The following is a 288,358-nucleotide window of genomic DNA, read 5'->3' on the forward strand; positions in this document are numbered from 1 at the left end:
TGTGTGTGTGTGTGTGTTGGGGTTCCTGGATGGAGTTGGGGGGTGGCATGCCCTTGGAATTCATATTGAGACTGGACACTCCTTTTTCTCTGTTACCCAAGATCATGAGGTCACCAGCTTTGTAGAAATGTACTTTGCTGCCATAGGCCCAAAAGCACATCTAAGACAAACGTTTCCTCCCTTTAAGTTGACTTTCTCAGGTATTTTGTCTGATGGTGAGAAATTGACACAGCCCTAAAAAGCAAAACAAAACAAAACAGCATAATCAATTAGTCGGTCTCAATCAGTGACTAACAATTTTCCCCCAGGGCATTTGTCTAAGAAATCAGGATCAAGGCCACTGCTTCCTTGATACCTAGGGTCTTTTGCTTTCCATAGCCTTTGCCTATAGTGGTCACAAGGGACCTCCTTCCTAAAGCCATTCCCAGTCATACCCCCACCCTGAGACTGGAGTCAACCCGCACCACTTCTCCTTCTGGCCGTACCTACTGGACCCACCCACTGTGTCTCCCTGCTTCTGCCTGGGCCTTTCTATCTCTTGACCAGCCTCTGCATGCCCACCTGCCTAACTGCTAAAGCACCAGCTTTATTGCCTAGAATGGTCTGTCCTGGGAAATGTACACTTGAGAAGAATGTAAGTTTTCAATTTCTCTTTTCATTGTTCTGTGGTTTTTGCTTTGTCTAGCTGGGAACTGTGTTGTTAGGTACACATACATTTATAACTGTTTCTCTTTCTTATAGACTGGCTCTTTCGTTATCTTGACGCAGCTCTCTTAATCTCTGTCAGTCAGCTTTCCATCACTGTAACAAAACACCAAAACAGTGTGAAGAGAAAAGGTTTTTCAGTCTACAGTTTCAGTGTGTGAAGTCCCTCACTGAGCAGCCTTGTTGCCTGTGGACCTGTGGCAGGACAGCCTGTCATGGTGAGTTGTGGGGTAGGCCACAACAACCTCATCTCAGCAGAGAAGAAAGAGGAAAAGAACCTGGGCCCTCAGCAGCCTCATGAAGGGTCTGACTTCTTACAGGGATTCTCACTGCCGGAGAGTTCCACTCATCTCTCAGCAGCTCTAACCTCCTTCTAGGGACCAATTCTTCATCACAGGAGACTTAGACGGAATGCAGCATCCAGTTCAGCCATGTTCCATAGCATTTTCAAGTCACTTTTATTTAACACTGCTATAGCCACTCCAGCTTTTTGTGAAGCTGTTTGTTTTTGTTTGTTTGTTTTTTATAATGCATGTTTTCCATCCTAATGGTGTACACTTTTCCTCCTACAGCATTCCTTCCGAAGACAGCAAGACGTTTGTTTTACTGTCCAATCTGACAACTGCTGCCCTTTGATCGGAATGCTAATCTGTTCACATCCCTTATTTTAGGTGACAAAGTTGGATTTTACTTTTGTTTATCTCCTCCATGCCTTTTCCCTCTTGGTCTCCTTGTTGTTTTCTTTGCATTACAGGACATTTTTGGGTGACAATGTGCTCCCCTAATTCTCAGCGTCCTTTAGAGGCTGCCCTTGTGTTCGTCAGCTACATGGAACTCCACGGTGGGCTTTAGGTTTACCCTGAGTCCGCTTCGGTGAAACACAGAGACATCACTCTTCCCATTGCGGGATGGCGAGATGTTCTCCAGCATTATAGACAGTGGTGAGACAAACCAAGTGGTGCACTGTGGGGATCAGTCCTTTACCATCTGCAGTCACTTAAGACACTCTGTGTTGTTATTGGCAAATATATCACACCTGGGTTACACTTCTGTAAGCTATGGGCAGAACACTGCAGTATATACACGTTATTTTATATGATTGCTTTTTAAATGAATTGTGAGAAGAAAAGAAAACATGCAATTATATCGCCTTGTAAAACCATGCGATTGCCTCCTGGACTCTGCTGATTCTTGTATGTAGCACAGGTCATAGTCCAGGCATTCTTGCCTTTGCCTTGTATTTCTTGCAAGGAGGTTCTTTCTGCTAGCAGCACCCTCTTGGCTTTTGTTTCTCTGGGAAAGCATTTAATTCATCTTAGCTTTGTTGAGCACAGGGGTCTGTGGGGTTTTTCTCAGTGCCCTTCGGGCATGTTACCCATGGTCTCTGAGCCTCAGTTGTGTCTCTCGGGGTCAGATGTCAACATCACTGGGGTTCCCTTGTAGGAGACAATACTTACATGGGGTCAGTTTGTGGGTCTCTTGGAGTTTACTTGCCTTGGAGTTTGCTGGGATTTTCCAGTGGTGTTGGTTGGTTTACTCATTTGTGATAGTTTCTGCCCCTCCTTCCTCTGTGTCCAAGAATACAAATGTTCTTACACTCTCACTCCCTTACTCTCTCTTTCTCTCTCCTCAGTTTCTCTCTCTCTCAGTTCAGGCCCGCATAGCCTCAGTTGGAATACCACCACATTGTTTGCTCTTTTTGTGCCAGTTCAGTGGCTAAGCCCCCGTTGGGGGTCCTTTCCAGCAGTTACTGGGCTACTGTGCCTTTCAGCTCTGGAGGTCCCACTCCGGTCTTCTCTGCACTTCCTTCTCTGTTGGCAGACTCATTTAGAATTTACCTTCCTTGGAGCTTGCTGGGATTTTCTTCCTGTTGGCTCTTCAGTAACTAAGCCTTGCTACAGATCTGTGAGCACATTTACAGGGGAGTTTAAAGTCTTACTATTATTGTTTTGGTTACATCTAACACCTGTTAAACCTTATAGACAATTTTTATCATGTGTTTTGATATGGTTTGTGTTTCTTTGTATGGCTCAGGAGTTTTGGTTGGAAAGGAGCCAGTTTAGACAATGTATTACATAATCTCTAGGTCTGGTCTCCACACACTCCTACAGCTCCACGTCTCATCTGTTACTGTCATGAGCTTATTGTTGGTGGCTTTCGGACCGCCATGGTGAGGTCCCTGCCCTCTCCCAGCTTATGGTATTGCTTCTCGGGGGGGGGAGAGGGATGGCGAGGTGACTCCCACAGTCACCTTTCTAACAGGTCTGAGTAGAGCCCTTTTCCTCCCAGATTGTAAATCCCCTGTAAGATTCTTTTGCCTGCCATTGGATTGGATGTCATTTCCAGCAACGTTTGGGAGCATATGTTCCTCCACAAATGAGCTGCTACATGGCTGCGGTGTCTTCTTCACTGGGGGTCATGCTTGCTGCCGCCCAACAGCCTAGCAGTTGTGCTTCTTTCTTAACAACCAGGCACTCTGCACCCCAGGTTGCATATTTCTACTCCATGGCTCCCTAGGCCTCTCCAGAGAACCCTTAGGTGTGAGCTGCCAGACCCTCTGGGAGAAGGTGGCAGCTGTCTCTCCCAAGGCATAGATGAGCTAAGGGACTAGAGCCAGGGATGGGGATGATGACAAACTTCCATCCAGATCACATCCTATCTCTGAGCTAAGCACTTGGTGTGTGGTGCTCCTTTCAATCCCCTCTCCTGGGGCCCTTGCTGCCCCTCTCCTGGGTCCATTGCAGCAAGGGCTGAGGTAACCAAGCCACCTTCCCAGCATTCCACGCTGCAGTGCAGCCTGCCATCAGTTTGGGCAGAAGTGGGCCCCATCTTGGTGGACCAGAGCAAGCATTCCAAACCAAAGCTAAGGAACAGGGGGTTTGGGGCAGTTGCTAATGAAGCCAGTGGGGGAGGGGTGGTTGATATGCCACAGATCCCCCCCCCCTCTCTCTCTTACTCAATCCCCAAAGGGGTTTCTCCACAGATGCTTCTTCATTTGCTGTTTGCTCCTGGGTCCATTTTAGAGACTTTGGGGGTGTCAGTTCCTTTCCAGAGACTTTAAATGGGGGTTTAAAAGTAATTTCACCAATCCTCTGGGGGGGATGGGTTAGCAGAGCTCACCAGCCCTCCTGCTGGGAGCTGGGCTCACACAGACTGTGTTTGAGGCTTGGTTCCCCATCTACCTGTATTGCCAGGCTAACAGGCTGTGCCTCACAGAGATCTGTGAAGGATACATGTCACAACACACCCGAGGGCTCCCTACATTTTAGTTGTGAGTTGAACTTGGTCCTCTTAATATATCTTGAAGGGGTGACCCCTGGCACCCATACAGGTGAGCTGCCACACAGAGGTTGCTAAGATAAAGCCACCAGAGCTTTCAACCCAGCAGAACTTCTCATAGAGGAGAGCAGGCCACACATGAAGTGAACACCAAGTGAAGACAGAGGCAGAGCCAGGGGAATGTTCTGCCAGCCGAGGGGTACAGAGGAGACTGGCAGTTACCCAGGACTGGAGGAGGCAGGAGCCCTCCATCTTCCTCAGGTCCCAGGGAGCCTACCTTTGCTGACACAGCATTGGCTTTGAACTTCTGGCTTATAAAAATAGCTTTCTGTCCATTTAAGGCTAGTTTATGGTTCCTGGTATTGTCCCTCCAGAATGTCAGGTGCTGTGGCTATAGTGGGGTGTGCTCCCTGGGGTTCAGTCTTGAAACTCCATCCTGTTGTGTGGCATTAATAGGGTGGAGAAAGTGCACTTGCCACCGTGCTTAGAGATCACACCTCTGAGTGGTGACTAGGGTCAGCAAAGGTTATTGGGTGGAACCCACACCCGCATGTGAACACTGGCACTGTGTGAGACACCAGGACGGACACATCTTTTCTGTGTCTCTCCTCGTTGCCCTGAGTTGCCTTGGAATTCTGCTAGTAAGATGCCATCACGCAGCACCATGGACTTTCCCACCAGTGGGCAGAAGCAAGCTTCCTTTCATTCTAAAGTGGCGTGCTTCAGTGAGCTGGCTGTTCTTGCTTGTCAGCATCTGGAATTAACTGAAACCCACCGGACTGGGCACACCTCTGAGGGATTTTTTTTTTCCACATCAATTAAATCATTTGAAGTGGGAAGAGTCGTGTGTGTGTGTGTGTGTGTGTGTGTGTGTGTGTGTGTGTGTGTGTGTACACACATGTGCTTAAGACATGGTCTCACTAAGCCACTGGCTATCCTGGAACTCACCATGTAGACCAGCCTGGCCTCGAACTCACGGAGATGAAAGGCATGGGCCACCATGCCCAGCTGGGAAGATCCAGTTTTCATCCAGATCTTTTGAGGAGGGAAGACCCAGCTTTAACCTGGCCACACCTTCTGCTGGCAATCTACGTAAGGGCATGGAAGAAGGAAGCTCGCTCTCTCGGCCTGTATTCTCACTCTAGCTAGGAAATCTGTTCCTTCACTGGCATCAGAGCCTGCCTCTTCAAGATCCTGTCAGATACCAAAGACCAGCTGGGACGGCCAGCCTGGTGGACTAAACAATTGCTGGCTTCTTGAACCTCCCTTTGGTAGACAGCTATTGCTGGGCTAGCTGGACCACAACCTGCAAGCTATTCTGCCTCTGTCTCTGTCTCTCCCCCTCTCTCGTTCTGTTCTAGAGAACACTACCAAAATGTGTATTAGTCAGAGTTCCCACCTCAAATGATTTAATTAGGAAAAAAATCCCTCACAGGTGTACCCAGTCACTTGGGTTTTAGTTAATTCCAGATGTAGCCAAGTGGGCAACCAGAAGTAGCCATCTCTCTCAGGTATTTGAACACAGTGCCGTACCATTACCTCACTGTCCTATCCTTGAATGCTAGCTTCCTTCTCCTGGGGGCTGAGGGACCATTCCCTTCAGCTCTCTTATGAAGAACCTACTGTGGAGAGAGTGGGGGTGCCATACATTCCCTCTGGCCAGTGCCCCTAACAGGTATAGCAGCCAGGCCATTCCTGCCCAGTGTGGCACAGTCCATCCTTCGACAACGTTTGCTGGAGGAAGGTCTTGGTTCTCTGTGGGTCATTGGCTTCCCACCACCCACTTCCTACCTGGCCCAAGGCAGGCACTTGACAGGAACTAGCCACTCAGTGATCTTCCCTAACAGAGGCTACAGAGAGACAAGCTCCAGGGTGTCTACCCAATCCTAAGGGAGTCACTCCGGGTGGGACCCAGTCTGGGGTCAGAATCTAAGACTAGTCTGAGGCCTGGCTCTGGTATCCATGGAAACCTGACCCAGACTGTCTCAGCTGGGTGGCAGAATCACATTCCTTTTGGGCTGAGTCCAGTGTGGTTGGAGTCCTACTCTCCACATCTAACAGGTGACCACAGGACCCCAGAGTCAAGGCTTGAGTGACAGTGGTCACTAGATGCGGTCGGCTAGTCTCTTGTCTTTCTTCCCATGGATGAAAAGAACGGCTTTGGAAGGTATCAGAAAGCAAACACATGACCAAACAGGAAGAAAACGATGATAGAGTGAGACACCATCACAGCTGCTGTGTCCTCTGGGCCTCGCCGCCATGCCATGCCATGCCATGCAGAAGGCTGGCTGCTGGGGCAGGCTCCTTAAATTCGTGTGTGCTTCCTGGTAGGCTGCAGATAGATCTGTGTCTGCACCTGGAGGTCCTGGGGACCAGGTCAGCAAGGGCAGGTGGAGATTGGAGGTGACCTCACCTGGTGTGTTTGTAAGAAGTTTGACCTGCCTGGCTTTGTCACCCCAGACTTCTTTGCTCCACTCTGTAGGACAAGAAGTTGCCATAAAAAGTGACCATCACGAGATGGCCTGTTTCTCCCTGTGGGCAGGTGTGTGTGGGGGGGACTCCTGAAGCCACTTCCTAGCCGAAAGGGTTGCCCTTTGTTTTCAGGTCTGTCCCTTTCAAATGCACAGATTTCGGTTTTTAATGGCAGAATGTTTATAATGAGAAACAAGTTTTCTGATGGCAACGTTGTAACCTTCTTCAAACATTCACTTTCCTGGAATATTTAATTAAGCTGTAACCCACAGCGAGCCACTTTGCCCCCAGCCCTAGGTAATGAAGCTGTACTTTTGCTTTTCCTTCTCTGATATCAAATGACTGCCTGCATTTCTCATGGGGGCCAGTTTTCTCCACTGCAGAGCATGTGGCTCTGGCTGCCCCAGGAGCCCCTCAGCCTGGCGAGACACAGCTCCATCCACCCAGCGCAGGCCCAGCTTCCCAAACTATTTTTAAACTGTTTTGGTTCAATAAAGCTCTAAACAAGTTTTGCCAGGCACTTTTTCCATTAATTTTTAAACTGGAGTAAATTGCAACGGGAATTTAATCCATGTGTCTCTGCTTCATTTACACTCAACCCATCAAGAGGTTGTGTGGGGCCGTTTGATGTCCAAGAAGATGTGGAGCTTTTTATAAGTCTGGTCAGCCCTTTATTTCTTCTTAGAAACAGGAAGTGGCATCTTGCCAAAGTGTAAATGAACATGAGCCTATCCACAGCAAGGCTTCACGTTACCAACGGAGCGTGCCCAGGCTGTCCTCCCCGAGCCTGGGGGCTTTCCCCAGGGCTCAGACTCTACCAGACAGTCTATTTTATTGGAGTTTTACTTTTCCAAAACTGTTTAACATAACATGAAATTGACTATTTTGATCTATTTAAAATAGATTTTGTGTGTGAATGCATGTGGGCATCCCCTGGCATTGTGTGTGTGTGTGTGTGCATGTGTGTGTGTGTGCGTGTGTGTGTGTGTGTGTGTGTGAGAGAGAGAGAGAGAGAGAGAGAGAGAGAGAGAGAGAGAGAGAGAGAGACAGAAACAGAGAGACAGAGAGAGAGAGAGAGACAGAGAGAGAGAGAGAGAGAGAGAGCCACCTCAGGTGTTGGTTCTTACCTTCCACCTGTTTCTTGATCATGGCTGAAACTCCAGGCTTGCTGGCCCTCAAGCTTCTGAGGACTCGTCCACCACTCCATCTGCTATAGGAGCGCTGTGTTGCACACGTGTCACTGTGCTCAGCTATGCATTCTGGGGATCTGAACTCAGGCCCTCAGTTCTGTACGGCAATAGGTCTCCCCACTGAGTCATCTCCCCAGCCCCAACTAGCCCATCTTAAGTGTGTGCATACTCCACAATGTGTGATGGTTCCACTTCCCTCTTTGGGACTTCCCTGTCTTCCCAAACCGAGCCTGTCTCCATTGTGTCCAGGCTGGACTCTCTGCACTCTACTGCCTGTCTCAAGGATTTGGTCCTCTCAGGCTCTGTAGAAATGGAACCAGGGGGCTGGAGAGATGGCTCCACACCGGGGGTGGGGGGTGGGGGCTCACTTTGTCCAGTTTCTGTTCTCAGCATTGTATGTGGTGGCTAACGAGCACCCTTCAGTTTCAGGGGATCTAGTGCCCTCTTCTGGCCTCTGCAGGCACCAGGCACCCGGCACCTGGCACCCACACAACACACACAAATATAAATGCAGACAAAACATTCATAGACATAGAATAAAAAATAAATCTTAAAAAAGAAAAATAAGTGGAACCTTGTTGCCCCTGTCTTTTCCTGTCAGGCTTGCTTCACTTAGTAAATGCCCTTGGGGGTCTACCATATTGTAGCTCATGCCAGAGAAGAGCGTCTGATTGCTTGCTTTTATTTCCTCCCTCCCTCCCATGCTTTTCTTGATTCCTTTACCTCCTTGCCTTTTCTATTGCCATTTCCTTTCTCTCTTCCCCCTCCCTCCGCTGCCTCCTCCCTGCCCCATCCTTCTCTTTTCTTGTGTTCTTTCTTCTTCTTTCCTTGTCTTCTTTCAGTTCCTTTCTAAGACTGTATCGAGTTGCATTGCCTAAGTTGTCCTTGAACTCCTGGGCTCAAATGCTCCTCCTGCCTCGTGACTAGCAGTGACCATAGACACACGCCACAATGACGAGCTAAGCTTCTAGTTCCTGTGTGTCCCTGTCACATGCTTTGCTTCTGTTTCTCCTCTTCCCTCTCCTCTGCCGTACTCCCAGGGCTACCTTAGCCTCTCTTGAGATGCTGTCCACTGCTGTTCCTTCGGGTTCTCTCTGCTTCCCAACCCTCTTCACAAACCACCTACAGGCTCTCACCCCAGCCTGAATGCCATCAGCTCTGCGAATGGAGAGTCCTATAAATCTCATTTCTAGAGCCTGCAGCTCAGGTGCCCACACACGTCCTTTCGAGAATGAATGAAGGACACCATAATCATGAAGGAGAGGCAGTGTGGCCTACTGGGCAGCTCACTCACCCAATGGCCAAGGTCTCTAAGGGGGTCCAGCTCCCTACCAGTTAGCAGGCAAAAGCAGAGCCCTCCATGTGGCCTGCTGCTGCCGCTGGCCATAGTTTTTTTTCCCCCTAAAGATTTATTGATTCTTATGTACACCTGCAGGCCAGAAGAAAGCATCAGATCACATTATAGGATGGTTGTGAGCCACCATGTGGTTGCTGGGAATTGAACTCAGGACCTCTGGAGAAGCAGCCAGTGCCCTTAACCTCTGAGCCATCTCTCCAGCCCTGACTGGCCATGTTTTTACCTGACTTCAGAAGGAGGCCAAGGACCCCAGAAAGAGACCTGGCCCAGCCCCATGCTGACATCCGCCTTTTATGCTGTGCATTAGTACTGAAACAGGCCTCCTATGAAGGCCAGCTGTATTAAGTGTTTGGGTGGTCTAAGGGACATCAGCAGGCAGCCCTGGGAAGGTGCTCTCAACATGATTTCCTCCATCTCAGTGTGCTGTGTCAGGAGACCTGTCATACCCTCTAGGTCCCAGGATACTTCTTCTCCCCATTTCTGGATCCCAGGCTCCTTGGCAACTCCTGGTGGCCTGGCCCATTGTGTGTGGGTCTTTTACAGCTTATGTTTGCCTGTGGCATAGTCTCCCAATTCCTAGTCCATAGCCCATTTCTGGATGCCTCCTCCCCCTCCTCCCCCTCCTCTCCCACCAGCCTTGGCTCTAACGTACCGTCTATCTTCATGCTGGTACCTTGGCTCCTTGGCCCTGAAGCTACCAAGAACCGAGAGCTCTGACAGGAGACATCAGGCTTTTCCTCCAATCTGGCCTGGTGTTTTACTCTTGCCACTTTGTTCCCTCGTTGTTTTGTCACAAGTTGAGGATAAGGCCACCCAGGCTGTCCCATGAGAGATCCCTCCTCAGATGAGGTGTGGATACATGAGCCACCAGATGACGACGATATTCAGGGAGTCCTCAGAGCTGACAGAGCCTCACTCCAGGAACCTCTAGCCCTCCTCTTCGCCCTAGCTTTGTTTCTAGTCTAGGACATGTCCTGTCCCTCCCTCCTCAAAGTCCCCAGCTGGCTTGAGGCAGGGAAGTGTGGTCCACAGCCAGTCACATGCTTTGGGTAGCATGTGTAGTCTGTGGGGCTGCTGTACCTCGGAGTCAAGGTCACTCATGGCAGAATGACTACAGGGTCAAAGGCCAGAAGCTCCCTATCCATGGCCCGGAGTCCCCAGAAACACTCGGAGCAGTGAGAATGGCCACCGGAGTCCCCCCTCCCACTCTGCCCCCCACCCCCACCCCTCTTCGCCCCTCTGCTTTGTCATGGAGGATACCCTGGGAATGGCTGCATGTGGGTGTCCTGAGGCTGCTGCACTTTCATCAGGAAAGGGCTTATCTTGAGCTGCTCTACATATGATATGGGGGGGGGGTTGTCTGGGGCACCCCTGTGTATGTGCTCTGAGCACGAATGGGCATGTCCAGGGGACTCTGTGTATGATACAAACTTAAAGGGGCTCGTCCTAGGATCTTCTGCATGTATGGCATGAATATGAAGGGGCTCATGGTTGCTCTGCATGAGTGATATGAACACATCATTAGTCACTGACGTACACCAGGTAATGTTAGCTTCACAACCTCGAGGAACTACAAAGGAATCTTTACACAGAGAGAAATACCAACAATTAACAGCACCCTGAGGATGAGGGAGTCAGATGCATAATTGAAAGGAAATGGTCCACATCCTTCTCGTGACCCAGGGTAATCTCCTGTGTAGAACTTGACCTACATGGGAGGGGCCTAAGCTGCTGGCAGGTAGACGGGTCAGGCCAGGTAGGGCAGGACCTACTGTTTCTGTCTTCTTTGCATTATACCTCCAGGCTTGGGGGAAGAACACCCATCTCTAGGGCTTACTGGGAGAGGTAGCGAGTTCCTAGTGTTGTGAGCACCTTAACCAGCAAATGACCAAAAAAGAAAGAAAGAAAAAAGAATATTGGGGAAAGCAGGTCCTAGCAGGGTAACTGAGTGCAGATAATGGCAGCAGGTCCTGTCAGTGTAACTTAGTGGCTCCAGTTTAAGGACATAGCCATACAGCCACTGTTCCAGGAAAGCCCAAGGTTGCTCTGATGTTCAGCCTTTCATTTGTTCAGAGAGCTCTGTTCATAATCCTTCAAACAGGCTGTTTTCAGGGGAAGGGCCACTCAGCCCTTAGGTCAAGGAGGAGGCTGCTGGTTGGGAACAGCTGGATATGCCTGTGAGTGTGGATGGATGACATCCTGGTTGGGATCCCAGCACTACTGGGCTTCTCAAACCATGGGCACACCAAAAGGCAAGGTTTCAACTCCATTTTCACATCAAACCCCAGCTTTCTGACTTGCACTAATGTTCAACTTTTATGACCTCAATCTTCTTCCTCTAGAAGGAAGCAGCGCTTGGCCCAAGGCACCTTTTGGGGTAACCCAGCATGTTCCCCTTGAGGATGGGTTCCCAAAGACCCCAAGAACACTTGCTGCTGACCCCCATACTTGCAAAGCTGCCCACATGCCTGTATGCACACCTACGCTGCAGAAGCATTTAGGGTGAGACCGTAGGGTCTGTAGGGAGCAAACCCGCTGCTGAAGAGCTGAGCACAGTGCCGCCTGGCTTGCAGTGGCATGACTCTGGGATACTCAAAGTGCAGCTGAAGGATGCCTAGTTCTTTTCTGGTCAAAGTCAGTGGCAGGTTCTGGAAGAATCTGTCAATAATGCTATGTTCGGGTGAGCATTAATAGATGGAAAGATCTCAGCTCTCCAGAGACCCCTGGCTCCACAGGTATACAGGACGTCTCAGGCAAGTGGCAGCTTGTGAAACCCCCAGGCCCTGGCCCTGGGTTGTAGCCCTGGAACTTTCCCCACAAGGAAAAAGCAAGGACTAGGCACTTGGACACTGGGGCTCCACTGCAGAGGAAAACTGGCTTCCCACTCAGGCAAAACCAGATACCATCTGCACGCAAGTTCCTGTGAGCCACAGCACGTTCCTTTGCCACAACAAAGCCAGGATTCCTTGTTGGACGAAGACGTGGCATCCAGGGAGGGCTCATTCTGTCCCATAGTGAACTAACCCTACCAGAGACTGGGCGTCCAGAGTAACTAGGCAGCACTGTTTCTTGGTTTCTATTGCCCCCTCCTGGGATGATCTGGAATTACAACCATACTCAGCTCCCAAACTGGTGGAGGGAGGCATTAAAAACAAAACAAAACAAAACAACAAACAAACAAACAAAAAACCTTTTGTGGATTCTTTGTGAGTTTCACATCATGCACCCAAATACCATTCATTTCCCAGTCCATTTGTATCCTTCCCTTGCAAGCTCCCCAAAAGAAAATAAAATAGAATGAAAAACAAATCTTGTGGAAGATGTAATATCCATACTTTATTTGGAAATGTTCATTGCAATGAGTCATTGGTCTGTTTGGATGTCTCTGGCTTCTGCTATACTATACACACACTGGATCCTTATGGGGACTCCTCTCGGTCAGTGTGTTGTTGCCCTGTGTCATGAAGACCCTGAAGCTTTGGGTCTGCAGACTGACTGGTCCCTTTATGTGCTTCAGCAGGTCAAAGATGGGGTAGACGCTGGGGTGGGCCAACTCAAAGCCCCAAATCTGGGCCTGGATGGTAGCTACATTGGTCAGCCCACCAGCTCTCCTGAAGCTGCACCACCAGGGTGAGCCCTCCGCGACTGCCCTGGCCAGCTCACTTAATACTGCAGCCAGCAAGGGGCAGGGACAGCTCTCCTGCTCTCATGTCCTCAGGGCCAGTTCACCCGAGCATTCACTACCAAGGGCAGCTCTGCTGTGCTGCCCAGGTGAGGTTCAGGGGCCACTCTTCTGAGTGCTGCAGCCAGGGAAGGATGGGGTCATTTCTTCTGACCTCAGGCCCAACTCACCAGCTTACCACAGAGGGTGAGGTATGGGGGATCATCTCTCTCCATGGACGGCAGTTTTATAACCTGACACAGGTTGGTGTCATGTGCCTGGCTGCAAGCCAGAGCTGGACATTTTCCCTCTAGGGTCCTTCCCAGACTGCCATCTTACTGTCAAGTCACCAACCAACACCCAAAGGCAGACCAGAGAGGAGTGGGTACAGCCGAACAGATCATGTCCCCTTATGGCCCCTGGCAAATCCTGTGGACACTTGGAAGGAGCTGAGGGTTTGGAATGGATCTTAGGTTACTAGCTGTGCAGCTTTATATAGAGGGATGTGAAGGCCAGCCAGTCTTGGATGAGAAGGGTGGAGAGGCTAGGGTTGAGAATGGTACCCTGTGGAGATACTTGGGGGCTGTGTGTTTATGTGCACGTACACATGTGTTCGTGCAGGTCCACTGGGAGAACAATTGTGCTTGTCAGTGTCCAGTTCTAGGACCTCTGCCCACCCCACTCCCTTCAGGTCTTCTCTAGTGGCCTGGATATACTAGCATGGATGACTTAGGGACCTACATGGGTGTGACTCTGTAGTTGGAGAAGCAGCATACTAGGCACTGCCAGGTTCATGCATGGACCAGCATGCAAAGCCAGCTCAATTCTCTGCATTGAGAATTCTGTTAAGCCTTTGTGCCTCAGTTTCTCCAGGCCTTCTTACTGATGCACATCCCTGGTACCATGGTGTTCTCATGAGGTAAGAAGCCTTGCAAGGCCAGTCCTATCCTCAAGGATGCCAGTAGCAGGAGGTGCTAGACTCCCAATGTGGTGGTGCAGGAGGATGCATGAGGACAATGTCCTCCTGGGGTCCCAGAATATTCTGCAGGAGAGCTGTGGGGCTGACCCTGGGAAGTGACCACTGACCAGTAAGAAAGACCCCTCCTCCCAGCACCTACTGTACCTCTGCAATCCTGAAGCTCTGGCAGGCATTACCTAGGACATAGGACCTGTGGCCTTGTTAACCCTGGGCCCAGGCAGGTCTTCCCACCTGGGTCACAAGTACCAGCCAACATGGGGGCTGCCCTCAGGCCAGGCATGGCTGCCACTTGCAGTTGACTGGCTTTACCAACTAGTGTTCCTTCCAGCAAAATTAGAGGAATCTGAAGGGCTGCTGCCCAGGCCTGGGCCTGCTTGCCATGCTCGGTTCAGGGTCTGACACGTCTGGTCCAACCCCTCAGCGGACGGTGTTCACTCGCCTGAGCTCTCAGTCCTCAGCACATCTTCATTATCTTTAAAACTTATTTTGAATACAGGTTAAACATGAGTTGGGGGAGGAGCTCTGCCTGTCTATGGTGAACAGTAAGGACCAGGAACGGACTAGAGTGCTGCTGCTGCTGCCTGTCACAGAATGTTCTGCTGCCCACTCTGTGTGCCCCAAGAATGCTACCATGGGGAACTTAAATGTTCCCGCAGAGACTCGGGTGCTGAGGGCTTGGTTTCTAGGGATGGTGATGTCGGGGAAGGTGCAGCCTAGTGGGAGGGGCTGGTCACTGCAGTGTGTCCTGGAGGGGCTGGTCACTGGAGTGTGTCCTGGAGGGGCTGGTCACTGCAGTGTGTCCTGGAGGGGCTGGTCACTGGAGTGTGTCCTGGAGGGGCTGGTCACTGCAGTGTGTCCTGGAGGGGCTGCTCACTGGAGTGTGTCCTGGAGGGGCTGGTCACTGCAGTGTGTCCTGGAGAGACTGGCCACTGCAGTGTGTCCTGGAGGGGCTGGTCACTGCAGCGTGTCCTGGAGGGGCTGGTCACTGCAGTGTGTCCTGGAGGGGCTGGTCACTGCAGTGTGTCCTGGAGGAGAAATGGGAACGTGATTTCTTCCTTCCTCTGCCTCCTGCTTCCTGTCCACTTCATGAGTGCAGCTGTGACCCGGAACCACCACCCCCCCATGTGATCCTCAGCTTCACCACAGACCGTGGGCTGACACACCTCAGACACTATGAGCCAGGTCAATCTCGATTTTCTTATTTTTCTCAGGCATGCTTTTATACTAACCCTGGTGACTACCTGCTGCTGTGGATAGTCAATGGTAGCACAGGTGGAAAATTTAGTCTCTTCCTCAGTGGCCTAGCCTGCTGATACATTAGCAGTTTTTGTTTCCGGTTGAAGCCTGCTTTGCTATTTTCCCCTAGATCCCCAAAAGTAAGTCTATTGATTTTACACTGCCCAACCCCAATGTAAGCATTTAAACTTATTAATCCCTCAATTTCTGACATTTTCATTAAGTTGAAAGTAGTTTAGAATTTCTCTAATCATTTCCCTCTCCCACCTTCTTTAAAAGGTGGCCACCTGATTTTAGTTTTGTGAAAACAGGGCCTTTTTTGTAGACCATAGTGTCCTCAGATTCACACCACCCCAGCCTCCTAAGCACTGGCATTCCAGACATGTGTCAACCACATCTCCTTAATTCTGGTTAACTGGGATTCTCTGTGCTATTACTGACTCAGCACACGGCCTAGTGCAGTGTGTTTTCTGCAGTGGCTGGGTGCATAGCCTCATGCCAACTAGGGTGGTAGGTTGATAGCATCACCTTGATTTCTCCTTCCTTCCAGGTTTGCTGCTACTGCCAGTGTAAAGATGCCAGTCACAGAGGTGGGGAGATGCTTTAGTGGGTAGCAGCACATGCTATGTAAGCATGAACTTAGTTCAAGTCCCCAACATCTACATAAAAATCTAGGTGTGGTTGTTTGCACCTGTAACCCCAGTGCCAGGTGAGGCAGAAGGGAGGATCCCTGAGGGATGTTGGCTACCAGGCTAGCTCCAGACTGAGAGACCTGGTCTTAAAGGGGTAAGCAGGGAGTGATAGAGCAGGCCACCTGGTATCACCCTCTGATTTCTACATGTGCATGGGTGTGCATACCTGAACATATCATATGAACACAGAGATCTTTAAAAAACTAAAATTAATAACCTAATGATTCTTAGGAAGGCAACTGGTCTACCAAGACCAGAGGGTCCCATCACATATCTACTTTACCTTAACAGAATTTCCATTACGTGTTCTCTTGTTCTAAGTAAGACTTTTTATTATGCAGTCTACTGTGAATAATGCTGCGTGGTCACCTGGCTTTATGATCCCTAGCCTGTTGGCACATGTGGTTGCTCCATCTGTTTGCTTCCAAGCCCACTGTGTGTCGGTTTAGTGTGTAGTTTTGCTTTTTGCCCAGCTGGGTCACCTGTATACCTAGTACCTACATGCCTAGTACACCTATGTACCGAGTATAGGTATGTTAGTCATCGTTATGCGCGGCACCCATGCTCTCCTTTGCAAGCATGGAAATGCAGGCATGTTTGGATGCTGCACAGGAGGACCCGTTCCCTAGGCCTCCTTCGAAGGTAAAGCAGCACTTGTTTTTTCTATCACAGTCTCTTAGCACCACAGGAAGAAACCAACGACCATTTTAACAATCTGTTATGGTCCTGTGGGATTCACAGGTGTTGGGAACACACTGAGGCCCTTCTGCGTCACGAGTGTTAAAAGCACGGCAGTTCCTAGGCTGAAATGCTGTAAGGCCATGAGAGTTAGTTCACTCACCTGACTACCTAAACACCCCACGCCACTCGCCTACCCCTCTGTACCCATCTGTTTACCCATGCCTGTCTATGCGCTCAATCATTTACTCACCTACTAGCCCACCCACCCACGCACTGACCTATCCACTCTAGCTATCTGCCCACCTGTCCACAGCTTCCTCAGTCTTCCTGCTGTTCATCCACATCCGCCTGACTGGCTTTTCCTGTGCCATTCTATATCCCAGCCCAGCGCCACCATTCTCTGCCCTGCTTCCACTCCATCTGTTCCTCTGTCCAAATGCTGTTTCCTTCTTGGCATTAATGGATCTGTTCTGGTCTTTGCTCAACTCCATCTTTCCAAGGAGTCTCTCCACTTGCTCTCTGTCCCCAGCTTCCTTACATACACATTTTTACATGTAGTGATCGAGAGCATGTTTGTCACATCCTTATGTGTACTGGAGGAACTTGTGAAAGGTTCCTGCTTTGGAGCTTCCAATAGGGTGGAAGGTCAAAACTAGGAGCCCTGGATAGTGCAGAGGCCCTTTCTTTGCACAAGGCAGAGGAGCAGGCCCGTAGAGGCCCCGTGAGGGCTGCGCAGTGCTCACCATCAGACAAGCCTGTCCATGAGAATCTCTGGAGCCGAGACAGCTCCAGAATTTAGAGCTACATCAAGCGAGGCTGTCTTAGAAGCCAGCAGGAAGTCAGTGCTGCCCTTCAAGGTGGCTCTTTCCCCTGACCTTGACAAGCCACTTCATAGGTGGAGATAGATCATTATTAAGCAGTTGTTTCCTTCAGGCCAGCCCAGGGCCGTCTGAGTCACTGTGTGCCAGGCATCTGCTGAGCTTCCTCCCATCCTTGTGCCATGTGATCTGAGCAGTGGCATCCTGAGGGGGGATTATGTTCACTTCATGGATGAGAACCACGCTGGCCTCCCAGAGTCTGTAACTAGGACTTTGTGCACCTCAGCTTCTGAAGACTTAAAGCCTGACTTCTCCTCCGTGTCCACCACTGTGGGAAAGCCTGTGCACCAAAGCTGCTGAACCCCAGAGGTTCGTGGTGGCATTGCTTTCTGCGACTGTAACTTTACAACCATGCTCCTTAGCTTCCCGTGCGTGCTTTAGTTCTCAACAGAACCCAGGTGAGTGAGTGATCTGTACTCAGTCTATGCCCTGACCCAAAGCAATGTGCCTTCGGCTCATGGCCTCTTGGCATTTCTGTGAATCCAGCATCCTTAATTCACACTGCATTAATAAAGGGATGGGGACATCACGATGTCCAGTCAGATAGGCTGGCCAGTGTGACCTCTGGGCTCCATCGTTGAGCAGGGAGAAAACCCGCCTATGAACTGACAACAAACAGTGACACCTTGTGGGGAATGTAAGAAACAGCTTTTCTTGACTGATTCTGTCTGGAAAGGAAATGCTCAAGCACCCTGAAGGTTTCTACTAATAATAAAGACGGTCAAGTCAAAAGGCACTGTGGGGATGAAGCTTTATTTTCAGTCAGGAAGTCTCTCCTCTGAAAAGCAGTACTCATAGGAGCCTGGGGAGAGGGTCCGCTACACAGACCCATGGCCTGTTAGGGAAGTCTCCTCAGCGTTCCACTCACACAGCTTGTCCTTCCCCAAGGAGTTGGGATCTTAGGGGCCCATGTTTGAGGGTAAATCAAGCTGAAGAGCATGAGCATATACAAAAAACCAGTGCAAAGGAGACTCCCACAGCCTGCCTTAGGGTGTGCAGAGATGAGGCAAAGAGGCCCATTGTATTACAGCTGTGAGGGGAACATACTGCACAGTCAGAGGCACGCGCGCGCGTGCGCGCGCGCGCGCACACACACACACACACACACACACACACACACACACACACACACACACACACACACACACAGAGCCTGGGGCTAACTCTTAAGGCCAGCATCCCTCCAAGGAGTCCTCAGTGTAGCCTTCGACAGGGATCTGCCATCACCAGCTCAGACTGAGTATAACCACATGGACTGGAACACCGACTCAGAAAGCAAAGCATCGTGGGTGGTGCCAAGTTGCACAGGACAACTGAGTTCTACGTAAACAGTTTTGAGTATGGTTTTACAGATATAAAAATGTTATCGCTAACAGCAGTGCCTTGAGGAATGGTTTACATTCATAGCTGCAACGGAATTAGGAAACCAGAAGTGTCACCGCTTGGCCACTTGGGCTTGTATGTGTGTAGTGCCCACTGAAAAGCGAAACTGCATCTGAAGAGGAGTGTGCCAGTGGCAGAGGGTGGACGAGCAGGCCCACTGTCTGCTGAGGGCGCAGTGGCAAGTGCAGGTATGGTATCTCCAGTCTGTGCAGGAATGGTTTTCTACAGTATACCATCAAAGAACGGAACCGAATGCTGGATCAACTGCAGAAATTACACTTCCGGTGCCCAGGAACTAAGCCCTGCCCAGCTGTGCTGAGGCAATCACTTTCTTTCAGTAGCTGTTCAAGCTGCTTTAGTACAGACACTAGTGAGCAAGGCTGGGTGAGCTCAGCCCTCAGCTCACCAGCAGTGACAGTCCCTCATGCTGCCCAGCACATGAGTGTCTCTACCTGGCCTCATGTCATATTCAGGAGGACAGCTTGGAGTAGCTGGGAGGGGATAGCTTTCGCTTCAAGTACTTGAGCACGTAGAGTGGAAGACAGCTGACCACAGTGATGGCTGACACTTTCCACAAGAAGGTCACGGTTGTGATGAAGGCAACATCTGTCAGGAGGAGGGATTGGAGAGTGAGAGCCAACTACAGGAGCTCCCAGGCCCTAAGATCGCAGCCACAGCCCAGACTGAGCCCCTCAGGATCCCCAGAGCCACTGGCTCCATCATGGCTGTGCACACAAGTCTGTCCTGCCCAGCTGTGCAGTTTATATACCTGTCTTAAGTTGCGCTTCTCTCAACACAGTGAGCACAGCTGGCCTGGGGAGGGCTTACGCATGGCTAACAGGTAGATAGCACTTTCACATGATTGACAGGACATGTGCCTTGCTGCTCAGAGGACACAGGCTCACTCTGTTGTTAACTAGGCCATCAAAGTCCTCATGTGAAAAGCCTAATATGGGCCCTAGAGGCTACAAGCTGCAGAAACCCCCAGACTGTTGTGAGCAGCTGGGCTGAGAGGATTGGCTTCCCAGTCACAGACTCTCACACTGGGGACTGGAGCCCAGGCCATGCTCACGCACAGCTGAGAGAGCCTCCAGATGGAACTTACAGGGAAAGACAGCAGGCTAGACCCCAACCTCCCTCACCTAGCCAAACAGCACCTAGGCACACATTATGTAGGTGGGTAGCTCGGGTGGCTTCATGAGGTTTTGGTGAGGTGACAAATGCCGAGTTAGAGGAAGACTGGTTTTTATTTGAATTTTTAAAGAATTAGTTAAGCATGCTTACCAATTCTATTTTGCTAAATTTCTATACTCTGGAAGGGAATAATAACTTTACCTACCTAAGAAAGCGCCAAAAGACACTCTGCCTATACCTGTGCCAAGAGAAAACATGAACAAAGCAGATGAAGGGTAGATTAAAAGAGGCTCAGACATCTTCAGTGGTGAGTTAGCTACTGGTTAGAGAAATGCATTAAAAAGCAGTAGAATGCTAGCATGAAATGCACTGTGGTTAGGGGCTAAGCCTTCATCCCCTGCCTACCGCCACAGTCTCTTACTGAATGGCTATATAACAATCAGGTCACTGTAACTTGGAAGCAAACACCCAGATACGCTCTCTGAATCTGCGCTAGTGCCTAAGAATGCCCACTTCAGGACTTCTCATGCCTGATCACATGTATGGCACCTGTTCTGTGCAGTCTGGCCTGGCAGGGGGACGACACCATCAACCACAGTCGGCAGAGAAGAGCATGGGTCCCAGAGGCAACACAGTCCTGTGACGGGCTCTTCCGTGTCAGCTGTGTAAGTCCTATTTACAGTATGCATGTTTGCCTTCACAGCAATGAGGCAGACGACGACCACTGGTTTCCAGCCCTAGTATTTGACTGTCTGTCTGTGTACAATGAGAGGTGCGTTCTGAAATGAATGCTATAAAGGTAAAACCTTGCTCTGTAAGAGAATGTGGCTCACACCACGCGCCAGGGGAAAATAATGGTGACAATTCTCATTTGAAAGTCCTTTCTTACGTGGCCCCGGCATTTTACATGTACATATACACATGTCTATAGATTTAATGTGCAGCTAACTCTTGGCATTCCCCCTCTGCCTCATCCCCTGCCTGGCCTGAACAGTGGCGGCCTGTGGCAAGTGAACTCATTCACTGAGGCTTTAATCCAGAATCCGCTTCAAGCTCATCAATGCGCAAACTTCACACTCGTCACCCCAAAGCCAGTGTCTCTGTGTGAGGTGTGGGGACCAGAGGTCCCCACTTGTGTGGATGGAGACTGCTGCTGCCTCTGTGGGTACAAAGGACACAATGTAACGGTTTCTCCTTCCTGAAGGCTGGAGCCTCTCTTTTGGATCAGGAAGTAACAGGCAGCTCTAAGAATGCACACCATGTGTGCACTGACCATGCGCACACTCTCTGCTTTCAAGTCTAGGAAACTGGGACTTCCCACACTCCAGGAGCCCATGTTCCTCTCTTCTCTTTCTCCCTTGGTTTTTCAGACCTCAGGAAGAAGTCTAAAAAGACATGGTACTGTATTATCAGCCACACTGACCAAGTTGTAATGACCTGGCTTCTGTCACTCCTAGACTCTGGCTGGGGAAGATGACTGATGAAACCTAGCAGTGTACAGCGGAGTGGGCCAGGCGAGGGTGGACCAGCTGAGGGGCATGGGAGGCACTGGGCGTGTTGAGGACAGAGGAGTGTAGGCTTACAGATGAGCTCCTGCGGAAACCCAGCGCACTTCACTTGGGACATTTTCCTTAGGAAAAGCAGCTCAGGAGAGCCCATAGTCCCAAGGCCACCTGGCAAGTCACTGTAAGCTGGGCTTGAGCTAGCATAAGGAATGCACTGGAAGCCACAGGCACTGATCCACTTCAGGGAAATGCTTGTGAAGACACCCTCTTCACAGAGTGAGGAGCCTAAGGTTACATCAGGAGCCTGGCTTGGCTGCTGTAACTTCTGCAGACACGGCTCACAGCCACCCAGACCCGCTCCAAAGGAGTCTCCAGCTTCTGCCGTGGACATATAATAGCTCAGCTCTGTAGGGAAAATGACAGAAACAGGCAGAAGCAGGACGGGGAAGACCTCAGTTTTATAAACCAGCGCCAGATCCATCTTCCCTTAAAACAAGCTTCCTGCTATGGATTGTCTATAATGTAAGGTGTTGAAGAGATGACAACAAAGATACTGAATCAAAGCTACAATACTTACCAAAATACTCATTTAGAAAAGCAAGCGAGGCAACGTAGCAGCCCAGACTGAGGAACTCTGCCACAACCATCAGCCAGTGCCATGTCCTGATAGTCAGGGCCACCATGAGCAGCTCGGTCAGGATCAGCGCTGTGAAGGAGATGGCCACGACATGGACAAACTCTGCCTCGAAGAGCAGCAGCGCCCCGTACATGAGGATGCCGCCTGCAAGAAAGTCAGGGGGGGGTTTCAGGGCAGCTCCTCTGCTGGTCTAGGCACCACCATTACTATGTAAAGTAGCTAGAAAAGGGCACACAGGAATGGCTGTTCACACACACTCAACAGGGAACAGGAACACAGACAGTTCATGGGGTGGACAGTCCAATCAAATGCTGAACTGTGGCATTTGCAGAGACTCACAGACTTTAAAGATAGGCAGGAAGCCAACTTCCCCTTTGGTTGATTCCTGTCTCACTTGAGCTCTGTGAGCTGCCAGCCAGGTGTGCTAAGATAATCCAGCCCTCACTGGAGCCCTAGCAGAGGCCAACAGCTCCCAGTTACACACAGATGTTCAAAGCCTTACTATCACCACTCTAGCAAAATCATGTGCAGTGCAATGTGGAAAACGCTTGTTAACACGCTCTGATTAGCTGACACACAACAGCTAAAAAGTACTTGTCTAAGGCGGGGAGTGCAGCTAAGTAGGGAGATCATCTGCATCAATCAAAATTGGGATGGGGACACACTCCTGTAATCCCAGCACTTGGAAGGTGGACACAGAAGGATCGGAAGGTCAAGACCAACTTTGGCTACATGAATTTGACCGAACCCACCTTCGGCTACAAGAGATCCTATATCTAGATTTCAAAACCCCAAAACCAAACCACAAAGCCCTTCCCAGAATATCAATCCATACACACACATGCTGGAATGCTAACTACAAGATAAACAGAGGCCAATGTTTAACTGTTTAAGAAATTTTAAGCTGTTGAAAATTAATTTGCAGGTGAAAACAGAAAACAGTACTGCTAACACACCCACACAGACACATACAGACACACTCACACCCACACACCCACCCACACTCACACCCCTTTGGTCTGGTAAAATCAGGCCAGACTTACCTTGGTAAATACTGATCAACACCCAGATGAGGAAGGTTTTGAAGGAAAGGGATCTCCCCTAGGGTGAACAGTGGAATAGCGCATTAGGAGAGCAGAATGCTGTGCCCAACTATATTCCCAAGGGGCAGGGGATGGGGGCTCCTTAAGCATCCCCACTTCTATGTTGTCCTGACCTAACAAAAGGATGCTTCAGGTGATGCTGTCCCCTGCACAGGCTGCCTGGGTGGGCAGTGAGGGTGTGTGCTGATGCCTGTGGTTGCCTGGGTGGGCAGCGTGTGTACTGATGCCTGTGGTTGCCTGGGTGGGCAGCGTGTGTACTGATGCCTGTGGTTGCCTGGGTGGGCAGCGTGGGTTGTGTGCTGATGCCTGTGGTTGCCTGGGGTCTCATGCCTTCTCATCTCATCTGTGGAATCCTTAAGCCACAGCCATGTCCTTGGCTACCTAGTAACCCAGAAATTAGTGTCTACAGACAAACATTTGATTGAAATAGTAGATAAAGACTGTGATAAAAATGTTTTCCCTCTATTTCGTTACTTTTTGGAAATAAATATTTACTTTTCTGTTTCCTCTGGACCTCCTTCCCCCAAATAAAAATGGTGCTGGCACTCGGGTTATGTCTTGTTCCAGCTAGAGTAAAAATTTCTGACTTGTTAGTCCTGTCAGGGAACTCCAGCAGATTGGTGGGTCGGTTTCGCATGTACTCTGGCTCCCAGGCTGGGCCAGAGACGAGAGATGCTGCTCATGCTCATCCCACCGGACCTCACAGCCTAAGATATGGCAACACAAGGACACAGGGTCAGGGCTCAATGCCCTTACTCTCAGAGCTAGAGGTCCACCAGGTGCTAGAAGCCAGAGAAGGATGGGCGTGGGCCTCTCAGGGAGGCACCTGCATGCATAGGCCAACAGTGGGAGAGCCTGGGCCTGTCCTTCAGCTCCCACTTGCATGCCTGCCTGCATCTTGTGATGTCAGCGAATCAGAGTTCAAAGTCCTACATTTAATACATCCCTTTCCTCCAGGCTCACTCCCCGGGGAGTGAGTTTTTGTAGCGAATGTGGCTCTATGTGCCCACAAGGAAAGGCGGACTGTTATGGGTACCCAGGGGACACATCAGGATGAGTGACAGTAGTAACACAGCAAAGCCTAGACCCCACAGTGAACTGGAGGATGTTGGGGACTTTCAGTGATGAAAGTACATGAACAGGAAGATGTGCTACATGGCTAAAGAGTCAGCTCGGCAGTTACAGGAACTTAGTGCCCTTCCAATACAAAGCCATGCATAGCCACCTTCAGCTCCAGTCCCAGGCGATGGGAACACACTGTGGCCTCTGTGGGCACCTGCACACATGCGGGGCACATGCACACATGCAGATACATGTGAAAACTATAATTCAAGTTGTGCTTTAACTGGAAACAATAGTTACACTTTTATTTAAGTACAAGTGTCCATCAGTGGAGATGCTGACTGCGCCCACGCCCTTGCTGTCAACGAGCACAAGACTTGAGCTGTATGGTAATTTATTAGTTAATACAGGTTTGAAGAGCAGGAGACTCCAGCAGGCCAAGCACCTATTTCCCAGAGCATCTCTCTAGTTAGACAATAGCGTGTTTGGTCTTTGGTCATAAAATCCATCCGTAATTAAGCATGTGCTAATTTTACTTCAGAAAACTTAACTTTAGTGTTTTAAGTAAAGAGATTTGCTTGATAGACAGATTTTCTGAAATGCAGCGAGACCAGAATGGTCAATTTAGATGTTGGGAGCTAATACAGGCATTTGTGCACGTGTCCTGTTAGGGTGCAAACACACCAGTCTTCTATGGACCAGTGTTTGGTATACTGCAACTCAAGCTGTCCTAAACTCCTGGCAGCCCTCCTACCTGTGCCTTAAGTGTTAAGATTACAGGCATCTGACATCATGTCTGGCTCCTGGGGCTGCCTTCTAACAATGAAGTGGTGAGGACACTTCCAGGGGACAACTGTACTAAAAATAGCTGAGGATCAGGAGGCTGTTGTCTTCTGGTGGCTGTCACTGTCATATGGGCTGGATGGGCTTGCTGAGGTGGTATCTACTGGGCTTGTACTGTTAAACTGTTGCTCTCTGTAACCAAGAGAACATCTTGGGACTACACTTTCAGCTGAATAAATACCCAGTGGTGTTGTCCTCACTACTAGGCGCTCCTGGGGCTACTCACACCAGTTCCCGGCACTGCGCCCCTTTCCTACCAGCGCAGACCTAGTGTGTGCCTCATTTCCACTGGGAGGGAGCTCTTTCTGGTTCAATCACATTCTAGGTCAACACCATCATTACTGACTCTTCAGCAATTATTTATTTTCTGGTATCCCACAGTGCTTCAGGTTGGCCTCCGTTTTCTGTGCCTGACTTGGAATCTACTCCTCCTCCAGGGCCCAGCTCCATTGGTTGGAGAACACTGGCCCAAGATGTGCTCAGGTCACTGGTTCCAGGTCATTATCATAAGCTGACCAGGGATGCATGTTCCTCTTTTTAAAATTTATTTATTCACTTTACATCTGATTGTAGTCCCCTTCTTCCTCTCCTCCCAGTCCCTCCCTCCCTCTTCCCCTACGCCTCAGAAAAAGGAGAGCCCCCCTCCCCCAGCTCATCAACTCACATCAGGACTGAGCATGTCCTCCTTCCCTGTGGCCTTGCTAGGTAGCCCCACCAGCGGGGAAGTGATCAAAAAGCAGGCAACAGAGTCCATGTCAGAGACACGTCCAATTCCCTTACTAGGGTATCTATACGAAGCCTGAGCTGCTCACTGGCTACATCTGTGCAGGGGGCCTAGGTCCAGTGCATGCATGGTCCTTGATTGATGCTTTAATCTCAGAAAGCCCTCTGGGCCCTGGTTAGTTGGCTCTGTTGGTCTTCTTATGGAGGTGTCACCTCCAGGTCCTTCTATCCATCCCCCATTTTCCCACAAGATTCCCCATGCTTTGCCCAATGTTTGTGAGTCTCTACATCTGTTTGGATCTGCTGCTAGGTACAGCCTCTCAGAGGATAACTATGCTAGGCTCCTGCCTGTGAGTATAGCAGAATATCACTAATAGTGTCAGCGGTTAGCTCTTTCCCATGGGTTGGGTCACAGTTGGGCCAAGCATTGATTGGATAGTCCCTCAATCTCTGCTCTTATAGGCAGGGTAAATTTACAGTCCTTGCAGGCTTCTTGTAAGCCAGAGCGACTCAGGACACTGCCCACGCTCACATATCATTCCTGGTGTGAGTTGATGGAAATTTATCTGCTATAGCCTGGATTCCATCATTCCAATGTGCATTCTACAGTGCACAGGTCTGCAAGTTCTGACATGCACAGTCAGGAACCCACAACACCATGGCAGAAATGAAAACCCTGAGATCATGCTATCCACAGTCTAAGTTCTGTCAACCGCTGGTCTGTTCTTGCCCCTCTGGCTCTATACTATCCAGATCCTAGGGGGAAAAAAATCAAAGTAACTTTGGAGTTGAGCTTTGTTTAGCAAAACACAGTTCAGATTCCCCTGTGATGCATATTGTAGAAATGCTGTTTGTTCTTCCTGCTTCTGCACAACATCCCACTGCACATTAGCATCTTCACCACTGTTTGCAGTCACCAGGATGCTTATCCATGCCCTGGCCCGAGAACAGCTGGCTGCTTCTCTCAGCAACTCTGACAAAGCTCCCGGGATCCTGCTGGTGGACATCCTCACCAGCTGGCGGGCTTGAAGAGTACTGGGAGCTTTGGCATTTCTTTTCATTTTTGAAATTAAAATCTAATTACGCCATTTCTGTTCTTCCCTCCAACCCCTACGTTATCCCTCCTTATTTACTCTCAAATTGATGGCCTCTTTCTTTGAATATACATAATACATGCACTGTATCTGTATATGTGCACAAATATACAAATAGAAATTGCTGAGTCCATTTGGTGTTGCTTGTGTGTGTATGACTGCAGACCTGATTGTTTTGTTTTGGAAAGCTTTGGAAAGCCAACTAGAAGGCTTATCCTTGGGAGAGACCCATTCTCCCATCCCAGTACTCATTAGTTGACTGTAGTCTTTGCCTGGGGTGGGACCACATGAGATTTCCCTTTTTGGTACTCACTGCTCAGGTCTTATTAAGCAGTCATAGTGCTGAGGTATCAGAGGTGGGGCTTCCTTGTCATTTCTAGGAGACAATCTCACAGCAGACTTCCTGGCCTTCTTGCTCCTAAAATCTTTTCACTCTCTCTTCTGAAATGTTTCCTGAGACTTAGGTACAGAGGCAGTGTGTAGATTTATCTACTGGGCCTGGGCTCTCCAGGGCCAGCTGAATTGTACTTTGAGCAGTGTAACAGTCTGTCTGCTGCTAAGAGAAGCCCTCTGATGTGAGGTGTCTGTGGTGTGCAGGTTGGATGCGGTCTAGTGAAGCAGCATTACTAGGTTCCCCTCTAAGATTCATGACCTCACTGGCCCTGGGAAGTCACTTCAGCCATTCCTAATTGGTGTGGAGTGCTAGCTCTCTGATCTAAATTTGTAGCGTAGGTAGAAAATAATGCTGGGTATTTTCCACAGGCCTCCTTGACAACTGTACATCGCTGTGGCATTAGCTTACATCGTTTATTCACCTTTTAAAACTGTTTTTTTTTCTTACTGCATTTTGAGAGTTCTTTATGTATTATGAATACAAGTCCTTTGTCAGAGTGTAACTTTGAGAATATTTTTTTTCTGTACTTGGTGTGGTTTCATCTCTTCATTTTCAAACTGCATAATTCATAAAGCAAAACTTTAAAATTACGATGAAGTCCATTTTATTTTATCCTGTATGGACCATAGTTTTGCTCTATGTCTAAAAATTCTCTGTTAAGGTTATGAATTAGTTTGTCTTGTATTTCTTCCAGAAGGTTTATAGTCTACACGTGCACCAATGCTCGCTTGAGTGCCTGCGCACATGTAGTGTGAGGGAGTGGAAGTGCTGAGTATGACGTCACCTGGAATTCCACTTGAGTCCCGTTACTGAAAACAAGGCCGGCCGTGCGCTGTGGCTTTACTTGTGGATTCTCTTTTATCCACTTATCCTGTCTTTCCTGTCCATGCCTTTACTTTTATAATATGCCAAGTTCTGAAATACCAAAGTGAGCCGACCGACTTTGCTCTTTTCTCAAACTGTTTTAACTGAGCCACTTTCCTTACCATTCCACTTAACTTCAGAGCCAGCTTATCAATATTCAACAAAGTTCGCTCTCCAAATACAAAACACCCCTTTACATCTTATTTATGTGTGCATTTATGTTTCGTCTGCACGGGTGTCTGCGTAACATGTGTATGCCTGGTGTCTGCAGAGGCCAGAAGAAGGTGTCGGATCCTCTGGACCTAGAGTTACAGACCATAGTGAGTGGCCATATGGCTGCTGGAGTTGAACTGGGGTCTTCTGAAAATCATCTAGTGCTCTGAACTGCTAAGCCAGCTCTGCAACCCCAGCCCCTTTACACGTCAACAATCTTTCAAAGGTGTGCCATCATTCCCATGGCATATTTTATCAGAATTATTCTACTCTGCTTGTTTATATTACTAAAAATGACATTGTTTTTGGATTAAACTTTTGCTAGTTTATTAGAAATCACATAAAATATTTTTTTCTTTTGAGATTTCAACAGAATTACAGCACCAACAAAAAGAAATTAATTATTTTTCTTTGAAAAACTTTGTGCCTTTGGCAAGGAAGTGGTGGTACACACCTTAATTCCAATAACTGGCAGAAAGAGGCAGGCAGATCTCTGAGTTCGAAGCCAGCCTGTTCTACAAAGTGAGCTCTAGGACAGCCATGGCTACACAGAGAAACCCTGTCTCAAAAAACAAACAAAACAAAACCAAAAGCAAAGCCAACCCCATGCTCCCCCTCAAAAAAACTGACTTTACTTTTATTCAGCATTATTTAAAAAAATTATACCAGGGTACATATACACATTTTAAGAGATAGAATCATTTTGAGAATATTCTATAGAAAAGAGTAAGGCCATTTGCAATTACTGGGTATTTTTGCAATTGGTTAAAAAACAAACCAATTGTGCCATTAGCCAATGATGTAAAACTGTGAACTGTGAGCCAAATTCATAGCAGAGGCACCTCACGGGGCAAGGGCTGTCTCAGCTGACTTTGGGATTCTTCATTGGCTCTCGTCTCAGACTCACTGGCTCCTAGAGTGTGTCCATCCCCCAGGACACATGGAGAAACTTGCAGGCTAGGGGAGGGAGGGACGAGTATGTCAATTTCCCGCCTGACTGGAGGAAGATTCACTCTCAAGGTTGAGTGAATGCATGATAAGCAAAGTTTAGTAGTTCAGAGCAGAACTGGGCTTCAAAAGAGGAACAAGAAATATTTCAATTACAAATACAGTATTTTCTGTAAGGAAAGCAAACTTTTTTTTTTAAATAAAGAAAATGTTGCCTTTCCATGTTATTCCCACATTTGTTCATAAACTAGTGAACAGACAGATTCCAGACATCTCTATCTCCAAAGCCTAAACATGTGCAGAATATCTGTGGATAAGGAAATGTATGAGCTATTAAAACTCTAATAATTTCCAATAACTTCCTGTAGTTATGTCCCTGCTGTGATCCTATCACAACGGTCTCATTTCAGGATTTTAGACTCAAAGTGTTGCTTCTAGTTGTAATATGTATAAATTTGAGATACTCTCTTCTGGTAGCTATAACTATATTATCATCACGATAATGGCTGACATTTATACCTTATTTTATGCTATAATGATGATTTATTTAATCTGAAGATGGAATTACGTGGATACTTTATAGCTCTTTTAAGAGGCTTTATTGTTTTATAAGTTTGGTCCGTATAATAATAATACCATAAAACCCCCAACATAATATGACTTACCCAACACCTACCTGGTGAGCTGATGGTCAGCTGACTAGTCTGGTCTGCTGGTTAACAGTTAGCTGAGCTACATACAGTCTAGTCAGTCAGTTGGTGGTCAGCTGTATCACAATCTAGTCTGTTAGCAGTCAGCTAGGCTACATCCTAATCTGCTAATGGTCAGCTGTGCTGACAAATAATTCCTTGCACACCCAAACTATTTATTTCTTCACTATACCATATCCAATGCTTTAAAATTGGAGTTGATAATTTCAGGTTATCAATTGAAAATCTAAATTTAATTGGAGGTTAGTGGGTTGTCCCCCCTGCGCCCTCCCACTGTGCCAGTTTAAGAAAAGCTACATGTAGAAAATTCTGAAGTTAGAACAGGACTCAGCTAATCCTCTACCCTCACCCTCATGGGTTCTAGCTTTAAAAATATGCTTGGGTGTAACACGGGGCTGGCTTCAAACACCCTTAGGAACAGCTTATTCTTAAGAACACAGAAGCAAGCTGAGAGCACCCTCTTCACGTGGCAGTGTCAACCTTTGCTGGGCAGACCATGCTCTGCACAATCCCCGCAGAACAGAACATGTCTCTGGGCCAGAGACACTGAGAACCACTTTCCAAGTGTAATTCTAAAACCCACAGCTAGAGACCTAGGAGTGCCCAGCACTCCTCCAGGGATCTGAAGCTGGAGAGTGCAGAACGGCACACTGAGTAAGAGGAGGCTGCTCTTCTCACATGGCGACGGAGCTAGGCAGGCAGGACGGAAGATGGAGAGGGTCCTTTACAGCAACCAGGACATGGGCCTGGATGTTTTCGCTAAATCCATGCAACTTTCACAAATGCGTCAAACCCCCGGTAAATCCTTATGTGTAACATCACATGCCTATTACAGAGCTGAGGTTCTGTTTTAGTTTTTTTTTTTTTAAACCATACTTCAAATCTGTTTTCTTATGCTTGCCACATGGCAGACTGTATGCCACCGCAGATCAGAGGCTGCCCCTCCCTGGCCCTGGTGTGCTGTCAGTGGAGGAGGCGGCGCTGGCCTACCTTGGAGGCGGCTGGCGCTGGCCTACCTTGGAGGAGGCGGCGCTGGCCTACCTTGGAGGAGGCGGCACTGGCCTACCTTGGAGGAGGCTGGCACTGGCCTACCTTGGAGGCGGCTGGCACTGGCCTACCTTGGAGGCGGCTGGCACTGGCCTACCTTGGTGAGGCCCTGGTGTGCTGTCAGTGGAGGAGGCGGCGCTGGCCTACCTTGGAGGAGGCTGGCGCTGGCCTACCTTGGAGGCGGCTGGCACTGGCCTACCTTGGAGGCGGCTGGCGCTGGCCTACCTTGGAGGCGGCTGGCGCTGGCCTACCTTGGAGGAGGCTGGCGCTGGCCTACCTTGGAGGCGGCTGGCGCTGGCCTACCTTGGAGGCGGCTGGCACTGGCCTACCTTGGAGGAGGCTGGCGCTGGCCTACCTTGGAGGAGGCGGCGCTGGCCTACCTTGGAGGCGGCTGGCGCTGGCCTACCTTGGAGGAGGCGGCGCTGGCCTACCTTGGTGAGGCCCTGGCTGGCGCTGGCCTACCTTGGAGGCGGCTGGCGCTGGCCTACCTTGGAGGAGGCGGCGCTGGCCTACCTTGGTGAGGTCCTGGCTGGCGCTGGCCTACCTTGGTGAGGCCCTGGCTGGCGCTGGCCTACCTTGGTGAGGCCCTGGCTGGCGCTGGCCTACCTTGGTGAGGCCCTGGCTGGCGCGGGCCTACCTTGGTGAGGCCCTGGCTGGCGCTGGCCTACCTTGGTGAGGCCCTGGCTGGCGCTGGCCTACCTTGGTGAGGCCCTGGCTGGCGCTGGCCTACCTTGGTGAGGCCCTGGCTGGCACTGGCCTACCTTGGAGGCGGCTGGCGCGGGCCTACCTTGGTGAGGTCCTGGCTGGCACTGGCCTACCTTGGTGAGGCCCTGGCTGGCGCTGGCCTACCTTGGTGAGGTCCTTGTACAGCTCCGGGTAGAGAATCGCCATCTCTGGCTTCACATCTTGGTCCAGCACTAAGGAGAACACTGGGAACATGGTGTAGATGGTCGCATACCTAGAAACCCAAGGCGGCCCAGCTGAGTCAAGACGACGGACACGTGTGACCCAACTGTGACCATGCTTCTAGGATCACAGGTAAGTCAAAGTCTCAAAAACCAGAAAACAAAATTTTATAAAACCAAACCAAACCCCCAAGGTAGCAATCAATGTAGATTACTCTGGAGCCTGGGTACTGTTAGGGTACAGAGACTGTTGTATAAACCACAAACACAGAGAGAATCCTCCATTTAAAATGAGAGTTTTCTTATTAATTTTTGATTTTTGAGGAAAGATGGAGACTTCCTAGGGAGCCCAGGCAGGCCTTGAACTCGTGGTGCTCTTGCCTCAGCGTCCTGAGTGCTGGGATTACACGAGGTTGTACCACCATGTCCAGTTTTCTTATTGAACTTTATCCCTGCAGACTCACATATAGCCACCCAATACAGAGACACCTTAACTTTCTTTTTTCTTTTTTTTTTTTTTCCTTAATTTTCTTATATTTACTACTCAAATGCAGTCCTGATTGACACTGAACATGCAGCCACTGGCACACCCATCTCACCAACTACACTCACCCCTTTAAGCCTGGTATCTTATTCTCTCTCTGTCATTTTAGGGCTACTGTGAAGACTTAGGTAGAAGGTAAGTCTTGTGGATGGCTTTCTGGACTCTGTGCCATGCCCTGGAGATACAGGCTGTGTCTTTGGCTGTGATCTGTACCTTCCTTTCAACTGAATGCTGTCTTATGGTGGATAAGCCACACTTGTTCGTTTGCATAAGTACATCTTGCCTATTCCCAATTTGGGGTTACTGTAAATAAAATTGGCATAAACATCCACTGTCCCTTCCTTCTTGACATATGGTCTTACTCTGTAGCCAGGGCTGGATTAAGACTCACTTGTTTTGCCTCAGCCTCCTAAGTGCTGGGATTATTTAGATAAGCACCGCTATGCTCAGCTTGTCCCAACTTATGTGCAGATAATGTGTTACTTCTTTAGGATGGAAGGTCACCACGATAGGTTCTAGTCACACAGCAGACAGAGGCATATTTAGCTTGGCCTCTTTTGCATGCCTAAGATCTGTTGCACTCTGTGCCAAACATTTGCAAGAAGCCCATCTGTACAATAATACCAAAAGCTCCTCATCATAACTTCCTGTTGGATCAAGCAGGCTCAGGAGACCATGTGCATTTCACAGGCCATAGCTAGCAATGGTGGGAGGCAGCAAACACACCTGGGGCTGAGATGTAGGCTTCCTTTTCTTGGTTATACCACTTAATGCTGTCAGAAACACACTGGTTTCCCAGAGGCCCACAGTCTCCTTGTCAGCACTTCACACAATTAAGCACTTCACACAATTAAGACATGATCATGGGTTCTCTGGGTGACCCCGACAGGATACACAGATCCTTGAGAGAGGGCGGCTCTGCTGTGGGAAGAGACATGGTTGCCGTGGAGGCAAAGCCACAGGTGTAGTGCCTGCATTGAAGATGTGGTGAGATGAAGAAGGCAGCAAGTCCAGAGACACAGCACTCACAGTGGACAGCAGGTCTAAGGGAGAACACGTGATTCACAGGACCTCACAGTCAAGAGACAGAACTCCCCTGTTGTCAGCTAAAGCTATTAGGAATTGTGGGAAGGTCACCTGTACTTAGGATGTACCTTTTTTTCCCCAGACAGGGTTTCTCTGTGTAACAGCCCTGGCTGTCCTGGACTCGCTTTGTAGACCAGGCTGGCCTCGAACTCAGGAGATCCGCCTGCCTCTACCTCCCGAATGCTGGGGTTAAAGGCGTGTGCCACCATGCCCGTCTTAGAATGTACTTATATCAGCTTGCAGGTGAAAGAGCTTGCTTTGTCTGTCCCCGACTGGCCAGGAGGGTAGTTGAATACCACAGAGAAAGGTGCTGGTACAAGCGCAGAGGAGGGCGACACCCAAGCCAGTCCCTTCCAATCTGCTCCAGCATGGTCCTGAGTCTCCCAGATCCCTCTCACTGTTCTCACATGCTGAGCAGGGAGGGCAGGACAGCCCCAAGTGAGAGAAACAGTGAGGGCTACACCAGGGTCAGCACTATGACTGTCACTTTCCAGCTTCTTTCTGCTTACAAGATAGAGCCCTGGCTTGAGGTGTATGACGAGCCTTGATGGACTCAGATAGTCGCAGGGGACAGCTTTTATTCTGTGGTCACACACTAACTATCATATGATCTCTAGGTCTAACGACCGAGGAGGAGGATGGGCGAAATTACCAGTACTTACTTAGAGGGAGTCTTACTTTTCAGACTTGGTGGGCAATTTAATCTTGGCATGTGTACAGTATGCTTTTGAAGCACTTGTCCAAGACTTCTCAGTGGCTGTCTTGGAATGCAGGGTTTAGTTGCTGCTAGGGACGAACTAGTCCTGGCTCTCCCAAAGCTAAGAAGGTATCCCAGGGCTCTCTATCCCTTGTTCCCTGGTTGGTGGCTGGTCCCGTTCTCTTCATGGTACAGTCATGTCCCCACTGGGACAGGGGCAGGCTCAGGAGGCCTGCAGCTGTGGCCTGCCCGCTTCAACCCCTGCTGACGGCAGTGCTGGCATGTGCCCGCCCCTTGGCTCTGCCCCTCTCATTATGCTACAGTGCCCTTTTATAAAGCCTCAGATCTGCCATGGCTCCTGACACAAATTATGGCTTCCCCAAGAAGACAAAAATCTAACGAGAAACTTAGCCCAGACTCACAGGCCTATGTGTGTGGTGTTTTCAAATTCCTTCAACGTCAGCCTAAGGTTCCATAGCAGCTAGTGATTCAAATGCCCATGTGCACAGGGTCACTCAGAGCATCCTCCATGTCTTGTTCTGGATAGAGTCCTCACATACACGAGGCTGAGAGGCACTGAGAACATCCGTTTCACTTACCCTACCATAAGGAATCCCTGGTACAGCGGGACAGACGCAAAGTAGAAGACTGAAGAAAACACAGCCTTAAAACACAGAACACCATAGGTTAGACACAACTGCTACTGGTCACAGTCACCCCATCTCCATGAGGGAACTCATTAGAATGCAAAGACAACCACTGAACCCAGGGGTCACCTCCCATGACAATGGCACAGCCCTCAGAGAGGTCACTGCCTGCTGTGGCGTGCCAGGTGTAGGCCTGATACCTGCATGGTGGAGATGATGAGGCCCCTGTGCATGACGAACTGGCCGAGTGCTGCAGAGCGCTTGTAGCTGTTCCGGCCATGCACCATGAGCAGCCTGCCGATGTGTCGGAACTGTGTGATGGAGAAGTCCGCTGCCAGTGAGGCCTGTTTCCCCTCCTGAGAAACAGCACATACTGAGAACCACACAAAGCTGAGGTGTAGAGTGCATGTGAGTTAAAGAGCGCGAGGGGCAGGGCCTGCTTGACCCCCAAAGGTTTTCCCAGCATGCCATGCATCCGTCTGCAGCAGACAGAGTGGCTGAGAACCAGGAGCCTGTGACCATGGCAGACGTCAGCTGCTGCTCACAAGAAGGAAGAGGCTCTGATGCATTAGTAGCCCAGAAAACAAGAAGTGGGTGGCACTGGCTATGGACCCGCTACCTCAACATTGGTCCCAGGCTTCTCCAAGGCAATTTTCCAAATCTTTGCTACCTTACATTTGCAAAAGCAATCTGCCTCTGATTTTTCAAAGCGATTCTGAAGGAGAACAGAACAGAGCAGCCAAAGGAAAAGCCAAATTCAAGCTGTGCAAATTTTCTAGTTCTTGTTGTATATATTTAATCTGGGTGACTACACAGGGAGCAATCAAGGTTGAGACAAACACAAAGCTCAACCATGGCTTACCTGTCAGGAGAAAGGGACACCTACACAGAGAATGAGGCAGGTGAAGGGCAGAGGAGGAGCTGAGGCGTCAGGGCAGGCCCAAGTAAGGTACACAGGGCATTAGTGACACCTGACCTGGATCATAAGCACAGAGGACCCGAGAGAGTTCCTAAAGACACTCCCAGCTACGAAGGATGCTGAAGGAGGCTTGTTTCCTGCTGTTTACCAACATGCCATGGCAAAGCCCGAGGAACAGAAAGGCAGACAGGCTGCTGACCTCTTTCCCAGGATGGAGCTTGGCATTAACAATCAAATGAGGAGGTATGCGTGTGACAAAAGCGCAAACCTACCTTCCCTTCAATCCCAATCCCACAGTCAGCTGCCTGGATCATGCTCACATCATTTCCTCCATCACCTGAGAGACACCAAGAGTTGGAGATTAAATAAATGTCTTTTTGTTACACGCTTGTGTTTTAGACCACTGTTAGGGACTATTAAGGATTTCCTGTAAGGTAGATGAAGTCAATTTTAGAGACATAACACAATTTGCCTGTAAATGTCAGAAAGTTGGCTGTCTGTCACATTTCACTGTTGACAGGAAGGTGGCATACTATCCCACCACCCACCCACCCACGGCATGGCTGAAGCTGGGCGGGCTCACCGATGGCACACGTGCGCTTTCTGGTGTGCTGACGTAACAGGGTAACGATGTGGGCCTTCTGGGTAGGTGAACAGCGGCAGCAGACCACAGCAGGGCACTGGCAGGCCAGCTCCACAAGTTCATGTTCATAGTACCTCAGGCAGACCTGGGAGACAGTGCTGTGACTCTACTGTTAACACACAACCTTGGGCTCAAGTGGAGGTAGGGGGAATTGTGGGAAAGCCTCAGTCTAAAAGTAAGCATACTTGCATTTTTGGGGTCTCATCTGGGACTATGCTCCCACACCCCGCAAACTTTACATGTTTATAACCTGCCTTGGGGCAGACAGCTCAGTTGTACAGGAGGGCGAGATGAGCAGGGATGGCCAGGCTCTTAGTAGGGTCTAGCCTCTGACCAGGCTGATATGACCAAAAGATGTGTGTCCACCCCTGGAGCCAGGATATAAACATCTTTTGCCTATATTCCTATTTTGGTTTCAGTGCTTCTCAGGCATGTGGCTGGTGGAGGTCTCGGTTTGATCCATGACATCAGATACTACAGGCCCTTCCAAAGTGACAGCTCCAGTTCTCAGTTCCCTGCCTTGCCTGAGAAACTCCAAATCTCACAGACATGTCTAAAGGGCACAGAGTCTCATTCACTCTCCATGAACTCTAGGCTTTTCCCAGCTTGAAGGTCTGGCACTGGTAGAGAGCAGGTCCTCAGGTCATGTGGACAAGAAGGCTACCAACAGAAAAAAAATGCTTATCTCTGAGAGACCACAGCCCTAGCTGCAAGCTTTATGGGGTGGTGGTGGAGGAGGAGGGTGTACCCCCTGGCAGGAGCTGTGGAAAACTTCCTTCTATAATTATAGCCAGGATTTGTGCAACCGACTTCTACCTGTGTGCCTGAGCAGGGCCCGTGGCCATTTGTGCTCTCTTGTTTTCACTCTGTTCAAGGGGATGAGGGTACCTAAAGTCATGTTTAAGGATTGCCTTGGCAGCCTCCCAGCTTTCAGTTTGACACACTACAACTGTCTTAAGTTCTGTTTCTTTTGGTTTAGATTTCTCATTTATATAACATTTAATCTCATGTAAGAGGTCTACTTTTTGTTAGCTGTTTACAAGATGTTTCAGAACATATTAGGATATAAGAAAATTTTATAAATTTTTTTTAATGAAAAAGTATTTGGAACATATTAATATGTATACACATATATCTATCTATCCATACATACATACATACATACATACATACATACACACCTCCTGATTACTAGGCACTGATGCAACCAAAGTCATAATTTAGCTATGCTGGGATTTGTCAGAATGACAAATGAATGAAGCTGTTATTGCAGAAAGGATCAAACTGACCTTCGCAACCCTTAACAGAACTGCAGTGTGGCTCTGAAGATACCGGTATTTAAAAGCCACCCGCGGTATGTGATGCTACAATATGAGGCCCACAATCCCAAGTGTGCTAATGCAGGATGACTGGAGTAGGGGACACAGGAGGAGCTGGTATCTCAGCCGTGTGTCCACGAAGCTGTAAACCTCACACAGAGATAAGTACAAACAGCAACTGGCCCAGTGGGTTTCCCCTCAGTCTGCTTTAGGGCCCTATACTCTCCAGTGCTGTGAGAATCTGAATAGTGCCTCAGGCTAACTGTACAGCCCACCACCTCTTCCCAGGCAGCCACATGTCCCACATACACACACCTGGAAAAACTGATTTGAACAAACACAGAATAAAGATTGTGGGCTTAACTGTCATGACCATTGGAGGCTGATGCCATCAACAATGAACAGGGGACCCAGAACAAGGACAGGGCCTTGAGCTGCTGAACTCATGCAGAGGACCAGTGAGGCATAGGACTCAATGGTCAGCAGCCCCATGTACTACACAGGTGAAACAAAACAGAACCTTCACAACTGCCAAGCCAGGAGCAGCTGGCTGGGCCGCGAAGGAGTTCATTCAAGAAACCCTGATTCAATAACCTGGAAAGATAGGCAGATACACACTTATCAGACATCAGGCTTGAGAGGCAGATGGACAGATAGAACATGGAACATTACTGACCAGTCCTATCTCAGAATTAAGACACACAGTTATAGAATAGTCTGACCTTTTGAGACAGAGACATATTCAGGCATGTACATGGTTAACACAGGAGACAGGCACACACATGCGCACACAGTAGTACCTCCAGAGAGTCCCCAGATATAACCAGTGCACAGTCGTGCTTCCTTCTAAATGCATTCAGCTCCAAATGGGCCTCTCCCCGATTGGTTACCTTCATTGGAGGAGGGAAAAGAGCTTCATAAATTGAAAATGCAGGCAAGAAATAAGACATTTTCTGGGACTCACAGGATCCGTTAGGAACTGTATTTAGAACTTAAAGGTGCTTAAGCTATGAACAGAAGTCCTGTAGCCAGGTTCTTAGAGACTCTGCATCTCAGAGACTGCTTTCTGATCTATGGTCATGAAACCATGGGAGAAATGCTCCAACTATAAAAACCTTCTCAGGCCAGGAGTGGTGGCACACGCCTGTAATCCCAGCACTCAGACTGGGGTTTCATTTAAACATGTTTCTTCATAATAGGTGCAATAATACAATAGTTTGATGGGATTGCTTCTGTCATCTCTGCCAGGAGTTTCAGCTCATCCCATCCACTTCTGCCTAAAAGAGTAAGATCAAGCCGTTCTCTTGAAATACTAATTTTAGAATGAAAACATGCCAGAAATCAATCCGCTGGCTTTGCACATGCTTTCTGTGAAGATTTTATGGGGCATAAAAGAAGTGATATAGGGGTGAAATAAATTAAGTTTCATATGGTCCAAATCTCCAACTCATCTTTAAGTAGGTAGGTTTTATTGTGAAAATTTTAATTTGTGGTGCTATAACTCTGAAAAGTCAACAAAAATTGATCGGAAGTTTTATCAGAAGCATTAATAATTTAATTGCGGGTAGTAGTCTGCAGGGCATAATTTGTGGTTCTGATGTTTCAGAATAAAATGCATTTAAATGTAAATGATACTGAAATAACCATTTCTGTAGGCGCAAGCACTTATTCAGACAGCCACAGCCACATCTGCCTGCTTGCCCACCATCAATCATGACCCAAACACTTAAATTTCTTGTTTGAGTTAAACTCATCCTAACTAGTACGTACAGTAAGCGCATGGGTTCAGATTCCCTCATCACGCTCTTTGCACTTGTTACAGAAGAGCTTTTAATTTGAACGGGCAACAGCTAGCGCTGCTTCTGCTTTGTATATACACTTGTCTCACACAAGCAACCTTTGCCCCACTGTACAGCTAATAGAGAACATGTGCTTTAAAAGCAACATACATTTTTTTATAAGTTGAGAAGGAAATTATTCAGCATGTCTACTTGAAATAGAGAGTAACAACAATATGAAATGTATAGGAGAAACTGAGAAGGAAATTATTCAGCATGTCTACTTGAAACAGAGAGTAACAACAATATGAAATGTATAGGAGAAAAATGCCTCCCAACTTACAGCTTGTTTCTCATCAAAATATATTTCAAAGCCATTCAACATGTGTTTATAGGGTAAGAAAAAAACCTCCAACATTGATTTCTTTTTAAAGATATCTAGCAATTAGTGTATATACAATTTAACTGTAAGATAAAACACTCAATTTATCTGGGTGTGGCAGCATACACCATTATTTAATCCCAGCACTTAGGAGGCAGAGGCAGGTGGATCTCTGTGTTCAAGGCCAGCCTGCTCTACAGAGGGCGTTCCAGGACAGCCAGGGCTACACAGAGAAATCTTGTCTCAGGGGGAAAAAAAACAAAACAACCCCCCCTCGAAAAAAGGTACTTAACAATTCAAAGTGAGTTAGAAATCTACTTACTGGTCTGAAGATATGAATATCTTGTGTTCTGGACACCAAGTGTGAGCTTTTGGCAATGCAAGTAGCTGTCTCCAGTTTATCGCCTGTTAGCATCCAAATCTATGAAATAATTTAAGCTTGTGAAGTTCAATAACGCAATTCCAAGTCTTTAAAGTACCTCTGTGCACAGATGTTTATACATCACACTCATAATAGGATTTCACGACAGAGAGGGGGTAAAGCCAAGAGCACACTGGGCCCAGTGGAGGAAGGAAGTATGGTCACTTTACTGACCCTTAAAATGGAGAAAGATTCGGACACAGGGCCCTCAAGGATGGTATGCTGAATGACAGCAGCTAGATACAAAAGGACATATATAAGGTGCCCACACAGGCCAAACTCACAGGGACAAGGAGTGCAAGCTTAAGTGGGCAAGTTTCAGGTTGGGGAGATGGAGAGTTATACATGTGACAGCAATGGCTGCCAAAATCACTATGTACCTAAATGTGGCTAACGGGCAACTACAACTGCGTGCTTTGTAGCACAATAAAAACAGACTAATTTGTTGAGAGAGAACAAGTCAGTGAGCTGAGGCTAACGAGGAAGCCTGAAGACATGAGGAGGCAGCACAGAGCCGCGGATCACACACATCTCTAGTTCAGCATAGCTCCCTAACTGGGCAGTGAAGTTCAAACAGGCCAACGGACCACAGACAAGCTGAAATGTATTTTTATCAAGTAAGGTGTCAAACTGCCACTTTACTATTAAAAAATTCGATTCCCACAGACACACTGGGAAAGCATACACTTGCACTCCAACTGCTTAAACTATAGGTTAAGACTTGTATGAACTCAAACAACTACTTGTGAGGGCTGCTGTAAAAAAGCGGCAATGAAAACGTTTCTGAACACGATCAAGTGCGCAAGAGCATGCAGTTTTCTGAGCTGCAACACAGGACTCCGCTGCAGCCTTGGCTCTCAACATGCAGTACACACACTCTGCTCTGTGTTCGCCCCATGCTACGCAACATCCGTCAACACTGTCTGGAATTCTGTGCCTCAGACTCTTGACTACTGAACGTTATGAACTGCAGCAGCTTACTGCACAAACTGTTCTTTTGTTTCCTAGACACAATGGTTTACTTGTGAAAGCAGAGACGGTTAATGTTGTGCTGCTGTCACCCTCAGTGTGTGTTTAGTATGTGTTTGGATTGTGTTGTTAGAGTGCTTTATTCTAAAAATCGTTGAGTTGCTGATCGGAGTTTCATAAAAAGTTGTCCCATCAATTTTGGCTTAGAATTGAGACAGAATTCCCAATTTCTGAAATGGTACTAAATAAACCTCTGCCCCTTCGCTATGTATTTATGCAAGTGGCATTCACAACTAAAAATAAAATAGTTGTGTTGAAGATGCCCTACACATTGCTGTATCAAATATTCAGCATATTAAGATAAAAGGACATTTACCTCATTAGTATGTAAATTTACTTTTGTCTTTAATGAATGGTAAAATCATATGGCTAAAGATTTTCAAAACTAAAATTCTTTATGATTTATCATCAGTAGATGCTTCTTTTGTAAGTCTATTCTGGATATATTTAGGGCAGTGGTTCTCACCCTTCCTAACCCTGTACCTTTATAATACAGTGCCTCATGTTGTGGTGACCCCCAACCATAAGACTGTTTCATTGTTACTTCATAACTATAATTTTGCAACTGTTATGAATTGTAACGTAAATATCCAACATGAGATCCCCAAAGGGGTCACAACCCACAGGTTGAGAATCACAGTCATGCAAAATTAGGGTCATGTACAAAAGTCTCTTAGGCAAAAAAGAGATCATGAGTAGAAAAAGTTTTAAAAGCCCATGGCTACAAAGGAGTAAAATAATCAGGGCATTTATATAGGGGACCAGAAAAACTCCTGCATTACTAATTTCATTATTATTAGGAGTCTCTCAGATTCTTTATCATGTAGAAAGATGTATTTGTGGAAACAGGCATAGCAATTACTCTAGTGGGATAATCAGCTGTAGCTGTTCTGTTTGGTCAGCATGCTTTCATTAGCTTTACTGCACCTACAATGACCAAGTATTACTATGACAAGCCTAGTAAGCACAATGTGCACTGCCACACTGGGCAACCTGTCACTCAGGGGACATCATTAAGCTATGGCTGATAATGACTACACTCCCTGCTTCAGAGCGAAATCTTAGTCAGGTGGTGCATGGGATGAGTGAAGAGGGCAAGTCCTATAGAGACAGGTCGTATGCACTGCAGCCCAGAATTACTACAAATACCTGAAGTTCTATATGAAGGAATGTTACCACCTTAGTACTGATAATCTAGTATGGACAGTCATAAACCAGATCGTAGGGTATTTAAGACACTCAGGTCACCTGCTCCTAAGCCACCACTTCTTCATCTGGCATTTGGCTGCAGGTAGAACTGAAGGTAGAAGACTGAGATGCTGAGTGTGAACCTGCTGTCCTACTGTGAGTTCTGCCTGGTGATGATCTGACATGGGTGCAGCCTCACTGTGTGCCATCTGCTACCACTGGTACTCGTGCCAGGCCTCTGCTCACAATGCTCAGAACCAGGTGGACAATCAAGGTAGAGCCAGATGCTGTGCTTCTGACCTTCCTTCACTTTGTCTGTCTCTCCGCATCCAGCTGCAGTGTTTTTCTTTCAAAGCCAAGCAGTACTTTCCCCCTACTATCTTCAACATTAGTATTAAATCCTTGAAGCAGAGCCAAAATAAACTTTCTGTAAGTTGCTAAGAAAGCAGCTAACAGAACCTAGCCTTAACCCCACCCCTAAACCGAAACCCAAGGAAACGGTTTCCTTAAACTAAAACTTACACTGTAAGTGCTAGACTTGACATAAAGAGGTGAGAGAGGAAGAGGACTGCAGCATAGCAAGCAGGGAAAATGGCTCCAGCGAAAATGCTACCCTAGAAACCAACTGCACTGGCAAAGGAATGTCAGTTGGACTCTTGCAAACACTGTGCTCCTACTGCAGATCTGCAGAATGTGCAGGCAAGGGGAGAACCTAGGAGAGAGGGCAGTCCTGGAGAGTTAGGTAGTGGCCAAAAGGGGCCAGTGGAGAACTCATGTGTGGTGAGCAGCAGTGCTGGGGCGGGGGGGAGTGGAGGAGGGGGACAGGGGCAGGGGGGGACCCATTCTGCACTTGAATCTGCATTCTTGGACACAGCCACAGGAAAGACACAGTGCTGCACTGGTGGCTGGGCAGAAGTGCGAGAGTGGCTTCCCTCTAACTTTGTAGTGATGGACATGCTCTGCGTCAGGAGCGGAGCGGAGCTGAGCAGAGAGAAGCTTCTGAAGGACTCTACCTCACAACTGGTCTCTGTCGATCCCAGCTCTAAAGTGGATGGTTATTCAGGAAGTGAGGATTCACCAGCAAGAGAAACTCAAAGCCTGCAGAGAGCTGGGATCTCCTGTACTAACCGCCTCCCTCACTAGTGCCACCTAGAGTGCGGTACAGACACTCACATGTACCCAGGACCACAGAAGCTTACTAGGTGATCTGGTTACAGCGAGGACTCAAGATATTTCAGGAAGGTTTATGTTCAGTTCTGATGATGCAGGATTTTGATGGTGAAAAGTAAGTGAGGAAACCATAGGCTATGCATACCTGCTAGACACTGACAGGAAAGTACATGTGTCACAGGGAGGCACAAAATCAGAGCCCTGCTTCAAAAGACTAAGAGCCAGAGAGGAGTCTTGAGTAGGGGCAGTTTAGGCAGCCAGAGGCTGCAGGCTGTACCTTGATCCCTGCGTTCCGCAGCATCTCAAGTGTAGGCCTCACATCAGCTTGCAGCTGGTCCTCCACCCCAGTGAGGCACAACAGCTCCATCTCTCTCTCCAGGCTTTCTACAACTGCAGCTACTTTCAGTGTCCGGTCATGGATGCTCAATTTGGCTTGACTGTATCGGTTCTGAGGACAGAGGGAATAAGTATACAAAGTGTGGGCATGCTCGATGTTCTGGCTTTCACAGGTGCACTCTATCAGCTCTGAGGGCACAGCTTTCTGTGCGTGGAGTGCATCGGCTCTTGGGGTCAGAGGTCATTGTTGTGTCCCTGCTCTGAGTATTTGCAATTATTTACTACATGAAAATTTACTACATCTGGCTTGACTTTCCCTCATATAAACCTGAAGTACTCAAGAATCAGATACACCCTGAGCAGTGACATCATGCTAAAAGAGCTTCAGATTCTAGGGCAGCATTTTGGATTTTGGGAGCCTTGTCATCTGTGCAAATATTCCAGAATCCAAACGGCTGCCAGGTGTGAAGCAATTGTGTTCCTGAGGACGATGGCGAGGGCTGAGGCACACTCGGCCTCCACTGAAGAAATGTGACCGGTGGCCTCTGTGGACACTGCCTTCCCCCAGACTAAGGAAGAAGTGTCACAGGGCCCCCAGTCACTAAGGCAGCCTTGTGCCACACAAACTTCAGAAACATTGGCCTTGTAACTGTGCAGGAAGCCTGCATTTCAGTGAGAAAACAAAGGAGTCATAAGGAAGAAGAGGCTTGAGTGGGAAGGACTGAAGTAACTCACCTCAAAATCCTGGTACTGCTCTTCTGTCAGAGTCCTCTTTGCCACCACAAGCGTCCGCAGGCCCTCTCGTGCCATGTTTCCACACTGTAAGGGAAGAGGCTTTTATTTGTTGCTCCTGGAGTACCTGATTTGATAGCAACAGGGCCTCAGGGAGCCCTCAAAACCGCTCTCTGGCAGTGTGGCAGTCTTGTCCTTACTTCCTTGCAGGTTCCCTACAAGGAAGCACGGGAACTTCAAGGGACACACACGACAGCAAAGCCTAGGGAAGTTAGAGGAGGCGTGCAGAACATGTCTTCAGGTGATCCCAAGCCACAGGAGTCTCCACTGTAACTGCTCCACTGAGGAAGAGACTGGACAGAGATCTAAGATAGGCGGGACTGAAAATCACAGTGGCTGGACTGTCTGCTTCAGTTTTGTCACTGAAATTGCTTCAACAGGGCTCTCCTGGGATGACGGTAGTCCACTGGTGTAAAGTCGCATGCCAGTGTCCAGCAGAGATACAGCACCACAAACATGCCGCCCATTCTGGGCACCAGGCTTGGGGCTCAGGTCTCAGCTGGACAAGAAAGGAGGAGGACGTGGATGAGTCATCATCCTGTTAATACAGATCGATTCAATAGGTGTGTGAAAATATGCTAACTCCATTCACAGTGTCATGATAACTATGAAAAAATACTGGTTTTCCTTACTAAAAGTAGAAACGTTTTAGCTGGGGCTAAGGTAGATGATTGGGGATACAATGCTGGCTGTGTTCTAGGCACGTCGGTTTGAAGGTAGCTGGTGTCTCACTTCAAAATCTAAATTGCTCCAGTGGCAACAATCGCACTGCTAGACATGGTACCTACACCTGTAAACAAACACTGTGACTTCCAGACAAAGGCCTGCCACCCCACAGGCAGGAGTCAGGCTTTAAGGAACCAGAATCAACATGCATATCAATAAACATCGCCAGGAACCTTGCTAAGCCAAGGTTTTGCTTTGCTCTTGATAAAGTGAAAGAATCCGAGGCTACAGCAGAATTACAACAAACATACTGGTGAGGAAGAGGCAAAAGATTTATCTTTGGAAAGAAAATACAATGTTAGGACATAAATGTGCATAGGGTTTTAATGAAGTTATCTTTTTGAACAGTTATCTGACATTGTCTATGGCAAGGCATTTATTGATTTGACCTCATAAAGCTAAATAAATTAAACAAGTATTTTACAATTAATTGCATGTCATTATGACCAAAAGTAATTTTTATGGCATTTTACTAGGTCTTCAGGGAGTTTAATTTATTCATGTCTCTGATTAAATCAAAGTGCCCTGAAGGAGATATTGATTCATATTGCCAAGACCATCGTGAATATCGGGTGTGGCTGTTGTGCTGACAGACCATCCCTGCAGTCTGACAGTGAAACAAGAGACGAAGGCACCTGCAGTAATGTGCACACTAGGAGAGACTTGGTTACAATCCTAGCAGCCTTAGTTTTACTTTGAAACCCAATTACTAATCTATATACAACTTTAACAATAAATATTATAACCTCACGAGGTTAACTACAAATATATTTGTTTAGCAATAATAACAAAGAACAGCTTAGGTCTATACCTTATTTTCTGTTTTTTTTTTTTTTTTAAGAAGAACAAATTAGCATTAGATTAAAATACAAATAAAGACTTCTTGCAAAATAGTTACACTACACTGCACACACACACACACACACACACACACACACACACACACGTCTACTTGGTTATGTATCCAATGCTATTGTGACCTTCGTTGCCATATCTGCACACTTCATGCATTAAACAGAGATGGCAATTATTACCATAGGAAGCAGAAACTTCCTAACAAGCCAGGGTTCTTAGCATTTATTCATATGACCCTGGAAGAAACTATAAGTTTTTAGAGTAATTTAGTGGAGAAGTAATATCACCCCTGGTCACCCATCTCTGGTTGAAATGGTGACAACGGGACTCATTCCAACCGTAATAGTGTTACAAGGTGGAAAAGGCACTACTTCTCTGTCGCTGGGTTTAACTAAAGTTCATGAGGACATTTCTGGTACAATACTGAGACTAACTTGCTTACCTCCTCTTCTAGCCAATCATTGTACTGGACAATGGTGGACATAGCGACGTCAGCACCTTTCATATAGAATGTGATTTCTGCTGTGGATTCATCCTGTAGTAAGGTAAACATAGAGACGGCTGGGCTCAAATCCCTCTCTTCCATGGGCACTGGCCTAAAGGGGATGCTCTGGAGGAAGCAGGTCTTAGAGATTGTGCCTGGGCTTTCTTTGTAGACTTGGCCCTTAAACGCGAGTGCAGTGAGAGCCAAAGTTAGCCAACACCCAAGATGCTGCACTTTAATCCTTCAAACTGATAATGGTCTGAAGTCTAAGTACTAATTCTCTCCAGGTTCCCAAGTGTGACAGAATTTCACAATTTTCAAATGGAATTCCAAAATACAATTCGGTACTGGGTGAGGCAACTTTAATAAAGGTATTAGTAATAAATGATGCTATGCAATTTCTGTTGACAAAACAAAACTATTTAATTAAAAATTATTAATGCCTTTTGTTTGTTTTGCTTCAGTGACCACAGGAGAGCAACTTTATCAACTGGAGTCACGCCGGCTTCTCAGCTCATACATTATCAGCTGTGTTTTGTTGCCGCTGTGTTTTAAGAAACAATAATAAAGCACAAAGTACTGAAATTTTCTGGGGGATTTTTTTTTTTCCTTTTTCTTGAGACAGGGTTTCTCTGTGTAACCTGGGCTGTCCTAGACTTGCTTTATAGACCAGCCTGGCTTCAAACTCACAGGGATCTCTTTGCTTCTGCCTCCCTGAGTGCTGGGATTACAGGCGTGCACCACTGTGCCCAGCTTGTGGGACGTTTCTGTATCTGCTTAGAAACTCTGAGAAGGACTGGAACACTTGGTGTGTGGGTACAGCGGCTAAGCCGTGACGTACCCTGACAATGATACCCATCCGCTTGCTCTCGGAGGTGAAAGGGAACATCTGTAGGATGCAGTAGGTCAACACCTGGCCACTGGGGGTCTTCAGCTGCATGGAAGCAAGGTCCCTGCTGATGAGAGTGAGCCCGACACTCTCTGTCCATCGCACCAGCGCCACCTGAGGAGATCAATCAGAGTGTATGAGGAGCAACCGCCTAGGGACAATTATATGAAGAGCCAAACGGCACACTGGTGTGCAAGAGCCCACTGTGACACAACTGACGCAGAGGAACAACGTATGATAACTTTCATTTCTCCCCCACACACTTTAACAAGTGAACAATAACTTTGGGTTTAAAGCAGACCCGTATGCACCATCAAGACTGTTCTGCAATGTGCACTGAGTCTTTAGATCCCACGAGAGGTTCCCTAGCTACCCTGGAGTGGAGTGCCTTGGTTTGTCCCATTCACCATGTGTGGTTCTATTGGCTTCTACGGAGACAACAGTTTCGCATTCTTTTTCCTCCTTTTCTCAGTAGAAAAGATTAGCTGACACTCTGTTAATGAACCCAGGATAATAAACATCAGGTTGCCTACATAACAGATACAAATGTAAACAAGACTGCCCTAGTCTCATTCTGTTGCAGCGATTCAACACTTTGGCTCAAAGTAACCTGAGGAGAGCATTTACTTGGCTCATACCTCCAGGTCACAACACATCACTGAGAAAGAACATGGAGGCACACTGCTTGCTGGCTCACTCTTGTGTCACAGGTGTCACAGGCTCATGTGTGACAGCATTCTAAGACACATGAGAGACACCTATCTCACAGCACCAGCTAATAATCAACACAACTCCTTATAGACGTGTCTGTAGACCAGTAGAGTAATAATAAAAAATTGCTCACTTCCAGGTGACTTTAGCTGTGTCAAGCTGACAGCTAAGCTAACAGCAGCTAGGGCAGAGACAACAGCAACGTAGATGGCCAGCCTGGGCTCTGAGCCCTGAGTATGGCTGTGACACCCAGCAGCTCTATGACCCATTCTTTACTTTACCAAGGTTGGCTCTCCACTGCAGTGTAAAAAGAATACTTGCCAAGTGTCCTAAGGATGAAATGATATAAGCAATTTCCTGGCACACATAGGTGCTCAAACTTAGGAGCTATTCTTGCTTATAGTTATTTATTTTATTTATTATAGAATTAAAAAATAATTAGTGGTAAAATTAATTTTAAGTTAATATATTCATAGTCTTTTGTAGCTGCTTTTTTTTTTTTGAAAAGGGTTATCTTTAAAAGCAATCTCATTATAGGGCAGTTAAAATGGTACATAACTCTATCAGCAACTGAAGAAATAGCAGCAGCGCAGCACTGAGGCCAGACCTTCCTTCTGTCCTGCAAGCTCCCCTTGCTTCTATCCTGCAGATGTAGTTTCACCCCACAGTTCTTACAGAGTATGATCCTCTCTCTGGCTGACTCTCCCTGTTTCAATTTTACCACCACTGCATGGCCAATATTTTATCCCGGGCTTTGGGAACTCAAGAAATCTCAAGAAGACAAATTTTGTCTTATGCCAGGTATCATGAATTCAATCTTAAGTGTCTTGTGAAAATCATAGGAGGCCATTCCCACCCCTTAGAAACAGCATGATAAAACTTCCAGTCAGGGACCCAAATTTTATGCAAATGGTGGCAGCCAGGAAATCTGCTGCTGCTGAACCCTTCACAGTCAGAGGCCCCCAGCAGGATGCACACGTGGTTACCAGACGGTGGGGTCAGGTGGGTGTTTGATCTTCAGTCCTTTAGCACAGACACCATTTTGGGTTTTGCGAAGATCAGAAATAATTTTAAAGTCAGGGTTTCTACATAACTTCCCACAAACCCAATTGCAGAATAGGTTCAAATTTGTTTTCAGAGTCTGGGATAGAGAGCCCCCAGAGCACACAGCAGGCTCATGATTTAGGACAGAAGACCTTGCAGAGAGAATATGGGGCAGAAGGAAGCACTAAGGTGTCAGTGCCCTCTACCTAGGGCAAATGGGATGCTTTCAGTACCTGTGAGCTGCTGGGGTATGACAGAAATGGACAGACAGGCCTACAGCCACACTGCACTCTCCGTTCAGTCTCACTTGGGGTCTTCACACTCTTACACAACACTTCCTAAAGGTGTAAACTGCACATGGGTGAGGGTTGTTTTAGATGACAAACACACAGATTTAGGCAGTTTTAAGTTCCCAGTCTCAAAGTACACACAGGCAATGCACTAGGGAAAATAACTACCCTCCTTATGGTGTTCTGACACTTTAGAAATGTTTACATAGCACAGTTAGTCTATAATAAATAGAGGGAAACTATGATCAAATTGTAAAATGTACCCAGCAGGGTAGATTAGAAATGAAGATACAACAGAACACCAAGCTAGAATAAACCACGCCCTGACCAGCTAGTGCTCTGATTGGCCAGGCCTCATCTGAAGCATTAGGCTCCACCCTTCTGGATTTTCAGAGTACACACTGTTTTAGATGCACACAGAAATTTGCCTCACTAACTTGAGCCCTCCTGCTCCCCTCTCTACATGCAACTGATAGTTTTCCCTCTTGTAAATAAGTGTAGAATCAGTAAAGTACTACTTTTGCCCATTTTGCTAGTCTCAGTAAGATCTCTGTGCCCTTGTCTCAGAAGATAAACCTTACAAACACTAACAGAATACTTAGTGCTTGAGAAATTGCCATCTAGAAGCCATCTGACAAGGCTGCGAAGTCACTGTACCTTTGAGGCCTGTTCCCTTTACCGAGGGTAAAGACGTAAGTGTGGACCTACCTGACTTCAGACAGGATGTGTCTATGAATATCAAACAGCAGGTTCCTAGGCCCAGGCGCTGGGGTATCTGCCACAAAGCTCAGCAACATGTACCCACTCTCTCAGCACTGGTGTTGTCTGATGGTTAAGGGGGCGCATAGAATGCTCAAGGGCATGCCACAGGAGAGCTGCAATCAAAAATCTTACTCCAAGTCTCCAGGGTATGAAGGAGAATGAAGAAACCCCACCAATGATCTGGTGCTGTGGCCGAGAGCATCAGCAACTTGCCGTTCTGAAGAAGGCATGCAGATATGAAGAGAGCCCTGCCTAGAGGAGAGCCTGGCACCTGACCACAGCGCCTCTCTTCCAACCCAAGACAATGACGCTGTAAGCTACAAATGATCTAATATGCCAAGGTTAATTTTCAATTTACAGTGAAAGGTTACTATTACACTGTGACCCGCAAATTGCATCTTTCCGTGAATACCCTATCATCTCACAGTACCCCACTGCAGTCAAGACCAACCAGGCTTTCTATATTTGGTGACTCACATCTGTTTATTATTTCGTTTATGCCTGGCTTCACGGCTCCTCTGAGTTGGCAGCTTATAACAAAATTCAGTTTAGCTCCTTACACCCAGCCAGGCATTCCACCCCAGGACCACTCATCTATATCCAGTCAAGCCCACAAAGGGGTTAAGTTTTCCACAAACAGATACTTTAAATACTGTCCAGTGTAACCCGCTTGGTATCGGGCAGAATTCTTTTGATAATACAGTTATACAAGTGACTACAGAGGAAACTGCCTTGCAGGAGAACCTCAGTGTTCACTGTCATCTAGGCTGATCTTTTCCCTAACAGAAAAATCCAGCTGCCCTCTCTCAGGGGTGCAGAGCCCACCCTCAGCAGCTCCCAGCTCCAGGCTGAGCTTGGAACCCTGGTGCAGTTCCTGGAGAACTGCATAGGAAAGGAGGTCTCCAGTGAATTTTTTTAAGGACCTTATCTGATGACATTAAATACTGAAATAAAAGCAAAGAAGTGTTCAGAGGCACTGGAAGCTAGATTCTGTCTTCCTCCTACAGGTTCAAACAATTAAGCGCACATACTGAGGGGACTTGGGTGAGGCTCACTTATAGAATATTTGCCTCACACCAGTAAAGTGAAAATGTACACCCTTTAAAAAAGACTGCTTTAGGAAAGCATGCCAGCATGCTCCACAGAAAAAGGTCATGTTATCAGGCGTGTTTGTCAGGTTCAGGGGCTGTGGTCCGCTTCAGGTTTCACCTTGGATCCCTGGAGAAATGACTGATTCCAAAACTAGAGGAAACTACATATAAAATGTGACTGCAGCATCTCGTTACATACAGAAAACAAGGCACTGCTTAAATATGGAAAGTAGCACTGAGGGGATTAAACCCCAAGGATAAAACAAGTATCCAGAAATCCACTGTGAGGAGACGGTTGACTCAAAAACCACCAGGAGAGCACAGGGGCCTCTCTCATGCAAAAGCGTATATACGGGTCTTTCACCCTCAAGGAGGGGAACATATTCCCCTTTGACACAGGCTGTGCATGGAAGCTTCCAGACCAGGAATACAGGTGTTTGGGTTCTTGTTTGTTTGTTTGTTGTTGTTTGTCCTGGAAATCACTAAATAGACTAAATTGGCCTCAAACTTGCAGAGATTCTCCGGCCTCTACTTCGCAGATGCTGAGATTAAAGGTGTGCACCATCACACCCTGCTGACCGAGAACACAGTGTACTGCTCAGAATGGTTACTAAGTGTGTTGGCCTTTCCTATAGTCACTTCACGGTAATGGTGTAGGTGGTTTTCTGCCCCGTAGTGCTCAGCCCCTGGAACTTGATCTGAACTCTCCTATGTAGGGGACTCCAGGCTCACTGCACACCCCAGCACCTGGAGCTCAGTGTGTTTCTCCCTAACACTTTCTGGTAGACAGGTAGAGGCCCTGGGGATCACGGTCCTCAAGCCCGCTGTCCTTGTGACACTGAGATATGGCTAAAATGGGGAACAAAGGTCTCAGCATGAGTAGCTGTAGCTATGGGGGAAGAGGTAAGGCCCTAGCTCCTGCTTTTCCAGGTCTGCCAGCTGTCTCCTGAATGCTCTTCATAGCTTTATAGCAAAGCAAAGAGCTCTCTGGCTGTTTTGTAAAAAAGTTGGGGATCCATCAAAGACTAGAAAGTAAAGGAAGACCTACCTTAGCACAGTAGTATTCGCATCTTCTTCTAGAGATGTACAGAAGTGTAAGAATATGATATTTTTGTCTATATGATTAACTCAAAATATGAATAAAAAAAGGAGACAGCTCAAGAAGCCTGAGGAGCATTTACTATATGGTGGCTTATGCTTCTGGGATGTGAGGCTCTCAGGTTCAGGGGAGGAGAGGGAGGTGAGTGTCTTCCTACCCACTTCTCTCTTATCTGGGATGGAACCTAGGTCCATGCCCATGCTAGGCAAATGCTTTACTATCGTGGCCCCTGCAGCTTCTTGCCCTGTTTCCTTTAGATGCTATCATGGATGCAGAGGCAACGGAAGAATGCATTCCTCAACCAGCACTGTCTAATGATACTGTGTAGCCAATGCATCAGTCGAGTCTATTTAATAAGGCAATTCTGTAGGTGATGAAGTAAGTCAGGAGTAGGTTATCAAATACTCCTTTTGTGTATCTGTATTAAATGGAATTAATTGCTGCCTGGCATTATAACAAGAAATAACCTCTGAGATATTTTTCTCTGAGATGTAAAATGATAATCTAGAAGTAAAAGGCTCCGTATATTTCAAATGACTATTTTTATGACTACTGAGTTTTCAGAAATTTCTAATACATAATGTGACTATTGATAATAATTCAAAGGCAAGAATAATTAAAATGAGAATATACAAAAATGTACCAGTGAGAGCCTGAATGAAATTCCTCTATAGGCCACTTAGCACCCACTAAACAGCTGTCACAGGCAGCTCATCTGCACGCTTACATTTTCCCAAGCTAAGTAACCAGTATAGGCAAGTATGCCCCAGGGCTACACCATGCGGGAGGAAGTAAAGCACAGGGCAAGATTTTATCAATCCCTTTCTCTATAATTCCATTATCCAGAAATTTCTGTGCCACTCTTCTTGAAATGCTTGGCAGAAATTTCCTTTATTCTATTAGCAATTATGCACACACAGCTGCCAGCTGTACCCTTAGAGTACATATTTTACCATGTACTTTATAAATCATAATTTAATCATTGACATCTCATCATTTTTGATTGTGGTTATTACAATCATTGTTATAATTTAATAGAATTATTAACTTAAAATGCAATTTGATCATCTGGAAAAAGTGCTAATCAATAATCACAGACAGGCTATGCAGTATTTATTCTCTATTGGTCTTGAAGGTCACAGAGTGAAGGCTTTGTGTCACTGACAATGATTTGCTCCTCACAAATATATTGACAAAACACCACAATTAGTCTTGCTTCAATAGGCACACACAATAAAATGAATTAAAAAAAATACAGCACTCCACATACATTAGATCTTTTGTAAACCCAAGCGCAATGCTATTAAGAACATATTGTTCCCTTATTTTAAAATCCTGCTTGTGATTTGTCATTAATTTTAGCTGACTCTTGCACATAAATGGTCAAGCAAGGCAAAGAACTGTATTTTGAAATACTATTTGAGCACAGAACTTACTGACATGAGGGAATGTACCCATATGTGGGAAAGTATGCTACTAATAAATAGCTAGTTTAGAGGAATAAGCTATTATGAAAAATCACAGCCAGTCAATCTTTGGGTCCACAATCTTTGGGATCACTTGTGTTGATGACTTCTGCACTGATCCTGAGCTCATGTTCTCTTCTGACTCTTATGGCTGAGGTCAGGCTAGATCCCTGAACTGCACTGGCCATGCAGTTAGAAAATGAAGAAGCTGGATTTTTATTCTGTGAAGGAATTTTTATGGAGCATTTAACATTGTTCAGCTTGAGTTTGCTATTCTGAGGCCGTAGACACAAATCACAGGCAAGCAGAATTTCCCTCTCTCTTAGAGAAAATGAAATATTGATCACTTATCATAAGAAACAACGACCAGGGTGTAAATAGGTTCCACCACATACACACAAAGTCGGCTGTTTATTCTCAGACATCACTATCACTTTTAGACCTTCCAGTCGACATAAGCATGAAGCAAATGACATCACTGCAAATACTTATTATGTGCGCCTAACAGGACCTTTATGAAATGAAAGCCCCCCCCTAAGAATCTACTATTTATAGATTAAAAGCTCATCCATGTAATAGTTCTGGTACAGAAAAGATCCCCATTCAGAAAAATGAAAATCAAGGCAGCTTATACTACAACGAACAGCAACTGGCTCAGAAACTCAAAAATGGGGGCACTCCACCAATCACATTCATCCCATGAATAATATGAAATTGTCCTGTGAACTGATGGGGGTAATCACATGACAGCATGATGCCCAAAGTGCAGGACCCTCTGTTTTTTAAGTTTTCATGTAGGGGTAACTGTTAGAGCCACGGATGCATAGAATTATGAGAATATAGTGCTAACAGGACTGAACAAAACTAGTTAAGTCTCTTAAATGATAACACTGCTTATTAACCATGGATATTGTAATAGGTCAGCACTGAGGTTAAACAGAAAACATCAATTGAACCATTTCCCTAAATAAAGCTCCAGGGTGCAATATTCTGAGCACTTTATTCAATAAAAGATGCTTTTACAATGGTACTTTGGTGATTGGGAAACATTGCTATCATCTGTCAAGCTAACGGCAGCAAAGTTCAATACGCCAAACAAGGGGCTATTTGGATGCCTTTCCTGGGGCTCTGGGATCTGCACACACCGCATCAATACTACACTTTAAAAACCACGATGAACCTCATTGTTTTTGTTTTCAGGTTTAAAATGTGTGTTACATATCTTTTTACATATTACTCATTGTGCCTTTAATCACTGTCAAATTTCCATACAAGTCAAAAAAGTAAAGTGTAAGGTTAGCAGTTTCGTTGTTATAATTTCTCTGAATTCTTAAAAGTCTTCAAATCAACGAAATGTTTTCAATGGTGAATTTCTAACAATTTACAGTTTTCTATGTACTTTAAAAAATGTACACTTCTTTTGGTAGGCAACAAAGTGAGTATGTAAGATAGTATGTTTGTGAACTTCAAATGAGAATTTCTTTGGAAAACCTCTGGTCTAGGCTTCTAATACTATGACAAGGAAATTCCTTCTCAACATGTGATCATATGGAATTGCTGAGGAGCTCTGGAATGCTACCGTAGCAAAAAAGTGTTTCAGCCTCTCTGAGAAAAAACACACAGCCGTCTTTTCTCCTTTCACAAAGCAGTTACATCTGTCCTATTCTGTCTCAAAACCTCGAGGGCCAAGAAGACAGTAATTTCCAAGTGACACAGATCTTACCTACATACCTTGGCACTCTGACATCTCCAGACGGCTGGGAATGTTGAACTGCGCATCTAGGTTCCCTACCAACACACACACATATACAGACACACATACCAGTTTGGTATACTGTGATGGTTTCAAAAGATGTACAGTTAAATGCTGGCCAACATACTCTATGAGAGATAGTGGGGCAATGGTGGAGGGACACTAAGTAAAGTAGTGTATACTACAGGCCAGGTAAGCAAAGGATGGAGCTCATTTCCCTAGGTTCCCCCCACCCCCACCCCTTTTACCAACATGGGATTTTATTCTGGAGCTTCTTGAATATCACCAACAGCTCACCTAATTCTGATTTTTATACTATGTCAGTATTATTCCTTTTCTTATTTGGGTAGGGGTGATAGGGACTCACTTCGTAGCTCTGCTTGGCCTGAAACTCACTATGTAGAACAGGCTAGCGTCAAACTTAGGACTCTCTCTGCCACTACCTCTTGAGTGCTGGATTAAGGGTGTGTGTTATGAGCCCAGAGACCCCAGTGTTTTCTAGAACAAAGTTTTATTATATACCAACAGGCACATATTTGAGGGTGCTGAATGTAGCCTTGCCAACCCCTAAGACTTGATCCCATTTGAACTTTTAAGCATTTTTAGACCACTTGTCCTATAAACAACTTCCAGACAAGCATACCCTTCCTCCTCCCTCCACCTGACAGAGTAACTCTGCTCCTGACTCATCTTGGAGTCCACAAGGTCCACACTGAGAGAACGCCACAGTGTATAGACAAGGGCAACTGTGGTAGTTACTGTGCTGCACCTGTTGCCAAAACATGCAACATCAATAACCTGAATGGAGATTTATTTTGTCTTCCAGTTTCAGAGGGTTTATCCATGGGTGTTTGGCCTCATGAGCTTGGCCTGGACATCATGGCAGTGGGAGAGTGTGATGTTGTATTTCGTGGTGGGACAGGAAGAGAGTGAGAGACTGCAAGGAGACAGCAGCAAGCTACTCACAATTACCTTGTTCTTTCACCAAGATTTTACCTCCTAAAGTTTCCAGAATTTCTCAAAATACACCATCAGCTGGGGACCTGGCATTCAGTGTACAAGGCTGCAGGGGGCATTTTTAATTTAAAGCATAACACTCCTCCCCTGAGCCCAAAAGCTCAAGCCATCTCTTACGGCCACTTAGTCCATGTTAGAGATGTCACTAGAGCTTAATAGCTCCAACGTTGTTCCAAGTCCAACTCCAGAGACCTCGTGATACTCAAGATAATCTGAGCTATGAACCCGTATCAATAAAAAGAAATACACTTCCAACATAATGGCACACAGTAAACGCTCCCACCCGAAAGGGAGGAAGAGGACCAAGACAAGACCTAAACTCAGCAGTATCAAACCCTTCACAGCCATGGCTGGCATTTAGGTCACATGGTAGCATCAGTCCCAAAGGGTCAAGGCAGCCCTAGTCCAATGGCCTTGCTCTTTGCAGGTCACATGACCTGTCGAGTTTGGCCTGGCTTCTATCGGCAGCTTCCCTCAGCAAGGACCCTCCATGCTGGACATCTTCAAGTTACCGGGGATTTCTACTGCATCTTACCACGCCCCTCAGAGCGCCATGCCTTGCTTTCTTTGTGGCCATCCACAGGAATCCTAACTTCGTCACATACTGCCTCGTCTAGCAGATTTTGGCTTAGAAGAAATTTCTATTACTCTGTAACTGTCACATTCTACATGCATGGCAGGCAAACCAGTACTGTCCAGACAATACCAAGTCCTACTTGCTGACTTGGCAGAATCTAGGTCTCAGAGGATTGCTACAGAAACTCTGAGTGTCTGTAGCTGAACCCAGGAAACTCTGATTCAGGTGGCCTGTGAGAGCAGTCACCACAGTGGCTCTCTTTCTCAAGGGAAACTCTTTCAAGTGAGTTTATAGCATTAAGCTGCAGATCCAGTGATGGGTGGATCAATTCCTGAGATCCCTCACAGCACCTTGCTAACTGTCCAAGTGTACAGTGCTTAGCTGTCTTTAACAATTCTGAGCTCTCAAACAACCACATCATCTTCGTCTGAAACTTGCAAGGAGCTCTATTGTCGAGCGCATGTTTTTCAAGCTCTCCTGCTCTGCTCTTGCTTCTAATCCTGACTATAAACCTGCACAAGAGCAGCCATCAATAGCCATGCTGCAGCATGAATGCCACACTGTCTTGAAATTCTCTACCACATTAGTCTATTACTTTTAAATCTAGCCTTACTCAAGGTCTCAGGACACAGGCAAGGTATACACAGTGTTTTCCAGAATGCAAGACGAATCATATCTAGCTTCCAGCACAGTCCTCACTCGCACACAAGTGCTCGGAGCCTGGCTCATGAGCCACATCCCCTTTGGTATTTTCATCTTCTGATCTTCCACCAGAACTATCCATCAGGCTCTTCTTAGATACTTTAACCTTTTTCTAGTCTCACTCTATAAGTTTCAGACTCCTCCCTAAACTAGCCTCAAAGGATCAGGTCCACAAGCCTGCTTCTCTGACACCACCTTCCAATTAGTGTGGCTGTAATGACAACAGTAACTACAGAATATGCCGGACAAGTTAAAAGCAAAGATGTATTTCAGCTTACGGATCCATAAGGCTCAGTCCATGGGTGGCTTGGTCTCATGAGCCTGGGCAGAAAATGACAGTGGAGGATCTTCTTTACCTCACACCAGACAAGAAAGGGACAGAGAGAGGATACCCTGAAGGACTCAGCCCCAATGGCCTACTTCCTCTTCAGGTATCTCAAAATATCACCAACAGCCATGGACCAAGAGTTCAATACAAGTACCCATGAGAAACATGTCACATTCAAACTAGAACATTATTCTTCTGAGTAGGGAGAGAGGCTTGCAGAGCAGACTCAACTGGGAGCCATGCAGAGCCACCAGAAGCTCAGAATTGTCCTAGAACATAGTGATGACCAGGGAAGTAGATTTGTGCTTAAGGGGCACAGAAGTGCAACTGCTTGAACTCTGCTTTGCTCAGCCTTTAGAGGTAACTAGTGAAGGCGAATTGTAACAGTAGCAAGATTACTGAAAAATTTCAGAGTAATATAACAGTATCTAGACAAAAGTACAAGGATCATTGCTTCAGTCCATAGGGGTAATATTTTCAAAGAAAAAAAGGTTTGGAAAATCTACCTGATGTGCATTATGGTCAAGACCATCACCGACCCTGTCCTTCACCAAGAGAGGGGTCCCAATTTCCCAATAAGACACAACCAGCCTAGGCTGTTAGTACTCCATCACAGTTAACTGCCATGAAGAGGAAGAAACAACAAGTATAGCCATTCTGCTTTGAGAAACATACACATGATACCAAGAGGCTTCTGCTTGAGAGCAGCTGAAAAGAAAAGGCTTCTTCCAAGCCTGGTGGGGCCTCCATGCATCTGCAGACAGCAGGGTCCTTCACTCTCAGCATGCTTCTGTCTGTCTACCACGTTCCGCCTTCTGAAGGCTATACAGTGGTTCACTTCATTATAAGGCTCCCTTCCTCACATATGAAGTTACAAGGCATCTATCCCCTGGTTTCTTAATCAGCAAGGTTGATACAAATGTAGACACAGTGTTCCAGAGTACACAGTGCATGCCTTAACAGTCCTCAGCTGCCACCTCTCCTTGCCGCTGGTTCCTGTGCCCACCGCTTATTAACCTCTCAGGTGGGGCTTTGTTCTTTGTGGCTAAGTGTCCAGCCAGAGACCCATACTTTTTAAGCTTCTCTCTCCATTCTTGTTCTTACTGTTTTCTTGCCCTCCCCTACTCTTCATGGCCTGTCCTCTGCTCACCAATAACACTGGGGTTCTATGCCTACCTTTGTATTACTTCCAGAATCAGAATTTAGCAGCTTCCCTACCTGTCAGGAGCCATAGGACCTTGCCTGACCTGCCCCAGTGGCTGAGAGGCCGTGCTGGCTGAAAGCCACAGCTGTCTGCATACTTGAGATAATTATTCTGCCTGGCAACCACAAAGACCCAGCCTGACCTTGAGAAAGAGAACATTCGGTGTATTGAGACTTCTGTATAATCGCCCCACTCCACACCTGCTGTCCTTGGGCCTGGCCCAGAAGATTTTGTAACTTTCCACTGCATTCCTTCCCACCCCCCGCCCTTTCAGAAGCTTACTATAAATTTGGATACCCCCTTATAATAAACGGCCCTTGATAAGCAAAGTTTTCCTGGGCTCGTGTCTCTCTTTCGTCCATTCTTTATTCACAGGTCGCGACCCTCCTCGCCACTCCACGAATAACTGAACCCACGGGTCGGGAACACCTAACCATATTGGCTATGGACTTACATGATCGAATTTACAGGGTATTTGAAAAATCTAATTTATTAACAGTCTCCATAGTGGTTTGATTATTTTACATAACTGTCTAAAGTAATCTGAGGGAATATATGATATAAAATTGTATAAGCACACTCAGAATGACTGCATAAAAAATATTTACTAACGAATCTTACCAAATCCCAATGGAATAAAGTTAGAAATGACTAAGTTAACACATTTAAGGCTTATAAAAATAATTTCTATAGGTTTCTCAATTATTTATACTCCAAATCTTTTTAAAGAATAGATGTATATACATTCTACAACAACTGGAAATTTAATGTAGAAACCCAGTGACACACTGCAACACAAGAAAATACTAGACAATGAAGTACAGCAACAGGAGTAAGTTTATTTTGGGAACTAATTTGTTATATATAAAGTACGAGGTTCATTTTTCTCATTTATTTCTAGTAAAAACTGTTGAATGTAACAGTATAAAGCTAAAAGGCAAGGTCTTTAAGAATCTTCCCTTAATACCATAAGGTAACCAGCCAGCAACAGTGTGAACTTCAGAGGTCTAGGTTGTGGTTAACAAGCATCAAGCAGACTAAATCTTAGGTATTGACACAGAAGGGTCAAAAGTGAGCCCTGAAAGGCCTGAATTACGCCCAGGGGGGCACATGTACTTCAGCTAAGGTTAATTTCATTGTCCTGTGTCCTTGCCCCAGAGAAGTAACCTTTAAGCCTAGAGTCCAGGTGAAAGCAGAGATCACACAGGTTTGCACTGTGAGGAACACCCTCCTTAAACAAGAAGCTCCAAAGAAACAACTGACCTCGTCAGGGCTGGATGCCTGGTAGGTACGGTTCTCATCACTGAAGTCTTGGTCTGCTTCAGCAAACTCAGTCTCTCCAGTGACTCCAGCCCGAGCCTCATACACAGGAGTGACATTGTGACAAAGGGCGATGGCTTTCACTGCTTCATGGATTCTACTGCTGACGCTCTTCTTCACTTTAGGGGTTGAGGACTGGCTTCTTCTCAGTGGAGCAGAGCCTGGGTTGTGCCCACTTGCTTGGGAATGGACCTTTAAAACAGGGTGCCATGTAATGAGAGAATACAGAGGAAATGCTTCACACAGAAATTACTGGCATGTTTTATGAGGTAAAGCAAGCTGTCTGAGACAACAGCAGCGATGTGATCAAGGTAGGATGGTGTGCTCACCCCCTAGAAACCAAAGCAGCCAGAAGCCTAAGACTCTTCCTTGGCGATCATAGAAGCCCCTGTACACTGGCCTCGGAACTTCACTGGTTTGTAGCTAAAGAGGGTTAGACATTATAATGAGGTGTGTCCAAGAAAGCAGCTTGTCACATCTTAGGCCTATCCATGGGAAGCAACTGTCCACTGAGTGCGCCTAATCCCCATCAGCTCTAGTTATGAGTGAGCGAGCTGTCACCACCCGGTGGTGGGCTTCTGTTACCTACTTCCTACCATGGTGGGTGACAGAGGACACATCTCAACCCCACAGGACAGATAAACATTCTACAGTTAACTTCAAAGCCTCAGGACAGTACTCAGAAGAGAATAGGGTCACAGCGACTGAGAGTCACCAAGTATGAGCCTCTTCCTAGCAAGCACAGGCTGCACGAGGAAGTATCTTCTCGGTGCACCATCATGATGCCCACAGCTGCAATGGCAGCCCCCCATCTGTAGCACCTTTCATGGAGGTGCTCTAGCTGCAGAAGAGCTCAGCCTTTCCCCTTCTGAATTATGTAATGCTCACTGGTGCTTGGACAATTTAATTTCCCACAAATTCCATTAAGGAATAAGCTCTCATCCACCCTGTGTTTCCAGTGGGCAAAGACAACCAGGTTAAGAAAGATCCGTGTTACCCTGGGGTGGGCTACAGACGACCACTGCAATAACAGAACATAAACAGGCACTAACACGAGTCCCACATACAGACCCTTACTGGAAAAGCCCACAGACAGCCTCTAGGGAAAAATCTTCAAAAGCCTTAGATATAATAAGTAAACATTAACTATATGTTATATTTATATAATGATTCTTCAACTCTTCTGCTTTTAATATATCCCTGGTAAAATAATTATAATAATTATCACATCATGGATACAGGGTAGTCCAAACGCCTCCTTAAAAAACACAGGCTACAGGCTTTTGCTGTTGCCCTTGGATGCCTTGCAGAGGCTGAAGGTGGGTCCCTAGTACTGAAGACACTGCATACTTAGGACACAAGACTCGGAATTGTTTCATCTGTATTTAACCTGAAAGCTTCCCTCCCCCAGTCTAACTTCCATAGTACCAGAAACTACTTTGTGAGATGCCAAGGGATGGGAGCAATTAAAAGCCCTACCCAGCTGTGACATCTATGCACCACAGTGGCCAGCATGGCAAGAGATCTGTAAAGGTGCAACAGACATGGCACTCACATGTGGCGATCACTCAACAGGAGGGAAATCATGCCTGGCACAAGAAACCTGCAACTATCTGAAGCTAGCTGACTATGTAACCCAGGCTGGGCTGAAACTTTCAACCCTTAGAAAAGAGTCCAGCACCACACTTTGCTACACCACTGAAATTCATTAGCTATATTCAAAATCTTAGTGTTACACTTAGAGATCAGTGTAGCTATCCATCATCAAAGAAGCTTCTCTCCATTGTAAGGGACTACTACAGAAATCTCCGCTGGACACAGCGGAGTGATTAACGGATTGTGGGTACCCCAGGCCCAATGGATACAAATGCAGATAGCTCCTGAATCTCACATAAACGGAGCTGAAAAACTGCATGAGGCAGAAAACCAGAAGGGCTGCTGTGAGGCGGCATTTCTTAGAAATAGCTGCATAAACAAGACCCAAACAACGATGATCTCCGTAGAAATGCTGGGGTAGAAGGGCTAAAGTTTCACCAGGGTCCCACACCTAGACAAAGAACTACTTGCAACTAGTGACTGTGTTTATCCAGTACAAAGGACAGCCTTGAAACTATATACACACACACAACAAAAATGGGCTCAGCAGATTATATTTATACATTTGTGCATATATTTATGTGTATACACACACACATATAGCTTCCTATATCTGTAACAATAATAAAGAAAAATTGAGAGTAGAGGGGACCTTGAAAGGGGGAAAGTAATTATATTTTAATTAAAATGTATTTAAAAAATTTTTTAAATAAAATCTTTCACAAAAACTTTAAAATATTTTGGAATACAAAATATTTTGCATAAGCAGTATATATATGTATATTAATAATGAATCAGGTGGACTTAGATAGGCATAGAATATTCCATCTAAACACCAAAAAATAATTTAAAAAAATACACACTGATCAGCAGCATATGGAGGATTCTCGAAAGTAGACCATAGCTTCGGACACAAAAGAAATCTTGACAAATTCAAAATGAGTGAAGCTAACTCCACATATCCTCTTTGACCACAGTGCAAAACCTTAAAGCTGATAGAAAACACATCTCTAGTAAATACACAAACTCATGGAAATTAAAAAAGCTTATTATTGAATGATTAATGGGACAATGAAAAAAATCAAGAAATAAAATATTTTTAAAATGTTCTAGAACTAAATGGAACTAAAAATAACCGCCCCCCCCCCACTCCAATACATTTAACACAGTCCTATGAGGGCCTCAGAAATTTGGAAAAACAAGAAGAAACCAAAACTAAACATAGTAGAAGGCAAGAGGTAACAACACTCAGTAAGAAAGTAATGAAATAGAAACAAAGAAAACAATTCAAAGACTCAAGGCATCTAAGAGCTGTTTCCTTGAGAAGATAAACAAGACCGACAGACCTTTGGCCTAAGTACCCAAAAGAGATAAAGAGAGGACTCAAATTAACAGGCTCAGCGGAAAACACTACAGCGGCATCAATGGAATCTGGACTACTATGAGGGAGCACTTTATAAAAACCTGTACTCCATTAAGTTGGAAAATCTAAAAGAAATAAATGCTTCCTAAATTTGGCCAAACCACCAAAATTAAACCTAACAATCAATAACCCAAACAGAGCCATAACAAATGAGGAGACTGAAGGAGTTACAAAAAGCCTTCCAACTTAGAAAGGCCAGGCCAAATGGATTCACCGCAGATCCACCAGACCCTAAAGATTTAGAGCCAACCCTTTAAACTGCTGAACAAAAGAAGCGAGGAGGCACCCATGCTCCTCCCACACAGCTAGCTTCACTCCAGTACCAGAGCAGTCACACGGAGTCATACTATTAACTACCTACTTGAATACGCCTATAATACACATGGGTTAGTGTACATAGATTAAATGAAAATCTCCTATCTTGGCTGACAATACTCCATCCAAGAACCAAGCGGCATCTAACCAAAGTCCTAACACCCTGCATAATGAGTCCTGTTCTGAGCTGTTGGTCACAGTTGTCCAAGAAACTCTCAAAACATCCCTTGTTACACTACTGTCCTTGGTTGCCCCTGATGTAGAAGGCAAGTCCCTATTGCTGAAGACACTATGCATTTCAGACACTGCCTAGAAACCCCTGGGCTAGAAATGACTTGAGAGCCTCCTCCTAGAAGGCTACTTTTTATGGTACCTGAAGGCACCATGTAAGCTTCTAAGAAAGGAAAGCAACCAACAGATGCCAACAAAACTACAGCAATGGCCAGCACAGCAAGAGAGCTCTAAGGGTGCAGGAGGGGCACATGCCTGATATGACCAGCAGCTCTCTAACTGGACTTAAGACTTCAACAAGAGGAAACCCATGTCTGGTGCTTGAACCTCAGGGCAAGTGAAGCCATGGATCTTGAAGGAGAACCTACAATCGCTTTACTAAACAAGCACAACCCCTAACTACAGTCTGAACATTTATCCCTGGACCCACAGATAAGCATAGTCCTCACCCCTCTTTTCAATGGAGGGAGACCACTACAGAAAGTTACAGCCAATCAGAATGGAGAACAGTAGAGCTTAGTCCTGAGAGGGATGTTTCTACAAAGCAGCTTTCACACCTAAGGCTCAGGGAACAGTGGGGGTGGGGGAGTAGAAAGATTGCAAAAGCCAAAGAACCAGGGAGTTTGCTGTGAGACTGTGTCTCCTAGAAATGTCAGAAGTCACACCCCTGAAGGCTCAGCAGAGAAGACTGCTATACATCAGTAGAAGAAGGACACTAGGAATAGAGATGCCAAAGTGGATGGGAGAAAGACCACAGGGCCTCAACCTGTACAAAGACCTGCAGGCAACTAAGGAGTGTTGAGAACAGGAGAAACAGTCTTCCTCAGAGAATGGTGCATCAGGAAGTACATCAATGTCAAATAAATGATCAGCACTGAAAACATACATGCAAGTAATATTATACAGACTGAGTAGCTTATATTTATGTGTTTAGGAATGCATACACATAATGCCCACACGGACACACAAACAAAAGACACATATACATATGTGCATGCAATGACAATAAGGAGGCCATGAATTTGAAAGCAAGGAAAGGTATATGGAAGGGCTTGGAGGGAGGAAAAGGAAAATGATATAATTAAAACAAAAAAAAATTTTAAATTGCATTTAAAAATTTTTAAAAAATTGAATAAAAACCTAAAATTACTCTGAATTATAAAATGCTTTTAAAAAAAAAGATTTATTTATTAAACAATGCTCGGTCTGCATGTGAGCCAGAAGAGGGCACCAGACCTCATTATAGAAGGTTGTGAGCCACCATCTGGTTGCTGGGAACTGAACTCAGGACCTTTGGAAGAACAGCAAGTGCTCTTAACCTCTGAGCCATCTCTCCAGCCCACAAAATGCTTTTTAGACACAGTCTACATACAGATTATATCCAAATGAACCATATCCACGTGTGTGAGGCAGTCACTGACGTCTGTGCAGATGAATCACGTAAGCTGAAGGCGTACTGTACAAGTAAGATTTTTGTTGTTGTTGTTACTTGGCAACATCTCAAGACCATGTATCTATCAGGCTGCAGTAATTACAGAATGAGGACGTTTTCTAAATTTTGAATGCACTGTTGACAACTGAATTCTAAGGAGAGAAAGTCCATTTTAGTCTTCAAAATCAGGTTTGAAGTAAATTGCTGTACATACAACACTCAGCGGGCTTTTTAGGTGGTATCACAGGTGTGGTGCTCCAAGAACTAGTACGGCTGTCCAGGTGAGCCACACACGTCTGGAGCCAAGAGGCTCTGTTTATAAAACAGGGACATCATTAGGTTCAAAGAAAACTAACCGACAGGCAGAGCAGCAGTGGAGACGTGAAACGCCTCGCATCACGTATCATCATGTACCTGATATTTTAGACAGATTTCTTGGAACTGCCAAGCTTAATGGTCATGAGTTAGTAACTATCACTGAGTCACAAACACTCTGTGAGGCCAACAGTCGTAAGCCCACTCACTCTTTGATCTAAACATTCTCTGCACAGAAAGGGCCAGGTTGGACTGAAGCAAGCAGCACGGGCCCCTTGAAGGGGCTGGATGGGCGGGTGTGGGTAGGGAACCTGTGCATAGCACATCTGTCAGTAAGCCTCTGTAGATGACATGGCTTCTAAGCTCAAGTGAAACCAAGTAACTCCCATGCTTGTACCTCAGCTCTTGTGATGTGGTGATATCTTTTTTTAAAATGTCAGTTAACTACTTGGATAAAAATGATAGGGTATCTGAGATTCGTTTCAAACTGTCCTGTTGGGGGAGAATTACACCCTCATGCTGCTGCAGTGCAGTCAAAGGCACGATGGTGGATGATGTTGAGCTATCTCCCTTAGTGTTGGAGAAGGGTGAAAAACAGTTTACCGTGAGAAAGTTTTATTAATTACGGAGACAAACAAAGGGACTGTTAGGAAACACAGTAATGTCAGCGTTCTGTTAATTACTCTTTAAAATAAAATACTGTTTACTAAACAATTTATTTTTAGGAATAATTCACTATAAATTTTTTGGTCTCATTATATTTGCCATAATTCTGCTGATAGAAAAACGCTAGTCATAGCTTCTTCTTGCTTGAGATACTAGAATTGACTACAAGGTAAAAATAAAAAGTAAAATAACCAAAATAGCACATAATAGGCTCAATTTAGTTCAGCAGTGTGGATGGACTGAGAGAAGGTGGCATTCGGAAGTACATCGACATACCTGTAAGTAGGAACTCAGGACGTGGCTTTGGATTTCATCCATAGTGTCTGTTCCATAGGAGACAGTACCCAGATGGAGCCGCTTAAACACCATCTCATTCTGAGTGAGCGTGCCTGTGGCAGGGAGATTAGAGCAGTGAGCACAGGCAGGTAAGGAAGGCTCCACAGGAGGAGCTCTGCACAGGAGGGCTGCTCACTGTTGACTATGCCCCAGGACACCAGCTAGGAGAAGAAAAGGGCCGCAGGACGCTCACTGACAGAGAGGCTTAGAAGTTTTTCCTCAAGCATATCATGTTAACAACTGTTAGCAATGGAAGGAGCTCTAGGAAAAGAGAACCTGAGTCTCTGCCCTTGGTTCACATCTGTCCATTGGCATAATAGCAACTTCTGCTGCTCTGAATAAGGCATACACTAGGAAGCTAAAGTCACTGTTGATTCAATCACAGTCCTGAGCTGAAGAACAGCACTAACTAGTCCCAAATCAGCATGGCTTAGTAGCCTTAAGACCTGCTTTTGAACAGTAACCATTACTGGTAGAGAAATAAATGCTCTAGATGTTTAAGCCTTAGCACATATTTATGTCACTTGAAAAAGAAGTTGTGAAATGGGAGGCAGCTTCCATCCACAAGTTTCCAAGAGAAGATGTGCTATTTAACACTCTCTCCTCAAAGCTGAGCAGCTTTAAAGTGACTATGCCCCGGACTGCCAATAACCCTGAGCCATGTATATCTCACTTATGTGAACACCCAACAGTGCATGCATAGGATTAATTCACTGTTTCACAAAAGTAAAACAACAATGGAATGTTGACATGACCTTTCAACGGAACCAAGGTGCTGCCCTGCAAGGTGTTTCAGCTGAGAGTCTCCACTGGAGCCTCTGCACTGGACTCAAGGCACACACAGCAGGGTTACCAACTGACTTATTCTAGAGAAGTAAGAGGTGTGGTAAGCAATGGCTTATTCACATGGGTACAAACATCTGTATGCCTTTAACTTTCTTTGGCATACATGGTATTGACAATATCTATCAATAACTATTCAAGACTTACACGCAGAGCAAAATGGGTTATTGACTTGGGAGCTTTCCAGAAGACTCAGGATCTTCTTTACAGAAGAGCAGGTTTTTACTTTGTGATTTTTAGACACTATTTTGACAAGCATTCTTATAATAAGACTTACTTTATATAGCTTTACAAAGTCCTCAGGAGCAACCCTGCTTATGGCCTTGTGCACTATGTGCACCATACATCTTGAGTAGGTGGCTGTAGCTTGAGAGAAGTGGACATGAAACCTGTTATGTGAGACGTAGTCTATGCCAGTCTCTTAAATTACATGGTCACATGAAATATCAGTCAGTACCAAGCCAGCATCCAAATAAAATGAAAAGTGGCATATAACAAAGATGGCTAACCAGAGCTCCAGTACGATGCAGTCGAAGACAATGAAACAAAATACAAAACCCACGAAGGGTGTGTCCCAAAGCTTGCAATATTCTAAATGTATTTATACAAATAATTTGTTTCAGGTTCCTTGATATAGATGACAAATTTTCTATAGACTTTTCTACTTGATGATAACTTACAGTGGGCCAAGGATGTCAACTTTTTATTATGAGCAATTTTATATATAAAGTTAAGAGAATATTACCACAAACATTGATATACATTAGATTCATAATGAGAAGTTCTTTGCTTAAAAAGAATTTAAAATAATTGTATTCGTTCTGAGAAATTTATACATTTGACCATATTCATCCTCCGACCCCCCAACTCTTTCAGGTGCCATCCCCACATCCCTTCCTACCCAACACTGTGTCCCTTTTTCTGTCCCTTCCATCCCACATCCCTTCACTCCTATCCCCACCGGCATAAAGATCAATTTTTAGTGGCCAAAACTTCTTACATGTGTGGCCTTGCACTGCAATGTGGTTGATTTATCACAGAGAAAACTGGACTTTCCTTTCCCAGAAAGCAGGGGGTGGAACATCATGCCCAGTTTCCCAATTCTTAAGTTTTAGGCAATCTCATGCAAGTACTAAAAGGCCTCTGAGGAAATAACACCCCCCCTTTGTTGTGCTCTTTGCTGCCACAACTCAGAGCTGAGGTGCTTTGCCTCAGAGTTAGTGGGTTGCGGTCAGCATCTCCTACACCTGCAAGCCTCCCTGTGTCCAGAACCCAGCCCTGCCGCTGCATGTGCCTTCCTTCCCTCAGCACCCTGGAAGTTTAATACAGAAGCTCACGTGCTTCCCTTATAAATGGCTGTAATTATAATTAACTCAACTTTATTTCAGATCTTTGTTGCATTACAGAGACACTGTGTGCACCTGCAGGAGCCCTGACTGACAAGACCCACCACTGCCTCCTCATAGTGAAATGCCACCAAAGGTGGCACAGGGATCTAGGTGGCACACCGGATTCATAAAATCCCAAACAGGAAGGAGAAGTTGCCAATGCAGCTTCCACACCTTGCTTACCACCACACACCCCCTTCCTCCTTTGCTTTCTCTCCAGTGAATGAGTAATGCTAAAGCCTCTCAATTCTACCTCAAGAGCACATACAGCACGCCCTTCTTTCTCGAATCTGTTTCGGAAACCCTCGGCATGGTCCTCTTCATCTCTCACCTGATTGTGAACCTCTTGCAGGTATTCTTAAACTCAGGGTTTAACATTTTCTAACACACTTCCAACCTGTGCTATATTTCTAAAATAAAAATCTCTTCATATCGCTCTCTTAATTAAAAATAACCAAAACCTTAATCTGGTTTACTCTTTTAAATATAAAGTGCTCAGAATAGAAAACAATTTTTCATGATGCAGTCTGGAGCTATTCTCTTCACAGTTTGTCCGACACTTCTAGTCATTACCTTCCTCAGCAAGGGGCCACAGCCCCCCAACTCCCACGTTTCCACAAACTTCAAATGAATTAGGAACTGTTTATCTGGCAAACATTCATTACAAGGCACCAGCAAACACTGAGATCAGTGGAGCAGAGAGCTTGGGTCCAAATGCCTGCAGCCTGCATGCTGCTGGCCAGGTCAATGGCAACTCCTTCCTAGTCATAGAATCAGGAGTCAGGATTAGTTTAATTATTGCATGATGCCATGTGCTGTTAAGTAAATGATAAGAATTTAAAAATTACACTAATTACACACACACACACACACACACACACACACACACACACACACACAAACTGCCACACAGGCTAGTCTCCAACTCTTGATCCTTTTGCCCCAGTCTTTGGAATGCTGGGTTACACGTGTGTGTCACTGTCCCCCAAGTGCTGGGGCCCAGTCCTCATGCTTGAGCATGTCAGGAAGTACTGGTCACTCAATTATGCTCCCAGCATGCAGTCTCTGTATGATCTCAATGTTGTCTCCCAAACCCAGCTCTTAACCTGGAATGAAAATAGCTGCTGACGAAAATAACAAAGATAGTAGCTTAATTAAAACTAAAAACTAGCCAGGCGTGGTGTAGCCACACCTTTAGTTCTAGCAGTCAGGCTTCAGAGCCAGGTGGATCTCTTTGAGTTCCAGGCTAGCTCAGGCTCTAGAGTCCCAAGCCAGGAGGAATGTGCAGTAAGAACCTGTCTCAAAAAACAAACAACAAACTGAAAACAAAGCAAAACTAACAAAACCAAACAAAAACCTAATGACTAGTGATGCACAGGAGAAGGCATATGACACTATATGTATTTGAATTCTGTATCATTCATTGTTCCCAGAGATTACTGGCAAAGAAAAACCTAGCATTTCCAATGCAGCAGGTGCACAATGACATCGGACACTTTCCAAAACAAAGACATATTATTAGAATCACTCCATTCAGACCATCCCTGGACAGTAAACTTCGGGCATGAATGTGGTTTCTGTTTTAATACATCACTTTAGTCATCCACTTTAGCCTGTGATATACCATCTCCAGTCTAAGCTTCTTAAGTTCAACAATGCTACCTACTGTATTTTGCTTCTGAGCGTCTTTGGGGGAATCTCCAGAGTAATTCTGTACCTGCACCATGCCCAGGAAGCAGGAGGGCCCAGAAAGCACTACAACATTAACTGCATAGCTGCCCCTCCCTCCTCCTGTGTGCTGTAAAGCTCTGCTTTTACATTCCTTTCCTCCTCACACAGCCCAGCTAGCCTTACTTGTAATCTTTCTGCCCCTGCCTCCTGAGTGTAGGTATGTGCCATCACACCCATCCCATTGTTCAGATTACTAAAAGCCGTTCGTTCACTCAGCTGTTTCTCTGGAGCCAGGAAGGATGTCATGAAAAAGTTCTTAAGACTGAACAATTTAAAAGACTACTATTTTTGGTGGTTATGTTTAGGTCTAGAATCCCTTCTGAGTGAACACCATATACAATGTGAGGCAGGGCTCGCCTTCACTTGTGCACATAGAAACTCACGGCTTCAGCCCTGAAGCACCATCTGGATAGCATCGGTGACAGGTGGCTGACTCCACCCTCACTGCACAACCCCTCACACTTGGTGTCAGTCCTTTGCTCTACCTACTGATGGCGGTTCTGAAATGAGCAAGTGCTACCCTTTCTGACTTCATTCTTTAAGACTATTTTAGTTTACTTGTCCCTCCTAATATATCCATATGGATTTTTAGATCAACTGTCTGAGTGCTGAAAAAGAAAAGTAGCTAGGATTTAAATAGGTACTTGGAGTCTGTAAATTAATTTGAGAAAACTGGCTGGCATATTTACAATCAGAAAAAAATTTTCATTTTTGATGCTATTCTAAATGAAATTGCTTTCTAATTCAACTGTGAAATAGTTGCTTGCTAGTACTTAAAAGTACAATTCATTTTTATGAATGATTTTATTTTACATACTTTGGCTATTAGGCTTCTCGGGGATCCATGAGGATTTCCTATACACAAGATTGAATAACACATAGACAGTTTTATTCTCTTCTACATCATGGATGCCACTTCTTTTTTCCTGTCTAATGCCTTGGCTAAATGTCTAATATTCTTAGGGAGAAACAGCTCAAGTGCCCTACACTTCATAGGGGACAAATAAGATGTAGTACACACACAATGGAACACTTTCATCCGCAAAGAAGAACCAAGCTCTCACTATACAGTACAATTGTGGATTATACAATTAGACCGTACAATTATAGATTAACCTTGAAAATACTGTTAAATGAAGCTCTGATACTTCAGTATTCTAGTTGAATGCATTGTACCTGGCTGGGTCCTAGAACCTGGAAGGTACATATAGACAAATGTTTCTTTAGGAGAATGCACAGTCTTTGCACAGCAAGAAGGATCTTGAGACTGTTTTAAGGGCTGCAGTGTTGCACTTCCTTCCTGCTCTGTACACAGTCACAGGGCAGCGCAGCAATGCAGAAGCCTCCCTCTGTCTCACCGCTAGTGCTGTTCATAGCTCAGTCCCTTGGTGATTTCTATAAATGTTTTGTGATCTTAATATGACGGAAGCCAATGGGCTCCAAACTAGAAAATGTTAAAAAGGAGGTGCCAGCTATGAAGCCAGATGGTAAGGAAGCCACCACATCAAAGAGACTGACACTGAGTTATTTATGATACTCAGTTCCTGTGATAATAGGCTTTCTTATGATTTCTAAGGAAAAATGCAGTAGTCTTTTATAAAGCAGAGTCTTTCTGGACTGCAGTGAGCACGGCGGGCAAAGAGGAAATTGATTTTTAAGAAAAACGTCCTGCGGGCATCATTCTCATGGTGGCAGCAGATGCAGCCCACGCTGGGAAGCAGATGTGAAGCCTCTGATCAGAGCCACTGGGCTGCAAGTTGCCGACACATCAAGATTGTGCCAAGCCATAATACATGGACAGACAGGTGGTTTTAACAGACAAACAGAAGCAGCCACCTGCAGTGCACAGAGACAAACTCGTCCCAGGATTACAAAGTTCTTGTGAAAATTCTAGCAAGGCAAAAGCAATGCCCATGAGAGATCACTGGTTATAGCAAAATAAACAAGTAAATGAAGATAAAACCTCTCAAGTGACCAGTAAATCACTAAGTTTTAACATATGCATTGGTCATTAAAAACATACTGAGTTGGGCATGGTGGCACATACATAGTCCCAGCACTCAGGAGGTTGAGGCAGGATTATGAGTTCAAGGCCAGCCTAGGCTACATAGTGAGTTGTCTCAAAAATTAATAGGATTGGGGAAATAGCTCAGTTGGTAAAGTGTGTGACTCACAAGCAGGAGGCCCAGAGTGCAATCTCTCTCCTCTCCTCTCCTCTCCTGTCTCTCCCTCCTCTCCTGTCTCTCCCTCCTCTCCTGTCTCTTCCTCCTCTCCTGTCTCTTCCTCCTCTCCTGTCTCTCCCTCCTTTCCCTCTTCTTCCTTCCTCTCACCTCCCCCCTTTCTCTTGGCTAGGCATGGTGGTGCACACCTCTAATTCCAGCACTCAGGAGCAGAGGTAGGCAGGTCTCTGTGAGTCTGAAGCCAGCCAGGGTGACATACTGAGACCCTCTCTCAAAAAAAAAAAAAAAACAAAACAAGAGTTAGGCATAGAGGTAACATGTACCTGTGATCCCAGCTGCAGACAAGTTGGGGACATGCAGATTCCTGAGTGATCTTACTTTGGAGGTCCAGGGAAGTAAGAGAGCCTGTCTTAAAAAACAAGGTGGGGAGCCCCTGAAGAAAAACACCCAAGCTTGTCTCTGGCCACCTCACACACACACATATGAACATTTATGTGCATCTACGCATACACATATACAAAATACACACACTCACTCTCTCCTCTCTCTCTCTCTCTGTCCAGTGTAGAATCAGTATATTTTCCCTGTAAATCAGGCCTAGTACTGTAGGCATCTGCTCAATCAGTCTAAACATCCACCATGTTAATTACACCACTCATATCCAAGTGCACACTTTAGTGAATGGCTGTGCTAGAAGGCAGCACATGCTTGGGGCAGATGAGTACTGTAGCTACTACTACCTTCCGGTTTAGAGACATTAAACCTTACTTTCAAGATCTGCCTAGCCTGTATACACCAACTAATACATAATCCATTTTTTCGTTGCCTTAAAAAACTACAAAATGAGCATTTCCCCCTCCTGATGATACTGTCCTATGAAACAACATTCAAGTCTGAACAATATGACATTTTGGGTAATGGATGACATAATTAAAATATAGGTCTAAAAAAATCCTGTTGTTTCAGTGGGCATTTCTAGTAATGGTTTTGTTCTACATGAAGACAATAACTTTCTGGCAAATGAATTAATGTATTGCTTTAATAGGCTGCACCGTGAGTTAAGTTTTAAAATTTATGAGTTCACTGCAGCATTGTTCTTTAAACAATGGCATTGTCAAATGCAACCAGTGAGAAGATTAAAGTTCTCCCAGCAGATTAAGTACAAATTATCCGTCCTCCTGTTTCAGCATCATTTGTTCATTTATCACATAACGTCTAGTATTCCTGGTCAGTGTCAATATGCTCTGCATCCTTGCAGCTAACAGATGTCGACTCTTGTCGAATGAATTACTTTATGTTTCACGCGCTGCTGGCCGCAGATGTGTCACTATAGCAACATCATTAATTTCAGATCTTACCGGAAACGTGCACTCCAATCAAACCTAATTATACCACATTGCTTTCTTGTCCACAAGAAGGAAACTATAATGCAATTATTGGGACACTTCATTTTCTATTCTGCTGTGGCAAATGAGAGAGCCACTGTGATGGACGCTTCTTGTCAAAAAGCTTATTGATGAAGCACAAACCCAATTTACAATCATACGAAAGAGCACCTTACAATTATGTTAGTAATGTAAGGCTCCTCAGATGCTGGCTCACAGTGGAGCATTTCAGCAGGAAATCAGCCCTGCAAGATGTCTGAAAAGTACCCAAAACCCAAGTGCTATGCCTGTGATTCCCAGAACCAGAATGGTTCGTGCCAGCAACTGTCCACTGCTGCAGTCTCTGCTGTGGCTGAGGACACACCTGACAGGCTTCTGACACATATGCTCAAGAGAATATGGAGTCACTACTTATGCGACTAAAATAGAGAAGACGAGGCAGAACTAGCAATTTACATCCTGGAACATGATGCCAAGTTTGCACTGTCTCAGCAGGACACAAAAGGGACAAGAGGGTGAGACATGCCCTGGTAGACTTATCCAGACTTCTATTTGTGCTCACCTACTGTCCCTGTCCCTAGAGCTGTCCAGCAAGCTGCCTCTGAAATGTTAGCATCTCACTCTGAGGCTAGCAACTCTCACCCAATAGAGCTGAGATGTATCTGAGATCACAATTAGAGAGGTGGCTACCTTCAGCCTCCAGTATTTTCATCTCGTGTGAAATACACGTTTTTATAGGACTGCGGTGAGGCATAAGAAATGCCACTTACTGCTGAAAATATAAGATAATTCTATCATTTGTTGTTCTCTGCTATCCATCAGACTATGATTTAGTCAGTGTGGCCTTTATGAGAGGCTGTGGCAGATCCACCACCTCCAAGAACCCCTAGGACACTCAGGAACCAGGAATCCAGAGTCTAACCCCGTCTCCCCAGCAAGACAGGTCAAGATCCACCCTGAGAACAGGCTGATGGGCCACAGTTCCTTGGTGACAGCCTCAGGGAGAGGGTGCAGTAGAGATGCAGCCAGAACATCTACAACACTTCTAAACAAATGGCAGACAACTGAAAAGACTCAGCCAATGATAGCATTTCCTTTGGTAGCTCTTAGACTGACTTTTTTTTTTTTTTTTTTTTAAAGCTGTGGTAAGAAGTCATGCTAGCTCATCTGCAATCCCAGTACTTGGCAGGAGGAGATAGGAGGACTACCATGAGTTCAAAGCCAGGCTAGGCTACATAGTGCGTTTCAGGTCACCCTAGGGAGCAGTAGAAGAACCTGTCTCAACAAATAATCAGGCAAACAAAAAAGTGAAAAGCTAGGACAAGTATCTGGTTTGCTCCTCCTGCTGCACACTTCTGCTGCAATTCTTAAATATCATGTCAAAGTAAAAAATAGATTGTCATGGTCCATTTTCAATGTGAGCCCAGTGTGTAGGCATTAAGTCCCTCCCTCCTCTGCTGGCACCTGCTTGTCTCAGAGCTCCGAGCACTGGGAGAAGTTCTACTGGACTGAGCCCAGGATAGGAACGGGGGACAGGAGTCATCTCAGGCCCCACACTGTCCACCCAGTGAGACCTCGTGTCCTTACCAGTGAGCTGGGAGCTCAGGGGTGGCAGTGGTGCACTTGAAGCCACTGTCTGTTGACAGGCCAGTGCTCCAACCACTGTGTGCTTTTTCTCTATGTGGCTCCTTTTCTGCAGAATTAAATACTCAAAGCTGCCTCCTGTTCTCTGGTGTCTGGGTGTTATCCCCTTGTCCCAGCACTGAGACTGCTTGTATCTGAGAAGCACTGCTTAGCTTTAAAAGCAGCACCAAGTGAAGGGAGCTTTGGGTTTCAGGGCCTTCCCTCCTCATTTTTCAAGAAAAGAAGTCAGCATTTTAAGGAAGACTAGTGTCACAAACATCTATATATTACCAATAGCAGGTGGCCAAAGACAGAGGCTTGTTTGGGAATGACTAGGACAACTCAGGTAGCACGCTGCTTATCAGCACAATGCTGGTTCCAATGCCCAAAAAGCACCTGGTTCTTGAGCAGCTGTCACCACAGGGACCTCAGACAGTGGTGGAGGGTGGCTGCCAGGGCCTCTGGGCTCGTTCCGCAGAGAGCCGCCCAATGCCTACCCTACAGAGGATCTGAGACCTGAGATCCTGAGCTCCAGCCAATCTCTCCAACGTCCCACTAACTTCCACGAGGGCCCGGCACCACTGGTGGTAGTGAGGTGAATTTTGAAAAACAAATAGGAAGAAAAGTTCTTGAGGGAAGTAAAAGACATGGTGCAGTCCCCTAGGGAGCAGCAGCCAGGCCAGAAGCTTCCCATCAGCACATGCAGCCAGAGGAGAGGCTGGCAGGAAAGACCAGTCAGCAGGCCCGGCTACTGCTCTATAGAGTGCCCTCGGCCTTGCACTAAGCTTTGGCATATTTTGCCCAAATGTAAGCCCCTGGAAATTAGAAAGGTCAGATACTATAGTAAATGTATTCTCCAACCACAGGGAATACAACTGCACTAACTATTTTAATTTTATGTCAGTGAAAATTATTCTGTAAAATTTTCTGGTTTTGTTATTTGTAAGCACAATAGATTTTTCTATGTTGGTTTTGCTAAAATGATCTACAATCTAATAATATAAACTTACTGGCTGTTTCAAGTGTGTTATTTGCTAATAAGTGCTTTGCTGTCCTCCCTTTTCCCTCCACCAAACCCTCCTCTTTAGTAATACAGGGGTTGAACCTGGGGCCTTGCCCATGCTGGACAAGCCCTCTACCACTGAGCTACGGCTCCAGCCATGTTCTACTGTTTATTTTAAGTGGAGTCTTACTCAGATGCTCCAGCTGGGCTTGTACTTACTCTGTAGTCCAGGAAGGCCTGGAATTTGCAGTCAATCCTCCTGCCTCAACACTCACCCTTCTACCAGGCAGCTAGGATTGCATCCTTCTTTCCTTAACCTTTAACCCTTTCCTTCTTGCCTTTTGACACGAGCTAGTATCAAATATGATACTGACTATGCTATCTTTTTGTTGTTCCTAGTCTTGGGGAAAAGCTTTAAATATCCTACTGCTAAGTGTTAATGTTTGCTACATATTATGAGACTATATGCTGGGAATACCCTTTTCTAGAATGGAACAGTTCATCCTCCCTTCCAGTCTGCTAAGGAACTTCATATGCAGTTACTGAAGTGGCATTCACCAAATGCCTCAGTGAGCTACTGTGCTCGTTAAACTGAGAACCCTGCTTATGAATACTGTACCTATCAGTTGACTTAGGTCTTCTTTAAGGGCTTCAGGTCTTAAAAATTATATCCATTTAGACCATAAGAACCTTGTTTGAACCTACTTTTGACTACTTCATACCATGTGTGGAGCTCTGTGTTTTCAGACTAAATGTCTTGTTGTTGAGACACAGGATACTATGGCTATTCATTAAACTAAAGGCCCAAAATTGTTCCTGAAGGTTCTCCCAGGCTTTCTGTGTTCTTTTGCTCACATTGTCACTTTGATTCCGGAGACTCTGGTTTTAGTGGCCCTCTTAGCAGGTCTAGGCAGCCCACAGCAATGGGGTAATTTTACCCTGTACAGCAGTGCACACATGTCCAGCAGCTGATTCTGGCTGGCTCCACCTGCACAGGCACACTGGCTATGCAGTAGCAATGCTCCAGAACTCTGGCCTAGAGAATTCTTCTTCCTTCTGTGACGCTCATCTTAGGAGCCACCTTCAGTGTCACGATGCTTCGTACCGACTTCCTCCTTGCTCCAGCTCTTTTCAGTTTTGGAATGAACAACACTTTTGCCTGCACTGCACTGTCTTCTGCAAACTTCCTGTCAGCTCACTGGACTTGGGAAAGAAACTCCCAGCCCATTCCCTCAGTCTAGTTTCTTGAAGCAGAAACCTCTCATTTTTCTAAATGGGTCATTTGCATTTATGAGCACCAACTGTTTTAAATTTTCTTCACGTACTATACTGAAAACAACAAAAACAAACAAAACAAACAAACAACCAAACAAAAAACCAACCAACCAACCAAAACCAAACTGGACCCTCAGTTACACTAAACCACGTCTTTGGTTATACTTCTCAGCAATGTCCAGTCATTTTTTTACACACAGCCATCTGGTCCTCAGGCTCACATCTGGAACGATATTTTCTAATGTGTTTTCCACTTACACCTAATGAGTGTTTTGAATATTTTAACCTTCAAGCTGCCATTTTGCTGATTTCATATTTTAAACAATCCTTAGTTGACGGCCTTGGCTCTCACGCACGTAACTATGTGCTCTTCCCTAGTTAGGCATCTACTTCTATTACTTACCTTCTGCAAATGGAAATTGTTTTGTACCAATGTTACTTCATGCTGTAAGCATGGCTGCATTCTTTGTAGTCTAACTACAAACTAACATTAGTTAAGAGATGCTGAATTGTGGTTGGACCGTGCTTTATTTAAGTATGCTATGTACGTAAGCTTTTATTTCTAGTTCACTAGCAATTACTAGAATGCTAAATCATTATCTGTTATTTAGTACATTATAGATTGATTAAGAATTCTTTAATAGGGGCTGGAGAGATGGTTCAGTGGTTAAGAGCACTGCCTGCTCTTCCAAAGGACCCGGGTTCAATTCCCAGCACCCACATGGCAGCTCACAACAGTCTGTAACTCCAAGATCTGACACCCTCACAACAATGCCACAAAATTAAAATTAAATAAAATATTAAAAAAGAATTCTTTAATAAAAACACAAAGTAAGGACAAAATAAGAATGGAGCTACAGAGCAGGATCAACAGGTGTGATGGCCTATGTAGGAGGTGCTAGTGTTACAACATGGACTTTCACAGCTCCTAACAACCCAAACATCACCCCACAAGCAACAAATACATGTTTTGCTCTTAAGCCACTAGAGAACTATATAACAGCAGAAAAAACAAACAAACAAAAAAACGCTAAGATTCTAAGAAATTCAAAATACAAAAATAAATGACTTAAAGCTATAGCACAACTATATTTTGCTAACTGTGAAGATAGTGAACATAAGGAAAAATGGAGATTTAATCACATAAATTATTTTCAAAAGTTGAGTCTAGAAACTTATAAATCAGTTTAGTTATGAAACATATACATATGCCCATGTAGAAACAGAATATTTATGATGTTATCTGGTTCACTGAAAGACAAACGTATGTGAAGAGTACCTGTTTTGTCTGTCAGTAAGTACACAAGGCGTCCAAGTTCCTCTGGTATTGTGCTGGTCCGAACAACTGTACCAGGAATATTCTCATCTTTCATGATCATCCATCCATATGCTGCCTTGCCCATGTCCAAGTTGACACGCAGACTGTCAAGAAAAACCATCATGACAGTCAATGCTTCCACACCCATGTAATATGTCCATACGTATGACTTCAATTGAATGTATTCATATACATTTAACTTTTATGGAAACAAATATAATTTGATTTCAGACATTAAAAGATCTGTGTATATTTACAGGTGATAGTTGGGTGCATAATGCATTTTATATGAATTACAGTAGGAGCTAGAAGAGAGACAGGCAACAGGCTCTAAGTTTCCCATTAGCCCATGGAGAACTGTGGGCTTAAAGAGAAAAATGTATATGCTTAGGGAAATCAGGCAAAGACTACTGGGAGAAAACATGTGAAAAGGGTCTCGGGGCATCTGGAGTAGGCACACTGCTTCTTAGTGATATTTTAATATTACATATTTCTAATGTGTATGGTTAAAACACATAAGGGGTCATTCTACCTGGACACTTTTGCTATGATTCATCTTAAAGTATGGGACTACAATAGATGACCTCTGGAGGGTCTCCCAGGTTTTAATTAAAGTGTGGCTATGTAAGAAAACACACTCTAAAACTGCCCAGTGGAGGAAATAGAGTACACCTATTATGTGTGAACTCACCCAATTAACCTATGGAAACTCAGTAGACAAGATTATAAACCAGTGGCCTCACCCTGCAGGTCACAACCCCTTTGGGGGAGGAGTCAAACAACCCTTTCACAAGGGTCACATATCAGATAGTTGTATTATGATTTGTAACAGTAGCAAAATCACAGTTGCAATGAAAATAATGTTATGGTTAGGAGTCACCACACATGAGAAACTGTATTAAAAGGTTAAGAACCACTGGTGTAAACTGGTATTGGGAGAAACTGCTATTCATCAACCATTTATGACCAATCAATATGGTAATTCACGTGGTTCAACCTATTAATAAATGTACTTTTGAAAAAACAATGTTCAAAAATCAGTCAATGGCAAGTGTCTAAGAAGAATCAAATATCATAGCTTCATTAATCTAAAAAGTTCACACCTTAAAAATCACAAGAATTACACTAGTGGCAAGAAAACTGTTAATTGGTGGTCAGTCACGCATCTCTCTCTAGGCAGCCCCTCCCATCTTTTGTGAAGAGCGAGGCAAACAGATGGCAACAGGCCTTAACTTGGAGAGACAGGAAATGGCATTGTAGGAAGGGCCAGTGGCCAATTTGTGGGTCTGCAGTCCAGAATCATCAGCTCACACATACATTCCCCAAGTCTCTGTGCTGCAAGTGGCCCTGTTTCCTCACTTGTACCTGTGAGAGGCTGTGGAAGCTGTACGCGTCAAGTATCAAGCAGTGTGAGGGACATCCAGAGTACCTTCCAGGCGGGTTTACGATTAAGGGGGGATTTGAAAGGGAAATGCAAGACATCCCTCATAGATTCTGATTTGATTTGGGCCTTAAAACAGATTCCTTATGTACAAGAGAGATAATTAAGTCCATGGGCCCTTTTTGAAGCAAACACATTAGCTGGGAGGGGACTGAGGTGGTGGGGTGGGCCAGTGAGGGAAGACAGTGACACCAGCTCACAGCAGGGAGATCGGACATCTGTCTAGTTTTTCATACCTCTGACCACTTGGCTCAGAGACCTGCACACTGCAAAATCATGGTTGTCTGCCTGTGTGTTGAGTTCATTTGGATTTTGGCCAAGTTGTTTTGGAAAATGTCATCCTGTACTGGGCTTCAGCTTATCGTCCTCACCAGGCTGAGGGTGGAAAAAGCCAAAGCAGCAGCACTAAGCTTCTTCTGCACACTGTTCTTTTCAAATCATGAGCCGCTCATGTGGTTGAAGAATTACAAGAATGTATTAGTTCATAAAATGTCATAGTGCTAAGTACTTCCTGATGGACCCTTAAAATTGAATCCAAACAGCCCTCACAGTACCCACACAGCACGGCTGCCGGTGGCAAAGAGGAGCATGAGCACCTCCAGAGAACAGGAAGGAGCCAGTAGCACAAACTCATCACCGACTCAGGAAACGTGCCTGTCCTCAACCAAGGAAACACTGCCACACAAGGAATTACCGTGATTCATGTTGTGAATTTGGTCAAATGCTAAAGGATAATTTGTTTTTAATGCAAAGCCTCTAAGGCACTCAAACTCCATGGCAGCAGAGTTAAAAACTGTCATTGTACTGAATTTATTTTTCAGCAATGCCCTGGCCATATATAGTTTTTGTTGTTGTTGTTGTTTCTGAGACAGGGTTTCTCTGTGTAACAAGAGCTCTTGCTATCCTGTACTTGCTTTGAAGACCGGGCTGGCCTCGAACTCTCAAGAGACCCCTTGCCTCTGCCTCCTGAGTGCTGGGATTGAAGGAGAGCACGGCCATGCCTGGCCCAGGCCTCTTTCCAGGGAAGCGCCAACTCTGACATGCTCCGTAATACATGGACCACAGATTACGGAAACATGGTAGACAGCAGTAGATGCCAGCTGCACTCCAAGTCCATCCTACTACTGCTGGCTCAGCACCTCTGACATTGTTACCCATAGAGCTATTCCAGGTAGAAAGCAGTTGTTCTGAGAGGGTTCACAAAGCCAGGACACAATTATGACCTTTCCTACCATTACAGTATAAAAAATGAATTGCCTCAGATAAGTAGTCTTTCAGGGATGGTGTCAACAGGAACATATATGACAATGTTTATTTTTGCAATACTAGGAAATCTGAGGTGGATTTCTAGATGTAAGACCGCCTTCGTGGTAGCTTATTTTTGTCCAAACAGCCTAATCCCACAGCTACAAATACCTGAGGAAGAAACTCAAAGTCTGAATAAATTTCAAGTGCATTTTTCCAAAAATACACAATACAATCCATTTAGGCCCCAGGATGCTTGCTATATTTACGCTCTAATTTGTTACAATTAAACCTTAGCACTTATCACTGCCAGGTGAGCCCAGTCCCTAGCCCACTTGAGAAATACACACTTTTCCTTGGGGGAACAAATCTACCTGAAATAATTCACATGCCAATTCTAATTGGAGCAAAAGAAAAAGAAGCCATTTTCTCCTTCGCTTTTTTTTTTTTTTAAGTTTCAGCTAAAATCTTATTTTAAAAAATTAGTTGTTTCATTTATTTGTCATCACACTGTTCATAATAGATAAGTTATAGGCTCATCCATTAATTTGCACACCCACAAATTTAAGATGCCATAAAAAAAAAACATCATTTTTATATAAGGGAAGTTATACAGAACAGAATAACACCGAGAAGTTTAGCTTTGATCATTGTCATCTCAGTAAAAAGAATACTCAGTGAACCACAAAAATGATGACATCATGTGGTACATGACAGTAGTGATACACACGAACTGACACTCTAACCCTTCAAGTGGTACTCTCCTCAGGGCTGGAGAGATGGTTCACTGGTTCTCATCTCAGCACCCACAAACATTGGTAACTCCAGTTCTCTGACTCCCTCTTCTGGTCTTCTCAGGTATCAATTACACTAGTGGTACACACACACACACACACACACACACACACACACACACACACACACACACACACAGCCTATACCCATGACATTTAAAAAGTTTAAACATCACAGTAACTGTTCTAAACAAAGCAAGTTTGCATTAGTTTTCATTAGAACTTTTACCAAATAAAATTAAAACCCTTTCCTATAAAGACTAAGGCTAAAGGGACACATGTTTTATCAGGAATCTTCCCACATCTCTCATTCTGATGACATACTGTGGACAACAGCAGACAGCACAAAAGCTCTTCCCTGGTGAACTGTCTGGGCGACATAATGCAGCTGAGTCCCTGCTGGCTTTGGAGAGTATTGCTGCCTGAGGGACGTCTAACCTTAGATGTGTCAAACAGGTCAATATGGCCACTTCCTCGCCTTCCTGCTCACAGTGCGCTACCACCGAGCTATGTCCATGGTGTGTGGCTGTATCTCCAGTTGTAGGCAGGGCCTGTCCCAATGGCTCCTTAACTTTTAATTTACTTTGAAGTTTAGGTAGGACTTGAACTCTTGTACCTAAAATGTTCGAATTTCAGCCTTGTGCCACCAAGCCTAGGGAAATGTATAGTCCAGGGTTAGTAGTCAAAATTCCACTTGACCTTTTCCAGCAATCTGCCTTCTAGCAAGTGCCAACACAGACCAATCTTTCTGCTAACACATGTATATTCTAGTTAGCATGAACTCCTGCCCACTCATCTGCCTGAGTTCCCTGGCGAACATCTTCTATGCTCCAGGTGGAGGAAGTCAGACCAACACGCTTACTATTAGGTATAGCTTGTATCTGTGGTTGTGTGGTCTCTTACTAAAGCCTGACTCGATCTTGACTTAAATGGTTGACCAAGGCTTCAAAGGAAAGCAGACTTTGGACCAAGCAAGATGGCTCAGGAAATGTGCTCGGAGTGCAAGCCTGACAACTGAGATAGAGCCCTGGAACCCACAGAGTGGAAGGGAAATACTGACTGCCACAAGCTGTTCCCTGATTTCCACACAAAGGTCATGGCATGCATGACCTCATTCTTATGAGGTTTTAGAAGTACCACAATCAAATCAAAAGTTCAGTGTAATAGTAAATGTATTTGCAAACACGAGAAAGACACAAAGTATCGAAATATTAAATTCAATTTGACAGAAAAATGAGTATAGCGAGAGCCCAATACAAGGGGCACAAAGAAGCAAAGGCATGTACTCGCTGTGTTATTCTATGCCTAGCCATCTTTCTAACCCATCAGAAACATGTTTCAACATCCTCAGTGGATGTCTGAAACCAAAGACTGGACTGTTATGTAATATCTAGTGAAATTAATTTATCAACTAGCCATAGTATTTAACAATAACAATGAAATATAATTATAAATAATACATTATAATAAAAGTTAACAGGATATGTTTTTTTTCAAAATTTTTGCTGATCATGGTAAGTGGAACTAAACTGTAGAAAGTGAAGCTATGTGCCTGTGGGGCTGGTGAGCAACCTTACCTCATCAAGAAAGAAAACTAAGGCAGGCAGGCTGAGCTCTGTGCTGGGCATAGGACACTGCACACTCTTAGCTCCCTGACCATGGCACCTGAGATTTCAGCCTCGGAAATGTTAGGAGCTTTCATGCAGCAGGGTGACTGAGTTTTGTTTCTGTAAGTTCTTCAAAGCAGGGAACTGACTGGCAAATGAACTACACAGACTCGAGTGGAGGTTTGCCGGCCTCTACAAAGATTCAGCTAAGTCTTGTACATCACAAACTGATGCTAGGTCAAGCAAGATATCCACACTCGTAGTTGACCCTCAACAGCCACACCCTTCTTATACTACGTCTCCCTAAGTCCGCTGACTTGTTAGGTCACTTCGGGTTTGCAGCTTTGTGAAGCAGTCATACGCTGTATGGGTAGCTTCTGGGGTTGAGCTTTTACACACAACATGGCGCCTGCTTTGGCTTGAATGTTTGTCTTTGTCTGTTTCTGTAACCTGGCACTTGGGAGATGGAGGTGGTGGTGGTGAGGGGGATGACCAGTAGTTTAAGGCCATTCTTGGCTACATAGTTAAGGTTCATGAGATCCCATCTAAAAAGCAATAAACAAAACCCAAATGCAACCCTGTACTTGGTAATAATAAAAATACTGTGCATGAAAACCTTAAAGATGTAACTAAAGTAATATTTAGAGATTAGTGATATAAATACATGTATTTAAAAGGGGAGGAGATGCTCAACACTACTCAGTTCGACATCTAGATCATGAGGAAAAAGACTAAAGCAAAGTAGAAATACAAAAGTAATATTGTGAAGCGGGTAAGAACCCAGAGTAGGAAAACTCACGCAGATAACAGTGTGCATCCCAAAAACCTACCAACTTAAAACCAGCTATTTGAAAACATCCAAAGCAAAAAACAAAAAACAAACAAATAAAAACCCGGGAAGATCACAGAACAAAAATGATGACGCAGAGTGTGGTAGAAGAGCCTGTCATCCCAGCGCACTGGACGTTAACCTATTTCTAGAAAACTTTTAGATTTGCCAAGTAAACTTGCCAGCAAGTTTATCCAGTCTTTCCAGAGAGAAACTTCAGGCTCACAACAGCATTCTTGACATGCATGTGTTTAAAGGCTAGACAACTCGGATGTAAAATTTTTAGGGACAAGTAAAAGGGAGTCATCCTTGTTTTCTATGATCCTTTATAATCTTGATACTAGCCTACAAAAAACAATGGCATGAAAAGACAACATTACCAGTATTATCACTTGTGTAAACTGATAGAAAAACCTTCCAGGAACCATGTGTGAATGGAATCCAGTGAAGCACCATGTCAGGTCCTACCCTAGAGATAAAAAACTGCTGTGACATTAGGAAGTCAATCACTATAACTCAGCATGGACTGTATTTAAAAAAATATTTTAAACAAGAAATGTTATGAAGAGATCGAGAAATGTTTTTTTATTTTTTTATGACCTGAAAATAAGTTTTAGCAAATAGTAATAAAAAACAATGGATATCTTAAAGAGCTTTTTTTATAAAAAAAAAAAAAAAAAAAAGATAGCATGTTTAGATGTTGAATGCTTTGATTTTGATAATAGGAACAAAGGAAGAATGCCCATTATTCTTACCTTTATTGAATAATATACAACATTTTTGTCTGTTAACAAGAAGAAAAATAAGCAGTGTAAAGGATTAAAACAAGGAATATTTCTTCCATTCTGTGATGAATATTTAAAGTTTGAAAGATTCTAGATTAATAGTTAAAGCCAACAATGTTATGCCAAGTCAGATACAATTATTTAATAGAAACAAACACTATTTCTTTATACGAGAAACAGATGAAATGGAACTTAAAAAAAAAAAACTTGTAATAGGATTTAAAATATAAAAATATTTATAAATTGCTCTAACAAAAGCTGTGGAAAAAGTTTAGAGGAAATCTAAGACATGAACTCTGGTGCCCCATATTTGACCACCTCCCTCTGGTGGGGAGGCCTGGTGGCACTCAAAGAAAGAATAAGCAGGCCACCACGATGAGACTTGATAGCCTATGACCATATAGTGGGGGAGGAGGTCTCCCTCGGTCATAGACCTAGAAGAGGGGAATAGGGTGAAAGCAGGAGGGAGGGAGGAACAGGAGGATACAAATGATGGGATAACAATTGAGTTTAGTTAATTAACTAAAAAAAGTTAAGAGGTATAGCAGATTCACGACCAAGAAAAGTTAAAAAATAAAATAAAAATCGAAGACCATTAGGAGGAAAGGTCTGTGTTAAGCACTGTCCAACTCTGAGGGCATCTTAACTAGTTTGCAGACAGATCAGGGTGTCTACAACAGGCAATGTATACATCACAGAGTTGGTACGAAGTCTCTGAAAAAAGAGATTTATTTATTTTATTTTACAAAGAGTGCTGAGACAATTAGAAAAAGATGGATCTGAAAATTCTATCATACTCAGTTTTTAAAAAATCAGTTATTGAATCTGGAGTGGCGGCACGTGCCTTTAATTCCAGCAGTCGAGAAGCAGAGGCACGCAGATCTCTGTGAGTTTGAGGCCAGTCTGGTCTACAAAGCAAGTTCTAGGAGAGCCAGTGTGATTATACAGAGAAATACTGTTTCAACAGCGACCTCCCACCAAAATGTCAGTTTTCCGGCATGGGCAAGGCCTTGGGTTCAACCCCCTGCTTTCCTGTCCCCTCAGCCAGAGTGTATCGTTGTGATACAATGTGCACAAGTCCAAGCATCACAAGAGAGCAGAATCACTTTCTGTGGTCAAATGAGAGAGCACCGGCATCAGCAGACAGCGAGAGGAGAACGTGGTCTTGGAGCAGAGGAACCCCAGTGCGACCATGCACTGCAAGAACTTTTATGTTTAACAAGGTAAAATCAGAAGTGATTTTTCTGGGTGAAAAACATCAAGCTACAGAGAAATATGCCAGCAAAACAGAAATTAAAAAAAAAAAAAAAAAACATAGCATAAACTGTCCAAGACTATGCAAATGACTGAGAAAGTTCACAACAGAGAAACTCTAAATCAGTGGTTCTCAACTGTGGCTCACGACCCCTTGGGAGACTCTGAACGAACTTTTCAGGGGGATCACCTAAGACCATAGGAAATTACAATTCATAACAGTAGCAAAATGACAGTTATGAATAGCAACAAAAATAATTTTATGGTTGGGAGTGCCCACCACATGAGGAGCTGTACTAAAGGGTCACAGCATTTAGGAGGATTGAGAACCATGGTCTACGGTAAGAATGGAATGCTAACTTGGTACCATGGTTCAGACAATTACTGGCTATATTAGCAAATACAGCAAAGCCATACACAAGTACATAGCCAAGTAATTCCATTCCTAGACTCTTGATACCAGGTGCGCATGTGTGTATCCCTGAACGTGCAGAGCATCATTGGAACAGGCCAAAGTTTGTCATTAGAAGATTGGACACACATTCAGTGGTAGATTTATAACTGAGGATGGCAAGCTATAAGAAATGGATATGGAGCCATAGTAAACTTAAGATGCAAAATTGTAAAAGGGTAATCTTCAGTATGATTTCAACTATATAAAGCAATAAAACAAGAAAAATTTTACATTATGTTTACATATGTGAATGAACATGCAACACTCAAGAAAAGCAAGACGTCATCCATGAAAACAACACTCAGCCATGTGACACGCACTGGGGCATTATACTGTACCCCACAAACACACAGAATCACTGTCAGCCAGAAATAAAACTGAACATACTTCGTTTACAGTAAAAGCATTAGTGCTCAAAAGGGTGCTGCATCAGGCTACCATACAGGGGCTTTTTAGATACACATTCTTTGTGGCTGTGTGTGCATGTACAGGTCACATAGATGAGAAGAGCCTGAGGACGTCTCAAAGCACACACGTAAGTGAATATAGCAGAGTGTGATACTGTATCAGAGCTAGTCACGCTGTCTAAGACTTAGCTACCTGCTCCATTGTGAGACCTCATCAGAAGACAGGGAACCCTTCTCAGGTAGAAGAGGTACTGGACAAGGAAACAAAGCAAAACCATTGTAGAACGTCCCAGAATGGACAGTACCTTGCATAAATTGTTAAGGAATTTATTTCCTTCAATGAAAGTTGATTGCCAACCTTGGTTCAACTGTTGTACCAAACCAGTTGGCACCTTTGTTATTGCAGCTTTCAGGGTGCAGGGCTCAGATAGGACCTGTGCCATCTAGTCTCCAGCCCGCCAGTTCGAGGCATGTCACTGTTGAGCCTCCCACATGCTCTGACTCAGTGACATAACCAAAACAAAAGAGAAACTCTGTCTCTTGCAACCCACAAACAGCCTTGCAGTTCGGTGTGCCGGGAAAGGCACTGGCTGCACAAGAGGTTCTTAAGTGTGCCTCAGAAGGCACATAATTATCTCCTTGTCTAAGAGCATTTTTGCCTCCCTTGCTCATGTATGCCTTAGGCAGAAGCAAGTCTCTGACTCAGCACTGAGAAATCAGTTTTATCAGTTATGACATGGACCACTTTAAAGCATCTCAAGAAAACAGACAAGGAACGGCAAACACTTGACATTTCTAGGGTTCCCGAATGTGCAGATGTGCTAAGAAGAACTCTGCTGGTGTCTTCCTGTTAGGAGACATGGACAGGATTGAAGGGATATGTGCTCATTTTAGAATTACTAAAAGCCACATTGTGTTAATATTTATATTTGAATGGCAGAAATATTGCAATTAAATCACGAATGATCTAAAAAAAAAACCTACGAAACAAAAAAGACAATGTAAATTTTATGAAGTAGCTTAAAAAGTATTTCATTCTACAGAACAATTTTAATAAAATGCTTACCTTTTATAAACTTGAAAATTTTTCTGATTCTTAGGGACCACTAGAGGAAAAAGCACTTTACTTTCTAGATTTATGTATTCTGAAAAATAACATGCATTTCAAAGTCCAAAAGCACATTTAAACACTAAAATGAATTGTTATCCTTATTTTATGGAAACTCAACTACAGGAAAACAAACTTGTTTTCATTACAGATAAACCTCAATTTTCTAAATAAGCATCCTATGTTTTTCACACTGTACAGCTCTCATTCCTTCTGCTAAGTTGGTACAACTGCAGGGCCAGGTGTGTGGACCAAGGTAGTATGTTGTACGGAAGTGGGCATACTCATGATAAGCTAATGTGAGGAAAGGCTTCAAGATGGTCTAGTCAGGCTCAGCACACCTAGATGAATGTGCTGAATAAACGAGAGTATGGAAGATTGTAGACAGCTCAGTATTATCATCATCTTGTAAGCAAGTGTTTTAAAAGACCACAGAAACTAAAACTGGAGTGTATGGTGATACATGCATACATGTATGTGCAAAGATATATACAGAAAGATAAGCATATGTGTCTATTCATTTGTCTACTTTAAATATACAAAAAGGGTGTGTGTGTATGTGTGTGCTCATGAGCACACATGCACATGTGTGGTGGGCATGTCTATGTGCTTGGAGGGCACAGTGGTGAACTGAACACTGAGTGTCTTCCTTTTTTACCTTCCACTGTATTTTCTTTCTTTCTCTTTTCCTTTTTTAATTAATTTATTCAAATTACATCTAAATTTTTATCCCCTTGCTTGGCTCCTTCCATTCCTCCCTCCCTCCCTCTCTCTTTCATCCTATTCTCATCCCCTAGGTCTGTGACAGGAGACTTCCTCCCCCACCATATGGTCACAACTTATCAAGTCTCATCTTAGTAGCCTTCCTATTCTTTCTCTGAGTGCTACCAGGCCTGTATTTTCTGAGACTAGGTTTCTCATTGGACCTGGAGTTTGTGAATTGGGAAAGACTGACCAGCCTGAGGAGTCTTCCTTTTTCCACCAGCCACCCCAGGGGTTTCAGTGTGAGTGGTGCCATGCCTGACTCACTTCCTCATGAGGCAGCAAGCACTGAACCCACTGACCATTTTCCCAGTTCTAAACATGCAGAAGGTTTTATATAGTTACATATAGTGAGGTTGCACTTATTTTCTTAAGTGGTATTTTCTGTTTTCACTACAAACCCAAGTAACTATCCAAATATAAAACCAACAAAAATCACTTTTAGTTCCAACAATCCTCCAAAGGCATAATTTTGTCAAAGTAACTAGCTTTGTTTATTAAGTGAATAAAAGGAAAACGGGGCAAGTATCTTATGTTGTTATTTTCCTTAAGATAGAGACAAAAGGAGACAGTCTATAAACTCCAGTCCATATCCCAACAGACGTGCCCAGAACTAAGAGGAAAGGCTCTCTTGAGCATTATTCCCACTATCAAGCAGAAGCAGTCTGCATGGAACATAAAACATTCCAGACAGACTTTTAAAAACCAGCCCAAAGGAAGGTCACAAGGAGCATCTTGAGTGTCCATGCAAGAAGACAGAGAAACGCCCCCTTCAAGAGGCGAGAGCAGGTGCCTTGCACAAGTGAGCATGGACAGTAGTCTGCAGGGGTGCGGAGTGGCAGCCAGTGCCATCAAGGCTTAAAACTTTCTTCCTTTCTGTCTTCTCTGCTGCCTGTCATCACACAGGGCACCTGGACAGGCAACATGTGTCCTGGTTTACTTCCTACTGCTGGGATAAGCACCATGGCCCAAAGCAACTTGGTGAGGACAATTCTTATTTGGCTTACACATCCAAAGCACAGTCCACCAAAGAGGGAAGTCTGGCAGGAACTCAAGCAGGAGTCTGGAGGAAGACACTGTAGCACAGTCCAGGAGAAAACACTGCTAACTGGCTCACTTAGCTTGTTTTGTCATTTAACCCCAGGGCCACCTGCTGAGGGTGGCACTACCCACATGCTTTGGGCCCTCACACATCAATCATTAATCAAGAAAATGTCCCCACAAACTTGCCTATAGGCAATCTGATAAAGACATTTTCTCAATTGAATTTCCCTTTCCCAGGTGACCCTGGTCTGTGCCACGTTGACAACAAACTGCCCGGCACAGCGGGCTACAGAACAAGGGGCAGGGCATGAGGGTCACATGAGGGTCAGGGCGCTGGGCTACTGTGCTTCTGTGCTGCCCAAATGAGCCTGCTGCATTGGCTGTGGCCTACATCACCCCCTATCTACAGTCACTTTTGATTGTTTTAATTATAAATAAAATGAAAAAGAAAGGACATAAGTAATAAAAACATTCAAGACTTATTTCAAACACAATCTCTATGGGGATTGGTAAATGACACTGTCATTGCTCAAAGCCCACATTCTGTCTGTCCTGGATGTACAGGACAATTTCCTATTAGAACCTTACACTACCCCAGGACGGTGTGGATAAGTTCAAGTCCTAGAATTCACCTGCAAGCCTCGAGTGTGAGTACAAAGAACAGGCAGATGTATACAAACAGAAGAGCTAAATACCACCGTGTGTGTGTGTGTGTGTGTGTGTGTGTGTGTGTGTGTGTGTGTGTGTCATTGGGGAGCACATTCAACCATGAGATAGGGGGTGCTAGGGTTCAAATATTTTAAGGTCCTCGAATAATTTTTAAAGAAAAGCAAAGATATGGACTTTTATGTATGCAAGATAACACTTCTAGGGAAAGTATAGGGCAAAATACAAAGAATTACAAGGATAAGAACTTTTCAAGAATTCAAAAGGCACAAAAATATAGAGGTAGAACAGGCAAAGTGATCCCTTTAACTGTAATAAACGCAGAGAGCATGAAGAGCTGGCGAACAAGACTCCCAGCTGCAGCTATTCCCACAGCCTTTTCGCTCACACGCAAGCAAGCAGTGCAAGGCTTGCAAACATGTGATGACAAACAGTAAGACCACGATCACATTGAGAGCTCCTGGACACAGAAAGTTAGGGAGATCTCCTTTAACAGGAAGCATGCAGGTGATGTTAAACCCACAAGATCCATCTAGTGTCATTTGTACAATTCACTCCAGAGAATACAAATATTTCTAAGCACACAGGGAACATATGTGACTGCCTACATCATGCAAACAGCAGCAAAACTAAGGTGCCATGACGATCTGGAGATAAGTTCCAGAAGTCCTAAAATATTTCGTCATTAAACCCAGATAAAAACAAATGCCAGTGTACTTGTAACTTGAGAGGTTACATTTCACAGTGTCTACCAACATGTCTGGAAGTTGGTGTCATTGTTCCCATAGTTAAGAACTTGCCACTCTGCTCCCGGGCACTAAGAAGCTGTGCCCTCTTGCCTGACACTGGCACAGCCTGCTGCAGGAGGAGCTCCTTCTTTCAGGCCATGTGGCTGGCCTAAGCTGGAGTTCCTAAGTGAGGAATGCATTCTTTTTACCCTCAACAAGTAAGTCTCCTCCTTGGCTGATGCCCAGTGACAGAGGGCATTGTGTGTGTGAGAGAACACCAGTGTGCACACAGTGGAAAGGAGGCCACTAGGTAGAAGGCGGCAGTGATGGTGACGAGATTGTCTGGGACTGACAAAGGAGTAGCTATGCCCCTCCTGTGTACAGTACAGCCAGGTGTAAAGAGCTTAATATGTAAACGGGTCTTAGTTATTCTTGTCTATGTGTGAGGCGAGGCTTGGAGACAGAATCTGCTTGACAACAACGGTAACCTGGTACATGCTTACGCTTCCCAAAGCCACAGGTAGGGAGTTGGCTGGCTTCGAGTTTCTGGCAGAAAGTGAAGACTATCCACACAAGCAGTGACTCAGTAACAGCAATGTCAGCAGCAACAGGAGTCTTGTTGCCTTTAACACTGCCACCTTAACTGAAGTTACAAATGGTCTAGATTCAGACTTCATTGTTCACAAGGTTTACTCATAAAGAAAATTCTCACTCTTTTCTCTGTGTAAGCATAACGCACACAAACACACTAAGGCTATTTTTTTTTAAGATACCATTTTTGTGACTGCTTATTATGAGTCTTTAAACAGGTACTGAATATTAACTGTTAATACACCAATCTCCAACTCCTTTTGCAGAGTGCCTTGTTCAGCATCTCAGTGAACCTGAACCATCTATCAAATCCTACTATACAGTGGGGACCTTCATTTTGGTTTGTTTCTTGAGACAGGAACTTGCTATGTAGCCAGGCCTTAACACCCTGACTATGGCTAAGGATAACAGGCCTACACCACTAGGATTGGCTTTTAGATATAGGTAATTATAAATGTTAACAATGTACATAGGGCCTAGAGAACTGGAAATAAAACAGCAACAAGCAATTTGCAAAAAATTTTCTTCTCAGATTCATATTTATGTTTGAACAGCAGGTGGCTACCAACTGTTGAGACAGCACTGTTAGAAGCAGGAAAAGTGGCACTCTCTAAATTACTCTAGCAAAATTAGTCATGTTTCAAACTCCACTTCCAGAGATAACATGGGTTCCTGACCCCTTCCTCTTCAGCTCTGACTAGGTAACTTCTTTCACAATGTGATAACACAATTTCATCAAAATCACACATTACAAAATGAGACATTTGGCTTCTTTTAGTTTTAAACCTACCTTATGGGAATGATGTAAGAAAAGAGGAGGAGGAACCGAAAAAGATTACGGTACCATGGGCCTGCAAATCCCTGTAAGGTTACCATAACAACAGAAAGAACAACTAAAGCCAGAAATAGCGCCTTTGTCAGCTGATTGAGTTCAAGGTCCAATAAACCAACCTAAAAAAAAAAAAAAAAAAAAAAAAAAAAAGTACAGCATTAATACATGTTTAAACAGGGCCCCATCCCTGTCATCCCAGTCAGAATATGTGAAAAGGATGGCTTGAGAAAATGAAAGATTTTAAGTCTTTACAATAATGCAACACAAAATATTTAATTTTCTCATTGCAAGTCTCTCATAGGTTTATGTAGACTCTATGAAAACGTGCTGTGACCTGTAGAGAAGTCTCAGCAAATATTTGCTGGTCAAACAGCAGGCCAGAGAGAACAAGCCCACCACTACAGCGCTATCTGCTGCGTGATAGATAATGGGATGGTGCCAACATGACTAGAGCAAGAATTACAAAACAGGGTGTGGGCAGCCCTCCCCATGTCCAGGCCTACATCAGAACTCCTCCGTGAGGAAAAAAGTCCAGCTTCTGTGGCATGCCAGGCCAGACAGGCATCCCTGTTGTCACTCTCAAGTATCCCTTGCACACCCTCCCCTCAGAGCCAGAGTTGCCAAGTGCAGGGCAGTGTTTGTCTGCCACCCTTCAAGTCTCTGCAAGAACTTACAAACAAAGAGGCCAAGTGTAGAGGTCAGTTTAGAATTAGAACCTGCTTAATTTGTGCAAGTCTCACACTTGTGATTCCTCCAGTGTGTGACACACTACATTGAAATTCATCCTGTGGATTGATTACTAGCTTAGCACATAAATGTAATTAAAAGCACACCATAGAAAGCAGCCATTTCTCCTTGATTTCGGAAGCAAGGAGCACGGATGCCCTAAGAGCCCTTGTCCTAAAAGTAAAGAGAACGAAACCTGGCTCTACTGAAATGTGCAGCTCCAATTCTGAGCCCTGGCAACTTCTGTGGATGGCTTCTCCCTACAGTGTGTGGGCTGGAGGGGTGCTGCCCAAGGTTAATACAGAGGAGCTGTGCTAGGAGACGGAGAAGTAGAGGCACACAGCAGCTGAGGACACTTGGACTCGGCCTCCACCTCCTGAGGGTATAACCCTGGGCCTTCAGTTTCCTTACTGGACAATGAGGAGCCATCAGCAGCTTCTTCACAGGACTCTGGGAAAGGCAGGACACTAGATAGTACCATACAGTACACAGACTCTCAAAGGCTAGCAGGGTGCTGTTTTTACTGTTGCATACTGACCTTTGGATCCAGTTACTCTTAGGATAAGCTCTGTGACTTTGGGGACTAGCCTCAAAAAAACCTTTTTTTAATCCATCCTGTTCTAAAGCCAAGACCTTGCTCTCGCTATGTAGCCTGGCTGGCCTGGGACTCTCTACACAGACCAGGATAGCCTCTGACTTACATTGATCCTCCTGCTTCTACCTCCAAAATATTGAACAGCAGGCATGAGCCGTTACATCTTGCCCAACACCAACCCCTTCTACATGGGACTATGCACAGAGCAAGGGCAGTTGGAGGAGCTAGGTTATTGGTCTCACACACACAGTACTGGATGAGCCGGCCCCTGGCCGGATTCAGCCTGTAACAATGTGTAGGGCTGAACTGGGAGCCCTGACTCAGGTGGTGAGAACAGCAGACTGAGTGCCATCAAGCTAAGCATCTCTCTGCCACCTCAACTTCCCTGGAATCTGGGAAAGCTTTTGAAAGAAAAGAAAGTGGAGCAAAGAGCTTGAGAGAGGGAGAGAAAAAAGAAGAGGAAAATAAATAAGGAGAGAAAAGGGGAGAGGGAAAGAGAGAATATGATCGCCAAAATCTTTTTTAAAATATAGAAAAATAAAATTCTATTTCTTAAATGTAAAAATTTGACAATTAGCTGAACTAACATGGTTCATTTCATAGTCTTGGAAAATAAGCTTTTCCCATGGTGCATAATTTAGTTCAAATCTAGTTTTGATTAATATTTGCCACAAACTCTTATGAGACCATGAGAAGCCACTGCTAGAAAGAAAAAAACAAGTTTCTCAGAAAGCTCATTAAGTACATTGCAAAGAAAACTAATTAAACAAGTAATTACATGCTTCCTATACTTTGTGCTAGACTCTAAGGTTATGAAAATGAGTTAATTATAAGAATTTCTTTTTACCTGCTGGAAGCAGTCTACTAAAAAAAGCAAGATGCACGCTAGTACTACACGCCTTATGAAAGAGAACCACCCAACCGCGGGGCTCTTGCCTGTCCAGGTTACATCTCAACTCTACAGAAACCAGGAGAACAACTGGCATCCGCACCCACAGAATATCACCTCACTTCTACGGTGACACAAGGGCCGCACCTTGATACAGAACCCCTCTGCACAAGGCGGTCATTTCAACAGGAACTCTGGAGCAGTCCCCATAAGCACACGTGCTCTAGCTCTCAGGAGCAGATGCCTGAGCGCCCAGTAAGCCTTCCCACCGTCAGGCCTTGCAGAGAGCAGCAAGCACCTCCTTCCCTTGAGAGCAGCGGCATTCAAGGGTCCTGACAGTTCCCCAGCGCCGGTTCCCTTCCCTGGAGAATGGGGCAGCGCAGAGCTCAGTGGCTGATTTATCAGCTCCATTTAAAAAGCAGCACAAGGAGGACAAATAGCATGCGATTTCCGCTACTTCACTACTACATAGTTTATGCTTGAATTATTGAGAAAAATAGGGTTTTGGATTAAAATGAAGAAAAATTAAGCTAGGGAAGTAGAGCATGTTTCAAAGCCCAGATCTTTTTGCTGTGACAAAGGCGGTCTAAGTTTCAGGCCTCACTGAGGATCAGATGAAGTCATTATTCATTCAGTCAGGGAAAAAAGACTCAATTACCTCAACCTAAAGACGCTATCAACGAATGCAAAGTGCATATTTTACTCTATTCATCCAAATCCCATTAAAAAGTGAAAGGAATGATTTAATCTGGCCTTCCAGAGTTGGCCTTTTTTTTGTAATAAAATAAAGAATTACTGTCTTGCAAAATGTATAACCACTGCCTCACACTTCCCCCTGCATCAGAGTAGTGAAAGGCCAAAAGCTTGCACAAACCCTCTGCGAAATGAATGCCACACAGGGGATGGGAACACTAAAAGCCGTCCCCACGCAGGCTATGCAGATAATCCACGCCATTAATACCTTCCTAATTGACAAGACAGATGGAGCTGACTGCCCACCGGTGGGTATCAGTTTTGAAGCCAACCAAATGCTGTTCCCGTTTCCCACTCTTCCAGGGAGGAGAGGGTTGTGAGGACAGGCACAGCAGGGTCAGAGGCCACTCACCACCAGCAGACTGAGAGTTACCCTCATGTGCACTCAGGATGCCTTTTCTCTCCTTCCTTGACTGCAATGGCAACCCTGACTTTGGTTAATTCCAAGAAAGGGCAGCAGTAAAAAAAGATGTTTTCAATACTAGTTTGTTTGAAAAAAACAAATTACTTTTAATTAATAATCTTTTAATATCCAATTTCTCTGCAACACTTTTAAAAGTTTCTCTAACTAAAAGGTAAGAGAGACTCAAAAAAGTATTTCAAAGAAAAATCAGTTAACTACAAAGTCACAGATTCTAGAAAGTGTCACCTTCAGCTTTGATGCACTATCTCCTCATAGTTAAAAGAATTTCTTAAACACCCGAACAAGCCAGAACCTTCTGCCGTGATTGTAAAACTGTTTTAACCTTAAAATACATTATTAATCACTTGAAGTATGACTGTATGAGAAAAGGTAAATTAAATATTCTAGAAGTAATTTCTAACATTTACTACTAAGTTCTTATATTAGTAAAGCAAATTTTCTTCTACTTGTCATAATATTTGTTTTATTTGAAACAACTGTGATAACAAAATTAAATACGCTACTGGAAATTTTAATCTCCAAGGGAAAATTTGTGCATAATGCCTAAGACAACCACAGTGGCTCTGCAAAGTGGCTGTTCTCAGACAATGAACACAATAATTGCCTGTATAATCTGAAATGCTACTAATGGCAACGATCACAAATCCATTTAGCTCCTCTTTAATTTATGTACCAAGTTTTAAATAGCTAATGGTTCTCAGTAAAATAATGGTTTATACCAACAATAAAGCGTAAATACGGTGTTCTCCTGCTTAATCAAGAAAAGATCAGTCAGTTGCTTTTTTTTTTTTAGATGAACACAGGATGCATGGGAATCGGACCTTATCTCTGTACAGCAGCACCAGTCCCATCCATCTCAGAGTTAAAAGTGCCCGCGTAGACTAAGTTCCTAAGAAATCAATATGCACACCAAACTACAGCACACCTATTACGTTATAAAACCTTATGTTCCATCCATTTTAAAAAACGTACCACATGGAACATAGCTCTGAAGTACCAGTAACTGCTGCACCATCACCCCTAGAGTCAAAGAACAGAACTATCACTCTTACCAACCCACTAAGGGGCTCATGTGCTCAGTTCTTACATGGAAGTATTTGAGAATCACAAAACTTCAAAGAGCCAATTTACACCCTTGAAGAAAACTATGTATTTTAACTTGCCCTGTGTCTTCCCTGTGAATACAGTGCAAGTTGAAAAAGAGAAAAGCTTCTGATAAAGTATCTAATTCATTGGAGACTCCATACACACGGGCACGTCTTTAAACAAGATGTGTAAGGAGGAAAGAGAACTAGTAAGACCTTCCTACCAGCTATTTGTGGGCCAACTATTGTCTCTGTGCTCAGATATAATACAATGCTGATGTAGAACTGCTACGAATCTAACTGGATTCCTATAAAAGGAATATTTCATTTCAATATCTTTGAAAAAATTAGTTTGTACTATCATATTTAGGCCAGTATGAAGAATGAAGAAAGTAATGTTAAGATCTGTGTTTGCATTTAAATAAATGAAAAGTTGCACATTGCATCTAATCCCTAAATCAGTAACTTCCTATAATGGAGCTTAAATTATTAGCAGAAACTTTCTTAAGTTACCACTTCAAATAATGATAAAATGAGGTAGCTTTTTGCTACTTCGAGTTGGTTTACTTATTCATTTTGGGATATAAACTACTAAGTCTTAACTGTCTGCAGCCATGCAGCTGGCCACACGCTGACGATGTAGCTGACGATTACTGTTGCCGCCCAGTGATCTGCGAAATAAGAAGGGCTTCTTTGGGCCATTATTGTCTTTTGGCTCAATAATCTGTGCTTTAAGAGCTCTCTACGTAAGTACCAGTGTGACACTGCTCAACAGTATAGTATATTTACCTTAAAATATCAAACTCTATAGACTGCTGTGAAATAATTCATAACCCATGTTCTTATCTACAAATAACCCTTGATGACTTTTCACTCACAGTTTGGGGTTTTATCTAGGCTTCCTAAGTTTATTATACAGAATGCTTTTCTTGCTTCTCTTCCTTTTTAAGGATGTGGGGCTGCTTGAGGAGACTGGTCAGCTCGTAAAGTGCTGCAGCAGGAGCAGGAGGACCTGAGCTCGAGCTCCGGCAGCCATGCACCAGCAGGCGTGCCAACGCACTTCTCTAACTTCCTGCTGAGAAGGCAACGCAGGACAATCTTTGGGATTTGTTGGCCAGCAGGCAAGCAGAGTCATTGTGCTCCAGGCTGAAGAAGGCTTGTCTCAGAACACAAAGCGAATGAGGAGTAACAACTGACAGCAGCTTTGGCCTTAAAATGTACATCCACTGGTACGTGTGTGGGTACATAGTCAGGTGCGCACATGCGCGTGCACACACACACACAGAGGGTCATCATATTTTAAAAGTATAAACAAAAACATACAAGTATCAAGTACTAAACAAAGAAGGAAAGCTCCTTTCAACACTAAAGGAGAAACATAATCAGGAGACAAAAGGCTTTCAAGTGGATCTCACACAAGGTAGGCCCCATTTCTATCCTGGTATGTAGAAAAATGCACATTGTGATGGGACTTCATTACAGTGAATGAATGGCTGCTGGTACCTGCAGGTACAGTCACTGCTGGCTTAAAGAGCACTAAGGTACTCGAGTTCTCAAAATGCTGGTGTTTACATACTGGCTCTGGCCTTTCCTATGACATATTCCACTTACCAAGATATTCTTCATAACTTGCAATAATACCAGAAAACATGCACACATGCCCATGCCCGCATCAAGTCCAGCAGCCAAGTGCATGTGTCCATGCATGTATCAAGTCCAGCAGCCAAGTGCATGTGCCCATGCATGCATCAAGTCCAGAAGACAAGCACATGTGCCCATGCATGCATCAAGTCCAGCAGCCAAGTGCATGTGTCCATGCATGCATCAAGTCCAGCAGCCAAGCACATGTGCCCATGCATGCATCAAGTCTAGAAGACAAGCACATGTGCCCATACATACATCAAGTCCAGAAGACACGCGCATGTGTCCATGCATGCATCAAGTCCAGCAGACAAGCATATCTTTACTTCATATACACAAAGGACACTGAACGCTAGCACTGGGTATGAAGACAATAAGCCCATCACTGTCTAAGGCACCTCACTCCTGCAGTACTTCTAATGATGGTGATAAAAGGAGACTAGATCTTACAGTCAGCTCTCCCTCTTGTCCCCACTCTACATTTTGAGTACACTCAGCACCAAGTTCATGCTGGCCTTTCACTCATTCCCTCTTCATGCCCATGTTTTAAGAGAGAAGCAAAGCCAAGCGTGTCATGACAAGGATTTGCCAGCAGAGGGCGCTCCAGGTTGGCCCGGTGTCTTCTCAGAGTCAGCTCTCTAAAGCATGGTTTTATCACCAGTTCAGTACTTTAACCGCATGGATTTACTTATTTATTTATTTTTGACAGCAGAGTTGACCTAAATATTTTTTTATCATGCAGAATTCAGGAAAGAATTGGTAGGCGTTCACACTCTGGATTATAGGGCTGGGAGATGTCCCTGAATGAAAATCTTCTGGTATAAGGAAGAAATCCTATTAAAGACCTGAACCATCACTCCACTCCTACACACCACTCCATCCCTCACACACACTCAAAAATGCTATGAGGGTATAAAGCAAGTGTGTGAAATGACACCTAGAGTTTGCAGAGTGGTCTGAACACCCTGAATATATTTATCTGATTCTTGTGGTCACAATAGAGAAAGCTTTCAGTTTTACATGGTTTGACCAAATCATCCACCAATTTCAAGCAATTACTTCAACAGCTGATGCTATCCACTGACACTACACTCTCAGTATTCAGTACCATCCACATAACTGGTCTCTCAGGTCAGGAATTTGGTTAGCAACTTAGTTTAACTAAGTAAAACTTGTAAATTACTTACATCTGACATAATGATCTTGTCATGAAATTTACATTAGAAGCAGGCCCCTGCCCCATTAATTGACATTTATGGTTATTATGATATATGAAGACTCAATAATCAACGATTTTATTGTTACAAATTCACCTACTTGGTAAAAATTATTTGTCAGTATGGAAGCAATGCTTTGGCAGACATTTATATGTGTACAATGGCAAAACACACACACACACATACCACCACCACCACCACCACCACCACCACCACTTCCTCCTCCACCTCCCGATGCTAGTGTTTCATTAGCCAAGTCAGCAAGGCAGAGCCACATATGCCTCCACAAATGCCAGCAACCCGAGGATAACGTATAGTCCTCTCTTTAAAGACAGAATGGCCTGGATAACTGTGATGAACCACGTCATGGGTTATTACTACTTTTTTAAACTTAAAAGTGTGTTGTCTATAACATTCAGATGAGTGTGTTTATGTCCTTGAGAAGACAGCCAGCTTTACCATGATCAAGACGGATGCTCTGCCCTGGGAAACTCTGACTATGGGTGCCCAGTTCATTTGTTCAGGGCTCCATGGCCACATCAGGTCATCCCTGGACATCAGCGCCACCTTTGGTTCGCTTGGCTTATCCATTGCACCTGTTCTGGGAAACCCTTTTCGATGCTGAGTAGGTTGTATGCTTGTTTTTTCTGTTGAGGTTTTTTTTTTTGTCTGTCTGTTTTGTAAATATGTGTGTGATACTATAGGGTAGTTGGGGTTTTTTCTCCTCTTATGTTGGTTTATTTTTCATTTTGGGGTATAAACTACTAATTCTTAAATGTCTGCATCCATGCAGTGGGCTACATGCAGTTTGTTTTGGCAACTTTGTATGTGTTTTAATAGATATTATTTACCTTGTATTTAAGAAGTAGAACACTAGCCAAATCTTTACTGTCTGGAGATAGCACACTGGCTGGGTCAGCAAGCTCCCACTGGAACGAGAATACACCCAAGCAACAACAGGTCTGAGGCTCACAGTCAAGCCACTGCCCTCGTTACAGCACTCATCTCTTCTCACTGAGCCCCCTATCTTTAAGAGTCAATCTGAAGATACTATTAACGCATCTTTATTCTGGAGGGCACATGTACAAGTATGAGTCCATTATGCAGCAAGTTTCTTATTTTAGATACTCCGGGAGGGAGGATTCTTCAAAGTGACTCCTAAATAGTCACTTCAAGATAATAACTTATTACTCAATAGTATAAAATCTTGTATTTTAAAATAGTTTCTTAATACAACTAAAATTCTGGACTCTATCAAGACTAGTTAAGGAAATCACTGAACATATGTGGTCAGGGCTTTCAAGGTATGCAGTCTGAGTTTCTGCAGAATGTCTGTTTTCCCTTGTGGAACTCTGCTAAGTCATCTGAGGTTGCTAATTCTGAGTCACAACACCTTTGGAGTAGCAAGAGGATGACAGAAAACTCCTGGGTGTTTAACCGTGCACTGGCAGCTTAAGACTCTCCATGCAGCTCCGGTAGAGCCCTTCTGTGCTGAAGCTCAGAAGAAAGGCAAAGCACGCGAGCAGCAAACCAGCTCTGATGCTGTCACTGCGCCAAAGATCGGGTCTGAATCTCCCCCAATGCTTTGTGGAGGATGGAATTATGTGATATGTGGACCACTGACGAAGGGCCCCTCCTCATTCTCCCGGACATCCATCGCTACAAAACACCAACAAGAGTGCTTTAAAATCAAGGGCTGACTCAAAACGTCTATGACTGAAATGTCACTGGAGCCAAACCTAGGAGAGCACACTTTCAGTGAAATCATTAAGTTTTTGACAATTAGATGCACAGTACCTATTTATAATAACAACTTAAAACACATGTGAAAATATAAAATGCCGGCCAGTGTTTGAAGCACCTCAGAATTACTATCATCTTGAACAACCAGTTTCTGCCATTTTCTGTCCCACCCACACATCAGCTTAAGTAGCTATTAACCAGAAGTTAATAAGAGGTAAACATTTTCATTTTTAGGACAGCACGGCAGACTGGCAGTCACAGAATAGCAAAGAAAGAGAAAAGGAACGAAGGGAAGCCATCGTATCTAACATCCACCTCTAAATCAGTTCTTTGGTTTCCAAAATCCACAGACCTCATCTTTTGCATTTTTTTGTTTTGAAAGGAAAATAGAATTCAGAAGATTTGCTGAAACATTTAAATGATAAGGGTAATATGGTTAAATAAACTTTCCATCTTCCTTAATCACCCTTTTATTATTAAAACTGTCTAAAGCTTTATTGCTGGTTATCTTGGCAAATGTAACACTATTTTAAACCATCTAAAAATTTTGTGTTACTTTATGTCTTTACAGACATTTTATGAACCATTTCATACTTAATGGCTTGTAAGCAATCTCAAGAGTTGGGAATTGTGTGAAAAGTTGCTCAGATTGACAGATAAAGTGAAAAGGTCTGTATTAATTTCCAAATAAAGAAATGCATGGCGTGGTATCTCACGATGATTATACTCTAAAGTACCAATTAGAACGCATCAGAAACTAGAGCAAGTTGACACTCTACAATAAAGCAAATAATTTCCAGTTGGAGGGGCAGAAAATGTTAATATGCAATGTTCAAGACTACAAGAATCTTTGTAAAAGGAAGTAGCTAATAAGGTTTAATGATGCATGTCAGGAAGCCACAGTATGTAGGGAAACACAGCTGGCTTCATTTTGTAAACTATTTGATATACACATCTTTCTCATTCACGATTATCAGCTGTGCCAGTGCCACAGGGGACAGTTTAGACTTCAAATCAGGATATTCTTCTTGTTCTCTAAATTACACGTAAAATACATTAATATAATACGGTGCTACAGGCTAGTGCCCGGGTGCAAGCCTATCATCTGTGGGAAGAAGGCTACAGAAGTCTTCTGTCAAATGCACAGAGACAATCTTGCAGCCTAAATAGGCCACTAAGCACCAGAACCATTCAAAACAAATCATAAAGCAGCCAAACCATTTGGGTGTAGTGAATTCATCACTTTCATCAAATCGTCACCATGTCTCACACCTTAGGTATTAAAATACCTTCTGTAAGCTTGTTGTCTCCCTCTTAGGGGTGCATCTACAAGTGCACAAGCACCCCCCCCAAAAGGCAGTGTGACTTGTTCCCAGCGTCTCCGCGATGATGGACTGCAGTGTGCAGGTGACAGCAATTAACAGTAGATGACGGAGCACTTGGAATCTGAACCAGATGGCAGCAAAGGGTCACTGGAAGCCAGCAGACCTTCCACAAGGAAACCCTTGTGTTAAGTAAGCATCAAACTCAAAAGCTCTTAGAAACAAATTAATTATTCAACCACCAGAAGACAACTGCTAGGTCACAGCACCAATATCGAAATTCTGTTAAAGCACTTGCAGCGCACTTATTTTAAATGTAATTACACATATTAGCTGTTAAAAACAAGCATGCCACACAATGACAAAAAGGTTGCCCTAAACTAAAAGAGCTAAAATTCTAGTAATTAGTGAATTGTCTTATGGCAAAATAGAGTCAACAGGTTCTAATTTTGGATGAATGCTGCTCATGGCTGAACCCAGAACAGCCCAGTTCTAAGTAGACTCTCCTGAGAGCTCAGTATTTCAGCTGAGAACAAAGGTCAGAACAGCAACAAACACTAACGCTGACCAGGATAAAGGACAGGCCAGGTCAGACACAGCTCTGCAAGGATTGGGAGATGCAGGAAGGACCTTCACATCCTAGAAGCAGTTGGCAAAGGCTTCCTGCTCAGAAGAAAAATGTGTCCCTACATTGCATAGTTAGGAACACAAGAGGGGAGCGTCGGCAGGTAGGAAGCCCAAGGCTTTCCCACAGGGAGTGTGGGTGGGCTAGCTGACTATTGGTGGTCATTTGTTAATGTTCCATGGGTAATAATGAAGGTAAAATTGCTTAAGCCAAACAAAAACCAAACGGGTAACCAATTTATTTTGACAAGACTAGCTCCATAGAGATAACTAACACATAAGCTTAATTTTTGGTTTACATTGCGTGACAAACAGTACAACTAATAGTTTCTTTATCTGCTATGATCTCCAGCAACTTACAGGCCAGCAGCCCTTTCCAGCTTAGAATACGCCTTAGCTTTCTTTTATCATTCCTGCTTGACTCCTAACTGGGGCAGAGTGTCTCACAGAGACCCTTCCTGATAGCACTGCTCCTCCTCTTTCAGCTCCTTCCTGCCTCGGTTGCCACCCACTTGCTGAAGCTGACCAGTCAGACCCCATGTCCCAAATGCTATAGCATCTCCAGCAGTGCCACCAACTGGGTGTCAAGTGTTCACACATTCTGGTTCCAAAGCTGGGAGACGGACCTCTCTGCACAGGAGACAACAGGGAAATTCTAAGGGCAGGCACGAGGTCAGCTATGATCTTTCTTGTTTAAAACGTGATCAGCTAGTCAAAGTAGTCAACATCTGAACACTGTCAGGTCTGTAACTATAACATCTGACTGGAAAAGCAATGAGGAAATAAATGTGATATCAAAGATACACACACACACACACACACACACACACACACACACACACACACACACACACGAGCTCAGGCTGGCCTTAATTCTATGTGTAGCTGAGGAGAACCTTCTACTTCTGAGGGCCAAAGTTACGGAGTGCATCACTATGAACTTTTATGTGGTACTGCAGATCAAAGCCTGGGCTTTGTGAATGCTGGTCTACCAACTGAACACCCTCAGCCTAGAATTTTATTTTTAAATAACAACAAGCATAAAAAATTTAAAAAACTAAAGCAGCATGAAAATTTTCAAGTAGAAATAAATAAAAATTATATGAAACTTTTAGAAAATTATAAAATTACTGAAAATGTTGCAAAATATAAATTGACTAAACACTAAGTTATAAAATCAATTCTCTTGAAAGCTGAACAGTAATGAAATGCAATTATAACTGACCTGCTTACAGTCTCAAAATATTTTAGCACAGAATACATTAACAATCCAATATATGAGGAGGCCCTGAGCAACATGAGTAGGCTTGTTATAGAGATGACCAAGACAAAGAGCAGATCAGACACGCACAGCTCTTCAAGGTTTGGAAGATCTAGGAAATGTCCTGAGGGGAGGCACAGCAGCCACTGCACATTGCTATGGGTCTCTGCTGCTTCTGTGTGGGTGACAAGTAGAAGCCTGGGCCCTGTTCACTCTATATACAAAACAATGCCAAGTGGCCAGAGAGCATGTTGAGCAGGTCATTTAAATAAAGGAGTATCTTCAGGACCTTGCAGTCAAAGGAAAAGACTGATCCATTGATCCTACAGAACCAAGGCTAAAGCTCATCTCAATGAGGTTACAATCAACAGAGTGGGGGAGAATGACGGCCTAAGGCCACACAGTGCTTGTCTTCAGACACTGCACACTGTGGAAGATAACTAGGACGCAGAGAGAAATGGGCCAAAGATGGTGCAGATAATCCTTCAGCGAGGACACCCAGATGTTAGGTTTACTCATGTATAGATTCGCAATAACGTAGCTACAACATACATACTACTGTGCAAAAGAAGTCAGAAACAAAAGAACGCACATTTAATCCATCTTTATAAACCTTAAAAATAAGCCAAAATCACTGTCTCTTTAGACGGAAAGATGGTGGTCCCCGTGGAAAAAGAGAACAGCCTTTTTGTGAAGAGTCATCGAGCTGATGGTTATTTTAAGTGCATTTAAGTGGTATTTTTGCACATCTGTGTTGTCAATGACAAAAAATTTAAATGACCAAAAATAAGAAGCTAAGGAAGAAGTTCAATCACAACCAAGCACTCAGAGAGAATCACTGAAAGACAAGCTCAAGGAACCTGAATGTCTGATATAAGATGTTAATACATTTACAAATTAGGGATATTTTGCTTTTATCACGCTTTAAAAATATAGATCCTGGGGGGCTAGAGCGATGGCTCTGTGGTCAAGAGCACTGGCTGGTCTTGCAGAGGGCCTGGGTTTGATTCCCAGCAACCAGGACATGACTGTCTGTAACTCCAGTTCTAGGAATTATGACCCTTCCTTCTGGCCACTGTGGGCACCAGGCACACAGCTGGTACACATACATGCAGGAGAAACAGAGAAAACATTTTAAAAAGTGTACAGATTCTTTGGTATTTTGCACACATGTGCCTTGGAGGCCTGAGGTCAGCCTCAGGCATCCTTCCTCCAGAGCTGTCTTCTGTCTAGTTTTCTGGGATGGTCCTGGAGCTCACCTATTAGATGAAGCTGGCTGGGCTGAGAGCTCCTGAGGATCTCGCCTGTCTCCACCTCCCCAGTGCTGGGATTACAGCATATGCCAACACATTCAGCTTTTCACATCAACTCGGGAGCTAGACCTCAGGCCCCAGGCTTGTGAGATAGACACTTTACCAACTAAGCTGTCTTCTGAAAGCCCCACCATCCCCAAGTACATGCTCTTCTTCTTAGCTTTTGGGTTCTGCATTGAGGGCTGAGCTCAGTAGTTAAGCACATTCACAGCATGCACAGGGCCCGGAGGTCCATCCCCAGCCTGCAAACTGCCACCTTCCCTTCAGAGGCCTGCACCCAGTCCTCTAAGCCTTCCCGGCATTCCCTGCTGTGTTATGACCCTTTCTTCCTTACACTCACTCCATTCCAAGACTTCTTCCTTTTCCCTCAGTGATAAACCTTCCTTATGCTCTGGTGTTCCTGCTCATCATTCTGTTTCCTGGGCAGCAGCTAGGCCACATAACTACACCCCGCCCTGCTAGCCTAACCACGGCAGCATGCTTGAGTTCCCTTCAGCCACCTGTGCTGGAAAGCAGGACTGCCTTTTCAGACAAGGGTATTCTACTTTATCTTCTTTCAAGATTCTTTCTGGTTTTCTGCTATGTGAAAATGGTAACCCTGGATACCTTTTTTTCTTTCCTTTCTTTCTTTTTCTTTCTTTCTTTTCTTTTTTGAACCCCTTGTTTGGTGTTTGTCATTAATTTCAGAAAGTTCTTAGACTTACTACTTCAAGAATTTCTTTCATGGCAAACAAGTCACTGGGAAAAATGTCCATGTTTCTACCAGAGACAGAATTCTGCCTAAAAAGAGGCAAGCTTGGATACAGGCAGAGTCGACAGCCAAACTCTGCCAAGACAGGGTAAGCAAGTCCTCAACAGTTCCTGCTTCACAAATATGTCTGTCAGATATATTGGGCCAGAAGGCTGAAGATGATGCTCCAATGTTAAAGAGAGTTTTGGGTGACTATTCAGGTAGCAAACTCTGTTACGGTCTCAATTGGAAAGCTGCTAACCTGCACTCCCGGTATACTCAGGTAATCAATTTTATTCCTTCTCAATTCTCTGATGGAGTTGAAGAGCAGATAGTTTAGTTTTACAATGAAGCTTAGTTGTTTAGGGTTAAGATGTCTTTAGGTCTAGATAGATGCTGTAAGTTGATAATGAGATATGCTAGATATAGATTTACATTCAGAATTTTAGATGCACCAAGATAGGAAAGATGTTTTCTTCAAGGTTGTCAAATACAAAAAGCCAAAACACTAAAGAATGTAACATTTATATAATTTCTGATTATGTCATGGTTCTTCTTCCTGTAGTTTATTGTATATATGCATAATAATATAAATGTATAAAACAAAAATGTTTAATTTTCAAAAAGGATGGACTAAAACAAGAAAAGAAATAAAAGCGCCTCCTCTGTGTTATTTAAAAAATCTTTCATTGTTCTTTCTTCTAGTTACATTGCATTTTTTAAAAAAGACTTATTTATTTATTATTTTTACAGTGCTCTGCCTGTAACAGGACATTGGATCACATTATAGATGGTTGTGAGCCACCATGTGGTTGCTGGGAACTCAGGACCTCTGGAAGAACAGTCTCTTAACCTCTGAGCCATCACTCCAGCCTACACTGTATTTTTTTTGAAGCTGCCCCATACTCCTTGTATATTTTGCTATACTCCGCCCCCATTCTCTTTCCTTTTTGTTTTGCAAGTGGGCTGCGGGCTGTACAAGCTATCTCTTGTGTCATCTGTATATAGCCTACTAAGAAGCTCACCCAAAGCATTCTGTTCCTAACAGCAATTCTAGCTTTAGCATCCCTGGCCCTTTCTGAGTGTCCACCTCCTGGATAAACTACTCATCTGTCTGGGCATGTTGGTGACTTTTCTATTAGAACCCTTTACTTGCTAGTCAAAGATTTCCAGCCCCTCCTCTGCTCAATTTGAACTCTGCCATATCTCATTGTGGCTCTGAAGCTTGCCTTGATTTTCAGCTCTTTTCTCCAACCTTCTGCAAACCCCTGTTACTCAGTACCAAGCAGGCCCAGGCTCCAGAGGATGTGTGGCATAGAGTAGTGCCTCTAGTCCAGGGTCACAAAGGGGCCACTTTCTCAGAGTGATTTGCAGGTGCTGTGCCTGACCTGAGCTGCACACCATGCCAGGATCTCTTTCTGGACCTCAGTGTACTCTAATTTACTTCCCAGACACCCTTTACAGAAAGTCTCAACTCCGTATCACTGCCTCCACATCTGAACAGTAAAGTGTGGCCAGAGAAAGTCTCACTACAATAGAAGAAAAGCCTTCACCAGCACACAGCACCTTGGCCAACCTTCTCATATGTCCTCTGCCAGCTTCCTCTCCCAGTCTGCTCCTCCAAGTCCCTCAGAATTCCCCAAAGCCTTAGGAGGTCTCACCACTGAGACAAGCATACTTCACACATCAGGGCCATGCAAATATACTCACCTGCCCCTTCTCTGAAGTCAGCTCTCATCTGCTCTAAAGACTAGAAACTTGTCTCCTTGGGGGTCTAGCCTATCAGTCATCTTTTTCTTTCTGGATTCATGTACCATCCACTCTGCTAATACCATTCATCTCTCTTTGGGGTAAGCCCAAATTGCTCTTTTATTTTGTTTTGTTTTGTTTTTGGTCCCAGGCTTAGAACAATCACCGCTTGCTCTCTCTTCCTCTCCCAATGTGTAACTTCCGTCTTTGTAGCCTCTAAGTCCTGCTGAACTAAGGTCACTGGAACCCTGAAGTGTTTTAACTCATCAGGCTGCCCTCAGTTGCCTCTGCTGCCCTCTGTTGCAGTGTGATGCTTCTGAGGGTTTCCTGACATGGCTGTCCTTGTCCCAGAATGACCTCCACAGAAAGTACCCATCGTCCTCCACCTCAGTGAGGAGATCTAGGATCATTAATGGCATCTGGACTCCATCTTGAGTCAAAGTTTGAGGAGTTGGAGGGCAGTAGACCTCATTTTATAGGGTGAGCTTGTATGGTAAGTATTTCCCTAAATCTTTCTTTCTTTCTTCCTTTCTTTGTTCTTTCTTTCCCTTTCCTTTTTCCTTTCCTTTCTTTTCCTTTCCTGTCCCTCTTTTCTTTGTTTTTTTTTGAGACAGGGTTTCTCTGTGTGTAGCTTTGAATATCCTGGACTCACTTTATAGATCAGGCTGCCCAGGAACTCACAGAGATCTGCCTGCCTCTGCCACCTATTTCCTTAAATTCTAAGCAAACTCATGAAAATTAACAATTTACATTTTACATATAGTCAACATTCAGGCCGTTGTGACTGCTTTTTTTCCCCACATACAACTTCCAGGAGGTAGTGTGGGGACTCCTGTGGCATCTAGGGAGAAGGCCATCTTTGATGTTTACACCAATGCTACAGTCCTGTCAAAAGCACATGGCATGGCCTCATCACGTCCTTACAGTCACATTGCCATGAATGTTGCTGGTTCTCTTTTCTGGTCTGCTCCCTCCCAGGGCACAGCGGCTCCTAGTATTCTTGCCTGCATTACTCTTAGAGTCAGTGGGGTTTTCCCCAGACTGGTGCAGTCAACTGAGGCCGGTGTAAAAGGCCTAGGGTTCTCCCACAAGGATGCCTGTCATGCAGAAACACAGGCAACAATGGCTACTATACAGTTCCCACACCTTAGCCCCAGGAACACTGGAAGAAGAAAGGTTCCTACGCCCATCTCAGAACCTGTCTCTCTACTACTAGCTCCTGGCTTACGGCCACATGAGGACATCTGAGGGCCTAGCTTCTCTATCTCATCACTCAGCCTCATTCTTCAGTAATTCACCTTAAGAATTGCCTCTTGGATCTCAACAGCATCCAGTCTTTCAAAATCAAACATCTATGTGCTTACAATACCAGCACTAGGGAGGTGAAGGCATACAGATCAAGAGTTTATGGTCAGCCTAGGCTAAGAAAGCAAGCTGGAATTCAGTGAGGGTCACCTGAGACCCTGTCTCAAAACATATGTGCACGCACACACATACATACACATACCTCTGCAGCCCTGGCTGGCTTTATACTCAGAGATCTACCTGCCGCAGCCTCCAGAATTCTGGATTAAGGGCGTTTACCACAATGCAGGCCTTCGTGGGCTTGTTATTGTTGTTGTTTTAGTAAATTAGATACATAAATCACTTCTAAAATTGCTTTGATTTGCTGCCCAGCAGGAATGTATATCAGAAGACATTTGACTACTGATCCAAGAATGCAAAGAGACTTGAGTCTAGCCTTCCTCTATGCAGCATCATTCCCTGATGGCAATTCCCTGCCCATGAGGCTGTGTGCTCGGCCTGGTGGGAAGAGGTGGAGTTCCCCATGATTCACCCAAACAAGAGGCAAATGCATCATCTGAGACAAAGATTAAACTCAGAGTAGTCATTTTTCTTTATATTGTTTGGAATTAAAAATGCATTAAACTGCTCCATTATGAAATTTCTATTCTCTATATTGTGTGATTTAGACCATGTCTATATCTTAAGGCTATGAAACAATTTTGCTAATCATAACAACAAATTGTTGACTTTAAGTTAAGAAAATTATTGCTTGAATGACTAAATATTCAACCAAAACAAACCAAATCTCTCTCTAGATTGTGATATATACAACTTGCTCATTTCCACAGGTTAATGAACCCTCTGTAGCTGCACTGTGTTTGTGCTAGTCTTTCAACTCTTTCTCTTAAGTCTTTACTCAGGGTTGAGAAAAAGTACCCATAATGGAGTTTAGAAACTACATGACTGTGTGACACAGGAGGTGTGAGCCATCAACATCACTGCAATGCAAAAAAATATACTTCACGTCAGCACCAATGGCAAAGCTAACAGAAGTCTGGTTATGTGGCTTAATTGCTCTAAGTTTGAGTTCTAGGCCTAGCTGGTTATCCTTGCCCCTTACCACCACGGTTACCTGAGTTAGAATATTAGTCTAAAGGACATGTATATGTGATGCCATCAGAGTAAGTCGCACCTCAAACAGACTAGTGTAGTCTGTTAACTATGTACCAAATATAGGAAAAGGGGTAGAAGATAGAGTCTATCTTTGGCCTAGCCTCTCACTAGGCAGTGCTGCTTTTAGTCCCCTACAAGAAACATACAACAGGCAGTCATCTGCTTAGAGGTAAGGGCAAACCTTATCACACTTGAACTTCCTACTAAGAGAGAGCATTATGTGCTGCTGTGAAAATATGTCAACGGTTCTCTGCACACTGAGCTGCAGGCTCCTGGGCCCAGTGGAAAGGAAAGGCTGTTTACTCCCCTCAGTGGCTAGGCAAGGACAGACAACCTGTGGCATGCCCAGAGCCTAGCTCTGCATGAGGGAGGAGTGTGGGAATAAATGTGGTACGCAACAGAAGTAAGGTAGAGAGGAACACATGCTCAATAGAGCCACACTCCATGGACTTTGGCAGGGGACCATGACAACCCATGGGCCCTCCTTTTTAATTGGCTGCTGGCTCAAAATTGTCCCCAGTGAAGTCTGCTTCTGAGTCTACAACAAGTGTGAGACCTCTTGATTACAGAAGACTTCCATTTGCATAAGAATGGAGAAGGGACAGGATAGGGTGGGCATCTAGCCTAGACACCCACCCTGGTCAGAACTAGCTGCTCACAGCAACCCTCTGGCCTGAGGAAGGTGGCTCAGGCAGGCCCCTGAGAACTTCCCCTCCACCCACTGTCTGTGCTCTACAAAAGAGTCTGGGAAATCATCCTACCTTACTCTCAGACCACGTCAACAGAATTGTGTCAAATCATCTGGGAGAAGAAAATTGTACTTTTGCCAGAGATATGAAAAATAAGTATTATCACAAGTTCCTAGCCGTTTTCAAGGCCTCTGGGTAAAGAATCAAGGAGTTCAATAAATGAATATAATAATGAAATTGCCTAAATGCCTAAAGAAAAATTCTCTGCTATGAATTTAGATTACAGATAATTCGTTACTGTACTAAGGCATAAGGAAACACAACCAAATGTATTCTTACTTAAACATACACAAATATTCAACAAGCACTTCTTATTCAGAACTTTATGCAGAACTAAGCATTTCAACAACACATTTCCTAGGCAGAGCACTTGCTTTATAGTCAAATTCCTATTTGAAGAAATTCAGGGACAAAATTGACATTTGTACTTTAGATGCCTCTATGTGCTTGTAGAGCAGTTCTCAGCTACCATCCAGATAAGCTTCTTTCCTGTTTTCCTAAAGTTACAAATCTGTGTGCTCATGAGGCAGACAAAACTGTGTGTAGCTGTGAAGGCAGTGTGCTAGACACAGTGATGGTGGCCTGGGTACCAGTGCAGCCCAAGCAGGTGTGCTGCACCTTGTCTACTAGAGGGCTTCACAGTTGGCTTGACGGTGGCTAATGTTTTCCGGATGAGGCTTGGAAACATTATGATTTGTTAAAAACTGGTTAAAAAAGAAAAGGCATCCCAGTCTGTGTCCATGAGGCTTACCATGCAGCTCTTGGTGAAGTAGAGCAGCCTACATTAAACTGGAAAGTATATTCTGCAAGAAGGCAGCTGTCAAAAAAGCAAAGGGTTCTCAGATGGTATGTAACCACAAGGAAGACAAAAGTGAGCTATTCTATTGTAATATTTCACTGTAGATCAAGAGGATTCTTAAAATATTAATAAATGGTCCTTTTAAAATAAAAAAGCCATTTTCCAAAACTACCTTGATATTTCAACTGAGAATGTACATTGCAGTTGACTCTATTTTGTTCTATTGTCTGAAAATGCCTTGCAGCAATCCTGAAAAGGAGAGGCAGCTCTAATTCCCATAATGGCACATGTCACCTGTCTCTCTGTCAATGAGACATCTGAAAGCATCTTTTTATTAGAAACGCAAATCAATATGCCCGAGGGATTACAATAACTGCTTGAAGCAATTTGTATTATCATTTCATCCTTGATGTTCTTGGTCTGAGCAACTTATTATTATGAGTGGCGTGAAAATGGCAACCTGTCACGATTGATTTTCCTTAACCTTCTCTAAGAATTTTTCCCTCTTAAATGTAATCAAGTATCATCTTATTAAATACATCTAAGGCTAGGTTTTATAAAGCAGTCCATTACTCAAGTTGTAGTCCTTGTAATTTAAACTTTCATCAAATTTCATTGTAAAGTTGCTTAGTAATAAAAACTTTTTAGTTGTTCAAAGTTTTAAAACTTCCAAATATGAGTAGAACCCATCTGGATGATAATGCTGTACAATTTTTAGCTCTCCCTGAAATAAGCAGAAAGCTATGTTTTCTAATTACATTGTCATTAAAGTACAAGAATAAATTTTAAGAAGAAATGTAAAAGAGTAAGTCAGGGCACTGTATGAGTCAGAGTCACTCTACTAGCCGCTACCGTAGCTGGCACAGGAATATTTCCAGGGCAGATTTCAGAGCAGATCACCTCTAGTGTGCACCAGAACTCACAGGTTCTGACTCAGGAAGTCCGGAAGCCCAAGAGTTTGCATTTCCAGGTCCCACAAAGGGATGGAGCTGGAGCAGTATAGCCTGTGCCACAGAAAGAGGGAGCAAGGCCGGCACCAATAAAGCACATACCTAGGACCTTAAAGCATGATATCCATAGTCACAGAGAAGAGAATGGAGCTGGGGAGTATCTAAGCTCAAGCCTGGGTCTCAGAGTGGACAGACTTTTCTCCCCAGTTCTCACAAGCCATACCAGGTTGTAGGATCAGCTTTTTAGTTTTAAGCTACTAGAAAAAAATAAAATAAAATAAACAAAGTGACAAAACACAGAGAAAAGGGAACCTTGCCAAAGACAAGATATTAGCTAAGGCAAATAGCAAGTTTAAAAGTAGACTTGCGAAGCTAGTAATAAACTTGGATGGATATCCAATGTCCATCTGTCCATATGCTCAGCTTGGCAGATGTTTTAGAAGGTACAAACAGCTGCCAGGTGATGGCAGCGCAGGCCTTTAATCCCAGCCCTTAGGAGGCGGAGGCAGGTGCATCTCTGAGTTCAAGGGCAGCCAGGACCATTACACAGAGAAACCCTGTCTTGAGGGGGAAAAAGGGGTGGTGGTGGTAACAAACATGTCCTAATGGACACTAGCCTAAGTGGGAAAGTTGGCACTCTGGAATCTAGGGAGAAAGAGGGCTAGTAGGAACTGGTGCCCTTAGATCTACTGGAACAGCCTCACCAAGACCAGAGCCATTGGGAATTGATGGAGGAAGGTGTTAAATAAAGAAACCACCAAGGGAGGACACCAGGGACACCTTTGCTGGGTCCTGGTGCATGTATATCTCATTATCTCTGCTAGAGCCACATTACAAAGCATCTTTTGCGGCAATGATTATGAGTTAATTGCCAATTTCACAGATTCTAGAACCCTGAGAGATGGGTCTTTGAGCAAGCCTGTCAAGACTTTGACTTAACTGAGGCGCGAAGCCCTTAGCACTATGGGTGATACACTCAGTGGTGGGGACCCTGGAGTGGGGCAGGGTGCTGAGCAGCCCTCTCTGCCCTTTGACTGTGGTATCCTGTGATCAGCCGCCTCCAGCTCCTGACATCAGCACTTATCTGCCATGATGAACTGGAGCCAAAAGAAACCCTTCAGCCATCTCTATTTTACAGATGTGAAAATTAAGATGCAGAATTAAACCATTTGTTGAAAGCCTAGAAGCTGGTCAATGGTGAAGCCTAGATTGTTCTGCAGCTGATAAGCCAACTGCAAGAATCCTCAACTATGACCATCTACTCATGGGTACCACAATGAGCCGCCATGTAACATGTGCAGAGAACAAAGCTGACACCTTGGAGATACAGAAACAACAGGATGTAAGTGCAGCTGAAGGACAAGGGGAAGGTAAGAGTTTGATTCAAAGGCAGCTTTTAAAATGCTAAACTTACTGCTTCAAATTACATTCATCCACAATATTCCCACAAACACAAAAATGAACACATGAAGAAAAAGCTCTCGAAGTAGCACATCCATGAGAATATTCTACCTGTTCATTGAGGAAACAACCATCACACTCTTTGAAAATGTATAACTATGAACACTGTTCTAGCATTAGCTTACAGAATTGTTTTAACATAATTTTAGTTCTTTTGCTGCAGTGGTGACCAAGATATATTTGATATCCAAAAGAGAAGTTGGTAAGTAAACTAGTTTCCCATCTTCACAATTAGAATTCATACTGAAATTACAGTAAAATATACATACATATACCTGATATTATTGTCTGAAATCTAGTAAAACTAATATTGAACATTTGGCAAGATTTCATCATATATAAACTTTCATCATTCATTTCTCTGTTGGATTATTCCAGTCATCCATCCATCTATCTGTCTGTCTGTCTGCCTGCCTATCTATCTACCTATCTAAAATAGAGTCACACACAAACACTTGGAGACTCATAACTGACCGTTTGTCTGTCTGTCTGTCTGTCTATCTAAAATAGAGTTACATACAAACACTTGGAGATTCATAACTGACCAGCTGTGCTAGGGGAGATTCTCTAGCAGGCCCCACTCACGTAAGTAAACACGGGGTTCAACCCATTTGGTGGAGTTGGGCCATGTACTAGGGCTGATGTTTTCCTGTTTTGTTTTGTTTTTTGTTTTGTTTTGTTTTTGAGACAGGCTCTTTGCTGTGAAACTCACTCTGCAGCCCAAGCTGGCCTTGTACTTAAAATCGGCCACCTGCCTCAGCCTCTCTAATACTGAACATAAAGACATAAGCCACTACATTTGGCTTGCTTTCATACTTCTTGAAGAGCTATTTTAAAAATAGTTCTTAGCTGAAGAAATGGATTATATCATATCAGATATATACATATTCTTAAGGGTATATTTCATTCATACTGCTTAACAGAAAAATTTCCAGGAAAAATAAAACCTTCACTATTAGTGACCTACAGAGTAAGGCATGGGACTGTGAGCACTGCTTGTTTTATTTAAATATGTATGTTATATTTTAAATAAATAACCATAAGCTGAACAGTAAGAATTTCACATTTAACTGTACTTTCAAACACAGTGAGTTCATCATGAATAATGAATCAGCCACACAGTAAATATTGAGAATTCACACTAACTTTTCATTGTGATTTAACTTATAAATACATTTTGATTACATAAGTGATGATTTTAGGAGTGTTACCAGGAGTCTTTAGGCTTTTAATATGCTTCTGAAATGAAAGAAACAACTCGAATATATCAAGATAAGGGACAAATAGATTATTTTAAAAATAAACCATCAGCATAAAGAGCACAAACTACAAAATAAATGTAAGATGAGAAACCAAGAACTAACTGCCAAATATAAGGCACATACATAATATAGGCAAAGGCTCCTTGGCTATGAGAATGTATACAAACACAAGGACTCATTACAGTTCACCAGCAAGTAAGAATCTGTTTTTCGTATTTTATATTATGCTACATAAATGGGCTATTCCACAGTACACAGACTTTCTTACAGAAAGGAAAAAGCAAGTTCATTAAAGCATTAACTCCTTCATCTAGCCTACCTTATTTTTTGGATTGGATGTGTTCATTACACTTCGAGTCTCTTTTCCAGTATAAATGACGACACCTATTACAGTACCTGCAAAAACATGAAAGTGGTCCTTATAGCAATGCTTGAAAACAGAGATAACACTTTCTTGTTAATTATCTTGATAGGAAAACATTACACTGTTTGAGCTTATACACATTTATCCAATAGTCTACTCTACTTGATTTGGTTAGTTAAAAAATTATTAACCTTAACTTTTAAAAAGGACTTAGAAGTCAAATGATTTATTGAACAGTAAGAAATATATTAATGTTCTTTTTCCTGACAACAGGAGTAATGGGCTTTTCTTTACTGTCTTCTAGAATAGTAAGTAGTTCACTGTTAAAAGAGCATAAAAAAGGCTCCACTCCTAACTCAAGAATACACCGCAGGACCTCCAAACAGGGCAGGGCTAGGAGAGCCAGCTCTGCTTGAGTAGCTGCTGTGCAGGACAGCCTCTGTGGCTGTTTGGGATGCTCACTGTGGAAACAGCACCAGAGCACGATGACATTACACAGAGCAGCTCCTGGCCACCGTTAGCACCACAAAACTTGTTTGGGCAAGCAAACAAAACCTGACCAAAAACATAAGTTAAAAATATTTTATTTGAGCCGGGCATGGTGGTACATGCCTGTAATCCCAGCACTCAGGCATACAGAGGCAGGTGAATTGCTATGAATTCACAGCAAGCCTGGTTTACAAAGCAAGACCAGGCTAGCGAAGGCTACACAGAGAAACCCTGTCTTGAATCACCCTACCCCCCTAAAAAATTGATTCCGCTTTTAGAAACTACTCATTTCCTTAATGGCTGTCTCCTAAATTTATAAGTCAAGAAGACGTAGTACCTTTTTAAATGTGAAAAAATGATAATCTGTATGTTATAAAGGCTCAGGATTCATCTACAGACTGCCAAAACTAAAACCCATGGAATCTCTACATAACACCTGTATCACTTATAGTCCTAATTTTATATTTAAAATGGAAAACTCTTGATATTAAAATTTACAAAGTAGAAAGGCATTACATACATACGTATATAAAGTTGTGGAATTAACAATCCTAACAAAATTAACTATACAGATTATATAAAATAATATTTTGCTTCAGAGGCAGAGGAATAAAGCTAGTAAGTTCAAGGCCAGCCTGGGATACACAGTAAGAACCCCAACACTACCACCCCCAAAATACACATAACCTTAGATGTAGCATTGACGTGTAAAACTTTGCACACTGTGTATGTAAGTTGGGACCCATGAGGTAAATATGAGCTACTATTTGCCCTGTCTGAGCATGAACAGCCACATGGTGCACATTGCATAACTCCAGTTTCTGCTTCATCAACTCGGGAGGGCAGACCCACCGTGATGCTCAGGAGTGGCGTGCAGTATACAGGAGCTGCAGGTCTTGTAGTTCTGAGCACCGCTACAAAACCAAGTTCTAGAAAGGTGTGATTGGCCAACAAGGGCATGAAGCTCACCAAGCTACACAAGTGTCGTCTCTCTGTACTAAAATCCATTTAAATTTCCTACACAAGAGGACTACGTTTAGTGTATAGAATATTAATACTTGATGAAGTAATACTACCAGGAACTTTCACACACACACAAACGCTCACACCACAGAATTATTTCAATATTAAAGGAATAAGGTTAAATGTTAAATATAACTTGACCAAGATTTTTTTCCGATTTTGCCAACTTAATTTATCCAAAATATAAAATTGCAAAAAAGTATACCCATAACAAATATAACTTGAAATTTTGATTTTTTTTTTTTTTAAAGATTAGCAAAACAAACAAGTGTCAGAGAAATCTTCAGAATGATTCATCAAGCTTAAAACCTCTGTCCTAAAAACCAAGACAGATTCTCAATAATGTGGATTCTAGGCTGGGATAACTTACAGCACTCAAACAGCGAAATGCAAGACTAACAAGAAACATGGCATACATAACACAGTCCCTGATGTTAGAGTTGTGTCATCTTTAACATTTGCTAAAGGCTTTCATTGTACTCCCTCATTTGATGGTTGCTAAAAATGACTACTCAGTGTAATTAGCTTCAACGCATTGCTGTTCTGAGTCCAATGCTTTTTAATTACTTTAAATTGCTTGAATTAGTCTAGTACTATACAGGATTCCTTGCTCTTGGACAAATGGTACGTATTTATAGAACGATGAAGGTTACTGTAGAAAGAAGCACAACAAAGAGAAAAGATGCGCGTTTGGAGTAAGCCATGAAGGACAAGGCATGACATACTCTTGTACTGCAGCAGACAAACATAAGATAAAACAGGACAGGTGCAGAATGTGTTCAGATTTCCCCAAGGGTGGGGGGCGGTGCAAGAATTTTAATCCTTTTAATCCGTATTTTTTTGTGTAAACTTAAGCTCTTATTCTGGCTCCAAACTGAAAAATCTTCTGTAAATTCTTAAATATGTTTGAATGTTAAACTCATAGCCACAAAGAAATTCCTATCAGGTAGGTACCTCATAGCAAAATCCCCAAGGGGAATAAGACATAATGTCTGGAAGTGAACCAAAATTTTAATTCAGTTTCCAGTAAGAAAATATTTTAAAAGACTTGTGAGCACTTAGTCCTGAAAGTGCTAAAAATGATTATACTCATCTGGTTGAAATTTGTAACTCTGACTTGACTAAAGTCACTTAAAAATCACTATAGGACTGCAGAGATGATTCAGCGGTTTAGAGCACTGGCTGTTCCTCCAGAGGACCCAATTCAAATCCCAACACCCACTGTGACAGCTCACAACTGTCTGTAACTCCAAGATCTGACATTTTCACATAGACATACATACAGGCAAAATACCAATGCATATAAAATAAAGGTAAATGAAATCTAAAAATATCACTGTAAAAAGATTCAGATGCTAACTGTCCCACACAGGGCTAGTATAAGCACGACACGCAGACTACTTACTAAACACCCAGGCCTTACACTGCCTGGCCCCTTGGGGTGAGTCTGAAGGTCACTGTGTGGTCCATCTGGATGATGTCAAATTTCAGACCCATTATACCTGCTTTGAGGCATCACTTATTAATATTTCAGCTATACTGTAGCCTCCCTGCTATTCATTACCCAAATTTCATAACATATCCTACCAATTCAAATTAATAGGTCTCCATCTCTACCTCACTGCTACAAGGGCCATGGGACCCCAACATCCTTGACCTTGAGCTCTTCCTCCCTCTGCAGGTAGTACTGTTCAATCTCAGCCTGAGTTTCCTCCTTGGCCTGCTTCAGCCTCCAGTTCTTTCACTTGCAGGCCTCAGACACCTTCTTGGCCACCCACTTCTCAGCCTGCAGCAGCTGCTGGGTGCCCGGCAACTGACTTGCCATCACTGTGGAGATTCTCGGCCTAGGTCAACAGCTTATACACACACAGGAATCCCTCAAATACTAACTCTTAACAACCTATGCATGACTAGGGTAGGAATATATTAAACCATACATAGAAAACAGTCAAGACTATTTTGAAAATTTGCTGCCAAAACTGCTATTTATACAATATAATTGTGTTACCAGGAAAACAAACTAAGGCCAAGCAAAAGAAAATAAGTCCTCATTGTTAAAAAAATATATATATTAGTAAACTGTACCAAATGCTTATAAATGTTTCCAAATGTTTATTCTCAGTTTATGCATTGTCCATAATGCTTTACCCACTCGTGGGAGGCCCCTCTGCAGTCATGCCACGTCATGCTCTGGAGGGCAGAGATCACGGGCAACCTAATCCATGCACATACATTCTCACGCGTTGCTTCAGAAGGCTTGCTTTTGGGTATAGAGCAACTCCATGAGGGCACCTGGCCCACTTTTTAAAGGAACAGTGTTCTCTTGAGTCTGCATAGTAGATACCACAAGGAGGTCTCTCTTTGGTCACCTGAAACCTTATCTGTCTGTGGGACTTGAGGTCTGTCTGAGTCCCACACTTTTAAAACTTGCAGGAAAGAAGGTCAGAAATAATTTCATTCGAAGAGCTACTCTGGGCCTAGAAAAGGAATGCAGTGGCACACTATCTATTATGTGCCAGGCCATGGTACACAGGAAAGATAGTACAGCTTTCAATAAAAAAATTTTAAAAAGGCCATGAAGCCTCACCAACACAACTGCCTAAACATGAGTGAAACAAGGATGGCACCAAAAACAGACACAGCAGTGGGAGGCCCACAAGGCCAAAACCCCAGGCACAGAACTGCAGGCTATGAAGGAATGCTTAGAGGAAAGAAGTCAGTCCTCCCCAGGAGAGAGCATGTCAACTAGTTACCCCACACCAAATGGTCAGCCCTGAACACACACATAGACACACAGACAAGTAGTAGTACACAGATAAGATATAAACAGGTTGTATCTTATTTAGGAACATATATATATATATATATATCTGTGTCTATGTAACATACATAATTATATGTGCAACACTGATGAAAGAAAAAGGACATGAATCTGAAAGGGGAAAGGGCTTTAGAAAGAAGAAAGGGGAGAGGGAGTAATGTAATTATAATATTTATTTTAAAAGGTGCCCCGTCCTCACATCAGTTACAAAGAATTCTAAGCTTGTGATCAGTTACCGAAGAGGTAAGAACCCTCAGGTTATTCATGAAAGTCTTAGACTAGCAACACTCCTGAGGTCCTTAGTTTTTAAGTTAAAAAAAAAAAATCCTTTAAAAGCTTCGAAATGAGAGACGATGCTTGTATCTTTAAATGTCCAGACATAAGCAAACGTGCACGTCGTATTTCTGCATGGACGGTCTAAAACAGCAGTTCTCAGCCTGTGGTTTGCAAACCCTTTGGCGAACCTCAGTCTCTAAAAACACAATTCATAACAGTAGCAAAATTACAGTTCTGAAGTAGCAATGAAATTAACTTTATGGTTGGGGGTCAGCACCCTGCAGAACTGTACTATTTCAGGGCCTCAGCCCTGGCAAGGCTGAAAAGCATTGCTCTAGAGCATCCTCTGAGAGGATCAAGCACCCATCGAACCCAGTGCTACAAGAGACAGACAGCACGGTGTCCAGGTTAGGGTCTCTGCTGTAGACGTATTCAAGTACCAGCTACTGCATGCCACGATCATTCTGAAATCTAAAGTTGAACAGAGAAGCCATGTCCAGGAAAGTCTACAGGACATCTCACAGGCCTTAAGCTCGTTGCTTCTGTCTCTGAGGAGAAAGGCCACAAATCAATAGTTTGGGTTTTGGTTTCAATAGTCTAATACATACTTAAAACAGAAGCCAAGAACAGAAAATGAAGTAGAATTTGTTTTTAAAAGATAACATTTATTCCCCTAATGCTTTTTAATTTAACATTGTAAACAATATGATTAATTTTAAATTCTGGCTAACCAGGTGCTTCTATGTCCCACATTGCAGATGCTTCTCACACACTGATGGTGAGCTTACAGACCACACCAGTCTCTGGTAGGTTTTCGTCAACTGGACAAAAAGTAGATAAGAATCATCGAAAATTGTTACTAGCCTCCCTGGCCTGCCTGTGGCAGTTCTCAAAGCACCAAGCAACACAAGTCAAACACAGAAAAAGGCACCACACCCCACCACAGTGGCTCTACCACACCCTCAAGCTACTGTCCTTGCTCTGCGTGGGTGAACAGCAGCCCAGGTCTCCCCACAAACTCTCAAGACTGTCTCCTGGCTTCTCAATCGGGTATCCCCTAAATCCCTCAGGCAAGCTTAGGAACGCTGCTGTACAGTACATGGACAACACTCACATCCTGTCTGTGAGACTCATGCTGGAAGGGGAGCGGCTCCCTTACCTGATGCAACAATGGTGCTTGCCCACAATGTGTTTTCTATACTGAGACTTTCATGAATAGGAGGATCACTGTCTTCCTGTTAGGGGAGACAAAACAAAACAAAACTTGAAAATTAGCAATGTTCTAGTCACATTTCAGCATCAGAAAAGAAACATGTCCCTCTTCTGTACCCAACTGATTATAAATACTAACTTCAAGGGTAAATATGGAAACCTAAAATTACACTTTGATCCAGGAATAAACAATTTTATTGCTTACAGTAAATAATTTTAAATTTTCATAAGTGCACTTGCACTCATGCTGATTATCTTTAGAGAATAGACTACAATATCTTTAAGAAAAAACACATGGTTTAAGCAATACTCCTAATCTAAGGTCTTTCCAGGAAAAGTTAATAAAACAAAAACAAAAAATTAATATTAGGGCTGGAGAGATGGCACAGTGGTTAACAACACATATTGCTCTTGTGAGGACCTGTGCTCGATTCCCAGCATGCACATCAGGTGGCTTACACGTGCCTGTGACCCCAACTCCAGGGGAATCTGACACCTCTGACCTCTGTGGGCACTTGCATTCTTGTGCAGATACTTCCTTACACATAAGTAAAATAATAAATCTTTTCTTAAAAACCTAATATTAACATGGACATAACCAAGATATAAACTAAGCTCTGTTTCACAAACATGGTAGAATTTCCTCTCCCAAATTTTTGTCAAAGACAAAGGCTATTCTTTAAAATACAAATATGCTCACCAACGGGAGAAAATGCTTCTGTGACTATTAGTAATACACACAGGACAAAGAGATCACTTCTTTTAAATCCCCTTTCAAAATATGATGTTAGATATTTTTCTTTAAGCAGAGTTAAAGAAGCAAGCTGTTTATTGCTAATTATGCATGCAATCATCAAATGTGCCCACATAGCAGCACACAGTAGTAGAACATGCACTGTTGATAGTCAGGGATAAAACATACAAGCTGAGGACTTCATCTTTATATAAAGCCACTGCCTGTGTTGTGGTTATGGGGGCCTTGCTGGAGTACCGGATCATAAAAGCCCAAGGACCTGCAGTGATTCCAAGAAAACTGACACTGGAGCAGGTGACCTCAATGTCTGCAAAGGGCAAAAACAGCTCACACTATTTTGAATGTTAGAATTAGTCCTTAAAATAGTAACGTCCACAGGATCTTTATCATAACTTGATAGTTTGGTATCAACATACATTCCAAAATAATAAAGAAAGCAAATGTGGAAAGAAAATAGAGTTTGGAGCTATGGGTATGTCTTCTCCATTAATTTATAAAGCCATCTTCTTTTTTTTTATTAATTTATTCTTGTTACATCTATAAAGCCATCTTCTCAAATGGTACCTCTGTCAGCCATTTTCCTAGCTACTGAATCTCTGAGTTACATACAAGACGCAGAACGTAAACTTGAATTCCTACTTCAAAATATTTCCAATACTGTCAATATTTACAAAATAAAAGGTTTTGCTTGTCCCACTAGTGTCTTGTGTGTATCTGACAGTAAGACCAGGAATTATGAAACCTACACCTTCCTGCAACTCGGTTCAGGAATGTGTCTTAGAATGTGATTCAGGCATTCCTCCCCAGTGCCTAGAGACCACAGCACTCTAACCTGAAGACTTGCCCCAGGTCTTGGATTTGTGACAATGAAGGCTATCATATCTGTAAGTATTTAAAACATAGGTCCACTTCAAAAATACGTGTACCCTCATGGGGTTAGGGGGCTTGTGCTGAAGCTTAAAAAGAACTCTCTCAAATACACAGGATGATTTTAATTTACATAGGCCCTGGTTACACAATTCATAAATATGGGAGTCAAACACAGGGCTTCATGCATTCAAAACAATTGCTCTAATGCCGAGCAGTGCGCCTAGGCCAGCCAGCCCTCTGTGTGGAGAAGCTGAGGGATACCTCAACCCAGTATCAGTGTCCATGTTTTCAGGGAGGAAAAGCCTCAGAGTCTTCAAGTGCTATTTGTGCTCTAAGGGTGGAGAGCCAGGGCATCCTTATTCTTCGGTCACCTTACTTTGCTATCACGAGGGTAACAAACAGTTTACTAAGTGCCCGCATGGGAACTCCCACATCATCACCAGTCTTCAAAATGCACAGACACTGATGTGCTCTGCTTCATCTTTTCTAACACTGCCTTCCATAGACAACGCCAAGACTAAAGTGCCTTTTCTCTCCTATTCAGAACTGAAATAGTTCAAGTTAAAAGGTAACAGTTATCTAAGAAAAATTGGGATTTCCTTTCATTTTTATGGTTTTAAAGAAAATAATCAACTTTTAGAAAACAAGTCACCTTGATGTCACATTTTGAAATTATGACTGAACTGAAATGCCCAACTTCTGAATCATTTAGAGTCTTAAATCTAATAAATACTGTTGGAGAAAAAAATCTAAATATTCCTTATCATATTTAGTGAACACAGCCAATATGGTATACCTTTCAGTTTTATGTTGGTCTAGGAATTCCCACAATGGTATACAAAACTAGACAGTTTCTAATCTGCACATTTATCATTTTACAAAATTTCTCTCTAACTGTACTGTTTCAATTTTAGCATAACAATTTACCTTCTTAGTTGGCACCTAAGGACCATACCTAAACAACTACTTAACCTTTGCCCTCCACACACAGAACAGGAATATAAGCTTAGCCAATACATTAAAAACTGGAAAAGAAAGAGAACTCTGTAGCCTCCACAGGCACCATGAGTCCAAAAGTGTGGCAGCCCACGCAAGGCCAGTGGCAGCCACTAAGCTAAACTATCCTATTGAATACCCTCTGTGTAGGTAGACAAAGTGCTGTGCCCCAAATAGAAGGAACAAGACTGTCTTTTGTGTGTACCGACTTGGCTGGACCTGGAAACAGACCAAGACATGCAAACAAGGCCCAATTTAGCAATCCTACCTACAGGTGGCATCTCTTACCCTGTGAGCATAAATGAACTTCCCTCCATTCATTAAGCTCTTCCTAGTGGTGAACCCAACTCCAGCCACCAGAAAGCCCAGGCGTAAGAAACTCTGGGAGTCTGAGGTGGGGCCTGGTCTATAGAGCAAGCTTTAGGCCAGGCAGGGTAATAACAAGACTCTGTCTCAAAAAATACAGTAGCAACAAGACAAAAGCCTCTTCCTATGGCTTCCTGCACAAAAAAAAAGTATCAAAAATTCTTCATATGTATCTACCATTTGGCATAAATTTCCCCCTATGTCAATCTATCAGATGGGAGTTAAAGTAGATAACAGGCTTATAAAACGTTCTGAACTGGAAACAACATTCTGTACAATTTAATTTTTAAAATGTAAGTTCATCTTCCCATTAACTTTCTGTAGCCATTCGATCTATTTCTAACAAGGTATGCAAGGACACCCCACCTCCACGCTTCACCTTCAACTCTGCCCCAGCAGCGACAGCCTCTAAAGTGAGTATTTCAAATAAATATCAGAAAACCTTTCTGAAGCTCTGTACCAACCTCATGCAGACATCTATTACGTCTTTATTAGACTGTGAAGAGAGAAAGGAATGTCCAAGTCACTGTCACTTTTTGTTTCTTTCATTAAGTTTATGTAGTTTGAAAAATGATGTACATAGAAGGCACGTAGCCAGTGTTCCAGCTCCAGGCCGACCCTCCACAGTGAGCTCTGGGCAGCGGGCAGAGGAGCTCTGCTGTAGAGAGACTAGTGTCCTCACAGGAAAAGACACTGACAGAGGTTGGGTGCTTTGTGGCGTATCCAAGAAACCAAGGCACAAGGTGCACAGTAGGAGCACATGGGAGCATTTGATAAGGGAGTGCTTATGCCTTAAAGATTAGTGTCTGGAACATGGTACATACCTCTTTTAGCACACAGAACATACAGCAGCCAGGTTGCCCCATGTTGTAGGAGGAAGGCAGACACTCTGTCCCTCTTAAACAGCACCTCTGTGGTTCCAGCACATACCATTCCACCTTCTTTGGCTTCAATTGCCCTACTCACGTCTTACAAGCAGACTCATTAAGCAGCAGTACTTCCTGGATAACTTACTTAGTGTGCCCGGGCTTCACCCAATATGTACCACATATCAAAATGTCATTCTGTTCTGGACATTTCCAACGGTACTTTCTTAATGTGGGCTAGCCATACAGCCACAACGTAAGCTATACTTGCTTTCTTGTAACTCTTTATATGACTTTGGACAATGCTTGCGCTTATCTCTGATATGCAAGTTCTTATTTTCATTTAGCTAAATGTATAAACTTTTTAAAAATAATTCTAGATTTTGAGTCATAGTGAAAAATACCTGAGACAGTTCATGATTATAAATTATTTCTTCCAGTACCGAAGCAAATTTTAATTTCTTTTGACCAATTCTTTAATTGTGTTATTATTACTGAAAATTTAGCAATTTCTAAAAATAGTTATTGTTTCTTTCTAATTTAACTGCCCTGTGGTTATAGAACAGATGAGTGGAAAATTTTAAAATATACACAAAGATTTCTTTGACTTATTTTGATAAATTTCCCATGAACAATATAAATTTATCTTATATCTTGCTGTTGAATGACATCTTCAATAGCTATCAGTTCAATCAACTTCAACGATAATCTTCAAGGCTATTATGTTCCAACTGATTTTTTATCCCTGTTCAATTAATTATTAAAGAGAGAGCATTGAAATTACCAACTACCATTGAGAATCTGTCTGTTTCTCCTACCCTTCTGTGAGCTGGCTTCATGCACTTCAAAGCTGTTATTAGGTACGTATGCTTATATGAACTGACAATAAGTTAGCCCTTTGCTCACTATCTGCAGAAACCAACTTGGTGTGATATTGCTTTTAGCAACTTCAGTTTTACTTAGTGTTAGCGTAAGCCATATTTTTCTATCTTTTTACTTTTAAACTATAAGTGGTTTTAATATGCTTTCTTATAGACACCATGTACTGGAAATCTTACTTTGTGTACAGTCTGACAATCGTTGCCTTGCAGTTGGCATTTGAATCATTTATATTTGAACACAAATTTTTAAGGGGTTTCTAAATTTAAGTTTCAAATGCCTAGAGCTATTGTAGTAGCCTACTTCTTCCTTATTTCTAAGTGTGTACTGCAGTCATAAACAATATACACAGCAACATACAATGGCCCGAGTTATACCCTCCTGAATACACTTGCTGTAAGAAGATCTTGATGATCTGACTAGCCATCTTGCACTGTAACTGCCAAAGAAGTCTGAGTGAACCTGGGGAATTTCCCATAATAGCTTCCTAGCACAAGAGATACAGACCAGCCACTGGAGTTGGCCGTGCAGCTCCATGCTGGCTCCCTCACTGACAGCTGTTGAAGTACTCTTCTTCCTCGAAGCTTTTCTTTGCTTGTTTTTGGAGGATTTCTATTAAACAAGAAGTCCTGCTTCCCACATCTTTTCTGCGCAGGGTACAGGTTCTTTCTGTTCATAATAATGTATTCTTTCCTCAAAGCAGATAGAGAATGCAACCAGGATCCCATCTCATGGTGGGCACTGGAATCTGTTCTCAGTGCACAAGGCCCTCTCCACAGAGTCACCCGTCTGGGGGCTGGTGTGGGGGCTGACCCTCCCGAGTGCTATAGAGCTGTTTCAGAACGGCCAAGCTCCCTCTTCACTCTGCTTCTAGAGACACCATGTCTTGAAGTAGATCACTTTGCCTCACAGTTTACCAAATTAACTATCCCTGATATTTTCCAAAAGTCCCTTGGTAATTAGAGAGCTAATACTAACGAAATCCATCCAGAGGGCATGTGATCCTTTCTGGAAAAGGTCCCCTTCAGGGAGCAAGGCCTCTCCAACATCAGTGATCCACACACACACACACCTCTAGCCTGGCACTGACTCTGCTACTTTAGAGTTTGCCCCACTTCAAGGGACAGAAATGTGAGAAATTATAAAACCAAGTTTACTCATAGGATAAAGAAGTGGACCCCACCCACATCTCATTGGCAGATGGTGTTGACTGTCTGTAAGAACATAAAATCATAAGGCCATAATCACCTAAGGTGACAGAAAATCTAAAGGGCCCTCCCCAACTCGCCAGCATCAGCACCGCTGAGCTGAAGGCTCTTACAACACAGCTTCCTCACCAGGACTGGCTACATTCCCACTCCAACGTCTCTACCCACATCAGCAGACTCAACCATCTGGGGTTCTGAACAACCTGCTCTTACTCTCCAACCTTGAAGTCTGCAAATACCTGTCTAATAATAATTTCAACAAATAGGATACCTATTTGTTATAATTTTTCTTATATGCTAAAAATTTTTACAAGACCGCTGAAGAGTTTTTTCCATAATATTTTTAAATAAAACACAGAAAGACCATAGAGCATCATGTGCACATGTTTCTTCCCATGTTTTCATGTACATCTTGGCATGTGGGTCTGCAGCACACATATAAATAAGCAGCAATACTGTGCTATCCATCTCCCCTGTGGATGCTGACTGCCTCACAGCTGTCCTCACCTTCCATCCTTACAACTTGTATATTAAGTGCCAAATAATTCAATACCTACAGTTAGCTCAGCAAGTGGTAATGATCACTGGCTAATATGCCCAACCGTGCTCAAATATAAAATAAACTACAGTCATGTAATAAAGTCCCTTTTAAGAAATATGATAAAAGTTACAAGCTGTTAAAGTGAGTATTTAGTTCTTCTGTTCCCAAAAGTCATCAGCAAATGAGGCTTCAAGCTTTGTCAAACCTCCATAGTAACAACTACATGGAACACAATACACACATAAAGTAAAGGAATGTATAAACGCATACATGTGCGGGTAGACATGCATTTATCCTCCTCAGCAACAAGAAGCTAGAAATGCTGGGCACATCACAGTATCAATATTATCTGAAGTCAAGATTGATTTAGGTACCCCGTGATATTTTCCTGGCTCCTATCCTATGGGAGCAGGATTTATCAACAGTACATGTGTACAAAGCCAGGGAGCACGCCCTGACTGTGCCACACAGCCCCAGATGCTGCGTGAGGACATCTAAGAGTGTACACATTCCTCCGCCGTGCTTCATGCTCTCGAGCCTCTGTGTGAGTCTGCTCTACACTGAGTTATTCTCTGTAAACAAAGGCCCACTACCCTTAACGTCTACGAAAAAGGAAAATCTTTTTATTAACCGACTATTTACCTTACCCTGGTAAATGTTCCTTCAAAACTATGAATATCCAGTTGTGGCTTCTGAGCATAAACATAGGCACTGATGGAAAAAAGGTCCTGGAATGTAGAAAATAAAAATGAGCATCAACCTTAAGACTGAACAAACATGGTCAAGTAACTTTCAACACATGGAACTTCCAAACCACACACCACCTTTTGATACAGGGAAATAAAGAACAAGCTAGCAACAACCCTCATTTCCACACACACATGAACATTTACAAGACTGCGTTTCATTTAGTATATTAGACATCAAATGACTGAATAATGGCACAATAATGAGAGTGTCATTCGAAGCGTTTCATGATAATTTAAAAATCATTCTGAAGTTTTCAATAATGTAGGAAAGCCTCTGCTATTAGGTCAAGGGCAACATTTGTTCGCATTACTTAAAGGTCATTAAAATACATCCTTAATCATAACATGTGTTTCATTACAAATAAAATTGCCTCTTGTTCAATAAAACTAATTAAATGTAAATGGTATTGTTTACTGCTATATGGATCTTTTGAAATAAATCAGCAAGTCATGATTTATTGAAAATTGCTGGAGCCTCATGGTTGTTAATAAATTTGCTTGATCACAAAAGCCAGAAGCCTACTTCCCAAATGTCTACAGTTGTCTGGAAACTGTTCCTGCCAGCACGGAAGCAGCAAGCAGAAACCACAGCTGAGACTGCAGAGCAGCCAACTCGGTCACACAACTCCCCAGGACCCATCCTCTGACCACATATACCTACACTGCACCACACTGCCAGGAGCTGGGAGGACATTATTAGTGATGTGACAAAGTTAGCTCCAGATCAATCACTCACAGACACAGGGTTAAGACAAATGACAGCTATGGCATGGTAAGCTATGAACTGATGAAAAACTAAACTGCCTGTACGCAGTGAGGTCAGAGCTTTCTTTTCTAAGAAAAAGAATAACATGTCCAGCTTTATGACGGCTCAAGCATAGGAAATATTCTTCTTAATTTACAAGCAAATAAAAGTTAAAATGATTTCATTAATTATACAATTGTTTCATTCAAATAATTATTCATACTTTCTATCAAACCATATTAGACATAAAATTTGAAAGTAGCATTATATGAAATATGTACCTCTTTAGATACTGCATTATATGACATATACATCTTTAAAGACTTCTAAATATAAATTAGCATATATATTTTCCATTAATAAAAATGACAACATTCACCTAATACTGAATATAATAAAGCATGACTTCCTATGGTGATTTAAAAAAAAAAGTCACTCATAGTTAGAAAGAAAATAGTACACTATTTGTTTTTCCTAGCACATAATTCAATATGTAAACTACATATAATTAAAATATCCAATCTATTGATATACATGTACCTATGCTTACCACCACGATCAAGATATATAATACTACCCTCACCCACCTCCCGTCTCCATTTTCCTCTACTTCTACCTTCCTGCACCTCCATCCTTCACCTTCATCCTCCTTCCTCCCCCTCCATCTTCCATCCCCATCTCCTTCCTCCACCTCCATCTTCCATCCCCATCTCCTTCCTCCCCCTCCATCTTCCATCCCCATCTCCTTCCTCCCCCTCCATCTTCCATCCCCATCTCCTTCCTCCCCCTCCATCTTCCATCCCCATCTCCTTCCTCCCCCTCCATCTTCCATCCCCATCTCCTTCCTCCCCCTCCATCTTCCATCCCCATCTCCTTCCTCCCCCTCCATCTTCCATCCCCATCTCCTTCCTCCCCCTCCATCTTCCATCCCCATCTCCTTCCTCCACCTCCATCTTCCATCCCCATCTCCTTCCTCCATCCTCCTTCAACTCTACCCCCTTCACCTATGTGCAGCTCTACTTCTACATTTCTATAGCTCCACTCTCACCTCTACTTTTCTCCACTTACACCTCGGCAGGGTCTGTCAGAAATGAGGCCAATATAAGGAGACACCTGTTTCTCCAGAGCTGAATATCAGAGTGTTGAAACAACAGACAGCAAAGAAATGGGAATTTCCCTAGGAAGCTCAAGCTGGGAGAAGAAAAGAGTATCATTCAGCCAGCGGAGGTTTCACACAGTTGTAACACCTTGTCAAAGCACCTGGCAGGAGGGGCCACCTAGACCTCTATCTAACCCTTCCCTCTTACTTCAGAACCCACAGGTAGACTAGAGGGTTCCCTGGATAACCCTGTCCTCTTGCCAGTGTGTCCACACTGAACAAATCTCCCTTTTCTGCTTCCCACTTTTGACCTGGCTCTTTTAATTGCTTCATAAAGCAAAGGTGGCCAGAGCTGACTTGGAGCCAAAGTTGTGACCTCCTCTACTGTCCTCCACCCCTCCACCTCTACTGACCTTCACCGCCACCCTGAACCTCTGCAACTGCTCGTTTGCTCTTCCAAATTTGCTTGAGTTGAATCACAAGCAGCATATTTTTGCTCAGCTAAATTTTGATTTTCTTTTCTTAGCAAAACCAAATGTATCATGAAGTTATCACTTAGTGTGGCCATTCCAAAGCTGTCTACTGCCAGTGCACCCCATGGTTCTTGAAGGATGTTACAGGGTTTTAGGTTTCCTACAGGTGCACTAGTAAAGAAATAAAACAAGGGGGAATGTGTTATGATACATAATGATGGTGCAGTAGTGGGATAGCTCCATGGCCCATGACAAGGTGTAACCCCTTGAAGAATTATGCAGCACACAACAGATCTAGTATAAGAAAATTTATTGTGGGAAGGGGGAGAGGACCTGGAGAAGGGATAGAGACAGTGAGTGAGCCATGAGGACAGAGGGAGGGGGCAGAGAGAGAAAAAGTGGCACCCAGGACAGAGAGAGAGAGAGAGAGAGAGAGAGAGAGAGGGAGAGGGAACATGGGGACAGTGGGAAGCTGGAACACAGAGAGAAGGAAAGAGAAAGGATGGAATGGTGGGGGTCAATGTATCCTGCATACACTTGGGGGAGGCAGGCAACTGGTAGGATCCTGAAGGCAGGCCAGCTGGATCACCTGTAAGCTAATAGAATGTGTAACCAAGACAGAACAACACTAACCCCAACACAGGTTTTCAGGTACTTTCCTAGTGAAATTTATTCTTTTAATTTTTTATTTTTATTTTTACATGTCTTGTGTATGCCAGGATACATATACCACAGCACAAGTGAAGGAGTCAGAAAATTCTGGGAGGAGTCAATTCTCTCTTACAGGGGATTGACCTTAGGTCAGAAGGTTTGGTAGCAAACACACTTGCTAGCCTTCTCTCTTACCTAAATTTATTCATTTTAACAAACTGTAAAAGAGAATAGGATGACAGCTGTATGGCATTTAAGATAAAAGCACAAGCTTATTTTCCAACATAAAAAATAAAAGTAAAAATGGAAAACACTGGAGCAGAGGGCAAGCATGGAAATGGTCTGAGAAGAAAGGAAAGGACTACCCTGGTGGGACATGGGGGGTGGGACTGCCCTGGTGGGACATGGGGGGTGGGACTGCCTTGGTGGGACATGGGGGGTGGGACTGCCTTGGTGGGACATGGGGGGGCGGTCTGCCCTGGTGGGGCTGGGGGTGGGAAAGGGGCTGATCCACTTTCACTCTGAAGCACGCAGTTGGCTTAAGGCACAGCAGCATGCTGGGCTCTGTCATCTGTGGGTCCCTGTCCATTCAAGGAACAGTCCGAAATATTTTAGTAACTACAGCATTATAAATGCTAATGACCCTCCTGACTCCACCTACTGGCAGGCACTTGAAGTGATTAAAATGACAAATAAGAACTGTCAGGAAAGTAGCATTAGGACTCAACAAGAAATCAGTCAAGGCTCAGGAAAACATGCTGGTGTCCACCCAAACACAATCTAGCACACTTCTATACAGCGACTAATATTATGAGCCTGGAGTCTTATTTACAGCACGCACTGGGCCTAGGTCTAGGGAACAGGCATACCTGCCTGTGAACGAGGAGAACTGGAAACCATATAACCAACTGAGAGCAATGTTACATTTGTATAAAAATAAAAAATAAAAAGTTTGTTTAGGAAATAATACAAGTGCAAGTGGCTAACAGGGTTTAGTTGTTTAATTTTGATTTCTCACCCAGAAATTCACTCCAAATTAATGCTGACAGACTAACTGATTAGAACAGCTATGGTTATGGAGTTCCCCAATTAATGCTGCAGGTTCAGAGCCAAATTATCCTGAGTTACCTTTGACCCCGTTTAATAGTCATCCACTGGCCACCTACCACTGACTGTAAACATCTTGTGACCATTGTAAAAGTCATCTGTAAATGTACTAACAGACCACTAGCTCCCACTAGCCCAAAGGCTACAAAGTCATCAGACCTCTACTGGATCCCTGGAACCTACATGGTGGAAGGAGAAGACTACTGCCACAAACTGTCCTCTGACCTCCCCACGTATCTGTGGCACACACATGCCCATACAGACACAGACACACACAAGATAAATGTAAAAAAATTTTTAAAACTCATGAAACTTTTACCACAATGGAATACAGAATTTAGGTGGTCGGAATCCGTGCTCCCAGGGCATGGTCACCAGTTTCAGCTCCAGAAAATAAACTCTTATTACCTCTGAACTGAGAGCTGTGCTTTTTGTACGGACACAAGACAGATTAGAAGTATGGAAGATAGAAATTACTTCAAAATAATGTGAACTGTAACAGTGGAAATAGTCTAAACATAAAAGTAGGAGGAATATTCACTTTAAAAAACACTTTAAGATATAAGTAGGCCATATAACAAACGACATATAAAAACATATATGTGTGTGTGTGTGTGTGTGTGTATACACACACACAAATTTAAATATGTACATATAAATTTAAAATACACATTCTATCGGAGGCTGAGAGCCCTGGAAATTAACTGAGTGCAGGGCACGCAGGAAGCTGGGTAAGTACTTTAAGTACTCTAGCACTGATCCATAGCCCCAAGCCTCTGTTCACTTTTATTTTGAGACAGATCTCATATTAACTAGCCCTTGAATTCACTCTGTAGCAGAGGTGGAACCTGAATTTGCAATTCTATTGCCTTAGTCTCTAAGTGACTGAGATTACAGGCCTGGCTAAAATTTTAAGAAAATCTATGTAATGCATAATGTTACATGCATGATAATGCATGTCAATAATCCTAGCACTTGGGGGGGGCCTCAAGTGAAGATTATTACAAGTTTAAGGCCAGCTTAGGCCACACAGTAAAACTCTACCTCAAAAACAGACAACAAAAATTCAGAAGTATTTGTAAAATCTTACATTAAAAAGTGACCCAAAATATACTAACCTATATGTCCTTCTGGGAAAACAGCATACATGGCATACTCTCCTAAATATAAGTGTCTGTCAGGGAGAATATATGTGATGTTTTAATGGCTGAGGGTAAACTGTGAGGAATTTTCTTCCCTTTTATTACTCAGAGCATTTTCAATAAACATACTGTTATGAATGACAGGGGGAAAATGCCCCGGTCTATTTTTATGAAGAAATGGTTCCTAAGAAAGAAGGCTGAGAAACATCTGAGGCAGGGAAGAATAGAGACAAGGCCCTCTGAACAGAGAGGCTTCCTGGCCTGGGAAGCACAATCTCCTGCAGGTATACCCCTTTAGAACAAGCCAAGCCTCTGGAAACAAATGGATGCTTTCAATCTAGATATAATTAGCGGTAGTATGCATCGTATTTAGTCCACTTACTTCTCATCAAAAATTAATGAACTTCTCTAAGTGGTGTTGAATTGACTAATATGAGACCTGCTTTCTCAGGGAAAACAACTGAAAACTGGATTACATACAGGAAGCAGCCATATTCAGGCAAGGACACAATGACCCAAGGGAGGACAGACACACAGCTATGCGCCCTTTGTCGTGAAGCATTAATTCACAGGACAGGAGAAGATGCCAAGCAGGGAGGCAGGGCCTGATAGAGAGCCCAGAGCTCAGGAAAGCTGTGATGAGGGCACTTGTTGTTGCTGGGGAGGAGGCCGGAAGACAAAGAACTGTATAGGTCTCCAGAGGACTCCACTGCAGTCAGTTACCACAGTAACCCTAAGCACAAGAAACATCTGGCCAAGTACCATGTTAACCTCCAAAGGGCACCATCTTTAGAAGCTGCAGAGCTCAGAAGGATCAGGTTTTGAGGAAGGTACCTTCAAACAAGCAAGGAGTTTAGTAGAACCCAGAAGGAACATGTCCATGCAGTGGGATTAAACCATTGTTACAATACTAAGGAACCCATTCTAATGACATTTAAGAACAAGCCTCAACAAGACTAAGCTGATCTGCAAGTTTTTGAACCAAGAATGCAGATAAGAGGCCCTGAAGGAAATGAAAACTTCTCAGCACTGACCATAATTTTTATACTATCCAGTATTACAAATAAATAAATAAATAAATAACCCCACTAGACATGCAAAACAGCAAAGTGTGATCTGTGCCAAGGTCTAAATTTTTCAAATAGAGACATACCCAAAAATGACAGAGATGATGAAATTACTAGCACAGAATAAGCATCATGAACTGATCAAGATCCAATCAGCTCTATATCTAGTAAAGTAATTCAACTCATAATTAAATATTTCCCAGACAGGGAAACTCTAGGACCAGATAGTTTCAAAGTTGAATCTGTCTAACATACAAAAAGCAGTAGTACTTACCTGATCCCAACTATTTTTAAAATGCAGAAGGAAAAAGACTCCATAAAATATTTTATGAGGCAGCATATCCCCCATTTGGTATCAAATAAGACATTAAACATACCAGCACAAATCAATATCCTTTGATACATGCGTACATACACAGATACTCCCACCTGCCAGGCAAATACATAGAAGTCAAATGCTACAATATATGAAAAAGATATATAATAGGAGAAAATACGATTTATCCCATTTTGTAGGTGGCATGACAACAAAGCCAATATAAAGGCAGGCAATAATGTATAAATTATGCATTAATATGTTAATAAAGGAGAAAAACAGGATCATAAAAGGATACAGAAAAGCATCTGAAAAAATGGAATACCCAGTTGTTACCGTTAGGCATCAGGCTGTCCAAGTACTGAGAAATGAGCTACAAGTAAACTATAGGACCATTTCTGAAGGTTATATAGAAGCCAACATTCCTCAGGACTTTGTGAACCAGGCTCTCACCTGCAAAAGGAAGTCATTTCTCTTATCTCTGGCAAAAGGGACATATGGCGCCCATGCTGGCCTCTAGACTCCCTCATTATCACAAGTACCTGTTAGACATCTCAAAGTCCATATTAGCATCCCAGCCCTTCTCACCTCCTCTCCTGAGCTAAACGCCCTCCAGCTCATGGGCTTCTTTCCCCACAGCTATTCTTGCTTCTTATAACCTCACCTCGTCTCTCTTATTTGCACTTACTTCTTCATTCTCTCTTGCTATGTTCTGTTTGAGATCTCTTCTTATCCTGCCATCTCCACGATTCTGTTGCTCTCCTGCTCCCTAGCCCTGGCCATGTCCAGCCTCCTTCCTCTCGCTGCTTCTGACTCCTCCAGATGTCTATGGCTGTCCTCTCTTCCTAACTACAATAAAAAGTTGAACCATATCATAGGGCAGTCATGTCAGCAATTTCTTTACTGTGCCCCCTCACATACAGTTATTAAGTCTCTGAGCAAAACAGGCTAGGAAATTTTTCTACAACATGATCAAGAACATCCATGAATCATAATTGAGTACTCTCTATAGCCAGACAGAAAGCAGATGCATTTTCTGCCCCCAACTGCAGAGTGAAGAGGAAGTGTCTCATCACATGTTTTGTTTTGAATGGGGTCAGAGGAAGGACACACTTGTGGAGGTCAAAGGTCAAGATTTAGTGTTGTTCCTTAGCCCACCTTGTTTTTTGAGTGTCTCTAAGTTGAGCACAAGGGCTCCGCCTGCCTCTGCCTTCCTGGTATGTGGATTATAGGTGCCTGCCTGGCTTTTGACATGAGTACCAAGGATCAAACACAGATTTAACCATCACAGGCTGCTCTCTATATCCTTGTAGTAAGGCCCTACTGCTGAAGAGACCACAAATTTATGTCGTCAGACATGGAGGAATTGAGCTGATACCCACTTAGAAGCTTCACTCATACCGACATTCATGGTGCTGTAAGGTATTCTGCATGCTACTGGAGGAGAAAATTAAACATCAACACTACCCATATACAAACCTGTAACCTGTAACAGCACCTTGCCAGCCAGCTACACTGGTGGAAAAGCTGCATCAATGTTATGGGAGTAACAAACCATATTTTTATTGTTGGATTTAAGGCCTATTCCATAAGATAAAACCCATAACTGAGACTATCTAGGCCAGGGGGAAAGCGGCTGCTATTATTACTATGTTAGAGGACCATGAAATAAAGACTCCTAATGACACACTGCTATACCTATAGATAGGTGGCGTGCTTAACTCACAGCAGAAACGTTTCTTCTTGTAATAAATGGTAACTAACAGAGACCCACAGCTGGGTAATGTGCAGTCAGTCAGAGATTTGGAGCACTCAGTCTTAAATGAGATGCTTTCATCAAACTCTTCCTCTGAAGGTTCAGGAAACTGTGTAAAGAGGAGAGCAAGAGATGGTGGGTGACTCCAGGGAAAAAGTGGATTCCAGACACAACAGGACTGATGAATATATGAGCTTACAAAGACTAGATAGCATGTGCAAGGGTTGCACAGATTCAGAACAGATAAAATTTAGCACAGAGAAGTACAGGTGAACACAGAGTCCTACCCTTAGCCAAGAAGATTTGTAACTGATACCAATGAAAAGGGAAAAATCAGTTTTCTTCAATGCAGGCCTGGGCAGGCCTCATAACGCCCAGAAGCAGTTGGCTAACACAAAATATACTGCATTTTTGTTTTGTTTTGTTTGTATCTGTGGGCTTTTAGTTTTCTTTTTTCTTTTATTCATTTTTTGTTTACTTTTCATTTGGAGTTCTTGTTTTAGGAAAGAAAGAGAGGGGGACATGGACTGGGAGAATTTAGGAAGAGTTAAGAAAGAAGAAAAATGTAACCAAAACATATGGGAGAAATTTAATCAACACAGACTTCTGGGAATGGCAGATGCTATATAAAGTAAAATGTAATGTGCTAAGAAAAGGAAAACTAAAGGTAGGATGCACACTCCCATTCCTGTGGTCTATCCTCTGAGAGGATGCTGATCATACAAGCACCACACACTTTTTAATGACACACACCAACATGAAATGGCAAAGATGAAGACGATCAAATGACTAAGTAAGAAATACACATTTCTAGTACACAAATGATGACGCAGTCTAGTCTTGAAATACCAAAATTAAAACAACGAACTGTCCATGTTCTACCCAGTCAAGATCTTATCATCTGTATTTTATGGTAAATTTTCCAAAAGGTAATTTCTACTGGTCAGAAGTTTCTGATGACTTAATATGTAAATATAAAATTGTTAAGATTCTATTACCCCATAATTCTAAGAATCTGTTTAAAAGAAGATGTTATTTCCATGCCTTCTCTCACAGTTTATATTTTACAACTAAGTTAATAGTGTAGGCTTCTCCTCTTTGCCATCACAACAGAACAGAAAAGGCTGGCTGGTAAGCTGCAAAGCGTGACTCCAGCTCAGGATCAGAAACTACAAAGCGCAGGATCATCTTTCTGGCAGCAGAGGCAAAAAAGTGTTTTCCAGTTTTGAAGTGCTGGCGTAAAAAGCAAGGAGAAGGAGGACTTCCAGTGACTACAGAATAACACATCGTATAGGAAGGAATAGGGAGCCCGGTTAGAAAATATATAAGGAATGAACCCTAACAGAGAAACCGCCTTAGATAGAAGGAGCACTAAAACACACAAAAAGCAACATTTGCCTGTCTCGACCATTTAACCTCCAGAGTCCAACACATGGAGGAGGAAGCACCTGCTGCCTCAGGGGCCATTAGTTGTACAAGGAAGCAGTTAGTCCTCCCTGCAGAAGCCCTCCTCATGACTATTTCAATCCATCTTCTGCCACAGAAGGACAGAAAACCATGTAAGAAAAAGCTTCTCATATTCAGACTGAGGCTGCATGTAAACAAAACAAAAATACAAACACCGTTATAACTCTAGTTATTTTTTTTTTTAAGGTAAGAAGGGAGGAGGCCGGGAGGGACGGAGGGAGGGAGGGGAGAGGGAGGGGAGAGGGAGGGGAGAGGGAAGGGAGAGGGAAGGGAGAGGGAGGGGAGAGGGAGGGGAGAGGAAGGGAGGGAAGACCAGGTATACCAGCAGAAGAGATTCTTGACATCCGTAAAAGCTGCTTTAGAAATCACCGAATCCACAAAAAATTGTGTCTTGTTCTCTCTGATCTCTCCCTGCAGCTCTCCTAGGTGGTAGTGGGGAACCAACTCAGGAACGGCTAAGCTGTGGTCTGAGACTCTCTCCCCTTCCCTCAGCATGAGAAACATAGCAACACTCAATTCCTTCAGATCAAAGCCTCCTGTCCTCAGAAGGAAAGACTGCAGGCCAAAGACTTAGGTAGAGGGCCAGGCTAGTCAGGGTCTCAATTCTATTCTCCCAGAATACCTTACCTTGCCTGTTACCAAGTGGGCAGCCAGTTCCCAGCAACAGACTCACCTGTCTGTCACAACTTGACACATTACTTAACTGAGAAATTTTAAAACAGATGAAAGTATAAACAGCCTCAGTGTCAGACCAGTAGGAACATTCAAAACTATCTAAAATAGGCTTTGCACCAGAAAACCACACATCAAAGGCTTAATGTGTTTGAATTAGTCAGCTGATATCAACAGAAACTTCCTTACCACCTCGATACTACTACTAACAACAAAGAGTGCAGTGCCCCGGTGGTGCTCACCCCTAGGGCTGGCAGCCTTTGTGTGCAGCTCACCGCCACCTTCAGCTTCCAGTCGGTCTCACCATCTAGCTGGTCCGTGCGGATAAAACATGAACCTTGGAGGTAGAGGAGAAAACGTCACCATCTGGAACTGTGTTGAAGGTTTCTCCTGAGTTATGAGTACTTTCAAAGTCGATTTCAGCACAGTGGGACCCAGAAAATGATTCATCTAAACAGTACCAAGAACAAACAGCTTTAAAAGCCTTTATTTCAGATGTTGTCATTTGGCTCAGAGACCAAATCTGTAAAAAAAAAAAAAAAAAAAGTCACTGATCTATTTTTTTAATCGCATATGCTGTTCGGTGCCCTTGTTTTGGTGGTGGTGGTAATATCTCTGTGTGTTTGCATGGTGCCATGGCTCAAACCCAGGGCTTTGAGCATGGCAGGCTGAGCTTCAACTGCAGCCCATGCCAGTTACGCTTTAATATCAACTACTACTTTATTTTAGAAAGCTATCTAGATCATTCTACCTTTAATCTATGTTTTGATAATGACAAGATAATAAGATACATAGAGTCTGATATTACCTTACTAATAAAATGTTAATTGACCACCATAAAATGTTCAGTAATACAACACAGCTAAAATGCTAATATCCAGGTAAATGCTATTGCATAATAACAAACTCATCAAATTTTAGAAGGGAAAAAAGTATGAATCACAGCAATCTAATTACCCTCAGACCATACCCATCATCTCTCATCTCAGAATTGGTCCTAGAGAGAAACACAAATGCACTGAATGATACACACACAACTATGCATCAGAGCAGCATTCATCATCACAGGAGGTTGGTACAGGGATTGGAGAACTGGCTGAACAAAACAGCAGAGGCAAGAACTTAAAAAATACAAGAGCAAAGACTCAACAGTCATGAAAAGATCCCTAGGACACATTGTCAAATGGAGAAATCATGATACAAACACACAGAGGGAGGAGGGGGAGGGGAGGGGAAGGAAGAGGAAGAGGAAGATTGACTTGTCTGAGGTGTGGTGGCATACCTGCAATGTAAGTACTTGGGAGGCAGAAGCAAGAGGAGCTGGAATTCACGGGCGTCCTCAGCTACAGAGAGAGTTTGAGGACAGTCTTGGTGTGTGTGTGTACGTGTGTGTACGTACGTACACGTGTGCGCAGAGGGGGAGGATTAAAACATTATGTTTAAGAATAAAAGAAGGCTGGGCTGGAGAAATGGCTCAGAGGTTAGGAGCCCCGACTGCTCTTCCCGAGGTCCTGAGTTCAAATCTCAGCAACCACATGGTGGCTCACAACCATCTATAATGTGATCTGATGCCCTTTTCTAGCATGCAGGTTTACATGCAGGCAGAGCACTGTATACATAATAATAAATAAATACATCTTTTAAAAAAAAGAATAAAAGAAGGCAATGCATTTGCAATCAGCGTTTTGAAAGTGTGGTATCCTGGCAGTAGTAACTGCTTGCGTGAAGCTGGAGGGGAGTAAATAGAGGAGAGAAAAAAGGAAGTGAATATATATGTTCATATCTGTGTGGTTATTAACTACAAGTATGCATATGTCAACCTTCTCTGCCTATTCCTGTTTGCATATATTTTTATATGTATGCAATGCCATCCTGTGCATCCACAGATACCTTTATGTATTCATACAGGCATTTCTGTGCTGTGTACAAACATACTTGTATGTAAATCTATACATACGCATTGTTACACACATGTACAAACACAGATGCAAGAAATACACCTATATAAGGAAGAAAGGAACAGAGAAAAGAATAGAATAGAAACTAGAGCCTTCCTGATATCTTACAATGCTCATTTGGAAATCTTACATGCTTTACATACTTTCATGAACAAACCACAACAAGCTTGTAATAAAGCAATTTTTAATAAAAGAAAAAACATAAGACATGAAAAACAACAAATTCAGCTTGGAGATGGAGCCTATTAACAATGAAGTTGCCAAGTATGTGCAAGGCCTTTCATTCAATCCCCAACACACAAAAAGCAGAATAAAATGAAAATAACTGTCAAATTTATAGTTTATCACAGAGAATTCTTTCAAGTCACTTTTAGACTGAATTTATAAAATAAAATAGTTAGAAAGCCTTGCCATACTCTATGAATTAACTATTAAATGTCAAACACCTGTAGCAGCTGCACAGTCCCTAGGAGTCCTTCTATCCACCTCATCCCCATCAGTGGTCCCTCCACCTCCCAGGTGCCTGTTCTCAGCATGTTCTCAAAGTCACTATTAATGTTCAGGCTCCTTCTACTCGCTCCCTTACAAACTCACTTGCTAGAAGGCCTGGGTCTACATTCTACTGAACCCATTTACTGAACCATTCTGAGCCCATCTTACACTGCAAACATGCCAGTCTTTTGTCCAGAGGCACCAAGGATAGCTTCTGCTCTGAGCTGAGCCGTTTAGTCAGTGCCCAGTGCGCAGCCATGGAGAACACAGACAGTGAGGCATACAGCTGGCCTTGAGCTAACTCTCTAAGAAAGGGTGGCGTGTACTTCCCTTACAGTGTCCCAAGACAAGAAGCTGGAGTATGGAGGGGAGGGGGACGAGCTGCTGAGCTGTAGGTTTCAGCACAATGCCATCACTGTTGCTATACAGTCTCAAAGCAGCCTACATTTGCGTGTTCCCTGGGCCACCTAGACTGGTCCTGTGGCAGGCTGCTTATCCTAGCCCTCTGGAGTGTGCCCTGCCCCTTCCTGTGGTTCCTAAGGTCCTACTAGCACGGCACATAGTTTCTCACCCCAAGATGAGCCCGATCCAGGAGTCTCAATCCTCCCCCTCCCCTGTGAATCTTTCTCTCTCAATCTTTCTCCTCCTCCTCCTCCTTCTCTCTCTCTCTCTCTCTTTCTTTCTGTCTCTTTGAATCTTTCTCTCTCTCTCTCTCCCTCTCTCTCAATGTCTCTCTGAATCTTTCTCTCTCAATCTTTTTCTCTCAATATCTCCTCTCCTTCCCTCCCTCCCCTACCTCTCTCTCTCTCTCCTCTCTCTGTCTCTCTTCTCTCTCCCCTCTTTCCACTCTCTCCTCTCCCCCGACCCCCAGGAGTTTCTGGCTGGACCGCTGTCACCTTTAAAATGGCTGGCTACCAAGCTCTCTAGGATTTCCAACAATGCTCCTATTAGGTATGAGTCTTGCCAGGCTCTTCTCTCAAGTTCCAAGTCTTCATGTAAAGGTACAGAGATCTTGTCCTCATATCTGTCTCTTCCCCTTAGTAGATGCTCTGTGTCACTTCTCTGGACCTAGAGAACACTTGCCCTTCGAGTAAGCCTGGAGTGTACCAAGTGCGCTGGTGTGGATAGCAATGGCCCCTGCAGGTTCAGAGGTTTGGATGCTCAGGCATTAGAGAGTGGTGCTACTTGACAGGGGTAAGGAGTCAGAGCCTTGTTAAAGTAGGTGTGGCCATGTTTGAGGAAGTGTGTCACTGGGGTGGGCTTTCAGATTTCAAATGCCCAGACCAGGCCCAGTGCCTCTCGTTCTCTTCCTGCTGCCTAGGGATCTGGATGCAGAACCCTCAAGCCACGTCTCCAGCACCATGTCTGCCTGCGTGCTGCCAGGCTTCACTGCGTGATGACAATGAACTGGAAGCTAGCCCCATATAAATGCTTTCCTTTATAAGACTCATTATGGTGTCTCCTCACAGCAACAGGACACTGACTAAGACACTTGGGACAATAGTACTGTCACAGGTTTCCTTCGCCCTGCTGAAACTCTCACTGGGGTGATAGAATTGTGAGTCTGGAGTATACATCCTGAGTATGTCCTGGAGATGGCAGCAAAAGTTATCTCAGAGTTCCATCCTAAGCCTGGTTCAACAGGGCATCTAGTTTCTCTGGGAAAAGAGGAAAACAGTTTCTCCTAATTTGGGCCTTTCCCTTAACCTGGGAGCTACAGGTACCTGGGGAATTGCTTAACATTCTAGCTACAGGGGCCTACAATAGATCTGGAGTAGGAAAAAAAAAAGAAGGTCATGACTCAGTTGCCTTTGACTCAAGTCTATTTCTTTTGTTGTTGCTTTGTTTTTCAAGACAGGGTTTCTCTGTGCAGCCTTGGCAGTCCTGGACTCACTTTGTAGAAGAGGCTGGCCTCGAACTCACAGTGATTCGCCTGCTTCTGTCTCCCGAGTGCTGGGATTACAGGCATGTGCCACTGTGCCCAGCTGACTCAGTCTATTCTTAATGGGGGAAAAAGTCTGAAAAATATTGAGACAATTACTCTCACATGACTGAACACTTAAGATTGCTATAGGGATTCTCTTTAGTGAAAATTAGAACCCCTATATTGGTTTTCAACCAGGGACAATGGACACATGGCAGCTCTTGAAGACACATGGTTCCCACAAGAGTGAATGGTCATCACATAAAGACGTAGATATTTTCAGCTACAATGCAGAAAAGTGACCCTGTTTTAGTTACAGTTCTCATTGCTGTGAAGCAATGCCTGCTACAACCACAAAGAGAAAGATGCATGTGGACTCGTATTTCACTCATGGCCATGCTGACTTATGTCCATGTCCTAAGTACAGCAGGTCATTTTGGCAGCAAGAGAGTGTGGCAGAGAGCAACGGGTCACATAACCAAGGCCAAGCAGCAATAGAGAAGTACAAATACTAGAGGCGTTTCTGATGTGTCCCTTGTTGGTGGTCTGTGAGTCATCACTGTCACTCAGAGTGGGTTTTCCCACTCAGTCACCCTAGTTAGAAATGGCCTCACAGGTGCACTCAGTGGTATCCTTGCCAGTCTCCGAGGTGACCGAAGTCCTGTCAAGTTGTAAGAAAGAGTTAACCATAAAAGACCCGATCAACAAAACTTACAGATTCCAAAAACGTAGCATAATGCAGAAGAACCAATCAGAGCCAAATGCTGGCCTGACAATGTACTAACTGTTGTAGCATGAAAGCTTATAAATTACATTATGAAGCCTCAATTTTGTTCTTTTTCATCTACCCAATGAGAAAAATAAGGCTTCCTTTGAAACCATGTTGTAAAACTTAAAGGAAAAATTTCCTGAAGTCTGCCAAGGATGTAGGCTAGACGAGCTCATTAACTGATTGTTGGTCAGAAAAGATAAAAGCAGGTTAGACTATATTTTCACATAGCTAAGTCCAATAACCCTTTCTACACAACCCTCTGAAATTATGAGGGATCATGAAAAGCCACACCTGTAATTACTTTGGTTTTCCTTTGATTGCCAGAGACAAGAAATGTCTGTACCAAGCCAGGGAATATTCCCTTGCTCCTACTTTGTATGAGAACCATTTTGTTGTTCAGCTAAAGCATTTTCAGGTAACTACAGCAGCCAGCAATTTACTGCCTAAAATGTGTCCCAACTCTATGAGCATTGTGTCATTGTGAAAAGGACTCTGGGAGTCTGAGAGCTGAGTCAACTCTGAAGCATGGTTATAGATCAAGAGGTGTGAGAAAATTTTCCAACTATTTACTTTGTCAGCTGATGTTACATTAAGGACTTTCTCCAGAGTATACGTGCTGTGAAAGATAAGCGTAACTAAGAGCACACAAACATTGAGCACTGTCAAAGGCAAACACTCTCCATATGCTAATTAGAAAAACTAAAGCCCAGTTTAAGAGAAAAAATGTGGATCAGGTAACTCTAAAGTTAGATGTCTACTCAAGGTTGTTTTTGTTTTGTTTTCTCTCTCTCTTAAATATGAGTGTATATTCTGATGAAAAAGTAAACGAAACATTAATGGACTAGATTCTAGTTTCTGCAAATAAGAACAGATGAGATGCTCCGAAATATCTTCAATTTCTGACACAAAAATGAAACCAACACACAAATACTATAAACACAACAGACAATACAATCTAAGTCATTTAAAGATAAAAGGTATGTGTCATGTTAACTAAGTATAGATTATGAAGACGGACAATCGCTGACTTCAAATGCTGATGTGATAGAGGAAAGGGCAACAACAAAATCTGAAGTGCAGCAGGGTCGCTTATCTCACCAATAGCAATCCAGTCATTTCTGTGAACAGAGAACACTAGCTACAACTGATATTAGTTAAAGCTCAGTAAGAATAAATTATTAAACTGGTCTGCTTATATCCTATTACAGACTTCTTATTTTGTATAACTGACAAGAGTTGACAGGAAAGGACAGATTTAATGACCTCAAATTAAGATCAACTAATGTATATGTCACATTAAGAGCCACATCAAAGGGATGATAAAGTGAGGGGATCCTGTGAGGTAGCTCAGGCTGTCACAGCATAACAAGTCATCCTGTAGCACCAGCAGGCAACCTGCAACAGCTCGCATGTGCAATAGCTCTGAGAGATGAGCCACAGTGTATGTCTAGAAAAGAAAAATAGACATCGACTGTGGATTTATAATATCAGCTCTTTGGCCATTAAACTTGATTTTTTAATCATTTATATGACTTACTGACTGCATGAAAATTTTAAACTGATGACAAGATAGACTTCTCTATAGAGATAATGTGGAGAAGAACAGTGTCACCTACACTCATCCCACTAACAAGTGACAGTTGAGAAACTGTACTGTGCTCCAATATTATCACTTAGATACAAGTGAAAAAGATATTGGCATTTTAAAGAGATTGATGAAAATTAGTTCTAAAGCATTCATTTCTGCTAATAACACTAAAAGAACTATGTGCACTCAGGAGATATTTGATCTGAATTAGGAAACCGATGGAGCAATTGATTAATTGGAATTTAACTCATCAGTCACCAGATCCATCAACAGCTCCATTTACATTCTAAACAATCCAGGGTCAATAGAATACTCTTATTAATACTTAAGTCAATATAATGCCATGAATTGACTTATTACACCATATTGACAAGCACTCAGATGCTATCGTCCAGCTCTAAGCTATAGTGCTATACTTAGGACTCCTACACTGACAGAGTTTAGAATTTTATCCTAAGAAATAATAAGCTATGAAGATTTTTACACTAAAATTGAAAAATCAACAAAATGTTAGTACATAACACACAAAAAATTGAATGTTTATTTTCTGAAAATAACAAGACAATCACGAAACGCTAATTACTTAAGATCACACAAAAGACAAGTACTTTTTCTGACCTTCAGGTAAAATGTGCCTCTGTGTCCCAGGGAGAAGAGTCACAAGAGTAGGAAACACAACTGCACAAGTGAGATCTAATCCAGAGGAAGGAGAGATGGGCAACAATGTCACAGCTGGACAGAGCCTGTGATTACACAGAAACCCAGGGGTGAGCCATCTCAACATGAAGAAGCAGCAATCAAGAGTCTGGGTACGGGAAAACAGAGAGAAGGAATAGCTGTGCTTGTCAATGAAGACCTTGAACTGGAAGCTGATCACCTGAAGATGACACGGCACCGTGAGCTTAGGAGAAGAGAAGCTGGAGGCACACACTACTGTTACATATAAGACATGACTGTTACTTCAACCAAGTTTTACAGTTAATGGAAGAGAGTAAAAAAAATCTCCCACAAGTTTCAGAAACTGAGAATCCAGATAGAAGGAAATATTATGACAAAAATTCCAACAAATATGAAAGTTATTTGGTCCACTTTGTAAAAGAAAGACACAGTAAAAAGCAATCTTCTTATCTGCATATGAGTGACGAGTAATATTTTAACAATTTAAATTTCACAAACAGAAGACTATAATAAAACCATAATAGGTTAAGTCAGACTAAAACTACACAGAGGTGCTAAATCAAACAACCTAGTGCTCACAGAGAATCATGTATATAAATAATGCAAATTTAGTAACCATGCTTACACATCCTAATGTGTACATTAGGATTCTCAAGTGGACTCATGACCAGCGCAATACTGAGTATCACCTGTCCATAGAGAGTGACCTTCCCAAGAGTGTGGGTGGGACACAGGGCAAGCTAGAGAGACAGTCATCAGTTGGGCTGCTTCCTATCTGAGGCTAACACAAAATATCTCCTGTCCTAATACTCTGGTGTTCCACCATTCTCTGCTGACTCCCGAGGCCATGCAGTGGTGCAGTGAGACGGTGAGGAAATCAGTGAATTTCTAAAACTCTTAGGAACTGCCTAACTCTAAGAACAGTGTTCTCAGTCTACAGCCATCAGAGTCCTCCTCTGAAAGCTCAGCATCTGCACCACCTCCCAGCTTCACAGCACTGTCTGCTGTACACAATTACTCCCAACAAAATGTATGTAATCTTTTCCTTTGAAAGTTCATTATCCAAAACAGTTTTTGTATTTGGGATATTGTTTTTGTCATCGTCTTGCGTGTTTGCTGAGACAGCATCTTGTTCTGCAGTGCAGTAACCTAGAACTCAGAGCACAGCCTCAGCTGGCCTCAAATTCACTGCAATATCCCTGCTTCAGTCTCCTACATGATGAGAAGAATGATGTGAGCCACCAGACTAAGCTCGAATGCTATTATTATCTGACATATATTTCTACCACAGTCATCTGTAATGTGTAAAAGCACCTCTCAAATGCAAATATTCTGTTTGCTGTTCTAGCTACTTTTCTACTGCCATGACAAAACATCACGGCTGAAGCACCTCATAAATTACTGAATTAGATGCCTGCTTACAGTTTCAGAGGGTGAGTCCATGCCTATCATGGCAGGGAACATGGTAGCGAACAGGGAAGCAGAGTGCTGGAGAAGGAGCTAAGAGATGACATGTTGAGATATCATCCAAGAGGCAGAGAGGCAGAGAGGCAGAGAGGCAGAGAGAGAGGGGCTAACAGAAGTGCCATGGGCTTTCTGTTGTTTTTTGTTTGTTGAGGCAGGATTTCTTTGTGTGGTCCTGGCTGTCTTGCAATTAGTTCTGTAGACCAGGCTGGACTCAAACTCACAAAGATCTGCCTGCCTCTGCCTCCTGAGTGCTGAGATTAAAGGTGTGCATGGGCTTTTTAAATTCAAAGGCCCACCCCAGTGGCATACCTCCTTCTGCAAAGGCAACACCTCCTCATCCCTCCCAAAGAGTTCTACCAACTGCAGAATAAGCATCAAACCTATGCACCTGTGGGGACCGTTGTAACTCCAACCACCAGTTACCTGCTACACTGTGTGTGCCCAGACAGAGTGCAGAGCAGGAAATGTCAATAGGAATGATGAAACAAATAACCTTTTGAAAATTTGCTTCTCTACATTGACAATGAAAACACTAGTTGCCAGTGACAGTTGTAAATATTACCTTTTTAATAATTATGCTATATAGAAATGGATTAAAGATTCCAACAAGCAGCATAAAATAACCAAATTCTATTTCATTATATTCTCTAAGTTATCAGCCATGGTTCTTCCACCAGGCCCAAAGAATAACCATGGGCAATAATTACTAAAGGGCATCATCCCCAACCCTGCAAAAACACAGAGCACGTAAGTAGGTGCATCTGCAACAGAGCCCTGAGAAATGACTCATGTGGGAGGCCCTGGGGACAGCCTTCTTGTTCTCTCCTATGGCACTTCAGTTGATAGTGATGTGTGGAAGTGTGGCCTTGCAGGTGGACATATGTCACCAGTGTAAGCTCTTCTACCCAAATCCTCCTTTCCCTGTGCTTCTTGCTTCTGTTCAAGTTGTGAGCCCCTAGCTTCTGCTACAGCCACCATGCCCTCTGTTTGCTGCCTTTCCTCCAACAATGACAGACCATTAGCCCTCGAGACCATAAATCCAAATAAACTCTTCCTTCTAAAAAGTTGCCTTGGTCACAGTACTTAACACGGCAATAGAAAAGTAACTAATATATCCCTACAAGAAAAATAGGAGACTAACTAATCACACGGCCCCACAGATGGGGACCCAGGTGGCAATGGGGTGAGAAGAGGACACATCAAAATGCCTATAGCAAGAAAGCAATGGGTCTAGAGAATGCAAAGAAACCGATGTGGGTAGCCATGACGAAGCTCCTCTCAGTGGGTGGGTTCCAAGGTAAAGAAGAGACTGGGTCTCAGGAAAAGGGAGGCACAGATGGAACTGCCAGTATGAGGGCTTCGGTGATGTTGAGGGTGGAGTCTCTGGCAGGGAGCAAATGGGCAGGCAGTGAAGATAAGGGCCATAGAAAAGCATCTGACAATGCTGCCTTTGAGATAAGACCTAGGCTGACAGGCAGAGAGTGTGTCCCAGCAGCTATGTGTCTCAGCTGAGGTGGAGAACCTGAAGAACCTGAGGGCTAAGCAAGATGACAGCAGGACAAGGAGCATGGAGGGACAGCGACAGTCACGACACAGAGGTAGACGCCTGCTGTGACTCTGGCCGAAAATAGCTGTAAACTCTACCACTTCGCTTTCAACTGAGAACATGACAGTTAAACAGGAGACCAACGCTGCGCACTGACCAGAGCTAACAGACACAGCACCGGAGCGGAGCAGACGCCTGAGGTGTGGGTGGGACATGGAGGACACTCAAAGATACACATGTGCTAGAGCATGACCCAGCCTTGGGCAAGTCAGAATGAGATCACAGTAGAAGCACCTAGAAAATCAGGGCAGACGCAAATCTGGGAAATTCACAAATGGAAATTAAACAACAAATTAATCACAAAACAATGAATCAATGATGAGATGACAAGTGATTAGAGGATACTGTAAGAGATATTGAAATAAAACTCAGCAGAGACAACCCATAAAAGTGCAGGTGAAATTTGATGGTTATAAACACCCATATTAAAACAGAAGATTCCAAAATCAACAATCTAACACTCTACCTTAAGAAGCTGCAGGCTTCCTTAACTAAAAACAGAGAAAAGACACCAGAGGTGGTAGCATGCTCCTTTAATCCCACTACTTCGGAGGCAGAGGCAGGTAGATCTCTGTGAGTTCAAGGCCAGCCTGGTCTACAAAGTGAGTCTAGGACAGACAGCACTCTGCTGTTACACAGAGAAACCCTATCTCAAAAAAATAACATGGGGGAGGGTCGAGCTAGATGCCAATAATAAATGAAATAAATAACAACCAGACAAACTGAGAAAATCATTAAAACCCAAAGTTAGTTCTTTCAACAGATCAATAACACTGACAACCTTTTAAGCAAAGTAACAAAGAAAAAAGAGGACTCAAATTATTAAAACCCAAGAACAAAGGAAGGGACAGCACTACTATTGTTACAGAAATTGTTTTGAAAAAACCATGAGGGAAAAACTATAGCACACCCACAAGTAAGAAAACCTAATGTAGCAAATTGTAAAAAAGGACACAAACTATAAATCTTATTCAGGAAGAAAAAGACAATGTGAGTAGGCCCTTAGCAAAATTAAAAATCAAAACAAAAACCTTCAAAGGCCAGACCTAATTCACTTCATGGAAGAATTGTACCAAACATTCAAAGAATTAAAACACAGGACAGGACAAAATAATCCCTAATGGACACTAAGGCCAGCACTACTCTAGTATCCAAATAAAGATATCATGAAAAATTGCAAAGGCAGTCCATAACTCTAAATATCCTTTATCACTAAAGAGGAAAAAATCCTATGAAAACACTAGATGTAAACCTCGCAAGCCCAGGGGGCTCCATTCTCATGAATGCCTGCAGCTAAGAGCTCAGCCTCTCTAGGGGACAGAGGCCTCCTGGGCTGGGCAGTCTACACTGTAAAACCCTGCCACTCCAAAGGGCCAAGATAGGACAAAAGCCCGCTGCTGGACTGCTGCGACAGGAGGCTACATGATGCATTTATTAGACAGAAAAGCTTGGGAAATGAGTTCATTATTCCAATACTGTCAAAACAGAAATATAACCTTCTAAACAGAAAACCTCTTGGTAAACATCAGGACCACTGCTTCTAGTAGTGACTGGAATCAGACATCAGTTAAGGGACCTCTAGGCAGTCTTTACAACAGCTGAAAAACATAAAGCCTCATACTCAGTAACACAAAATAAATATGGCTCCTAGGTCCTTTAATCACCATGGGTAAATTGTCTCCCGACGGCAACGCATCTGACAAGGTAAGCAGCCACAGCACTCCATGGTCTGCAGAGTCTCTTTTTTTTTTTTTTTTAAAGATTTATTTACTATTATGTATACAGTGTTTTGTCCGCAGGCTAGAAGAAGGCATCAAATTACATTATAGATGGTTCTGAGCCACTATGTGGTTGCTGGGAATTGAACTCAGGACCTTCGGAAAAGCAGGCGGTGCTCTTAACCACTGAGCCATCTCTCCAGCCCATGCAGAGTCTCTTTTAGCATGACTTTTCAAAGTGCACTGCCTTGGGCTGGAGAGATTGCTCAAGAGCTAAGAGCACAAACTTGCTCTTGGAGAGGCTCTACATTCCAGTCCTAGCACCCACACTGGATGGCTCACAACTGCCTTTACTTCCAGCCTCACATGCACAATACTCAGAGACAGATACACACATGTAAAATAAAGTCTGATTTTTGAAGTATGCTGCTTCCTCATAGAGAAAGTAAGTTATTAACTCTGAATCCAACCCAGTCCTTCTAAGGGTATTCACACTTACAAATATTATGTATGCCAAGGCTAGTTACATGAATCGTACGTGGAGAGCAGAAATGAGCTATGGGCATTCCTTGATATGCTATCCTCAGCCCAGAGATAAGAAAAATGTGCCCACCCAGCCAGGTCAGTCATTAGCAACTGGCCCCGGAAACATTGACTGTGACCTTCTGACTTTTCTCCTTAGTTATACAAGGCTTTCAGTTCAGAGTTCAGGTTATCTAAATATGGTTCCTTCCATGAAGCTCCTGGCAACTCACCTCAGCCAAAAATGTCCGTGCCCATACATGGACTTCTCTCCACTCTGAAAGTGTACCTACAAAGGGGATGACTACTCTAGGGCTATCCACGTGCTCCTACTAACACAGAACATGAGCTGGCGGGCATGGCATGTACCCATAACTACAGATAAAAAGAGAAATTTTTGTCTCTTCCTTTTGCAGGAAACCTGCAACTAAATGGCGCTCTCTTTTGTATCCAACATAACAATTCTGTGTACAAAGCATGCAAAATATAACTCGTTGCTAAAATAAAACTGAAAATATAAAATAGCAATCAAATTTTGAGTAATACTGTTTCTGAAATAATTAGGTTCTCAAAACTAGTATGAATGAAAATCCATTCAGACAATTTTCCAGGCAATTATTAAACACTAAAGTCATCTTTTAAAATACCAACAGTTAAATGTCATTTGGAAATGAATTTAAAATATTTTAAAATTATAGGCACAAAACGTGCTTTTACCTTTTAAAACAAAAACAAACAAACAAACAAAAATTAAACTAAGCATGGTGGTATATGCCTTTAATCCTAGCACTTGGAAGGCAGAGGCAAGCTGACTTCTCTGAGTTCAAATGCACCTGAGCTCCATGTCAGACACAGTTAAAGAGATACCCTGTCAAAAACAAGCACTCGGGAGGCAGAGGCAGGCGGATCGCTGTGAGTTCGAGGCCAGCCTTGTCTACAAAGTGAGTCCCGGACAGTCAAGGCTACACAGAGAAACCTTGTCTCAAAAAACCATAAACAAACAAACAAACAAAACAAATAAACCAAAAACAAAACTAAAAAAATTCTGCAGAAATGTAAAAGAAAACATTAAAAATTACCTGCTTTCTCTGAAGTTCTAAGAAATACCATATCTGACGGAATTCTTTGGTTCTGGGGAAAAAAAGTAACACACTATTAAAGATATGCATTAACCTAATGCCATTACATAGTAGAAATAGTTAATAAAGACAAAATATTTAAAATAAAAATATACTGGAAAAGCTATTATTTCTAATTTTCATATGAAAAAATAAACATTTTAATTCTCAGGTGTTTTTTAAACAACAGCAAGTCATATATGTGGCATTCAGACCTTTCTTGTCTGGAAAAGGTTAAATATTATTATTTCCACAGAATCTTAACCATACATATAACACAGCAATATTGACTTCTATTCATTTACAGAATGTCTTGGAAAGTAGACAGTGGTTGTCCCACAGCCCACACCAAGGAGCTTACCATCAGTAAAATAAGAAACCTGGGTAAACAGACAAATGAGAATAAGCAAATACAAAAATTGCCCACAAGCTGAAGAGCTATTTACTCTCTGATGAAACTAAATAGCACATAACTATGAGTTGGAAATGCTAAGGAAAAATATCAACCTAAAGGAAAATATACCATTAAAATATATTTTACATAATTTTGTAAATTCTACTTGTTCAGAACAAAGTGAAAATCTGCATATATACCATAAAGAAATGGCTTACTCTCTAGTTCATGAGTAATGAAAACAAATGCAAGTCAGCTGGGCTAAAGAGACATGAAATACAGCTGTTCCTTTCTACACTGGGAATGAAAGTGACTGTGTAAAATCTACAAGTTCCTTGGGTTAAGGAGAATCTGAGTGAAAAATCAACAGTATTTTTAAAAGAAAGTAATAATTATCTGGCAAGAAAATGGGTGGCACAACCAAAGCCAGGAAAATGTTAGGAGGAAAAGGTGTAAGTGCATGGAGCACACTGTAACTCCAACAGAGAGTGACATCAGGACACCAATTATGCCAATGCAAAACAAGAAAATGCAGAACCAGACCTGCTCACACGAGGACACCAGACTCAAGAGAAAACCAGCACTGTGGGCAGGAAGAAAATGACCATCATACCAAAAACAGTAGAGTTAGGGTGAGTGGAGATCCCGCCTTCCTGGTGGTGTCACATAGACACTGATTCGCATCACAGTTCCAATGGTGAAGTCAAAAGGACAGAACCTCTAAATGCTGACGCGGATCAAACATCAGCTAACAACTTGATGGCTTTTATGAGAAAGGACTTCTGCACCGACACCACTACTAATAAATTATTTTTAAAAGAAAACATCTAACTTTAAGTGAAAAGACTGCTAAGTTGGACTTCCCTAAAAGTGAGACTTTCTACTCAAGTGCGCCCACCTGGAAGGAAGGTAAAGGACGACCGCAGCACGTGCACCACGGGGCCCTGACCACAAGACGCAAAGGCCTGAAAACCCAAATGCAAACTAAGGCCCACTCAGAAGAAAACACAAGAGACTTTCCCGAGCTCTTACCGAAAACTACAGAAAGACACGTTAACAGAAACGACCAACCAATAAATAGATATCAGAAAAAACTATATTAAAACCACACTCCCTAGTGTGCCGACTGTAAATAAGGACATTTGCTTCCTCCTTTCCCAATCTACACACATTTGTGTTCATTCTGTTTAAGAAGCTAGAGCTGCCAGGTCCAGGTAAGGTAAGAGTGGTAAAATCAACACTCTTGTCTTGAAGTTCAGAGAAAAGGAATCCTCTAGCTCCATTACACACACGAGATGTTCTCCAGGCTCTCTAGCTGTTGTTTAACTAGCTGAGGCTCCTGCTCGCTAGCTAGGCCTGCGGGCCTAGTTACCCACAGTGGGTCTGCCATGGTGCAATGCTTCTCTGGCACCCAGCAGCATGAGCATGAGACGTCTCTCTGGTCAGCTGCTGTGGGAGCTCATTCTAGAGTAGAGCAGACTTCCACCCTTGTACATGGCTTAGAGCTTTACAGATTGCTGACTGTACCTGGTAATTTGTTCACGATCGCCTTGCCTAGCTTTCTTTTGTTGTGACAGTCCTCCCTGGGGTGTTAGCACAGCGATAACTTTGCCCTAAGAAATGAGGGTAGGCCTGGTGAAGGGCCACACACCTGTGATCCCAGCAATTCCGATGTTAACTCCTCTTTAAAGGCCCAAGGAATGAATCTGTACCTGGATATTTCCTTTCCAAATGGTCTAATTACTAATGCCACTGCTTTGCTGTTTTTGTTTTACTTTTCATTATTCTACTGTACATTTTCTTTCACACCAACAAAGCAGGCCCCGTCCCACAGTCTGGAGTATCTGTCTACTGAATTTTATTACTGTGCTTTTCTACACATTTTCTTTACCCTGTCCAAGCAGTGAAGCTGAGGTACTTTGCTAGTCAATGGCATAAAGCTTGTGTCTTAACTGGTGCATTTAGAGAATTAATAGTCAAAGTGGCTACAGCCCAGCACTTGTTTTCACTAGTGCTCTGTTTCCCGTTTCTTCCTTCAAATGGCATCATCAGGAACCCATCTTTGCTCCCCTAAGGCACCCCTCCACTCAGCCTGTCATGTGCACCTCTGTTCTAGACATTATGACATACATTCTACACTAACTCACTAAATTATTTTAGAAAACAAGAGAAAGAAAATGTTTTTTCTCCTTGCTTCTGAAAAAGCCCTTGTTTTTCTCCAAGATAGTTCTGACAGGCTGATAAAGGAGCATTGCCAAGAGGTCACTCTAAGTCTTGCCTGTTGGGAGATATTTTCAAGGTTCCTTTCTAAACCCCCAGCTCTTCGGAGACTGACTTAATATACGCATCGCATGCATGCACGTCGCTCCTCAGGGCCTCTAGCACTACACAGGTGACTATTTGGCATGTGTGAAAATAGCAAACAAACTATGGCTTTTTTTTCTTCATTTAAATCCATGTATAAAGTCATCTTTGACTCTAGGCGGGTGCATTTTATTGTTATTGTTGTGTAAGTCTTTATCTCACTTAATACAAAGCCCTAAAATAATCCAAAGTGCTGCAACATTCTACACATCTTTATATAGTTGATATCCTGTAGTGCCTGTTTGTTTTAACAAAGATTGTTTCCTTGGGGGTGGAGGGTATTTGGAAAAAACAAAACTGGGCAAACTCTTGCAAACAGTATCTTTAGAAAAGTAAACCTTTAACATTACACCCTTATCACTTAACGGGATATGTGAGAGCTAACAGGAGGAGGCCTCCCGGGTTCCCACCTAAGACACACTGCAAGCTTGTTAGTTCCCTGAAGGGCACTGTCTGAAATGACGGCTACGGCAAAGGCCGACAGTGGCAGAGTGCTATCCAGCAAGCACAAGGTCCCCAGCACCAAACTAACACTTAGTTCTACAAGCTCACACACAAAGATGCAGATTCCATGGCAGGTAACAGCACCCAAACATTCAGAACCACAAAAATGTCCGGTGAGGCCACCATTCCAACTGAAGAACTAGGACTAAAGAGCACAGTGAACTCACACTGTGCTCTTACTTAAACTCGTGTACAGACTTAGCCGGAAACTGTTTTTCTTGTTCTTTCTGTTGTTGCTGCTGTTGCTCATGTGTGGTACTAGGCGTCAAGCTAAGCCAAGCCTTGTATACCAGAGCCACATCCCCAGACCTAAGATATAATATCTAACAAAAGGCACAAAGCTCTTCCATATTCCAAGTGTAACATGAAAAAATATTCTAATTAATATAATCTGATCCTAAAATTCCCTACAAGGGCTACCCTTTATACAGTCACTAACATCTTTAGCTACTTCCCTTACTTGTAACAACTTCCTTCCCTTTTAATTTTAATATATAATATTTAAATTATACTAAAAAGTTTAGTGGTAGAATGCATTCTTGGCATAAAGGAGGCCCTTAATTGACTATCCACAGCCAAAAAATATGGCAAAAGGTGAAACTGCCTATCAATCAATACAATAGACATATAGCCTATGACAGGAAGAAAATACTGTAACAAAGTTGTACGCTTAAGATACACTGAGTCATGTACCTTGTCAGAATCTATCCTTCTGAAATGTGCAAAGATATAAGGATGATCAATATAACACTTTACAACAGCATAAGAAAGGAGAGAGAGGGAGGGAGGGAGGGAAGGAAGAATTTTTTAAAAAACTTAATACAAGAATACAATGCTAGTAATTTCTGACATTTATACAACAAAACCCTGCAAATGTTTGTCTCAGTCCCCTGTGCTGCTAAGCACTGTTCCACTTTATAAAATCAGACCCCATCCCCTGTATGCAGAACAAAGTAACAGGAAGATCATTTCTATGGGAAGAAGACACAATCAGTCCTAGGCAGCCAAGATGCCAGGCAATAGCAGACTGAAGACACCTCTAGAGGAAGCCAGACGGGAACCTGTCCTGGAGACGTAAAAGTCAACTAGGAACTTCACAAGAATACAGATCCCAAAGTAAGGATATTCACAGGGAAGACATATCCACAGTGCCGACGTCATGCACCTGGGTAGTGCTTGTGGCATTCATACACACAGAATGAGGCAGAGACAAAACACCATGAGACGTCTCTTACAGAGAGAGAGACCTATGCAGTGTGCAGCCCTTCCCGCTCGCAGGACCAGGAGGAGCTGCTCCAGGAGGAAGCCCTCAGCTGCACACCACCCATCCACTCACCTTCTGGAACACAGCAGTCTGGTTGTTTCCAAGCCTTATTTGCTTTTTGTTTTTCAGAACACGGCTTCTTTTTATAGCCTAAACTATTTCTCTGGTGCTCTTTAGCCTTTAATCACTTTCTCTCTTTAAATTTGTAAACAAAAGTATAAGAGCCAACAATTATGTATAATATAACCATCAGGACAAGTAAATTTTGAAAGCTGATGTAGAATTTTGGGGGGGGGGGATTCGAGACAGGGTTTCTCTGTGTAGCCTTGGCCATCCTGGACTCACTTTGTAGACCAGGCCGGCCTTGAATTCACAGCGATCCGCCTGCCTCTGCCTCCCGAGTGCTGGGATTAAAGGCGTGAGCCACCGAATTTTTAACATCTTGAACACAATTCTAAGGTCAAATGAGATACACTATGCAATTAACATAGGTCTTACTTTTAAAGTATGGCATTACTCTAGCAAAATAGATAGAATGAATAAATATCTAAATTCAGTTAAAATACATTAAATCTTACATAAGCACATTAAGAATTAATATAGCTATTGCAACAGTTTGTTTGAAGTAAAAATTACTTGTAATTAAGCTAATGTTAATGACTAATGTACATAGAGATACAAAATATATTTAAAATGCATCAACCTTTTCCACTATGATGAGGTCTCCAACTTGTATGTCTGAACTCTTAACTTGTACTTTACCTTTAAAAAAAAAGAAGAAGTACAATCAACTCAGGGAAACAAACGTGTACCAGAGAGTAACTTTCAATAAGTAATACTTTAAAGATAGCTCTAGGGCAAAAAAGCAAAACAAAACAAAGAAATAAAAATAAAAAAATTAAAAGCAGAAATTTCTCCCTCTTCATACTTTCAAGTTACATTTCAGATATACACAGACACACATAATTAATCTTATTAGTAAACTATTAAACACAAATAAATAACTACCCCATAATAATAATAAAGATGATGATGATGACGACGACGACAATGATGATGATGATGACTATGAAACAACAGAGCAAGGGTTTCCTCGTGGTAATTTAGTAAGGATTACATGTGGAAGGTTCTTCGCTCATCTTATTAATGTTTCAGTTCCCAGTGAAGTTAGCAATGTTTAGGAACATTACTAAATAAAATAATTTGATGACTGAAACTGAGTGTTACAGAGATGTACAGATTCTAATATCACAAATTATACTGATTGGCACAAAACATGCAAAGTAAAACAAATTATATATAAAATCACCCATTAGTATCTTTATCAATACAGGACAGAACTGAAAACTGATAGTTTTCCTACTCCAAGTAATTTTTCTATATACATATTGAGTTATTCCTTGATATGCACTAGTATGTATACCCAGTGTGCAATAGCTTTTTATAAAGATGTGCATGTATTATACTTCAGTATCTATGAAATGTCATCTACAATATGGTGTTAACCAGATAATCTGAATGAAAACTCAGGGAACTCACCCTGCCCCCTGTCTCAGCTCTCCTTCCTCTGCCATCAGGACAACCAGTAGGTCTGGTCTCACAGCCACAGCTCTTATCACACCGATTGGTTTGCTTGCAACTTTCATGTTTAATAGCCACTCAGATACTGAATATTTATAGCATTTTAAGGCATTTAGGATTAGATGTGTGTAGCTGACTATGGTGGCGCACACCTTTAATCCCAGCACTCTGGAAGCAGAGGCAGGTGGATCTCTGTGAGTTCAATGCCAACCTGGTCTACAAAGCAGGTCCAGGACAGCCAGAGCTACACAGAGTCGGAGTTCTACCAAAAACTAACATAACCAGATTTTTATACTAAATTTTACTCCTGTCAAGTTCTCATAGGCTTACTTTCCTAAACTCCTCCTAATGAAGCTGACTTTCACTGACACCATAATTTCTCAAGTTGTTTTGTTTGGCAACTGTACATGTTTACTATTACAATTTTCCCATGTTTCTCGGTGAGGCAAACCAAGAAGGACTACAACTACTTTAATTCATAAGACAGCATGTTCTTTAGAATTACATGTGAAATAAATTTTAGTATAGCTTTCCAGTCAGCAGATATAAGTCTAAGAACAGAGGAAACCCACAAAGGGATTATCTTTTCATCACTGCAAGCACTGTCACGCTAAGCTTCCACTCAGTGCTGTTCTCACGGCTAAGTATGAGACAGTAAAGACTGCCTCTGACTTTTTTGCCTCTCTCCACAGAATCTCTATGCTGTGCTCCAATTCCATCTCTCCTAGCCAGTCACTCTACTTTACTCTTAAGCACAAACCATAGTCTCTGTAAAGTCGTAGTAACTCAATGTTTACACACATCTATCTTTTTGTTGTTGTTTGTTTTGTTTTGTTTTTCGAGACAGGGTTTCTCTATGTAGCTCTGGCTGTCCTGGACCTGCTTTGTAGACCAGGCTGGCATTGAACTCACAGAGATCCACCTGCCTCTGCCTCCAGAGTGCTGGGATTAAAGGTGTGCGCCACCACAGTAAGCTATATACATCTAATCTTAAACAACCTTAAAATGCTATAAATAGTCAGTATCTGAATGGCTATTAAACTTCAGAATAGAATGGTATGCTGTGACATGCCCTGCTCCACTTGAAACAAAAACTAAGTGTCCATCTGTGACAAGGAATTTTACCTTTAGGTGTTTCTGAACAGAAACTAAAACTTAAATGAAAGCATTTAAGTTTTACTCAGAAGGCCAAAATCTGGGAAGAGGCAGGTACCCATCTCTAAGAGAGATGAAGACTGTACAATGCAGCCGGTGAGGTAACAGAAAGACTCTCTATACAACATGAGTCCTAGATCTGAAGAGCACTTAATAGCTTCCCAGGTTACTTTTCTAGAGCTTCAAGACTGTTTTGTCAGTGCACTTTACTATGTCCTACAGAGATGTCTGAAGGGTGCCCTTTTAACGTCAGGGACCCAAACAGCACCTGTAGACCGTAGTAGCACCACCAGTGTCTGAAAGTGCACTCTAAGTATCCTCCTTTATTGCATCAATAGCCTTGAACTCCATCCAGAGAGGCTTCCCCTTCCATGCTTCATTACCTTATACATAAATTGTAATTTGAAGAGTGGAGGTGAAAGGAAGGAAAGGAAGGAGGGAGGGAGAGAAGAAGGGAGGGAAGAAGGAACAGAAGAGAGGGGGAAGAAGGGAAAGGGAGAGAGGAAGAGAGAAACAGGGGAAAGAAGGAAGGAGGGAGAAGAAGAGAAGAATAAAGAGAGAGAGAGAGGAATGGAGAGAGAAAGGAGGAGGAAGGGAGAAAGACAAGCAGAGAGAGAAACAAATGACTGAACAAACGAACGAATGAATGAATGAGAGAGAGACTATGAGAATAAATGTCTGGGCATATGTGAAGCAAGCTGGAGAGAACAGTGAAAGAGGACCACAGAGACACCCCACCAGTCACAGGAGCACTAGAAAAGAAGGTTGTCTGCTAGACTGAAAAAACTCAGGAGTCCACATGCAAGCAAGCCAGGCCTTTTCAAACAATGGATCACCTCTGAATGGAGGACTCAAAGTGGATGAACAATACTCCAAGTTCAAACTCAGAAGAGTAAGCAAGAAGGCCCTCCAGACAGCCCTTCCTCGCGCTGCTCCACTGCTTCCCTGAGATACACAGCAGAATACTTTGCATTGAGCAGTGTGGAGGACAATGCCTGAAATGCATCAGCTCAGATGAAGATGACGACTGGGTGCTAGGAATTCCAGTGTTTTAATAGCATGTGAAGATCTCTGCTTTTACAGAAAACACGTTAATGTCTTCCTACTGCTATTCCTTAGCATGGATCAATGTGATAGACATTTGAACTGTGTTTGAAATTTTGTTTTGTTTTGTTTTAAAGATTGCAGTCTGAGGAGCAGTTCAGTCATTAAGATCATTTGCTATTTTTACAAAGGTTCAGTTTTCAGCACACACAATGGGCTGTTCACAACCTCCTATAACTCCAGGGAACCCAAAGCCTCTTCTGGCCTCCACTTGTGTACACACAAGCATGCAGAAAGAAATGAAGACACACACACACACACCTTTCTCTTCTCTATTTATTTATTATTCATTGGTTTTTTTCGAGACAGAGTGTCTCTGGATAGCCTTGATGCCCTAGAACTCAATCTGTAGATCAAGCTGGCCTCGAACTCACAGAGATCTGCCTAGCTCTGAATCTCTGGTACTGGGATTAAAGGTGTGCACCACCACAGCCAAGCAAATAAAAATCTTTTAAAATGACAGCTTGGGACTAGTTTAGGATTAGGAAAGGATTACTAAAAATTCCTCAAGTGGGCTTAAACATACTTTGGCCATCTTGTACTACATTCGCATGTGAAACAGTGTTCTTCTCATTGTTATCACTGATAGTAAATCAAAATATTCATTAAATGTAAAAAACAATGAAGATTCTACATCCTATAGTATCAAATACTCACCCAAAGACTTAATTCTTTACATGGAAAATGTAAAAGAGACATGGGAAATACCTGATGACCTCAGGGAGCCCCCTGAAGGTTTGTTTAATGAAATCTTAGTTCAAGTTCATCTAATGAATAAATATCCTAATTGAAGACACTTAGTGGACAGCAACCATAGGAAACACGAAGAAAATTATACCAATCCTGTAAAAACTAAGTTTTAACAGAGAGGACTTTAAAGACCTACACAAAGAGAAAGGGATATTTTTCTCACAGGTCAAAAGCCTCAGTAAGTTCGACATGCAAATTCTCCCCCAGGCTGGACAATACATTGACTGTGATCTCAGGGGTACAAAAATTGACAAACTGATTCTAGACATATAGGGAAAACCCCCAAACTATCCAAAATTACTCTAAAGATGAACGTCAAAGTTGAAGGGATGACACTCTCTGTAAAATTATAAAGTAACAGTAGTCAATAGAGCATATATTAAAACAAGTTGGCTCAGATGACAGAGTATGCAGGAGGGCCCTCTTCTGAGCACTTCCCCACTGGTCAGTCTGTATGCAGGTCTCAGCCCTCTCCAGCATACATAGGTTTGAATATTTGAAGCCCAAATACCACAAAGACTTTTCCCTCCTTAACTCTGCTGCCTGTCACTTGCTTATATTACACATATGGCAACTATAATTCTTTGCCCCAGGCTACTTTGATTATTCTTTATTCTGACACATATGTGAGAAATTCTTGCTGCCAAAGACCTTTGCTTGAGTCACTCCTCCACGTCATGCACAGTCTGAAGAAAGAGACAAACACCATTCCTCTTGAATACGCTGGGTTCTGCAGAACTGCTGTGGACTTGGAAAGGACCTGGCAATGGAGGAATCTTAAACAGAACCAAGCATTTTGTAGCATTGTTTTCAGCTGCCGTCCTCTGGAGTTAGCAATCCTGTGGATGCTATAAAATGGTGAAGCCTTTTCCAAGGCCTCACGGTTGGCCCTGACACATGGAGCTGCCTGGTTTCCACGCTGCTACATCATAGCCCTGACACATGGAGCTGCCTGGTTTCCACGCTGCTGCATCATAGCTGACTTGTTGCTTTTCACTGGCACCCCCACTCCAGTTACCACCACGAGACACCTACCTGTACTTAAGAAACACCAGAGAATAAGCTATAACTTATAAACTATTCTCAAAATAACAATGTGAAGTCAAGCCTAATTTACCTAGCTTTGAGGGTTCTTTTTCTTAAAAGAGAATCGTACCTTTTCTAGTACTCTCACGTGTGTGCACACACATACATGGAAGTCAAAGGTCATGTTAGGTTATCTTCATCAGTTGCTCTCCATCTTATTTTTTGAGGCAGGGTCTCTGGCTGAACTTGGAGCTCACTGATAAGGCTCGACTGTGGCCAGTGAACTCTGGGAATCTGTTTCCATTCCTCAGACATGCCCTCCCAAAACACTGGCCTTGCAGATGTTCAACACAGCACCAGCTTTTTACAAGGGTACTGAGGATTCAAACTCGGATCCTTGTGCTTGTGCAGTGACCACTTTACTGACAGAGCCATTTCCCCAATCCACTTCACCTCTTTTAATAATTTAAAAATATACCAATGAGAGTAGCCTTTTCAGCATATAGTACCAGACAACTTGTTATGTATACAAACAAATGTGGACCCATGTAAGATGCTATACATGAAAATGCATCACACACAAATGCAAAGCTAAAACTAAAGCTACTAGAAGAAAAGTCGTTAGAATCAACCAATTCTTTTTTTGTTATAATAGCAAAAGCACAAGCAAAGGGGAAAGATGGATGAATAAGACCAAACAAAATGTCTGTGCGTCAAGAAAATGAAAATATAGGCCCTCAAGTTGGGAGAAGCTATCTGCAGCCACACAAATCTGATGAAGGACTTACCCTGAGATAGCTAAAGACCACTAACAACTCAGCCACGGAAGCACTAACAGGTCAGATAAAGTGGTCAGAGGATATGAATATAACTATCTGAAGAAGATCTGTGAATGCCATATAAACACACAAAACACTCAATCTCAGTAATCATTAGCAAATACAAATAAAGCACATATCACTATAATTCACATGGAAGACAGTAACAAGTAGTGGTGAAGACATGGCCAAATCAGAACCCGTGTACATTGTTGGCAAGGATACCCAATGATGCAGCCAACTAAAAACTAGGGTGCTGGTTCTTTCAGAAAGCTAAACATACTTACTACCTAATCTGGCAACCTCCCTGCTGGCCAAGAGAAAGGAAAACAATGTTTATGCAAAAGCTGCTATACAAGTGTTCACAGGAGTGTTATTCTCAACAGTCACAAAATAAATACAAACAACCCTAAGGTCCATCCAATGTTAAGCAGAGAAACAAAATGTAGTGTGTCATGCTGTATAGGTTACTTGCCAACAAAAAGAAAATACTACTTCATGTTACAATGTGTATCAGCCCTGGAAACCTGCCAAGGTAAAGAAGCCAGTAAAAAAAGAGGCGCATAATATATGGTTCCACTCATGTGAAATATCCACACTAGGCAAAGCCAGAGACAGAAAAGGTAGAGCAGAGGTCACTTAGGACCTCATGGAGAAAAAGGAGGTAAAAATTGAAGCAAGGATCCAGTGATTTTTAGATTTCTTTTAGGAATGTTAAAAATCTAAAAAGGAAAAAAAAAAAATAAATCTTCTAAAACTAGATCACAATAACTACACACCTTGAGGAAAATAGCAAAAAACACTGATCAGTAAGTCCTAATTCAATTAATCTTATATCATACATACCCAGTAAGGTATTAAAAATAAAAAGTTGAAGGGGATTGTTTGAGGAAGTAATTCATTATATATTACTACATATATACAGAGCATACAATGGCCACTCTGACTTTACTTTCAACAGAATTCCGGGGTTGTAACTCTCATTTGAAGTTTCAGTGTGCCCCACATTGTTTATTCATCAGGTTTCTTTTCTACTGTCACAAAGCCTATTTGTAACAGTATGCCCCATTTGCTTCCTTTTTCAACTACAGACTGAAAATTTTCAATATTTGTTATAACCAGAGCTACAGGCCCAAATGAGGTGTAAGGAGCACTGCGTGTACGTACCTGTGGCCACACTGAAGGATAACATTTATTTCAGATGCTTAATGCCATGATATGACCATATGCCATGACCTTTATGGTGTGTTTAAAGTACTACCATGCACCACAGAACACACATACATGGCAGCTGGGTTCCTTTCGAATCGTTACAGCATTCTAACAGAGCATGTATCATACAGGTTTGTGTGAGTGTATGCACACGTGTGTGTTTGTATATAACTATGAAAATATACATATGTACACAAGCATCAAGAAGATGAGTAAAACTCTGAAATTCTGGCATTACATACTGTATGAAAATCAGATCCCATAAACAATCATGTGAGCACTCAAGAACAGAAAGCGCACACCTCCCTTTCTATGTTAACTCTCACATGATCACACTAGGCAAATACCAGGGGAGTTAGAAGTCTATGGCTAACCTCTTACTGTAAGCTTGCTATATAATTGTGAATTCATTTCCTTGTCTCGCTGAAAACGTCGAAATTCGTCAATTGCTTCACGTGCGATAGTAACGGCCAAGACAAATCCCTATAAAACAAAAAGTATTTTAGAAAGCAGAACGAAAAAAGCAGAGGAAAATTCTTTATTATTAAGTTTTATTTTCCCCTTCAATTTATATTACTTCCCAAAACACAAAATGAATGAAAAAAAAAAAAAAAAACCCACGAAAATGCGGATTCCTTAGAATTTTCCCATATACCCAGTGATGTCATCTGTATACAGAAGTAGCTTACTACAATGGCTAATAATGGCGGACAAAAGGGCAGGATCTACAATCAATAGCCTTCTGGGCATGCATCTGAAGGGGGCAGTGTCCTCCTGTGGCTGTGATCCGAGGTTCAGGGTTCCTCTCTCTGCTTCCTGATTATGGAAGCAATGTGAACAACCACCTAAGTTCTTGCTACGTGACTTCCCTGCCAAGAGGTCTGTGCCCTCAAGCTGTCAGCCACAGTAAGCTCTGCCTTCCTTAAGCTACTGTGTTCAGGTATTTTGTCTCAGTACTATGGAAAATAAATATAAATACCTTTGGTTTCTTATTTACCTGTCCTGTTAACCTTATCTCAGTACAACTTTAAAGTATGTGCTCTCACACCTGAAAAAGTGCTTGGGACAGATGACTTTGTTCCTGATCTTAAAAGAGTTCCGGGGGCTGGAGCGATGGCTCAGAGGGTAAGAGCACTGACTGCTCTTCCAATGGTCCTGAGTTCAAATCCCAGCAACCACATGGTGGCTCATAACCATTTATAATGAGATCTGGTGCCCTCTGTACATGCAGACAGAACATTGTATACATAATAAATAAATCTTTAAAAAAAATTTTAAAAAAGAGTTCAGGAACAAATTGTGTTAATTGTGTGAAATACAAAGTTTTAGGAACAAAAAAAGACTTGCATGCTACCACCAAATGCCTCCACAACAGACAGAAAACTGTCTTCAATCCTAAAGTAACTTCATGTCATCACGAAGCATCCATGAAATTAAAGGAAACATCAACAAGCCTACTAGAGGCAAAAGCTAGGGTTCATAGCTTTATTAGGACTAATAAAGTTCTATATGAGTTGATAAAGTTCAGAACTTCATTAAACTACAGCAACAAAATACATGAATAACCACTGACGCAACAGAATACATTTGTTCTTCCCCAACAAAGAGGGAGAAAGCTTAAAGAAAATTGGAAGGAATTGGCAGCTCATGCTTCTAGTCTTAACACTCAGGGTGGCAGGGTGGCAGGGGCGGGGTGGCAGGGGCGGGGTGGAGGAGGCAGCCTGGGCTACACATGGGATCCCAGCATGGAGTAATGTATGAGATTTTTGTCTCAAAATGTTTTTCTTTACTCAAAGAAAACACGCGCGCGTGCACACACACATACACACACCTTTATCTAGAACAGTATCTTAAAGGGGAAAGAATCAAGGACCCTGGGTGTGTGTGTGTGTGTGTGTGTGTGTGTGTGTGTGTGTGTGTGTGTGTGTGTGTGTGTGTGTGTGTGTGTGTGTGTGTGTGTCAACAGCACTGCAAAGACACGTATGCTCAGTCACAGCTGCACTGGCATAGCATGAGCAGCACACATCTCTAAGTGCAGAGAATGCACTTCTGTGCAGCTATTCCCAGGCAGGACAACATTCACCATCACAAGCTTCAGTTCACAGTGCACAGGTAATCTCGTGAAGTACTGCTCAGCTGGCTTGCTCTGAAAGGCAGCAGGATCAAAGCACATGTCTACACACTGAAGAAGGACATTTCAAAATCACCTGAAAAGATTTCTGCCACACAGACTTGCTCAAGTCCTACCTGAATTGTATATTGCTACATCTGCTCTCCACAGAGCAGGTTCCAAGAATGTGTATTCTTCTCAATTCCCCAGGTGACTCTAACTTTCACACTTCTAATCCTGTCTCAAAAGACAGCAGAGTGTACTCTAATTTTAGCAAGTGAATCATAATTATAAACTAGAAGAAAAGCAATACTTGCTACGCTACTCCTATTGCTCCTAAAAGGAGTGGAGTCAGAGAAAAGGAGCCTCCACTTCTAATGGGGTAGTCTTGAGGGAGTGGAATTAGGAGGCATCGGCCCCAGTCTCTGAAAACAAGAGTCAAACAAACTCTGGAGGAAACTGAGCCCCATTACAGGTGAGGGATGCTACAGCTGTGCATCACAACACAGCTCTAAATAAAGGCTGTACTGCCTAACACATGGGTAGGATCTGCGCAGCCACCAATGAGGCTGGCCACGGGGCCCTAGAAACAACTCGTGGCCTGCTGAGGACAGACATGAGACTGCAAGGAGGGAGTGCATGCCATCAGCTCCTTCTTGACTCCCAGGGTCCCCAATCAATGGGTCTCTACAATAGCCGTCTGCTCTTCTGCACTCTTGGTATATCATGACTGACTGAATAAGGATGGAAGATCTAGAAAACCAAGTCAACACAGCCTCTGAGACTGGGCTGAGAGGCGTCTTTGGTCCTCTTTCCTATGAAAGCTTAAAGCATACATCACACCAGCTATTAGTAAATGACATCACCCTGAAACAGCAGCATGAGCTTGCCAGCAAACCTGGACACCACCTGTGTCACAATGTCCGGCCTGCTGCCTTTCCTATAACGAGGGGTCATGAGGATCACGTGCCACAATAGCACCAGTTTCTCTGAGGGCTGATCATGTGTCATACAAATCTCCAAGTACTATAAATTACCTCTGGTAAGTGCCACAGACAAGCCGGAGCTATGTCCCCTTTACCTCTAATGTGCAGATAGACATTCAGAATCAGACAACGTGAATGAGCTCATGCCTCTCACTAACATACATTGTATGTCTGTTGGTAGGAGTCCTAGTGCGTTCTCATGTTTCACCAACACTTCCAATGTGGACACTCACAAAAAAATGGGTTTTAAAATCTGGCTGAATTGGGAGATCAATTTTGTAAAAATCATTGTCTCATTAAAAGCAATATACAGATTCAGTACAATCCCCATCAAAGTATGAACATCATTCTCCACAGTGGAGAAAAGAATCTCAAAATTCACTTGGAAGCACAAAAGTACATCAGACAGCAAAATCCAGTCTGAGCAGAGAGAAATGGCTCAGTGGGTAGAGATGGCTCACTAGGTATCAGCATTTCTTCAAGCATCAGCGCTTGAATCTCCAGCATCCATGTAAAATGTCAGGCATGGCTACCCTAGCAAACACTGGGAAGCAGAAATAGGTGCATCCTGGGAGCATGCACACACAAACACCAGTGAAATTGGAGATACCACCTGGTTTCAAGTTGTATTGCAAAGACATAGTTCACAAGCATCATAATACTGGCAAAAACAAACATAGATCAGGGAACAGAAGTCCCAGACATAAATTCATGCAGCCACAGCAACTTGATTTTCAACAAAGATCCCCAAAATTCTTACTGGAAAAAAACAGCTTCTTTAACACCTGGTGCTGGGAAAACTGGATATACACGTGTAGAAGACTAAAACTAGAGCTGCATCTCTCACTTTGCCAAAAATCAACTTCAAATGGATCAAAAACTTCATCACTCAGACTGAACCTCTGAAAACACTAGAGGAAAAAGTGGGGAAAACACTTCAATATACAGGCACAGGCAAGAATTTCACAGGACTCCAATAGCAGAAAATAAGGCTAAATATCAACAAATGTGACCTCATGAAATTAAAATGCTTCTGTAAAATAAATTGGTAATCAAGAGGCAGACAACACAGAAAATAAAACTAAATAAAATAACCCAATTAAAAAACAGGATGAAGAGTTAAATAAAAGCTCTCAAAAAAGAAACTAAAATAGCCAATAAATACTTTAAAATGTTCAAAATCCTCATACATATTAACACTGCCCTGAGCCCCCATCTCCAGTCAGAATGGCTCAAGAACCAACGTGGCAACAAACGCTGGAGGGCGAGAGGGGAGGGCACCTGTTTGCTGCTGTTGGGGTGTAAACTGTAAAGCCGTGTGGAAATCAGTTTGGAGGTTTCTCAAGAAGCTAGCAACGAAACTTCCATAAAGCTCAGCTACACAACTCCAAAGCATCTTCCAAAGGCCCTCCCTCTTACAGAGGGACACCTCATACCCATGTTTATGACTGCTCTGTTCAAAATAGCCAGGAACGGACTCAGCCTAGATGTCCATCAGCAGATGAGTGGACAATGAAAATGTGGCTCAGAAAGACAAAAAGCAGGTGTTCTCTCTTATGTGTGTAGCTGAGCTTTTACATTTTTAAATAAGTATATCTATGTGGGAGTGAGGGAGGGTAAATGCCAGGAAACTAGAAAGGGGGCCTGTGACAGGGCAAAAATCAGTTTCAACACAAAACTTACCCTATAATTAAATCACAGTAAATGTCATCTATGCTACATTTAAAACCTAAAGTCATCATTGATTCTATTAGCACCTGATCACTTAGGAACAATTTTAAACTCCCGATTATGTTCTCTTAAGAATTACTCAAATTTACTTCCAGATGTATTTCCTCTTGGTTATTCTACTTAAAATGTTGTGATATTCTGTTTTTAATTTTCTACATATTTAACAATTTCTTATATTTTGTTATTTTGATCTTGATACCTTTTATCTTTTATTACTTTTCATTGTGTAAATCTAAACTTTCTAACCCAAAAAGTTGGAAAAGATCCAAATGAGCAGAAGGCTGAATGAATTAATTTCATAAAAAATACAATCTAAAGAAAAAAATGAGAGGCCTGGAGAGAGGACTCAACAGTTAAGACCACAGATTAATCTTCCAGGAGCAAGGTTCAATTCCCAAATAATGGCTTATAGCACCCATAACCCCAAGTCTAAACACTCAGACACAGAAAAATAAAAGAAAACAAAACAAGACTGAAAAGGAAAAAGGATACTTCTTAAAAGCTGATTTCTCAACTACACTGACTACTGGCTTGGGAAAACAAGAATGTTTTAATATAGAAGAGATAATACAGTAACTTCAAAATATACAAAGAAAAACAAGTAAAATAACAAGTCAAATAATAATAAATGAACTAGTAAAATAAAACAGTTCTCAAAAAATGAAATACAAATGGCCAAGAAGTATATGTTCAACCTCACTAGCCATCAGACAAATGTAAATCAAAACTACATTAAAATCGCACCTCCCCTCAATCAGAATGTCAGCCAATAAGAACACAGCAGGCTCCAGCCAGGGAGGCGGGTAGGCTAACTGCCGATCTTTTCTTCTCACTCTGTGCCTCCAAACCCAATGCCTCTTTGTCACCTCCAGACCTGTAGCAGACACCTGCTGCGGCCTCCCCTCCTCTCTGCCCTTATCTCCAGGGACCACACAGATCTTCTCCTCCTCCTTCCTCCCACTCACCCTGTCATGTCAGACCCCAACTCCAGCAAGCTGTCTGCAGGAAGCCTTCACCAGTGAAGCAGGTAAGTAAGCTTCAAATGTTCACCATCCCTCCTCTCCTCCACATCCCATTCCCAGGTCTCATCTCCAGCTCTGCAGCGGATGACATGTGTGGCTTCTCCTCACTGTCTGTCCCCATCCCAGGAACCTAAGATAATCTTGCTGGAACACCTTGCTTTCCACTATCGTGTGCACCCACCTCAGCAACCCCCCAACCAGCACATCCCCATTCCCAACTGTCATCTCCCAATACCTAGGAACATATTTTACCTGGAACTCCCAGTGACCACACCTCTCAGGATCCCAGAACAATTTCCTACCAGGCACCACACTCACCTAATAACCAGAGGGGAAAACAAAACCCAAGGAACAAGTCACCCAACAAAGACAACACCAGTTACCGGCACCTAGAATTATAATCTTTCCCAAACCCAGATGACTAAGCATCACTGTAAAAACGCAGTCACTAACAGCCAGGACAATATGTCTCCATTAGAGCCCAGCAACCTGACCACAGCAGGCCTTGGGTATTGCACATAGCTAAAGTGCAAGACAAAGACCTTAAAATAGCATTTATAAATATGACAGAACTCCTTAAGGAGGAATGAAGAAATGTCTTTAAGAAATCTATGAAAGCATAAACAAACAGTGGAAGACAATAAATAAAACAGCTCAAGTCCGGGAGCTGGAAATAGAATAAAGAAAACCCAAACTGAGGAATATCTGGATATGGAAGATATATGCACTCAAACATGAACCTCAGAGGGAAGCCTGAGAATACAGAAAACAGGAGAGAGAGTCTCAAGCACTAAATACACAGTACATGAAATGGATACCTCAGTCAAAGAAAATGGTAAGTCTTTAAAAAAAAAAACCCTGGCACAAACATCCAGGAAATATGGGACACTATGAAAAGATTAAATCTCTAAGAATGATAGGAATAGAAGAAAATGAAGTCCAAGCCAAAGACACAGGAAGTATTTTCAAGAAAATCATAAAAGAAAAAGTTCCTTAACCTAAAGAAGGGCATATCTCAAGTTCAAGAAACATACAGAATACCAATACACTGGATCCAGGGGGACATTTCCCCTCAGCACATAATAATGAAAACATTAAATTAACAAAAGAAAGAATACTAAAAACAGCAAGAGGGAAAAGCAGATAAAAGCTAAAGGCAGACCAATTAGAATAACAACTGACTCCTCAATGGAGATTTCTTTAAAGCCAGAAGGGGCCTGGAAATGCTCTATAGACTCAAAGACCACAGATGCCCACACAGACTACTATACTCAGGAAATTCTTCAATCACATTAGATGGAAAAAAATACTCAATGATAAAACCAAATTTAAACAGTATCTATCTACAAACCCAGACCTACAAAATGCTAGAAGGAAAATGGCAGGTAAACAAGGTTAATCCCACCCAACAAAACACAAGCTATAACTAATCCCAGAGAAACCAAAGTGGAGAAACACTCATACACAGGCACACCACGACCACAACGACCACCACGACCACCCGGACCACCACGACCACAACGACCACCACGACCACCCGGACCACCACGACCACCACAAAGTAACAGGAACCAACAAGGGCTGCTCATTGATACCCATCCTTCACATCTATGGTCTCAATTTCTCAGTAAGAAGATACAAAAAGAACGAATGCAAATACGGGATCATCCTGCTGCTGCACCAAGGACAGACATCATCTCAGGGTAAAGGGACAGAAAAAGATATTCCAAGCAAATAGACCTAGGAGCCAAGCGGGCATAGCCATTTTAATATCTGACAAAAGACTTCAAACCAAAACTGATCCAAAGAGGAAGGGACAGGCACTACATATTCATTAAAGAAAAAACCTAAGAGGACACTACAATTCTAAAATGTATGCACCAAAGTTCATAAAAGAAGCACTACTACAGCATAAATCACATATTGACCTTCACACTCTGATAGGAGGAGACATCAATACCAACTCTTGCCAATAGCCAGGTCATCCAGACAAAAACTAAACAGAGAAATGCTGGAGCTAACAGATATTATAAACCAAAAGGCCTTAGCAAATGTTTATAGAACATTTCACCCAAACACAAAACAATATACCTTCTCCTCAGAAACTATGGAACTTTTCCAAAAGTGACCACATACTCAGACACAAAGCAAGACTTAGCAGGTAAAGGAAAACTACAGTAACACCTGCACACCATCTGACCACAGCGGATTAACACCGGGTGTCAACAAAAACAGAAAGAACAAAAAGCTTATAAATTCAGGGAGACAGAACAACTAAGTACAGAATGAAAAATGGACCAAGAGAAAAACTTACAGGCTTTCTGGAATTCAATGAAAATGAATGCATATCATACCCAAATTTTTTGGACACAAAGAAGGAAGCTCTAGCAGGCAAGTTCATAGCACTAAGTGTCTACATTTTTAAAAAAAAATTGGAGCAACTCCACACTAGTAACTTAACAGCACACCTCAAAGTTTTAGAACAAAAAGAAGAAATCATATCCCAAAAAAGAAATCAAGAAATAATCAAACCTAGGGATGGAATCGATAAAATAGAAACAAATAAAATGAAAAACAAAGAAATCAATGAAACAAATAGTTGGTTCTTTGAGACATGCAGTAAGACTGACAAACCCTTATCCAAATTAACCAAAAAGCAGAGATGGAGTATCCAAACCTACAAAATTAGAAAAGAAAAGGGGAACATAGCAACAAACACCAAGGAAATCCAGAGAATCCTAAGACAGTCTTTAAAAGCCTGAGCTCCACATTGGAAAGAAGGGTAAAAGTAGGTGGTGAGGAAGGACGGAATAGAGACAAAGGACTTGAGTTATTAAAGAAGTCACAAAGCTTATGGACGTTTTAGTTTCAACGTTGTTATAGTTTGGGGGGATTGTTTGCTTTTGTAGTGGATTGTGGGGAGCTCGCTTGACTCTAGGCTTTCTCTGAGGTCCCGAATTATGGAGAAAAAAATACAGTTCGTTTTCTAAACCAAGAATATACTTGCCAGAGCCAACACTGCGCAGGGTCAAGGCCTTGGATGAACTGAGGCTCTGAACCCTGAGAACCCACGTCTTCCCACCCTAAGGAGATATGTCTATCATCTTAGGACAGCTGATCGAGGTCTGCCCACGCTCTTCACAAGAGCTGTTCCCTCTGTGCTGCACTGCTCAGTAGCTTCCTGTAGACTTCGTCCGTCCATTGTAGACAGCTTTCCTCTGACTCCATCCCAAGTCTCCCCTGCAAACAGTATACGAGTGACTCTTAATAAACTTGTTTTGCACAAGACATAGCTTATGCAAGACCTTCTGACGCCAGATGTTCTTCTACCTTTGTTATTTTGTTTTTCTTTTTTTTGTTTTTTGAGGCAAGGTTTCTCTGTGTAGCCTTGGCTGTCCTGGACATGTGTAGACCAGATTGGCCTTGAACTCACTGCAATCTGCCTGTCTCTGTTCCCTGAGTGCTGGGATGCCTGTTTTTTTTGTTTTGTTTTGTTTTGTTTTTCATAATTTATTCACATTACATCCCAATTATAAACCCCTCCACCATCCCCTCCTGTTCCCACCCTCCCTCCCTCCCCGCTAGGTATGCCCCTGAGGGACTCTCACTGAAGAATGACCAGTCGGTGTAGGTCAGTGAATAAGTCCATAAAACTGTAATTAATAGTAAAAATACAAAACCCTAAGCAAAGCTCTATGGTTGCAGAATGTTCACTCTAATTATATTTCACTGAGATGCAGAGTTGGGGATTGGGCAGGGGTCTCGATGACTGACTAATCTAGCTATGTGATCTTTTTATTTGTGAGTTCATTATAATAACATGACTTTTAATAATAAATATTGAACCTATTTTATAATTCTAAAATAAATCCCATACGGTTAATTTTTAAATTTCTTAGGTCAGTTTGTAATACAGAGGCACCATCCTAGACGCCTGTTCCTTGGGTGTGAAGATGAACTTGTGTGCTCACTCCGATCTCTGCTAACTCCAGCCTTAAGATGCGTGTAAGCAGCACACAGTCATCAGCAGTCAGCGCTCTTATCGCTCTGATACCAGGGCTGCTGTACAAAACCAAGAAACAAAGAAAACATTGCAAAAATAGCTCAGGTCTCAGCTCTAATTATGACACCAGAATTCAAGACTTGTCAGAAGGGAAACAAAAAAGGGGCTTTTCACTTCTGCTCCTTACATGAATAATGAAGTGATTCCATATTAAAAAGCCTTATCTAAATACCATTAAAGTCTTAAAATGCCAAAAAAAATTATAAAGCACTTCAAAAACAAAACTATACCTGAAAATTCAAGCTAAAGACTTAAAATGAAACGAGAACTGAAAATGAGTATAAACATGAAAGCAAGGAAAGCTGCCTTCGTGTATGATATGTCCTGTGCATGCATAAGAACATGTCTACATGCACGCATGCACGCACACAAATTCATTACAAGGATGGTTAAAATAACCAACCTTATGAAAAGATCAAATAAAATTCCTCACAACATATCCAAATAAAAAGCATTTTCTTGTTTTGATTAAACCCTAGAGAAGCCACTGAAAGCCAGAGGCTGGCAGATCTCTTTGAATTGAGGCCAGCCTGGTCTATGTAGAGAGTCTCAGATTAGGCAGGGATACATAGTGAAACCTGATCAACAAAACAGATTAATAAAATAAACAAACAAAAACAAACAAACAAAACTAGTGAAAGCAAAGTTAATAATAAAGGCAAAGTGCAAGAGCAAAACATGACTGAATACACCTGGCTTCAGATTTTAAAGAATTTGTATTCTCAGACTATCATTGCTTAATTTAAAATAAATTTTAATCCAAACTACAAATAATATTTAAATGGCAAGCAAAACTATAGAAAAAGAGGTGAAAAACACATTAAAATCATGAATATAGCTTTTTAGTATAACCAAATACTTTTTCTGTTTTACAATTTTCTTTAATGTTATACTGCCTTCACCAAAAAAATAAAAAATAAGCCAGACATGGTGGTGTACGCCTTTCATCTTAGCACTGGGAGACAGAGGCAGGCAGATCACTATGTAGTGAGTCACAGGCCACTCAGGGCTACATAATAAACTCACAGGAAGTATGAAACATGCTTTCCAGATGTACATAAGGAGCTATGAATAAATGAATTACAACAGTTTCTATTAGCAAGCATTTAGAAACGACCTATCAAGAGGACAGACAGGTAAGGTACAATGAATCTGGTTTATAAAAGATAGAGAAACGAAAGATGAAGGAGACACAAGGTAACTTTCATAAAATACTTTTTAAAGAATGCAAGACAATGCAAGTGCATATTATTTTAATGATGCATTCCTGAGTCTTAAAAGTTACTAAGAAATGCACAAGATTACAACCTCACATTCAGCTGGACAGATAGCTCTAGTGGAGCGGAAGGAGGAGGAAAAGTCACCTACACGCCCTCCACACCTGCTGTAGTAGTCATATTTACCTCTCGGAGAGAACACACCTGTCACAGACAATTTGAGGGAAAAAGTTTGGTTTTGTATTTCAGCTCATGGTGCCAGTCCATGCCAACAGAGAGAGCAGAGCAACAGCTCATGTCACGATGGCCAAGAAGCAGCCAGCCCAAGATGCGGCTGGCAAGGTCACACCTGAGTGTCCCACTTCCTCCTTCCAGGCCCCGCTTTACAACAGTCTATTCAAATTCCGAGTCCACCAAGGACCCAAACCACAGATTAGATCAGAGGCCCTATGATCGATGACCAATAGTGTGCTTTTCTAACCTCAGGGGTGCACCGCAATTCAATCAAGTTGCCGGTCAATATTCAGCATCACACACACAAACTAATATATCTAGCATCACAGCCACTCACCTAAAATTACTCTCCAACTTTTTATGTACACGTACACACTGACTCATATTCATCCAGAGTAAAATCCTAACCACACAGTCCACTCATGATGTTCTCTCAAATCTCAGGTACTGTCCTGTTCTCCATGGTAGGTCACATGTGCACGCACTGGAGGGACTTACCTCACCCTTCTGTTAGCCTTTCCAAGCCCTGTACCCTCCACCTGCACTCTCCTGCATGTCACCCATGCAGCTGCTCTGCCTTTGCCTGAAGCACTCTTTCCCTACTCTGTACAAGGCCACCTACCTTGTCACTCAACTGCCCCTCCCTCCAAAGTACCTTCCCTGACCATCCTATCTAAAACTATCCCAGTTTCCTTCCCCCTTAATCCTGTTTTGTGTTTTCTTCTTCTCAGCCATGACTAGGAAAGCAGCACTATGTGTCTGTTTCTAGACTGTCTTCTCCCTGACTGTTTCTAGACTGTCTTCTCCCTGACAACCCAATCTCTATTAGGACAGGATCTTGCCTGCCCTTGCTCACTGTTGTAGCAATACCACCTCTGATCCAAAGGACTGTGTGTTCATCCTACACACTTCAACATTTCTAATGAGCATACATAGCATAGTGCTTGCTTTATTGTAGCCTTTTCAAACAAAACGTGTCTTGTATATTCCTCCTGGGCTCTTCTTGTCCGTCTCTAACCCTCACCCCTACCTTGTACTCTTCTGTGCACTCCCTGCAGCATTCTCTCTGCTTTCGTGTCTTAGGAGTCCTTCTGATCTCCCCCCATCTTCAACACCTCTCTGTCCCCTCCTGTGGGCTTCATTCGAGTGCCATAGCCTTTGTAGTTTTATTTTAAACTTACTCAAAAATAATATTAAGCATTTTTTGTCTGACCAATCACATCTCTGTAGAATATATCCCTTCAAAATGGTCTTCAATATACAATGAAAACCTTCCAAAGGGGTGGCCCAGACAGACTTTTATGCTTTAGTGGAAGTGTGCCATGTCACTTTTTCTCCCAGGTCAGTGCCAATGTCTCCTTGAACTTAACTTATTTAGCAAGTAAAACATGCATTCATTTATTCAGGAATTTTGTATATCTATTCCATACAATTATGGAATGTTACTGTCATTCCTCAAGTCTACCCTACTGCTGTGGCTTTGTAGGCTGGCAGTCATTAACAACTCGGCAGTATGACTTTACTACTAGATCTAACCTGCAACAAAGGTCCCACTGCCCCTTCCGCAATATGGCTTCACAGGGAAGGCTCTAGAGGTAAAAGGGGCCTACACAAGCCAGCATGGATCAGCTTAAGAGCAGACCACTCTGAAGGCCACATGTTGGGGGTACCTGAGTAATAGGGTTTCTTTGCTGTCAAAATAAGTCAATTTAAGCTGAATTATAAGTATAAAAACAGGTTTATTGGGGGCAGCATTCAGGAGGATCCACTGGGAACAGAGTCTCAGAGAGGGAGACCAGGGAAATTGCCCTGCAGCCAAGGAGAATGAGAATGAGGGGGGGAGGGAAGGGAAGGGAAGGGAATGGAAGGGAAGGGAAGGGAAAGAGAGAGAGAGAACGAGAATGAGCTCATGCAGACAGACAGACACCTGGAGTGGCTGGCAGGCCCTTTCATCCACAGCACACCCTTGGTACACCTGGTGGAGATAGGTGATGACATAAGCAGTTGCTAGGTCCCTGACAGCAGGCCAGTGGAAGTGCCTTTATATTAACAGGGTTTGAAATCTAACACCGAGCACTTTCCCCTCATGCACAGAGGGAATAACTTTATGTTGGATTGCCTCTTATCTAACCCAGTGGTTCTCAATCTTCTTAATGCTGAAAATCTTTAAATACAGTTCTTTATATTGTGGCAAGCCCCCTCACCATAAAATTATTTTTGTTGCTACTTTATAACTGTAATTTTGCTACTGTTATTAGCAAAACGTACAATCTGTGCTTTCTGACTGTCTCAGGCAACTAATATAAAAGTGTCATTTGATCCCCAAAAGGATCATGACCTGTTGAGAACTGCTAATCTAAAAGAAAAAGAACAACCAAAACAATCAAGAAATCATATAAAACTATGAAGAGATAATATATCTACAAGAGGTATGCCTTTACCAGCCTTTTAAGACCCACTCTACATGGGGCGAGCAGCCAGAAACTGGCCCGCAGCGTAACACCTTAAAACACTCACTACAGCTGAATATCCGGAGAGTCAATCAACAGAGTCACACAGCAGAGCTCCTAGCAGCTAAGGGAACAGGAAGGAGCAGGAGCAGACAGGCTACTCTACCCCAGTGCAGGGGCAGAAGGGCTCAGAGGAGGGACCTACACTGCAGCTCTGCACTGACACACACGTACTAAAGGACATGAGGGAGTCACAAAACTCAGCATGTTCCTCTAGCAGAAGTTCAATGACGCACGGCAACAACACCATTATAAAACACGGCCACTTTATCCTAATCACCTCAGCTACTAAAATCATATGCTAAGTATTAAACAGTGTAAGGTAACTACAGAGGTGTTTTACCAGAGGAGCCCAGTAGGTGTAGAGGTAGCCAATTTTCAATGCTGGTACAAACTGTGAGCAGGATACTACCAGAAAATAGAGATTCAAGAAAAACTTGAATTGTTCATACAAAACCTAAAAAGGAATAAAGAAATTAGTTCAATCCCTTCAAGAAAAATGTATTAGTACTTCAATCAATTAAACTCAGCATAACATGCAAACACAAATCCATCAATGAAAATATGATGATTCAAAGTATATTAATTTTGACACTGGCTTTCCAAAGGTATGTATGCTAAGATTACCCCAATTTTAAGATACAATTTTAAAGACAATTAGGACTTTGATTACACTAAAAGTACACTCCCCTAAGAGTTTTCCTTCTTTTTGCATTAAACTTGTAGCTTTCCATGCTCATCTAAAATGTTAACAGACGGCACCCTTCTTCTACACTAGTCAAGTTGGTGAGCACACAGATAACGCCTGAGTACCAACAAGGCTGCTCTTACAGAGGAAAAAAAATCTCAAGATTGTGTATACATGTATATATATACACACACACACACACACACATACACATACACATACATACACACACCAGTAAAATGTAACAATGTGTTTTTAGCATGGAAACTGAGCTTTACACATATGTCATGAGCAAGCCAATGGATCCAAGTATGACTTGTCTAGCTCTCAAAACAGAAACCAGTCACATGAAAATATATAAGCAACAGACCATTTTTTAGGAAGACAGCAGCCTACATATACTCTTTAGTGTCTTTCAGTACTTGATTTTTGACATTATTCTCAAATAGTAAATAAATTTCATCATTTAATAATTTTAAGATTGCTAAAGTTGCAACAGCTTTGTTGGTTTGTGTGTCTGCTCAGGTAGGGTCTTCAGGAGGGAAAGAAGGCAGCTCAGGGGTAGAAAGCTGGGCTGGCCTAATCACAACATTGCAAAAAAAATTATTTTAAAAACAATTGGAGTTATAGTTAAGAACAAATAATAGTAGTGCACGCTTTTAATCCCAGCACTCTGGAGGCAGAGGAAGGCAGATCTCAAGGCCAGCCTGGTCTACATAGTGAGTTCCACGACAGACAGGGCTAGATAAAGAGACCCTGTATCAAAAAAAAAGAAAAGGAGAGAGGAGAGAGAGAGAGAGAGAAGGAAAAAAATAATTCAAAAATCAGTCATTTTCAGCTAAGTTTGCAAAGTTGTAAGCTATAAGTCAAAATCTCCTTGGAAGCTATTTCTTATGCTAGGTGGAACAGCAATTTCAATAGGAGATCGATGGGTTAAACGGTTTCTGTGGGCTTAAAGAACTAGAGCCAGTTCGCACATACTAAAGTACCTGCATCATCATACAATTCTGCGTGTAACAAAAACAGTTACACTCAGTATGTTTATATCCATAATCATGCTCAATTGCTGTCTAAAAATGTTTTGAATTATTTCATAAATTAATCTCAGCAGGAAAGAAAGCTCTTTTTCTTCAGCAATTTCTATAAAACTCGGCACAAATTATATCTATTAGCAATTCAGAAATTGCCATTTGTGCTAAAAATGGCATAGAATTCCTACTGTGTAATTACTAAATGTTTCTGAAATACTACATTTAGATGAAAAGACTAATTTCAGAGACTTGATACGGAAGAAAATCATGCACACAGTAACCAAGCATTGTGCAGAGACATCAACAGGTATTCTCAGAACGCAGCCAATGGCTGTGGGAATTCAGTCATCAAAGTTGAGCTGAACTACTGGCTTTAACTACATCCAATACTTTACAATAGACTCAATGCCCTTGGGGACCTTTTGGACAAGGCACCTTGTATTTAATAATTTACACTTAAGGAGAAAACACAGGCTTTGTTTTAAAAAAAAAAAAAAAGGATAAGAATATTTATCTGACTGAAAGACAGTTTACATTTCTTGTACTAATAAAAGATAAGTCTTTTGACTATGGAGCCATTAAATCCATATTTTAATAAAGAAGCACATCAGACATCAAGCCTATTAGTGAATGGTTAGGGACCAGGAATTGAGAAGACCACTATGATTCGAAAGAAATTCCTCATAGTTATTCAACATGCTCAAGAGTTTTTCATACAAACTAGGGTAAGAACCAACACCTAAACTTACCAACATTTCTCTTACAGAAATATAAGATACATGATTGACTTTTTTTTCCTGACAGATCAACCATGTGGATTTAACTTCTAAGAATCTCCAATTACAGGCTGGAGAGATGGCTTAGCGGTTAAGAGCACGGCCTGCTCTTCAAGGTGCCAGTTCAACTTCCAGCACCCACATGGCAGCTCACAACTGTCTATAACTCCGACATCTGACATCGTCACAAACACATACACGAAGGCAAAACAGCAATGCACATAAAATTTTTTTAAAAAAGGAAAAAAAAAAAAAGAATCTCTGATTAGAAAGAAAACAAATTCCTGAAAAGTAAAAAAGACATATAATCCATATCAGCTATCTTTACACTCATAAAGAAATATGAACCTATTAAAATATGAAATGATCTATATTTAAACTTCAGTATTTAAATTTAACAATATACTCAGTTATAGGTAACTAAGGAGTTAACAATGTAAAAAGGCCTGAAATTAACAGCTTTGCATAAAAAAAGGCATCTATAAATAAATATTTTGTTCCTGTGAACAAATTGTATACTTCCTCTGTGAAATTCCTTGGCAGACTTCAACACACATTCTACTTTTCCGTTCAAACTTCAAGTGTCCCTAAAATTATAATGGGTTTCCTGATCATTTACCTGTTCTTTACTATTTCTATACTTTTATATTGTCATAACATAAATGTCTATTAAGAACTGAAAACAGTACCAACTGTACATTCTTAAGTAGACAGAACCAAAAAAAATACAAAGGAAATCTTGAATAATCATTTAAGATGAGAAGGTGTGAAACTGGAAGACACTGGCTTGGACAGACAGTTTCTACACCTATCTTCAGAAAGCAAAAGAAGGTAGCAAGCAAGATGCAATCATCTTACCCCGGGGATAAAGGTAAATACATTGTATTTCTGATTTTTTATAGAATTCCTAGGATGTTTTTCTTCACACTTCTCTGGACATCCAAGCCATACTGTCCGAGGTTTCAGCTCTTTCTTTCTTTGACACACATTTATCAGCCAATCACAGCAACTGTAGGAAACAAAAGATATACAACGTATATTTTTAAGGTCTAAATTAATTCTGCATATTTGGGAATTAATATTGTCTACATTCCTTGTTCATTACTGTCCTAGCTAGTGCCCATCTGTCATTACCCTATGCCTTTTAACATTCTATTACAAGTCACCACTCTTGAACATTGACTCTGGTACAAGACCCCACACTAACACTATCCAATACAGAATCCAGTAGCCACAGATTGAAATCCCAATTTTGAGGAATTAAAATGCAAAACTCAGATCTTCAGCTATACTTCAAGAGTTCAACAGCCACCTTGGTTAGTAGCTTCTGTGGGACACAGATGTTCCCATTGTTACACTTATTCCTACAGAGCTCCATCATGGTACTAACTAACCAACCACCGGCCCGGTACCTCAAAAGTGAATAGAGCTACTTAGGAAAAAACTTCTTTCCTGAACTCAAAATTCAACAGTAACTCCTTCAGGAATGCATTCTATTACAAAATGTTGATCTAAAACAAATAATTAATCTGATACATAAATACACAAAGTCAGGACTAAGTTAAAACAAATATACAAAGCTAAGCATTTGAAAATTACATTCCAAGTTTAGGAAATATGTTACTGCTAATTATGTTATTATACACAGAAAGAATTAAATAAGTGTTAGAGAGCAGCTATCAAGCCCCACACAACTGCACAGAACTGAACAAACGTCCTCATGGTGGGTTGGAGATGGGCAAGGACTGAAGCCTCCTCAAATCTCACCAAGTCACACAGACCAGAAACACCCTCAGAAAGAGGCAGTAGGTGATTTCAATGCTCAGGGAGGGCATAACCTCAAAGTACTCTAATAACAGTTGGGTATGCTGAGTCCCTAGAGCTTTAGAGGCTGAGATAGGAAGACCAACGCCAAAGCAGAGGCCAGATTGGGCAACTCAGTGAGTTCCAGGCCAGCTTGTGCTACCATGTGAAGCCCTAACTCTCACCAAAAAACGTGTGAACTTTACTGGCTTTTAGAGCTAAGGAAAAAATTAAATTATGGGGATTTTTTTTAAGGGCAAAGTTATATAAGCAAAATATCAGAAACACTAAAAAATAAGAGGAACAACAAAAGAGAAGTCTCTAGAAGAAGTGACTGAGTATTTCCTTAATAGCATTTCTATGAGCCCTGAATTACTGATTATACAGAGAACACTTTCAGACTTATACAAGTGCCTTATGCTATCAAGTCTAGTAAGTAAGTAGAATAATACACAAATTATACTTTTCCTTTCAATGTTTTAGGATCAGCTTTTCATAAATGCATCTACAAATCAAAGCAGTTTTCCAGCATTAAATAAAATATATTTACATATCAAGAATCCATCTTCTGAAATTTTATTTATAATTAATTCCCAAAATATATACCACCTTTCTCATTATCTCCCCCAAGTTAGACTATTATATCTAATTGCAAGTATCTTTGGTAGCCATGACCAAAACAACATAGTATTCATGTCATCTTACAAGATAGGCACTTCCCCAAGTGTTTTACAGATTAACTCAAAGAGCAGGGCACCTGAGAACCAGAAATAAGCCTGGCATTTGACACCCTCCTCCCTCCGTTCGTGTGGAAATGGCATTTCTCACTCCACTTTTCTAGGAAGAAAGAAATTTTAACAACAAGTGAAATGTAAATCTCATGAGAAAGATCATCAGCCCGGATCAGAAAAACATATACATCAATGCTCCTCACAGCAATTTACACAGCTGCATTTACTCACATGAAAAACAAAAATTCAAAATTGAAAAAAAAAAAATTAGCAAGACATTTCTAAGTCTCCAGATTGGACATTTTGCCGAATAACAAATTTGAAGAAATGGGTGTTGAGCCATGAAGCACCTTCTCAGCCCTGACACTAACAGGAATTTTAAAAATGGCCCTTAATTACTCACAGGATGTACAAGCAGGAGTAAATTAATTTACTTATATGTCAGTAATCTTAGTTCCAATCTAATTGTATTGAAATAGCCACTAAAATTTTCTTCCTGAAATTAACTAATTTTATACATCTACTGTGAGAACCACTGTAAGTAGCTGCAATAATTCCAAATATAAGATGTCTGTAACAAATATTCAAAACTAAAAATGTATTAGCAATAGGAATGTGATCCAAGCTGACAGATGAATACAAAATATGACTCTAGTTTTAATTCCTATAACCATTCTTCTGTGGAGCAGACCCGCCACCAAACAACAAGAATGTAATACAGCCCACAAAGCAATGGGACATGCATTAATGCCATAATCACTGACTATCAACCTACCCCAGATGGTCCTATTAGATTTTTTTCATGGAATCACAATTTATTCACACCTGTAGATTTTATGAGCTGCTCCAATGTCCTTAAACCTGGGTCCTATTGCTATTGACATATACATTTTCAAATATATTCTTAACATTTTCCATGAAGAAAGTATCATATTATAATAAAATGTAAAACACAGCTATACATTCCATTTAAAAACAAAAGTTGTAAAAAAAAAAAAAGAAAGAAAGAAAATCAGAAACTTTGTTTACTAATGTTTATACTCTGATTAAGACTGAGTGCTCAGGCCTCAGGCTTCTGCAGGACCAAAGAGCACCCTGAAGCCAGGACTCCAGTTATGGGTCTCAGAGGTCAGTGTAGGGCCTGGACTTGGCTCCAGTGTGCCTAGTGTCCCCTCGGATTCTGGAACATTGGTTCTGGGGGGATCTGAGGTCACTGAGGGTACGAAGCTTTCATGACTAAGGTTTCAGTGGCCACTGCTATGGCCTCAGAGGTCACTTTGGGCCTGTGACTCTAACCATCATCCTCAGAAAGCAGAAAGCAGACAGACTTCACTGGGCCTGAAGTTTTGTGTATCCTGTCTCTAGCAAAGGATGATCCAGGTTTTCATTTCATCTAGTCATGTTGGTGTTAGGTGTCCAGTCCCATACTCACTCCCATTGGCACACAGTCAACAAAGGAAAACTTCAGCAATCTATCGATAATAAACATCAAGCTTCATCAGTCCCCCTAGACGAACTTCATGCATATATTTCTCAAGGAAGACTAATGAAAAAAAGAATATTCCAAAAGGCATGGAAGAAGTCAAAATAAACCCACTCTGAGTCATAAAAGATGACAAAGTCAACATGAAAACTATGGGCAATCACCACTCAGACTCATCACCAACTGACCAACTCCCATAGAAGGGAGTCCAAAATTAGAGAGCTGAAATGTCTGAGTAAGAATTTAGTCTCATTGTTCAAATGAATTAATGATCAGATCAAACAAACATGCATGAATTAGAACTCTAACCAAGACTTTGACAAAACAATCTCCAAAGTGAACATAACAATTAAAAAATTGAAACTTAAGTTCAAAATATGAAGGAAAAAATTAGCAAGGAGATTGAAACATTGAAAAACAATCAAACAAAAGTAAGTGAGATAAAGGAGATGGCCAGCCAAATAAACCACAACAGATGTCATCAACAGACAAGACCAAGAGCACTAATTTCAGAAAGGAAGACAAAGTCGAGAGTAATCCAGAGACACATACAAGGAAGGAACATTGTTTCCAAGAAGTCTGTGGTACAGGTAATGCATCAGTGAGGCCAAACCTGAGACTCCATGGAGCTGAAGTAAGACCAAATGGAACAGACAGCACATTTAATAGAGTATAGCAGAAAAGTTCCCAAGTTTACAGGAAGTAGGCGTCCAAACATAGGAGGTAATAGAACACCAAATAGATATGACCAGCAAAGAAACTCTCCATGACATATTATAGTAAGGATGTCAGAAATACAAAGTAAAGAAAAATCCTAAAACCAGCAGAGAAAGACAACTTACAAGGACACAAATATCAGAATACCAGACTGTTAGAGCAATCAGAAAAGCCAGAAGAGCTCAGAATGAAATATTCCATGCTCTGGAAGTAAACTGCTATGAACCAACACTGGTCTCCTGCAAAGCTGCCTTCAACACCGATGAAATAACAGGGGCTGAAGAGAAGCACCAGTGAGGCGATCTGTCAGAGGCAGCCAGCTCTACAGCAAGTTCTTAGTGGGAAACCCTGAAGCGGGGGAAAGGAAGGACCATGAGACTACAGGTAAGTGAAACAGACTTAAGGAAGGAACCATGTCCAAAACTCAGTATACCCTCAAACCTGATGCAGGAAAAGGAAAAGAAATCTCAATAATCCAACAGAACAGAACATCACCCAAAAAACGTATAGGGAATAGCAAACCATTTTCACTAATAACCTCAAGTGCAAATGGCCTCAACTCATCACTTAGAAGACAGTCTAAGGTGACTCCTGGGGCAGCACCTAAGGTGTACAAGCTGCACTTTCACCTACTAGGTTCTAGTCAAAGGGAATGAGAGCAGTTTGCATACAACCAAGAAAATACTTTGAAATCTGAAGGATTTTTAACTTGTAATTTGCTGATTAAATAGAATCTTATTCCAAATCAAAACATTAAAGCTGAGTAATGCACATAATTACATTGTTATAAGTTACACTTTTAAAGTTCATATCTACCCTTGTGACAAAGAAAGAATTGCTATTTACATTGATACAGCAAATAGAATTAATTCTACTACACATCAGCAACAAAATTATTAATTTTCTCCAGATTTTAATCATTAAAACGTCTCATAAAGCTTTCCCCTTTCAGATCAGCATCCTCTGACCTGGGCTAATGTAGCCAATGTACTCCACTTTCATACCAACATAATATTGATACACCTAACAAATATGCCAGCAGCTAAACTCATATATGTAATTTTTGTGTACATGATAATCAGGTAGCAACAGATGACAAACCTGGTACAGAGAAACTTCCATCCACCACAGACAAACCACTCTAGTCCTCTCTTTCTCCGTGCCATCCTGGCTCGAGGTAAGGTGTGGTAATCACTTTCATCATTCTCAAAGCCTTCTTCAGACATCATCAGTGGCATTTCATCCAAATGGGCAGACTCATCCTCCAGCTGGTACCTAGTTAAAGGTAAGAACAGAGAGCTAAGTAGACTGTGGTTACAGTGTCTTGGATATTATCTGGCCAAAGTTTACTAATCACCTGGAGTGGTCTGCATTGAGAATGGCCTCCAAAGACTCATGTTTCAATGCTTAGCCCCTTGTTGGTTAAATTGTTTGGAGAAGGATTAGATGGTATAGCCTTGGAGCAGGTGTGTCACTGGGAGTGAGCTTTGAGCTTTCAAAAGACCATACAGGCCCAATCTCTCTCTCTCCCTCCCTCCCTCCCTTCCTCTCTCTCTCTCTCTAAGCCTCTAACATGCAGATCAGATATAACCTCCCAGCCACTGCTCCAGTCCCATGCATGCCTGCCTACCTGCCTGCTAGTATGCTCCTGACCACAATGGTCATGGGTTCACCTCTGAAACTGTAGTAAGTTCCCCAATTAAATGCTTTCTTGTATAAGTTGCCTTGGCCATGGTGTCTCTTCATAGCAATAGAAATATAACCAAGACATCACCCTTTGTTTTTCTCAAACGAAGCCACCTTCATCTGAGGCAAACCATTGTTTAAAGCAAAAGAAAAGAAAAAACCTATTGCCTGGTGGTGGTAGCACATGCCTTTAATCCCAGCACTTGGGAGGCAGAGGCAGGCAAATCCCTGAGTTCGAGGCCAGCATGGTTTACAGAGTGAGCCCAGGACAGCCAAGGTTACACACATAAACACTGTCTTGAAAACCCACTGCACAGTTAGCTTATGCCCCTTCACAGTAGGGGGTCAACTTTTCATAGTAGACAGGTAAAGGGAAAGCTGTGTAAGGAAGCCCGTGTTAGCTGAAGCAACTGACAACCCTCAGCTATAAGCTCAGGAGGTGCAGCTGAGTGACTGAAATGACCAAGGCTGTCTAAAACGCACTCACTGCATTCAGCTGGGTAAGAAAACAATCCTTGAATATTACTATTTGGCAAAAATCTACATCTCCAAGATATATTGCATAACTATATAGTCACTAAAGTTCTAGAAGATGACTTGTGACTGTTGGCAAAACATAGTTGTCTATGTGGTGACAGGTCTGAGCACTGTCCTGGGCTTGGGTCAGAGCCGCCAACCGTTCTATGTATCATTTATTCAACATCTCTGCCATCCCTATGCAAAATGTATAATCAATGAAAAAAATGTCAACTGGCAGAAAATTTTAAGCTCAACAGTCTCTCTCCCTGTGTGTGTCTGTGTGTTTGTGTGTGTGTCGGTGTATGTACACATGTGTGAATGCATGTGTGTGCCAGTGCATGTGTACGCATCATACATTATGTGTATGAGTTCACACATGTATGCATGCATGTACATGTTCTGTATGTGGGTGTGTTACTGGGGACTGAACCTAGGGGATCAGACATGCAATGCAAGTTCTCTACCACTGACCTATCACCCAAAGAGCACTTTTGCTTTAAACAAACAGCCCACCATCAACACTGTCCTCAATGACTGTTCCTCAATCAAGTCACTGTTCCTCAATCAGAAACATAATCCAACACTAAAAATACTTAACTTTTTTATAAGGATCAATTTTTCAGAAGCCATAATGATGGTTCATCAACTGCTAGGTCATTTAAAATTTATAATGAGCATCTAGGGAAGGCATCACTTCAATTTGAAGAATAATGAAGCCGACCTTTGCGTTGCTGTGGCCAAATGGAAGCCATTCAAGCTGAACCCCCATGCCCTTCTTCTGAGACCCATACAAAACACAAACAGAACCAGAAGTACAAGAAAGAAACAGAGCACTTAAAATTATGCTTTGCATAAAGAAAGAAATATTCCAAACTAACAGGCTGGTGGGATGTAGGGGAACATGGATTCAAACATCTTTGGGTTTCTCCAGAAAAAAAAAAAGGAAGTCCCAGGAGAGAGGAATTATACTTTAAAAAGCCAAAGGAAAAGAACTGTGTATTGACCCAAAACACAGCTGTCACTTCAAAGGGAATAAGAGATGATTTGTTCTGAGTAAAATGGATGACCACAGTCCAGGAACATGGATTTTAGCTGCCTATAAAGATTTGTTCCAGCCTGGTCTACAGAGTGAGTTCCAGAACTATACAGAGAAACCCTGTCTTGAAAAACCAAAAACACACAAACAAATATACAGAACTACTCAAAGTAACAATGACAGCACGGTGCAGTTTTCACTGTCGATACATGTGAGCACAGTGACCGCAGCCGAGGAGGAGGTCTAGGCTCTCTGCTTTCACATGACTGGGAAGATGCTCAAAGAACACTGCTGCATTAGCTTTGGATACTGTGACCTCCAAAGTGAGGTTTCTCAGCAGGGCACAGTTTACATCTTCACTCCATACTCCTTATTGTGGACTGTTGTCCTGCGAATACAGAAGGTTCCAAGGCACCTCAATTCTAGGTACTAAATACCAAGAGCATCACCCCTTGTTGAGACAATAAAAGTGTTCCAATGTCTTTGTACAGTGTCAAAAAGCCTGTGGAGTACAAAAATCACTACTTCAAGGAAGTACGTTAAAGAAAGGGATATGTAGGGTTAAAAAAATTAAAAATAAAAGAATGGAAAATGACATGATGTGAAGACTGCTCAAAATAGAGCTGCAAAGCTGTATTAAATAAGATAAAACATTTTAAAAGATTTATTTTATTTATGTGTATATGTGTGTGAATGTGTGTCACTTATGTGTGGGAGGCCATAAGAGGGCATCAGATCCCTGGGAGCTGAAGTTACACAAGGTTAGCTGCCTAACGTGTGTGCTATGAACTGAATTCAGATGAGTCATCTCTTTCCAGCCCCCCTCCTACCTTCCCGCCCTCCCCGTCACCCCATGTAGTTTTTTTTAATCAGCTGAGACTGAAAGGGACATTGTAACGTAAAAGAGTTAAATCACCAATAAAATCTATTTATATTAAACAAGCATGTACCTGGCAGCAGATTGTCAAAGCACATGCAACAAAACTGATACAAAGCAAATATAAAATTGGCATAGCCACTCTCTCTAAAATTCTTCTATGTTTTATAGAAAAGAGAATCAAAGAAGAAATAAAAACAAATATTGTCAACCAATCTCACCTAAACACTATTTACTCCAAACCAGGGAAAAACAAAAGCATACCCAAAAACAGAATAAACATTCTCCTTAGTTCACTCAAGACCACATCCTGACCACACCCCCAACCTATCAACTCTAGAATAACTAAAGTCATACCACATACAGTCTCTTGTCAGAAGGTAGTTTTTTAATACCTTTAAAATCTACAAATACTTTGGTGAGGCACAAGCTAGTCTCCACAGGGACAATAAGAAAGCCCTAATTCCTTATACAAAGTGCAAAAGAGCAACTTAATTCAAGAATGTTATTGAGCAGTGGTTCTCAACCTGTGGGCTGTTGACCCCCCCCCCCCCCCCCGGTATCCAATGACCCTTTAACAGGTGAAGTGAAAATTTCTGGCTTCTTTGACTATTAGGTTGTGTCTTGTGGATGTTTTTGTTTTGTTTTGTTTTGGTCCCAAGTATGGGATATAGGCGTGTTTTTCCACTGCTGAAGACAGTCTAGTGACCTTCGTTATCAGAAAACAGACCCATGAGAGGACACACGATGTTTTCCTGCAAGCTGTATTGTGAGGCCACCTTGTGTGGACTCTGAGAAGAGATAAATAGAAGCCCACAGACAGTGAGACAATGCTTTTGCATGGCTACACCTTGCAGCAGTTTACATCGCTTCGCTGGTCTTCATCTTTCAACACTTGACTTCGCAGAGAGGAAACGCTCCAGAGAACTTCTCATGGTACTCTGGCAGAGTCTGGCCACTCCTGATGACTCATGCCCACTCGTGCCAATTGGGCAGAGTCTTGCTGTTTCTACTGGATCGTGCCGCCATTGCTGATCCATGATGGTGTCTGGTGTTTGCTATTTGACTAGACTGCTGGTATGCTGACAACACTGTGAAATCACCCTAAGGAACTACATCTAAAAGGATCCACATCCCCTGTCCCTATTAACCTTCCTTCCTCCTACCTCTAGTCAGTGGGCTGGAAGGGAGGTAGAAACATTGAAGAACCATAAAGTAGGTTTTTGAAAAAATCTAAGCCTACACACAGGGGTCATCTAAAACCATCAGAAAACACAGTTATATACATTACAATCCATAACAGCAGCAAAATTATAGTTACGAAGTAGCAACGAAAATAATTTTATGGTTGGGGTCACCACAACATGAGGAACTGTATTAAAGGGCTCTATGTTGAGAACCATCAACATAGAAAATATGTCATATATTGAGGGCGGCTTCAATAAAGAAGCCATAGAGACTAGGTGAGCCTGATGGCAACGGCTACTTTAAGTACTGACATCTACCAGGCGCCAGGCCAGGCACTGCAGATATCTATATTCTGCAGCATTAAAGGAGGAGGAGGACTCATTTTTTATGAACAGTTCTTATAAAACACACACACACACACACACACACACTCTCTCTCTATATATATATATCTCTATTCAGATGACAAATGAGCAAAAGCAATTCACAAAGAAACACAAGTAACCTCACAGAGTATGTGTAAACACATTAGCACTTTTGCACTAGACACTTCAGTTAGTGCCTACATGTGTGGCATTTGTCCAAGCCAGCAGCTTACAGACATACAGGACAAAAACAAGTAAATTAGCATATTACATACAAAGAGAGAGATCTAGAAAGAAAACCAGAAAGCCTTCCTGTGATGGTAATCATAGCTGTCTGCCTATATCCATGAGAAGAATGTTTCAAGGGAGTTTTGGTTGGAGGGAAAATCAATTCTCAATATATGTGGATCCATCCTACAGTCTGAGGTCCTAGAATGAATTACCAGCAGACGACAAGCTGGGTACAATATGGTCTCTCTCCGCTTCCTGACTGTGGATACAATGTGGCCAGGAGCCTCACATTCCTCTCTCTCCCAGTGAGGACAGACCACACTGTCAGGAGCAAAGTAAAGCCTCCCTGCCTTAATTTGTCTTTAACCAGGCATCATTACAGCAGTAAGAAAAGTAATGATGTACTTCCCTGTGTGCTAGAAAGCAGTCACTGAGAGCTGAGGCTCCAAGATGAGGGAGAGGGCGCTGTGATGAGGAAGTGAGCATGCACAAGAAACACAGTGCCAGAGAAGCACAAGAAAGGAGGTTCAGGCTCATTTTAAATTACTAATAGTCTCGAACTCACAGCAATCCACCTGCCTCTGCCTCCCAGGACATCCAAGGCTGCACAGAGAAACCCTGTCTCGGAAAACAAAACAACAACAAAAAAATCCTAGTAGTCATTACAAGCTCTAAGCTTCACAGTAATTTGTTTCTTAAAAGAATTAGAAATGTGCTTTCCGTAGTTTATAAGTAGATAAAGTAATTTTTCTGTTGTTGTTGTTGCTTGAGATGGGGCTCACTATATAAGTTAGGTTGGCCTAAAATTTGAGACCTTACTGACTCACACACCACTACATACCACTTAGAAAAGTAATTTTTAGTATGCAGCATGGCCAACAGTCTTGGGCACACAATCTTCATTGCTGACAGAGTAATGAACAATTTGTGAAGATGTATCACAGGCCTTTATGTTACTATACTATACAGTAACATACTGCTACTAAACTGCAGGCTCAAATTATCCATGGAACTAAACATGTATAAAGTTTTACCTACAAAGACAACCGTAACTACACTGAGCTGTTTGAAAGAGGAACCAAGGACATGGAAAGAGTTTTAATACTCATGACCAAAGAACTGGTTATTTAAGAGAGGGCTGAAGTGATGGCTCAGCGGCTATGAGCACTTACTGCTCTGGCAGAGGACCCAGGTTCAGTTCCCAGCACTCACATGGTAGCTCACAACTGTCCTAACTCCAGTTTTAGGGAATCTGATACTCTCTCTCTTCTGGATTCTATAGGCACCAAGACACACATGGTATACACACATACATACATATATACATACAGGCAAATTGCTGGTACAGGGGAAAAAGGCGGGAGAAACTAAAAAATCATGGGAAAGGAAAGGAGCTCCTCAACTCTGCTGACTGGAAATCAAGAAGGTCTCCCAAACAAGATTATGAACCTTGTATTCAGTAAAATCATGGTTTTGTCCTTGTAACCTGTTTATAATAAAGATAGTCCTTTGAACTTTGTGACCCATATTTTATCTTATGAGCCTATAAACTATCAGTGTACCTCAGAAACCACCTTATAATCTCATTCTTTTACTTCTTGGGGTTTTGGATGCGGGAGGATGGTGGTTTAAGACAGGGTCTCATGTAGCCAAAACTCCTCATGCACCCCCAGGGTTTGAGCTGTGCTGGGGATCGAAACCCCAGCTTCAGTTCACAGCGCTGAACTGTGTTCTATCACTAAGCCACATCCCCAACCCATGATCTCATTTTCTAAAGACAGATTCCTTAGATAAGTTTACCAAAACTTGTTTTTTGTCTTTTAATTTCTCACAATAATATAATTTCAAAAGCCACAAAAATCGTGCAGATAGCTTTTGTTGAGACACTTAAATGAGACTGTTCTGAGAAGCCTAGGCCTCTTTAAAGGCATGTAATTACTGCCCTCTAATTCTTACTATTATACATGCATGTGTGTGTCTGCATACGCGTGGAGGTCAGGGGGCAACTTTTAGGAACTGGTTCTCTCCTTTCATCTCCTCAGACTTGCATAACAAGTGCCTCTGACCTGAGGAGCCCAATACTGTTTTACCATTTCTCTCTTCTCTTCCCTCTCCCTCTCTCTCTCTCTCCCTCCGTCCCTCTCTCTCTCTCTCTCTCTCTCTCTCTCTCTCTCTCTCTCTCTCTCTCTCTCTCTGTGTGTGTGTGTGTGTGTGTGTGTGTGTGTGTGTGTGTGTGTGTGTGTGTTTCAAGCTGGAAGCTGGCCTGGAACTCAGAGATCAGTCTGCCTCCACTTGCTATGTCCTGGGATTAAAGGCATGTGCCTGGTACTAAGTAAGCTTTTCTTAGGCCTGCCTTTCATTCCAAATGCCTAGCTTAAATCTGCATTTCTACTCCAAACTGACTTGGCCTGAAAATCTTGTCTGCAGCATAAGCTAAGCATCCTGACTTTTTTATTTTTTATTTTTCAACATTCAAAGCTTTTTTAATAACAGTAAGATCCAGAATTAGTTTTTGTAGCCTTGGCTGGCCCTTCGGCCTCTGGCACACTCAAACTAGAGCAGACATAGGGTTTGGTGTGGCTGTGTGGGGTCCCTAGGACCTTGCCAAAATGCCCTTTCATGGACCAGACAAGACCACGGTGCCTTAGCCTTTGGGAGTCTTCAGGGCATGGTGCCTTGGCCTTTGGGAGTCTTCAGGGCCAGTTGGCCAAAGGTGAGGATCTTATCCCCAGCCACGAGGATGCAACTTTGGGCCGGCTGCTCACCCACAGTGCACACACCTTCAGCTTGGGCAATTCCAGGATCCTCACATCAGCAGCAGTCTGTTCCCTGGTCAATGTGAACACCCATGATGGCACCCCCTGATTGGCCAGGTCCAGAAAGACAGAACCGCGCCAGAATGGACAGGCGAGCAGCCTGACTTCTGTGGCACTCCGGAGGGCTCCATCTCCCCGGCCCCCATCGCCACAGAGAATGACGGTGTGTGAGACCTTTGTTAAACAGAAGCACACTCGGAGAAATGGCACTTATTTTCACCCTCTTTCAGCACTCCCTCGGCCAATCAAATTGACAACTGATTTTAGTGGCTCCATGTAATCTTCTACAAATTACATTTTAGGTAATTTAGAGGGAAAAACCTATGAAGGAGCCTGAAGAAAGTATTTTCCCTGAAAAGGTCCTTTTTCTTTTCTGCATAAGATTATGTCTTTCAACAAATGTTCTAAATAAATTATAAAAATGAGTATTTATCCAAGTGCAATCAAAATTCAGAACAGCAGCTAATATACATAAAATAAGATGTTTAGAGGTTTTTTCGTTAAGGTTCTCTCAGTGATCATGTTGCAGAAGTTGCAGTCTTACCAGCTTTGATGCTGGAACAGCAGCCTGACTGGTACGGGAAGCCCCGTAACCTAGACTCCACAACGTAGCCTTTGAACTGGCAAGCAATTTATTCCCTCTCCAAAGCAATTTTCCTATTGTACTGAAAATTTTACTTCAGTATTTAAAAACAATAAGATGATGAATAATGGATTTTTTTTCCCAGAGGCAGGATAAGCACAGAATCCTAAGTGTCTTTGTTGCCTGGTGTCATACACACTTAATTGGTTTGTCACTCAAGAGAAATCAACATTTCCAGCAATTAAGTATAATTCTGGAAACATGTTTTAAATGAGTAAAAACAATGTGAACAAAGGAAACAGAACAGATGACAGGGACCCAAGTGTCCTGCCTCACTACAGGAGGAGGACACGCAACCTTAGCCACTGACAGGGCTTTCTTTTTTACAGGCTTTCAATAGAACACTGAGGTACAGGTGACAGGAATCCATGAATACCTCACGCTTAAGAAAGGAGCTGTACAAACGACTGCACCAACCAAGGACAATGTATGCAGTAAACCTAGGACCCCCTACCCAGATCCAGCCAATGGACACCACATTCTCCACAGTTGTGTGGAGAGCAAGGACTGACTTGGACATGAACTCTGATGCCTCCTATTTGACCACTTCCCTTTGGTGGGGAGATCTGGTGACACCAGAGGAAGAGTAAGCAGGCTACCAGGAAGAGACTTGATAAGCTGTGATCTTATGGTGGGGGACAAGGTCCCCTTCTGTCACAGACCAAGGGGAGGGGAATAGGATGAAAGAAAGAGGGAAGGGGAACGGGAAGACACAAGTGAAGGATAACAATTGAGATGTAATCTGAATAAATTATTTAAATAAAAATGAAAAAAATAAAAGAAAAGGAGCTGTACCTCAGCTTCAGCCACAGGCTTTCAATATACTGCTCAAGTACTGGAGGGCATATAATTTCCATGACTAAAGAAGGTCAGTGGTGGCTATGTTACACTTACATGGACGGCCCCTTAAGTGTCAGGCAGCTCTACTGTTTCCATCAGAATAAAAATATTGAGAATTTATATTAAAGAAATTAATCTAAAATATTATCTAAGGCTCAAAACTTCAGAATAACTAACCTCCTTTGCCTGCATGCTAACAAAGTAGAAAAACAACAGGAAGGTGCTATGTATGAAAATGTACTTATATCCTCCATCAAAGGGAGCTGTGCAGTTCAACTGTGTCATTTGAGTCACTACTAAGAAGCTGATGAGAAACTAGGCCTCTCCAGCCTCTAACAGCACAAAGTAAAAAGAGTTCTAGGGCTGGAATCAGTCACCTGAGTGGTGAGCAACTGTTTATGGAAGGCAGTGCACAATCAGTACAAAGAACTCACCAATGGCACGCAAAGAAAAGAGAGAAACCACAGAATCAGTGACAGCAAGCCACTGTCACACAGCAAGCCACCGTTCTTCTGTTGCTGTTGAAGAGAAGTTGCTTTGTCGCATTATGATGGCCATTTAAGTGGGATCTGCATGTGCGTGAGCTGGCAGACATCTCATTATTAAGTTTCTGAGTCTGGTCTTTTCTATAAGGTACCATGGTCATTAGGGTTGGGCTCCACAGGTCTTTGTAAGATACCATGGGTCACTAGAGATCAAGTGTGATTCTTATAGTGTGGGTACTTTGCTTTTATTTGGGGCCTTTTGTCTATATACTCTCCAAATGTGTGCTAGCAGCTTAATGTGTATGTCTCTGTCAGAAGATGGGACCTAACTAGAGGTATTCTTCGCATGAGGGTGCCCTCAAAAAGGGTGAGTACTACCATATTGGGGGCTGGCTTTCTCGTGGTCTTCTGCCACACAGGGGGGAAAAAGCATGCTAGCATTGAACTACCTTGACATTGAACCACATAGCTTTTAGAACCTAAGAAAGCATCTTCTGCCCTTTATAAATTACCTACACTCAAATACTGTTTTTTTTTTTTTTTGTAGTATGAAATAGACTAAAATTAAAACTAATGGTAAAGCAGTAACAGCCAGCACCATCATCATCAAAATAACTAGAGAAATGGTATCAGAAAAAATGCTGTGGTCTTAGTTGAAAAAAAAAAGAAGAAGAAGAAGACGACGATGAAGACTAGCTAGCCCCTTAAGCTGAGAAGTAACCACTACTTTGAACTAGTATTTCCTCCCTCTTCCTCCCTTCTTCCCTAGGACTGCAGTAATTGATGATTGTAAACTTCCATGGGATGCTGGGAATCAAACCCAGATCTTCTGCAAGAGAAACTAGTGTGCCTAACTATTGAGTCATCTCTCCATGATGACTTAGTCATCATTAAGTCATTCCCAAAAGAATTAGTGATTTCTAAAAATTTCTATAAGAAATTCTTGGAATAAGAAATTATACCAAGGCTGGAGAGATGGCTCAGAGGCTAAGAGTACTGCCTGCTCTTCCAGAGGTCCTGAGTTCAATTCCCAGCAACCACATGGTGGCTCACAACCATCTATAATGTGATATGATGCCCTCTTCTGGCATGCAGGTGTGCATGTAGGCAGAGCACTATATACATAATAAAAAAATAAACCTTTTTAAAAAAAGAAATTATACCAATACTACCCATAAAACTTTTGAACTAAACTTAGTAACATATTATCCAATATTAAATAAACACAAATACAAAAACTTTAAGGGCCATGGCCTGTTAGCTCAGGACATAAATTCTAGTTGCCTATAATTGTTATGGACTCTATTATCAATTCTGATACCTTAAGATATATGAAAATTAAATGAAGCATACCTATTCTGACAAGTATAAAGAATTTCTTATTTTCTAGGTGAACTATGGATCCTTTTCCAGTGAAATTCTTTATTAACTTTTATAAAACTTTCTGAAATCCCAAAGAAAATTCTGGGCCTGAACACATTAAAAAAAAAAAAAAAAAAAAAAAAAGCACCATCTTAAGACACATCATAGAGGTGCAGTGGTGCCACATGCGTTTAATTCCAGCATCGGGAGGCAGATGCAGGCAAATCTCTGTGAATCTGAGACCAGCCTGGTCTACAGAGCAAGCTCCAGCACAGCCAAAGCTACACAGAAAAATCCTATCTCAAAAAAAAGAAAGAAAAGAGAAGAAATTATGCATATATCTTCAAAATAAGAAAACTAGCATTATAAGAATCTGTGTTACGTCTACCAAGAAACACTAATATTTTGCAGATAATCAGACAACACCCATCTGTTCTCAGCATGAGTCTCTTTTTACACAGTAGAGTTGAACTGTTATATGTATGGCAAGCGCCTCTCCGCAAGGCCATTAACTCCACTGCTTTGAGCTTGGAAACTCAAAGACAAAGTACTAACAAACATGGACAAACAACACCCTAATGTTCACTGTCATGTATTTATCATCCAAGTATAAAGTTTAATCTAAAGGACACGGTTATCACTTAAAACAGAGGAGCAAAAGCACAAAACTAACAGGGGCATTACTTTTACTCAAAAGAAAAACCAACACCTCACATGAACAAAAAAATAAAACCAAACGCCTATTGCTCCTCATGGCTCCTGAGGGAGAAAATGAAGACAAAGGCTGCGCTCTGTATGGGCAGGGGTGCTTGTTTGTAGGGAGTGGTGGAAATGCTCCTGCACTGGCCAGTAATAATAGTGGCTGCACATGTCTGCGACTGCCACCATCCAAGAATTGCACACTTAAAGTTAGTGATGTGTATGGGATAACAAATGTATCAAAAACACTACTAAACGACAAGCAAATACACAATAAAAGTGAGTTTTCAATGAAAGAGTAGAGCTGAAGGGATATATTGGTGGCAAAACGCTTGGCTAGCATATAATCCTTGGATTTGATATCTCTCGCCTCTCTCTCTCTCTCTCTCTCTCTCTCTCTCTCTCTCTCTCTCTCTCTCACACACACACACACACACACACACACACACACACACATCACGAGCGGCAAGAAGAGGGAGAGAAAGAAGAACAGGGTCTAGGAAGGACCCCCAGCCACTCTCCAGATGTAAACACCTGACCTTTAAGGTCAAGTCCAGCAGCCAGACACTCCTGTTCCAAACAAACTAAGATGAGTGGGCATCTCAAATGGGAGCAAACAGGACGGCCTTCTGTCTCAGGTGTCAAAGCTATGCAGGGAACCTGCACCCAAGACAGCAACTTCCACATTCCCCACCAAGTACTAAAACAGTATCCCAGGAAGCCTGGTAAAACTGAAGAATTAAATAAATCTCAGTCTTATCACATAATGCCCAAAATGATAGGATGCAATGAAAAGAGAAAAACAGGAAAATCTCAACTTGAATGAGAAAATGAGAATCCAGAGATGTTAACATCAACATTACAGATATTCTGACATGAGTTTTTTAAAGTTAGCATTAAAAAAAAAGCTTCAATGGGAAGCTATGTAGATGGCTCAGTTGGTAAACTGCCTGCCACACAAGCATGAGGACTTGGGTTTGAATCCCTAACATCCACATAGCAGCCAGGAGCACCATGCCTATAGCCCTTGGATGGGGACATGAAGACAGGCAGAAGACCTGAGCTTACTATCCAGCCAGCCTAGCCAACTGTTGAGTCCAGATTCAGTGAGAGACCCTGCATCAAAAAATAATGTAGAGACTTTACTCCCAGCACTAGGAAGGCAGAGGCAAAGTCAGGTGGATCTCTGTGAGTTCAAGGCCAGCTGTATTACATTGAGAGTTACAGAACAGCCAGAGCAGCAGGGTGTGGTGGTGCACAGCAGTAATCCCAGCACTCAGGGGGGCAGAACCAGGCAGATCTCTGTGAGTTCAAGGCCAGCCTGGTCTACAAAGTCCAGAACAGCCAAGGCTTCACAGAGAAACCCTGTCTTGAAAAAAGAAAGAAAGAAAGAAAGAAGACAGACAGACAAAAAAACAGCCAGACCCTGTTTCAAAAAAAAAAAAAAAAAGGTAAAAAGAAAAGAAGAAAAAGGGTGGAGGAGAGTGACTAAGAAAGGCATTACACATACAAGCTTCAGTGGGCAATCATGAATGGAAAAGTCATCCCCACACAGAGAGCTAACATGAAGAACCACCAACTGAAATTTTCAAGCTGAAAAGGTGGCTCAAAGGCAGAACAGAGAGAAAAATTGGTTAACTTGAAGCCAGAACAGGAACTTCCCAGTCTGAACAGGAAATAGACCTCAAACAAATGACACACTCAGGACCTGGAAAAAACTCAAGACTACTGAATTATTACCAATGCCACAGATAAATGCCAGAGAAAGAGGCTCACACATAGTCACACAATGAAAAAGAAAGAAAGGAAGGAAGAAAGAGAGTAAGCGAAAAGAAACCCATGTAAAGTTCATAATATCAAACTACTGAATTATTTTAAAGGCTTTAAAGTAGTGTGAGAGTTCCCAAGAAATGAGTGAGAACAATCCAAGTGACACCAGATTTTTCATCAAAACCCATGAAGGCTCAAAGCGATGCAACATTTTTCAAACACTGGAAGGACTGTCATTCTCAATGACAGTACAGTTATTTTTCCTTTCCTCCGGGAGTGCATCCTGCAGGATGTCTGAAACCATACATTAACAAACGGGATAACGGTTATGTTTTTCCTACACACGCACAGCTACAATACAGTTAGTAACAATATATGCCTAAAAAGATTGCCAGATTCACATCTTTTGTACTTGGGAATATTATCAGGTAAAATGGGAGTCATTTTAACACTGAACTTCCAAAACAGCCAACACCATGACAGTCAATAGTACAATAGTGCAGGCAACTTAGAAGCAGTTAATCCCTTGATACTACAGAGAGAGCAAGGAGGGGATGGTTCACAAGACCACGAGACTCCATACAATATCCAGAGCAGCACGTAAGTTCAAATATCTAAATTGTTTGTTTCTGGGACTTTCCATTTAATATTTTCAAACCATGGTTGTCTATAACACATATACCAGCAAGCAAAGAAAGTAAAGGCAACCGTGAAGGGGGCAGTTAGTCTACTGGTGAAATTATCCTTCAAGAATGATGGGGAAACAGGAAATCCTCAAATGAAAGAAAACAAAGACAATTTGTTTTAAACGCACCTATTCTAAAAGAATGGCTACAGAAATACTTAAAATGGAACAGAAATAAAAATTCTAAAATATCAGAAAAAAGGGAAGAGAAAGGGCAAAAAATATGAATGAAGCCCTCCTCTTGAGGTTTCTAGAGAAAAAGTAAGCTATAACACTGTCAGATGTGGACTCCCAATACAATGTAAGGGAAACATTTGTATAGTTTCAAAATGCAAAACTTAAGTTTAACGTTACAAGTATATTACCAAGGAAATGTATAAAAGAGCATAAAGAGGTAAACCTTACACTTAAGGTATCAGCAGCACACTGTGCCACACTATGTGTATATGCACTGTGCTGCCTAGTTACACTGGGTGATAGCTATACAAAGAAATGCACTGAAAAAGCATATGTACGTCAAAATGCTTTTGGACTGTAAGTGCTACAGGCTAGTCTGTGCTATGTACTGAATTCCTGGCCTGTCTGGTCTACAAAGTGAAACTATCTCAAGAAAATAAGTTTGTTGGAATAACCCAAAAGAAAGGAAGAAAAGAGGTTTAAGGATGAAAATCAGAAGAAACAAAAAAAAATAAAATGCCACTCTTAGGTTCCAATGTATAGAAAATCACCTTGAATGTAAATGATCTTAATATACCAATTTAAAAAAAAACTGAGCCAGGAATGGATGGTAGCGTATGCCTGTAATCACTCAGGATGTTGATACAGGAGGATAAGGAGTTCTAAGCCATTAAGACCTACACTGTCAGACCCTGACTCAAAAAAAAGACAGAAAAAAAAGACAGACAGAAAACAAAAGAAGGAAGAATAGAAGGAAAGAGAAGAGAAAGGAAGAGGGCTAACACTACATAAACCTTAATCCAAAAAAGCAGGAGTGACTATTCTAATACTTAATACAGATTTATGAACAAATAAAATAATCAGAAACAAAGAGGAATATTACATAGCAATAAAAGCCAACATTTAGACACTGGGCTCTCAATTGTTACCATCAAACATCAGAGCTTGAGAATATATAAAGCAAAAAGACTCAAAATACAACAAAAATGAGATGTTTAAAAGGCAGCAGTATTTCCAAATAATCTCCTAAAATCAATCACATACAGTACTACTAATGCAATTACTCTTTTGAGTGCCATCGATTAGAGGGAAATGGTAGCTTGGAGTATCCACCTCCAGGCACTTACTGAGGTTCTGTAATCCTCAACCAATGTTCCCAGTTCAAAGACGAAGAAATAAGGGATAGAGAAAGAAATGAGCGGAAATCAAACGACTGGTAAGTACAAGGACCAAGATCCAGCTCAGATCTCTAACATAATATTCAAAACAAAAATCAAACTTCCAAAAGTACTCTTAATGCCATGCCTGCTGACCCTTACAGCATACTCAATAACTGGTTTCCATACAAATAAATAAGGTTGGGCATGGTGATCTACACCTTTAATCCCAGCTCTGGGATAAGCTAAGGCAGGTGGATCTCTATGACTTCGAGGCCAGCCTGGTCTGTAGAGCATGCTCCAGGCTAGCCAAGGATACACAGTGAGACCTTGTCTCTAAATAATGTTCAACCCAAAAAGTATCTGAAAGCTCTGATTTGGGAGAAACTAAATATTCGGTGAGATGTGGGGTTTTTTTTGTGTGTGTTTTGTTTTGCTTTTACTTCTATGTTAAAGGGTTGCTTCCTCAATACCTCTACAGCAAAATTAAAATTTGGTAACTACAAGGTAATAAACTGTATATTTTAAAGTATCTTTTATAAGGGGACGGGTGTGGTGGTACGCGCCTTTAATCCCAGCTCTCAGGAGGCAGAGGCAGGTGGATCGCTGTGAGTTCGAGGCCAGCCTGGTCTACAAATCAAGTCCAGGACAGTCAAGGCTAACACAGAGAGACTCTGTCTCGGAAAAACAAACAAACAAACAAACAAACAAAACAGTGTCGTTTATAAAGTACAGTGTTATTTTCTTTGGGTAAGAAAGTATACAAGTATGAGACTTCCACTCAAAGGTCTCACATTTTAATTGCACTGCTAAACTACGGCCCCACTAAACAGTTTAACTTCTCTAACCCTTCACTCTACCCTCCAAAACATCTGTCAACAGAAAGGATTGTGTTCAGTCGCAGCCAAGTACAAAATGGGCCTAAGAAGGGCTTCACATCTAGGAAAAAATAATAATAATAAATCAGTGACACTGCAAGGCGTGATTTTCACACTCATGATGAGTTGCACCTGTCACTTCGGCCCGCTCGCCCACACAGTAAGTTCTGGGGCTCCCGAAGCGACACCAAAGGCGGGGCGGCGTCCCGGAATCCCCGGGCGCGGCTCAGTCCCTGGTCCTCCGCCCTGGAGTTGGCGCCCAACGGGCGGCCCGACGCGGACCACGGCGGCGGGGACCACCCGCGCTGCCGGGAAGGAGGAGGCCCGCCGTTACCTGCCGCGCCGGTCGGCACCCGGCCCGGGCCCAGCGGCGCTGTAGTAGGCCGCGCGTCTGTGGCTGGCGGCGGCAGCCGCGCTGCGCACCGGGTGTAGAGGGATCTGGTCCGCCATGCTCCGGCCAGCCCCGCCCGTTATCCTCAACTCCGCGAATCCTCCCAGCCGGGTCCACCCGGGTTCAGCCAGGGCCGATGCACCCCAGCGCGCCGCCCCGCCCCGGCGTGTCGCCCTATGATGGCGTCACAGAGCATCGGAGGAGCGTTCCGGGGGCGTGGACATCATAGGTCCCGCCCCTTTCCGGCCCAACCTGATGACAATAATTAAGAAAGGCATTATGGCGTTCTTAAGCCCCGCCCCCGCCTTGGGTAACCAAACTTTGATAAGGTAGTGCCAGAGGCTCTCCTTTCTCTTCTGTCTCTCTGTCTGTCTGTCTGTCTGTCTGTGTCTCTCTCTCTCTCTCTCTCTCTCTCTCTCTCTCTCTCTCTCTCTCTCTCTCTCTCTCTCTCTCTCTCTCACACACACACACACACACACACACACACACACACACACACACACACACCACACACCACCAACCCCCCACCCACCTTCTCCTCCTCCACCTTACAACCACAAACTGGCCTTGCACCTGGCCCTCCTCACTTGAGTACTCTAGCCCAGCGGTTCTAGGTGTCCAGGTGACACAACCCAGTGTCTTTGACGCCTGGCTGCAGGAGTGAAGGGTGCGCGCAGGCCACAATTTCAGGATCTGGTCGGATCCACACACTAGGGAACCCCTGCCTGGCCTGTTCCAGACCTGAAGCCATCCAGGTATGGAAGGTGTAGCCTGCGTTGTCTAAGGTAGATGACCAAAGCCCCCTCCCTTGCTGACCTAGAGCAGCCCAGGGCCCCTCATCAACACCTGTGGGGCTGCCGCTGCCCCAGAGTTAATTCCTCTCCTGTGTTCACCTTCTCCCCCGTGTTCCCCCTCCATGTTGCTGGTTATCTTGAATTTCATCTCGAGAATAAACTGGGCCTGCTCTGAGTCACTGATGTGTAGAATTGTTTCATGCCAATAAATACTAACACCTTTAAAAAATATCAAACCAAAAGCACCAGGAACATGCATTTATCAATCACGCCTAAGCCTGCACCTGGGACTATAAAAGGAACACACACACACACCCAAGACCAAAATATGGCAGGCATAGTTTCAGGAACCTTCTCTAGGAAACTGCCATAGCAAAAGACTTCTGCCTCTGTCCCCAGCTCCAGAAGTTCCAAGAGAGTTTCTCCTGGTTGTGTCAGCCAGACCACTTCAGAAGGACACTAGAAATAGCCTGCCACCAGATCTACATCAGAGAACTCTACTGAGTATCTCTGAGCTGCATGCGCCTTCCTGTGAAGTGCTCTGTAGATGCTCTGCCTCCCCCCCCCCCCCCCCCCTCAGGACAGTTTCTCTGAACTCCGCAGCCTTTAACCCTTCTTTTGCCGTGGAGAGAGGGAAACAGCACATAAATGAGTGTGGTGTGTAATGTTTGCTCTGAGAGTTAATGGTAGTGAGTTAAGATGATGTGGCATCACATTTTAATTGTCAAGTTGAGATTTAAAACCCTTTGAAGGATAACCCTCTGGACATGACTGTGAGGACATTACAGAGAGCTTTGACTGAACTGGGAAAACCCACCTAAAATGTAATGGCACCAATCCATGGGCTGGAGTCCCAGACTGAATAGAGATTTAGCATCTCTCTCTCTCTCTCTCTCTCTCTCTCTCTCTCTCTCTCTCTCTCTCTCTCTCATCTCTCCCCTCCTCCTCTCCTCTCCCCCCCTCCCTCTTTCTCCCCCTCTCTCTCTCCCCCCCCTTTCCCTCCCCTCACCCCTTCCTCTCTCTCCCTCCCCATTCTCTTTCCCTCCCTCCCCACTGCCCCTCCCTTTCTCTCTCTCCCTCCCTCTCCCTGCCCCCTCTCTCTTTGCCATCCCCTCTCCCTCCCTCCCTCCCCCCTCTCTCTTCCCACCCTTCCCACTCTGCTCACCAATAACTAGAGGCACTCTGACTACAAGACAAAATAAACCCTTTCCTGAAATTGCTTTTTTTCAAGTATTTTGTCACAAGAAGCATAACTAATACAGGTGGGAATAAAAGAATCTGATTTCCAAAAGCCATCCTGCAAGTAAAATTAGAATTACATGGCAAACTGTAGTCAGTGAGGCTGGCTTAACTTGTGAATCCAGTGTTGTTTGCTAAATTCTGACATGGCCGGAAGACCTAAGTGTGTCGATCTAGGTTTCTGAACATAACACAGCTTAACATTGTTTAATTTGCTTTACCCTCTTTTCTATTGAAACATGACAAGATTTCTCCCTCATTTCAAAAGCGTATCTTTTTCCTAGTGTAGTTGAACAATTAAGTCTCCAGAGAGTTCTGAGTTGTGTCTGCTGTTCGTAATTGTTTACTTTTCCAAATTATGGTTTATATTCTGAGCAAGTATGCAGTTATGTCTCCAAGCTATATGTATTAACTGGGAAGGCTTTCTATTCCAAGAGAAGGATGACAAAGATGACTCACATCAGTGAGTCATGTGGTCCAGGTAGCATTCCAGTGGTGCCTAAGGAGACCTGCTCTCAGACACCGCATGTAGCAACAGTGACTTCTTTTTTTTTTTTTAATTCAAAAATTTGTTTTATTTTTTTACATATACATTTGTATTACTGCACATAATATAACATAAATTATATGTAGCAAGAAGAACCAGGAAACAATCCAGAATTATATTAGTGTTGCATTCATAATGTGCAACAGTTATGGTTTCACATAAGAGTCATGAGAATTTTAAAAGCTAGTAATAGGTTTCTGAGTCTTTGACAACGAAAAGTTAACTCAAAATCAAAGAGCAAATCTGAGATGTCTTGGACAGTCCTCTACCGTGTTGCATCATGTAACCTTGCAGCCTTGTCTCTAAATACACATCGCATGTACCCTGTACTGTGGGTATGGCCACGCCCAACAGTGCCATTGAATGCTGCCTTAAGCACCTCAGCTCAGAACTGCAGAGTTTTTATTATATATACAAAGTTTTCTGCTATTGTGAAAACACAATAGTTTAATTAGAGGGAAAAAATTTGTAGTGTTTTCCAACCATCACTTTACAGCATTTAAGTTTCAAATTAATAAATCTTTTAACTGAATTGTGTTAGAATATTTGATTTGAAAGTGACATTTGAGTTGCTTAAGTTTCATTTAAAAAAAATCAACTGAATTTTGACTTGGAATTAAGACAAAATTTCTAACAATTCTCATGATAATGCTAAATATGCTTTTACCTTTTTCTACTACAAACTCATATAAAACAACATTGTCAGCATTGATGGTTATAAGATCAACATATTGATCAACTCTGGAAAATGCTGATGATGTTCTGTGTCCTGCAATATCAGATCTCCCAACAGTATTTAATTCTTCATGGAAAAATGGATAGCACATGCATTCTTAGTGTGTACAATGTCTTCCATCTTAAAAAAAATTATTATAATTTAATCACATTATATCCCGATTGTTACCCCCTCGCTCTCTCTTTTCTTCCTGTTCCCACCCTCCCTCCTCTTCGGCCCTATTCCCCTCCCCTAGACTTCTGATGGGGGGATGGGGAGGATGGGGTACTCCTCCCCCACTGTGTTGTATCCCCTTCCTCAGTGTGCCCTCAAGGCTGCCCAGCCAAGGGGCAGTGATCAAATTGTGGACAGCAGAGTGCATGTCAAAGGCGGTCCCCTCGCCCACCCCACATGGAGAATTAGGGGTCCATTGGCTACTTCTGAACAGGGGGTCTAGGTTCCCCGCTTGCATTGTCCTTGGTTGGTGCCACTTCAGTTTGTGAAAGCCCCCCATGTTTTCCATCTTTAATAATTAATTTCTGTTTACACGTAAGAATTTTTTTTTACGTTATGATTTGCTATCTGTAATTGTTTCACTTGGACACCTATCTTACACACCTGTTGTGTTAGGGTTCCCTTGCATTGGTTCTCAACTTTCCTAACGCTGTGACCCTTTAATCAGTTCCGCATATTGTGGTGACCCTCAAACATAAAATTATTTTTGTTGCTACTTCACAACTGTAATTTTGCTACTGTAATGAATAATAATTTAAATATCTGTGTAAGGATTGTTCAATCCCCCAAGGGATCGTGACCCACAGGTTAAGAACCACTGTCCCAGAGACAAAGGCATGTTAGGAGAATATATATTATAAAGGGAATGTTTTGGATTCCATTACACAGGTAATCAGGCATGGCCATCTGCACACTGCAGAGCCTAGAACTGCAGAGCTGCTCAGTACACAAAACTCTGTGCACCCACAGACCCAATGTGGCACTAAAGACCCAGAAGATTCTTGAAAAGTCGCTGAGCTTTAGTCTGCACTGGAACCTAAAGAAGCTGGGAGTCTGTCAGTGAAGATGGCGGAGGCAGCAGAGATAGAGACTCCAGAAACGAAGACAGGCAGACAAGCAGCATGTTTGGGGAATGGTTTTGTGCACGGTGTATACAAATGCTGATTTCTGTGCCCAGAGATCTGGCTACTGGCAGATCCAGGCACTGGCATTGTCATCTTTATGAAGCATCTCCTGACTCGATATTCTATAACTGTTCTTCTCCATCACCTGCTGATTTGTCAAATAAAGAGCTGAGCAGCCAATATCTGGGCAGGAGAGGATAAGATGGGGATTCTAATCCCAGCAAGACGGTTTCAGGTGGTGACCATCAGGACAGGAGGAGCAGCCAGGGTAAGATTAAGATGGCAGGTAACAGCCACGTGGCTGGGAAGTGGGCCAGGCCAGAGTTGTAGGGTTAGAACAGCTGACTGTCTGCCCGGCTATAGTGTCTGAAGCTGCTGGCAAATATAAAAGTCTCTATGTCATTATTCAGAGCAAGGTGGACATAGAAAAAAACCCTGTATTTTACAAGCATGCCTTTTCTTTTTAAATCTGCGCTGAGCCAGGAGGTACCCCACTACTCAGGAAGAGGATCTGATCCCTCAGTTAATTTTTTCTAAAACTGGGCTCACAGACATGACCAGAGCTGTGTCTCATTTGACTCCAGATCCAAACAGATGAGCTATCAGCATTAAGCTCTATATATAGGTATATATATATATAGAGAGAGAGAGAGAGTGTATAACTACATAATATCTATATACCCAGGAGTTGTGAAAAAGATTCAAGGCAAAGTGGTCAGGATTGGCAAAAGGCTAGGAAGCCCTGCTCTGGGGAAATAGGACCAGCAGGTGATCTCTAGGGGTCGGGGGTGAGGATATCTATACGGCAAGGTGTAGTGTGCTGATTCACATCATCATGGGGGCTGACAAATATCGGGACCTGTCAGGCTGTCAGCTGGAAGCTCAGAAAGGCTGTGGAGTAGGTTCTAGGCTATAGCCACAGCCTTGACAACCAAGAAGCCCACAGACACAGAAGATCAGCATGCAGCTCATACAGACATAGTGAATTCATCCTCCCTTGGCCTTTGGTTTCACTGTATCAGGTGGCACCTGGCCACCTTGGAGAAGGCCGCCTTCCTTACTCAACCCACCGAGTCAAATACTCGTCCTTTCCAGAAGCAACTTCAGAAAGGGAGAGAGAATGTTTGTCAGATAGCTGTGCATATTAGTCTCCGAGCAAAAGAACCTAAGAGAAGGGTTTGTTTTGGCTGATGGTGGCAGAGTGTCAGGTCATCTGAACAGTGAGGACCTAGCAGACGAAGCAACTCACTTTGTGGCAGACAGGATGCGGGGAGAGACAGAGAGAGAACAGTTGTATTGGCAGGCTTTCTCCTCTCTTGCCCTTCTATTTCATGAGGGACCCCTTTCTAGAAAAGAGATCCTCTCTAGAAATGCCCCCCAAGAGCTCACCTAGAGGCATGATTATTACTCTCTCATGCTCTTCTGGTTTTAGTAATTTATTTAATTTTACGAGCATTGGTGTGAGAGTGTCAGGTCACTTGGAACTGGAGTTACAGACAGTTGTGAGCTGCCGTGTGGGTGGTGGGTGCTGGGAAGAGTGGTCAGTGTTCTTAACCACTGAGCCATCTCTCCAGCCCGTAATTTTATTCTCCTGACTCAGTTGCTGCCTTGGAGGCTAACTGCCTCCTTCTGCTCTGCTGTCCTAGGCCTAGTCCTGGAAGCTTCTAGCCTCCGTACAATCTAACCTAAGCCTGGAACGTTTTCAGCCTCTGAGACTTACTGAGCTTAATGACCTCACCCTTGCTTGTTCTTTCTGAGCTCTCAGATGGCTGGTTCAACTCAGCTGTTCTGGCTCAAACACCTCTCCCAGCTGACTTGTTTAATCCAGCTTCTCTCTTGGCCTGGAATTGCCCAGTTTGGCCTCAAACTAACTCAGCAATCTGCTCTAATCTTCTGGCTGCTTCTCCTTTTCTGGTCTATTTTGTCTTTACCCCAGTTCTCTCTCTCTCTGCAACCCATCTCTATGTTACTGTCCTGGTAAAAACTCGCTCCTCTCTCCGAAAAACTGCCTCTCAAGCAGCTTCCCTTTCTACTCTCTTCTCCTACGAGTTGGGAGTATTTTATTCTGTCAAATCTTTTCTGATTCGTCACCTTTTCTACCACTCAATTAGACATCACTTTCAAACATGAGTGCTTCCTTCTACAAGATAACTTTAGCTTTGTTTGGGATTAAAGGCGTATATCACCACGCCTAGACCTAAGCTTTTCTTTACCTGATACTTTATAGCAGGCTGGTCTTAAACTCAGATCTGTTTGCCTCTGTCTCCTGGATTAAAGGCATGTTTATGTTTATGTTCCAGCCTGATCACATGGACCTAGAAGGTCTTTGGATGTGATTTCTTGCCAGAACAGCCATGTTCTGAATTAACATTCCTCTACACCTCTTAGGTTCTTCTTAATGCAACCAATCTGACAATCAAAGTTAACCATCACACTGGGCCTACCATGGCTTCTTTGTCATACCTCAGATTACATTAAAAGAAAAAAAAAAAAAAAAACCCAGAAATGACAAATCTCATTTGTTCACAAAAGAGCCAACTTTCTGTTCGTCCCTAACTCTAAACATGGCTTTTGGGATGCTACCAAACTTTTCATTGTCTCTTTTAATCAAAGACTGTTGAGTGTACCCCAATACCTATTGGATTGACTCCCAAGCTTCCCAAACTCCTACCGTAACTGCTATGGGGCCATCTCTGGGTGTCCTGTTTTTACTCCTCCCTGCTCTCTCTCACTCATCAGCTCATTCCTGCTGAACTGTTCCAGAACATGGCTTCCTTGGCCCCTAATTCTTCAAACAGCCTTTGGGAAAGCTCCCAATTTTGCTTTGACATTTAGTGCAATGATTCGCATCAGTTTGCATGCTGGATAGTTTTATGTCAGCTTGACACAAACTAAAGTCCTTTAAGAGGAAGGAACCTCAACTAAGATGGTTTGGATGGTAAATTTCTATACAGGATCCTGTGTGGACATTTGGTTCCCAGCTGATGACGCTTCAGGGGAGGCTGTGGGAACTCTGCGGTATGTACTGGCTTTGTTACTCAGCTCTCCTCGCCACTAGCTGGAAGCTACCCCTCCCCAGTGCTGTTGAGTCATCTCACTCACAGCCTGCTCTTTTGTCTTCTAAAATCATGTTATTTGTTCCATTCTCTTCCCTCTGGCAGATTTCTACCCATTGAACAATTTCTTTATACGTCTATAAGCTGTTTGTGTATGGGTGGAAGCTAGTGTACCCAACCCAGTATATCATGTTCAACTAGATATTCAAACAAACAAACAAAAACAGAAAAGGAAGGATTCATGGTTTTCAGAGTTTCAGACTTCAGATGGAAGCTGAGGCAAAATATACAGGAGAGAGCATGTGGCAGAGGAGGCGTTGCACCTCATAGCAACTAGACATGGGTGGGTAGACCGAGGCAGAGATGGAGAACCAGTGGCAAGCCTCCATCTGTACATCCCAGCACAAACGATGACAGCTGAGTATAGATGTGTACCCAGCTGTTCCTAAGCTGAGCATTTGCCCATTTGGTTTTAAGACAGATGAGTACCACCTAGGAAACTTCCCACTACCACATGTCCTACCCTAGTTACTGGGGCCAAGTGGCTGGTCCAGGCCGCTCGTCCCTTCTATAGTTTCCTAAGCAGTCAGAGGTAAGTCGGGGCTGGAGGTTGATCCATCGATTCCCCACAACTTTTGGTTTCCTGCTCACCACAATGGTAGGTAGAGATGCTGGAGCTTGTATGGCTGGTGCCCATCACATCTCTCCTACTTAGCCCAGAGCTGCTGGGGTTTGACTTTTAGTAGGTGGTGTAGGAACAAATAACCTTATCTTTCCACAATACTGGGGGGTACCCCTTCCCACATTTATAGCTCCTGTCTTCTGCTTTGTCCAGCTGTTATCCTGTGACGTATTCCTCACTCGGATGTCCTCACATACCTCCACAGGTAGAGATGACGTCTCAAGGACGTTCTGGATATGGCACTTGTCACCCCTCTCTCAGTCAGTTTGACCTCACGCTCACAGTTGCTCCCACTAATCTCTAAAGAAGAAGCACTCCATCAGAGGCCTCCTAATTCATAATTTATAGGTGTCTCATTCATAGCTGCCTCTTCCTCACTCAAATTCACTGGCTGTGCTGGAGAGGAGGGGTAGCAATTATTCATGATAACTTTATTAGCTATAATTTGCATTTATCTTCTAAAAGGACAGAGTGATGCTTCTGGGAGCTGCATATTAAATCCAGTGGCTTATACTTGACCCTGCCCTGATCCATTCCATGCACAGCAGTGTCTTTTTTTTTGCCTGGAAGGATGGCTACAATTTGTCACTATACAAATTATACTGTACTTGATGTTGACATTCTTTTATCAGATGAATTACCTGGACCTATTATGCTGAAGGCAATTTCCATGAAAATTTCATATAGTGAAAATCTTAGTTTAAGTTGGGGAGTGGAAGGAGTGAACAGAGAAGCCTGGGTCCAGGGTGTCTCTTCCCAGGGATGGTCCCAGAATGAGCCAGCCTTTTGTGCCTTCCTGTTTGTTGCAGAATTCCAAACTCCAGTTACCAGTCCTTGTTTGGAGGTGGGCCTGTGTAATCCTGCATCAGGGACAGACCTGTCCATCTCTGCATCTTCCTAGGCACTGGGAAAAGTGACCCTTCTACTCCCACTGGAAAGCAGAAAGTGATGTCAAAACATTAATTTGCGCATTCTTTAGAACCGAATCAAAAGCTTAAGGAAGCATTATTGACATGACAATTTCACCCCTAAGAGCCATCCATTCCGCTGATAAAGGGACACACAGTTTGACAAAAGATGAAAAAAGTATGTGTTAGTGTTTTGTTTTTGAATTTTTATTGTCCCAAAATAGCATGTATCCACTGTAGAACTTTTTAAAATATTTAAACTTTTTGAAAAAAAAATTTTGTTTTTAATTTTTTTTAAATTTCTGTGGCTGTTTCTCTGTGTGAGTATATGTGCATGTGAGTGCAAAAACCCACGGAGGCCAGAAGCTACACCTGGAACTGGAGTTACGGGCAGCTGCTGGAAACAGAACCCAGGTCCTCCGCAAGAGCACTGTGTATGCTTTTAACCGTGGAGCCATCTCTTTGACCCACTGCGGACCTTTTTAATTTTTAAGGAAGTAAAACTAATATCTGAATGCAAACTTGGAGCTTCCTTTTTCCGTAGAGAAACATGCTAAGGGGGCGGGGGCGGCAGAGCCCTCTCCCCTGACACTGTGCATGTGTGCACACTTGCAAGAAAGCCACTGGAGGAATATTATCTTCTTAAAGGGTCTGAAACTTCCTAGTAAAAAAAATGTATTCCCCTAGGAAATATTTATTCAAAAATTTTATTCTACACATGAGTGAGTATTACTGATGATCTCGTTATCAATGGCCAAAGATGAACTCTGGCAAAGAGAACTTTTGGAGCATGGCGAGATGGCTCAGTTGGTAAAGTACTTACCATACAGGCCTGAGGATCTGGGTTCAGATCCCCACTACCTATGAGAAGTCTGCGAAAGGCAGTGCACACCTGTGGTCCCGGCACCAGAGACACAAAGACAGGGCCCTCCCTAGGGCTTGCTGGCAAACCAGTCTAGTGGAATCAGTAAACTCCAAGGACACTGGGAGAGCCTGGCTCAAAAAATAAGGTGGCAGCCAGGCACAGTGCTGCTTGCCTTTACTTCTAGTATTTGGGAAGCAGAGGCAAGCGGATCTCTTGTGAGTTCAAGGCCAGCCTGGACTATGTAGATAATAAGTCCTACGATAGCTGGGCCGCTGTAGGAAGACCCTGTCCCAAACAAAACAAAGCAAAACAACAACCAAAACAAAATGGAGAGCTAATGAGGAAGACGCCTGATCTCTGACTTCCATGCACTGTAACACAAACAGAGAAGGGGGCAGGGGAGAGAAGAGAGAGAGAGAAAGGAGAGACACAGACAGACAGACAGACAGACAGCAGGGCAGGAACAGGTATTTTCCTGACATTTCTTCACGTGCAGAGTGGGAAGAAGCTCCACAGTACTGCAGAGGCCACCGTCTAGCTGCCTCTGTCCCCAGGCCAGTGTGACCCAAAGGACTCATCCGGCCGTTTGCCTGTTCAGTGCCACAACAGTCTGAACTCAACACGCTTCAGACTTTTCAGCAAAATGTCATACGTTTGTTTTTTATTTTTTATTTTCTCCAAAGAAGTGAAAGGTTGGTGTGTCACTGCATGATGAGCATCCCCAGGGCATTGGTTGGTTTAGAGACGACTGCTGCCTCAGCACTGCGGGAACTGCGTCCCAGGAGCTCAATCAACATCTTTCGAGTGGACGGTGAGTTGAGTTTATGTAAATCTGCCTTTATCGAGCACATCTGATGTCACTACCATGGCGAGGAAAGGACGCACACCAAATAAGCAGTGGTAGTATGTCACTAGTGATACCTCGGAGGAACAACTCAGTGACAGTGCAAGTAGTAGCCAATGAGCAAGCATTACATCAGAGTAGTAAGAAAACGAGCCATTGTCATGAGTTCTAAAAGTGGTTGGAACTTCTTAGACTTTAAGTCTAAGTGATCAAAGAGGCGAACAATTTCCAAAATAAAACCTGTGCAGTAAATTCCACACAGAAGCTCTCTAGCAGATGCATGGTTGCTACAAGGGGAAAGCAGGACATCCAACTGTGCCTGTGTGGGTTCTGGGGACAGACCCAATGCTGTCAGGCTTGGCGACAAGTGCCTTTACCACCATGTCACCTTACCCATCTCTAGTTTAGTGTTTGATCTGATCTCCAGTGTGCTTTGTTTGCTTATATGGGGCAAAATTAAAATTTTCTATTAATTTTACAAAAGAATTATGCTGGTCTTAGCAGCTTCCTTCATGTCAGTATTCAAAATGCATCAACTTTAAAAAAAATATCTAAAAGGTTTAATATGGTGACTTCAGATATTTTATAAGAGGAAGTGTAGTATTGTAGCAGACATTCTCTGCTCCTACAGCATTCGAGCTACAGGCCCGAAGCCTACACTGGGTCCTGTCCTATTTGCCGAAGAGCGCATCGTTGAGTTGTTTCACTTTCTACCTCTAGCTGGCTGATTGTAACTGTTTTCAACTGTAATTTCAGAACCTGTTTTTTGGTTATAGATAGGTTTTGAATGGAAATAAGGCTGAAAAGTGGAAGTGGTGAGGGCCACAGTAAAGCTGAACTGTGGCTGAGATGAGCTTATGTGGGCTCTGGATTTGCTGGGGTCCTGAAGTCAGAGTGAGTGATCCCTTGTCTTCCTGTGTAGCCCTTCAGTGGCATCTTGTGGGTCACATGGCTTTTCTAGAGGGGATGTTTGAGCATTTTATTCCTAATGTTAGGTCCTTCTCCTGACCTTCTGGCCTTGGGAAACTGCCCAGAACTCATACCTTCTATAGCTGCCACAGACCCTGGCACCCCTACCTCCCCTGCCCCTCATCTTTGGAAGCCTACAGTCCTGGGGAGCACACACAGGCAGCTCGCCTGGCAAGCCAGGCTCTCATAGGACTAGACAGACACACACTTTCCCAGCCAGTCAATCAAACTTCAACTCTTCAAGTGTGTGTGTGTGTGTGTGTGTGTGTGTGTGTGTGCAGGTACGTGTTTAAAGGCCAGAGGTCAATTTCAGGTATCACCCCTCAGATGCCAGCCACCTCAGTTTTTGAATAGCATCTCTAACTGGCACGGATCTCTTTGCCAGGTGAGGCTGGATAGCCATCGAGCTCCAGGAATCCCCTGAGCCAGCGTTACGTGAATGTGCGACCACACCTGGAGTTTCTTCCTTGGGTGCTGAGAGTCAAACACAGGTCCTCATGTTTGCACAGCAAACACTTTACTTACACAATCATCTCACTTTTTGAGAAATGCTTCCAACAATAGAAACAGAAGACCCCAGAGAGTAGGGAAATTTACCTTCCGATGTCTTCTTCTATATGCTAAAAGATTTATTTGTAATTTTAAAATATTTTTTATTTAATCACTTTTTAGCCTGATCCCAGCCCCCTCCCTCCTCTCCTCCCAGTCTCACCTTCATATCTTCTTCTCACCATCCTGCCTCCTCCTTCTCAGAGAAGGGCATGCCCCCAAGGGGTACCAACCCACCCTGGCATCTCAAATCGCAGCAGGGCTAAGCCCATCCTCTCCCACTGAGGCCAGACAAGGCAGCCCAGCTAGAGGAAAGGAATCCAGAGGCAGGTAACAGAGTCAGAGACAGCCCCTACTCCCATTGTTAGGGAACCCACATGTTGACCAAGCTGCACAGCTGCTACATATATGTAGGGGCCTAGGTACAGCCCATGTGTGCTCTTTGGTTGGTGGTTCAGTCTCTGTGAGCCCCCATGTGCCCAGGTTAGCTTACTCTGTAGGTCTTCTTGTGGTGTCTTCAACCCCTCTGGTTCCCTCTATCCTTCCTCCCACTCTTCCACAAAACTCCGGAAGTTTGGCTGTGGGTCCCTGCATCTGTTTTCATCAGCTGCTGGATGAAGCCTCTCAGCAGACAGTTATGCTAGGCTCCTATCTGCATAGCAGACTATCATTAATAATGTCAGGGTTTGGCTCTCTCCCATGGGATGGGTTTCAAGTTGGTTTGCCATTCCCTCAATCTGTGCTCCATCTTTATCCCTACACGTCTGGTAGGCAAGATAAATTTTGGGTCGAAGATTTTATGTGTGGGTTGCTATCCCTCTCCCTAATGGCAACTTCAGGCTCCTTAATCCCTGCTGCTAGGAGTTTCAGCTAGGGTCACCTCCATAGGCTCCCCGGGAGCCTCTACTGTCCCAGATATGCCCCACTACCAATTTCTGCTCTTTCTCTTTCAAAGAGGGCTGCTACCAACATCAAGTTGAGAGAACTAGCATGGTTTGGCATTTAAGAAAATGTTGTGGAATAGGGCACTCAAGAATTTTCTTCTGGGTCCCACTTGTCCACTGTGAAATTTGAAGCCTGTTTTAACTATGAGCAACCATTTTCTTTCTTTTTTAAAAAATTATATCTGTTCATTTACTGTGTGCATTGCATGTGTGCACCTATACAGGTGGTCTGTACGTGCGTGGCAGACATGTGCCATGGCATATGTATGGAGGTCATAGGACAGTATTTAGGAGTGGGCACTCTTCTTCTGCCATGTGGAACCCAAGAATCAAACTCCGATATTAGGCTTGGTAGCAAGTGTGTCTATCCCACTGAGTTGTCTCCACAGCCTAGGTATTCACTCTCCTCTTTCTCTCTCTCTCTCTCTCTCTTTTTCTTTTTAAAATTTTATGTATGGGTGCACTTGCCCACATGGAAGCAAACTTGGGACCCAAAGAACCCAAAAGGAGGTGTCAGATCCCCTAAGACTGAAGTTACAGATGGTCGTGAGCTACAGTGTGGATGGTGGGATTCAAACCCAGGTCCTCTGGGAGAGCAGCCAGGCCACTGGGCCGCCTCTCGAGCTCTATTCGCATTTTCTTGTCCAAAAAGTGGGGCTGATCATACAGAGACTTCCAGAGACTTGTGTGAGGTCGCACACACAGCCTTTGGCCCGGTGCTGACTCATTAGCACGTGCACAATGAGCACCAGCGATTACCAGAGGACACTGACTCATCCGCATGGCTGTTTCCCTCCTGTTTCTTCAGCTGAGAGAGCTGAGACGCTACGAATCATGTCACACATCAAGCCTGTCTCACAAGAAACAATAGATGGCAAGACAGGGTGTCAAACTGACATTCTAGTCAGTGGACTGCATTGATGTCCCCCAGAACCTTAGAATTAGAGCAGTCCCCACTGTGATTAGAGTGTGCACCCAGCCCTCCTCCTCCTCCTTCATCAAAAGTTGCTAATACACTGTGAATATTTCATCACTCTGAGCTGCTCACTAATGTGCAACACTTCCAGAGGGGGGAAGGAGAACTCCCTCCTCACAACGGCAGCAAGAACCTCAAAATTAAAAAAAAAAATCCTCATTAAAGAATATTAATACTCATGAATTAAGAAAAACAAAAGGAGAAATTGTCCGGAATAAATTCAGATCACCCTTTGATTCTGTCCGCTGAAACGTATAAATGACTACTCCGTGAAGCAGAGGTGGTGTGGGCTAGAACGGGGTTCCGGCTCCCAGCCTGGGCTCTCTCCCGCTGGCTCTTTACTGCAGGCCAGCCTCAGGTGAGGGGTTCACGTGTCCTCTACCTGCAGCTGGATAGCTGAGTAGTGAGGACTGTCACCAAAGTTACCTTTCAGTGCAACACTCGATTATAATCTCATGCTAACAAGTCCTCCTCCCCGAGAGAAAAGAGGATCTCATCAACAGATCAGAGAGCTGGACTCAGCCTTTGTGGTTTCAGATGAAATGCACAGTGAAAATGCACAACAATCATGTCTTAGTTTGGGTTTCTACCGCTCTGATAAAACACCATGACTAACACAAGCTAACTGGTGAGAGAAGGGTTTGTTTCATCCTACAGCCTGAGTCCATCAGTCCTGAGATTTGGGCTGATTTTTCCTATTTTATGTTGACTTGTGTGACTCACATCTTATACTGAATGTAAACAGCACACTGTCAGCAATGAAGAGACTGTAAATAAAATTTCATCAGAGAAATTTTTTTTTCATTTTAATCTTGTTAGAAATATAATTTAAGTTCAGATACCCTGTGAGGAAACACGCTTAGTAAACACGTAAAATTAAACAGTTGCTCTGTTCTCTTCCAGATCCTCATCCTTCGTGTGGGAGGGGCCCCACAGGGACTGGAAACAGGCCGTATTTTGTATGCCTTTTCGGGTTTTTCCACAGGAAGGAGTAGTATTCAGCCGTAAAAAGGAATGAAGTAGCTACACCCCACAACACAATGAAACTTGTGCTTTGTGAAAGAGCCAGTCAGCAGAGGTCATGTGCTGGGTGGCTTGATTTGTGTGTGTTATCTTGATCAGGGCGAGCCACAGAGAAAGCAGCTTAGCGTTTGCTCCAGGCTGAAGGCTTTGTGGAGTTCTTCTGAGTTATCTGTAGTGCTTTGAGCAGACCTCTGTACATAGCTTTTAGCAATTGCTCCTCTTATTATACATTATATATGCGTAACTATGGCAGTCTGTGCCATTTTAGCAGTTCAACTGAAGTAGCATGGTCTTAACTCCTAGTCCCACGTCCCTTTAACATCTGCCACTTATAATTGTCTTAAATATTCTTCTCTGCATAGTTACAGCCACATAAGGCAATGTTATAATTTACTTCAATTATCAAATATAATTGAGTCAATTCAAGAGGAGATGGAAAGCCCGTTATATCAGTCACATTTTTGTTTACTCTGTTATTTCTTCTGTTCTGGTCCTTTCTTTGTTCACTCTAGTTTGTTTTTTGTTTGTTTGTTTGTTTGTTTTTTGTTTTGCTGTGTTTTGTTTTTTTGCAGACTTCCATGTATTCACTCTCTTCCCAGGAAGGCTGCTTGCAGGAGTCCCCACCTTGCCACCCTTGAGAATATTGATGTCCCCGTGTTTCTGAAATGATATTTTTGCTGAAGGTGGGATCTAGAGTGGCAGGCTCTTTTCTCAGTACTTGAAAGCATAGGCTTGGGGTGAGAAATCTGCTCTGCTGGTGCTGGGGAGGGGCTCAGGGAGAGCACTTCTGGAAGAACCCAAGGACCTGAGTCTGGTCTCCAGCATCCACATATCAGCCGGGCATGAATGCCACAGGGTGGTGGGGCAGAGAGACAGGAGGGGCTGGGCTTGTTGCCTTCTAGCTTAGAAACAGAGCTACGGGAATACTAAGACCACCAGTCTTAAGGAAATAAGGTGGGAGCCACAGAAGGAAATCCCAGACATCCCCTCTGGCACCTGATAGTATTTCAGCACCGTGTTTTTTTCTGTTCTTCTGGAATTCTCTCTCTTTTTAATTGAAATTTTTAATTATTTGAGAATTTCACACATTCCCACAGTGAATCATATTCACCCTCCAACTCTGCCCCCTAACCCTTCCCAGACCCATCCTTGCCCCTCCTTTTTTAAAGGTTTTGGCTACTCTTTAATATATATTAAATAAATGTAAACATTAAAATATATATTAAATATAAGTCATACAGACCATGTGTGTGTATACACACACACACACACACACACACACATTCAGTTCAATTTGTGCTGCCCATATATACCATGGGTGTGGGCCATCTTCTGGAACATGGTCAACCTACCAGGGACCACACCCTTAAAGAAAATTGACTCTCCCTCCCCTAGCAACCATAATGCCAATAGCTCCTCAGCTCAGGATAGGGCTCATGAGCCCCTCCAGTTGCTGACTGCCCTGAGCTTCTGTAGGTCTCACACAGGCAGCCACAACTGTTGAACGTTATCAGTGCAGAGGTCCTGTCCTGTCCAGAAGACCCTATTTTGCCTCAGTCCTCCCTGAGCTCTCTTACACTCTCTCTACCCCCTCTTCAGTGATGTTCAATGAACCTTGGAGGAAGCTGAAATGTGGATGTCCCATTGTGGCTGTCCACACCGCAGACACTCAGTCTCCGTGTTAACTTCTGTCCATTGCACAAAGAAACTTCTCTGGTTAAGGTGGGGAGCTGCACTGATCAATTGGTACAAAGAGACAATCAGAGGGCAGTTTGATGCTGCCTATGTTCTGGAATTCTCCTGACATGAATCTCTTGCTGTAGTCTCAAAGGACTCTGGGCGTTTGCTTGTTTGGTGGTGGTGGCGGTGGTGGCGGTGGTGGCGGTGGTTTTGTTTTATGCTCTGTTTTGCCCCTGCTGTTCAGTTACACTGATTACTGATGTTCTGTCTTCCAGCTCATGGACGCCTCTGCCCCGTGCAATCTGTGTGAGGCTGCCAGACAGGCTTTGTGATGCTTACCTTCCTCGTCTCTAGGATTCCCTCCACCCTTTTCCCTTTCTATTTCTTTGCTGAGGACTCCACCTACCCTTCCATTTCAAATATATTTTTAAATAGTGGTTGAAGTACTTTTCTTTTTGTCATGGATGCTTTGAAATCTTTGTCAGATGAAACATCACCTTGGGGTTGACCTCTGTTGATTGTCCCTTCCATCACTTTACCATGGGTTTGAGGTCTTCCTGGCTGCTGTATGGCAAGTCATTCAGACTGAAACCTCGTGCCTTTCCCGGCAGAGTAAGGATAGGGCTTTTGTATTGGCTTTCCCTCTCATTTGTTAATTTTTAATTTCTCAAACATTCATTAATGTGCCGAGGAAATGAAGTATGTGTCTTGAATTTTGTAAATACCTGCTAACACAGATACAGAAATCCTAGCATTAGCCATTTTCTTTTCTTTTTTTTTCTTTTGTATTAGCTATTTTCTATGCATTTTCTGTACTTATTGATCTCATCAGTTTTTATTACTATTCATCTATTTTATTCGCAATTCTAAGGAATTTCTGTACCAATGTTTTGTTATCTCGTGCCAGGCCACAAAGATGAAAGATTTCTCAATTTGTTTTTCAAGCTAGCAAAACTCTTAATATCTAGATGGGTCACACATGACCACGATAAACACGTTACCCATTTAGATTCTGAAATAAATAAGCCATTTGAAACAGGCAGTTGTTTCAAGTTGGAAAGAGACCAGCAAGGGAGCCGGAGAGATAGGTTAGTCAGGAAAGTGCTTGGCTTACCAACATGAAGAACTGAGTTTGACTTCGAGAAGCCAGATAAAAATTCCGGTGTGATGGCGTGTGTACTTATGATCCCACAGGCGGGGAGACAGGAACAGATAGAGGAAAGGCTCACCTGGCTCGGCTGCTTGGCCTAAGCAAATGACGTGGTCCTCCCAGAACAGAAGAACAGCGCTGGGTACTTCCTCTTGGGTGTCCAGGCTCAGAGTAGAGGATAGGGCCTCCCATGGAGCCCACCTCTTCAGCTGCAGGGACTTGCACACCCACCCAACCCAAGGCCTCCCTCATGGTCTGAGACTTTGTTGGGGTTTGCTATGCTGACCTTAGCTGATCTCAGGGACAGCTGGTAGGAGAGGAGTGGTCTTGATGCCTAGCACGGCCCAGGACACCTCCTCCTTCTGACCCAAGGAGCACACTGGAGAGAAAGAATTCCTCAATTCCAAGACAGAAGTGTAATCCTCTGCCTCATCTGATTCCTGCTGATCCCCAGCAGCAGCAGAAGAGAGGGCGACACCTGCAGGCAGCACAGAAGGGCTCCCACGGGGCTCTGCTGACACCTGAGATGGGGAGAAGGTGGGGTTACAGCTGTGGAGTCACATTACCAATACTCACTTCCCCAGGGCCACCTCTGGAATATACAGGAGTGTTCCTTCCCAAATTGTTTTTGATCTTTGATCATAACAATAGGATCCCTAATGTAGATAGTTGCCTAAAAATATTTAATTATACTTTCATGTCATATATGTACACATGATTTTATTATCTATGTAAAATTTAGAAACTGCAAAAGAGAGACGATCTATGTATGATATTTGTCTTTCTGAGACTGGCTTAATTAATATGATTGTCTTCAGTTGCATCCATTTTCCTGTGAACCCTACAACTTTGTTTTTCTTTATGGATGAAAAAATTTTTCACTGTGTCTATAAACTACCTTTTCCTTATTTATCCCTCCTGTTGTTGGACCCCTAGCTTAGTGCTATAAATTAGTTATTTAATCTTAAATCCTTTTTAAGAAGTAGATGTACAGTATATTTCATAAAATTCTGCATATCTTCTACCTACACACAGCGGGCACAACGGCAAAGGAGACATTACAGAGAGAAGCCTCCACTTCATTTCTGCAAAGCAGCTGACATGTCTCTTTCCTCCGGTTGTAGCTTCTCTATAAACAGACACAAAATGCTTGGCTAATTCCCTGATTTTGATCAACACTGTGGCAAAGACACTCTTATAACAGCAAATACCTCAGCCTTGTGATATCTAGGCAGATGTTGACAATCAAAAAGCCAGACATGTCCACGTGTCTAAGGAGAGGCAGCGTCTTCCCTTCCTGGCAGGAAACAGAAGGTCGATATGAGTGCTGCCATCTTGTCTCACCCTGAGTGAGAGGCTGTCCAGAGGCATTAGAGAAAAACAAGTGCATGCTGAAGGTTTCCTCGGGCCCACCCCGCAGCACCACAGCATGGAGATTTCCCACAGTGCACTGCTGTTTTCTAGCCTGTCCATGTGAAGTCTGAAAACCCAGATGTCTATGACAGACGTGGACGGCCATTTCCATGTTGGCACAAACCTCAAAGCTCACAAAGATCCATGTGGACTTCAGAGCAGGGTGTGGTTGTGTTAGAGGGACATGAAGAACTGTGCAGATGCTTAGGTATTCCTACCGTGAGCACAGTGACTGCACACAGACCAGCAAGCAGATGCACACAGTACTGTGCACTTTGCACAGTGAGACCGAGATGAGCATCTCTGTGACTGGGAATGTGGCCGGCCTCTGCACATCTTGATGTTCCTGCCTGGCTTTCCTCATCTGCACGGGTGACCACTGAGTCATCTTAGGCTCATCTACTTGGCCCCGGTAGTTAGCCTTGGAGTCAGGGTTCCAGAAGAGTGAAGGTTCCACCTCACCAGGTGTTTGGAGAGGAGGGAAGGGCTCCTTGAGTTGACACTGAGTCTTGCTTAGGGTGGGAATGGCATCTGTCACACTCTCCTGACCCCAGATCCACCACAACTTACCTCATCTCTTCACCTTGCTAGGGTCACTCTTCTGATATGATCCATAGCGGGCACCTGGGAGACTGTGTCCCAGGAAATAACAAGACTAATATGGCTGCCTGGTCTCTCTCCAGTGGGTCAGTTGGGTCGATACAGGGTCATTGGGCAAAACTGTCTTCTCAGAACTTGTTTCAGCCGAAGTGAGTGTGGTGTGATGGTTTGCACTTGTGACCTCAGCACACAGGAGGCCGAGAGTAAAGGATGGCAAGCTTGGGTGACACAGTGAGTCCTCTAAAAACAGCACACCCTTCCCCCAAAATAATAAACCAGAAAACAGCAGGCTTCCCTGGAGTCAATTTCCTGGAAAACGAGGAGCGGGAGGTGGGTGGGGGTCATGTTAGACAACGCCATGATGTTTTATTATGAGTTCAAGAGCCACTGACCTGGATTTATGAACATTAAATAATTGGGAACACCGGAAGACAGTGTAAACAGAGCAGGTAAGAAACAAAGCGAAGAGCCAGCTCTGCAGGAAGAATCAGTGGCCAGGCCTAGGCAGATCAAACCGACTGCTCAAGGGTTCAGGAGCCCTTGCAGCAGCATGCCTAGCAAGAGTGTCTCACCCAAGGCCTGGCCACATGACAAACCGTGTCAGCTGTAGTGGCCACCTGGTGTGGATGCCTTCAACTCGACCTCCAGGGCACTGAAGTCAGTCTTACGGGTGTTCCAGGCCTGTGGAATAGACCTAGTAGGAATCCAGGATGCTACCTCCAGAATGAGCCTTCCTAGCAGGCCACTATGGGCAGGTGTTTGTTACCCACGTGGTTTCTGGAGGACTCCACAGTGTGAGCAGCAGTGCTGGGGAAAGGCCAGCGAAGCCTGACCACCCCGCCCATAGCTGCCTTCTGTTGTCTAAACTGCGGCTGCACATGTTGTAGCAGTCTCTTCTGAATCCCAGAAGAAAATTTTCCTCTCTGATCTAACACATGAGAGAACAGACCTGCCCTGGGGCAGGTTCACAGGAAGCAGGGCCGACTCAAATTTGGAGGTTCAAAGTATTAGGAATCCACACTGGTGGAAGTATGAGGGAAAACACAGTGCCAGCTTGAGGAAAATGCCACTTCGGAAGTGCTAACTAGGCTGGGGGTGAGTACCGCTTGCAGAGCATCCTTCTCAGATGTGGGGATGATAAGGCCTCATAGCTTAGGGTGGCTAGCAAGCCACAACCTTTGCTCAAGGTCTCTGTATGAAAATGGATCCTGAGGAGGCCAAGTGGTGGTGGCGCATGCCTTTAATCCCAGCACTTGGGAGGCAGAGGCAGGTGGATCTCTGTGAGTTCGAGGCCAGCCTGGTCTACAAAGCAAGTCTAGGACAGCCATTGCTACACAGAGAGACCCTGTCTCAAAAACAAAACAAAACAATAACAACAAAACAAAAACAAAAGAAAGAAAAGAAAAAGAAAAAAGAAAATAGATCCTGAGGGCTGGAGAGATGGCTCAGTGGTTAACGACACCGGCTGCTATGTTCAACTCTCAGCACCCATATGGCATCTTACAACTCCATCTAAGTCCAGATCCAGGGAATCCAAGGCCCTTTTCTGTCTTCCTCTGGCACCCATACATATGTGGCCCCCACACATATAGACACACACATACACATAAATACATTTTTTTAAAGAGAAAGAAAATAGACCCTGAAGTGGCTGCCACTGCGGACTCTGTCCTAGCCAAGGTTCAAGTCCTCTTTTAAATAATTTTGGTCCTGTCCCCAGGAAATCACTCTCCAGAGGAACACTCACACGTATGAAATGATGTAAACCACACTGTGATAAGGACTGTAGATTCACAGAAGTGATTTCCCACAGTCTCCTCCGACTCTGCTCACTTTGCTGAAGGTCAGTGCTGTCACAGGACCTGGTGGTTCTTACTCGTAGGGCTGCCCTTATGGACCACAGGGAAGAAGAAGGGGTTGGTGAGGCAGCGGGTGTATATAACTTAGTATTCAGAGCTGATATGTCTTGGGGGTTCAGAAGTGAGGTGCCTACCCATCTGCCTACAGTCATATTTAACCTCAGCATGGGGACGGTGCATCAGCTTTACATATCCTTTTGCATTTTCTGCAGCATTATTTTCCTTCCTTCCTAAGAGCATAAATGATTTTTGTTTGAAAACCACTGCTCCTTTTGAATCCCATAATCATCCACTAACTTCAATGTAAATAGGAGCATGCAACTTAAGACAGATTGAAGACTGTGGGCTGAAGACATTGCTCAGCAGCTGACACTTGTTCTTGCAGAAGACCTAGGGTCCTTTCCCAGCACCCACATGATGGCTCACAGCCATGCATGACTCTGCCACCAGGAGAGCTGATACCCTATTATGCCTTCTGCAAACACAAGGTGTTCATTGGGTGCATATCCATACATGCAGGCAAAACACTCACACACATAAAATAAAACAAAAAATTTTTAAAAAGAGGACAAATTTAATAGCATAGATTCGTAATCTTAGTATTGATGAGAGTGAGGCAGGAGAATTGCTATTAGTTTGAGGCCAGCCTGGATCAAGTAGACTCTGCTTCAACAAAACAAAACCAAAAACCAAGTCTGATGTGATGGTGTACACCTGCAATCCCAACGCTTGGGAGGCAGGGGCAGGAGTGTTTCCCCAAGAGTTTGAGGCCACCCTTATCTACTAGTGAGTTCAGACCATGCAGGGTTACATAGTGAGACACTCTCTCAGGAAAAAAAAATTTTTTTTTCTAAAGTGAAACATTTGTACAAGTTCCCTAGCTAAGGATGGAAGGTAAACCCGTTGGGATTAATTAGCATGGCAGCCACAAGACCAAAGATCCTGAGATGTTCTGGGAGATTCCTACACAAGAAAGGTTTGTTCTATGAGCAACAAAGAAACTTACTAACAACCCAATGCTACAATTTATAATGATTTCTCAAATTATTGCTGGTATGTCCCAGCTACTCAAGAGGCAGAGACACAAAGATCACTGGAGCTCAGGAGTTGCAGACCAGACTGGGCAACACAACTAGAGTTTGTTTGAATTAATTAATTAATTAGTTAATTAATTAATATTTAAAAGAAAATTTGTACAAATGCACCTTAAAAAAAAAAAAAAAGACAACTTCACATGATATGCTTAGGAAGAAAATGCTAACTCAAAACAGCTGTTCTGACCCTCCAACTTCAGGAGGTTGTCTGACAGAAATGCAGTAGTGTGATGATTCCCTGGGACAAGTAAATTAAGGGAAAAAATAGGCCAATCATCAGTGGCATCCGATGAACAGTTGCCAATTATAACACAAATACAAGATTTTAGATATCTAAAGACCATTCCATGTAAACATAACAGAATACACCTTATTCTCAGGACCTCACTAAACATTCTCCAAAATTGACCACATAGCCCGTCACAAAGCAAGCCTCAACAGATACAAGAAAACTGAAATATTTTACCAGACCACCATGGATTACAGCTGGACTTCAACAACAACAGAAACAACAGAAAGAATACAAACTCATGGAAACTGAACAACTCTCTACTCAATGACCACTGTGTCAAGGAGAAATAAAAAAAAATTAAAGACTTCATAGACTTCAATGAAAATGAAGGCACAACACCCCCAAACTTATGGGATGCAATGAAAGCAGTGCTAAGAGGAACGTTCAAAGCACTGAGTGCCTTCATAAAGATATTGGAGAGATCTCATACAGCAATTTAAAAGCACACTTGAAAGCTCTAGAACAAAAAGCAGCAGACACATCCAAGTGGAGTTGATGGCAGGAAATAATCAAACTGGGGCTGAAATTAATAAATTACAAACAAAGAGAACAATACAAAAAATTATGAAACCAGGAGCTGGTTCTCTAAGAAAATCAACAAGATGGACAAACCCTTAGCCAAACTAACTAAAGGGCAGAGAGACACTATCCAAATCAACAAAATCAGAAATGAAAAGGGAGACATAGCAACAGACGCCAAGTAAATCCAAAAAAAATCATTAGGCCTTACTTCAAAAGCCTATTTGCCACAAAATTTGAAAATCTAAATGAAATGGACAATTTCTTGATAGAATCCACTTACCAAAGTTAAATCAAGATCAGGTAAACATTTTTTTTTACTTATTTTTCCTTTTTTATTTAATTAATTTATTCAGATTACATCTCAATTATTTTCCCCTCACTTGTATCCTCCCGTTCCTCCCTCCCTCCCTCCCGCTTTCACTCTATTCCCCTCCCCTAGGTTTGTGACCGAAGGGGACCTCCTCCCCTACCATACGGTCACAGGCTATCAAGTCTCATCTTGGTAGCTTGCTTATCCCTTCTATGGGTGCCACCAGGCCTCCCCACCAAGGGGATGTGGTCAAATATGGAGCACTGGAGTTCATGTCAGAGTCAGTCCCCACTCTCCACACAACTGTGGAGAATGTCCTATCCATTGGCTAGATCTGAGCATCGGTCAGGTAAACAATTTGAATAGACCTATAACCCTTAAGGAAATAGAAGCAGTCATTAAAAGTCTCCCAACAAAAAAATAAAACAAAACAAAAAAACCCTGGGCAAGATGGTTTTAGCACAGAATTCTACCAGCCTTTCATAGAAGAGCTAACACCAACACTCGTCAAACTATCCCACAAAATAGAAACAGAAGGAATATTGCCAAACTCATTCTATGAAGCCACAGCCACCCTGATACCTAAACCATACAGACTTAACAAAGAAAGAGAATTTCAAAGCAATCTCCCTTATGAATATTGATACAAAAATGTTCGATAAAATACCCACAAACCAAATCCAAGAACACATCAAAAACATCATCCACTATAGTCAACTAGGCTTCATCCCAGGGAAGCTGGGATGGTTCAGCATACAAAAATCCATCAATGTAATCTACCATATAAACAAATTGAAAGGAAAAAAATCACGTTATTATCTCATTAGATGCTGAAAAATCTTTGACAAAAATCCAACAACCCTTCATGTTAAAAGTCTTGGAGAGATCAGGGATACAAGACACATACCTAAACACAATAAAGGCAATATAGAGCAAACCAATAAGAAACATCAAATTAAATGGAGAGAAACTTAAAAGAAATTCCACTGAAATCAGGAACAAGACAAGGCTGTCCACTCTCTCTCTACCTATTCAATATAGTACTTGAAGTCCTAACTAGAGCAATAATACAAGTTTGAAAGGAAGAAGTCAATGTATCACGATTCATAGATACATTAGTATACAAAAATCTACGTGGAAACTTCTACAGCTGATAAATACCTTCAGCAAAGTGGCTGAATACAAAATTAACTAAAAAGAAAAAAATCAGTATCCCTCCTTTATACAAATGATGAATAGGCTGAGAAAAAAATTAGGGAAACAATACCCTTCACAACAGCCACAAATAATATAGAATATCTTGGTGTAACTCTAATCATGGAAGTGAAAGGCCTGTATGACAAGAACTTCAAGTCTCTGAAAAAAGAAATTAAAGAAGCTATCAGAAGATCTCCAATACTCATGGATAGCTAGGATTAATATAGTAAAAATGGCCATCTTAACCAAAAGCCATCTACAGATTCAATGCAATTCACATCAAAATGCTAAGACAATTCTTTACACGCCTAGAAAGAACAATTCTCAACTTCATATGGAAAAAATAAAAAACCTACGATAGCTAAAACAACCCTGTACAATAAAAGAGCATCCCTGACTTCAAGCTGTACTACAGAGCAATAGTAATAAAAACTACATGATACTGGCATAGAAACAGACAGGTTGCTCAGCAGAATCAAATTGAAGTGGCAGAAATAAACCCACATACCTACAGACACTTGATTTTTGGCAAAGAAGCCAAAACCATACAACGGGGGAAAAAGCATTTTTAACAAGTGGTGCTGGTCTAAGTGGATATCTGCAGATAAAAGAATGCAAATACATCCATATCTATTACCCTGCACGAAACTCAAGTCCAAGTGGATCAAAGACCCCAGTATAAAGCCAGGTTCACTAAGCCTAATAGAAGAGAAAGTGGGGAATAGCTTTGAACTGACTGGCATAGGAAACAACTTCCTGAACAGAACACCAACCGCTCAGACACTAAGATCAACAATTAATATATGAGACCTCAGGAAACTGAAAAGGCAAAGGACACTGTCAGCCGGACAAAACAGCAGAGCAGCCTACAGATTGGGAAAAGATCTTCCCTAACCCTACATCTGACAGAGGGCTAATATTCAAAATATATAAAGAACTCAGGAAATTAAACACCACCAAACCCAATAACCCAATTAAAAATGTGGCACAGAGCTAAACATAGAATTTTCAACAGAGGAATCTCTAATGGCGGAGAAGCGCTTAAAGAAATGCTCAATGTCCTTAGTCATCAGAGAAATGCAATCAAAAGGACCCCGTGATTACATCTTAGACTGGCCAGAATGGCTAAGATAAAAACCTCAAGTGACAGCACTTGCTGGCAAGGATGTGGAGAAAGGGGAACACTCCTCCATTGGTGGTGGGAGTGCAAACTTGTACAATCACTGTAGAAATCAATCTGGAGATTTCTCAGAAAACTGGGAATAGATCTACATGAAGACCCACCTATACCACTTCTGGGCATATACCCAAAAGATCTTCCACCATACAACAAGGATACTTGTTCAACAGTATTCATAGCAGTTTTTTAGTAACAGCCAGAATCTGGAAGCAACCTAGTTGTCCCTCAGTCAAAGAATGGATAAAGAAACTGTGGTACATTTACACAAAGGAGTACTACTCAGCTATTTAAAACAAGGAAATCATGCAATTTGCAGGCAAATGGATGGAACTGAAGAAGATCATCCTGAGTGAGGTAACCTAGGTCCAGAAACACACACATGGCATATACTCACCTATAAGTGGATATCAGCCATAAAGTACAGGGTAACAGTGCTACAATCCACAGACACAAAGAAGCCAAGGTGGCACAAGGAAGGATGCTTGAATCTCAGTCAGAAGGGGAAATAAAATAGACATCTGAAGTAGATGGAGGGAAAGAACTGTGTGGGGAGGGTAGAGGGGTGGGAATCAGGTGGAGGGAGAGTTTGAAGTGTGTGTCTTGGGGAAAAGACCAGGAGAGGGAACCGAAATTGTGTGCGGGGTGACATCAGTGGGACAGGGGAGGCTCTTGGGAGTCTATAGGGGTGACTCCAGCTGAGACCCGTAGCATGGAGGGGATAAGGAGCCTGACCTCACCACTTCCTGTAGCCAGGTAGGATTTCCAGTGGAGGGAAGAGGACACCAACCAACACATAAAACCTTCGACGCAAAATTTGTCTTGCCTACAAGAAGTGTAGGGGGAAAGATGGGACAGAGGTTGAGAGAATGGCAAATCAACAACCTAAGACCCACCCAATGGCAGAGAACCAACCCCTGACACTATTAATGATACTCTGCTATACTCCCAGACTTGAGCCTAGCATAGCTGTCTTCTGAGAGGCTTCATCCAGCAGCTGATGGAAACAGATGCAAAGACCCACAGCCAAACAATACACTGAGTTCGGGGAGTTTTGTGGGAGAGTGGGAGGAAGAATTGAGGGAATCAGAAGGTCAGCCGCATTACAAGAAGACCTACAGAGTCAGCTAACATGGGCCCATGTTGGCTCACAGGGACTGAACCACCAACCACCAACCAGCATGCATGGGCTGGACCTAGACTCCCCACACATATGTAGCACACATGCAGCTTGGCCATCATGTGGGTCCACTAACAGTGGGAGTGAGAGTTGTCTCTGACTCTGTTGCCTGTCTCTGGATCCCTTTTCCCTAGCTGAGCTGCCTTACCTGGCCTCAGTGGGAGAGGATGCGTGTAGCCTTGCTGTGACTTGCCAGGGTGGGTTGGTACCTATAAGGGGGCCCCCTTTTCTCTGAGAAGAAGGAGAGGAGGGAAATGGTGGGATGAGGGCATGAGGGCATGAGGGCATGAGGGTGGGACTGGGAGGAGAGGAGGGAGGAAGCCAAGATCATGTTATAAATAAAAACAAAACAGAATAAAACAAAAACAAACAAGATTTTGAGGTGATGGCACAGTTGGCAAAATGTCTGGGCACAAGCATAAGACCTGAGTCTGGGTTCTCAGCACAGCACTGTGTGCCTGTAAACCCAATGCTGGAGGAGGGTTGGGGTGAAAAAAAGAGGATCCCTGGGGCTCCAGGTTCTGTGAGAGAAGCTGTGGTGGTTTGAATAAAAATGGCCCCACAGGCTCCTGTATTTGAATGCCTGGTCACCGGGGAGTGGCATTATTAGGCAAAGTGGCCCTGTTGGAGTAGGTGTGGCCTTGTTGGATGAAGTGTGTCTCTGGGGGTGGGCTTTGGGGTTTCAAATACACAATGCAGGCTCAGTGGCTTCCTTCTTGAGTGCTTCCAGCAGATCAGGATGTAGAACTGTGAAGTTACTTCTCCAATGCCATGTCTGCCTGCAGGCTGCCATGCTTCCCACCAAGATGACCATGGCTAAGCCTCTGAACTGTAAGCCAGCCCCAACTAAATGCTTTTCTTCTATAAAAGCTGCTGTGGGTATGGTGACTCTCCACAGCAAGACATCAACTGTTTTAGTCTTTGAACATGACTCAGACTTCTGATCTCCACATATGCATGTACGCAAACACACACACACACACACACACACACACACACACACACACACACACATACACACACACATACAGACACATACACACACACACACACATACAGACACATACACACACACACACATACACACACACACACACACACACACACACACACATACACATACACACACACACACACATTCTCTCTCTCTCTCTCCTCCCATAGCGTTCAGTGTTGAACAATTGCACTACTGGGGACTAAAGTATTTAAGTTCAAGAGTGGCTCTGAACATCACGCTTTTTCATAATGGCCACAAGATCAAAACTGATAGTAAGATAACTAAACCCAATCATCAAAACCAGGGTTTCATAACCGCCGGGTTATAAACTCTGAACAAAGCATGCCTGCAGAACTACAGTGAATTTTCTTCTAAAGCCACCTTTTGGTGTGTATGGAATTATCCCAGCATCCCTCAGTATATACAACACCTCCATGCAGGTCCCCGGAACTTGATTCTTTTTGACAGCTGAGTTCCAGCAATGGTTCCTAAGTTTCTAGATCTTAAGTCAATAAAGCAGGTGCTCTGAGCAGACCATCAATTCTATGAAGAATATTATACTATGATTAAAATGAAAGCGAGACATAAAGTTAAAGTGTAACTTTAATAAATGGAAACACACCATCTACTTAGGCCTGTTTATTCATTCCAGGACCAAAACAGCTCCTGAAATTTCTGAGTTTCTAATTTAGAAAATCTTAAATAGGGAGAGAAAGGTTTGGACAAGCCTGGCTAACAGTTTTCAAAAACTCATTAGTCCTGTAAAATTTCAATTTATCCTCTCAAATTTGCAAGGCTTCCAGCGCATTTACCAATAATACCCTTTTCTTCTCCAGTTATCCTCACCTCCATCTGCCGTTGCCCATGTCATTAAAACAAGCACAGTGATGTGACCGCAGAGAGCCACTGTGCATTCCCAGCCAACAGCTGCTATTAAAACAAAGGGGGGGGGAGGGGCAGACATTATCAAGTTTCTTGGGGGAACGGGCCCTCTTTCTGGTCACTTATACTTCTTTCAGGTTCTGAGAATATTTCAGCATGCATGGCACTTATTTCAGCTGTCCACAGCATTCAGGTCACAGCCAAGGGTAGAGGCTTGGGTGATGGCTCCCTGGAAAGGCAGCGTCCAGCAGCGCCACCTTCAGGCAAACAAGGTCCTCAGTGGAGGTCACATTAATCACCTCCAGCATGAGGCAACTGCCTGCGGGGGGTGTTGGGGGTGGCTGGGTCCCCAGGGTCTCTCCCAATGTAACTGTCAGTGGGCATCATCAGCAATGGGCAGACAAATATCTTTCTGATGAGGGGGCCCTGAAATGTGCCAGGACAACTAACACAGTTGAGAACTGGGGAAGTCAAAAGCAAGCTCTGGTAAAGACCAGTAAACCATGGTGAGGTGTGGGAGTCAGGTGTCAGATACCTTCTGGTCACCCACCACTAGTCCATGTGATGGATGGCCACTCATCCTGCTCTTATTAACAGCCCACCTGGTTCTCTTTTTTTTTTTTTTTTTTGAGACAGGGTCTCTCTATGTACCTCTGTATCCCAGAACTCCCTGTGTAGACCAGGCTGGCCCCAAACTCACAGAGATCTGCCTGCTTCTGCTTCTTGAGTTCTGGAATTAAAGGTTGGTGCCACCACACTGAGCTCTCTGTTCTTAAATGTAATCCCTCCCCACTTGCAGTGGTTTGAGTAGGTTTGGCTGCCATAGATTCTTGTGTTTGAATGTGCTTGGCTCACAAGGAGTGGCACCATTAGGAGGTGTGGCCTTGTTGGATGAAGTGTCTCACTGTGGGGGAGGTGCTTTGAGGTCTTAAATGCTCAAGCTACACCAAGTGTGAAACACATCCAAGATGTAGAGCTCTCAGCTCCTCCAGCACTGTGTCTGCTTGCACTCTGCCATGCTTTCTGCCATGACAATAATGGACTAAACCTCTAAAACTGTAAGCCAGCCCCAATGTTCCTTATAAGCATTCCCCAGGTCATGGTGTCTCTTCACAGCAGTGAAACCCCTAAGACACAGCTGCTCTGTGTTCACTGTCCAATCAAAAGGCTGTCTCACCCTGAGTCCCCCTACGCATAGGTCCGACCTTGCCTATCCTCTTATGTCTGTCATACTTACCATCAGTGTATCCCAGTAGAACTCAATAGAGAACAAATCATGGGCTAAACTTGGTCTGCTGACGTAGCCTGCCGTCTGGCTCCTCACCAGCCTTCTCTGGGCTTCTGGAGCAATATTCCCAGACCACTTGGTGCCACTGCTGCTCCTGCTTGGGGCTGGTGATGGCTCCTCTAGCATGGATGACTGTTGAAGGTGTGAGTGACATTGGGACAGTCAGGGAGTCCTGGACACTCCCAGCAGTGGTGATGGGGTTATATCACACTGGTAGTTACAGACTCATTCCAACCCAAGCCCCTGTCTCTAGGGCCCCACGTCATAGACTTGGAATTTAAGAGAGTGCCCTGTGGTTACAAAGTAAGGGCTGGAATCCACAGGTCTCTGTCCAAAGGTCTATGTACACCAGGGAACAGCAGGACGTCCTCCTAACTGCACGGCTCTCAGGCCACATTGCATATCAGGTTGAATGGAGAGAGCCTAGAAAATTCCACTGGCCAGGTCCTAGGAAGATCTGGCTGTAGGCTGAGGCAAGCACGTTTGGTGGTGTCCAGCAGATGTAATTCTCATCCACACCTCTTCACCTTGCAGTGAGAGGAAACCAGGTAAGATAGTGTTGTCCCAAGAAATTCAAGCTGAAGTACAAAAACAACTTCCAATTCTCTCATGACAAAAAGCAAACAACAAACAAACAAACAAACAAAACCAAAAACAAACAACAACAACAAAGTGGGATTGGTCTCCAAGTCTTGCCCTTTCTTCCTGAGTGGAGAGAACACGTACAATACCTGGGGCCGTGGCTACCACCTTATGGAAACGTGGGATTAGCATGAGAGCACTACCATGACCATTCTGGTAACACACACGAACAGCTACCCAGCTCCAGACTTAAGACTCTACAGGAAAAAGAGGCCCTTACTTATGCTGTAAATGAGGCTCCTGCTTTTTGCAGCAAATGCAAATTTAACTGGTAGGAACAAGGCCTTGGAAAGAAGGGTAGGAGGACACTGTGTGCCCCAGGAGGTGTGAAAGACATGGGAGTCAAATGTGCTAACAGCAGTTCTGTGTTGAAGCGTATTTCCTCCTCTATCAGCATGTGATGCATTCCAAGGTCAGAAGCAGCACTGTGGCAGTGACAGCAGCATGGAGATCTTGCTGGAGTGTGTGTGTGTGTGTGTGTGTGTGTGTGTGTGTGTGTGTGTGTGGCTGTGGTTCAACAGGCTCTTCATAGGACTCACTCAGAGCCCTCAGGTAGACCTATGTTTTTTTAATTAATTTATTAATATTACATCTCAACTGTTAGGCCATGCCTTGTATCCTCCCATTCCTCCCTCCCTCACGCTTCGCCCCTACTCCCCTCTCCTATGTCTGTGACTGAGGGGGACCTCCTCCCCCTATATATGCTCTTAGGGTATTGAGTCTCTTCTTGGTAACTTGCTATCCTTCCTCTGAGTGCCACCAGGCCTCCCCATCCAGGGGACGTTAAATCCTAGCTTTGCATTGGCTGACACCCTGCATGCACTCCCAGATAGTTGACTGGCTTGATCTAAAGAGATTGCGCTTGACATCAGTGGGCAACAGAGGACCAGAGCAGCTCTGAGCATCAGCAGTCTCCTGGGAAGGCCCAGAAGCCTCAGGTTTAACCAGCCCAGCATTCAAATGGCTCATCAGATAGGGAAGTAGACTACCAGAAAGTTAGCTGGAGTCAACTTCAGAGAGTGGACATACCAAGGACATCAAGTGACACCCAGTTCAGACGGCATCCTGAGCTCTTTCATCTTCTTCTTCACCTTCCACTGAGCAGGGGACCCAGGGAAGAACCTGAGTGTCAACTCAATACCCACCACCTACCAGCCACATTAGTTAGCAGTGAGGGAGGGAACAGAGGGCTTGATGACCCTTCCTGGTTATACCGTATGATCCGTAATCATCTCATCTGCCCTTCCCTCTAACTCTGAGGAACAGTGGTGTTAATCCCTGGAGGTTTTGAGCTGGGTTCTACAGTGAGTTCTATAGCAGAACCAACTGGTGCTGCCCTTCTGCTGTCCCCAAGGGAGAGGGAGCAGGGAGCCTGCATTGCTAATCAGCCCTCCCCCATGGGAGTAGCTTTACACTCTGATGGCAGAGGAGGTGGCTCAGTGGTCATTGGCTCCATGGGCCAATCTATGCTGGGGCATTCCCAGTCCAGGGAACAGGAGTGTAGGAGATCCAATATTTAAAATAAAGCAGTTGGAGTGACAAGGTGGCTCACAGCTGTAATCCCAGCACTTAAATTGAGACAGGAGGATTGCCTCAAATTCAAGGCTGGTTACATGATAAGTTCTAGAACTGTCTAAGTTATAAATGAAACCTGTCTCAAAACAAAAAACAAAGTGCCGTTAATTCTCATGTCAGAAAGTGACACCTCAGGAAGCCAGTGGCTATGGTGGCAGGCAGATGGGCAAGAAAAATGTGCCATTCTTGTGAACTGGTGCCAGGGTGCATGGGGAGAGAAAAACTGGGGTCCACCACCCCACTGAGATACCTCTTCCATACACTGTCTAAAGAGCTGCACCTATAGAGATCCACAGGAACTGTGCTAGTTTAGAGGATGCTGCCTCTGGTGAGGGATGAGCCAATGTGTCCATCCTAGAGACATCTCTCTGCAGGTGACAGAGGCCTGCCCTGTGCTGTGCCTGTTTGAGACCTCAGGGTCCACTATCCCTCTCAGGGCATGGGCTCCATCCACTTCCAGTTCACCCTGCATTTCAGAAGGGCCTGGACATGAAGTTCTAAAGAGGGAACTCCTGCCTGTACTGCTCTGGCTCTGCCCAGGTGAGCCTTAATCCCTCTCATAAGGCTAGAGGATGCTCTGATGCCAGGACAACCACAGCATCTTGAGCAGTCATCCTCCCTAGTACAGTTCCTGAATGGCTGGTGCTCCTAGCTTATGCTATCTGCTTGGCCCAGCTTTGTTTATAGGAGTTTCGTTACGAGGCACTGGGCACCGAGGGCCTCAGAGGCCCCACACAACTCCAGCTGATCATTTAAAGATGTCTAGTCCTCATACCCAGCTGCCCTCTATCCCAAGCCCTCAGGTTGTTCTCCGGGCTCCCCTTATTGTCTAAAAAGTGCACCCATTAGTGGGTGCAGACTCCACGACTCTGAGTATGGGGTAGGGGCCTGGGGCACTCTCCACTTGACTGAGACCCAGATTTGCAGTCCCACCCTCAAAGTCCAGGGCCAAGGCCTCAGGAGTGTTTTTGTGACTCGGGTATGTGGAAGTGGACATGTGTAGACAGGACCCCTTAAAGGAACAGCATAGCATATATGTCTGGATCACCAGCCAGGAAGCTGTTGTCAGAAATAAACTCAGAAACCAGCCCCTAACAGCCGATAGGTTACAGAGGCACATGGGGCATTGGAGTGTCACATGAGTTTTCAGGAGTCTGTGTAGCCTGGCAACTTGTTTGTTTGAGCAGATTTCATTTATAATTCTGAAAGGCATTGGAAATGTTTAACAAGTAGTTCTTTTATTCTAGGCCCCACACTTCAGAGAGAGGTAGCATTTAGAAAAGAACAGAAGGTGAGTTGCTGTACGCTTTGGGGAGGCTGGGTTCCTGGGCAGGGTATCAGCTTCCAGGGCTAACAAAATACTTCCTCTAAGTTATATGAGCATTCTGTTTTCCAGAGAGGAGGCCTCCAGTCTCTTCAGTTACAGAGCCTGAAAAGATACAAGTGATACTGAGCTGGGGGGGGGGGGGGGGGATGACATAGGGGACACACAGAGCCTTTTCTAATGGACATTCAGGCCAGCTTTGCAAACACATGCTGGCTCTTCTGTCCCTGTCTACACAGTGAAGGAGCAAGCCCTTGCCTTGGCTCAGGGAGAACAACCCAGAGCACCTCAGCTCTGCCCCGCTTTCTAGCTAAAGCTGCACATTTGCAAAGACAGATGTGCTGGCCTGAGGTAGCCTGTTCCTTTCTTCAAAGCCGAGTTTGAAGTTAAGGGAGTCCTCACAGGGACTTGCTGCCTGTCAGTAAGTGCAGAAGCCATTTACTAAGTGCTGAAACACAGAGGCAAGTAATTTGAGTTTGTTCTTACCGAAAGCTGTAAGATCAACCACTGGGGTTCAAGATTTTGCAAGCAAAAATTGTCAAAAGGCCATTTTAAATCAAAATGCCTTTGTTGTTGTTGTTTTGTTTGTTTTTTTAAGCTGCAGGTTCCTGCTTGTAGTTTCTATCCTTCATTGCTAAAGACGTGGGTGTGGCTACTCTTTCTCTCCCTTCCTCCCTCCCTTCCTTCCTGTCTGTGATTGTAATGCCTTTTAATGCACTTACGTTTACACAGTCTACAGTTATTGACCTGTTGCACCAGATGTGTGTCAAGTTGCTTCCGTCCCTTGCACACTACATGCAAAGGAGTCAAAGTCAGAGCTTCTGGTTGCCTTTATGATGTCATCAATCCTGGGGTGACCTTGCACGCCCATTGGAGGCGCTCCGCACACTGGTGGCGGACAACACATGCAGACAACACATGCATGGGACATAGCTTGCCACAGCCCAGGCAGGGTGTCCAGACACCGAGCAGCGGATTTCTCATGGCTTGCGACAGAGCCTTGATCATGTCTTTTAGTGACTGCAGGATCCAGCTGCGACCTTAGTTTTTCCTAAGGCCCCTGAGCCTGCATTTCTAAAACGGAGAATCCAATCCAGGACAGAAGAAAAAGATGCCAGGGGTCACAGCTTGGCTTAAAGGACCATGCTGAAATAACCAGATTGTTATTATAATTAAATTGATATCCCACATTCTTTAGTAATCCAGGACAGATGGAGGTGAAAACAGCAACAACAAAAGAACAAACAGAAAGAAAAACAAACAAGTCATGCTGGGTAAGGGATGGCCACACAGAGACCGGTGGCAGGGAGCTGAGACTTACCCGACAGCCTTGGTTTCAAACAAAACACCCTGAGATTGGAGTTCAGCTGAGAACTGCTCATATTTATTTATGAGACTCCTTTGCTCCAATTGCAGGGATCCTGCCTGGATTCGATCTTATACAGCTCTTTTCTCAATAATAAAGACCTGGGTACTTCTGGGATGAAATTATAGCTGTTTCAACTTACTACTAGAAAAACAGCTATACACTGGTGACAAATACTAAAATTGCTTCCTAATGTCTGTCTTTGGAATTTGGGTATATTATTTAGAGCTCCAGATTTAAATATATATATATCCGGTTATTATACTTGTCTCGTGGAAGATTACAAATCTCATGGATGAGAACGTTGAAGGGATCAGCTCTCAAGATGTCTACAGCATTCAAGGGGAGCTCCACACATGATACTAAAAGGCACAGTGCAAAACCCACAGCAAAGTAAAGGCTGAGGTGGATTTCTGTCAAAATTGAATTTATTTGACATCTATTTGAAATTGTGGGGAGGAAGGCCTTAAGCGGTTTCTCATAAAATATTTCTAAAACTTTGGTCTTTTGCTGTGGAAATTATTTCTTCCCAGGCCCCTTTTCATTTTTTCAGCTGCAGTGTTGGCATGAAGGGTGCCGCACATTTCTTGTGGAAAAATTAGGGTCATAAAGGCTGTTGTTTCTAAATTGCTCTGGATGTACTAAGTAGGAAAAAATAAAACAGGGACATTTTGTATCTTAAGTATAATCAAAAGATCTGCTGGCTCTAAAAAAAAATGTGGTGACTTGTCATCTAAACCTTTTTATCTCATATGGGTTTAGTAGCATATGCTTTTAATGCCAAAATTTGGGAGACAGGGGCAGGTGAAGCTCTGTGAGATTGAAACCAGTCTCGTCTAGGGCAGCCAGAATCGTTTAAAAAAGAACCTCTCTCAAAAACAAAACGAAACAAAACAAAAAACAAACAAATGAACAAAATCCACCTCTACCTGCCTTAAAATCTGTGTCCTTTAAGTTAACCCAGGAAGAACACAAGTGAATGAAACCAGTGAGGACTTAAAATACTACATGGATGAGAAGTGAAGGAAATGACTCCTGTTTCCCTGCAAAACTTCTCGTCGACAGATCATTTTAGGTTGTTTTTTTTTTTGTTTTGTTTTGTTTTGTTTTTAAGTATGAACATATGTGGGAGTGAGCTAATAGAATGTCCTTGTTCACAAATAATCACATTTGGAAATTAACAACCCAACGCTTATTTCCATGTCTGAGTCCTGTGAGTGAGTGGTCACATTGAAGTGGTGCCACCGACAGGACCCAGTGGTCACTTGTTCACACACGCTGACCGCAGTGGCACCCTCTCTTCTGTCCTGATGCCCCTCCTGACTTTCCCTCCAGGTTCCCCCCCCAACCCCAGTGGCACCCTCTCTTCTGTCCTGATGCCCCTCCTGACTTTCCTGCCAGGCTCTCCCCAAGCCTAGTGAATGCTGTGCCACTTGTCTCAAGTGGGTGCACTCAAGTCTGCCTTGTCTAAATTATAAGCTGAGCTGCCTGCGAAGAAAGGACAGATGCAGACAGAGTTGTAAATCAGGGTGTTAGCAGCTTCACTGACTTGGCTCCTCTAATATTTTTTAAAGATCAGGAAATAACCATCATGTTAATCCGAGCACTCGCGTCCTCCTCAGCGGAGGGTACACTCTGGTGTGTGTACTTCTATGCAGTGTTTACAAAAAAGCCAGGTCACTTAAAAAAATCTGTTTTCTGGCAGAAAATGAAGTCAGCATGATGTTCACAGAACATGCGTTTTATTTTACCACAGGTACCGAGGCCCTGAAATAGCGACAAGAAGCTGAATATCTTCTTGTTACTGCTTTCCTGTTTAAAAGTAGAAACACATTTTCATGTCCAAAAATGATCCCACAGAATTCTTTCAGCACTCTTTTGTAATAAATTTTCTCTATCAGGAGATAATATTCTTAGGCAATTGTTCACACTCTCTCTGGACATAAACACTACCCATTATTCTGTCCACTGAATCATGACAGGGAATGCATGTATTAGTAACTTAAAAAAAAAAAAAAAAAAAAACAAGAAATTTTAGAATTTCAGTCGTGGAGGGACGGACTCACTTCAGCTTCTGCCTTGACCTTCTACAGAGCACAAGGACAAATGGAGACCCCATCACCCTAATGCCTGTGACTCAGAGCCACACTGCTGGAGACGACTGCATTGTGACTTTCTCATAAGGCCCCTCCTTTGTGAAGAATACCAGTCTTTTTAAGTAAAAAGGAAAAGATTTCCCTTATTATCATAAGAAATATTTTTGTAAATCAGATTCTAACATTGCCCAAATCAGCTAGTAGACATAGAAGTGTCCCATCCATCCTCCAGTGAAGTGTCCAGTCACAAGGAACTCTGACGGTAAATAAGTCAGCGTGTTCACTCTTCCTTTGCCTGGCAGTTATTAAACAAGCTAGGCTGGTCAGAGTGCATGGTGGGGACAGGTAAACAAGAGCCACAGTCACACAGCATCACTGCTTTGCCTCAAGCATGTGCCCGGAGGAAGAAACAAGGGGTTCAGGCATCTGCAGCCAGAGGCATGCTCAGAGGGACGGCAGTGGTTTGAAGTGGGAGGTGCAGGCACCGCCTAGGAAGAAAAAAATGGCCCCTGATGTTCGCTGTGTTCGTGAAATACCACATGGGACCAGGTATTGTCTGCCAGACAGGAAAGAGAAGCAGTGTGTGTGTGTGTGTGTGTGTGTGTACACAGCGTACCCTCATCCATGGGGACAGGATTGTTTCTGTTTGGCCCTGTAGCACTGCTTTTATTAGTGTTAAATGTTAGTGGCTCTTGTAATGAACTTAGAATAGAAATGTAGTTGAATAATTTTTAGAGACTGTTGCCACTTAGGGTTCTTTTGAGTAACTGGAGCTGGTGTTAGAAGTAGAACGCTTACTTGCTAAGCCCAGAGACCTCTGACTTGCTGCCTAAAGATAATTTTGAAATAGAAGAGATAGGGCCTTTTCTCTTGAATTTTAATTTTTATTGATGATTCTAAATAGTTGTCTAATCTTTGCCATTTCCCTCTCTCTTTTAAAAATTGAATTTACTATCTGACTTGGTTCAAGCACATCAACACAGTTTAATTTCTAAGGTTTGGGGTCCCAGCTGGTTAGAGGTTGGTGCCTTTCTCATTCTTAAAAGAACTCTATTCCCACCATATTCTGATACAAGCTGCTTCTATGTATCAATAGTTATTTAGTGTTTAAAAAAAAAAGAAGTGGATTATCTAACATAGTAACTAGGAACACTCTTTTTTTTTTTTTTTTTTTTTTTTTTTTTTTGGTTTTTCCAGACAGGGTTTCTCTGTGTAGTCCTGGCTGTCCTAGACTTACTTTGTAGACCAGGGTGGCCTCAAACTCACAGCGATCTACCTGCCTCTGTCTCTGGAGTGCTAGGATTAAAGGTGTGTACCACCACGCCCGGCAACTAGGAACTCTAAAAGTTATAATTCTTAGGAATGACATCTGTGAGACAAAGCTAATTTAGAAACAAATGACAGCTCGAGTGGGAGTGGACAGACAGGCCACATGAAGTATTGGTGCCCTCAAGTGCACTCTTGTCCCTGTCCTTCCTACAGTGATAAGGGGACTCCTATTTGCTCAAGCGACCTGAAGCTGCTATGTTCACTCAGTGCAGACAACGGGAAGGCAATTGCCAGCATGACAGATTCTCTGTCAGGCATCTCTATTGCATCTTCTTCCACGGCAGATGTAAAACAATATCCACAGTTAGATGTGTTTTATTTGAGAAGGAAAAGAGAAAAAAAGTGAAAGGAAGGAGATATGCACCAGTGGCAAGGTGCTTGCTTAGCATGCACGTTCAAGGCTCTGAGTAACCCTAGATATTGCTTAAATATAAGCTGTCAACCCTTGTTGACTTTCCCCATGGAAAACACCACAGACATCCATCCACCACAAATAGCCAGCACTGCCAATTCCACCGAGAAGAATCAGGGAACACAATTCAGAAATAATATGACATCCTGCATTTTATTCAGTTCCGTATGACAAAAATAGTAACCTAGACTACGACATCCATTTCAGTCAGTAGATGTGTCAAGCCACGAGATTTAATCATAAAATATATTGGGGTCTACCAAACACCCTGGCTGGTTCTGGGAGGCCCTCACCCCCGCATAGTTTTGTGGTATAAAAATAGTGTCTCTCTTCACCACGCAGAGGGACAGGCAGCCCTGAACACAGGATGGGGGTGGTCACTGCACCTTCATCAGCCATCTCATTTATAATGCTTTACATTTCTCTTTTCTTAAGTTATATACACATCCTTTTGAAAGAAGAAAGAACACTAACATGGTACCAAATACCAACCAAGACGGGGGGGTAGGGGTTGGGGGAGACACACACCAAAAGGACACAGATGAACAAGACATTCAACTGCCAAAGCACAGCGACATGAAACCACCTTGTCTTCCTCTTCCCAAAGCTGAAGCCCCTGGTCCCATGCCCCAGCAAGAGATGGCCTGGCCTGGAGATGCTCCACCTGACTACATGGAAGACAGAGCCAGAGATTTGAGTGTTCATTTCCAAAGACAGGAAGAGCTAATGAGCCCAGAAGCTCTCTGCTCAGCCACGGGCCAGTGGTAGTCATTCCCCTCAGAGCCTTTTCCTGTTGGTTCAGTTGTATGAGGTGGCTGCTCTAACATTCTGCTCCACACTGTCTGGTTTGGCCTTCAGGCGCAGACAGCTCCTTGCTGAGGTACCCAGCTACCTACTGTATGTCTTGAGCAATTCTGTTGGATGTTCACGTGTCACATCCCAGCATGCCTGCGATGCACAAAAATGAGGTAGTATGCACAACACTGACGTTCAAGTTTTGATCAGCCCTGCCTCCCAGCATCCGGCTCCTTTGCTCACTGGATGCACTTTAGACAAGCCATCAGAAGAAGATCACATTCTGAATAATCAGGACACTGCAATAATTCATGAACTTAGAGAATGTCAAAGTTATGACCAATTATACCGCCGGACTCACGTGTGAAAGAGACAGAGGCGAGCCTACAGCAAAATCACACTTGGACAGTGCTCACTTGGCTGTGCTCTTGCTTTTTCTATGTCATGGGACTGAGATCAATTTGCCAAAGTTTTGGTAGGGTGCTCACAGTTTTTCAGTGGGTTTTGTAGAAAAGTTAAATAGATCATGTTAATTTAAGAAATGGCAGGCCTTATTTTATTGAGGTGCTGACAAGTCTTGGTGGCTTTTCTGCTCAAACAGCATAGGTTTCTCATGTTTGACTTTAAGACAAAACAATAAACTGTGACATGATTTTTTTCTCCATTGTCTTTAAACCGAAGTACTATTTATAAAATACTTTACATCTTTTTAAAATTTTCAAATTATAGACAAACCTCCCTAATACAAAATACTAAAAGTGCAATTGTATAAATTAAGATTTGCAACCACATTATACAAACATTACCTCTTTTATTATACAGCTTTGATAATGTGAAATATTTACTCACAACTGTTTATAATGCTGTGAATCATTTTAGGGTGATGCTCATCTGTAACCTGTTCCCAGTTGACTGCGGGGCTACCGACCACACTAGAGAACAGCTGTTCACATAGCAGCTACAAACACTTAAATTAAAGGGGGAGGGTGTTACTGACAGGTACTTGCACACAAAAAGCATGCTATCTTTCCCAATAGAACGTCACAATTTTGCCTGCATTGAATTAATCCACTTATTTATAATAAAGCAAATCTTGCTTTAAAAAAAAAATCACATAGCCAGATGTATTCTGTGATACAAAATCTTCATTTAAGGTTGGGCTATTTTACTGTCTGTTACCCGCATAATCTTAACATAAATACTATAGATGAAGAGACTGCCATAATACACAGCGTTTGGAGCACTGAACTGCTTCTTCAAGACGAAGAGTCCCTAAAACAGAGTTCAAGTGTCTACAGAATTTGAACAAAACCATTGAATGCAGCTCACTGGACTACCACAGGGGCCCTCGTTCCCCCACGCAATGGGGGTCACTAGGTTTTAGGAGAAATGAAGTAGATATGGTCTGAGCTCTTTCGGGTCCTAAGGCCGTTTTCCAAGCACATAAGCTTTTGTCTGAAATTTTCTTAAAAAGGTTGCAGAGTTCTTAACCCCACTGTTGAAGGAAGTACCATGGGGTACTCCCCAGGCCACCTCACAGCAGCTGTGTGCTGCAGGTATTTTTCTGTCATGGGTAAAATGTTAACGAGAGCCTAGGCATGTGGGGTCCGAAGCCTGATTCTCAAACAGTGAAGAGTGGACTTGGGACGGGACAGGAGGATGGAGTCTTAAGGGTGTCCAACTAGTTTATTCCAATTTCCTTGTTATCCTCAATGAACCTTGTGAACGGCCGGCTGGCTCCCGTCTCTGAACTTGCTTTGTCCAAGCTGACAATGGGTGGACTACTGCCAGTGCGTGTCTTGTCCACCCCACCAGCCATGGCACCCAAAGGCGGGATGGCACCTCCGCCTAGACTTACTGGGAGCTGAGGGATGCCTCCATTCTGGATGACAGAGATCTCGTTGTTTTTCATGGCGAGCCCATTGGTGATGGCAGCGGCGTACTGGTTCCAAAAGCTGGGGTCAACATTCATTGCCCGAGCTGCCAGGTCCTTCTGGAACATTTCAGAGAACTTCAGAGCATCACCACCAAGCAGGGCCATAGGGTTTTCCACAGACAAGCGGCGGCCACGCCTTGCAGGTGCATTGTTCCACATGTGGGTGCCCATATGTACCTGTGGGAGATTCAGAGAGACAGGCCACAAGTAAGCAAGTCTAGAACCGTGAGGCAGCTATGTCTTGGTCTCAGTGTTTTATATCGTCGACATTCTAAGCCTAGCCCGGGGTCAACAGAATGCAGTTAGGTGAGCTTTCCTGAGCACCTTGTACTATACACACAATTTTCATTCTGTGAATATAAGAACCAAAACCAGCATATAAGTAAACAAGCTTGTTAGACACTAACACACACCCACACGCACACATGCACATACACAACAGGAAAAACCCCACAAGACGACTAGAGAATGTTCTAGGGCTTTAAGGAGAAGGCCCTTGTCCATTGCTTCATCCATTCACCATCTTAGTGTGTGCAGGTGGAGGTCAGAGGGCAACCTGGGGGGGGTAGTCTTCAAGCAGGGTCCTTTTCACTGGCCTGGAATTCACCCACTAGACTAAGCTCAGCTATCTCCCCAACTCACTTTCAAACTTTTAAAAGGTCTCTGACTTGAAGTCCTCCACTGTCCTCCTCTCTTGCTTCCCCTCAAAAAAAAAAAAAAAAAAAAAAAAAGCTAAGATCCTCCTGGGCCACCCAGAGCAGCAGTGTCTTCAGGAGGCTCCTGTTTGGTCAGGGTTAGCTCAGCCCAGAAGCCATACCTATTGACCACTGGCTTTCTCCGGAGAGGTTTCTGAGGCCTCGGCAGGTGCTATCTTTCTAGCTGAGGCCAGCAGCACAGCCTGGAGCCAGGAGTATCTGCAGTGTCTGCCGGCAGTCAGGTCTCCAAAGAACACTTAGCTGTGCTGGGCCTTACGCAGGGGCACAACAGAATGTGTTTCCTGCAGGCAGGCTTCACGTGGTGGCAAACTTCTCACCCGGTGTCCCTCCCAGGGGCCCTGACTGCAGTCACATGGACAAGAGAACATTCTAGACCTCACAGAGCAAGTGTCATCTTTGTATTATGTGTTAATGTTTAAGGGCCAAGTTTATTTAGTAATCAGCTTTGAGAGAGAGGTTTGTGTCCCGGGCCTTGCTCGCCAAACGTCCATCATGACCCTAGGCCTGGAGCAGGCCAATACCATCAAAGGAGCAGGCAGACATGTGCTCCCCTGGGTGTGCATACACACACTATTCATATACACATGTATATATACATGAACACACACTATATACACTCACATTGTGTGTGTACAAACAACTCATTCCACACATGTGGAGTATACATACATGCACATGAGGGTGAAGACAGAACCTGTGACAGGCAGCCTAGACATGGGGTGCAGGGACCGTCCGCAGGGGCCACATGGCTTGGCCACAGCCTCAGACCTGTGGCCCTCTTACCTTGAGATTGCCCTTGGTGGTGAAGGCCCTGCCACAGATGGTGCAGCCGAAAGGCTTCTCCCCCGTGTGGGTGCGCTCATGGATCTGCAGGGCACTGGCTGAGGAGAAGGTCTTCCCACAGGACTGACAGTTGTGCTGTTTGGGTGTCCGGCGTGGCGGGGGTGCCAGCATGGGTGCCAGACCGGGGCTCATCACTGTTTGGGGCCCAGTGGGGACCTGGACCCCGGCTGCTAGGGCTGGGCCCTCACCCAATGCGATGGCCTTGCTGTGGCCGTTCACTTCCATTTTGATCATGGTGGGCGCAGGGCTGGAGGCCAGGCTGGGTGTGCTGTGGCTGGGACCTAGAGTAAAGTTGGGGTCAAACACCTGAGAAGGCAGCTCTTTCAACTTGTGTGTCAGTAAGTGCTGCTTTAAGTTACCCATTGTGGAGCAGCCTCGCCTGCAGACCGTGCAGACAAATGGCCGCTCCTTGGTATGGCTGCGGTGGTGGATTTCCAACGCACTTTTGCAAGCAAAGGGCTTGCCACAGACACCACACACAGTGCTCGCACACTTACCCCGCTCTCTGCTCAGGAACAGCAGGCTGAAGGGGGCCTCCTCCTTGATGAGTGGCCGACCAGGATGGCCAGCCGTCAGGTCCAGGGCACCTCCATTTCCTGGGCCGGGGGGTGGGCTGTCCAGCCTCTCGGTCTTCAGTGGGATCTCCTGCGGATCCTCCTGGTGGCCAAGACCTGGTGACTTGGACCGGAAGCTCTCACCGTTACTATGAGCAGGTGACAGAGCCTGGGAGGATGAGGATTCAGAGAGGGCGGGGCTGCCTGCGCTGCGGCTTTCCAGGTCACCCACCGCAGATGAAGAGTCATTGCTCAGGTGGTCACTTTCCCCAGACCCATTTTCCACCGCCTTCAAGCTCGCCAGCTGCTGGCAGTTCATGACCGAGTCTATCATTTTCATCTGGTTCTCCAGGGCAGCGATGCTGGAGATGACTGACGGGGGCGAGGGCGGGCAGGACCCCGAGTAGGAAAGAAGTGGTTTAGCTGAGTCACTGGCTGTGTCCTTCAGCTCCGAATCCTCCTCCATGGAATTTTCGTCAATGTCATCGTCGAAGCTGCTGAGGGTCTCCGCACTCTTTTCATCAAAGGGCAGATCGGCATCCATGGCCTCCTGGAGGCCCTCAGGCAGCGGTGTGTTCGGGATCTGTCCCCCCATGTGCATACGGATGTGTTGCTGCAGCACAACAGCGTTCGTGAACTTCTTCTGGCAGATAGGGCAGGAATGCTGCACGCGGAGTGGGGGCTTCGCACGGTGCACCCCAAAGTGTGTCTTCAGGTTGCCTTTGGTGGTGAAGGCGCGGCCGCAGATCTTGCACTTGAAGGGCCTTTCCCCTGTGTGCGTCCTGTAGTGCATCTTCAGTGCACTCTGGCAGCTCAGCACACGGTGGCAGATGACGCACTGGTTCGGGTCTGTCATCTTCTTATCAATGTTCTCCACCAGCTGCTGCAGCTTTGAGGTCTCTGACGTCTGCATAGAGTCAAGCAGCCCACCGAAAGGAAACTGGGCCTTGAACTGGTCGGAAACAGCCGGAAGGCCAGGGCTACCGAGGCTTGTGCAGGCGCTGTCTGTGACAGTGGTGGCAGCTGCAGTGGGTAATCCACTGACCTGCCCACCCACCACAGGAGCGTCCCCTGTCCTTGTGCTGGTACAAGGCAGGCTGACTGGCTCAGTTTTAGTAAGTGAAGGCCCACCAAGGAGTGGCTGGGGTGACTCAGGCCTCACTGGGACACCACACTCGGTATTGTTGAGGCCTGGAGACAGAGAGGTGCATTCGCTGGGTGCTGGAGAGGGCCTCTGTGGGGACCGGCTGACGGGAGTGATGCTGGGGGAGTCAGTGTAGCTGTGGGTGCCAGGGACAGTGGGGGGTAGCTGCAGCCCTACTGACGTGGGCACGGTGGGCAGCACTGGCTTGCTGTCTAGCCAGGTGGTCACTGGCTTTTCTGGGGGCAGGGACATGCCATAGGGAATGCCCGAGCAAGTGGGCACATTGTCGAGGTATTCTGGGACAGGGTAGGGGTTCATCTGGATGTGGGGGTATTTCTCCTTGTGCCTCTGGAAGTGGACCTTCAGGTTGCCCTTGGTGGAGAAGCGGTTCCCGCAGATGTTGCATTTGAAGGGCCGTTCCCCTGTGTGGGAACGCAGGTGGATCTGCAATGCACTGTCGCTGCCGAAGACCTTGGCACAGAACCTGCACTTGTGCTTAAAGAAAGGGTCCTCAGCACTGGCCTTGGGCTCGAACACCGACACATTAGGGGGCTTGCCCTTGCGGTGCTTCATAAGAGCTGACAGGGGGTCCAGGGCATTGGCTGTGGCAGCAATGCTGACCAGCGGGTTGGGGAAGATGACACTGCTGGATGAAGTCTGAGGTAGCAGAGGGTTTGGCAGATTGGAGGCTGAGCTGAGGAGGGGTCCGGGACCCAGGGCAGGGGGTGTAGACGCATTTTGGGGCTGCACTGTGTTGCCCACTGCACTGGGTGCTGCGGCCACAGCTCCTGGAGCTGGGCCAGTGCTGCAGGCTGGGTGTGCCCCAGATTCGGCCGGGCCAGCACTGGTGCTGCAGGGAGTGCTTGTGCCAGATGCAGGCTGTGACAGGTGCTGGGGGCCATCAAAGGCTGCTGGCAGGGTGGAGCCTGGGCCAGCAGAGGCAGCGGCAGGTCCAGCAGAAAGCTGGAGCGCAGCGTGTGGAGCCAGGCCCTGAAGCTGTACCGCGGCTGTTCCAGGGGCACTGGCTGAGGGCTTCAGTGGAGGCCCGGGCTGCCGGCTCATCAGGGCCACCTGGCTGCGGATCTGCTCGATGAGCTGGAGCTGGTGGATCTGCTGCTGTTGCAGCGCCACCAGCTGCTCTAGAATCATGGGGATGGCCACAGCGCCCACGCTGCCACCAGCACCTGTCGTGCCACCTGCGCGTGCACCCTGGGAGAACTGTGCCACGGCCACCTTAGTGCTGAGCAGCGTCTCCAGGGTCACGTTGGTACTGGGCATACTGAAGGCCGCAGGCTCTGGTTGTGGTGGCAGTGCAGGTGGCGGTGGGGCCACACCTGGGCCTGGAGGGCCCTTGTCCGCAGTTGCCTCCACATCCATGGGCTCCGCCTCCTTTGCAGCAGCTTTCACCTCGCTGCCCTCTGCGGGAGCCACCTCCTCAGCCACCTCACTCTCAGTGCGGTCACTGGGTGAGCTGGCGGGAGAAGGTTCTGGAAAGTCCTCGGAGGGTGGTGCGGGCTCATCGTCGTGCAGGATCAGCACCAGTGGGTTCTTGGTGCAGGTCTTCTTGTGCTGCAGGAAGTCCGCCCACTTGAAGAACTCCGCACAGCACTTCTCACACACGCTGGTTTCCTCGCTGCCGCTCCTGCTCTCGCTGCCGCTGTCTGCGTCCTCCGCACCTTCCCCTGGGACGCCTAGGAAACCAAGAGATTACATCAGCCAGGCTCCGCCAGACAGCCGCCCTCCATTTCAAAATTTTGCACATCAGTAAAATCAATATTTTTTATTTTGTACAAATTACCCCACTTCAACATTTCTGACGTCCCAGCGTGTGTGTTCTATGACTCTTTCTAGCTAGCTAATCATTTTCTTAGCACAATCCATCAAATTATGAGGCTCTATCAATTGTGGATACTGCTTCTTAATGAAATTCCATAGAAGCCATCGATTTCCAATATCTTCATACAATCCGCAGCCACCCTGTCTGTTGGGTACAAAGCCAGCCTTCGACGGGCTCATTAGGATTCCCCGTTACCATCGGGCTTCCTCATTTCCAACAAAATTAGAGTCGCCTCTGCCAGTTCTCTTAGCCTCGCCGAGCTAATCCGTAACCTTTCCCACACACCAGCACCTGACAGGAAGCCTGTGTGGTGTGGTCTGGGCTCATGGATTTATCATTTCTAAGGCAGCTGAAGTGGTGCTGATCTAACGCGATCCCACAGAACCTTTAGAATCAATAGGCATTTATTTCACGCAGGAAATTTAGGCTAAATACTGTGGTTTGTGAATGCAACATAGAAACTCTAAGCACTTCTTAAGATCCCAACTGTGGTGTCCTCCTCGCTCATACTTCTGTTTGGGAAAGCAGAGGCCTCTAGGTTTTAGGATTTGCCATATGACTATCAATATACTCTAGGCCTAAAATGAATCATGTTTAGGGCGATTAATCGGCTCTGTCAGATGCAATATTCTTTGGCAAAATGAACTTAAAATTACATGTTATTGTGATTAGCCAATAGAGTTCAGTGGTTTGCTAACAAACTAGGAATTATATATTTAAAGTTCATTGGTGTTGATATGTTTAACATGAGAATGTTGTAGTCAGACACACTTTTTGTACCTATTTTCATCTATTCTCATAGAAAGCCTTAGCAAATTATATGCTTGCACCATCGTGGAAAAGCCTCTAATTGGTTACACATGTTTAATTACTGTTGTAGGCAGCCACTTCCTCTGTCTCCCCTAACCCTCTTGTGCCGAATAACAACCGTGTTTAATGAACAACTCTAATTCACACCTGATCAAATAAATAGCTGTACGGGAAGAAGGAATCGACACCGAGTGACACTTCTGGCTCTAGATTTTTGGGTCACTGTGGTGGGGTGGGGTGCCACTGCTGCCTGGTTTTACATGCCAGCTTGGGTGCCACTGACTGGAAAGGGTTTTGTTGTTGTTTTTGTCAGCTTGCAAATGGAGTGACAGCAACAGATCATCGGTGGAAGGAGCAAATGTCACAGGCAAGTCAGCTCTTTGTTAAATGTGCAAAGTTGAGGTAGAGAACAAAGCACCTCCAAGCCCCATCCTCAAACGGTACAGGAGTCCTAACCCCAGCACATGGACTCCTCTAACAATTTTTTTAAAGTTTTTTTTTTTTTTTTTTTTTTTCAGGAAGGGTTGCTAATTCAGCCCCAATTGAGCAGAGAAATCTTTTTCTTTTTCCTGGAAATTTTGTCCAGGAGACCCCGACTACTCTGGAAAATGAAATAAAAATATTTTTGCGGCTGGTCTGTTGCTTTCCATGAGGCCATTATTTCCAGGTAATTTATACATGCCTTTAAAAAATTATTAGCAGCATTCAATTAGCATTTTCTTAACTGGCTAAGCCATTTGAAGGGTAAAGAACTTGGAGCTGCAGCCCATAAACCCCATAGACTTTTAAACTAAACTCAGTGCGAGGATCAGGCGGCAGCAGTCGGTCTGATTACGGCGCGGGGGAAGGGTCCTAATAGGTATCTGTAATGAGGTTGAGGGTAGCTGGGAGCAAAGGCAAGGCCGATTTATGTAGCAGATAGGCACATTAGCAAAACAAATACTCCATGCTCAACTTTGCTCAATGTATGCAAAACTAATTGTAAACCTGCTCAAGGTTATGGAACAGAGACTGGGAGGGGCTAGAATTTTAAATCATTGAATAAAACCAACCAAACAATAATGAGCTCATCAAAATTCCAGTAACTTAATTTTAAAAGTTTTAACAAGATGTCAATTTTTAAACTTATGATTTCTTTTTAATTAGTTGTATAATTTTATTAAAACCATATATATATAATATATCTCATACATTTTATATATTTACACATGTCTAAGGAACGCTAAAAGGCTCATTTGCATTAAGGAGTAAAATAGATGCAGAGACATACCTAAGCAGGAGGACTATAAGAAGTTACTTTCCAACGTGTAAAGCTATGATTTAAAAAAAAAAACAAACCATAAATTTGGTACTTTCTAAAAAAGAAAATGCCAGCAAATTAAAAATTGCTAATGCCTTGAAATGTTGTCTACATGCACCCCCTTTAAGGAGATAAAACTGTGCAGTACGCTAAAAACTGAAGGTATATACACTTTAAATATACAAACTCAAATAGTACCTTACTAAAAGACTGTTTCTTTATATTAAGTATTCATTGGGAACAATTCATTCAGAAAAAGCTTAAAAGCGGGCTGACTGTAGATCATTTAAAGTACATTCAGTGTGGAAAGAATTAATTTGCATAACTGTAAGTAAGGTATACCTTCACAAATGAACATTTCCCAGATTTTCCTTATAACAAAGTGTAGCATTGTGTTTCAAAAAGGTCTCAACCCAAACAATTCTCTATTTACTTTAAAGATTTGCATTTTCACATTCTCATTAGTATTTTATGTGTTAAGTGTTTTTAGGGTTCACCTCCAAATGCACTGAAGCTGAGAAGGGATCCCTCAGGTAATTTCATTTTTTTTCCTCCACTGCTAAATTACAAGTGTTTCTTAGCTGTACAAAGCGCGCATGGGATGTTGGAGCACGTGCTGCCAAATAATGTCATTTTGTTTAATGCAATCTTAAGTGACAATTGTCTCAACATAAGCTATTTTGTTCAAAGTAAAGTGATCTCCCACCTACACTCCTTCCAAATTGAAGGAGGAAATTGTAAGGAAAAGGCATTCTGACCCTTTGGACCTGTTAACAGTTCTTTATGGTAATGAGCTCAAGCAAAAAAAAAAAAAAAAAGCCTGGTAACAATTTGCTTAGGAGTCAGCCTTCATCCTGGAGTTTCACTTTTGGCAAAAGACATATACTAAAAACTACAGCCAGTGAGAGGAAAATTCTTCGGTATGATTTGTATTTCTGAGGCAACTGAATTAGAATCACCACTTAATGTTTCTGCTGGGGTCTATTTAAAATGCCAGTAAAAGACACTTCAATGTTAGTCTCACACGCTCAAGCAATAGCTGTGTTTTCCAAATTTGAATGTAACTAGACCTCCTTTATAAAAGTCGGAGATAAGCAGAAATTTATTAAGATAGGCACAGATACAAGTCAAAGACTAAACTTCCCTCTGTGGAGCTGAACTTGCTTGTCTGTATTTGAAATGTTTTTAAGGAACAAAATACTCTTTAACTGAACTGGTGGCCAGGAAATGGCTGAACCCAGCATGCTTTCCCAAGGACAGGACTCTTTGGGGCATGGAGGCATGTCACCGAACTCACAGATCACAATTGCTGACCTCTGCTGGATTCTGCAGAGTGAGAGAAATTAAATTATAACCTGCTTTTGACCACAGATATGAATTATAATGTCTATGTGTGAAGTTGGGATTATTGTTCGTTTTCCCCAAAAGAAAACCCAGGCAGATGCTTTGGCTGTACTTGATAAAAGTTTATCACTTCACTGCTAATGTCCTTTAACTCTGCTACCTGGTAAAGCCAAGATTCTCTTATTTTACCATGTTTCGCTTAAGCTCACATTCTGAACTGGTCCCCATGCTGAAAAGTAAATGTCGTTAGCCCATCAGTTAATTTTGCTTAAAATGTTTACTTACTGGTAAGAAGAGGCAGGGAGGCACACTCTTCCAAAGAACAATGAAAAATCTTTGAGAAATGTACTAGAAATTCAAGTTTTTACTCTCATTCTTTGCTTTCCTTTCCTTTCTTTCTTTCTGAGGAGGGGATTTTGAAAATAAGCATTCTAATCATTCTCATTTGTGTCAAGGTAATTTATATTTTTTGCCTACTGGTTGTTCAACAGCTAAGAGTTAAAACTAACTAGGCAGGGATTAAGTAGGCGTTTTATAGTATCTTACTATAAAGGTTACATACGCTCATACGCTACGGGGAGAAAATGCCAACCAGTTGACCAACTAATTCATCTGGGTGATGGAGCTCCTTCCTGGAAGGCCTTTCCTCCTGGAAGGGCTTCCCTCCTAGTTGGCAGACAGGCTGGTGATGGTGGCTACCGCGTCAAGACAGCTACCAAAAGGACCACACAGTCCTCACTACCCTGGGAAACCAGTCATCTGCACTAAGGAGACTAAAAAATAAATTCGGGGTTGATTTATAGGGTCCCTAACTTCATTTTGAGTAAGTCATGTTTGAGGCTGGAAGAGAAGGGGACCGCCCACAGCCCCTAAGAGAAAAACCACAAGGCAGCTAGTTTCACAGCGCTCATTTTAAAATTAGCTACATGCATTTTCTTATTCAGTGATGAACTAGCACACTTAATAAAAATCTGCCGACTTTTAGTACACTCTCAACCCACCACAGACGCTGATTCTCTCAGCTTTTCACTGGTGTTAGCTTTGGAAAATGACACCATGTTTCTTTCTCTGTCTTCTGGGACATGATAATCTTTTTCAAGCCACAAGTGGAAAACATTGCAATGTATGAAGATATTTGAGGCGCCATGCGTTTTCTATACAAATATTTATGCACAGTTCTTAGCAAGGTTTACTTTTTGTTTTTTTTTTTCAGAAGTGTAAGGAATTTTGCCCATTTATAAAGCAACAGTAAACTTGCTGACTTTTGCTACACTTTCCTTAGACAGTTTTAATTCATTACAATCAACAAAGGAGAAGGCAGGCTTGTTTGAGCTAAGAGAGGCAAGTTAAACCCCCCCTCTATAACTAGTAACTTTAAAATGCCAGGTGGGTCTTCCAGAGTGCAAACCCTAGTTTTTTCCTTTGTCTTTCCATCTCTTAAAAATGTAGCAAGCGTTTCTCAAGTTTTCTCAAACTCTTTGGAGACATGTATTTTCTTGCAAATTAATTCTTTTTAACTCCTTATGATAGCTTTGAATCCCATAAAGAAAGATGAATTATCACCACACTGAGCCCAAGCTGTGTCACAGGAGGAGACAAATAGAGACCCCCACTGTGTTTAACAATGTAGAAGAAATTCCAGGCGCAAAAGAAAAAATTCTGTCCTTTTCCCCTGGACTCGGAAGCCTGTGCTCACAGAGTTGAACGGTGGAGGGCAGTCTTGCTATGCTCAGTGCAGCACTGACCCACACACTCCCTCTGACTCAGTGGCCCACATCACAAATTTGTTAAGTCATGACCACCTGTGGCACAGGCCCCAGGCGTCTTCTGTTTAAACTGGTTCGGTTTTAATCTGTGCGGTGAGAAGCTCCAGGGACAGAGACTCTGTTGCCCCTTTACAGGACTCAAAGTTGAGGCAGCAGCGTACGTGCCAGTCACTTTGATAGTAAGATGTTTGTTGTACTTCAAGGCTTGCAAATCAGCCTTTCACCCAGCTGTCTTGATAGCCTCAAGCTCACGTCACAATTTATGCTCCCCCAAAATACACAGACTGAGCCATGTCAGCAGAAGCCAGAAATTCTGATCATAATCTGGTGAGGGTGGTGTTTAAATACAGAGATCTCCACGATTTGACACAAAGAATTCTACGTTATCTTATGACACGCCTCCTAGAAAGTGTCCATTTGATCGAAATCCATTATCAGAGCACATACAAACCCTTCCAGCTCCCGCATCCCTCACTTAGTTGGGGGCGAGTGTAGGGAAAGACTTAGTGAGCAAGCGAAATGGATTTGCTACAGAAATGCCTGCACTGAAATAGCTCTAGTCACACTGCAACTGGGAAAGGGGCAGAAGTCACCTGTAAGCATTAGGCTTAAGGCGCCTGGGCTAGGGGACTGAGTCATAGATAGCCACCACTGTCATCACTTCCCGGTGCGATTCTATTTCTATGTGAGAAATTTGCATACAAACAGAAAAGTCGTACTGGAAAAGCCACCACCCACCCCATGATGCCAGTGACTCTGCATGTGTACAAATTACACAAGACTATTATCAAACAAGCTCCGTCTGAGGCCGCTTTGAGGGCCCGTGATGCTGAGGAATGAGGACAGAGTGCCCTGGCACCTGCAGGGTTAATTAAACGTTCAAGATGTAATGGCTACACAAAAGCAAGCCAGTTTCTCCTCTTCCAAGAGCTATAAACACTTGTGCTGAACTGGACGGCATTTGCTAAGCTTGTACTGCACAGAACAAACTCATGGGATCCCTAGTTAACACTCAGACTCGGAGTTTACACTTAGCAGAACCGGTGTTGGTGAGTCCTGTTGCCAAGGTCAACAGCACAGATGAGCACTAATTGTATTACGAGCTTGACATCTAGTGGTCACCCCTGGCAGGGCAAAGCAGGCAAAGGTTAAGTCAGCAAGGCTTATCACAGCACTAAGGACCCACCTTCAGGGAAAGAAGGCGCGAGCTAGACAGCATTCTACCACCCACCTTTGCTAGGGCCACACTTAAAAAAAAAAAAACAAAAAAACGTTGCCAAGCCATACTATGAAGTCACCATGCTTGCAAAGAATGCAAAGGGGGTTGTGCCTCCGAGGAGAGAGAAAAGGGCCACCCTCAGAGGGGAAACCACACGGGCAGCATCATCTCCCTTTGGTGGTCAGAACCCCTTTTCTTTAATTAAGAAAGAAATCAATCTCGGTCTTGAGCATAAAGGTCATTCCATTATTTCATTTAAAACTGTATTTTTCACTTTCTGGAGCATGACTTGCCTTGTTTGTTTGGCAGTTATACAGTTAACAGCATCTTAAATCATAACTGTATTGAAATACAAGAGAAAAATCCTAGATACCTTAAAAAGTTTACTTAAAACAATTACTAAAATTTGATTTTCACATAGACTGTGCAGCAACTTAACACATACTTAATTACAGGAGTGCCCTGCCAGCAGCAGGATTGGCTCACGTTTTCTTGATATTGCCTAAGATTCATTGGTCTTTCTTATAATGGCAACCAGTCAAAATATCATTGAGGAAAGAAAAAACCAATAAAACAGTAAAGAAAAAAAAAGAAGGAACTCTTCTTTTATATTATTTTTTAAAGGACACTCCAAACTAGGTTGCTGTATTAAAAGATGGTGAAAAATCGCATTAGCAGCTTGAAAGATTTTTAATTTACTTACACAAGACCTTGTGCCAATACTTACACATAAGAATGCTAAGTTCCAACTGACAGTCAGTTCCCAGAGCAGAAATCTTGGGTCTGTTTGTTGCATCCCCCATCCCCAAAAGAAAATGCTCTTAAAGGCCACCGGGAGATGGACGGTAGAGCTGAAAATGAAATCTGACCCACTTTTGTCTGTTTTCACCATCTTTCTGGATACAAAGAAATAATCAGCTTGCTAAGTAATTCCCACTGCTTCTCCCTTCATACCTTTCTCTTTCCCTCGGTCTGAACACATCTGAAAAACCTGGATTACGCACAGGCTTTGAAAAGTTTAGAATACACGCCTCTAAGGTCTCTAACTCTTGTTTCATTATCAGCCCTCTTTAAGGTGGAATTAATTGGCACCCATTTTAGGAGTACGCATTTTTAAATAGGCTAAGTTTTTGAGCCTTATTTCAAAAAGAAATGTTTGCAAATTCTTCCTCTCCCTCTCCGCCCCCCCCCCCACTTACTTTCTACCTTTCATGTTTCAGAGAAAACAATCTGCCAGTGGATGTAAGGAGGCGGCTTCTGTATCGTCCCTTTTGGTATGCTGAATTGTAAATGCGAGTACTTGGGGGGGGGGCTGGAGGCGAACCCTGCATATACAGATAAAAGAAAGAAAAATCTCTTCACTGAGCCCTGGTGGCTTTCTCTCCCTGAACTTAAACAGTCTGAATTCCACTAGTTAGTCCTTAGGTTGAAGACTCATGCCATTTGAAAGAAATTTTAAGATAGCCATATACTGTAAACTGGTAGAAAAATAAAAACACCGTGAAGTAATTAGTGCCTACAAAGAAGATGCATCCTCAAAAACTGTTTTAAATTACAGCATTCTTTTGTTCTTTTTTAAACACAGACTCTCCCAGGACAGAGAAATGCATCTTTAGGAACCGCTCCTTTTTTTCTTTTGCCGGCACACGGGTGCAATGTCTTTAAAGTTCTTGGTAGGGCTTAAGTGTGGCACTGTCACTGGAAGTTTTAATTAGTTTTTCTTAGAACAAAAATCTTCAGCTGGCTCAGAGGATGTCACTATTGGTGGCACAGATCTAACTGAATCCCAAAGCTGAATCACATTTATTTCTAAAATGGGAAATATACATGAGTAAGCAATTTAAAACGACAGTTTCTACTGGGGATTTAGGTCTCAGTAACTTAAAATAAATTTTATCACAGGGCAACTCCAGAACTTTCCATAAGGCAGAGTTGCTTGTTTTCATCCAGATTTGTCATTCATTCCTTCAGGTCTAGAGAGAGCTAAAGCTATTGTTGCCTTGTTTTTTCATTGTTTGTCTAAATACTAAACCCTGAAAAATAAACCATAAAAATACATGACTTCTCCTAGAAATAGACACGACTATGCACCTTTGCCCTCCACTATTCTCATTTTTTAAAAACATATGTTATCTGTTCTGTGTGGTATTAACAAAAGCCTTCAATTTTACTGCAGAGATGGACCTAGTGCCTTAATTAACATGTCACACCCAAAGTGATACAAAGGAATCGTTTACTTCATTTCCAAAACACTGTGGACTTAGCTCACTTATAACCTCATGCAGCATGTATTTGTCTCCTCTGCACGTAAGGAGGGAGAAAAAAAAAATAAGGATTTGAAATGACAATGGAGTAATTTAGTTTACACAACCATTAATCTTAAAAAAAAAACTTTTCTTGGTTATCTTACAATTAAGAGAGCACAGGCATTCCTTGACTTCATAGGGAACAGAGTATCTTTTATGTTCCATGAACAATCTGCTTCAGAACAATTAAATCAGAAAGAACTTGTTTTAGCAGTTTGCCTGAACTAGCCTTCAGACTCGAAGAGAGCATACAGCCGGACTGGGGCTCAGACAGGCTATTTTTGGCCTATTGCAAAATATGATGAGGAACTGTAGCAACCTCGGGATCAGAAGTCTGAGTGACTGTTGAAAACACAGCCTGGATAAAAATGCCACTCCTGAAAGGATGGAAAACCTGGGTATGGGAGAGCCTTAAAATAAATTCGAGCAGCGAGCAGAATTCAAAAGAGGACTCGTAAATAATTGACTATCTAGGTTTTCAACACTGTCGGGGTTATATATCCTCCGACGTGTTTACACGATTAACTTTACCACACTCACATTTCTGAAGCGAAATTAAAAATGAACAACAGTGCCTCAGCTTGTTAATTGTTAAATACACGAAGGTTTACTCTATTAATTAAAATATGCTTTAATAAAAGGAGACATTGCACATTTTGATAACGACCCTACAAAGCGGAGAAGTATTTACACTGTTGCATTTTAGGGCGGCTGTGAAAGCGGATTTTGAGCTATTCAGGAGCCGCAATAATGAAGCTTTAAAATTCCTCACTGGGATGCAGTGTAGTTCTTTTGAGGGAAAGACTGTCTTTCTCATTCGGCAGAAATAAATCCATTCATTTGATCATGTAGTCATTGAGGGTAATACAAAACAACCCAAGTGTGAGAAATTCTATGTGAAGAAGTAAACAAAACAAAAAAAAATCCATTTCCATGACAAAAAGAGTCTTTGTCCCTAATCTACCCAACATATGCAAGCGTTTCTTTTTAGCATATCGCCTGTTCTAATCTTGGCTGACTTGGCTGCAGAGATGCGGGTCCCTCACCTCACCGCAACAAAAAGACCCAACGAGACCCATTTGATTTAATTCATTCCAGGGCTGTTGTGGGCATTTTCTCACTTTCTACTGCGACGTGCATGCTTTGTCAAACTTTACCGCTGTGTGCTAAACCCTTAAATTCCGTCTATTTGTTAGGGCTTTGAGTTTGGGTTGTTTATTTTTTATTTTTTATTTTTTAAGATGGTATTATTTTCATAGTTAAAAGATTATTTTCTATATGCCTCTAAACAATTTACAGTACGTTGATCATTAAAGTTGGTTTTTAAGGAATAAATTATTCCGCCTCGAACTAGTGAGGGGGGGGGAGTGCTCCGTGTCATATGCGACCGCCCCTCTCGGCCTCCTTGCAGGCGCCCTTGGGACCCTGGCAAGGCGTGCAAAAACTGGCGCCCAGGGTTTACGGATTCAGGGTGCCATAAACTTTAGGGTGCCAAAATTCAATTACACTAAATTCGCATCTTCTCTAGTGTCTAACTTCCGTTGCGCCCTCCCCGCACTTCTGGATGGTTGGAGGAGGAAGTTCCTACCAGCGAAGTAAACTGCGAAGGTGCCTCCAGCGCCCTAATTCGGTGCATCCAAAAGTGTACGAAAAGGCCAAAGGGAAAACTTAGAATCCGTCAGAAACGTGCTGAAGTCTTACCGCAAGCACGCCCTAGCCCCCAAAAGAAACAGCTGTGCTCGCGCCCCACAATTCCCTAGTCGGCCATTAAGGAAAGGCCAAGAGACATTTACTTCCCACTTGCTTCCGAAAGGGATGATTGGATTTGTCAACGCTCTGGGACACCGCGGGGTTCGCGGCCTGAGGGTCACCGGAGGCGGCCTGCTGGCGGTATCGGGGGCAGGCTACAGATACAGGGATCGCCGAGGTGGCGTTGGGTTCCCGGGTAGGCTCCAGGCAAGCACCAGCTGGGCACCGCGGCGCGCGGCACTGAACAAAGCTGGCCAGGCGGCGGCTTCCAGGGCCCCGGTCCAGCGGTAGGTGAGCCCCCCGCAAGTTCCCCGTAGCTGCGCCCTCCCTAGAGTCTGTTCTGAGCTAGTTCAGGGTCCCGGCTCGTTACTGAGGCTCCAGGCCCACCAAAGCAGTACAGACCCGGAGCAGCACCGAGGCAGCAGCGCAGACCCCCCTCTCGCCCACTCCCCGCGAGCGGCCCTCTGCCTATGGCCCAGCGGACTTGGATCCGTCCTAGAGCCAGCCCGGGCGCAGCACTCTCCACGCGCAGCTCCCCAAGTCCGAGCTGCGAAGCCAACTTTACTTGGCCCGCAACTCTTTTCCATGCCTGCGCGCTTCGATGGAGTACTAGTCCAGGTTGGCTAGACTGGCCCAGGGGCCGGACTCATAGCTCCTACTCGCTCACTGGAACAGGGAACTTTCTCTCACTCCAAGACGCTCGCTGTCGCTCCCACCGCCCGCGCATCCCAACCTGGGTGGGCGCCCTAGAACTCTGGGCCACCCGGAGGTCCCCGGCCCTCACCGTGCTCGGAAGCCCCGTCCTGCGGCTGTAGCTCCTCATCCGACTTGAGGTGCTGGGGCTTGGCCTGCTTGCGCCGAGACATGCTGCTAGCGGCGCTCCGGCCCCGCGCGGGGCAGCGGCATCAGCGGGGTGGCCGGCTGGGACAGCGCCGGGTGGGCGCAGGGCGGCCGGGCGGGCGCGGGGCGCGGGGCGCGGGGCGGTGGCGGCGGCTGCGCGGGCCGCGCATGGGGCTGAGCAATTAGGCTGGTGAATAATGCATGTCCATTAGCTGAGGGCCGCGCCGATTGGCCGGCCTCCAGCGGACTCCGGCGGCCTATGCAAATGAGGCCGCTCTCGCAATTAGCGGCCGCGCAGGCGAGGAGGGGCCGCGGCGCCTGTGGACCTGGGTGCGCGCTGCCCCACGCCGCTCACATCGCGAGCTCCGCCGCCAGAGCTCAGGCTTCCGCGCTCCTCTTTCGCCCAGGTGCGGCTTCGGCGGGCCAGAGTGCGATGCGGGCCGTGGCGGCAGCCCCTCCGCACAGCGCAGGCTGCAAAACTTTGGTGGCGTCCGCGCGGCGCCGTCTCCGCCGGCGCGCCGGGCTCGCCCCTTTATAGAGTGTCTGCGCCGTCGCCCGCGCCGCGCCCCCCCCCGCCGCTGCCGCCGCTGGGCGGCCCCTCCCGGAGCGAGCGGCCGCGGGCAGGGCTCCGGCCCGGCGCCTTTGTCTCGCCCCGGCCGCTCGGGCGCCGCACCGCTTGCGCTCCCGGCCGGCCGGCCGGCCGCTGTTAGTCCTAGGCAGCGGGTCGCCGCCCAGCTCTGCTCGCCCTGCCCGCTCTGGCTCAGGTGCCCCTGTCTCTGGACTTTCTCTCCTGACTCGTGTCCACTTCGCGGAGTCCTCCTGCGGCCCTCCAGGCTTGGAGGCTCGCGGCCGGGGCGGAGTGCGCAAGCTGGGGTGGCGGGACTTCGGCAAGACCAACTTTCCGGTTCGGAAGCGGCGCGGGCCGCGCGGCTCCTCCCCTCCCTGCCTTCTCCTCCCCTCTGCTGTCCCCCGTCCTCCCCCCACCCCTTGGTCCCCACCGACTCCCGAGCGCCTGCCCCTCCCGCTGCCACCACCAGGGCCTCCACGGCTCCGCGCCAGCCTGCCAGGGCCTCCCCACTGTGGATGGCTTCTTAAGTCCAATGGAGGGAGGGGACAGTGGGGCCTCCGTATCCCCTTTCCCTCCCCTCCCCTCCCCGTTCCCCCTGGCTCCTTGACCCTAGCGCCTACTGTCCGGGCCTGCAGAGTAGGCTAGGAGTGCGACTCAAAGTTCAGAGACCACCAAAGTCCGAAGAGCCGGTCTCGTGTCCTAGGCATTTCTGGGGGTAACGTGGGGGCCAGGTGAGGGGGTCGCGCATGTCTACGCCAGTCGGGCACCCTTGGCCAGCTGGCGCGGCGCGCTCCCCGCACCGGTTCCCCCCACCACCCCGCGGCCACGCGACCGCAGCCTCGCTCCCGCGCGCACAGTCGCGCGCTCTCCCACCATACTGAGCACCCGCGCCCGCCTGCGTCCTCTATCCCGGATCCGCCACCAGGATGTGCCCCAGGCCTCGTCGCAGCTCCAATACCCTTCTCCCCTGTGTGTGTGTGTGTTTCTTTTTGGTTTTGTTTTTTGTTTTCCATTTCTTAAATTTCTTATTTTTGCCGGTGCGAGTGGCCAAGTATGAGAAGCTTTGGTCTGACGGCCTCCAGGAGTTTACCCTGGTTTGTTTTGTGGATGGAGGGTGGGAAAGCAGACAAGTGACCCTTCAGCTCCAATGCCCAGCGACCTGCGAACTCCCAGCAGGGCTTGGGGGAATGGACTGCCTACTGATGGAATCTCCTGCCCCCTCCGCGGGTCCCCAGCCTGTTTAACTCTCCAGGCTCTCCGAAATCTGTCTTTCGGTTCTAGGCTTGGGTTCCCACACTGCATTCTCCCGCTCGCATCTAGTCTTAAGTTCCAAGAAGCAACAGCTTTGGGCTCCGGGAAGAGCTCAAGAGAACTGTGTGTGGGAAGGACACACACAGGTTGGAGTCGCCTCCAAACAGCCCCAAGAGCCACTTACGGGGGAGGGGTTCCTTAAGTTTGGTTTGTTTTTCCTTTTGGTGGAGAGTGCAATTATTTAAGTGAGGAAAAAATTCAAAGAAAAGCAAATAAAAGATGTTCGAAACTTTGAGTTCTGTTTTAACAAACACACTTATGCACACGGAAGGCACGTTTACACTTAAGTTATGGGGGGGGTGAAATGTCTGTGCGTCGCTGTAATCACGGGGGTGAAGTTCTGAATGGCTGCAGAGTTTGGGGGTGACACAACTGCCCGGTGCAGAGGTGTTTGGCAACAAGTTTACATCTAGGACTTTGAGGCGATTGGGGCAGGGCTTTTTATTATAGAAAAATGAACGGAGAAAGCAATAAGGGCGAGGATTAAAAAAAATGAAGTGTCCTGTTGGAGGGCTGGTGTGGTGTGTGAAATGAAGAAAATTGCAAAATTTATAGTACCAATACGAGTTTGAGAGAAGTTGCAGAGACTTGGTGGGAAGATTGTCATCAGAAAACACGGGTCATCTATGTCCAGCTGCTGGCTAAAAGTACACTGCTTTTCATGGTTTGCTTTGCCCTTCCTTCCTTCCTTCCTTCCTCCCTTCCTCCCTCCCTCCCTCCCTCCCTTCCTTCCTTTTCTGACACACTTTAAGAGAGAATCTAAAACAGGTTTCCAGAATGTTTGAAGTCTTTCAAGGATCCCACTGGATCCCACAGAACACCTGGTCCCCATCGACTCTTCCTTGGGTCAGTTTAAGCACTCTCAAACCTTTTCTCGTTGCTTCAGGCCCTCTTCCATCCATCCTCTTCCTGCCCACCCCTCCTGATCTGTAGCAAGCCAGCTCGCTCGCCTCAGGTCTTTCTTCCCAGCGTAACTGTTTAATTGGAAGACTTGCTTTGCATTTTCTATGAGCTGTGCTTCTGGGGAGGATCTTCCATTCCCTCCAATGAAGGCGAATCCCTCCCGACCCTTGCGAAGGTAGCCAGCCCTCAGATTCCAGAGGTGTAGCACCACTACTGGTAGGTGTTAAGTGGAGGCAAGGTGTAGCAGGTGGGGCTCAGGCAGAAGTGGACTTCGCTGCTCCATCTCTCCAGCTGGCCCGCATGGGTGCGGGATGCTGAGGTCTCCACATTGGGCCAGCTTACAGCGTTCTGCTGGCAGGATCCTGGGGAAGCCCGGCTGTGCTGTGTGAGTGAGGTCGTCGGCTGTCTGACTCCCTCGAGGCTGGCTTCGCTGTGATTTCGTTGAGAAGATGTCAAAGGTGTGAAGGAAAGAAGAAGGAGGCACCCATCGTGTGTAACGGAAGCCTATGCAGATTTCCTCCACGGTGGAAGGGCCACACTCAAGTGAAATCTCAAACGCACCTTTCAAACATGGGATCAAGGAGAGGCTTAAAAAAAAAAAGTAAAATTGGAAAACTTATGCATATTTCTTCCTGCTTACCTATTCTCTCCCCCCTTTACTTTCCTATGCTTATATGGAAAACCTTTAATTGTTCTTATCCAGTGTGGCAAATTTCCATGAAAGAGTTTGCATCTGAAGCTTTAGTCAAAACAGTATTTTGCAAAGTGACAATGTGTTGAGTATTTTCACAGATGAGGCAAAAAGCAGGCTCTCAGGCTCTGCCCCAGGTTAATACACAGAAGAGGTACAGGCTCCACTGTAGGTAGGCACACAGAACATGCACACTTATCACATGACCACTGTCTATTAAAATATTGCAATACCTAAGCACTATTGCAAAAACAAAAGTTGCTTATGCTCCCTATAATTAAATCTAATTTGTTAATTGTCTCTCCTCTTGCAATGTTGTTTTCATCTTAAGAGGTGACACGTTATTATTTTGTCTGCTTAATGATATTATTTACAAATTAATACTGTATATTTTACATTAATGGAACATATAATTAGGTGTTTGAATTAATTTGTATCATTTCTTCAGATAAAACCAAAAGCCTGTCTGCAAGATTGACTTGACAAGGGGGGTTGAATTGTTGGTTCTGACTTCACCAACATGGTTTATTGAAGATACCTGGCTCTAGATTCACAGAAGACAGTTTTGCATAGGTGTGCTTGACATTTTCTTTACAATGCATTTATTTTCCCAGATCTTTCACACAAAATAGGTATTCAGATATTAGGGCTTTCATTTTCTGTCTTCTTTCATTCCTTTCCCCCACAAAGTTCCTCCCCCTCCCTTGCCATCTCTCCCCTTTCCTTTGGCTCCTTCCCCACCCCCCAACTTTTGTTTTAGGGCCTTTGGGTTAAATTCAGCATGATCTTGCATCTTTAATGCTGTGACAAGTGACCGCTAATTGGTTCTCACCAGAGCAAAGATATTACCATACTAATATTATTATTGGTAAGAAGAGGTAATTGATAACACCACCTGCCACTCTGGGGCAATCACAATGATAAATGCTTCCATCAACAGGAAATCTGTGCTTGGTGTACCACAGCCCAACGCAAACAGCATGTCAAGTGCCAATTATAGAGACATTGCTTTCCTGTTGGGGGGGGAGGCGGCGTACTACAAAACATGTAGTCAAAAACTATATGTGTGTGTGTTAAACTGGTTTATCTGAGCTTCTGTTCTTCCACTTGGAGTTAACTACTTAAATCGGTGTGTAGCCCTACCCACAACAGCTTCAGCTCAGCCACTGCTCTGTCTGCTTTTTGCCTTCAAAGTCATTGAGATTAATTTGCTTAGATACTTTTAATAGGAGGGAGCCATGCGCTTCGTATGTAAATCCACTTTGCTCCCTTGCTGCCCGAGCTGCTTATTCACTCCAGGATACTAAACAGCCTCAGAGTGGGCATCCTGGTGAGGCATTCCCTGGCTCTCTCTCTCTCTCTCTCTCTCTCTCTCTCTCTCTCTCTCTCTCTCTCTCTCTCTCTCTCTCATAGCACACAGTCATCCTCTGCATGCCTGGGGCTACAAATGTCGAGGAAGCCTTTCTCCTTTGACCACCAAACTTTGAATCTGGGCTGCACATAGTTGGGAAGGAGTGCTTTAGCATATATGATTATATAAATAATTCCAGGACTGAAAACTTTGACTCTCCTGCCTGTGGGGAGGCTCAAGTGATTATTATTAGCTTGCATTAATAGATGCAGGCCTCAAAAGGCGAAATCAGCTATTGATAATTGCAAGAAGTATACGGCAGCTACTGTATCGATCGGCTGGCCCCTTATTCCCCTGGTATGGGAGAGATAAGAAGACTCACTCTTTAGTGCAATATAATTTCTTTTGACCTATCTGCTTGCTACAGACTTATGATGAATAGCCGGAGTGGCTAAAGTCCTTTATCACGAAAGTTACCCCTTGATATAATATTGATTCTTTATAACTAGCTCCAAACACAAAAATCAAACTGTCCTCTTGACCATCATCATCATCAATATCATCACAAAGCCTTCGGAATAAAGATCAGCTGCAGCCCGAAAATGCTTTCTGTAATCTCCTTGGCTAATCTTTATTTGCTGATGATGAAAAGGAAAAAAAGGGGGTGGGTGGGTGGGTGGGAGGAATGTCATTTGGACGAACACTGTATTTATACTCTTACACGTCTTAGGTCAAGGCAGGCCTGTTTCTACGGGGGAGTGCTACGTGGCAGGCTGATGTAAGCAGGCCTGCTAGGCCTGGCAGCGGAGCTGTCCTCTGGAGCCCCAGGTCTGCGGAGACCAAAGGGGCTCAAGGGTTCCCCACTGGCTGTTTTGCATTGGAGATAGGACTGGCCCAGAGGCTCTGCATCAGTGGCAAAGAGTCCTCTTCCTGGGTGCTCTGGTCAGCCCGTAAGCCCTGGCGCCCGAGAGGAGGGGGGGGGGGGCTCGCCGGGTGGGCTGGCCAGCACTGAGGGGCCGGCTGCCCAGAGGCGACTTCAAAGGCTGCCCCTGCAATTCGTGTGCATTTCCCTCAATTAAGGGCATTTCCTGTACTCTCTGCTCCTCTGCACGCCCTTCCCCCTTCCCCTGCACTAGCCTGGCCAACTGGAGTCCGGGGACCAGAGATCTGTAGTCGGTTCCCCCAGGAGCATGCTTGAGGACGTGTGTACACGCGTGGACGCCAGAGGAGGCTCATCAAAGGTCTATCGAGGCCGAGGTTCAGGCACATCTGGGAGATGTGTTAGGTGGAGGACAGAAGGCGTGCCTTCTGGAGCTTTCTGGGCCCCAGAGCCCATGCTTATCGGCTTCACTTCTGGCTGTCTTTATGGCCCCCCACGAGCAAAGTTCTGAAGAGTCCCCATCCTCCCCATCTAACACAATGCTGACTTCGATCTCTTCCCACCCGCATTTTCTGCAACCTTCAGATGTCACGGGCCAAACTGGTGGAGGTTGGGGAGATGAAATTGATGTTAAGAATGTTGAGGCTGGTAGGGCCAAGGCCAGGGGACCACCCCCTGCAGTTTCCTAATTAGCATGGCGGCAATAGAGGCTAGGAGGGCACTTAGGGCCCTTCTGCTGTCTGTTCCTCAGTAGACCAGGAGGACGAAGTCTCTCACTCTGCCGCCTCCGCCTCCCACAGAGGTCCTGAGTTCCCGCGCCGGTCCCTGGGAGCACAGATCATAATTTCTGACACTCCCACGTGGGCGGCGAGGGTAGGTGGTTTCAGTTCCCAGACAGTTGTCAGGATCGCACGCCCCTCTCTATACCCTTTGAGCCCAGGAGCCTTTGCTCCTGCTCTGTTACAGTTCTTTAGAGGTCGCTGGGTCCTGCAGGACTCCACCACTTGGGGGCCAATCTCCCACCGCTGCTGCAACACAGCTAGGAGTGACACACACAGCCAAGAGCCTGGCGACTGCACAGGGCTTCTGAGGCCCTTTGGAGAGGCCAGGGCTGATTCCCCTGTCGGTAAGGGATACAGTTAGGCTTTACACAAGAAACAGAACACTCTTCAAAGAAGTTCAAAGAAGATTTAGAAAGCAGGAACAGTTACCCTGAAGTAATGCTTTGCATGGTTCTTGCCTTTCTCGTTGTCATAGATGTCACTTGTTTGGTGTCAAGCTCTAAAGTTCAGAGATGCAATTCTGCAGAAGTGGGGGGGGGGGAGAGGGAGGCCAGGCCTACCCCCTACAAGACAGCTAGTTCTGTGTGGGGTTCCTGCTCTCATTCCAGGGTGACATAGTGCTGGATTTTGATGGAGACAGCCCTGTGGAAGGCCAGGCAAGGCCAGGCCAGGTTAAGACTGTGGTCCTGTTAGTTCGAATCTGCTCAGTCTCTGGGAATAATACATGGCCTCAAGGCAGAGGTAGCATCAAGACCTGAGCAAAATGAGTTGGATCTGACTATTAAAGTGGATCAAGGAATTTCTCTCCAACCAGAGGAACTAAGTTTAGAAAAACAAACAACAAAACAACCACAAAACGAGCCTTGTTCAGAATTAAAGTGCCAGCACCCAGGTAGAGGTAACAGGATCCCCACTAGCACCGACTGTGTCTCCATGTCCTTCAGCATGTTGGCCACTGCAGAGATGCTTGGCCAAGTGCATTCTGCACTCTGAAGCATAGGTGCTTGACTCATCAGGACTTTTCTGTTTAAAATAAACTGTAAAGCCCGGGAGGTAGCTCAGTGCTGGGACACCTGCTTATTATGAATGAGTTCCCCTCCTCAGAAAAAGGGAGAATGATGAGACAGGGTTCTCTATGAGGGGAGGAGGGATGAGTGCAAGCCACATGAAAGGACAGCAATGTCCATTTCAAAGTCCCGCTATAACACCCGCTGGCACTGTAAACTTCAGAAAGCTGCGCTCCTCCTACTGCTGACAGAGTTTACCATGCATCTTCAGAAGCAAGGAAGTTTCCAGTGTCCCTCAGTGAGCCACTGAAGGGTGGTAGTTTTGTTTTATCATAGATGCCTTACCAAGAAAGGACAACTCCATTCTTTAGCTCAGTGGCCTCGCATTACTAGCATGTGGCCTTGTCTTAAGGGAAGGCAGCTTGGGGGATGGGGAGGGGAGGGGAGGGGCTCTGGATGTGAAGGGGGAAGGGGTCCTGAGAGTATTCCTGCCACCGTGGCTGGCGGCCAAGAGGCAGAGCCACAAGAGGAAGCGCAGAAGACACATCGGAGAAGGGGACTCTGGGGAACAGCAGAGTGTAACAGGCACTCACCTCCCTGACGGTGTGGCTATTCTTTCTCTGGACAATTGAGACAGGGTGCATTTTATTCTATAGAAAGGTTTGCTCAGAGGATCTCATTTCCTGCCCTCGCTGCCCTGGCCTTGCTCTACCATTTGGGCCAGTCACTCCCCTATGCCTAGTCACTTCTCCTTTGAACATCTGACTGACCTGAAACAGTCTGTTTTCATCCTTAAACAAGTTTTAACCCAGTGCTTCCTTTCGTCTCATTGCTTCTTTTTTACTTTTTAAAAAGAATTATTTTTATCTGTATGAGCATTTGCTTACATATATGTACGTGTGCCATGTGTGTGCCTGGTGCCCACAGAATCCATATGACGGTGTCTGATATCCTGGAACTGGAGTTAGGGATGTTGTGAGCAGCCACCTGTGTGATAGGAACGGACCTGGATCTTCTGGAGAAGCCGTGCATGAGTTTAGCTGCTAGCCCAGTCCGCCAGCCTCCTGCTTTCTTCTTCTTTTGAGAAAGTATCTTATCATATACCCCAGAAACCCACATTTCCCTGAGTCTGGCATGCCTCGCGTGGACCTCTTGACACTTTTCTTCTGAGGAAGCATTCCAAGCTGGCATCTACTTTACTCTACGGCTTCGTCTGTTCTTCTCTCTTCTCTTTATTGTTGGAGATCATAAATATAGTTAAAATTATTATTTTTTGATAATCTTTCACATTAAAAAAAACTGTCATGAAATTGTCCTTAAATTGATCTCTAATACAGACACATCTGTGTTGCTATCTTTTTTTTGTTTTTGTTTTTGTTTTGTTTTGTTTGTTTGTTTGTTTTTGTTGTTGTTTTTTGAGACAGGGTTTCTCTGAGTAGTCTTGGCTGTTCTGGACTCGCTTTGTAGATCAGACTGGCCTCAAACTCACTTCAATCCACCTGCCTCTGCCTCCGGAGTGCTGGGATTAAAGGTGTGTGCCACCACACCCGGCTCCTGTGTTGCTGTCTTTATTTCTGTTCCAGCTCTGCCAGTCTCTCTCTGTGTCTCTGCCTCATGCCATAGGCACCTGATGCTGCTACAGTGAGCAAAACTGCAAGCTGGCATGTCTGCCTATCATGTTATTTTTCTGGGTCTCGTTTGTTTCATTAACTCAGGTCTTACTATTCATGCTCCAGGGGGCTACTTTAAGGGGGTTACATTTTCTGCTTTCATTCTTACAGGATGTTGCAAGGAACCTTTAGGAAAGGGGAAAGTGACTCACTGAGTCATATTACACAGGGAGGCGGACTGGCTGCAGGAGATGGCATGTCTGTCCCTCAGCTAGATTTGAGGTGCTTGCCTGGATATTAGAAACTTTTTTGTATTTTTCTTTCCATTTTTTTTTTCTTTCTTTGTACTGGGTTGCAACCCAGGGCCTTGTGCAAGGCATACCTGCAGGATTCAATTTCTTGGTGCTTAGTCACAGAAGAGAAAAAACGATGGCATAAACATGATGTGTATGTGGCCCTAGCATGTGGCAAGCGACAGAGTCCTGGTGCACACCTAGCCTTGTCCCGTGTTGGCACGGTGTCTCACAAGATGGGAGACTGCCCAGTGGGACAAGTGCTCAGCACAGTGTACAGAGCTGGATGGACCAGCTCAACATTTTCTCAGCTGGGTTTCTCTACTGACTGAATAACTCCGAGAAGAACCCTGCCTGGAAGTTAGGGACACCTGGGTAGCATTACAACACTTCCTTCAATTCTTCCCCATATGACCACACCCTACTCTGAAGTCCACATGGATCTTTGTGAGCTTTGAGGTTTGTGCCAACATGGAAATGGCCGTCCACGGCTGTCATAGACATCTGGGTTTTCAGACTTCACATGGGCAGGCTGGAAAACAGCAGTGCACTGTGGGAAATCTCCATGCTGTGGTGCTGCGGGGTGGGCCTGAGGAAACCTTCAGCATGCACTTGTTTTTCTCTAATGCCTCTGGACAGCCTCTCACTCAGGGTGAGACAAGATGGCAGCACTCATATCGACCTTCTGCTTCCTGCCAGGAAGGGAAGACGCTGCCTCTCCTTAGACACGTGGACATGTCTGGCTTTTTGATTGTCAACATCTGCCTGGATATCACAAGGCTGAGGTATTTGCTGTTATAAGAGTGTCTTTGCCACAGTGTTGATCAAAATCAGGGAATTAGCCAAGCATTTTGTGTCTGTTTATAGAGAAGCTACAACCGGAGGAAAGAGACATGTCAGCTGCTTTGCAGAAACGAAGTGGAGGCTTCTCTCTGTAATGTCTCCTTTGCCGTTGTGCCCATCTCAATGTGTCTTTATCAATGGACCATTTGAACATATATTTAAAATATACTTTATCCAGAAACTAATATTTCTTATGTTCCAATATAGTTGTTAAATTACGGGTGTTCACAAGAAATGAGGGCAACACACACACACACACACACACACACACACACAGAGACACAGATAGACATATATATCATGTTTTTAAAAGGAGTAACTTTACACATAAATACATGACAACTCTACAAATTTAGTGTCATTAAAAATGGCAGAGAGTGGAAATATGCATTTGTAAGGGGCTGAAGAGATCTTGGTGTGGTATTTCTGGGTACAGTGTTTAATATAAATTATTCACATGTTGAGATGAAGCTTAGAGGATGATCTATATGTCTTGAGACATAGAGTGACATGATCTATATGTCTTGAGACATAGAGTGACACTCAGATCACTACTGAACCCTGTAGTGGGTCGGGCTAAGAGTCCCGGGTAGTAGAGAAACACTGTGCAACCTGGCCACCATGGGAAGGAAATGTGTCTGCTGTTGGCTCTCCTGGGCTGTTCACATGCGTGTCCAAGTATGAAAGGCCCTGGCATTTCCTACTGTGAAAGAATCAGGTCGGCATGGCTGAAGCTCCTTGCTGTGAAGAAGGTTTATAGGTAGGCAACCTGGCTGTTGTCATACGCGTGTAGTGGTAGGAGTGTGTACAGGCACTGCACTGTGGCAACAAGAAGATTGGACTCTGTGGAGAATACAGCTCCTGGAGTGTCCCGTGTCTGGAGACCACTGCTGTGCCACCTCCACAGGACCTAGGGCAGCCTCGTCACTCTGGATGGGGAGGGGGTGGGTCACTGCTTCTGAGGGCAGCAGTGCTATGCTTTGGGATGGTTGCAGGACAGGAATTGGGCCTGGAAGGAAATGGGGTTATCTGCTGGGATCGAGGGCTCTGGGTAAGGGGTGCTTAGTCCAAGCACTTTTGAAGAGATAAGAGGTCAGTGGACTTCAAGAAGATAGGCAGAGAGCGGGAGCTGGGGACGGGGAGGAGGGGCTGTGGAGAATGTGAAAGAAAAAGGGGCTCTCATCTGCCTGTGGGAAGAGTCAGCTGGCTCCTGGGGCTCCCTGGAGCAGGGGCCAGGTTGTAATGTAGCCTGAGGTTGGGTGTAGGGGTGACTTATGTGTTAGCAGGGCAGCGGGGTAATATTATTAAAAGATAACTCCATTTCAAAAGACAAGCCCTTTGATTAGCTGGCTAACCTACAGTGACAGCAAACACCATGACCTTGCCAAGACAAAGGAGTGTGTGTAGAAGCACATGTGAGTGTGAGCATATTGTGAGTGTGTGTGTGGCTGTGTATCAGAATATGAGAGTGTGTGAGAGTCTGTGGGTTTTTGGGGGGAGTACTCGTGGGAGTATGACCCTCAGTATGTGTGAGAGATTGTGTGTGAGTGAGTGTGTGTAGGAGGGGGTGAATATGAGCACATGAACATGTATGAATGTGTATGTGTGAGTACATGTGCACATATGTGACTGAGCACGAGTATAGTGTGTACCCATGAGGGTGTGAGGGGATAGACGTGAGAGCGTGTGTGACTGAGTACGTGTGTGAGCCTGTATGTGTGGAATGTGTGAGCATACCTGTGTGTGTGTATGGGGTACTATCAAGGTGGCAGAGTGGCTGAGACCTCACTACCTGAGGCCAGGCAGTCACTAGAATGGAGAAAGAGCTCCACTCTGTCCTGCAGCGTCACTGAGAGCACTCTGCCCTCCTAGGCAACACAACTCTGAACAGAACTACTCCCCTTGGGCATTTGACTCCCTAACAATGGAGCACTCTGAGAGGAAGCTGTGCCTGCTCATTAGCTGGCCTTGAGGAGTGGGGGCTGCTCGCTGAAGGAGGCTGCTGGGTCGGTGTTTGTGGGACCTTTGCTTAGCTTTCCGTTTGGAGTGAGTTGTATACAACCGTGAGCGTTAGCTGTTATCCTTTCGCGTGAAACTTTCATCTATTGCAGTGCAAAGGGGCCGTATTGAGTCAGGAGGGAATGTCTGCACATTTTCGGTTCTTTAATCTTTTTCCGATAGGGAAAAGCAGGATGTGTGTACTATGTGAGTAGGGTCCTGTGTTCTATAAACCAGGTGCTGCTGGTATAAATGAGGCCCACAACCCTCTTAACTATCTTCTGCTCACTGTGTTTCTGTGGTTGGTTGTCCTGAGAGAAAACAGATCAGTGTGGAGGAGTGAACAGTCAAGGTGTTTGTTTCCACTGCATGTGAGTGCTGTTGAAGTTTTGAGGTTTTGGGTTTTGTTTTGTTTTTTGTTTTTTGTTTTTTGTTTTTTGTTTTTTGTTTTTTGTTTTTGTTTTTGGTATGGCTTCAGCAAAGCGCCTGCATAGGTGAATAACACCGCAGCAAAAACGCCTTTTCCATGAGCCTGGGACACAGCCTATATTCCCTGTACCAATGAATGACATTTGAAAAAGAAACGACTAAAGGATTTTCCTGCAGGATTGCCATACAAGAAACACTTCTTCCTGAGGCCGGGGAGGTGTGGGAGAGGGTTCTCAGTTCCAGTATAGATGGAGGTGGGTGGCATACCCAACCCATGCCATGATCTGTGCACGTGTAGAGGTCAGAGGACAGCCTGCAGGAGTGGGTTTTCTGATCCCAGGACGGAACTCAGGCTGTCAGTCTTGGCAGCAAATGCTTTTACTGGATGAGCTCTCTTGTCCACCCTACAGAGTGTTAATGTGATTTTTGCTGTTGTTGTTGTCAAGGTCCAGCAATTTAAAACCATGTTTTATTGCTGGTCTAGGTTCTGTGTCTGCCTGTTTATATTTAACCTTCAGCGTCATTTTTTTCTGATTTAAAAATGAGATTTGTTCTGTTTAACTTTTTCTAACCTACGCTGATCTTGGTTAAACATACACCACTTACACTTGGTGCTGCAGGCAAGTGTTTTAGCCTATGGGAACAACTCTCCCTCCATTGAGAGCCATCCTTGGGGGACCTTTAGTTATTGGGCAACACCCAGAAATTGCAGCCTATGAGCAAAGGCCATAGCCAGACCCAGCCAGCCAGCTGCTATAAAAAGCAACAGGTGGTTCAAGGAAAGCCCCCAAGACTCTCTCTCTCTCTCTCTCTCTCTCTCTCTCTCTCTCTTTCTCTCTCTCTCTCGCTCCTCTCTCTCTCTCTCTCTCTCTTCTCTCAATCTCTCTCTTCTCCTCCTCTCTCTCTCCTTCTTCTCTCCTCTCGGGTCTTCTCCTCTCTCTCTCTCCCTCCCTCCCCTCTCTCTCTCTCTGAGCTGAGTCTTGCACTGTAGCCTATGCTGGCTTGGAACTCATGCCGTAACATAGGCTAGCATCAAATTCATGGCACTCCTTCTGTCTCAGCCCCACTCTGGGATGGTTGGAAATGTTTCTAAATATTTGTGTATAAGAGGGGCAGGAAACAAAGAAAGGATGAACGAATTATTAAAAGCCGAACAATGGGCGTGGATGAAAATGGACGGGTACCCAATAAAATTAAATTAATTATTTTAGCCGATCCAACTGCACTTAAAGTAACGTATTTGAATAGTATTTGAAAAGGAGGCCAATTTGTCATGTTTTTGTGAAAAGCAAATTTCATTACCAGTATTTTCCATAGAGTTTAGACTCTTCTAATTCACTTTTTGGTCTTTGAGCTTTTGAAAGGCATGTAATTAGCCGTTACCCAAGGGAAGACACCAGATGAGGCAGGTGGATGAAGGATTGCTAACTGACAGGTACCCTGGGCCTACCTCAATCTCAACTTTTTTTTTTTTTTTTTTTTTTTTTTTAGTGCTTTATTTGAACTCTTTTTTTTTTATTTTTTTTTTATTATTTTATTCTTGTTACATCTCAATGTTTATCCCATCCCTTGTATCCTCCCATTCCTCCCCCCCCATTTTCCCATTATTCCCCTCCCCTATGACTGTTCCTGAGGGGGATTATGTCCCCCTATATATTCTCATAGGGTATCAAGTCTCTTCTTGGCTACTTGCTGTCCTTCCTCTGAGTGCCACCAGGTCTCCCCCTGCAGGGGACATGGTCAAATGTGGGGCACCAGAGTATGTGAGAAAGTCGTATCACACTCTCCACTCAACTGTGGAGAATATTCTGACCATTGGCTAGATCTGGGAAGGGGTTTAAAGTTTACCTCCTGTATTGTCCTTGGCTGGTGCCTTAGTTTGAGCGGGACCCCTGGGCCCAAATCTGCCTATCATATTGTTCTACTTGTAGATTTCTAGGACCCTCTGGATCCTTTTATTTTGCTGTTCTCCCATGCGTCTCTCATTTAGAGTCCCAATAGGATGCCTTCCCCTCTGTCCCAGTTTCCTGGTAAGTGAAGGCTTTCGTGGGACATGCCCCTTGGGCTAGTATGCAGATATAAGTGAGTATATACCATTTGATTCTTTCTGCTTCTGGGTTAACTCACTCATTATGATCATTTCTAGCTCAATCCATTTATCCACAAATTTCGGGAATTCCTTGTTTTTAATAGCTGAGTAGTATTCCATAGTGTATATGTACCACAGTTTCTTTATCCACTCTTCTACTGAGGGACACTTAGGCTGTTTCCATGTTCTGGCTATTATGAATAAGGCTGCTATGAACATGGTTGAGCAAATTTTCTTGTTGTGTGCTGGAGCATCTTCTGGGTATATTCCAAGGAGTGAAATAGCTGGGTCTTGAGGAAGCCCTATTCCCATTTTTCTGAGATAGCACCAGATAGATTTCCAAAGTGGCTGTACTAGTTTGCATTCCCATCAGCAATGAAGGAGTGTTCCTCTCTCCCCACATCCTCGCCAGCATGTGGTGTCGCTTGAATTTTTGATCTTAGCCATTCTGATGGGTGTAAGATGGAATCTCAGAGTTGTTTTGATTTGCATTTGCTTCTCAGTGTAGTGTCATGCTGTAGTTTCTTCAAAATGGAGACTGCCTGTGCGTGCAAAGACAAGTGGAGGTGTAAGGAAAGTGCTGAGGACTGAGGCACACACCGTGCACATCAGGGCTCATGGTGTTGCAGTTTCCACATCGATGATGTAATTCATTCATTCTTTCTATTTGTCCTGCCACACATACTCTGTAATTGATTGTGTGTGTGTGTGTGCATGTGCGCATACACACGAGTGTTCCAGACGTCAACCTTGGGTGTCATTCCTCAGACACTGTTCACTTTGGGGTTTGAGACAGGGGCTCTCGTTGGCTGGCCATCACATCCTAGAGATGCGCATGACTTTATCTTCCCCGTGTTAAGGATTACTCTCTATTTGGGTTCAGAGTATGAGAATCAGGTTCTCAAGCCCCTATGGAAAGTGTTTTTACCAAGATGTCATCATAGACCTTCTGGCTTTCCTTTTTAAAATTTGATTTTGGGTGAAAAATGTAATAATGCATTAGAATACAGTATAGAATATGAAATACATACAATGTACATTTTTTAAATGTAGAAACCTGCTTTCTGGATTCTCTCTGCATCTCTGTGTTTAGTCAAAAAACTGAGCTGTTACGGAAACTTGTATTTGGGTAATTACTTTAAAAATAATTGGAGCGATTACTAATTCCTGGGCCCTGTGCTAGGCCCTTACAGGTAGATCTCCTCTCCATTGTTAACCGTTAATTGTGCCCACTGTACTTTGCACCATTCTAATCCATGCTGCTTGCTGAGAACTGTCATTATAATTCATATTGGAATTAGCTGGAATTGTTTTCCTCTTGGTCACGTGATGCTTGAATTTTGCAAGGACTTTATAAACACAAACATATTAACTACTCTTTACTCTATGTTAGATGCACGTTTTAGTTATATCAACGCAGAGACATAATTTGGTTGCTATTATTTTGTCACAATGCACCAATTTCAAAGAGAATTAAAATAATATCACATGGTGATTTTTTTTTAAATTCCAGTGAATCTTAAATGTATTTTTACTAAGAATCAGCCCAGGAATTTCTTAAGCCTGCATTTTGTATCTCTGCTACTTGTACTGTCCGTTTAGACTTTTCCTGAATTTTCTCTCATTTTCTCCCCTCAGTCTCCACATACAATTTTTAGGATGTTAATCAATGGTCCTGTATGTAAGTTAAAATGAAATGTTAGTGGATTTTTGATGCACCTTGCTGTGTTTATGGGAGAGAGAGAACAGAGGGCATCTTGGCGTGCTTTCCTCTAGGCTTGCTCAGCAGTCTGAGTCAACTGGCAGTGGGCAGGTTGCCACACCTTCCTTTCAGTGAGTGCTGGGGGCTGCAGGCCAGGGTGGCCGGAAGCCTTGGCGAAGGGCCTGGGGGCCTAAATACCTGGGGTTCCCATTGAGTTATTCTAGAATCATCCCAGAGAGCATAGTAAGCTCAGAGGGAGCTCAGGCCGTTGCCTGTGCCAGGGAGCTGGGAGCTGTGACCACGTCTCACCCAGGTGCCCCAGCTGAAGGGGCATGGGCTGATTTCCCTTCTTTGTGTACCTCACAAAACACTTTCTTTGGGGGGGGAAAGAAACTGTGTAAATCCTGAAAGAAAGACACTGTTTATGCAAGAGAGCACTTTACTTTCTGGAAACTTGGCTCCCTCAGTACTGCTCACACATAATTGAGGTGCCCAGCACTGGCATTGGCCCTGTCTTCCTAGCTGTCTGTGCAGGGTGAGGGCAACCCCCCATAGTTCTTAGGGTCAGTGGTGAAAGAAACAGTGTCCTTCATTATGTAAAAAAGATAAATGGCAGTGGAGCAGATTCACAAGACAGTTAGGGTCTAGATATGGCAGGTGTGTCCAGAGGTGCCAGGTGTTCTAACACTTGTCTGCACACAATCAGGTGCTTCCATGGAGGCTCATCATCCTCTGCGTGAATTACAAGCCCTGGTGTCCAAGTGCCAATCAGTTCTGCATCAATAGCAGCATGCATGCAAGCATCTCCTTGGGTTGTGTCCTTTGCTCTCCAGGTGAGGACTTTGGAGCCAAGGGCTGTTCCAGGTGAGGATGTCAGAGCCAAGGTCTGTTTGAGTTTCTAGCATCTCAGATGCACAACTCAGTGCTAGATTCAGGGCCGGACATTTTCTAACAGCTCTAACTGAGTTTAAGTGTCCATATACACACGATAACTATGTGTCCATATACACATGATAACTGTGGCCCCATTGAATCTACTGCTTGCTATGTGTCATCAAGAGAGACATGGCCATCTCCTGGAGTTGACTGAAGGGTCTAGGGTTCGGCCTTCCCTGTGCGGGGTCCAGAATGCTCAGTCCAGCCAGTCATTTGCTCACACTTCCCTCTCACCACTCTAATTCAAGGGAGCCACCGGCAAACCCCCATGTAATTTTTTAAATTGAAGAAATCACAAGTTTTTTCAAGGGAGAGCTGCAGTTCAGTTTTGACCTGGGAATGTTTACTGAATTAGAAGGAACTCTTGCATTGTGTGGCCCGACAAAGCCACCTGGGTTTACATTGATCTTAAGTGCCATTCCTTGTTCATGCTCAGTATTCGTCTTTTAAATTCAATATAAAATCAAATATGATCTTTTACCATGGCCCCTGGGGTGTCTCAGCTGAACTCAGTCATCATGAGCAGAAATCCATTCTGCAGAGGTCTTTGGAAGAACTTCTTATGGCTTAGGGTGGGGGTGTGGAAGGCTGTTCATCTTTCTCATCCACACTGTCTCTGAACACTGCACTGTTATCCCTTTAGGGTTTTTTTCCTGAGGATTTTGGCCTCACACTGGAAGGGAGCAAGTAAAGCAAGAAGCCCAGCATCTTTCCTAGGTCCTCCCAAGTCCTTGTCTTCACTGTGTCTATTATGGCCCATTTGTCGTTACTTGGAAAGCATTGCATTGGGTAGACTGCCCTCTGGGGCATTCGCCACAATGAAGACTCATGACATTACAGGCATGTCTTCATTGCTCTGTAATAATACCCCTCACACACACACTGGGCATGTCTCCTGTGCACAGGTGTGATGGGGATAATTGTCCATTTTGACAGCATAGCCATAAAACCTGAGCAGAGTATGTGGTCCTTCGGACAGTCTGCAGCCTTGGTGTGCTACTGGTGACAGCAGGAGTAGTTATGCTCTAAGCTCGTGTTAAGATATCCTTGACCAGTGACTTGACCCCACACCTATCCTGAGGATACAGGGAAGGGTGAGCTTGGTACCTACAAGCTCAAAGGCACTCCATGGAAATTCCATTGTAGGGCGAGTTAAACCTAAGATGGGTTTGTGTCTTGAAGTGATCTGTGTGTCTGTGTTGCAAATATGCTTCCACCAGAACAGGTTGTCTTCCTGCCTTGTTTCTTGCGCTGTGATGCAGAGTAGGGTGGATCCACAGGAGGAAAGTGAGCATGCTTCTGCATCCTAGTGGGCTGCAACCGGATGACCGAGAAAGCAGCAACTCCTGATGGTCCCTAACAAGTAAGGGAATGTGTGGGCCCAATGTGCATGGTATCAGGGCCACCACCAAGAAGGAAAGACATGTCTCACCTAATTTTCACCTAACTTTTGGCCACATTTAGCTTTAAATATTAAAGTTATTTTGTAAACATTTAAAAAAGAACATTCCATGTGCCAGCAGTTGCCAGCACTGGTTGAAGAATAGGTTTTACCCTTCTGACTTAGCTGAATTCCCATTTCATGGACACTTGGCCTTCAACCTGAGACAGTTGGAACACACACGGAAAAGCTATGGTGTAGGAAGTTGGGGATGCCATGCATCAGATGAAGTTGTGTGGCCTCCAGCACCATGTCTGATGAGGAAGAGTGACAAGAAAAGCCCTAGATCCTGCTTGTCCCTCCTGTATTGCTGTGCTCCAGCCAAGATGGTGGCGGTCACGCTCTGCAAGCGAAGCAGGTGGGCATGAGGAGGGGCGTAGAGAGGGTGGCACCTATGACAAATTGTCTGAAGGGCTGCTTCTCAGGTGACATCCTGGGGACCTTGTTTGGCAGGCCTGGGTTGAGATGTGTGTGTGCATGTGCGTGTGTGTGATATGTACTTGCTCACTTGGGTGTGTGCAGTTAGGTGTACATGTATGTGTGTGGGTCAGAGGCCAATATTAAGTGTCCTTTTAAATTATTCTCCACTGTATAATTTGAGACAGGGTCTCTCATTGAACCCGACACCCAATTTGTACACGGGTCCTGGAGAACTCACCTTAGGTCTTTGCGTTGAGTGGCAGGCACTTTACTGACTGAGCCCTTCTCTCTATCCCTGTGGAGCAAAATATTTGAAGCACTGAAGCTCATGCATTTTCTCATGTTTGCAGTGGTTTCTCTTCCTGTTTACCGGTGTGTTCATTATTCATGAAGACTTTTCCTTTTGGAAGAACACTGTCACCAGAGGACACTTTGACTTGGGCCCTTCCTCAGGACATTGGGCTGTAGGCTCTCTTGAGCTCCCCTGCTGGGTACAGGGCATGACTACACCATCTTGCCCTTGGCCTTTTCATAGAGGGGACACCATTCTGCAACTCTTGCTCAGCGTTGTGGCCTGTTGAGTTGGCAGGACTGAGTGGCAACCCTCCGTTGGGGCAGCCCCGCCACTGTCATAGTAGACCTCTCTCTGGAGTAGACCAGCATTATGGAGAGCAGACACCCATGTTATAATTCTCAGTGAAGACCATTTTCATGGAGAGCTGCTGTCACTCAGTTTCTGACTCTTGGACACCCCTTCAGAGACTTCTGTCCAGGGTCAGAACACAGGTGGTACACACTCTCATGATGGTGAGACAGCACTGGAATTGAGTCAGTCCTCTTTGTGGTAAGGCCTGAAGCATACAAGGATGGTGGCAAGAGGCAGGGAGTATGTGCAGGATGGCTTGTGAGAAGCGATGTCTGGTCACATCAGTTTAGATGTCCTGGACTTAGTCAGTTTCTTTCCAGCTCTGTCTTCAGGGGCCATGCAGCATGAGAACTGTAGAGAAAAGCTGCTGTGCCTTGGGCCTACTCTCCCAAGTGGGTCTTCTGTTAGGCCCACTTTGCCTCCCAGCTCTCACCTACCTTGATATTTATTTGTCACAACCCTGAACTATGGTGGCAAAATCTTGGAACAAATGTGTGCTTCTGGTCTTTGTCCCATGCCGAGTGAGAAGTTTAGGAGAAAAGCACTAGATGTGACTGCAGAAATTTCAGCAATGAGAGTTTCTTGTATGCAAGGCATGACAATGAATGATGCTGAGCCTCACAGCCAGGCGTAGCTAACAGCGATTTATTTTAGAAGGCGTTGCTTTGGGGTCAAGAACACACAAAAACTGAGGGACTGGCCAGAGGCCCACTGAAGAAGGCCCCTACCTTCCCACTGTCCTTACCATCACTCTGAGAGCAGTACCAACCAGTGCAGAGTCATTTGAGCTTGTTTGGTTTCATGATTTGGCCTCATACAATAAGGGATGGAAAGGGTTTTTATAGGTGAGACTGGGTTTAGTGCTTTTCCTATAAAATAATTTCCACAAATTTAGCTTCAGGCTCTCCTTCCCTGTCTGATATAGGAGACCTGACTTAGAATTCATTTTTTGGAACATCTATAAAATGCACAATCTTGTGGCCACCAACCTCTGCCTCTGTTGTTCATGTCATGGAGCTGCCTGCCTTTCCAGAACCATCTATCTGTTCCCTCCTGCCTTTCATTTCATCTCTTTATTCCCTCCCTCCTTCCTCCCTCCCTTCCTTTGTCTCTTCCTCCTTCCCTCCTTCCTTCCTTCCTCTCTCCCTTCCTTCCTTCTTTCCTTTCTTCCTTCCCTCTTTCCCTCTCTTTTCCTTCGTTCCCCTGTTTCCTTGAATCCACTACGAATGAGAACTGGTCAATAGTAATGTAAAATAAACACTATATCCGAGATTAGCGCGTTTATATATGTTTCTTAATTTTTCCTTTCCCAAAGTACAGTTTTTAAAAAGTTTCAATTTTTACAAAATATTTATTTATTTATGTATACAGTGCTCTGCCTGCTTATACCCCTGAAGGCCAGAAGAAGGCATGAGATCACATTATAGATGGTTGTGAGCCACCATGTGGATGCTGGGAATTGAACTCAGGACCTTTGGAAGAACAGTCAGTGCTCTTAACCACTGAGCCATCTCTCCAACCCAAAAGTTTCAATTTTTAAAATAGAATAATTTAAATAAATAGATAAATAATGGAGCAGTCTACTTTTGTTCTTTAAAAAGTGGTCATCTCTCCCAACCCCACTGCTAAGATTCCCCCAGAGTCCAGGATAGCCCTGGTGTCTGAGGGTTCTGTTCTGACAGGGCAGCGTGTCTGTAATGGAGGTGGTGGTCATCAGGAGTGAGGTGAGGTAAAGTGCGAGCTGTGAGTGCTGGCATTCTGTGAGTGCAGAGGAGGATGGGCATGAGAAAATGCCTCGGGGAATCTGGAAGGAGGCTTCCTGTGGAAACTCCGTACACCAAGGGCCGGGGTAATGGCCAGTTGGTAAAATGCCTGTCATGTAATCATGAAGACCTGAGTTTAGACCCCTAATACCCGCGTGAAACCCAGGTGTGGACGCATACATGTGTAATCCTAGAACTGGAGTGAGAAGAGACAGGTGGGTCTTCAGAGCCCCTAGGCTAGTCAGTCTAGCCAAATGTGAGATCTGGGTTCCGTGAGAGACCCTGTCTCAAAACTAATGTGTAGATCCGTAGAGGAGGACGCCTGACGTTCATCTCTGGCCTCCATGGGTATACGTGAAACACACACACACACACACACACACAGATCCCCTCACAGAGAGGGAGCAAAGAAGATCACATTTGTCTTTTGTTTGCGTGTCTGAAAGAAACGGTAACTGAGAAGACACTGGCATTTGGTATAACAGAAGTAAACCTAGTGTCTCACGATGCCGCGAACTGAATGAGAAGAAAATAAAACGCGAGGAACATTTAGACTTGAAACAACTTGTAAGTGCTTGCATCTTGTTACCACTCCAGCAAGAATCCAGAAGAGGAGCCATTGTCACCTTCCCCCTCCCCCCCCACTGTGGGGGAGGGGAAAGTGCCAACATCTCTGCTAGTCAGCCCCCCTCTCTTCCTGGAATGGCCCAAGTTGATCATCTACAAGTTGTTTATACAAAGTCGTG

The 288,358-nt window shown here is 43.8% G+C and overlaps 2 protein-coding genes across 11 annotated transcripts; both read right to left on the minus strand.

Moving 5' to 3' along the window:
* Positions 1-18,226: 18,226 nt before the first annotated feature.
* Positions 18,227-207,316, minus strand: Atp9b (ATPase phospholipid transporting 9B (putative)). 9 transcript variants are annotated; one of them, XM_051163761.1, is made up of 30 exons: positions 207,099-207,316; positions 190,452-190,625; positions 185,475-185,625; positions 182,465-182,578; positions 168,623-168,731; positions 161,306-161,364; positions 156,038-156,089; positions 142,476-142,570; positions 131,637-131,717; positions 124,457-124,532; positions 118,644-118,720; positions 94,530-94,690; positions 79,986-80,128; positions 67,219-67,331; positions 60,908-61,156; positions 47,553-47,714; positions 46,670-46,762; positions 44,590-44,673; positions 43,796-43,966; positions 40,033-40,131; positions 38,351-38,440; positions 36,172-36,316; positions 35,861-35,925; positions 34,870-35,025; positions 34,622-34,686; positions 31,640-31,748; positions 22,833-22,890; positions 21,730-21,858; positions 19,853-19,885; positions 18,227-19,119 (listed from the first exon to the last, which is right to left on the minus strand). In XM_051163761.1, the coding sequence occupies exons 1-30, from the start codon at positions 207,212-207,214 to the stop codon at positions 18,983-18,985; spliced, it is 3,366 nt and encodes a 1,121-aa protein (XP_051019718.1). In that variant the 5' UTR covers positions 207,215-207,316; the 3' UTR covers positions 18,227-18,982. The 9 variants fall into 9 exon arrangements, with proteins under 9 accessions (XP_051019718.1, XP_051019715.1, XP_051019719.1 ...); XM_051163758.1 differs by having other exon boundaries at positions 21,730-21,933; XM_051163762.1 differs by lacking the exon at positions 19,853-19,885.
* A 40,576-nt stretch (positions 207,317-247,892) lies between these two features.
* Sall3 (spalt like transcription factor 3) lies at positions 247,893-266,051 on the minus strand. 2 transcript variants are annotated; one of them, XM_051163770.1, is made up of 4 exons: positions 265,894-266,051; positions 251,578-254,469; positions 251,021-251,361; positions 247,893-249,698 (listed from the first exon to the last, which is right to left on the minus strand). In XM_051163770.1, exons 1-4 carry the CDS (start codon positions 265,973-265,975, stop codon positions 249,267-249,269), a joined length of 3,747 nt encoding a protein of 1,248 aa, XP_051019727.1. In that variant the 5' UTR covers positions 265,976-266,051; the 3' UTR covers positions 247,893-249,266. The 2 variants fall into 2 exon arrangements, with proteins under 2 accessions (XP_051019727.1, XP_051019726.1); XM_051163769.1 differs by having other exon boundaries at positions 251,021-254,469.
* Positions 266,052-288,358: the final 22,307 nt, after the last annotated feature.

This window comes from Acomys russatus, chromosome 20, assembly GCF_903995435.1.
Source record: "Acomys russatus chromosome 20, mAcoRus1.1, whole genome shotgun sequence".
NCBI classification, from domain to species: domain Eukaryota; kingdom Metazoa; phylum Chordata; class Mammalia; order Rodentia; family Muridae; genus Acomys; species Acomys russatus.

Coding starts and splice junctions, on each gene's coding strand:
- Atp9b (XM_051163758.1), bottom strand. CDS start 207,214: ATGGCGGACCAGATCCCTCTACACCCGGTGCGCAGCGCGGCTGCCGCC. Junction 142,571..156,037: donor TAGAACTTCAGAGAAAGCAG/GTAATTTTTAAT, acceptor TCTACCTCCAAG/GTTCATGTTTTATCCGCACG. Junction 131,718..142,475: donor AAAGGCTGCCAGCCCTAGGG/GTGAGCACCACC, acceptor TCTACATTCCAG/GACCTTTTTTCCATCAGTGC.
- Sall3 (XM_051163769.1), bottom strand. CDS start 265,975: ATGTCTCGGCGCAAGCAGGCCAAGCCCCAGCACCTCAAGTCGGATGAG. Junction 254,470..265,893: donor GGACGGGGCTTCCGAGCACG/GTGAGGGCCGGG, acceptor TTGGTTTCCTAG/GCGTCCCAGGGGAAGGTGCG. Junction 249,699..251,020: donor CCACCAAGGGCAATCTCAAG/GTAAGAGGGCCA, acceptor AATCTCCCACAG/GTACATATGGGCACCCACAT.